The 288,358-nt window shown below is 44.2% G+C and overlaps 2 protein-coding genes and 1 long non-coding RNA gene across 8 annotated transcripts in view; 1 reads left to right on the forward strand and 2 right to left on the reverse strand.

Annotated features, from left to right (window-relative positions):
* Window positions 1–24,461: 24,461 nt before the first annotated feature.
* On the reverse strand, window positions 24,462–29,636 carry LOC139266834 (uncharacterized). Its single transcript, XR_011593784.1, has 3 exons — window positions 29,335–29,636; window positions 26,943–27,036; window positions 24,462–25,591 (listed from the first exon to the last, which is right to left on the reverse strand). It is a non-coding gene; the product is annotated as an uncharacterized lncRNA (long non-coding RNA).
* An 88-nt stretch (window positions 29,637–29,724) lies between these two features.
* On the forward strand, window positions 29,725–124,510 carry med23 (mediator complex subunit 23). Of its 5 annotated transcripts, none has more exons than XM_070885245.1 (30): window positions 29,725–29,857; window positions 31,512–31,543; window positions 36,874–36,961; window positions 37,077–37,201; window positions 38,279–38,390; window positions 47,285–47,383; window positions 47,972–48,073; window positions 52,349–52,418; window positions 58,203–58,315; window positions 62,035–62,130; window positions 62,604–62,621; window positions 63,366–63,566; window positions 65,659–65,802; window positions 65,900–66,045; window positions 66,653–66,898; window positions 68,282–68,424; window positions 69,600–69,774; window positions 73,190–73,353; window positions 74,007–74,131; window positions 80,022–80,227; window positions 82,112–82,292; window positions 83,093–83,263; window positions 93,857–94,073; window positions 95,063–95,299; window positions 96,711–96,876; window positions 97,593–97,665; window positions 101,022–101,236; window positions 115,674–115,794; window positions 118,683–118,814; window positions 122,737–124,510. In XM_070885245.1, the coding sequence occupies exons 1-30, from the start codon at window positions 29,807–29,809 to the stop codon at window positions 122,905–122,907; spliced, it is 4,140 nt and encodes a 1,379-aa protein (XP_070741346.1). In that variant the 5' UTR covers window positions 29,725–29,806; the 3' UTR covers window positions 122,908–124,510. The 5 variants fall into 5 exon arrangements, with proteins under 5 accessions (XP_070741346.1, XP_070741347.1, XP_070741348.1 ...); XM_070885246.1 differs by having other exon boundaries at window positions 29,737–29,857; window positions 82,085–82,292; XM_070885247.1 differs by having other exon boundaries at window positions 29,737–29,857; window positions 74,019–74,131; window positions 82,085–82,292.
* A 149,868-nt stretch (window positions 124,511–274,378) lies between these two features.
* The window catches only part of LOC139267243 (A-kinase anchor protein 7), a 238,466-nt gene continuing 224,486 nt past the window's right edge, over window positions 274,379–288,358 (reverse strand). The window contains exon 8 of one of the 2 annotated variants that reach the window (XM_070885252.1): window positions 274,379–279,388. In XM_070885252.1, coding sequence (XP_070741353.1) covers window positions 279,228–279,388 — 161 coding nt within the window. In that variant the 3' untranslated portion in view covers window positions 274,379–279,227. Of the gene's footprint in view, window positions 280,202–288,358 lie in introns of both variants that reach the window. The other variant, XM_070885250.1, reaches the window with a different exon arrangement.

A 288,358-nucleotide genomic window follows, 5' to 3' on the forward strand; every position in this document is an offset into this window, starting at 1 on the left:
CACCCACTAGGACATTGGTTCCGGCCCTACCCAGGTGCAGACCGCCCGGTTTGTACTGGTCCCAGCTCCCCCAGAACTGGTTCCAATGTCCCAGGAATTTGAATCCCTCCCTTCTGCACCACTGCTCAAGCCATGTATTCAACTGAGCTATCCTGCGATTCCTACTCTGACTAGCACGTGGCACTGGTAGCAATCCTGAGATTACTACTTTTGAGGTCCTATTCTTTAATTTAACTCCTAGGTCCTTAAATTCATCTCGTAGGACCTCATCCCATTTTTTACCTATATCGTTGGTACCTATGTGTACCATGACAACTGTCTGTTCACCCTCCCTCTTCAGAATGTCCTGCACCCGCTCTGAGACATCCTTGACCCTTGCACCAGGGAGGCAACATACCATCCTGGAGTCTCGGTTGCGGCCGCAGAAACGCCTATCTATTCCTCTTACAATCGAATCCCCTATCACTATCGCTCTCCCACTCCTTTTCCTGCCCTCCTGTGCAGCAGAGCCAGCCATGGTGCCATGAACTTGGCTGCTGCTGCCTTCCTCTGATGAGTCATCCCCCTCAGCAGTACCCAAAGCAGTGTATCTTTTTTGCAGGGGGATGACCGCAGGGGACCCCTGCACTACCTTCCTTGCACTGCTCTTCCCTATCTAGCTGTGGACCCTTTACCTGTGGTAAGACCAACTCACTAAATGTGCTATTCACATCATTCTCAGCATCGTGCATGCTCCAGAGTGAATCCACCCACAGCTCCAGTGCCGCAATGCGGTTCGTCAGGAGCTGGAGGCGGATACACTTCCCGCACACGTAGTCGTCAGGGACACCAGAGGCATCCCTGATTTCTCACATGGTACAGGAGGAGCATAACACATGTCCGAGCTCTCCTGCCATGACTTAACCCGGAGATTAACTTAATTTGACAACAACAATGCTAAATGTTACTTACTGATAGAGAAGGACAAAAAGAAGCTACTTACCAATCACCAGCAATCATTTACCCCCTTGGCTGTGACGTCACCTTTTGATTTCTTTCTACTTCTTTTTTGCCTTCTACCCCTGCTGCAGCTGCACCGGTAGGCCTCAGCAACGAACCCCCGACTCTGCCGCTCCGCCTCCGACGACGCTGCTCCCCGGACACCCGGCTGTGCCTTTTGTAGGCCTCAGCAACGAACTCCCGACTCTGCCGCTCCGCCTCCGACGACGCTGCTCCCCGGACACCCTGCTGTGCCTTTTGTAGGCCTCAGTAACGAACTCCCGACTCTGCCGCTCCGCCTCCGACGACGCTGCTCCCCGGACACCCGGCTGTGCCTTTTGTAGGCCTCACCAGCAAACTCCCGACTGCCGCTCCGCCTCCGACGACGCTACATAACAAAAACAAAGCGGTCAATTCAGCTATTTCATGCAGACTTAAAAGACAACATAGAAGACAAAGAGCAAATATGTCACAAACAAAATACAGAAAGATCAGTTGACAACAACAACTTGCATTTATATAGTGACAACAGAACAATTATAAGTTGTTTTCTAGTTCTTGTGATGCCCTCCATGCTGCAGAGGTACAAAGTCCAATAATAGCAGTTGCTAATGGATGGTATCTGCAGATTTTCCAGCATTACCTTCCGCCTGTTCTTTCTCATTTATAGCATGTCCTGTAATATTGTCAAAAAGGAAATAATAACAAGAATACAATTGCCTACTATTTTGCCCCCAAAAATTAAATACAGGATTCACATGATGCCTCAACTTACTGTGCCGTATATGGGAGTAGGTGACCACACCCCTAGATAGTGTCATGTTTGAACACTGGGAAGAATTTTAAATAGAGGACTGTTCTCTAGTTGATATGTATACCTGGCTTTGCATCCTATTTCTCCCATCACAGGTTTCCCCTGTCATTCAGCCATAAACCTCCCATAGCCCAGAAATTGAGACGGACTGCCTGCTTCGCAGGTCACTGCCACTGTAGCTCTTAACGGCTGTTAAGAGGCAGACAAGAGCAGCCGAGAGGAGACAGTGGAGTAGATTTTGACTTTGTGTGATAGTGTAAAATGGTGATAGTGAATCAGCAGCCCGTTTTACATCTCTCTTGATTCACTATCACCCGTTTTGCACTATCAAACAAAGTCAAAATCTACCCCACCTTGCCTGACCTATCCTCAGGCCTCTGGGCGGTGCTTGGTCTTAAACAAGGCAGCCAGGAACTCAATAAAGTGAGGGGGTTGAGCATCCCCCAGTCAATGATTCTGCACAGTAAGGGTAGTCCATTGCACTGTGCTGATTTAGAAAAACCTTTTGAAAATAGAAATAGATAATAATCAAAACATGTGAGAAAAATGGATCACTATGTGTTATGCCAGCATAGTCTATTGAATAGATCACGCACGTGGCGCAAGTAATGGTGGCAACCTCTCTGACGTCTCTCACAACCCTTCGAGATGCTAAACTGGAGCAGGGCCCCAGTGTCCCCACATCACACCTTAGTTCTCCCACCACCTCTCCTGAAGGTGCTGCTCAATTCCGAGCTTATGGCTCACATCCCACCATAGGCAACTAGGCCCATACAGTAGAGCCTGGTCTCCAGTTGTCTTGGGCCCCCTTGCCACTGGACCAAGACCTTGCTCTGCTAAGCCCGTGTGCTAGCTGATGTGCAACGGCCACCCCACGTTAAAAGAACTCGAGCACAGGCATCTTCCACCCTTCAAAATGAAGTTCGGGACCTGGAACATCAGGACCCTCCTGGACAACCTCCTATTGAATATATTGTTATTTAAAGAACTATGCTGACTCCACATTCCTCAAAATGCAGTGAACAGTTCTTGTTTATATGGGTAACAAACAGATTGTATAAATGTTATTCAATCTATATGAACCTTTCATGTTGAGGAGTTTAATACTATTCTTCAAATTTCCCATCATTTGCATGAAAATAACAATATGAGAAATTGATGGTAGATTCTGAAATTTAAGTGATGTGGGCACATCAGTTAAAGAGTGTAAAACTTTGAAGAAATGTTCATAACTGCCTTCATCATTTTCTATTTTTTCTGATTGGTTTTATACATAACTGCCTGGAAATTTCTCGAATGCCTTATATTTATTCCATAGAAATGTTATAGTGGGTACATGACTATGCCACAGCTTAAGTCTAAAAGGACAAAGAGTGTTAAAAAAACAAGCCTGAAGGCTCTGTGTCTCAATACAAGGAGCATTCGGAATAAGGTGGAAGAATTAATTGTGCAGATAGCTGTTAACGGATATTATGTAATTGGAATTACGGAGACATGGCTCCAGGGTGACCAAGGCTGGGAACTCAACATCCAGGGGTATTCAATATTCAGGAAGGATAGACAGAAAGGAAAAGGAGGTGGGGTAGCGTTGCTGGTTAAAAAGGAGATTAATGCAATAGTAAGGAAGGACATTAGCTTGGATGATGAGAAATCTGTATGGGTAGAGCTGCGGAACACCTAAGGGCAGAAAACGCTAGTGGGAGTTGTGTACAGACCATCAAACAGTGGTAGTGAGGTTGGCGATGGCATCAAACAGGAAATTAGGGATGCGTGCAATAAAGCTACAGCAGTTATCACGGGTGACTTTAATGTACATATAAAATGGGGTAACCAAACTGATGGCAACATGGTGGAGGAGGATTTCCTGGAATGTATAAGGGATGGTTTTCGAGACCAATATGTCGATGAACCAACTAGAGAGAAGGCCATCCTAGACTGGGTCTTGTGTAATGAGAGAGGATTAATTAGCAATCTTGTTGTGCGAGGCCCCTTGGTGAAGAGCGACCATAATTTGGTAGAATTCTTCATTAAGCTGGAGAGTGACACAGTTAATTCAGAGTCTAGGGTCCTGAACTTAAAGAAAGATATGAGACATGAATTGGCTAGGATAGACTGGCGAATGATACTTGAAGGGTTGACGGTGGATAGGCAATGGCAGACATTTAAAAGATCACATGGATGAACTTCAACAATTGTACATCCTGTCTGGTGTAAAAATAAAACGGGGCTAGTGGCTCAATCATTGCTAACAATGGAAATGTTATGATAGTGTTAAATCCAAGGAAGAGGCATATAAATTGGCCAGAAAAAGCAGCAAACCTGAGGACTGGGAGAAAGTTATAATTCAGCAGAAGAGGACAAAGGGTTTAATTAGGAGGGGAAAAATAGAGTATGAGAGTAAGCTTGCAGGGACCATAAAAACGGACTGCAAAAGCTTCTATAGATATGTGAAGAGAAAACGATTAGTGAAGACAAATGTAGGTCCCTTGCAGTCAGAATCAGGTGAATTTATAATGGGGAACAAAGAAATGGCAGACCAATTGAACAAATACTTTGGTTCTGTCTTCACGAAGGAAGACACAAATAACCTTCCGGAAATATTAGGAGACCGAGGGTCTAGCGAGAAGGAGGAACTGAAGGAAATCCTTATTAGTCAGGAAATTGTGTTAGGAAAATTGATGGGATTCAAGAAAGATAAATCCCAGGGCCTGATAGTCTGCATCCCAGAGTACTTAAGGAAGTGGCCCTAGAAATAGTGGATGCATTGGTGGTCATTTTCCAACATTCTATAGACTCTGGATCAGTTCCTTTGGATTGGAGGGTAGCTAATGTAACCCCACTTTTTAAAAAAGGAGAGAGAGAGAAAACAGGGAATTATAGACCAGTTAGCCTGACATCGGTAGTGAGGAAAATGTTGGAATCAATTATTAAATACGTAATAGCAGCGCATTTGGAAAGTACTGACAGGATCGGTCCAAGTCAGCATGGATTTATGAAAGAGAAATCATGCTTGACAAATCTTCTAGAATTTGTTGAGGATGTAACTAGTAGAGCGGATAAGAGAGAACCAGTGGATGTGGTGTATTTGGACTTTCAAAAGGCTTTTGACAAGGTCCTACACAAAGAGATTAATGTGCAAAATTAAAGCACATGGTATTGGAGGTAATGTATTGACAGGGATACAGAACTGGTTGGCAGACAGGAAGGAAAGAGTAGGAATAAATGGATCCTTTTCAGAATGGTAGGCAGTGACTAGTGGGGTACCGCAAGGTTCAGTGCTGGGCCCCCAGCTATTTACAATATACATTAATGATTTGGACGAAGGAATTGAATGTAATATCACCAAATTTGCAGATGACACTAAGTTGGGTGGCAGTGTGAGCTGTGAGGAGGATGCTAAGAGGCTGCAGGGTGACTTGGACAGGTTAGGTGAGTGGGCAAATGCATGGCAGATACAGTATAATGTGGATAAATGTGAGGTTATCCACTTTGGTGGAAAAAACAGGGAGGCAGAATATCATCTGAATGGTGACAGATTAGGAAAAGGGGAGGTGCAATGAGATCTGGTGTCATGGTATATCAGTCATTGAAAGTTGTCATGCAGGTACAGCAGGCGATGAAGAAGGCAAATGGCATGTTGGCCTTCATAGCAAGAGGATTTGAGTATAGAAGCAGGGAGGTTTTGCTGCAGTTGTACAGGGCCTTGGTGAGGCTACACCTTGAATATTGTGTACAGTTTTGGTCTCCTAATCGGAGGAAGGTCATTCTTGCTATTGAGGGAGTGCAGCGAAGGTTCACCAGACTGATTCCCGGAACTGACATATTAAGAAAGACTGGATCGACTCGGTTTATATTCACTGGAATTTAGAAGAATGAGAGGGGATCTCATAGAAACATATAAAATTCTGACAGGATTGGACAGGTTAGATGCAGAAAGAATGTTCCCGATGTCGGGGAAGTCCAGAACCAGGGGTCACAGTCTAAGGATAAGGGGTAAGCCATTTAGGACCGAGATGAGGAGAAACTTCTTCACTCAGAGTTGTGAACCTGTGGAATTCCCTACCACAGAAAGTTGTTGAGGCCAATTTGTTAGATATATTCAAAAGGGAGTTAGATGTGGCTCTTACGGCTAAAGGGATCAAGGGGTATGGAGAGAAAGCAGGCATGAAGTACTGAAGTTGCATGATCAGCCATGATCATAATGAATGGTGGTGCAGGCTCAAAGGGATGAATGGCCTACTCCTGCACCTATTTTCTATGTTTCTATATATAACTCATGGTGGAATTTTAAGACAATTATTTTGAATCCAAGAATATTTTTATTAGATACATTTTAATTAATGATTTATTGCAAAATATAAAAACTGTGCTGCATAAATGAGTTCTGGTCATACATTGTAGGTGTTTAAGGAAAACAATTTTCTTTCTGAACCTCTCTCTATCCCTGATTATAAATGAGAGTATTATTACTGCCATCCAATCTGTGTCAAAAGAGCCATACAGTAATTTGAAGTGGGGGAATATACAAATGTTTTAACTGTGCCTAACCTTTTCGCTAAATTGTGATGCAATACAATTATGGTTCAAAAACAAGTGCAGTTATGTACATTCACAAGGAAAGAACAATCAAGATCTTTATTTTGGAATTGCATTGTTGCAATGGCCCAAACATCGCTGTCAAAATAACGGCAAGGCTATTGGGCTCCCCATTATTTATGCACAAATGCCACAGCTATGTCAGGCGAGAGCAGATGCACGATTAAACATGGAATTCCAAACGCTGCTGTCCGAGATGTGCCGCTGTGCTGTTACTTTTGCAGAAAAGGCATCTTGCTGTCTGGCTCATTATTGAAATGCATTGAGCAGTAAGAAGTTGTTATATTTGTCCAGTATATACGAACTAAACTCGCAACGGAAGGTTAGGGCTTGTCCGTTTCAGCTGAAACACCCTTTTAAAAGTGCAATAAGTGTTAATTACTGCCAGTCAATCTCGCTGGCACTGAAAATTAACGATTACAAGTGTGGAGTCTCATTCCTTCAGGTTTTAATTGTTGTTGGGAATTTTTTAAAATTCATTTTTTAAACATTTTCTTTTCTTTTTTTCTCCCTCTTAATTCAATCCTTCCTTCCCTTTCGTTATTTCTCCTTCTGTACCTGATTTGACAGTGAATTCACCCATTCTAACTTACACTTCCTTCTCAGTCCTTGTACTGTACTGTTAATCTCACAATCCTTCAATCTGATTGGTTAAGGAGATTCATAGTTGCTTTTTCTGTTCGCTCAGGTCCCAGATGCCCTGTAGAAGCTGCCACACCATTTCCCTCTTGCACTTTCAGAAACTTCCAGTGCAAAATATCATCGACATTAAACAGGCAAGAGTAAGTCTAACAAACAGCGAGCACTATTCATTGGTCTGCCACAGCAATTTTACATGACTTAGTAAAATAATGATTAACATTAAAGTGGTTCAGGGGCATAGATATAAAAATATTCATGATCCAAAGTTAAAGATAAAAAAAATAGCAAGCACTGATTTCTAGACCTAGAAATTGAAAACTTAGAATGTTAGGTAAATTCACCAATTACATAAATATGGCACAGGTATATGGGATTGAATTGCCTCCTTCTGTGCTGTATGATTCTATGATTCTATGTAACTGAATATTGGACATATTAATATGTCCCTCGCTAACAAAAATAGCAAGTGACATGTATTGAGAGATAAAATTACACTCTATATCCATATATGTCTTTTTCCTATACCCATTAAAAGTTAGCTTGCTGTCATGGTAGCTGCCATCTGACATATTTGTAATTTTGAAAATCATTTTGTTTTAAATTACCCACTGTTCTGGTTTAAACCGTACTATGAAACATATTTGCACTGGAAGTTTTTAGGGAAATGATGTGGCGCCCTCTATAGGGCATCTGGAATCTGAGTGAAAAAGGCAAGCAACTGTATCGTACAACAAAACCACCTACCTCCACCTCTGTAACATCGCCTGTCGCCGACCCTACCTCAGCTCATCTGCTGCTGAAACCCTCATCCATACCTTTATTGGGGAAACATTCCAGTTGGAGGCTTTCTTCGGATGAACGCCTCTGACACAAAATTTTTTTGTGAAAATACCTGGTGGTTACGGAAGCGCCTTCGATTCCGGTCGGAGGCCTTCATTCAATGTGCAACGTACAAGGAGATGACTTCCCTTACTCACGAAAATGCTGGAGTCACGTGGGCCTGGACCACCAATTCCTGTCTACTAATCTCATTGACAATACAGGGTAATGGGAACTCCGTTTTTTCGAGTTTCCATTACTATCAATGAGAAAACCCTCCTAAAGCAAGAAACACAACATAATAAATTAAAAAAAACACCTTGCATATTTAAAATTAATTGAAATTAAAGTTAGAAAAAATATATATTTTTTTGAATTTTTTTTAAATTTGTTTTAATAGGGTTTAAAATAAACTTTCTTTAATGGACAGGGTTTTTAACATAAAAATGTATGATTAAATTTAATTTTCATATGTTTTAAAACTCTTACGCTGGTAAAAGTAAGCTATACCAGGTGTAAAAGTTTGAAGGACATTCGCTGGGCAAGAGATGGGCAAATAGCCCAATCTCTCCCGCGCGGATGTCCTTCACCCGGGGATGCGCATATTGCGCCCCGAAAACCGGCTTTTGTGAGGCCTTGCTTGGTCCGTGCACACTTCGTATGCACCTGGGGAGGCCGGAATTTTTTGCATAATACTTCTAGACTTAACTATTCCAATGCTCACCTAGTCGGCCTCCCATTTTCCACTCTCCATAAACTTGCGATCATCCAAAACTCTGCTGCCCGTATCCTAACTCGCACCAAGTCCTGTTTACCCATCACCCCTGTGCTCGCTGACCTACATTGGCTCCTGGTCCGGCAACGCCTCAATTTTAAATTTTCAATCCCTCCATGGCCTCGCCCTTCCCTATCTCTGTAACTTCCTCCAACTCTACAATCCTTTAAGATCTCTGCTCTCCTCCAACTCTGGCCTCTTGCGCATCCCTGATTTTTATCATTCCACCATTCGTGACCGTGCCTTCAGGTGCCTAAGCCCTAAACTCTGAAATTCCCTCCCTAAACCTCTCTGCCTCTCTACCTCTCTCTCCTTCTTGAAGACGTTGCTTAAAAACTACCTCTTTAACAAAGCTTTTGGATACCTGTCCTAATATCTCCTTACGTGACTCAGTGTCAAATTTTCTTTGATAATGCTCCTGTGACGTACTTGGGTTACTTTACTATGTTGAAGGCACTATATAAATGCAAATTGTTGCTATTGTTGTTTTTGTAGTGAAAATGAGCTTTAACACTTCTCTTCCAACACCACAAAAACCATCAACCATGCCATTATCACCTCAAGACTTGATTTTTCTAATATTCTCCTTCCGCACAACCATCCATGAATTACACCTCAGTCAAAACTTTCTCTCCTATTCAAGGCCCTCCCCTCCCATCCTGTCCAAGCTCCATTGACAAATTAACTTCAAGATTATTCCCCACTTTCAAATTCCTCAATGCCCTTGCCCATGTTACCCTCAACAGTGTCCGCCGGCCCAATATATCAGCATATATCCTTTATTCCTCTAGCACCAAGCTAGTCCACAATTCCCAACCATGAATGACCAGGGTTTCTGGTCCCCGTTTGTGCAGCCATGGTGGCAGGGGTGGGGCAGGGGGAAGAGGGTGAAAATATGCTTATTTTGAAGCATGTTAAATCACTCCGCAAAGCATTAAAAGTCACTCCTCTGCGCATGTGCGAAGCCTCAGCCCATGTGCAGAAGAGGTGTCTTGCAATGTTTAACTGAGGAAGAATCCTCCAGCAGTTTCTAGGTCCCAGGAAAAAGCGCGCACAGGGTTGTTAGGCTACCAGATATACATGTGCAATACACAGTTTTGATTTGGCACAAGAACACCACATGTAGTAGAAATGCTCGGAGCTTTGTTAGCCATGGGTTATCCTTAAACAAAAATAAAATACTACAGATGCTGGAAATCTGAAATAAAAACAGAAAATGCTGGAAACACTCAGCAGATCAAACAGCTTCTGTGGAGAGAGAAACAGAGTTAATGTTTCAATTCAATGATCTTTCGTGATTATCCTTGATTGCCCTCACTGTTAGTTAAGGTCCACGAAGCACAATCTACAGCTCATACTTCTTTTGAAAACAGACTGCTTTCTGTTGCCTGCTCTCGGGGCCTTTGCCTTTGCTCCTAGCGTCGCGCAGGTTCACAGATGCTTGTGACCTCCCTGTCCTCTCCTTGCGCCCCGGGTCGCTGCTGCTCCCGGAGGAGCAGTCCTCTAGCAGTGCACAGGGAACTGCTGACTCACTTGCCTGGGCGTTATTTGGTTTGTGATCCTGGCTGATCCAGGTCCCAATTGGAAGAACCGTTATGGGTGACCCTTCGTTCCCTTGATGTGTAGCCTTGATGTCGATGTGGGTCTGGGGGCTGCACCTTAGCGCAGTTTGCTCTTTCAGGCTCGTGGTGGTTGGTGCCATCGGGTGCCTGAGAGGTGGAGCTGATCAGGAGCAGGGTATCGATATCGATGCCGTTGCCCTCCTGAGATCACTTACTGTGCAGCTTGTATATATTAGCTGCTTGTGGCCACACTCCGTGGTGCATCACTCTGGTCCAAGGGGTGCAGGCTACAGCATTGGGTAGCCCACTGGACCTGTGTGCTTCCAATGGGTGTTTGCCCGCTACATTATCAGAATACAGTTGAAATCCTGCATCGCACAACGTTTCATTGCTTATTGTAGATAAACTGTAGCTCCGATCGCAATCACCCGACTTTTCTTTGCTTATTACATGTATAAAATTCTGATCATCAATTACAAGCTTTACACTTAGCTCACAGTTGTTATTATATTGAGTGAGAATGTGGGACTGTCCCTTTAAGTGTGGTGGGTTGCTGGCCTCCTTTAAGAGAGACTTGCTATCTTTACCCCAATCCTCTTCTTCACTTGGTACCACGTGTTGCTCCATCAGCGCTGCATCTCGTGGTCTGGCCGCCACCATCTTTTCCTTCAGCGCTTCACCTCGTGGTTTGGGCGTCATATTTCTTCCATCCACGATGTTGGCCACTGTGATCCTCTTCTCCCCGGGTTCTGCCACCGAAGCTGGGAAGTCGCCTTTGGATCCGATTTTCTTCCTCCGGAGTCCTGCCACTGGAGCCTGGAAAGTGCGTTCGGGTCATCTCAGCTGGATCATCTCCACGCAGTCGTGCTGAGCGGTCTGTGCCTCGGGTGCTGTGCTGGTCCGCTCTCTGGTGCCGGGTCCAACCTCAGGTGGGGGCTTGCTTTGCCTCTGAGCGTGGGGGACGTCGATTGCTGGAGGGATGAAATCTTCCCAACTCCAGTGGATCTTCTCCATCCACCTTCTTCCGAGTAGCATTGGTCCATCACCTGCAACAATCCACAGTGGTAACTTGTGCACCGTGCCATCATGGAGTACCTTAACATTCGTACTACCAACGACTGGGATAAGCTCATTGGTGTAGGTGAGCAGCTTTGCTTGAACCGGGACCAACTTGGGTCGTTCAGTTTGATTATCCCATTTCAAAGACTTCTTGATTCATTACTGACTGGCTCGCCCTCGTGCCCATTTCCATGAAGACTGGAGCGCCGTTTATCTCGACTTCCATTCTCAACGGGGAACATTCTGTGGTGCAGGTAAACATGCCATACACCGCATTGTGGGGCTGAGCTGCCTCTCTGAACACCTCTTCATAATCCGCGCTGGATTCATGGCCAGCTGCAGACTCTTCATCAACACGGTAAGTCCTATTTCTTTTACACATTCGCTGGAGGTGGCCCTTTGTCCTTAAAACGGTACTAGTGAGCACGGTGATTTCCTCTGCTACGCCAGCATGGTGCTAACCGATTAGCCCCCCTTGGCGGACTCAGAGTTAAGGGACTTGGGGGCTTGTTCTCTCTCCCCTGAGGAGATTCACGTTCTACAGTCCTGCCTCTAAAAGGTGCCAGTCTGTGTACAGTACTTGCCGGGTTTGAGTCCTGAGGATGAGTCATCCGCCTAGAGCCGCAGGTCGAGGTCATGAATGCCTGGCTCATGGAGATGGCCTTCTGCAGTGTGACTGTGGTATCCACAGATAGTAGCCTGTGAAGAAGGCCCTCGTGGCCGATTACGATGATAAAGATATCCTGCAGCGCTTTGGTGAGGTGGTCGCCGAAATCACACGGTGTCGCCAGCCTCCTGAGGTCTGCAGCATATTTTGTGATTTCCTGGCCTTCGGGCCATCGGTGCGTGTAAAACCGGTGTCTGGCTGTGAGGATACTCTCTTTGGGCTTGAGTTGTTCTTGGATCAGTGGTACAAGCTCCTCGAACATCTTGGCCTTTTTTTTTCAAAAATATACTTTATTCATATAAAATTTTCACAATACTTTGGGAAATAGTTCAGTACCTTGCGGTCAGCAATTCCATACAATTCGTTTGGATGCTGTCAGCAGTTCCATACAATGACTAGCATACATTTCATTTCAAGGTACAGTTTAGTACAATCCGTAAATCACATTACATGTAGTACTGTGCAAATGGGGTTATTATATGGAGCAGATGAGAGCAGGTTTACATTAGATTCCAGGATACATTTCAATACCGATCACGAATCACGTTACATGTAGCACTATGCAAATGAATGCAGTACACGGATCGGATGGGGATACATCTTGGTCGTTGTCTTCGCTGGTGCCAGCAAGTCCCTGACGAGGCCATAGACAGTGGGCCCACAACTGGTTAGCAGGATAGCTCTGCGCTTATCAGCCAGTGTGGCCGGATTATCGCCTGCCAGGTCGTTTGCTGTGACGAAATGGTCGAGCCTCTCCACAAAGGAGTCCCAATCATCCCCATCAGCGAACTGCTGCAACGTACCAAGGTTAGCCATTTTCGCGTTAAAGTTTGTAATCTCGTCGCCAATTGTTATGCCTTTAGATGCTCTGATAATGACTCCATGAGGCAAAATATTGTACTTGAACTGTAGTGACCTTAGTCCATTTAATATAACTCCAGAGTGAGGATACCACATGGTGGACTCCCTTTTATACCTGGGTACCTGTGGTGTACAGGTGACCCCTGGGCCTCCACCTGTTGCACCCTCTGGTGGTGCCAGCATAGTGTATACAGTGTGAATCTTGTTGATGGTACTCAGGTAAACAAGTCTCCATCTTATGCAACTATACAGTGACTAGACAGAGAGTATATCTATAGTGTACATATATAACAAGTCCAATCTGAAACTTTCTCGACCATCAACTCTGGTCTCAGAATGGCAGAAACTATGGGGCTGAAATTAATTTGCTAACGCCAGCTGATAACGCCATCGATAGGAGTTAACTGGGCTTTGCAGCCATGTTGACTCCTGGTGCGAAATTCGGTTCTGTTTTTTCAAGGGCATAACGAATTGCTGCCCCGCCGACTAACGCCATGGAAATCATGACGTCTCGCCAAATTCACTTTTGTCACCACACTTACCAGCTGCCGGCCAACACGCCACAAAAAGTTGGTGTTCACAAGGTGGGTTAGGATTCTGGGGCGGCATTTAAACGGAGTTGCAGCTGGGGTACAGAAGTCACGGTCAGTGCAATGTTTGGTCCTTGCACAGTGAGTCGGTGTTGGCGTGCTGTGTCTGCTGACTACGCAGCTTGACTGCTAGGATTTTCCAAACATTGGTGGGCTTCAGGTCGTTGACATTGGCAACTCGTATCTCGCTGTTACCCCTGCAATTCAATGGGGACAGTAATGGCACACCACGTCGTCCTGCAGCCAAGACTTCAAAAATCAAAAATTAATTTACAACAGAAAAACTATAGTGTGCTGTAAAATAATGCCATAATCCTCAGCAAATAATCAAACCCACAAGACCCCTTCAAACATTCCCAGTGACATCCAAGTGCAACAATTTGCATGAGTTTATTTTCCAACAAGGTAGCCATCTCTGGCGACTATCAAACAATTGTTTGCTGGTTCATCCAAGTGAAACTATTTGCACGAGTTCAGACTTCAACAAGGTTTAACAAGGTCAGCATCTGTAGCCACCAACCCCTGTTGTTCAATGTGTTTTGCTGAGTGCTTTTCCACCCTTTCCCTTCTCCCTCCCACGCCTACTGCTCCTCCTCAATAGAGTCTTTGGGCCTACAGCAAGGCCAGTAGTCAGTTGCTCACTTTGAGCTGCTGACACACATGATGGCCTAGCAGGATGTCCCCAACCAGCTCAGGTCCTGGAAGGCCCGGCTGCGGACTGCATCACCTCAACATGGGTGGCAGCACTCTGGTGTGGATGGGTTGCAGAGAGCAGCAGGTGCAAAAGTGGAATGATATCATCCTCAGAGAGGACATCAGGTTCCAACAGGTCCAGCACACTGCTACTCCCCAGGGCAGAGCTTCAGCATCTGGAGCAAACTGGGTGAGCACAGATTGCTGCCCCACTTCAGCAATGTTAGGTCCCCATTGAACTGACGGGGCCCCAGACACGATGGCAGCAGTCTGTGCGTCCATGGCATCAATTTGCCTCTGCATTAACACAGACTGCGACTGCAGCACACCACGGAGCTGATTGATGTCACCACACACTGACGATATTACATTATGCAGGCCTCCAATAGTGTCGGCCTGGCGCTCAATGGCTACTGCAACATTAGCCATAGCCCATGCCACCATGTCTGAGACCCCGTGGCCACATGTTGCATCCAACATCTGTTGGTCTCTACCAAGGATGGGCTCGGTGGGCTGCTGAGAGGCAGGTACAAATCTTGAGGTGGACTCCTTCAACCTCACAGCTAGTGCATCGAGACTTTGTCACATCCTTCCCAGTGTAACCAGCAGATCACGGTGCAACTGCAATGATTGTCTTGTGACAACCCATAGTTCGGCCTCAACATCAGAGTACTGTTGAGCATCACTCGGCGGCGCACTCTCCCTCCAGGGAGCTGACCTCCGGACTTCCCCTCCCCCGTGGCATTCCTGCAGGCCACTGGGTCCCGGAGCATCACCCACCTCCACCTCCCCGACCAGGCCTTCCTCCCGAAAGCTGCTGGCCCCGCTTTCTGAGGCCACTGCCTCCTGTGTGACGTCAATAGAGGTGTCCTCCTCCTCCTGTACAACATCTTCCGCAGTCGAAGGCTGACATGCAGGCTCCGGTCTGTCTGGTTGATCATCTGAAAGCACAAAGCCAGAGAAGAGTGGTTACCTGCAGGGGAGGGGGCCAGGACCGGGAAAGGCATTTGGAAATGCCAGTCTCATGGAAAGAGCTGAAGAATTGTGATGTCAAGGCTAAATGGCCAGCTAAATGCTGCAAAGGAACTCAACATAACGTTACTGTCCCAAGAGGGTTCGGCATCACCCACCGCCATCGCACAAAAATTAAGGGTCCATTAGGGCCGAGATGCGTTCCTCCAATGCAATAGTGGGCTGGAGGTCAGGGTCCTCTCCTCCGGTCCTCATCCGCTTCCTTCAATTGTGGGCAAACTTGGCCTGCAAGATTAATGAGAACATTAGAGTTAGTGTCCTTCTATCGGTCTTTCCCAAGTGCCTTACATAGTTGAGTACAGGTTACTGTGTGAGAGTCTTTGCAGGTCGAGGAAACCCCGGTGAGGGAACAGCACGCACGCAGATGACATCATTGCTGGGCGTGCTCCAGCCTGGGGCACTAATCGCGGGGCACAACACTGGCAATTTCCCAGGAAACGCTATCACTCCCCTCGCCCGGGTGAAAATACCATTGCGCCCTATTAGCACCACCCAGAGGCCCTAACAGGGCTATAAAAAGGGGCTATTTCAGCCCCATAGAATCTTACAGCACTAAATGAAACCATTTGGCCCATACTGGCTCTTTGAAAGAGCTATCCAGTTATCCCCATTAATAATTTTTATCCATCCTGGTTTATAAAGATATAAGTGCCACTCATCCGCAGTGAAACCGCCCAAAGAAGTGGAGCGCCTGAGACAGCATGCCTCCTCCTTTGAGGGGCGCATGTGCCCAATTCCATGTTGGTGCAGGATTTCCAGGCTGGACGATAAAAGTCCCGGCCCGGGAAATTCTCCCCCACTTCCCCCAAATCAGGGCGAGGGGCAATTTTGGCCCCATGACTCCCTTTTTGGGTTCATGGTTAAAGAGTTTGCTGATTCTGAGTCAGTGCTCGGAAAGGCTGGTGATGTTGCAGGCAACAGGCTTAAGGTTCCTCCATAGATGGTGAACTTTTCTAGTGCCTATTCATAAGGCCCATAAAAAGCAGCTGTTTTTTTTTAAAACTGCTATTTCCTACCTGAAGTTTACTGAGTTGGTGTTAACTTGCGGAGCCCGTATTCTAGATCGTTCACTGGTGGGGTCGAGAGGAGCAACCCCTGTTCAAGACTCAGTCGTTTTGCAGGCATGATGGAAGATCCAGGGATCACTCTGCTACCTCCTGGCAGTGCTGTTACTTCTTGTTTAATCTCATTTTTTCCTTGTTTACGTAGGATATGTGCAGCTTCCCAAGCATTCAGCACGATCATGTCAACTTAACTGTTTATTAGCATTCCCATTCACCTCTATCCCTGCTCCTGTCATTTCCTGTCTTGGTCCCTGATATTCGCTGTACCTGTTTCTATCTTTCTCTTTGTCTGTTATCCTGTCATTATTTATATCCCCATCATCGCCTCTCTGGCCTTGATATTAACCGCCGCCCCCCACCTCCGCCCCATGACAAGCAGGAGAGGATTGCAGGGGGGGTGCAGGTATTAAAAGTGAAATGGATGGAGCATGACCCCAACCCATAGCACACTCGCCCACTGCCTTTTATATGGTGGTGGCTTTCGGGGGATCCGAGTGTCCTGCTGTGGAGAGGTGGGACACTAATTAACATATTTAAATCGGGCTCCCATAGTGCAATTGGGAGCCCAATTTTAAATTTACTGCCGCTGCACGGGTTTCCTAGAGGTCAAGAACCCAGCAGTGGAAGGGAGGCAGGAGCTGCTAGCTCTACAAGGTTAAATGGCTGTTTCAGCACCCCTTGTGGGGCTGGAGGAGCAGGAGTGCTTCCCCACCCCCTCAAGGATGCCGTCAGCCCCAATCGTCAGCCTCCCCCCAGCCCTCTCAATTGCTGATCTCCCCTCCACCCCAGTCCAGATCACAGGCCTCCCTGACCCCCCTGATTGTCGACCTTCCCCTCCTCCCGATAACCGGGACAGTTCCCAAGGGTCCCAGGCTGGGGGCCTCCTGCCCCTGTCCATGTGTCAAACTGCCGGGTGGGAGATGGAGCTACAAAATGTTAATGAGGTCTTTCTGTTAAGATCGTCAGGGCCTCCACGGGTTCATCGGATATTTTTGGACTCATCCGCACCCTCCCGGCTAATATCGGAGCCTATCATTCTGATTTAATCTAAATTTTTTGCATTCTCATTCACTCGTTCTCTGCCTATGTGTCTATCTCAGTCTCTGTTATTCTCTGCTTATCTATACCTGCCATTTCCTCTAACTCAGTCTGTGTGATCCTCTGCCACTATCCCTTATTTTACTATTCAAATAATTCTAAATGCACCACTGCAAAAATTATACTCTCTTCGTTTTTTGGCTCCATAACACAACTAATAGATAGCTGGATATAGCTGCAGCTTAAAATCACTTCAAGTTTATATCAAATTGCTCTTGCATTAATAAAAACTTCTTTGCGTTTATTATACATGAGGTCTTTGGGTTTCAATTTTCACAGAAATTAATGAATTGCAGATTGTGATCCCAAACCAGTAATAAAAGTTCTGAATTCAATTTAATAAAAAAGGAATGTAATTCATTCTGTTACTTTTCCGCAGTGGAGTTGGTCATAGGACTTTATTCAAGGCTTTTTCAGCTGTACATCGTTATTTGAATCATCAGCTTTTGAGTTTTGTAGGTTGGCAGATATCGGTTTTGTTCTGGTATGAGAAGCACTGTCAGTATGCAGTTAATTATATTAAAATTAGAACCCAATTATGTTATGACATTATGCTGTGCAATTTCCTGAGTATTTTTGCCCAGATGCATGCGCAACCATGCCGCAAATCAAATAAGTGGTCGAAAAGATGGCAGAATTTTGGGCATAAGTGAGTTACGTGCATTAATATAACATGCCCAAATCGCCTTAATTGCTTACAATGATCTAGTGATCTCTTCACCTGAACGCATCTCTATCCACAACAATGGCTCTGCCCCCAAGTTACAAAGTTTCCTGCAACTGCACTTGGTCAGAACAAATTTTCAGCTGCAGTGGAAAGCAGTAATTTTTCTGGCATTTTATTGGACTTTTTTAAGAGATTATTTCTTTCAATTAATTTATGTGGCATCAGTGTAAGTTACATTAAAAGTGGAAAAGTTTCCCCGATTGTGGGTTCTTAAACATGTTGGGGTCGAAATTGCCCCTTTTTATAGCCCACGGAGGCGCTAACGGGGCGCAATGAAGTTTTCAACCGGGCGAGGGGGAAATTGCACTGGAGGTTTGGGGGGAGGCGATGTGCCAGTAGCGCCACGCCCCAGGCTGGCGCACGCCTGGAAATGACATCATCACCATGCATGCCGACCCCTCACCACCCCGCGCTGACCCCTTTGCGCCCCGCGGCGGAAATTGCCCCGCAGGCTGCGAAGATGGCGGCGGCAGTTGCCACCGCCAGCTTTGCAGGGCGCGAAGTGGGCATACATCACCGCCGGGGTGCCCCTTAAAAGTGAAGCCATTTGCGCTGCAGGCCAAATGTTTTATTGTCAGCCGACTCTTATGGCGACAACTGGGCCGCCATCGTGCAGCCCAGCAGTCCGTTATGGGTGCTGGGTTGCTGACTCGGTCAATTGCCTCCCTAGTGGCCCAGTGGCGACCACCAAAGTTCGCAGTGACCCTCCCCTTTAAATGAAGTCCCGGCCGGAGGTTTAGAGCCCCCGATTGGGGCATGGGACAAATCTGGCCCTGCTGTGCCTGATGTGCATGAATGATGGTGAAATGAGTTGAAACTTGAATTTCCACACTTAAATAGAAACTGTTCCCATTGGTGGAAGGGTCGAGAACAAGAAGCCACAGATTTAAGGTGATTGTCAGAAAAACCAAAGGCAACATGGAGAAAAACATTTTTACACAGCGAGTGGTTAGGATCTGGAATGCATTGCCTACGAGGGTGGTGGAGGCAGATTTAATCGTGGTTTCAAAAGGGAATTGGATAAATACCTGAAGGAAGAAAAAATGTCAGTACTACGGGGAAAGGGCGGGCGAGTGGGACTAGCTGAAGTGCTTTTGCAGAGAACCGGCACAGGCTCAATGGGCCGAATAGCCTCCTTCTGTGCTGTGTGGGTTAAGTGCTTTCTTTGAATTCCGTTTGCTTACACTGACTTACGGCCATTTTACGTTCGGATGTATGCTAATGGTATTTGCAGGACATTTGAGCGTAACGTGACATTGGCAGAATGGGCGCGTTTTGGGCCAAAGTTGTGGGTTGTGCCCAGGGTGGAAAAGAAAGGCATTTATATCGTGCCTTTCACAATCAACGGACGTCTTAAAGCACTTTACAGCTAATGAAGCACTTTTGGAGTGCAGTCACTGCTGTAATGTGGGAAACGCGGCAGCCAATTTGCGCACAAGCAAGCTCTCATAAGAACATAAGAAATAGGAGCAGGAGTAGGCCATAATGCCCCTCGAGCCTGCTCCGCCATTCAATAAGATCGTGGCTGATCTGATCATGGTCTCAGCTCTAATTCCTTGCCTGCTCCCCATAAGCAATTATCCCCTTATCGTTTAAGAAACTGTCTATTTCTGTCTTAAATTTATTTAATGTCCCAGCTTCCACAGCTCTCTGAGGCAGCGAATTCCACAGATTCACAACCCTCTGAGAGAAGAAATTTCTCCTCATCTCAGTTCTAAATGGGCGGCCCCTTATTCTAAGATCATGCCCTCTAGTTCTAGTCTCCCCCACCAGTGGAAACATCCTCTCTGCATCCACCTTGTCAAGCCCCCTCATAGTTTTATACGTTTCTGATGGGAAGAAACGCCCTTCTCCTCTCTTAACAAGCCCGGATTCAACAGACGAACACTTTGGATAAGTTCCAATGACTTTAATTCCAACACGTGAAGGGGGAGCATCTCAATTCTCAGCCGCCTGAGAAAGGATCTCCAACGAGCTGTTCAATTTGCACCTTAATTATACAGGGTTTAGCACATGGGTGTCCTTGTGGACAGACCTTAACAGTGACATGATTGGTTGTACCAACACATGATCAAATACCCATTTGTTCCCTCCTTCCAATTGTCACTCGCCTTATATTATATTGCTCCCTTGAGCCTGAGGTCAACGAGTGGTCATCTTGTGTACGTGCAGTTTTAAGCATACCTTCAACGAGTGGTCATCTTGTGGCTCTATGCGTACGTGCAGTTTTAAGCATACCTTCTGTTTAGCCAGCTCAGGGCCTACATAATAGCCAGATAACATTTTTGCTCTTGCAATCCCCCCTTTTGGCCCTTGGTTATATACCCCAAGATAGACCAATGTGCCGCTGTCCCCTCATTATTTCATCCAAAGGGGAAGTGATAAAGTCAGCTTAATCTGTCCATCTGGGTGGCCAAGCCCTTACTTTCGGATGGCTTCTCATATCTCTTTCTCTTTACACACCATTTACCTGTTTTACAGATTTTTCCTTAGATATTAAAGGTTTAGTTTCTTCTAAGGTTTTATAGGGGCCTGAGCTATGGCTTTCCTCGCCCGTCATTTACATCTCCAACATAATTCAATCAACAATACCATTAAAACCACACATTGCACAATCACCAATACATTATTCTTATCCACAGGTGCATCTGCACGTTTAGTCCCAAGTTCCAAAGCCCTGCAAACCAGGATTGGTTCGCCATAGTTCTTTTGTGTCTTTCTGGAGTTTGTCGATCTTCTTCATCAGGATGATGTACTTCTGCCGTGGTTCATGGATGTCCTGTTCCAACTTAGTTTGTTCTTCAATAAGTCTGGGTATATGTCGTCCTTGTGGTGCCTCGAAACCTTTATACCCTGCTTTGATAGTGTCCATCGCCGTCCCATTGACGGACTCTCCTTTCAATTCCGGATATATGATATATACCTGAATATCAACGACTTCTTTTGGGGCAAAACAGAAGTCGGTGGTCGTGATAGGGCAGTGGGTAACTCCCCCCACCGTCATGTTGACCGCCATGATGCTCACACACCATCTTCCCTTTCCTTGTGAGGCTGCGGTCGTTTCGGAGTCCAGTGTCAGCGGTGTGACACTCAACACACATCTTTCTGTTCGGCCATATCCACAGTCATTGTTATTGAGGTCTGGGTGCTCTCGGCATAAAACTTGATTATTCTTATAACAATCTTTAATATAGACACCTTTAATATTGTTTCCCTTTTTAATTACGTACTGGTGCAATTTGTGATATCGCACACGGGTCTGATTCCTTATTTCTCCTATATTGCTTACTTGGTACAATGTGTTTCCCTTTGTCACGTCGTATTGTGGAATTGATAACACAAACCCTATTACATTCTGATGTCTGGTTACACATCTGTTCTTAGGGACCCAGGCATGGCTGTTCCTCCGGACCTCACAGGCTTGGGTATCATTCTTGCCCAATGTCCATTCAGCAAATACATCATCGGTTATCCAATCCGGCACCTCTCCATTTTGGAGTTGTTCTAGATTATGTTCAACGCATCAAGCATCCAAGCCCCATATCCTGCACAAACTATCTCAGCTGCCATTCTTTTACTGATAGTTTATCCAGCCTGGTTTACCAAATTTATCATTTTAGCATGGTCCTGCAATGTATGGGCAACCTGTAGCAGTTCCCATTCCGCCCCGTCCCCTATCTGGGCATGCATTTTCTTGTTATCATCTCCCCTTTCTAGCAGTCCTTTTAAGGTCTGTGTGAGGGTGATGACCTGCTCTTCTATTGTTTGAAGATCTATTGTATTAATCATCGCAATGCCCGCCGCATATCCTGCGCCCACCATTTCTAATATTCCCCTCTTTCTCCTCCCGCTTTACCCGTTTTTGTTCGGCTTTTTTATGCTGAACTTCATAGTCTTGGATTCGAGCCCTTCAAGGCCTCTTAGGGTTAGGCTTTTATATAGTTTTCTTACCGCAAAACAGTGGGATAGTTTAATAATATACCGTAATTATCCTTTGGTGTACTTTGTGGATTTTGTCTTTAATTCTTTTTATTACTAATCCTCCGCTTGCCCCGTGTCATGTTTGGGCATCCTGGGGGTTTTGAGGTCGTTGTGGTTAGGGCTATTGTGGTGGTTGGGATCTCTAAGTTACACACGAACATTCCCCATAAGGAACCATTACCACATTGTGATTCCCTGATGGGTATGGTGGTAATCCCCTCTGCCTCTCTGGTGAGGTTACATCTTACCCACATGCACTTGTGTGTATTTCCTTGGTCCGAGCGATTCATGCATGTCCATGATTGGTTCTGCCATGAGTGTCCCTTCTCCGGGCTTGACCATTCTACTTCAAGTCACCCACTTTGGCATTTTCCACAAAAGATTGAGTTTGTAGTGGAAATATTTCCTTGATAGCTGTCTGGGGAACTTACTACTGGGCCGTGGTATAAGATGGGGTTACCCAGTATTCCTCCTACTAGGACTAGGGTTCTGTAAAACACAACATGTTTTCCCGGTCGTCACCGGTCAGTTAGGGTCTCATGTTACACATAACATTTTAACTGTGTCCAATGTTTCCACCGTCCAGTTCCGCCTATGGCCACGCACGCACACGTGTCACTTATCATTATTACCTGGTTAGGGTCTGTCCATTTTGGTGAGAATCCTGGATTTTCGCGATTTATTTTTACCATTACCTTGCTCCCAACCTGTGGTATCTGAGCCTTTTGTTCCTTGGTGCCAGTTTCCAAGTTCTTGATCACTTGCTGATCCCTGGCGTGTGCCTTCAGATCGTGTAATTGTTTACATAATTCCATCACAAATCTCCTTACTCAGTCCCGATAGGGTCCGACGTCATCACTTCCTGTCACTAGAACCTCAGGTATTCGCATTGCCCTTCTTGTCATTATGTCGAAAGGTATGAGTCCGGTGGTCCGGTCTGAGGTCACCCTTAACTTCATTAAAATCCGGGGCAGCATATCTACCCATCCCTTTCCTGTAATGTGGTGACCCAACTAGAGTTTTCTACAGTTCAAGCATGACGTCTCTGCTCATGCATTCCATACCTCGACTAATAAAGGCAAGTATTCCATATGCCTTCTTACCTTATCTACCTAGCCTGCTAGCTTCAGGGGTTTGTGGAACGATACTCCAAGGTCCCTTTGTTGCTCTACACTTTTCAGTGTCATACCATTGAATGTTTGTTTTATAATCTGCATCATAATCTGCTGCCTCTGTATTTTTTTAGCAATTTTTGCTGCTATATGCCTACACTTCATGGTTTGGATTTCCACTAAACATCTCCTTTTAGAATTGCTTCCTGCTTTTTTCTTTAAATGGTCACCGTAGAAATTTCGACCCCTCATTTCTTGCATTACAAAGAGCCTCTTTCTCTCTACATTTCCACCACGTTTGTCAGTCTGTTGCAGTTAAAACAGACTTCAGCTGTCCTATCCCCGCCCCCCCACTGTTTCTAATTGATAGGGGCTGCTGGCAATTGTTCTTTTCTATGTGTCCTGATGGATGCTGTGGTCATCACATCTACTGTCAGTTTATTTCATCACTTTCTTAGTCAATAGTCTCGTCCATTTACTTAATTCATAATACACGCGAGTGACTAAAACGAGGGCTTTCTCCTCCTTTTGTTTCTTTTCCAACTCCCACCATTTTCTTTGTTCAGCGGGTGGGTCTCTGGTTTCCAATGTTGCTTAATCATTATTTAAATTTTTTTTTTTTAATTTCAAAATATAATTTATTCATAAAAAAATCTGTACAGTACATTCAATGGCATTTCAGTACATTTCGCTGCGGTCAGCAATCCCATACAATACATCTGGGTGCTGACGGCAGTTCCGTTCGTTACATTTCTTGTTTTTCAGTTCAAGTGCGATTCGGTACATTAAACGGTATACATTGTGGTACATTCACACAAATTACATTTCATGTGTTACAATACAGTGCCCGGAATGGGTGACGGTACATTTACATTTTTCTTTTCAAACATGCATTTCGTAACACACCTTGCATTGTACATGGCACGACATTGGTGTTTACAGATTTGGTGCTCTATGTACACAAAGAGTAAATTACAAATACAGCCCGAGGGAGGTTTGTGCTGATTCCTGCCCCCGGGTTTTCCGTGGCGGAAGGGCTTTAGACTGTGGCCCTTCCCCACCGTGCCTTTGCAGCGACTGCACCAATTTTCAGTGCGTCCCTCAGCACGTATTCCTGGATCTTGGATTGCGCCAGTCTGCAACATGCGGACGTGGTCATCTCCTTGTTCTGGAAGACCAGCAAGTTTCGGCAAGACCAAAGAGCGTCTTTGACCGAGTTGATGGCCCTCCAGCAGCAGGTGATGTCTGTCTCGGTGTGTGTCCCTGGGAACAGCCCGTAGAGCACAGAGTCTTGTGTTACGGAGCTGCTTGGGATGAACCTCGACAGCAACCACTGCATCTCTTTCCAGACCTGCGTTGCAAAGGCGCAATCCTGAAGGAGATGGGTGACAGTCTCGTCCGCCCCGCAGCTGGCCCGGGGGCACCGTGCCGTACTGCTGAGGCGTCAATTAGTTTTAGATTTTTGTCTGCTAGGTACCGTGTCAGGGATCCCTGGTCCCCACTCGAGTTTCTCACTTCCCATGGCTAGAGGTTGTCAGCGGTACATCCCTTACTTACTCGCCCTGAATGAGACTAATATGTGCAACCTATTGGTTGTCAGCGGTACGTCCCTTACTTATTCCTCACGAGTGAGACCGTTACTTGCAACCTTATCAATTATCAATCGCAACGTTACACAGACACACTTCTATATAACTGATCGCAATTGTTTCACCTGGGATCTTCCGCTGACTACTTGAAGTTTCGGCCAGACCTGCAGATTCGGATCTCTCAGGCAGCTGACACCGGACAGATTTCTGCCCTTTGTCCTAATTGTGCGTGGTAATTTAAACGTACTCATGCCTTTGACATGGCTTCCATCTGGCGGTGTCTGCCGCCCGTTTGAGATCCTGTTTGTGACGCCTACTGTAGTGGAGTATTTAAAATTAACACTCAACAATCGGTCTGGGTTCGAAGATTCAATGTTAGAGGTACCACTTTGTGATGCACATCATGGTACAATATCACCTGAGTTGAGATTACCATTAGCCCATTTGTTGTCCCTGGGATGTGTTTATGGTAAACAATTTGCTTTTCCCAAAAATCTGTTTATTCGTTGGAGAAGGAGCCTTTGGATGAGTCTTATTTTTTTAAACTCTACTGCTTGTACAACCGCGCTCCCGTCCTTGATATAATGGACGGTTACAGTGGTGTGATTATCATGTAGCCCTATCTTATACCCTCGTCCATCCCTATTTCTACCATCCACGATATGCCCCTTACTACTTTGTGAGTTTGGCGGGGTTTGCGAGGTATGTCTGTGGACAGGAGGTAGTTCCAAATCTGGGATACGAGAAGATTCTTCCAGCTCCCATGTCCTGTCCACTTCCCTTTGGATCATACTGTACCTGATTAGATGGGAGGACGAATCCCACCTGAGGTTTACTCTCAGATGTAGTCGGTTACAGTGGTGTGCCCTCCTGACCCCTCAGGAATAATCCACTGACCCCTTTAAACAACATCACTTCTTTCCGATGGTCACCTACTTAAAACAAAAGAAACAGAATCTGTGGTGATTCTCTTCAAATTAAGAAGATTTCCAATATTCAAAAGGTATCACCCACTGAGTTAAAACAGTTCACAGCTGCCTGTGAAAGAGTTTCGAAAGCTGACAAACACTGACACCATTAATCAATGTCGACTTCAGCCTGCAGCCTTTTTCAGTTTAAACTCTCCAGTTAAGAATGTTGCTTTTATAAAGTCTACACATTTTTATTCTCAAAATAAACATTCAGAAAAACACCTTTGCACATAATAGTATTTCATCCTTTTCTCCCCAGTTGCACATTGGTCAGAATTTTTTTTTTAAACCATACCAATTATTAATGTGAAATGCCTTATGTCCGAAACTAATGACTCTCCACACAATTTACATCAACCAGAATTTGATCATGGCCATAATAAAAGTCTGTTTTTAATAGATGAATTAGCCTCAATAACTCCAATATTAAGCTTCACAATGCCACTTGAAAAAGGGGTGGAGCCACAGCCAAACAAAGGAACAGTCACACAGGTTTTCCTCAAACTTTACTGAAACATCAAAGGAAAACACGAGAACAGTAAGAAAGAAACATGATCTTCCCTTTTCTCCTTTTGATTGAGTCATAACTATTTGTCCATTATTCCTTAAATCAATTTTCAATTTCTGATCCCTATCATATCTCCTCCTCTAAACCGCCCTTCAATTACTTTAAACTTATGCTCTCTGGTTGTTGACCTCTCCGCCAAAGGAAACAGGACCTTTTTATCACTCTATCTAGTCCCCACCTAATTTTATACACCTCAATAAAATCACCCCTCAGGCCTCCTCTTTTGCAAGGAAAAGAGACCCAGCATCTCGAATCTTTCCGCACAGCCAAAATTCTCCAGTCCAGGCAACATTCTTGTAAATCTCCTCTGCACCCCTTTCCTGTATTATCTGATCCTTTCTTTCCATCTCTTTATGTTGTTCCCGATAGCAGGCTAAGACTACCATATGAGCCCAGTCCCCTTTATTTCTTGGCTGGCACTCCCACCACTTTGCCTGCCTCTCCGGTGGGTCGTCTGGTTGCCATCCCTTTTTCTTCATTCCCTCAATTAGTTCCATATTTTTATCTGCTAGCATTTTCCCTATAGATCCCTCGGGGCCCCAGTCATATTCGCTGGCCATTTCTAAGATTGCTTAGTGGGCTACTCTTGTACCTCCGTTGCGTCTCCTGACCGATACTTGTTCGTTAGTACCGCGCCCCGGTTATTTATTCCTTGGTCTCCGTCCTCTCTTTCTACAAATTTCCTCCTTTCCCGTAAACAGTGTAACAGCTCTAACTTATAGGTGGTATTTAAAACGTACTCACCCCAACAGCTGCCACATTTTCGGGTTAGTGAGTCTGTATCCTGCCGACTACGCCAGTTGATGGGGCGAATCGCCCTTTTCCTCTCTTAACAAGCCTGGATTCAACAGATGAACACCTTGGATAAGTTTCAATGACTTCAATTCCAACACGTGAAGGGGGAGCATCTTACTACTCAGCCGCCTGAGAGGATCTCCAACAAGCTGTTCAAATTACACCTTAATTATTCAGGGTTTAGCACATGGGTGCCCTCGTGGACAGACCTTAACAGTGACATGATTGGTTGTACCAACGCATGATCAAATACCCATTTGTTCCCTCCTTCCAAGTGTCACTCGCCTTATATTATATTGCTCCCTTGAGCCCAAGGTCAACGAGTGGTCATCTTGTGTACGTGCAGTTCTAAGCATACCTTCAACGAGTGGTCATCTTGTTGCTCTATGCATACGTGCAGTTTTAAGCATACCTCCTGTTTAGCCAGCTCAGGGCCTACATAATAGCCAGATAACATCTTTGATAATCAATCTTGTTCTTGAAGTTTCTATAAAATCACCTCTCATTCTCCTGAATTCCAATGAGTAGAGGTCCAACTTACTCAACCTTTCCTCATAAGTCAACCCCCTCATCCCCGGGATCAACCTAGTGAACCTTCTCTGAACTGCCTCCACAGCAAGTATAACCTTTCTTATGGTAAACGAGCCAAAGGTGGGCAGCGGAAGTGTTACAAGGATACCCTCAAAGCCTCCCTGGTAAAGTGCAACATCACCACTGACACCTGGGAGACCCTGGCAGAAGACCGCCCGAGGTGGAGAAAGTGCATCCGGGAGGGCGTTGAGTTCTTCAATGCAAAGAGTGTGAAGAGGTCAGGCGCAGACAGCGGAAGGAGCGCGCGGCAAACCAGCCCCACCCACCCCTTCCCTTGACGAATATCTGTCCCACCTGTGACAGAGTCTGTGGCTCTCGTATTGGACTGTTCAGCCACCATAGAACTCACTTTGTGAGTGGAAGCAAGTCTTCCTTGATTCCAAGGGACTGCCTATGATGATGATGATAATCCTTTCGTAAATATGGAAACTAAAACTGCACGCAGTAGTCCAGGTGTGGCCTCACCAATATCCTGTACAGCTGTAACAAGGCTTCCCTACTTTTATACTCCATCCCTTTTGCAATAAAGGCCAAGATTCCATTTGGCCTTCCTGATCACTTGCTTTACCTGCATACTATCCTTTTGTGTTTCATGCACAAGTAACCCCAGGTCCCGCTGTACTGCAGCACTTTGCAATCTTTCTCCATTTAAATAATAACTTGCTCTTTGATTGTTTTTTCTGCAAAAGTGCATGACCTCACACTTTCCAACATTATACTCCATCTGCCAAATTCTTGCCCACACACTTAGCTTGCCTATGTCCTATAATCTGAGGAAGCATGTTCTTGCTATTGAGGGAGTGTAGCGAAGGTTCACCAGAGTGATTCCTGGGATGGCAGGACTGACATATGAGGAGAGACTGGATTGACTAGGCCTATATTCACTGGAGTTTAGAAGGATGAGAGGGGATCTCATAGAAACATAGAAAATTTTGACGGGACTGGACAGGTTAGATGCAGGAAGAATGTTCCCGATGTTGGGGAAGTCCAGAACCAGGGGACATAGTCTAAAGATAAGGGGTAAGCCATTTAGGACTGAGATGAGGAGAAACTTCTTCACTCAGAGAGTTGTTAACCTGTCCCTACCGCAGAGAGTTATTGCTGCCAGTTCATTGGATATATTCAAGAGGGAGTTAGATATGGCCCTTACAGCTAAAGGGGATCAAGGGGAATGGAGAGAAAGCAGGAAAGGGGTACTGAGGTGAATGATCAGCCATGATCTTATTGAATGGTGGTGCAGGTTCGAAGGGCCGAATGGCCTACTCCTGCACTATTTTCTTTGTTTCTATGTTTCCTGTAGCCTCTTTATATCATCCTCACACATTATCCTTCCTCCCATCTTTGTATCATCAGCAAACTTGGCTATGTTACACTCAGTCCCCTCTTCCAAGTCGTTAATATAGATTGTAAATAGCACTGATTCCTGTGGCACCCCACTAGTTACTGATTGCCAACCAGAGAATGAGTTTGTCAGTGAATCTTCTATCCATGCTAATGTTATCACATACAATAATGTGATAATGACCAGATAATCTGTGTTTGTTCTGTTGATTGAGGGCTAACTATTGGCCAGGCCACCGAGGATAACTCCCTTGCTCTTCGAAATAGTGCCATAGGATCTTTTACGTCCAACTGAAAAGGACAAAACGGGGCTTCAGTTTAACGTCTCATCCAAAAGAGGGCACCTCCAGCAGTGCAGCACTGCCTCAGCACTGCACTAGAGTGTCAGCCTAGATTTATGTGCACATACCTGGAGTGGGATTGTGAACCCACAACCTCCTGACGCACTGAGCCACAGCCCAATATTAGGGGGGTGTGCACACTAATTTCTGGGGTCTGGGGCAGTGCAGCGCTCAGCCTGCCAGGGGCGGCCGCTGGCGGTGGGCGTGTACCCGCAGCGCCTGTGCACACATTGCCGGCCGCCCGCTCCCTACCAACCTGGCACCTCAACCTTAAAGCCGCTACAGAAGCACCAGCACTGAAAATGCAACCGAAGCTTGTCGGACATTTGTTTTTAAATCGGGTTCAAGCTGACAAACGGTAAAAGGAAACTTTCAGCCCAGCGCGCGATTAACAATGCGCTTCTGACCGGCCCGGAACCAAAGTGCTGAGCGGCAGGGGCGCGGCGGGAGATGAGAGGCGACGGCGCGGGTCAGACAGGAAGCGGAAGCTGCCCGCGGCTGCGATGGATTGAGGGGGAGCGAGCGGCTCGAGCCCGGGACATGGCGGTTTCCATGGAGACACAGCTACAGAGCATCTTCGAGGAGGTGGTGGTGAGTGAGAAACACAGAGCCTGAGGGACGGAGTGGGGGGTGGGGGCTGTGGTAGAAGAGTGAGAGAGAGAGAGAGAGGGGGGCTGTGAAAGAAGGGAGAGAGAGGGGGATGGGCTCTGGGAGAAGGGAGAGAGAGGGACTGTGGGAGAAGGGGAGGGGCGATAGGAGAGCGGGTGATGGGCAGGGAGAGTTCATTTGATGTTTCTCTTGCCTAACCTGCAAGGAGCAGGCTTGAGTCAAAATAGGTGCAGTAGCCCAGAAGTTTAGGTACTGGACTGGTAACCCAAAGTTCAAATCCTGCTGTGGCAAGTTGTGAAATTGTATTCAATAAATCTGGTAATTTCTGGTCTTCTACCCAAAAATATGTAAAAACTCTGTTGGTGCACTAATGTTATTCAGGGAAGGGACTTGTCACCCTGGCCTACATGTGATTCCAGTCTCATACTCATTTTGTCTGAGAAGGCTGATCTTGACTGGTGGTCAGCCTAGTTACTTGCTGAGGTGCATAATGACTACAACAACCAAAAGTACAAGTACACAGTGAATGTCAAAAAAATGAAAATGAAGCCGCCGCTGCCTTAGACGGTCCCTCATATTGAAGATGACTTGCTCTCAGACCGAAAAGGGATGAGTTCAGTGGTGTTTCAATGAAGGACCTAATATTCCAGGTCCCGAACTACATGTTGAAGGGTGGAAGATGCCTGTGTGTGGATTTTTTTGGTGTGTGGTGGCCGTTGCACACCAGCCATCACATGGTCTTGACAGAGCTAGGTCTTGGTCCAGTGGCAAGGATTACCCAAAGCGACTAGAGACCAGCTCTGCTGCATGGACCTAGTGCAAGGATTACCCAAAGCGACTAGAGACCAGCTCTGCTGCATGGACCTAGTGCGCGCGTACACATCGCAGTGTGGGCTGGCCCGTGTTGTCCCAGGGCCCTCGTCTTTCCTGGGCCCCAAACTCGCGCCTCTCCTGCGCCCCGACCACGTCACTCCATGATCACTCGCCGCTCCTTAAAAGGGGCCATAATAGGCGAGCGGCCCTTGGACAGCATGGCAGCCCCAACCTGCGAGGAAACACCAGCGGTAGGTCGGGGTGGGGGGGGGTCATAAAAGGCGAGCAGTCCCTGGACATCGTGACGGTGTACCACTTCTTCAGGGAGCACTGTGCGCTGGTGCAAGAGGGCAACTGGATTGGATGTCACCAAGGTCCAGCAGAAGCGGCGAGGTTTGGGTAAAGGAGCGGCGAGTGATCGTGGAAAATTAAGCAGACAGAATGGAGCTCACGAGTTTAATTGGTTTCCTGCAACATGCATACTAGATCCTCCAACTGGATATGTTCAGCTTTTATATTGGTCTTAGAAATTATGTAAGATGTGTAGTTTAATTGTTTGATGTAAGTCAATATTTGACGCTAGTTTTCAATAACTTAACCAACATTGTGAAAATACTTTTGAATTTGAACAACTGAAAATAAATATTTTGAGAACTGAATGCACTTTAATGACATTTATAATTAGTCTGGTAGCTTTTGTTTTAGCTTAATTTCTTATCCTCCCCCACATCACCAATAATCCTTCCCTTCCATTTATTGTTCCCTGAGCATTTCTTACTTTAATACAGAGTTCATGTAACTATTACACTGTTTTCTTTTGCAGAAAACTGAAGTAATCGAAGAAGCCTTTGCTGGGTGAGTATACACTTTCACTTTGTAGCAGTTTTGATCTGCAGCTAATTACAGTAGAACCCACTATGAAGATAAATTCTTCGTCAGAATAGCCAACCCCAGCTCCACCTACTCAAATTGAAATCGCAGTTCTGCAAATGACAAATTAATAGTACAGGTTGAACCTTTTATCTGGCACCCTCGGGACCTGGCCTAGGCCAGATAAGAGGACTTGCCGGACAATGGGAGGTTAAGCTGACCCTCGACTTACCCAGCCCTGATAACAGTGTCGTGCCCCTGACCGCCTCCGCCACGCTCCGGTTCCAAAACTCCTGTTACGCTCCGTCTCCGCGCTGCCAGGACACCACTAGCACAAAGCAGCAGCTCTCAACAGAGCCAGGAAGTGTTTGAAAACACCACGCTGAAATCTTGGGCCTCTCTCGCGATGCTGGTTTGCCACAGCTGACAAAGTTGTGCAGAAGCATACTGCGCAGCATTTCGGGCTCAGCGACCATTGTGGTGGGGGGGGTGGCTTTCATGTTCGACTCATAACCTGAAATCTTTACTGGATTATTATGGGGGCTGGAAGAACTTGCAGTTATTCAGCTCTCCTGTAGGAAACATTAATGACAGTTGAGGTTGAATGCTGTCTATAGGAAGGAACTGAGTGTCTAAAGAAATGGCATTTTCTTGCTCCATATTTTCTCATGCTCTTATTGTTGTCTTGTCTTAAAACTTTTAGAAATACATCAAATTATTATTTAAATTGTTATTAATAAAAATGTTCCATCTCTTACAGTCTGTTTAGAAACATAGAAAATAGGTGCAGGAGTAGGCCATTCGGCCCTTCTAGCCTGCACCGCCATTCAATGAGTTCATGGCTGAACATTCAACTTCAGTACCCCATTCCTGCTTTGATCCCCCTAGTAGTAAGGACCTCATCTAACTCCTTTTTGAATATATTTAGTGAATTGGCCTCAACAACTTTCTGTGGTAGAGAATTCCACAGGTTCACCACTCTCTGGGTGAAGAAGTTCCTCCGCATCTCGGTCCTAAATGGCTTACCCCTTATCCTTAGACTGTGACCTCTGGTTCTGGACTTCCCCAACATTGGGAACATTCTTCCTGCATCTAACCTGTCTAACCCTGTCAGAATTTTAAATGTTTCTATGAGGTCCCCTCTCATTCTTCTGAACTCCAGTGAATACAAGCCCAGTTGATCCAGTCTTTCTTGATAGGTCAGTCCCGCCATCCCGGGAATCAGTCTGGTGAACCTTCGCTGCACTCCCTCAATAGCAAGAATGTCCTTCCTCAGGTTAGGAGACCAAAACTGTACACAATACTCCAGGTGTGGCCTCACCAATGCCCTGTACAACTGTAGCAACACCTCCCTGCCCCTGTACTCAAATCCCCTTGCTATGAAGGCCAACATGCCATTTGCTTTCTTAACCGCCTGCTGCACCTGCATGCCAACCTTCAATGACTGATGTACCACGACACCCAGGTCTCTTTGAACCTCCCCTTTTCCTAATCTGTCACCATTCAAATAATAGTCTGTCTCTCTGTTTTTACCACCAAAGTGGATAACCTCACAAGGTGGGTCTTGATCACGGAGGGAGGTGGTAGCAGTCTAGATGATTTTTGTGGATAATATCAAACTTACCTTTGCTGGTTCAGCCTCAGACAGGAGTTGAGGAGACGGATGGAGTCAGTGGTCAGGGACGTAATTTGTGGCGGGGAGCGAAAACAATGGCTACTGTCTTCCCAATATTCAATTGGAAAAAATTTCTGCTCATCCAGAACTGGATGTCGGACAAGAAGTCTGAAATTTAGAGCTCGTGGAGAAGTGGTGGTGAAGTAGAGCTGGGTGTCATCAGCGTACATATGGAAACTGACGCTGTGTTTCCGGATGATGTCACCAAGGGGCAACGTGTAGATGAAAAATAAAGGGGGCCAAGTTTAGTTCCTTGGGGGATACCAGAGGTAATGATGCAGAGGCGGGAAAAGAAGCCATTGCAGGTGATTCTTTGGTTACGATTAGATAGATAAGAATAGAACCAGGTGAGTGCAGTCCTACTTCCATTGGAGAAGGATAGAGTGGTCAATCGTGTCAAAGGTTGCAGCCAAGTCGAGAAGGATGAGGAAGGATAGTTTGCCTTTGTCACAGTCACAAAGGATGTCATTTGTGACTTTGATGAGAGCCATTTCGGTACTGGTGGCAGGTGCGGAAACCGGATTGGAGGGATTCAAGCTTGGAATTGCGGGAGAGATGGGCACAGATTTGGGAGGCGACAACGCGTTCAAGGACTTTGGAGAGGAAAGGAAGGTTGGAGATCTGGCGGTAGTTTGCAAGGACGGAGGGATCGAGGGTTGGTTTTTTGAGGAGAGGGGTGATGACGGCAGATTTGAGGGAGAGGGGGACAGTACCCGAGGAGAGAGAACCGTTAACAATGTCAGCTAACATGGGAGCCAGAAAAGGAAGTTGGGTGGTCAGCAGTTTGGTGGGAATAGGGTCAAGGGAACAAGAAGTGGGTCCTATGCACAGGATGAGCTCAGAAAGGTCATGAGGGGTGATCGGAGACAAACTAGAGAACGATGTGAGGTCACGGCTAGGGCAGGGGGCTTCCCGAGAGGAAGTTTGGCCCGGTGGGCTAGGGGAAGGAAGGGAAGAGGCAGAGGCAGCTGAACGGATAGTCTCAATCTTGGAGACAAAGGTCCATGAGCTCCTCACACTGTTTTCAGAAGTGAGGGTGGAGACTGGGGAGAGGGGTTTAAAAAGACGGTTAGCAGTGAAGAATAGAAGCCGGGGTTTGTCTTTACAGTCCGGAATTATTCCGGAATAGTGAGCGATTTTGACAAGAGCAGGACCCAATAGTGCTTTATGTGATCCAGCTAGATCTGGCAGTGAATGGCTAACTCATTGCTCACCATATCCATTCAAGTCTACGTCCCTTGGACTTAAAAAGTCACCAGCACCTCCACATTTCCCTCTGGAAAGTCCATTCACTTATGAACACGGTTGTTGTCATGCACAACCTTATTGTCGATGATTATATTGATGTTCTGACATGGACTGAATCTTGGCTCATATTCTGTCCCTTGCCGACATCATCCACAGATCGTGGATGAACTTGGACGTGTACATTGATGCCACGTAGTTCTACCTATCACTACCTCTTTCAACCTCGCAATCAAGTGCAATATTTTTTTCTGTGACCATTTAATTTTGCCGTGTGTAATTAGTATCTCAATGAATTTCCACAGGAACCTGGTCACTAACTGGAAGTTTTCAATGTTACTATACTACGATGCAGGGCATTTTTATTGGGTGCTCAAACCAGTAAGGCAGTTGAAATGAGGTGCACCAACAATTGATTGAAGAATGTAAATGAGTAAATATCAAGTCTAGGACATTTGAAAACAATGCTAAAGGCATGATGGCTACTGCATAAATTTTGGTTTTGCTGATTTTCACTGCCATTTTTTGCGGGGGGCTGGGGTATTGCTGAAGGAGAACAGCAACCCAAATTTCAAAAAGTTTATGTCTTCAGATTGCAATGTGCACTTCTTTCTTTGCAACATTTAACCACTTGGACAAAATTTACCGATCCCCAAAGGGACGGCTACTGTGGGATTTGGGCGGCCAATCGAAAAAATCGATCAGCTGCCGTGGTTGGGTGATTTTCCTTCCCCGAGCCATATTCAGCTTGGGCGGGGGGGTGGGTTTGAGCAGTGCACACTTCCGCCAGTAAAGAAAGATTTTCTGCGGTGAGCTCAGCAATGTGCGGGCCGTTGAAACGCAGTCAGGACAGGGAAATGCACCTTCACGCAGTGCCCCCGCAAAGTATTCGAGTCGGTGCTCGAACGCGACACCGCTGGAGTTTTGCTGCGATCGGGGCCCTTTGGTAGGGAAATAGTTTTATTCATTTTAGTGTTTTTATGTCATATTCCATCATCTGCAGTATTTAGCTTTTCATATCATTTTATTAATTGTTTTGGCTCCATTAAACCTGCTGAGTGCTACGCAGAGGTTTGCACATACACCTGTACTTTTGTACAACTTTTAGTGGAGGCCTGTGGGTTGCAGAGACCTGCTTGGCAGGGTTCACCCCGAGGATGGGAGGAGTGTTGGGAGGGCGACGCCTGGTACACCTGCTCAGAAGCAGGGCAGCACGCAGCAGAAGGCATCGCCATCAGCACCATGCAGAGAGGCAGCGGGCAAGGGAGGCAGCAGCCATGATTTGTTCATTCTGCGCCAGACCAGTGTGCCCGCCGTCTTGACTGGCCCGAATCAGGATTGCGGTTGGCTGCTTGGGGACAAGGGATATCCCCTGCCCACTTGGCTGCTCACTCCACTGCGGAACCCCAGGACAGCACCAGAGCATGCATACAATGACGCTCATTGTGCCACCAGGTGCATCATTGAGCAGTGCATTGGCATCTTTAAGCAGAGATTCCGGTGCCTGGATATGGTGACACCTTGCAATATTCTCCTCAACGGGTCTCCATAATCGTCGTGGTCTGCTGTATGCTGCACAACCTGGCCATCATGAGGGGACAGCTGCTGGAGCTTGAGCCAGCAATACCACCTGGGGAGGCACAGGAGGAGGAGGAGGATCCCCGTCACCCCAGAGCTAGAGGACGTCGTCCCATCGCTACCCTGGAAGGGCTGGGTGCAGACTGGCCAGCACCCTCCTGAGAAGGAGCGTTCTCACATATATGGAGTGCCTGGCACCTACCCTGCAATCTCCCTCCGTGCATTATGTACTGCCTGTCTGCCAGGTCTCCCCACGTCAGGAAACAGTATTCTTCTTCTGTCCTCCACACCGTCCATCAGTGTCTTCAGCTCCATATCAGTGAACCTGTTGGCTCTCCTTGCACATCTTGCATCAGCCACCCTTCCAACCTCCTTCCTTTTTTTAAAAAAAAAAGGCCAGGGAGCAGCTCGCTCGTTAGAAACCCTTACCTGCATGCTGAATTTCTCAGTGGCAATAACGCTCAAATTAAGACCGCCACACTGCTGAAAAACCACTGTGGAAGGGTTCATTAGTGCTGGGACCCATTAGTTCACTTTTGGAGCTGAATATGCGGTGGCCCAGCCACAAAAACATTTTGGCGCTAATGTCCACAAAAAGGTGGGGGGAGCACCAACTTTCCAGCGGCACTGAATTTCGGGCCCTTGGACTGTTAAACGTTTGAAGACTTGCGGTATTATATTTCCTTTATAGGCATAGAATTTTGGATGCCAACACTTGTGTGTACTCTTATTAACTCTTTTTTTACTGAAGCATTATTATGAATGTACTTTAAGAACATCTGAAATCAACTATTTTATTTAAACAAATATTTCGCAGTATGTTTATGGACACAGCTGAAGATGAGAAAACCAAGCTGATCAGTTGCCTTGGCGCTTTCAGACAACTCTGGGCGAATCTTCCTCAGGTTAGAATCCAAATATCAGTGATTATCTAAAGTATATTTCCAGTTCAAGATAACTTATTTCCAAACTTCATAAAGTTCTGCAAATGGTATAATGATGCATATTTTTGAATGTCAGGAATCTCATGAACACTGTGTGCAGTGGATTGTTCGCTTCATTCATGGACAGCATAACCCCAAGAGGATTTCCTTTCTGTATGACTGCTTGGCCATGGCAGTTGAAAGCGGGTTGCTGCCTCCCAGGTATAACTGAAAGAAGAAAGCAAGATTTTTTTTTAACTATTTGCAACATAAGTGATTTAAAGTGTAGCGCAAAGCCAAATACGTAATATAGGATTTGATAAAATTCCATTGCTTTATTGTACTGTAGAGTTGTAATGTATTGACAGAAAACAGTATACATGTTCCCTTCTCCTCTCTCTCCACTCCTTTCAAATCTGACACTGGCTGGCTGTGGCTTTTTGCTGTGTTTTTATCAGACAGATGAGGTTTTGTGCACCAGGAGGCGTCCTTCTCATTCCATAAATCTTCGTAAAGGAATAAGCCAGAGCAACGGCCACTAAGGGCATTTTCCTTGAGTATTTTGAAATGAGCCTCACAGTATCTATTTAATTTATATTAAAATCTTGTTAGTATGTCTGTATTACTATAGTGAGCTTTTGACATTGGTTTGTGCTGTTATGCAATGTATCAGCAATTTGGGAAACACAGCAGCTGTTTACCAATTTCCGACGTGCTGCTCAAATTACAACTCAAGACTGCTGGTACACCATCTATGCTTTCCCATGAAACATATCAACCTCACTGAAGAAATGATGGTAATTGCAAAGGAAGAATGCTTAAAAGTTAAATTCAAATGTAATGGGAATGGCTGCTCAACACCGCACTTTAAACAGCTGAGTAGCACGCAGAGCAGGCAATCACCTTGCATTCGAAAGAATTAACATTCTTTCTAACCCTCCAACCCTTCTAACAAAGGGTTCTTCATTCTTCCCAGCACAAACTGAGAGCAGAACGACAGGGGTGAAATAGAGCATGTTAGATATGTTAGCTAACAGCGTTTGATCCATTTGTTGGACTACTATAAGAAATGATCCTAAAAAACAAATTAAGAGATTCATTTCGTCTAGAAATATTTTGGTTTTGAGTAACATTTTGGTTTTGATATCCTAAACTATAGCTGCAGGTCCTGTAATCTGTATTAGTTCACATTTGTGTAATAACAATAGTTCTGTGGTACATGAAAGTAAAAATAGTACTATTTTGTGACATCATTTTTAATAGAAAATTCCTAAGTGCTTTTCTGTATTTGTTTACCAGACTGGCCTGTGAGTCTCTAATCAACTCTGAAAGTCTGGAATGGGAGCGAATGCAGCTTTGGGCTCTAACGTTTAAACTAATTCGAAAAATAATAGGTGGTGTTGACTATAAGGTACTGTACAAATAACTGATTAAATCACTTTGAAACATAAAAACATAGAAAACTACTGTGCAGAAGGCGGCCATTTCGGCCCATCGTGTCCGTGCGGCCGACAAAGATCTACACAGCCCTCGGTCAGCAGCCCTGAAGGTTACATATAAACCTATGAACAATGGCGGAAAGGTAAAGAGCATCCAGCCCAACCAGTCCACCCCACACAACCGCGACACCCCCTGCACTGCAACATTCTACACTCTGCCCCAACTGGAGCCATGTGGTTTCCTGGGAGAGGCATAAAAGCAGATGAAAAAACCCAGGCCAATTGGGGGGGAAAAAAAATCTGTGAAAATTCCTCTTCGACCCGTCCAGGAGATCAGCCTGGCTGTATTCGATTCCCAACAGTACTTACCATTGAATCTGTGCCAGTCAGCAAGAGGTTATCCAGTCTAATCCCACCTACCAGCTCTAGGTCCGTAACCATGCAGGTTACGGCACTTCAGGTGCCCATCCAAGCACCTTTTTAAATGTGGTGAGGGATTTTGCATCCACCACCCTTCCAGGCAATGAGTTCCAGACCCCCACAACCCTCTGCGTGAAGAAGCCTCCCCTCAAATCCCCTTTGAACCTTCCACCAACCACCTATGGCCCCTCGTAATTGACCCCTCCATCTATGGAAATAGGCCCATGCTATCCACTATATCCAGGCCCCTCAAAATTTTATACATCTCAATGAGGCCTCCTCTCGGCCTCCTCTGTTCCAATGAGAACAAACCCAGCCTATCCAATCTGGCCTCATAGCTAAGATTCTCCATTCTAGGCAGCATCCTAGTAAATCTCCTCTGCACCCTCTCTAGTGCAATCACGTACTTCCTATGATATGGCGACCAGAACTGTACGCAATATTCCAGCTGTGGCCTAACCAGAGTATTATACAATTTAAGCATAACCTCCCAGCTCTTGTATTCTGTGCCTCGGCCAATAAAGGCAAGCATTCTGTATGCCTTCGTAACTACCTTATTCACCTGGCCTGCTACTTTCAGAGATGTGTGGACAAGCACTCCAAGATCCTTTTGTTAATCTACACTATTAAGTGGCCTACCATTTAATGTGTATACCCTTTCTTTATTAGCCCTCCCCAAGTGCATTACCTCATACTTCTGAATTAAATTCCATTTGCCACTGTTCTGCCCACCTGACCAGTAGCTTGATATCCTCCTGCAGGCCATGACTTTCTTCTTCATTATCAACCACACAGCCAATTTTAGTGTCATCTGCAAACTTCTTAATTATACTCCCTATATTCAAATCTAGATCATTGATGTATACCACAAAAAGCAAGGGACCCAGTACTGAGCCCTGAGGAACCCCACTGGAAACATCCTCCAGTCACAAAAGCATCTATCAACCATTACCCTTTGCTTCCTACCTCTAAGCCAATTTTGGGTCCAACTTGCCACTTTGCCCTGGATCCCATGGGCTTTAACCTTCGTGACCAGTCTACCATGTGGGACCTTATCAAAAGCTTTACTAAAGTCCATATACACTACATCGTACATGCTACCCTCATCGACCCTCCTGATTACTTCTTCAAAAAATTCAATCAGGTTAGTCAAACACAGATCTTCCCTTAACAAATCCGTGCTGACTGTCCCTAATTAATCCTTGCTTTTCTAAATGTAGATTTATCCTGTCTTTCAGGATTTTTTCCAATAATTTTACCACCACCGAGGTTAAGCTGACAGACGTGTAATTACTTGGCCTATCCCTTTCTCCCTTCTTAAACAAGGGTACCACATTAGCAGTGCTCCAGCACCACGCCCAAATCCAAAGAGGACTGGAAATTGATGTCAAGGCCTCTGCTATTTCCTCTTTTACTTCACTCAACAGCCTGGGATGCATTTCATCCGGGCATGGGAACTTAAGCTGCTAAACCCCTTTAATGCCTCCTCTCACTATGTTTATTTCATCCAGAATTTCACACTCCTCTTCGATAGCAGTATCTGCATTGCCCCTTTCCTTTGTGAAAACAGATGCAAAGTATTCATTAAGAACCATACCAACATCTTCCACCTCCACACAAAGATTATCCTCATGGTCTCTAATAGGCCCTAGCCTTTCTTTAGTTATCCTCTTACTTTTAATATATTTATAGAACATCTTTGGGTTTTCCTTAATTTTACTTGCCAAGAATTTTTCACGCCCTTCGCATTCCTAATATCCCTTTTTAATTTTACCTCTGCACTTTCTATATTGCTCCAAAGATTCTACAGTACTTAGCCATCAGTATATGATACAAGCTGCTTTTTTTTTTTCTTTCTTCTGCCCCTGTAAGTCCCTAGACATCCAGGGGGCTCTAGAATTGTTATTCCCACCCTTTTTCTTTAAGGGCATATGTTTGGTCTGAGTCTTCCGGATCTCCTTGAATGCCTTCCACTGTTCCAACACTGATTTACCCACAAGTAGCTGTTTCCAATCCACTGTGGCCAAATCACTCTTCAACTTAGTAATGTTAGCTTTCCCGAATTTGGGACTTTTATTCCTGGTCTATCCTTGTCCTTATCCATAACTAACTTGAATCTGACTAAATTATGGTCACTGGCACCCAAGTGGTCTCCCACTAATACCCCTTCAACCTGCCCAGCTTCATTCCCCAAAACAAAATCCAAAACCACCCCCTCTCATGTTGAGCTTGTTCCATACTGACTAAAAAAAGTTCTCTTGAATGCATTTTAAGAATTTCGCAACCTCTATACCCTTCGCACTATATTAGGATAGTTAAAATCCTGTACTATTACTGCCATATGGTTTTTGGACTTACAGAAATTTGCCAACATATTTGCTCTTCTACCTCCCATTGTTTGGGGGTCTATAATACACGCCCAGCAGTGTGATCGCCTTTTTTTCACTTTGACCCATATGGCCTTATTTGATCCCTCTAACATATTATCCCTCCTCACCGTTGTAACAGTTTCTTTAATCAATACCGCGACCACCCCCTCCCCTTTTTACCCCCCTCTTTGTCTTGTTTAAAAATCCTGTAATCAGGAATATTGAGCTGCCAAACCTGCCCCCTCTTTCAGCCTTGTCACTCTCATGGCTATAATGTCATACTCCCAAGTGTCTACCTGTGCTTTTAGCTCATCCGCCTTATTTGCTATACTCCTTGCATTAAAGTATATACCATTTAGCACAGGAGGACCTCCTTGATTACTACTTACTAACCCTTGTTTCCTCTGTCTTACAAGTTCACTTGCTAAATTCTTGCTATCCAATTTCAGCTTTGCTTCCTTCCCTATTGAATTTGTTCTCCGGTTCCCATCCCCCTGCCAAGCTAGATTAAACTCCCCCCAACAGCACTAGAAAAACTCCCTGCGAGGATAGAAACATAGAAAATAGGTGCAGGAGTAGGCCATTCGGCCCTTCGAGCCTGCACCACCATTCAATGAGTTCATGGCTGAACATGCAACCTCAGTACCCCATTCCTGCTTTCTCGCCATACCCCTTGATCCCCCTAGTAGTAAGGACCTCATCTAACTCCTTTTTGAATATATTTAGTGAATTGGCCTCAACAACTTTTTGTGGTAGAGAATTCCACAGGTTCACCACTCTCTGAGTGAAGAAGTTTCTCCTCATCTCAGTCCTAAATCGCTTACCCCTTATCCTTAGACTGTGACCACTGGTTCTGGACTTCCCCAACATTGGGAACATTCATCCTGTCAGAATGTTAAACGTTTCTATGAGATCCCCTCTCATTCTTCTGAACTCCAGTGAATACAAGCCCAGTTGATCCAGTCTTTATTGATGTCAGTCCCGCCATCCCGGGAATCAGTCTGGTGAACCTTCGCTGCACTCCCTCAATAGCAAGAATGTCCTTCCTCAAGTTAGGAGACCAAAACTGTACACAATACTCCAGGTGTGGCCTCACCAAGGCCCTGTACAACTGTAGCAACACCTCCCTGCCCCTGTACTCAAATCCCCTCGCTATGAAGGCCAACATGCCATTTGCTTTCTTAACCGCCTGCTGTACCTGCATGCCAACCTTCAATGACTGATGTACCATGACACCCAGGTCTCGTTGCACCTCCCCTTTTCCTAATCTGTCATCATTCAGATAATAGTCTGTCTCTCTGTTTTTACCACCAAAGTGGATAACCTCACATTTATCCACATTATACTTCATCTGCCATGCATTTGCCCACTCACCTAACCTATCCAAGTCACTCTGCAGCCTCATAGCATCCTCCTCGCAGCTCACACTGCCACCCAACTTAGTGTCATCCGCAAATTTGGAGATATTACATTTAATCCCCTCGTCTAAATCATTAATGTACAATGTAAACAGCTGGGGCCCCCGCACAGAACCTTGCGGGACCCCACTAGTCACTGCCTGCCATTCTGAAAAGTACCCATTTACTCCTACTCTTTGCTTCCTGTCTGACAACCAGTTCTCAATCCATGTCAGCACACTACCCCCAATCCCATGTGCTTTAACTTTGCACATTAATCTCTTGTGTGGGACCTTGTCGAAAGCCTTCTGAAAGTCCAAATATACCACATCAACTGGTTCTCCCTTGTCCACTCTACTGGAAACATCCTCAAAAAAATTCCAGAAGATTTGTCAAGCATGATTTCCCTTTCACAAATCCATGCTGACTTGGACCTTTCCAAATGCGCTGCTATGACATCCTTAGTAATTGATTCCATCATTTTACCCACTACTGATGTCAGGCTGACCGGTCTATAATTCCCTGTTTTCTCTCTCCCTCCTTTTTTAAAAAGTGGGGTTACATTGGCTACCCTCCACTCGATAGGAACTGATCCAGAGTCTATGGAATGTTGGAAAATGACTGTCAATGCATCCGCTATTTCCAAGGCCACCTCCTTAAGTACTCTGGGATGCAGTCCATCAGGCCCTGGGGATTTATCGGTCTTCAATCCCATCAATTTCCCCAACACAATTTCCCGACTAATAAGGATTTCCCTCAGTTCCTCCTTCTTACTTGACCCTCTGACCCCTTTTATATCCGGAAGGTTGTTTGTGTCCTCCTTAGTGAATACCGAACCAAAGTACTTGTTCAATTGGTCTGCCATTTCTTTGTTCCCCATTATGACTTCCCCTGATTCTGACTGCAGGGGACCTATGTTTGTCTTTACTAACCTTTTTCTCTTTACATATCTATAGAAACTTTTGCAGTCCATCTTAATGTTCCCTGCAAGCTTCCTCTCGTACTCTATTTTCCCTGCCCTAATCAAACCCTTTGTCCTCCTCTGCTGAGTTCTAAATTTCTCCCAGTCCCCAGGTTCACTGCTATTTCTGGCCAATTTGTATACCACTTCCTTGGCTTTAATACTATCCCTGATTTCCCTTGATAGCCACGGTTGAGCCATCTTCCCTTTTTTATTTTTACGCCAGACAGGGATGTACAATTGTTGTAGTTCATCCATGCGGTTTCTAAATGTCTGCCATTGCCCATCCACTGTCAACCCCTTAAGTATCATTCGGCAATCTATCCTAGCCAATTCACGCCTCATACCTTCAAAGTTACCCTTCTTTAAGTTCTGGACCATGGTCTCTGAATTAACTGTTTCATTCTCCATCCTAATGTAGAATTCCACCATATTATGGTCACTCTGCCCCAAGGGGCCTCGCACAACGAGATTACTAATTAATCCTCTCTCATTGCACAGCACCCAGTCTAAGATGGCCTCCCCCCTAGTTGGTTCCTCGACATATTGGTCGAGAAAACCATCCCTTATGCACTCCAGGAAATCCTCCTCCACCGTATTGCTTCCAGTTTGGTTAGCCCAATCTATATGCATATTAAAGTCACCCATGATAACTGCTGCACCTTTATTGCATGCACCCCTAATTTCCTGTTTGATGCCCACCCCAACATCACTACTACTGTTTGGAGGTCTGTACACAACTCCCACTAACGTTTTTTGCCCTTTGGTGTTCTGCAGCTCTACCCATTTAGATTCCACATCATCCAAGCTAATGTCTTTCCTTACAATTGCATTAATCTCCTCTTTAACCAGCAATGCTACCCCACCTCCTTTTCCTTTTATTCTATCTTTCCTGAATGTTGAATACCCATGGATGTTGAGTTCCCAGCCCTGATCATCCTGGAGCCACGTCTCCATAATCCCAATCACATCATATTTGTTAACATCTATTTGCACAGTTAATTCATCCACCTTATTACGGATACTCCTTGCATTAAGACACAAAGCCTTCAGGCTTGTTTTTTTAACACCCTTTGTCCTTTTAGAATCATGATGTAGTGTGGCCCTTTTTGTTTCTTGCCTTTGTTTACTCGGCCTTCCACTATTGCTTTTTACCTTTCTACCATCTGTTTCTGACTCCATATTACTTCGCCCTATCTCGCTGCATAGGTTCCCATCCCACTGCCATATTCGTTTAAACACTCCCGAACTGCATTAGTAAATGTTACCCCTAGAACATCAGTTCCAGTCCTGCCCAAGTGCAGACCGTCCCTTTTGTACAGGTCCCACTTCCCCCAGAACTGGTTCCAATGTCCTGGGAATTTGAATCCCTCCCTCTTGCACCATTGCTCAAGCCACGTATTTATTCTAACTATCCTGCTCCCTCTACTCTGATTAGCACGTGGCACTGGTAGCAATCCAGAGATTACTACCTTTTGAGGTCCTACTTTTTAATTTAACTCCTAGCTCCCTAAATTCAGCTTGTAGGACTTCTTCCCGCTTCTTACCTATATTGTTGGTACCTACATGTACCACGACAACTGGCTGTTCACCCTCCCTCTCCAGAATGCTCTGCAGCCGCTCCGAGACATCCTTGACCCTTGCACCAGGGAGGCAACATACCATCCTGGAGTCTTGGTTGCGGCCGCAGAAACTCCTATCTATTCCCCTTACAATAGAGTCCCCTATCACTATAGCTCTCCCACTTTTTTTTTTTTTCCCACCCTTCTGTGCAGCAGAGCCAGCCACAGTGCAATGAACTTGGCTGCTGCTGCCCTCCCCTGATGAGTCATCCTCCTCAACAGTACCCAAAGCGGTGTATCTGTTTTGCAGGGGGATGATCGCAGGGGACCCCTGCACTACCTTCCTTGCACTGCTCTTCCTGCTGGTCGTCCATTCCCTAGCTGGTTGTGGACCCTTCCTGTGGATATTGGTCCCGACGCTGTTGAGGTGCAAACCGTCCGGTTTGTACAAGTCCCATCTCCCCCAGAAGCAGTCCCAATGCCTCAAGAATTTAAAGCCTTTCCTCTTACACCAACTCTCCAGCCACGCATTCATCCTCTCTATCCTTCTATTCTTATATTCATTAGCATGTGGCACTGGTAGTAACCCGGAGACTACTACCTTTGAGGTCCTAACCGTTAATTTTTCTCCTAGCTCCCTAAATTCTGCCTGCAGGACCTCATCCTTCTTTCTACCTATGTCGTTGGTCCTGATATGGACCACGACCCCTAGCTGTTTACGTTCTATCCCCTCCCCCCAGAATGCCCTGTGTCCACTCTGTGACATCCTTGATCCTAGCACCAGGGAGGCACCATACCATCCTGGAGTCATGTCTACGGCTGCAGAAACGCCTCTCTATTACCCTAACTATTGAATCCCCTACCACTGCAGCTCTTATTCTCTGTGCCTCCTCCCTGTGCAGCCACCCGTGGTGCCTTGGACTCTGTTCTGGCTGCACTACCCAGAGGCACCATTGCCCTCACCGGTGCTCAGAAGAGAATATCGGTAAGGAAGTGAGATGGACTCCTAGGGGGACTCCTGCACTAGCTGCTTAGTGTTCTTACTCCATCTGGTGGTCACCCACTTTCCTTGTACCTGCTCGCTTTTAAGCTGTGGGATGACCAGTTCCTGAAAGGTGCTATCCACGTAGCTCTCAGCCTCACGGATGCACCGTATTGACTCCACCCATGGCTCAAGCTCCGAAACGTGGAGCTCAAGTTGTTGAAGCTGGAGACACCTTCTGCATACATGGTTGTCTAGGCTGTGCGAAGTAACATGAGAATTTCTAATTGCCAGTTTTGTGAAGCAATAGTATACAATATGCTGATTAAATGTGCGATTTATTTATTTTCACTAACTGGTGAAATAGTACCTCTAAGTTTATTGGGTAAGAATAAAAATTATAATCTGTTTTTATAGCTGTTGCATTAGAACATAAAACAATGGTCTGGAATTTGAGGTCAGCGGTGAAGCGACCTCTAAGAAAGCTGCTCTCCGAGATCTCGCGATAGCGAGAACTTTAGCTTCCTCAATGTGAAATTAATTGCAGTGCTGTCAAAGGGGGAACTCCAGCGAAGAGCAGCAGTGAGATCATCAAGCTGCCTAAACAGCAAATCACATTGAAGAATTCTCAGTCAGCAAACCAGGGAACGAAAAGCACTGATTATCTGTACTTAAAAAAAATATTCCTGAAATAAAGATTGGGACACGGTAGAAACTGAAATATCATGAGCAAACTTCACAAAAATATTTTTTAATCTGGTAATTTTATCATGTAGAAATTTGACATTCCACAAATAGAAAAAAAAAATAGTTTTTTAAAATCCCAATTACACCTATTCCAACAAGGCTTAACATTTAATGGTGTTTAACTGCGATATTAACATAGAAAAAAGCTTAAGTTTTCATCAGTTCCATTGATGGGTGGGGTGGGGGTGGTGTCCACATCGCAGCCTGTGGTGGAGCAGTGAATGACTAACCATAACTTCAGGATTTGCGCATTTAGCTGCACATGCGCGAAATCCTGAAGTTACGGTCAGTTTCAGAGGCGAATGCTGAGTCTGAGCTAATGCAGATTTGGCAAAACTTATAGGTGCATTGGGTTAGTGCACTTTAAGGAACGTTTAATGTCAATACAGTGTATTCATCTTTAAAGTACAATTTAATCTTTTTTTTAGGGTGTAAGAGACCTGTTGAAAGCAATTCTAGAGAAGATTCAAACTATACCCAACACAGTCAGCTCTGCTGTTGTACAGCAATTACAAACAGCCAAAGATGTAAGTTTCTGGTAAAGCTTTTCCAGTCTTTAAAGCTAATCTTAAAAAAAAAAATGGAGTTTACTAGTACCTGTGCCGGTACTTTGCTTCCTTTTAAGCTGGGAGGAAAAAAAGAGTTGTACAGCTTTTTTTTGGAAATCCTGCCGCTTGACATTTTACACAGTAATCATAAATTTTATGGATGGAAGGATACTTTTATTCGTCCAGAAAACATAATAAAATATAAATTCATCAATGCAGCACTGCTCGCAGGGAGCTGAGCTTAAAGGGAGCATGGGTCTGAAATAGAGTTACAATATGAGCACCGATTCTCCAATCTGCACTTCCTTTTGAGTGTAGCTTCTTGCCTGGTCAATGAGTTTTCCCAAGGTGTAGAATTAAGAATATTTTTTTTTTGTTAACAAAAAAATGAAACCTTTTTTATAAATAAATTACTTATTCTTTTTCAAGCAGTATTCTGATTCATTAGTCTGTCTATTATGCTGAAGAATCAAATATTTGCTTTTTTTGGTTCTAAATCGAATTAGTATAAACAAATGTTTTTGTTTCTATACATGTAGTGATTGTTCCTTGCTTTACTCTTTCCAGGTTGTGGCATATATCTTGGACAGAAATGCTTGTCTGCTACCAGCATATTTTGCAGTTACTGAGATTAGAAAGCTTTATCCTGAAGGGAAGTTGTCTCATTGGGTAAGAGACTGTTGCTATTCTTTTCCTGAGAAGTAAAGACATTTGAGGATAACTTATGTTCTGCAGTGTCAGTGATGCCGATGCAGAATGAGTGAATGAAGGCAGGAAGTCGAGCAAATATTGCTCAGCTTCTCTGTTGCAGATCTTGCTGCATCTGCACCCATTGTGTGCTCTGCATAATCTTTGACTGATCATCTAGGTCAGACTATAGGGTTCTCCCCCAAAATGGGTAAGAACCTCATTTCAATATGAATATTGTCAATTCACTTTGTTTCATAGTGCAGGTGCAATTTCCCCAATTTTCTGTGAAGTATTGAATAATGGCCCTCTGCCCAATCCTCAGCATATTGAAGCGAGATAAGATAACTTTTTATTGTAGAATGGAACCAAGGTCTCTACAGCAGCAATTTGGACATTTATGAGAGATACTCTAACTGGGCTTGTCAGCAAGAAACATAGATGTGTAGAAAATATCCTTTTAAATGCTGGCCCCGTGATGTCCATTGTCTTGTTTCCTGGCGGTGATGAAGGACACAAGCTAGCTCTCCAACTATCAGGTTTTTCTCTTCTTCCACCATTATTGCTCCTGTTCATTCATGCTCTGTATGTGGCACCTGGTTGGCACACCTTAAAATGACTATCTAAATCACTCTTGTGGATATACCTGCACGAGTACTTGCTAAGAAAAGAGGGAATGATGCAGGGTGCTATGAGAAGCTGGGTTTTAAGAGAGCATAAAGAGTGAGACCCCAAGTGTCCACTCTGTATCCCAGCTTCTGTATGTGGGTAAATGGACATGCATCATGCAGGTAGATTGTGAAGCAAGGTTGTTGGCATTACTCTAAATGATGGAACAACAGTTCCAGTTTGTAGGACCAGTTATAAAATGTGTCCTGCAGTTATAAAATGCATGTGAAACTTGTAAAGAGCTATTTTTTGTTCACTTCGTATGCAGCCTCAGTTAAGGCTCATCGGGGTGAGAGAGAACTTATGGCATGCATAATTTTCCCATCTACTTGGTATCATCATGGCAGTCCCTCGGAATCGAGGAAGACTTGCTTTCCCTCTTAAAATGAGTCCTTAGATGGCTGAACAGTCCAATACAAGAACCAAAGTCCCTGTCACAGGTGGGACAGATAGTCGTTGAGGGAAGGGATGTGTGGGACTGGTTTGCCGAACGCTCTTTCCGCTGCCCGTGCTTGATTTCTGCATGCTCTCGCCGATGAGACTCGAGGTGCTCAGCGCCCTCCCAGATGCACTTTCTCCACTTAGGGCGGTCTTTGGCCAGGGACTCCCAGGTGTCAGTGGGGATGTTGCACTTTTTCAGGGAGGCTTTGAGGGTTTCCCTGTAATGTTTCCTCTGCCCACCTTTGGCTCGTTTGCCGTGAAGGAGTTCCGTGTAAAGCGCTTGCTTTGGGAGTCTCGTGTCTGGCATGCGAACGATGTGGCCTGCCCAGCGGAGCTGATCAAGTGTGGTCAGTGCTTCAATGCTGGGGATGTTGGCCTTGTCGAGTACGCTAATGTTGGTGCGTCTGTCCTCCCAGGGGATTTGTTGGATCTTGCGGAGGCATCGTGGTGGTATTTCTCCAATGACTTGAGGTGTCTACTGTACATGGTCCATGTCTCTGAGCCATACAGGAGGGCGGGTAATACTACAGTCCTGTAGACCATGAGCTTGATAGCATTTTTGAGGGCCTGTTTTTCAAACACTCATTTCGTCAGGCAGCCGAAGGCTGCACTGGCGCATTGGAGGCGGTGTTGAATCTCGTCAACACTGTCTGCTGCTCTTGATGAGAGGCTCCCGAGATATGGGAAATGGTCCACGTTGTTCAGGGCTGCGCCGTGGATCTTGATGACTGGGGGGCAGTGCTGAACGGCGTTGACAGGCTGGTGGAGGACCTTTGTCTTACGGATGTTTAGCGTAAGGCCCAAGCTTTCATACGCCTCAGTAAATACGTTGACTATGTCCTGGAGTTCAGCCTCTGTATGTGCACAGACGCAGGCATTGTCCGCATACTGTAGCTCGACGACAGAGGTTAGGGTGGTCTTGGACCTGGTCTAGAGATGGCTAAGGATGAACAGGTTCCCACAGGGAGCTTGTTGACTGTGAGGTGGAGCATGGCAGCGAGGAAGATTGAGAAGAGGGTTGGGGCGATGACGCAGCCCTGTTTGATCCCGATCCGGATGTGGATTGGGTCTAATGGATCCGTTGGTAAGGATCACGGCCTGCATGTCGTCGTGGATCAGGTGGAGGATGCTGACGAACATTTGAGGGCATCCGAAATGGAGGAGGACGCTCCATAGACCCTCGCGGCTGACAATGTCAAAGGACTTTGTAAGGTCGAAGAAGGCCATGTATAAGGGTTAGTGTTGTTCCCTGCATTTTCCTGCAGCTGTCGCGCTGCAAAAATCATGTCCATTGTGCCCCGTAGGGGACGGTGTCCTTGATGAGTGTTTCCCTGTTCTTGGCCAGCAGTGGGGTTGGGCCTTGGGTGTTTGGACCGTAGGTGGCCTTGACTGCAATGAAGAATCCTCACATATCATGGCTGTCAGCCAGCTGCTGTATCTCCTGTGCTTTCTCCATCCACCACCTGTTCTTTTGGTCTCGGGTTTTTTGTTGGACCTCGGCCTTGAGCCGTCTGTAATGCTGCTGCTACTTGGTATAGTGAAATACCGATTCGTCTTACCCTGGCAGACTTTGTCCATCTGCTAAATGTGTTCCCATGTCCTAACAAGCCCCTTTAAATAACAGTGGCAACCTTTAACTTAATGATCTCACAAATCCTGGCAAAGTTGGCCTAATATGACTGATGAGTACTAAACATAAATGCTGGTACCAGAAAATGATCCCTTGGAAAGTAATGGATGATCTTCGTCAGGGCAGTGCTCAGTGCTCTGTGCCAGGAGCGAAGCCTTGCAACATTATTCTGCATATCTTCTGCTAGATACTTTTCCAATGTATTGGTCTAGAACAAAAGGGATTCAGTTAAGTACAATAATTCTGAGGGTAGCAATTGAGCATTAAAATTGGTTGAAGAATGAAATACAAAATGTTTTACAAGATTTTTTAATTTTATGAAAAGGAAAGTCATTAGTTTTAAATCATTGATTTATTAAATAATTGACAAACAAGATTGTAAGCAGCTGTGTGTAAGTACATCTCAAAAGAACTGAGCTACAAAATGAGCAAGAATACCATAGTTCTTGAGTGATCTCTAGATTTTAAAGCTTCTACTTGGGATAAAAATGTTAATTTTTGAAAGGAATATTTGCTAAAAAGGAAACCTTTTGAAGTGCTGTAAGTTTTTTTTTTTAGAAATGCAATTGAATGACCTGAATTCGAGTACTTAATTTCAAATGTTGTTAATGACACACTGAATAGATAACCTTTGTGAACCACCTTCGATAATATTTGCCTAGAAATTGCGGTTGGAGGTGTACCTCCGGAGTATGTCTCTGACCCACGAAACATTTTCGCACCAAACTGCTGCTGTCCACACTGCGGAGAGTTCCAGCCTCAGGCTTCCAGGCATACGTCTGCGTAAAGACCTAAGGATCCCAGGGACGTAGGTGGTTCAGAGGCGTCTCTGTGATCACGTGGGCCTGGTCCTTCAATCACAAAGGCGGATTCCATTGCAGTCATTTATGAAGGGAATCCCCAAATAATTCAACAATTTACACATTTCTAATAAATATAAATGTTCTGAATTTCAATGTTATTCATAAGTCCCTTCATAACACCAAATACAATAAAAATTTAATTTTTTTGGAAAAATAATTTTAAACATCTTAATCCAGGCTAATATTTGCATAAACTAATTTAGTTTTTGTGCATCCTTTTTAAAAAAAAATGTTTAATTTAAGATTAATAATAACCCTTGTGCTGATGAAAGCAGGCCCGAAGAGTTTTGTGGGCAATTGTTGAGCAAATATCCCAACTTTACGCCAGCAATACTGATTCTACTTTTGGTTCCCATGATCTGTCAAGGCATACATTGACAGATCGCAAGTTCCGGGTTTCGCGCAAGCACAAGTGGATACCTGGAAGTTGTGCACCCTTTCAGATGGACACCGCAATTCCAGAGCCAATATTTTTGCCGAAATGTAGATGTCCCATGCAAAAGTCCATATTCGCTGTGCAACCTGGATGATTGTCATTATCTGGTTGCTCTTCCGTTTAACAGACTGACTTTAACTCTTGCAAACGTCAACACACAAAACATATTTATTCATCTATTCTGTTTAAATTGTCTTGTTTTGGAATTTTTCTTGCAGTTACTAGGCAACCTGGCATCTGATTTTGTGGACAGCTTTAGACCTACTGCACGAATAAACTCCATATGTGGTAAGAGTGCAAACTCTCTCTTTGAACGAATAAATGCATTACATCTCAAGTGGCACACTCTGGTAGTTTAAATGTTTGCTTAAAATATTTGTTATATCTGTTCAAGTTTCAGTGAAGACTGAATATGACTCACTGCCTGATTTATTATGATGTGCTTGATTAGTTCGGAGATAATTAAGAGTTTAAAACACTTCGTTACTAATTTGAATTCACCTTGAAACTGTACATCAAAACTGTTTGCGAAGGTCCACTTTGTGGGCCCCAAGTATCCACCCTCTGGAAAAACGGCGGCGAATTTCTGGAATAAAAAGGGCGCCGAAAACTTACCTTGTGATTCTCCGGTCTCTTCAGGGGCGTCTTCGTGCTCGGCGTGGTGCAGCACAAGGAGTAGGGGGCGGAGCCAGGTCCTGGCGCTGAAAACAGTGCGCGCGCATGTGCAGTAGCTCCCCTCCCCCGAGGTTGCGTGGAAGGGGCCCGAAGCAAGCTGGCCCTAGCCCTGGCTGAATGGGCTCCCCGGGAAAAATCGGGACTCGGGCCTCCCTCCCTTTCAGCTCCACCTGCCCCTCCCTCCCTACCTCTTGTTCCCCCCGGTTGTCGTCGGGGACCGCACGCCCGGCATCTCGCTGGGGGCGGGCCCCCCCCCCCACCACCACCACTCCTGATTGATTTATTGATTTATTTATCATTTATTATTGATGATGGCTCTTTATTTGTAAAAGTGAAAAAAGTGAAGTGTTTAATGTTTGTAAACTCCCCCCCATCTCTTGTTCCCTACGCCTGATCTATAAGTGTAGGCAAGGTTTTTCTGAGAGTACAAAAATCTACACTTACTCCATTCTAAGTTAGTTTGAACTAAGTTTTCGTTGCCTAAACTTGCAAAACAGGCGTAAGTGGCTGAACACGCCCCCTTTTGGGGGAAAAAAAATCTGTTCTAAAATGAAACTATTCTAACTCACTAGAACTGGAGCAAACTAAATGCCAAGAATTGCAATTTCTAAGATGCTCCATTCTAAACTAGTTGCTCCAAAAAATTAGGAGCAACTCGGGCTGAAACTTGAGCCCTGTGCATGGTGTTTCTTCATGTTCTGTCGGTAACTTATGTTAAGCATTTAAATGTTTACATAAAATATAGATGTCACAGTAAATGTTTTAGCTCCAGACATAGACACAGACATAAGCTCTTTATAGGACTGGGTAATGTTGGATGCTTATGGTTGTTTGAATACAGGAATGATACATAGGCATAGGCAAACACAATACAAGAAACATAAAACGTCAGCACAAAAGGAGGCCGTTTGGACCTTCATTAGTGCTAGCTCCAATGAGAGCTATCTACTCTTGTACCACTTCCTTGCTTTTCCATATAATCTTCAATAATTTGTCTTTGTTTATCCATTTTCCTCTTTAGCTGTTATATTTCACCAACAACCCTCTCAAAGCTTTCCAAAACTTTACAAATAAAAACAATAAACTGTAAATCTGAAATATAACAGAAAATTCTAGCACTGCACAGCAAATTAATTGGCATCTGTAAAAAGACAAGTAAATGTTATGGTTTTAACCCTTCAACTGAGCTTAAAATTAAAACTAAACATAAAACCATAGGAGCAGGAGTGGCCATATGGCCCTCGAGCTTGCTCCATCATTCAATAAGATAATGGCTGATCCTCAACCTCAACTCCACTTTCCTGCTTGAAATGCTGGAAAGATTCAGCAGGTAAGCATCTGTGGGAAGAGGAAAGTAGGGTTACCTTTTCAGGTTGATGTTTCGTCAGAACTGGGAGCTGTTACAAATAAACAGCTTATAAGAAGAAACCGAGCCAGGGAAAAGGGAGCAAGAAGAAAAGAAAATGATTGTCCAGTGATTAGGTGGAGTCCAGAAGTAGTGATGGTGTAAAGCAAGGGGGCAATAATGAGAGAAATTTGTGAAATAAAAGATGTATCCGAGACCCAGGGAATATGTAAATAGTTGCAGAGGGGGAGGGAAGCATCAAAAATCTGGCAAATCGGAGAAGGCTCCAATGGCTAGGGATGTGGCAGAAGAAAAGAGCAGGCGCATCAGGGATGCAACCCCCCTCTCTTTCTCCATGCCGCCCCCCCCTCCCCCCCAGCCAGAGGAGATGAGGTTATTGATGGCTTGGTGTTCAATGGTAGGGAACATTGACCATGACCCCATCATTTTTTGGGGTGCCGAGTCCCATTCAAAATACCGTACATGCATGGTTTTTCCCATCGTAAAGCCAGCAAGCAGTCTGCGCAATGGAAATGTTTGTCATGGGTTAGGGGGAGGTAGGAGGAGTTGTCAATGATGGCTTTCAGCCTCTGCAAGTTTTTCCATCAGAGCTGTCTTTTCTCTTTACAGATGTTGGATGACCTGTGTATTTCCAGTATTTTTCTTTTCAAAACTTTGATCACATCGGTTAAATTTTCCCTGCTTTGAATTGAGCAGGTAGAGTTGCAAATTGAACAAGAAGTAAGAGAAATCTCTTCGGTTCTGTTCCTCCTCCCCCTAAAAAAATTAAATTTGAGTAAAAATAAAAACTATCTATCTATCTCCATATGCAGGCTACTGACGATTCAAAGTAATTTTTTGTGCTTAATAATTTGAATTAAGCAATGTAAGTAAGAAGTAAAGCTTTAAATTTTTTTTTGCATAATTTGAATTGAGGGAGTTTAAATTAAGAGTGGTGGACTCTAATTTCTAAAGCGTCGTTGAGATCTTCAGCCAAGATCTTTGTCTTCTGTTGAAGTAAGGATGGAGGGTGGGGAATAATGGAACCACAGTTCATAGGAATAATTCAGTTACCATTTTGAAGTCCTATTTTCCCTCCTCTTAGCAGTTTCATAGATTGAACCAGATTGTTCACAACCTTTGTCTCCGATTCAATCCTGAACTGAGATTCTGACCTCTCCATCCCAAAAAACATCTACTGAGGAGGCCTGTTTTCATCCCCTATCTCAGCCCATCTGCACTGTGCCTCCAAATTTGACTGTTCTAATGCACTTTTGGCTAGCCTCCCATTCTCCATTAGCCATTAATTTCCAACTCATCCAAAACTGCTGCTTATATCCTCTCCCACAGCAAGTGCCATTCATCCATCACCCATGCACACTGATCTATAAAAGAAAAAAGCCTTGCATTTTTACAGCACCTTTTCAGGACATCCCAAAGTGCTTTACAGCCAACGATCTCCCAATGCCTCAAAATTAAAATTCTCATTGTTGTGTTTGAATTCCTTAATGGCTTTGCAGCTCCCTATCTCTATAACTAACCTCATGACACCCCCACTCTGAACATTTCATTCCTATGATTCTGCCCACATATACGTTGCCCCACCATTGACGGCAGTACTTTCACCTGCCTGGGCCCTACACTCTGGAATACCTTCCACAAATATCTCCACCTCCCTCTCGTCCCTTAAGAATCCCACACACCTTAAAACCCATCTCTTTGACTAAACTCAAAGGCTGGAATTTTCCCCTAAAATGAAATGGTAGATTTGGAGCGCGGCAAAGTTAATTTGTTAAAAATGTGATTCCCGACCTGATTCCGCTTCCAACCCACCCACTTTCGGTTTTAACGGGGGTTGGGTGACCAACCCGCTCGCAGAGGACGAAACGTCAATTTAAATATTGTAATGAGGCTGGAAGTCTTTTTTTCACCTGCTTTTTGTTTTTAACTGCACGTGGATGGGTTTCACACAATTTGTGAAACCCGGCAGTTAAATCGAGGTGGGGACTGCTGCATCCAGGAGGTAAATGGCTTTATACCTACCTCCTAGATCCAGGGTCCCTGCCTAAGCCATTCCCTGCGATCAGAGATCCGCCCCCCCGTCACAAAGCCTCCGCTTTCCTTCCCAGGCCTTCGATCCCCACTATGAGAGATCCCAGGTTTCCCGCTCAGCTCTGAAGCCCCCTACCCCCAACCCGCCTGCCTGGAGAAACTTCTGGCCATAATCACTCCTTCAGCATGGCATCCATTATTTGTCACACCTCTGCTTTGAAAGGTTTTTCTATGTTACAGATGCTATCTATACAAATGTAAATTGTAGCTGCTAAATACTGTTCCTAACTTGACAAAAATCAATTTTTTTTTACGTGTTCTTGCCAATTAACTACATAGTTACATACATTTGCTTTTTTTAGGTTTACATTGAATTCCATTAGAGTTTTCAACAAAATATTAGAGATGCAGTGTCTTCATTTAAGATTACTGTTTTTTAAAAACGACTGACAGCTAAATTTGAGAATTGAACATGTTCATATGTTCCTTCATTGTGCACAAACTAAAACCATTGATATATTTATGGATAACATAAAAATAGAATCATTACATCACAGAAGGAGGCCATTTGGCCCGTTGAGACCCTGCTGGCTCTCTAAGAACACTTCAGCTCGTCCCACTCTCCTGCCCTTTCCTTGTAGTCCTGCAATTTTTTTTCCTTTTTAGATACTTATCCAATTCCCTTTTGAAAGTCATGATTGAATCTGCCTGCACCACCCTTTCAGGCAGTGTGTTCCAGATCCTAACCACTTGCTACATAAAACATTTTTTTCCTTGTGTTGCCTTTGGTTCTTCTGCCAATCACCTTAAATCGGTGTCCTCTGGTTAGAAAATAGGTGCAGGAGTAGGTCATTCGGCCCTTTGAGCCTGCACCACCATTCAATAAGATCATGGCTAATCATTCATCTTAGTACCCCTTTCCTGCTTTCTCTCCATACCCCTTGATCCCTTTAGCTGTAAGGACCATATCTAACTCCCTCTTGAATATATCTAACGAACTGGTATCAACAACTTTCTGCGGTAGAGAATTCCACAGGTTAACAACTCTCTGAGTGAAGAATTTCTCCTCATCTTGGTCCTAAATGGCTTACCCCTTATCCTTAGACTGTGACCCTTCTGCCAATGGGAGCAGTTTTTCTCTCTCTCTACTCCGTCTAGACCCCTCATGATTTTGAACATCTCTATCAAATCGCCTCTCGACCTTCTCTACTCTAAGGAGAACAACCCCAGCTTCTCCAGTTAATCCACGTTACTGAAGTCCCTCATCCCTAGAACCATTCTAGTAAATCTTTTCTGCACCCTCTATAAGGCCTTCACATCTTCCTAAAACACGGTGCCCAGAATTGGACACAAGACTCCAGTTGAGGCCGAACTAGTGTTTTATGAAGATTTATCATAATTTCCTTGCTTTTGTACTCTCTGCCTCTCTATATGATGCCCAGGATCCCGTATGCTTTTTTAACTGCTTTCTCAACCAGCCCTGCCACCTTCAACGATTTATGCACATGTACCCCCCAGGTCTCTGTTCATTCACCCCCTTTAGAATTATATTGCCTCTCCTCATTCTTCCTTCGCACTTTTCTGTGTTCAATTTCATCTGCCATGTGCCCGCCTATTCCACCAGCTTGTCTATGTCCTCTTGAAGTCCATCACTAGCCTCCTCACTCTTAACTATAGTTCACAGTTTTGTCATCTGCAGATTTTGAAATTGTGTCCTGTACCCCCAAATTTAAATCCTTAATATATATCAAGAAAAGCTATGGTCCTAGTACCGACCCCTGGGAAACACCACTGTATATCTGCCTCCAGTTCGAAAAACAACCATTCACCACTACTCTCTGTTTCCTGTCATTTAGCCAATTTCGTATTCAGGTCCCTTTTTATTCCATGGGCTTCAACTTTGCTGCCAAGCCCATCATGTGGCACTTTAAATGACTAAAATCTTAGCCTTGTGTAATCTTGCTTGCTTTTCTTTCTCTTTCCATGCACTGAATGACTAGGACGTTGCAGTCTTTTGCCAGTGGTGAATAACTCCGGTGCAATCTGTAATTCTTGGAAACTGGATCCAACAACACTTCGTTTTCCTTTGAGAGGACTCTTGCCTTATGATAAGGTAAACCTGTGTGCCTGACTTCATTCAGATTAGCCCATTCATCTCTAAAGCTTAGGCTAGTAATAGCTTCACTCATTTTACAAAACCGTGTAACTTTTTTGAAGATTAATGGAGCCACTGAACAAACTATTTTAGAGTGGCTTGTCCCTTTGTAATTATAACTTGAAAATGTATGTGGGCATTTTCTTTTATTCTTGCTTTAAATAATTTTTTTTTGTTTCAGGCACAATCAGTTCAATGTTAATTAAGTTAAATGACAATTTTTTAAAGAAGGTTCAAAAAAGGTATTTAAAGGGATTTGCTTACAGATGTTCAGCAACATATATTTCTTACTTGTTTCTAGACACGTTTCTGTGGATATCTCCATTCAATATAAACCTGCCTCTTTCATATGTATGTGAACTTGCCTATTTATATACAGGTGGAGTGTTCTGCCATCTGTAAACAAAAGCTGATGTATTCTATTTTTTTTTACTGGCTTTTGATATTAAAACAGCAAGTAGAAGATGTTTATTAATGTACAGCTCCCCCTGCTATTGAATATTGTACTTGTAAAGAGTAACTGTGAGGATCAGTTGAATTAATTGATACTGTATTTCCAACGTTTGTGAACCCAACCCTATTTTACTCTTGTTTTTTTTTAAATCAAGCACTGATGGATAGAGATTGTTTTGTACATGGAGAAGGAGAAACAAAAATATTTTTAAGTATGACTGTATAACTGAAATGGGAAGTGTCAAAATGATTCTAATGACTAAACCAAAAATTGATTTATGTTGTGTGTTGAGAGATAGATATACCTTGAAATGTTAAAGAATATTCACTTAATTTGCATACTGACATTGGATTGCAAATTATGCTTAATAAACTATGCTTAATGTTGGCATTTTGTTTATTACAGCATTATTTATATTTGATGCATTGTGAAGGATCTGATTTGTTTGAAATTATTTTTTAAGATGAGCTTTCACTTGGTTGGTGCAGTAAATATTTTATAAGGTACAAGCTGGTCAGTATTACCGTAAATAACTGAAGGTGGCAATTTTGTGGTTACATTCTTGTGATGTGGAATCTTGTATTTAATTAAAGTCACAAGCAATTACTATTTGCACTTGTGGATGACACAGAGCACATCATGTGGAGCTGTAACACTGGTAAGTCACCAGGATTTTTAACATATTTAGAAAAAGAAGTCCCATTTGTAGCTGTTATAGATGATATTCCATACCCAGTGATCTTTGGATTCAGGTGGTATTACTGCTTGAACTATGCCATTTTATTTCCAAGTCCTTTGAACTTGTATACTATGTTGCAATCTTGTAATTGTTTTCTCGGCAACCATTGTTGTGTATGTAATTGCCATTAAATCCCAACTTCTTTTAGAGGTTTCATATTACACTACCTTTCTCCATTATGACACTGGTAACATTCCTTCATAGTTTCACTGAAGATAAAGAGGAAAACATCTAGCAGCTAAGTGTCAAATGAAAAATACAAACCATGCCAGAGGTGTGCAACCTATGCCAATAAGATATTAATTCAACACAAGTATGGCATAGATCTTTTTCATTGGCCTCTTTTTTTTTTAAAAGTGAGCCGGTTGGGAGTTAATGCTATGTCAGGCTTTGTCATGCCAGCAGCTTAATCTGTTTAGAGCAAGAAGAAATCTTGGATGCTTCAAAATTTCATTTGTTCAAAAATAGATCAATACTTCTAACATCTAGCTCTACCTCCTGCTGTCTGAAAATACAGGATATGTATAGCCCTTTGAAACACTACAAACTGATTTGTTATAGCCTGAGATTTACTGGCTTTTATTTTCTTAATTTAATCTAGAATATAGTATCTGAACTTTCAAGTATTTTCATGATCATTAAAATAATTCAATGCAATGCATATTGTACATAATTAATCAGTAACAAAGATGAAAATACACAATACAAGATCTCATGATACTGGGCCAATCAATAAAATAGTTGGGGTAAAAAAACAGAAAATGCTGGAAATACTCAGCAGGTCAGGCAGCATCTGTGGAGAGAGAAACAGAGTTGACATTTCAAGTTGATGACCTTTCATTGTTGATTTAGTTATATTACTAAATTGTGTCAGTCAATATTAATATTAATCTCAACTTTACAAATGTATACTTTTTGGAATTGTTATCTGACACTTGTCTGAATTACCCTTGATTTGTTTAAAATATATATATATATTTTCTCACCTGATGTGACAGTATTTGTGTGAATATTTAGTAAATCTTGACTCTAGTTTCTTAATATAATAGGAATTTAACATCTATGCATGAGAAAAATCTATATAACATTAAAATTCTTGTGTATACATGCACTTCATCAACTTTTCCCATAATAAATTTCTGTCCTTTACAGTGAAAACTGCCTATGTAAACATATTCTGTAACTTCACCCTCCTGCTTGTAGTGCTGCCATTTGCACTTCAGTTGTGTATCGCCCAGCTCCTCTGTTTATATTGCAGAGAAACTCGTGTGCTCCATCCAACTGCACTTCTCTATCTCCCAAATTACGGTATATGTTGTTTGCGTCAGATTTCTGAAACCCACTTTTGTAGGATTAAAATCCAAATGAATAAATTGAGGATCAGAATACAAGACTTGGTGTAACTGAGGTGTAAGTTGGTTTCACGTCTCATCACAGGCAATCCCTCAAAGCGAGAATGACTTGCTTCCACGCTAAACCGAGATGAGTTCACGGGTGTTTCAATGAAGGACCTAATATCCCAGATCCCGAACTACATCTTGAAGGGTGGAAGATGCCTGTGTGGATTTTTTTAACGTGTGGTGGTCGTTGCATACCAGCCACCAGTTTTACTGTCTAATATGTTGCACTTGGCTGAGCTGTTGAAGCTCTTAAAAATTAGAATTCCCTAGATCATGCAGAGTTTTGTGAGAAGAGAAATATTCGATTTAATTAAATGCTGTTTGCATCTCAACCTATGAAATCATATTCAGTTAATGGGCCCTTTAAGGATTTGAGTGTAAAATCAGTGCAAGCCATTATTGGCAAACTTCAAGTGATCGATCTAGTAAAGGGCATACTTCCAGAGAACCTAGAATTGGCAAACCCGCTATAAGGATCAAGTCGAAAGGCATATATCCTTTAACTTTATAGCAGTATTTGACTTTGACAGTGGTCTGGACCAGTTTAATTCCATTCTGTTCAGTTCAGATGAGAAGCATTTGTGATGGATGTTATGGGGCTCTCATTTGCTGAATGCTGGGGAAAGAGACTAAGATGGAGCCCCAATCCATGCAGTGTGCCTCGTCGTAAGGAAGCATTCGTATTAACGCTCCAGATTTTTTAAACGACTGCCATTATGGATGAATTTGAAATTAATACAGAGCATTCAAATTAAATTAGCATCCTGTGGTTAAAATTGGACACCCATGTATCTCCAATAGGTCAAATTTATCTGGTCAGTAGCACCACCAAAATTGCCACAACAGAAAATTTGTTTTTAGCTGAAAAATTGGCATAAACTACGAAAATGTTTGTATCATTCGATATTTCACTTTACAGTGAAGTGCCCACCTCATCACATTAAATTACTTTTCCCAAACAAGTTCCAAATCACATTTGTAAATGTTTTTTGTTCCCTTTTGGGGTGGGGTATTATGCTTATTGGTGTAGAAATCCTCTCCAAAAGATTGTGAATGTCAAATCCATGTGTTTTATTTCTCTTAGGATCTTTTTGACCCACAGACTGCTCTATTGAGATATGTTTTAGAACAGCCTTACTCCAGGGATATGGTTTGCAACATGCTAGGTCTGAACAAACAGGTACTGTATTTCCCTGTATTTTACTATGGCCTTGACTTCTAAATATAGCCTGCACTGTTCTTTTTCTCTTTTCTGTTGCTGTGGCTAAATAAGCAAGAGTGTTCAGCAAGAATAGCCAGATTGTAAGTTAGCATTAGTTCATCTTATAATGGATTTTACGAGTTACTTGAAATAGGGAAATCTTCTAGTTTGTATTGCCTTGTGAATGGGAATGGTAAAATACTGTAAATGCAGGATCTTGTGGGGAAAAACTACAATTAATGTAAAGAAATACATGATTTGAGTTTTATTTACATTGCTTTAGCTATTAGGCCAGCCTCAAACATTAGAATTTGTACATTGTTTTTTTGTGGGGCTTGGCCTGTCTGGGGCAACCTGAGGCTGGCCTCATAGTCACTGTTATGTCTTTCTTTTTTTCTTCCTTTTATTTTTGTTCTGTCCTGTCTTGTCCTGCCCATCCTACAATGCTCTAGACCTTGAACATTGCTCAGGTATGTTTACAATCTTACTGTTGTATTGTGACTAACGAGATGCTGACTGCTTGGTAGCAACTGATGTCATTTAGAGAATAAAGTAGATCTGCATGCTGGTATACGTAGAGAATGTAGTGGTGTCTGTCGCTGTCTGCTACAGAATGTGTGATCGTTGCAATTCTTGCACCTAAGATTTTTACAGTTGCCATGGAGAAGTTGTTTAGCAAATGTTCTGTTGTTGACCTGTGAAAAGTAGTTACACTGCATATGTAAAGTAGCATCAACAGATGTGTTCCAAGTAGCTGTACTTTTGTTAGGGCTCAAAAGCATGCTTTCAAAGAAAGTACAATTTTTTTTCTTTGTAGCTTTTAATTTTTTTTTAAGTTTCATGATCACAAATGGAAAGCATGCTAATTTTATATGTAGGTAGTAATAGAATATAGGTTCTGAAGAAATCAGGAAAAAATTCTATTTTACAAATTTGATTACCAGAACACTTGTGGTTATGTTTCTTGTTGACCAAAGTTGAGCCTTTTTTAAAAAAAAACTTGTGTTTCTGGATATGTAGATTTGGGGAGGAGGGGAAATCATTGCAGTGCTTGGCATCTTTTTTTTTACGCTACATGCAAATTAGGTGCTTTCTGAAATATCTCATTGCAGTGTGTTTAGGTTAGCATTTCATGCTTTGTCAAGTTTCTTTTACATAAGTAGTCAATCTTGTGTATTCAATGTTCATTACTGTAATAAGTGTCTACTTTACAGCATAAACAGCGTTGTCCAGTTTTGGAAGACCAGCTTGTGGATTTAGTGGTTTATGCTATGGAACGCTCTGAGACCGAAGAAAAGTTTGATGATGGAGGCACCAGTCAGTTACTGTGGCAACACCTCTCCAGTCAGCTCATTTTCTTTGTCTTGTTTCAGTTTGCTAGCTTCCCACATATGGTGTTATCACTTCATCAAAAGGTATGTTTGGGATACAGAAATGCAAGTTATACATGTATGTATCGTTTCAGACCTGCATTGCTGCTCAGATTTTGGTCCATGATGGTTCAATGACCGTATAATTGAATTTGCACAATATATTGTATCTTGCAGTCTGTAAATTTGTAGGCTACAAATCCAAATGGAAAATTGCACCAAAATATATCAATCTAGAAAGATACTGAAGCTGAAATATAAAAGTTGTTAAAGGGAAGCAGTGGGAAACATAAAGGATTATGGACAAAGTATAGTGAAAGTTTTATGACCATATGAGAAGTGAATGAATAATCAAGGAAGGAGTGGGCTATTTAGAGATGGAGACCATCTTGGATTTGACGGTGAGGGAAAGGCAGAGATTCTTAAGTATTTTGTGACAGTTTTTTTTAAAGGAATATGAAAGTATGAGTAGCAAAGCAGAGTGTAGAAGGACCACTACTTGAGATAAATACTCAAAAGGATGTTTTATTAAAAAAATTAGTTGGACTAACATTAGAAAAGCCACTGTGTCCAGTTAATGTGCATCAAAATACTGAATTAGGTTGGAGAGGAGATGGAGGCACTAACCATATTATACAGAAAATCTTTGCCACAATTCCATTTTCAAATGATTGGAGGTTAGCAAAGGTAATGGCCGGAATTTTAATTTGGAGGTTGGGAGGGAGCGGGTGGGGGTGCTGCAATGCGGTCGAGGAAAACTGGTCTCCCGGCCAAATTTAATTGCAGGGCCTGATTAACATTTTGAATCTCTGTTTCCTGCCCGCAGCTAACCAGATGGAGAGGCTGGCTGGCTGTTGGGTGTTATGCCTGCAACACCAGGCCGCAGAAAGGGTTGGGTGGGTGGGGTCGGAAGGCCAAAAGGGGATGGGAAGGCCGTAGAGGAGAGGGGGGGATCGGGGGAGGGGGGGGAAGATAATCGGAGTCCGGAGTGGGGTCAGAAGGCCAGAGGGGAAGGTGTGGGGGTGGGGGTGGGGGTCACAAGACCAGAGGGGGGGTGGAGATCTAAGGCCTCGTGGGGGAGAGGGCGGGTCGATGGCCTCGGGTTGGGGGTCGGGGAGATTAGAAGGATCGGGAGGGTGTCTGATTGTGGGGCTGGGGTGGCAGGAAAGCTGGATCCAGCAGGTCAGTGGAAAGGCACTTCCCACCTGGATCCAGCAGTCCTCGCCTCACTTTAGCTGGCGCATTCTCTGAAGCCTGGGAAACCTGCCCGCCCACAGCCTCATAATAATTAAAGTGCCAACCTGCCTTCTGGGAGCATGTTGGTTGCCTGTCCCCTGTCACGCCTCTGTTAAAACCGGAAGTGGGTGGGTTGGGGGTCAGGAAAAGACATGGATTAATCAAATCTTCAGCTTGGGTTTGTAACGGGCAGGTTGCGCTTGAATAATTTAATTGAATTTTTTGAAGAAATCACACAACATAATGATGAGGGGAGTGCAATTTTGGACAGCATATTAATAAGGAATTACTGAAAAGATGTGTTATGAAAATTAGAGTACATGGTAGAGGGAATATATTCCCTTGCCTTAAAAGGTAAACTGAGTGGGGAGAACAGTGAGATCTAGGAGTGCAGGTGTAGATCTTAAAGTTAGCAGTTAGGCAATTAGGTTGAAAAGGAAATTAATTAGTTTCATCGGGTAGTGAATTTAAAAAAGGAAGTAATGTTTTATTTATTCGATTGCTGTTGAGTATTGTATGCAATTCTGGGCATTGTTGGAAGAATATTCAAACATGGAAGAAATACAGTGAAGACTTACTGCCGTATGTATGATAGGCAAAATGGCAGCCTTGTGACCTGTAACTTCTGTGTGGCTCAGCCGCCTCATATATGACCATTGCTCGTGTTCTGCCACTAAAGTGCAACCCCCTAAATCTTCCTTTCCACAAATCCACTTAAATTGAACTCTGCTCCCCACTCTGTCCATCCCATTTCTGACACATAGTACAAGAAGCTCTGAGGCTTCTCCTGCGATTTGAAAAATAAATAGCTGTTGAAATCCTCCTTTCCAATACACAATCATTTGTTGTCTGGAACTGTTAAGCAAATGTTTTTTATAACTTTGTTGTCCTTATCATGTAGCTGGCAGGCCGAGGTCTAATAAAAGGGCGAGACCACCTGATGTGGGTTTTATTGCAGTTCATCTCTGGCAGTATCCAGAAGAATGCGCTAGCTGACTTCCTCCCAGTGATGAAGCTGTTTGACCTGCTGTACCCAGAGAAAGAAGTAGGATTTAAACATCAAATTCATCAACTTGCAGTTATTTAAGTGCAGAAGAAAGTGTTTTCCAGATTCTGATGTGCTTATTTTTCTTTGTTTGCAGTGCATTCCAGTACCTGACATTAGCAAACCACAGTCTACTCATGCTTTTGCAATGACTTGTATCTGGATACATCTCAACAGGAAGGCACAAAATGATAACTCCAAACTGCAGATACCCATCCCTCACTCTCTCAAACTCCACCATGAGTAAGCTGTTAAATGTAAAGTTTAAGGAGTTGGCATGCCTGCGTATAGATCAGTGTAATGTCCTTGATTTTTAAATCCGTGGAATAAAAATTTCAAGCAATGTGCCTTTTTCCAATTAATGTTGCAGGCAGGTTGAGGTTCTCTGTTTCCAGCGCTGCTTGTGAGGCCAATTAAATAGTTTGCCGAATTATTTCCTGTATTTTGTTTAATACATATTTTAACACAGTAAAAATACAATTAAAATTAATGGGGGTTGGGGGGGGTTTGTACTTATTACATAGTGTGTTGCATGTATGACATTACCATTAGTACATACCATAAAGGATGTGTTTCTGAAAGTTAAAGACAATATGTTAATACACTGAAGAGATAAACCCCTTCTCTCATTGCCTTTCCTGGAGAAAAAAAAATAGTGTTGCATTGTGCGAGAAGACCCAAGTAATGAAAATAAATACCTTTTTTAGGGGAAGTCATGCTCTGAAAAACACACAGGCTGATTCTTTATGAAAAGCATCCCATAATATTAGTAAAAGTCAAAAATGTATGTTTATTTATCATAAATGGAGAAAATAATTATCTTCACTGTGTTTAATTATTTTCAATACAGATTTTTGCAGCAAAGTTTGAGGAATAAAAGTCTACAGATGAACGATTACAAGATTGCCTTGCTGTGTAATGCATATTCCACTAATTCTGAATGTTTTACATTGCCTATGGGAGTATTAGTTGAAACAATTTATGGGAATGGAAGCTTGAGGATATCTCTTCCTGGAACCAACTGCACTGCTTCAGGATCTACTACCCCACTGAAAATGAACTTACTAGATTCGCTAACAGTTCATGCTAAAATGAGGTAGTCACTGGAATTTAAGCTTGCTCAATTCGGAGTGACAGAATAATGTTCTTTGTGAAGGTTTACCATTACTTTCAATGTCATTAGTTATTTGCCAAGTAGATAATATACCCTGTAGTGAAAGGAAGGAACAGTTTTCAAAATAAACTTGTATCATTTGATTTAAATCTATAATCATTACATTTGGTTCAAATAAATATTGGTAATGAAATCATAAATAATTAGCCAAGCATAAATTACAGTAGTAATGGCCTGGAACTTGCGGTCGCCGTCATTCCGCCTTTGAAACTGATCACAACTTCAGGATTTGACACAGGTGCATGCGGAAATCCTGAAGTTGCAGTCTATCATTCACTGCTCCTCCACAGAACCGGCAATCTGTATAATGACTCAAATCGGGGAAACTGACAAACTTCGGCTCTTTCCACAGTAATTACATTGTTGAATTTCCCACTAAAAGTGAGATCCGAAGGGATTAGGTGTAACTGGGGTTTTAAGTGTTACTACTACTAAACAAAGGTTATGAGCCTGAAAAACAAGTTTTACATGTTGTGCAGTGTGAAATTTATCCATTTTAATAATGTAATTTTTTAAGAAACTTTTCAAAAAAAAATTTTTTGAAGATTGTTCATCTTTATTTCAGGTTTGCCTTGTCCCCATGTGAGAGCCCCAATCTTTGTTTTGCTCTTTCTAACATTTTTTAAAAATTAGAATTTTAAGAGCTTAGTCAAAAAGTTAGAATTTTAAGAGCTTACTCACTTCCTTGTTTGTTGTCTGAGAATTCTGCATTTGATTGGCTGCTTAGCCAGCTTGTTAACATCACAGCAGCTTGTATAAGAGGATTCCCACTAAACTCAGTTGACTTGAATTGAACGTCTGAAAACTTGAAGTTCTCGACACAGATCGCGAGATCTTTGTGTGAAGCTTAATTCGGGGCAAGCGGCGAACACCTTTTCTTCACACGGACCACAAATTCCGGGCCAATGTCTTACTTGGACTATTCAGGGCATTGTTTTTCACGTTAAAAATTAATTTAGTCTATGCAGAGATCACCGTTAATTGGCCTGAAGGCTATTAATAAATGTGTTTCTTTGGCTCAAAAGGCATTAGTTTGGGTTTTAGATTGTCTTAAGAATAAGGCTGCTTATACGTTTTGCTTTTGCTTTTATATTTTGGCAATAGTATCACAATAGCTGATAATTTCACAGCATTCCACATAATTAGAATTAGCTTTTTGTACTCTGCTAACTGAGCAAATGTCTTTTTAAATTACCTGTTTGCAACAATATAATTAGAGTCAATAAACTAAGCACATCAATGCTGTTCTGTAACAATACTCTTGTAATACTGGAACCATAACTGATTTGATATTTTGTATTTCAGTCTCATTCACAGTATAGCTACAAGGGTGATCAAACTAGCCCATGCCAAATCAAGCCTAGCATTGGCTCCTGCTCTGGTAGAAACTTACAGTCGTCTTCTAGTTTATATGGAGATTGAATCTCTTGGCATTAAAGGGTTTATCAGTAAGTGTACTATTCTTGGATGCATCTGTGAAATATCGATACACAACTTTGATTTCAATTATTTTTTCCCTGAGTCCAGGGATCATTGATTTATCTTATGAAGTATACATTTCTGAAGATTAACATTGCCTATTTTTGAGTTGGGAAAACAAAAAATTGTATTTTGAGTACAGTAGAGCTAAAGAAATACAGCAGACCGTTGGAGCCTTTGCCAGATTTCTGAGCATTACTGATAAATCTTGCTTATTTGAATTGAGCCTTGGAGTATTTCTTTAATAATAATGAGAATATTACATTCTGGGAATCATCAGTGAGACACAGTAGTTTCATCTCTGGGGCCTCGCACGCCTGTGGAAAGAAATCTTGCTCTATGTAACTATCATAAATCAATTGAGTTTGGACATTCTCAGTCCATTTCCCAGTGAAAATTCATAACATTTTGGGCCAAAGTATGATACTCAGAGAGGCTACAAGGTTGGCTGTTTTGGGGAATAGAAATATCACACCGATGTATTCATGGTTATTCTGAGGTCGGGTTGAAGTATTTTGTTCAGGGAGAATAAAGACAGCTTTATTCCATATATGATCTGATGTCAGAATACTCAGTGCTGACAGAGTAAGGAAAATGGCAAAATATTTAACCCTAATTTTGAATGTAAATAGTCTCCTTTCAATAGTACAGTGAATTTCTAGAATTTGTGTTTAAATCTAGCACAGTTTGGCAGACTTCACTATTTGGGTGAGTTCAAGTTTGATTGTTGTCAGAAATGTAAAAATTTTGACTGGTGGAGTAGGGGTTATTTATCCAAGATCAGGATAACAATGGATATAGATCTGCTGAAAGTGCTTGGCATTGATAATATTCCCAAAAAATAATGTTCCATTTCCCAGAATTGCAACTTGCTGAGCTTATAAAAATGTTTTTACTATAGTTCCCTGCTCTAAGGCAATACAATTGTGGGGAGTGCATTTTTAGATTCATCTTGAACTTATATGCTCTCCTTTTTGTAATTGCGAAGGATGAAATTTCCAAAATAACATCCCTAGCTGTGAAAATTGCTGCCTTGTATGCTATTGGCAATGGATTTAGCTCTTTTAAAATGCAAGCCTGAAAAAAAGGCTGCTTTCATGTTGTATACAAGGCGGGCTAAATTTTTGTTATTTTCTCTTTTTAGGCCAGCTTTTACCAAATGTTTTCAAGTCACATGCATGGGGGATCCTACACACTTTGCTGGAGATGTTCAGTTACCGCATGCATCACATCCAGCCTCACTACAGAGTACAGCTGTTAAGCCATCTTCATTCATTGGCAGCTGTACCACAGACCAATCAGAACCAACTTCACCTGTGGTAAGTTATTTTTAATCTTTCAAATTTAAAACTGGTCTGGTACTTCAATGCATTGCATTTCTAAACATGAACAATAATGTTGCAGAGTTGAGGATCCTGTGAATGTTTAAAATATGACTTCATTGGCCTGGAATTATCATTGAGTAATAGAAAATACAGCACAGAAAAATGTCTTTGGAACATTAAGTCTATAGCAGGGCCAGCTCCTTAGCTAGAGCTATCCGAATCCCACATTCCTACCTTTCCCCCCCCCCCATGTCCTTTCATATTCTCCTTATCAAATACTTATCCAATTGCCTTTTAAATGATATAATCTCTCTCAATCGCCACTTGTGGTAAAGCATTCCATATTCTAATAAACTTTCTGAATCCATGCCTCCTTGTTACTGATTTACCAACTAGTGGAAACAACCTTTCGCTATTCATGCTCTTAAAAACTTTCCCTACCTTTGAAAACCTCTATTAACCCTTACAAACAAACTCCAGATAAGAGGATTACAACTACCCATTGCTCAAAATGTTTATAAATACTTGAGACCACTCCTGAACAACGTGCCAGTTTCTCAGTAAAAAACCCTACTTACTATATTGTCCTTGGATCCCTTATTTACTGGAAACATTTGAAGTATTAAAAGTAGAATATAATTTCAGACTTATAGGGCCCAAGTTTCGGGCCGTGCCGAAAACGGCGCAGCCCGGACCTGGACGCCCGTTTTTCGCGCCACAAAGTGCGCCTAAAAAAAACTTACCTATTCTCCGGCTCCCTGCAGGACCTCTGGAGCTGGGCGCGGCGCAGCACGAGCTGTAGGGGGGCGGAGCCGGGACCTCTGCACATGCGCGCTACAGTGGGCACGCATGTGCAGTAGCTCCAGGCGGCCCAAAACTGTGGGAGGGGCCCGAAGCATGCAGCCCCTAGCCCTGGCCGAATGGCCTCACTGGGGCTGCGTGAATAAGGCTCCTCCCACCCGACTCGACCTCTGCTCTCCCCCGCCCTCCCGCCCCCCCCCCGAGACCAGACGCCACCTACCTGTAAATCTAGCCCGAAGTCTTGGGCCCAGCCGTTCGGACTCCTCTCCCCTCCTTCCCTCCCTCCCTCCCTTCACCTCTCTCACCTCCCTCCCTCCTCCACCCCCACACTGACTGACAGAGACACACTGGGGGGGCCGTCCCAGCACGCTGTTGGAGGACTCCCGGTGCTGCAGTCGGTAAGTAGAAAAGGTATTGTTTTATTGATTTTTTTTTTAATTAATTTTTTATTAATTTTTTTGATTGATTTATTGATGTATTTATCATTTATTATTGATGATGGCTCTCTATTTGTAAAACTGAAGTGTTTAATGTTTGTAAACTTCCCTTTAAACCCCCCCCCCCCATTCTCTACGCCTGATTTGTAACCTACGTCTGATTTTCTAAAGTGTAGACAAGGTTTTTTCGAGCGTACAAAAATCTTCACTTACTCCATTCTAAGTTAGTTTGGAGTAAGTTTTCACTGCCTAAACTTTGAAAACAGGCGTAAGTGGCCAGACACGCCCCCTTTTGAAAAAAAATTCTGTTCCAAAGTGAAACTGTTCTAACTGACTAGAACTGGAGCAAACTAAATGCCGAGAATTCAAATCTTTAAGATACTCCGTTCTACACCAGTTGCTCAAAAAATCAGGAGCAACTCGGGCTGAAACTTGGCCCCTTAGTATTACCTTTTATAATTGGCACACCCAGGTTTTTATTCTGTTCATAGATATAATTATTTTTAATTTTTTTATTGCATAATTGTTTTATTTTGAAGGAATATTCTCTTTTGATGCTGATGAAGGCAATCATTTTGGAAATAATAGAAATGTACATAACCTGTCAATTATGTTCTTTTTTTGTTTTAAAGAAAAATAATACAATTAGTAAATACTTTTAAATGAAAAGTGCCTCTATCCCTATCTACATTTATAATGCATCTCCCAAATGTTTTGAGGGGGGACTCCTTTCTAATGCGAGAATTTATTTATAGCACTATCTCGTATCTTCATGCAGATCAACCATTTCAGACTAGGTAGACAACCTGTTTTGCTCTATATTGAGTTAAGTTATAGCAAGCTCGTGGAGAGACTGGTACATGAGGATGACCTTGAACGCAGTACGTGCTGGTCGAGAGCAGTTAGCCATTCATTAATCCAATATTAGCTCATTTCCACAGTATTATTCTCATAGAAGCTATTCAATTGAAATGAGTGTAATGTTGGCTACAATTATCAACGTAAGACAGAACAAGAAAAGTCATCAAGCTTACCCTAGTTTTTATTTTTGTGTGCAGGACCTGGAAAAAAAATCTTCCTTTGCAGTCATTCCTTCCTCACCCCACTCCAACAGCTTGCATGTTGTTACATAAATTAACATGTAAATGTGCTGTAATTGTTACACATGTACATCTAACTTTCTGTTTTCTTTGATTTATAATCGTATTCTATAGCTACTTTAGTTATTTAGCACAAAAAAGACTTTATCTGCATTTCCTTCTGGTTCTAAATGATTTTTCAAACCGTTGGTTGTCCACCCCTCACCCTCTTCATTAGTTTTATCAATTAGAACAAGACAACTCATTTGTACGCTCTTTCATTTAAGACCCTACATCATCCTTGAAGTCCTTCATTTGTATGTGGCCAAAACTAGGCTTAACGTTCTAAGTGTTCTCTCTAATGATTTATGGAGAGTTAGTGTAATTGCCCTGTAATTTTGGCAGCAACCCAATTTACCGACTCTCATCAGTGGAATTACTGCTGTACAAATCTAGAAACAAGTGGGATACAAATGATTGCCACTTTAAATGAAACCTCAAACTAATAATTTATTGAATTTTTATAACATATCATCTTCAGATATGAACCCTAACCTAAAGAAGATTAGACATTTTAAGCATAAAAGATACTTGACCATTAGGGTTTCTAAGAATTTCTGTACTCGTAATGTTAATCTGTAATAAAAAAAACACCTTCATATAATTTTATATAATTAAACAATGGGAAAAAAGACATTTGCCCCATCATGCCTACAGCTTCAAAAGACCATATACAATCTGCCTTATGGATTCCACTCCATTTATTTAATCTCCTGAGGATGTGTTCCGCTGTTTACGCTCGCATTTTTGTGGATTAGAACTTAATTAAAGTAGCCACTTGCACAGTTATAATTGGCACTGAGTCGGTCTAATAAACTGTAACCCTGGTGGAGTGGTGGCGGCAAATTGGGAGCAGTGATTGTTGTTCATATATCTCAACACAGGCAGATGTAGTATCACTGGTGTAGCTTTTGCACTGGGGTTACTAGTGTATTGGGATTTTGCTATACTTCTATAACCAAATCTTGGAAAAGGCTTGAATATGGAATTATAAACTCTACTATAACTTACTAATTGTCTTTGGCCATTTAGTGTTGAAAGCACAGCTCTCCGGCTGATCACCGCATTGGGCAGTTCAGAAGTCCAGCCCCAGTTTACTCGGTTTCTCAGTGACCCCAAAACAGTTCTTTCTGCAGAGTCTGAGGAACTTAATAGAGCTCTTATTCTCACTCTAGCTAGAGCAACACATGTAACCGGTAAGTATTAATCTGAAAATGTAGCTGTTACGTCTGCATTGTGAATTATTCATCGTTAGAATGTGCTTATTTTGAGTCAAATATCCTGTAATCCATATCAATTAACAACATGTATTGCTTTGTTCCTGGAGTATTTTTATATTCTTGAGATGTGAGCAACATGGTTTGCATTTTCTGCTCATCCATAGTTGCCCTGAGAATATGGTGGGCCTTCTTGAACCAATGTTTTTTAATAAAACACTATTACTACAAGTCAGAGTGGTTTGCTAGGTAATTTCAGAGAGAATTGGGATTCAGCACCTCTTGTGAGAGTGGAGTCACACAGGCCAGATCGGAAAGGGGTGGCAGATTATTGAGGCAGGTCTTCACTGAGGAGGATTAATGAACAAGTTAGATTTTTCTGACAATCATGCAGAAGCTTTCATGTTTTTTCTGGTGCCAGCACACAAATTAAGAGATGTATTGAATTCAGTTCAACTTGCTGCAGTGGAATTTGAACTCACGGCCTCTCATAACCCTAGCGTCGTGGTTATGACCTCTGGGTTGCTAATCCAGTACCATAACCACTGCACTACCACACCCTATAATGCTACACTATGCTACTGCTTGCATTATCTTCCAATGTTTATCCTGTCTTTTAAAAAAATATATAGACTTTTTTACAGGCTCAGAATCTATACAAGGTACCTGGTGTAAAGACATTCTACAAACAATCATGGTATTCACCCCTCACAACTGGGCTTCACACACACTCAGCTGTTTCCCAGCTCCATTACAGGTAAGATAATCTTTAGTTTTAGTTTTTGAGTTAACCTGGTGGTAAATATTAACACACTATGCATAGAAGGCACATGAGGTGGTAGCCCTAACAACAGAAATCTTAATCTTGAATACATTCTTGTTTCTGTAGCCATGTTAGGCCAATATTGATGTATCTTTCCACTTTGTATTGCCCTGTTCTGCAATCCATTATTCATCCAATCTTCTATTGTGCACTAACTACATTTCAATGTGTTTGTGATATTCTTTCAGGGTAGATACAAATTGTTGGCAGATTCTCAATACTCTTCACATGCCCTCTACCAAAGGTAGCTTCTAAAGGCAAGCCCACGCAGATTGTATGAGATATCAACAATAGTACTGCTGCAGGATGAGGAATGAATAATTTTACTGGTGGCATAGGTACCAGAAATAGTACAACCTAGCTACTATTTGCTTTAGATTTCTCCAAACTGTCATAGAACACCATACTGTCAGATCATATATCTCAGATTTAAAAGTAATTACCTGTATTTGCATTAATTCAGAAGTAAAATTATTACAGAAGTAAGAATAAATCAGTAGATTACAACAAATCTTTTTAAATTCCTTCATGGGATGTGGGTGTCGCTGGCAAGACCAGCATTTATTGCCCATTCCTAATTGCCCTTGAGAAGGTGGTGGTGAGCCGCCTTCTTGAACCGCTGCAGTCCGTGTGATGAAGGTACTCCCATAGTGCTGTTAGGAAGGGAGTTGCAGGATTCTGACCCAGCGACAATGAAGGAACGATGATATACATCCAAGTAAGGATGGTCTCTAACTTTGATGGGAACTTGCAGGTGATGGTGTTCCCATGCGCCTGTTGCCCTTGTCCTTCTAGGTGGTAAAGGTCATGAGTTTTGGAGGTGCTGCCGAAGAAACCTTGTAGATGGTATACACTGCAGCCACGGTGCACCAGTGATAGAGGGAGTGAATGTATAAGCTGGTGTATGGGTTGCCAATCAAGCGGGCTGCTTTGCCCTGGATGGTGTCGAGCTTTTTGAGTGTTGCTGGAGCTACACTCATCCAGGCACATGGAGAATATTCCATCACACTCCTGACTTGTGCCATTTTTAGATGGTGGAAAGGCTTTGGGGGAGTCAGGAGGTGAGACACTCGCCGCAGAATACCCAGTCTCTGACCTGCTCTTGTAGCCACAGCATTTATGTGGCTGGTCCAGTTAAGTTTCTGCTCAATAGTAACCACCCCCCCCCCCCCCCCCCCCCCACCAGCAGCGATGGTAATGCCGTTGAATGTCAAGGGGTGGTGGTTAGACTCTCGCTTGTTGGAGATGGTCATTGCTTGACACTTGTGTGGCGCAAATGTTACTTGTCACTTAGCCCAAGCCTGAATGTCATCCAGGTTTTGCTGCATGGGGGCATGGACTGCTTCATTATCTGAGGAGTTGCCAACGGCACTGAACACTGTGCAATCATCAGCGAACATCCCCACTTCGGACCTTATGATGGAGGGAAGATCATTGATGAAGCAGCTGAAGATGGTTGGGCTTAGGACACGGTCCTGAAGAACTTCTGAAGCAATGTCCTGGGGCTGTGATGATTGACCTCCAACAACCACAAACATTGTGTTAGGTATGACGCCAGGCAGTGGAGAGTTTCCCCTCTGATTCCCATTGACTTCAGTTTTACTCTGGCTCCTTGACACCACACTTGGTCAAATGCTGACTTGATGTCGAGGGCAGTCACTCTCATCTCACCTGGAATTCAGCTTTTTCTTTTGCCCATGTTTGCTCCAAGGCTGTAATGAGGTTTGGAGCTTCCTGGCGGAACCCAAACTGAGCATCGGTGGACAGGTTATTGAGGAGTAAGTGCCGCTTGATAGCACTGTCGACGACACCTTCCATCACTTTGCTGTTGATTATGACAGAGTACTTAACTTTATAACATCTATTCCAAAGTGCATGTTTTGAAATATTAGCATTTTTTTAAAAGTTTTTGAACACGAGTTCTCAATGAAAAGCTTTGAGAAATAAACTTCACAAAAGCCTAATATGTTCCCTTGGTGTAGCGAAGTAAGATTGAAGAACAGGAACACCAACTTGGTTAATTGTCTCATTTTTCATGAATGTCCAAGCTTGTCTCATTTTTCTATCCAAGCTCCACCTGCCCCCGGGCGGAAAGGCCTTACCACTCCGTTACCGCCTATTAGAGGTGGTAATGGGACTTAAAGGCGGAGGCAATTTCCCCCCCATAAATTTGACACCGAGCCACAGAAGAAGAAATTACGGCAGGTCAAAGAGGTCGGTTTTAAGGAGCGTCTTGAAGGAGATAGAGGCGGAGAGGTTTAGGCAGGGAATTCCAGAGCTTAGGGTACGGCCACCAATGCTTGAGCATTCTCCGGTGGATGAAACTGCCTGGAGCAGCTAATCACTGCTAAAAATGCACATTAATATCGACCGCTCTGGTCTGTTTCTGTTGCATGAGGACAAAATAGCTACAGAATCCCAAACAGTGACCAGTGATCAAAGAAATGGGTTTTAAGGTGAGCCTTTATGGAGGAGAAAATGGGTGGAGAGTTTTAGTGGGGAAATTGCAGAGAGTAAGGCCTAGGCAGGTGATGGTGGGGCAAAGAGATAGGGGATTCACAAGAGTCCACAGTCAGGAACAGAGTTTGGTAGGTTACAGAGACAGGGAGGGGCAAAGCCTTGAAAGAATTTAGAAAATGAGAATTTGAAATGTGGGGTAATGAGAGTCAACATAGATCAATGAAGACAGGAATGATAAGTGAACAGGTATGATGAATGAACAGATGCTGCCTGACCTGAGTATTCTAGCATTTTCTGTTTTTTTTTTCAATTTCAGATTTCCAGCCTCCGCAGTATTTTGCTTTTGTATTCGTGTTCTCTGACAGTTGTAATGATGAAATTGTACATTTTGTGAACTGGCTACTGTAATCTTGCGCACATCCTCGTGCATTTCTCCTATTTTCAGAAAGGCAGATTTATGCAGTGTTAATGAGAATATGCCAATTGAGAGACATAAAAAGATCACTTTACACACTTGTTGATTTCTCTCAGCAGTGCATGTAGATAGTCGAGACCATGTGCTATCTTCAGATCAAGCAGGGTTAAAATAAAGGGAGATAATCAGGCCAGGACAGGGCTGGGAAAGGGGTGGACAAAAGAGAAAAAGCATATCAGTGGGGCTGGGGTTGAAATGTACCTCACTTATAGTTAATCTGTTTCATAACATAGAAAATAACAAATTCCCCATTAGTTGGCTAAATTCACTTTTCTAACGAGCAATTCTCTGAAACTAATCAGCACTAAACTTAAGAAGGGACTTCTAAGGAAGCCAAAGGCTTAACCTGTCATCTTCCCCCAATCACTCTGTCTGGTTTTTGGTCATTTGAACAGTGAATCAAACTGGCTACCACCCATTGAAGCCACTCCAGTATATTGAGTGAACAAAAGCAAAATACTGTAAATTCTGTAAATCTGTAATAAAAACAGAAATGCTGGCAAACACTCAGCAGGCCTGACCTGCTGAGGTTTTCCAGCATGTTCTGACATTGAATGAACATTTACTGGAATGTCTTAATAAACCTGCATCGTCTTAAGCAGTAGCATGTGGGACGTAGTACTTCTCCAGCTGGTTCATCTGGATCTAATCTGCATTCCCAAAGGTCTGTGTGCTGCAGATTTAGCTCCTTATGTGCTGAGTTGAACTGCATTCGAACATCTTGATGTAATTTACCTAGATTTCCTCCCAGGTCAACATAAGAAATAAGAGTGGGCCATACGGCCCCTCGAGCCTGCTCCACCATTTAATACGATCATAGCTGATCCGATCATGGACTCTGGTCCACTTCCCTGCCCACTCCCCATAAGCCCTTATTCCCTTATCAATTAAGAAATTGTCTATCTCTGTCTTAAATTTATTCAATGACCCAGCTTCCACAGCTCTGAGGCAGACAAGTAGTCAAAAGTCTCTAAACATGACACAGACACAGCGAATGTTGTTTGTGATTTTGGTTCGGGCTATTTTTGTGGTGGAGGTGGAAGGGAAGTCTGATTGGATGGATTCAAACAGAGTTGCAGGAGAGCTAGGCATAAATCTGGAAGCTGACCTGTTCAAGGATCTCTGAGGAAAATAGTTGTCTGCCTTTATTAAATTATGCAGGTGTCACTAAGATATTGAGGTAATATCAGAATAATCAATCTTTTCTACCGAAGGACATCAGTAGTGCAAAGCAAGTAGCTATGAAGCACATACTCTGCAATGCAGTGATCGATTTCAAAATCAGACTTGCTACCTCATGGGTAGCCCTTGAAGAAACTCTACAGTTCAGAAGTTGTTCATAATCCAATATTTTTAATGCTTGGGCATTTTGATTTAGGGCAGGACATCCCCAAGGAGTGCATCTGAGTCGGTTTTCTTCAGTTCATACTTGGCTTAATTTGAAGTTTTTATGAAGAAAACATTTCTGTGACCTAATTTATTTAATCCACATTAAGATAATTCTGTTGTAAATGGGTTATTAAAACAGTGATGCGATTCTTCAACATATTACAAAAAAGATAGAAACATAGAAAATAGGAGCAGTAGTAGGCCATTCAACCCTTCGAGCCTGCACCGTCATTCAATATGATCATGGCTATCTCAACACCATATTCCTGCTTTCTCCCCATACCCCTTGATATCTTTTGTGTCCAGAAATCTATCCATTTCCATCTTAAATATATTCACCGACTTGGCCTCCACAGCCTTCTGTGGTAGAGAATTCCACAGGTTCACCACCTTCTGAGTGGAAAAAATGTCTCCTCTGTCCTAAATTTCCTACCCCGTATCCTGAGACTGTGACCCCTTGTTCTAGACTTCCCAGCCAAGGAAAACCTCCTCCCCGCAACCAGTCTATCCAACCCAGTCAGAATTTTATATGTTTCAATGAGATCCCCTCTCATTCTTCTAAACTCTAGTGAATACAGGCCTAGTCGACCCAATCTCTCATATGACAATCCTGCCATCCCAGGAATCAGTTTGATGAACCTTTGCTGCACTCCCTCTATGGCAAGTGTATCCTTTCTTAGGTAAGCAGACTATAACTGCACACAATACTCCAGGTGTGGTCTCACCAAGCCCCTGTATAACTGTAGTAAGACATCCTTGCTCCTGTTCTCAAATCCTCTTGCAATGAAGGCTTTCCTAACTGCTTGCTGCACCTGCATGTTTGCTTTCAGTGACTGGTGTATAAGGACATCCAGGTCCCTTTGTACATCTACATTTCCCAAGCTATCACCAATTAATTAATACTTTGTCTTTGTTTTTCCTATCAAAATGGATAACTTCACATTTATCCATGTTATACTGCATCTGCCATATGTTTGCCCACTCACTCAACCTATCTAAATCGCCTTGCAGCGTCTTTGCCTCTTCCTCACAACTCACAATCCCACCTAGTTTTGTGTCGTCAGCAAACTTGGAAATATTACATTTGGTTCCCTCATCCAAATCATTTAATCATTGCTGGAAGAAGAGGGACACGGATTAGCAGTGTTGTCCAGAAAAAGAGATGAGCACAACCACAGGACAAGTCATTTTGAGCTACATTTCCATTCCTGCTCAAGATCTGCGGTCTAGTTTCTGGATCTTTTGTTTTTGCAAGGTGGTAGAAGTAAACAAAAACAAAAGAAAAATACATTTCAAACTTTTATTAAAGTCTGAGTCAAAATATTAGATTTTAATTGCCGAGTAAGTTGAAATCTAAAATAATTCATGGTCTGAATTGAATCTTTTGATCAAGTTTCAAAAAAATTGCATAACCGCAATTTTATTTTATCTTTAATATATATATTTAAATTATATTCCTTTATGCACTTTCATTAACTTAAAATATTTTATCTACATCAGGCCTTTTTCAAACAGAACAATGTGCCTCAAGAAAGTCGATTTAATTTAAAGAAGAACGTGGAAGAAGAATACAGGAAGTGGAAGTCCATGACAAATGAGAACGATATTATCACTCACTTCTCTATGCAGGGATCTCCACCACTCTTCCTCTGTCTGCTATGGAAAATGTTGTTGGAGACAGATCACATTAATCAGATTGGCTACAGGTGAGCACCCGAGAATAGAGATTTGTTACTGTGAATTTAGTGAACTATTCAAAATTAACTTTGTTGTCTGCATGTTTGAACTATGTCTTGCAGAGTAGACTTGATGCAGAACCTCCAAATAACTGCACGGGGGTCACTAACTGCCATCTCATTTATTGAATTAACAAAAATCTTCTTTAACTTCCCTTCTCCACCATGCCATGTATCATTCTCTTAATTGAGAGTGCAGACTTGTTCCTAGGCCTTTGCCAGTGTTAGTTACTCTGATCTATCTAGAATTGCTAGAGTTTCCTGGTGTTAACTTGCCTAAACTGGCTATATTTTTTCCGCTTCTTCCCTTTGGGCAAGAATTCTTGCCCCTCCCACAATGAAAAATGGTCATTTACAAATCCATAACCTGCCATTGTGTGGCGTAAAGTGTTTGTGCACCAACATGTCCCCTCCTTCATCGGATGTTACAGTGACATTTGAATATGGTCTTTGCATTCTTTGCACGGAAGACTTGATTCGCATTTTTCAAAGTACAATATTTTGTTAACATATCTAAAAGGATTGGAATTAAAATCTGTACTGGGACAAAACAAACCTAGTTACAACATTTATCATAACACAGTATTGCAGTAGATTGGAGCTCTAGTGGAGTAAGGTATAGGTTCATACCTGCAACTCTCTCTACATAATGGCGCTTCCAATCTGAATCAATGCCTTTTGGAAGCACTGGGGATGCTGTATCAGATTTCTTAATCAATTTATAGAGCTGCACTGGCAGGGAATTAACAACAGGTCTCCAGTTCATCTTTACGATGAAGATTTAAGAAAGGGGTTAGCAAGGACGAGAAAATGTAAAAACTGAATTCAGTGAGTCAAATGCATGAGGAGGGAGGGTAGAAAAAATGTTTTTTCTGCTTTTATATGTTTAGCAGTGTATTATATATAAACTGACCTAAGTTGTAAGTGGCATACTATACTCCCAACATACCACTGTTAAGTGGCTGGTTACAGGTTTGCTCCACTATTGAGGTCAAACTAAAGCCTGGTACTTCCCAAAGCAGAGAGACTATCCAGTTGCCAGTGGTTGATTAAAAGCTGGGCAGGAAGTCACCTGCTCGCTCTCTTGTGTGAAGCTGGGACACCGAAAGTGAGCAGTAGTAAAAAAATAAATTGAGGTAAAAGGGGGAAACAGAGTAAAAATCTCTGCTTATGAGGCACAAGACCGTCTTACATGGGTTATAGCCAGCCTTGCAAGTAAAGATACCTAAAATATATAAGTCTTGTCAAGTTATAATTGCACCTTCCTTTTATCAGAAATGCTGCAGTTAATCCTATGGGAGGGTGCAATTACAAAGTGGCAAGTTTAATTAAGCAGCTTCCATTATTAATATGGATCTAAAAATAAGGATCGAATGTCTGCTGAATTATGTCCCAATTATCCCCCCACCCTCTAATCTCGCTTCACCTGAAGACTACACTTAACTTCAGTGTGCAATGCTACAGGAGATAGACGTACTTATTGTATATATGTATTAATGAGATCCTGTTCATAGCACTTGTCTGTTTTCAACTGATTAAAAATAAATTTCAATTAGTATTTCTGCCATTTATCACGGCTTATGTAAATGAATTAAACTTGTTTTGTAATGTAGTTTTGCCATTAAGATTATACCAGTGGAAATTTGTTTATTTCTATTTGTTGTAATAAAATATGGCAGCAACACATTTAACAATAAGAAAATGCTTTCATGACCTAAAATGTCAATTTCTGTATTATAGTGCACAAATATACATTTTGTTATTGTATGTTTATAACTATTTTGGTCTACTACATTTATTTTTTTGTAAATTATGTCCTTTGAAAAGAGATCTATACTGTTCTCTTGACTGCAGAGTGTTGGAGAGAATAGGAGCTCGAGCTTTGGTAGCTCACGTTCGAACATTTGCTGACTTCCTCGTCTATGAGTTCTCAACCTCTGCTGGAGGACAACAACTGAACAAATGCATAGAGATCCTCAATGATATGGTGTGGAAATATAACATTGTCACCTTGGACAGACTGATATTGTGTCTGGTAAGTGAAGTTCACTGTTACTCCCTTTTTAGTTTGTTTAAAAAGCATTTTAAGAATGGAAATATATCATTCAGCATTGTTGATATATTTCAGACCAAAAAGATGTCTGTTGATCATGAGGCAGTAGAATATTGTAACTTGGATAAATGCACATAGAATCATAGAAAGATTACGACACAGAAGGAGGCCATTTGGCCCATCGTGTCTGTGCCGGTATTTTAGAATTTAATATATAATACCGTTAATATATTCGTAGATTTTTTTGTGACTTTTATGTTCCTCCAATTAAACACTGCAATTTCTATTATTTTTGTTACCCATTGTCACTTTTTAGCCCTCCCAGACGAGGCCCAGCAAGGATTAATTAATTAAATCTGTGCTGAAGTGGATTGGGATTTGTAATCTGTGGTTCTGATTGTCTTCCTGTCCACCAGCACAACTAACTTTTAAGAAATCTCTTTTGGCAGATTTTAAAGTGAATTATGTATAATTCCTGGTAAAACTGGGTTGCTGTGCTGATATTGTAACTGATGGACAGGATTTCTCTGCGTTTGTCCTTGTAGTTCTGTTCTAATTGATTCTCCCCTCCCTGCCAAAATAAAATATAGTGTGGGGAACGGCGAAGAATGAGGAATCAAAGTATCCAACCTCCTGAATTTCTCCAAATTTTACCTGATTCCCACCCTTGCTTTGCCTCACCTCCCACCCTTGCCTCACCAACAAATAACTGATGCCTTGTTGGAGGTGACCTTCAAAAAGCTCAATTGTGATGAAAGTTTGCGTTTTATTTTTAAATGTAGGCCTTGCGAAGTCATGAAGGAAACGAGGCCCAAGTCTGTTACTTCATTATTCAACTACTGCTGTTGAAACCAAATGATTTTAGGAACCGAGTGAGTGACTTTGTGAAGGAAAATTCCCCAGAGCACTGGCTGCAGAATGACTGGCATACAAAACATATGAACTACCACAAGGTGAGTGACTTTGCCACTGAATATATCCATTCTTGGGTATTGATGCAAGGTGTTGTAGTTTAAGCAAATATCAGTGCCAGATGCGTGGTACTCATTCTAAAGACAGTCCTGTTAATTTTTCATTTCTATTTGAGGGTAATTTTTCAGGTATTTTGTTAATTGGTTCACACGGAGCACTTATATGCAAAACCCCATAGCCTTGACAGATAAAATGTAGCATCTTTTAAACTTGCAGTTCATCATTCTTTAAAACTTGGCAATTGAAATACACTTTCAAATGTACTAATTAAAATAAATTGTGTAATAGAACAACTTTAAGCAAACCGATTCTTTCAAAACAAACCTGACAACGATGAAATTCTGGTGGAGCACAAATGAGAAGTGTTTTTGTTTTACATAGAAACATAGAAAATAGGTGCAGGAGTAGGCCATTCGGCCCTTCGAGCCTGCACCACCATTCAATAAGATCATGGCTGATCATTCACCTCAGTACCCCTTTCCTGCTTTCTCTCCATAACCCTTGATCCCTTTAGCCATAAGGGCCATATCTAACTCCCTCTTGAATATATCTAACAAACTGGCATCAACAACTCTCTGTGGTAGGGAATTCCACAGGTTAACAACTCTCTGAGTGAAGAAGTTTCTCCTCATCTCAGTCCTAAATGGCCTACCCCTTATCCTAAGACTGTGTCCCCTGGTTCTGGACTTCCCCAACATCGGGAACACTCTTCGTGCATCCAACCTGTCCAGTCCCATCAGAATTTTATATGTTTCTATGAGATCCCCTCTCATTTTTCTAAACTCCAGTGAATACAGGCCCAGTCGATCCAGTCTCTCCTCATATGTCAGTCCTGCCATCCCGGGAATCAGTTTGGTGAACCTTCGCTGCATTCCCTCAATAGCAAAAATGTCCTTCCTCAGATTAGGAGACCAAAACTGAAACAATATTTCAGGTGAGGCCTCACCAAGGCCCTGTACAATTGCAGTAAGACCTCCCTGCTCCTATACTCAAATCCCCTAGCTATGAAGGCCAACATGCCATTTGCCTCCTTCACCGCCTGCTGTACCTGCATGCCAACTTTCAATGACTGACGTACCATGACACCCAGGTCTCGTTGCACTTCCCCTTTTCCTAATCTACTGCCATTCAGATAATCTGCCTTCATGTTTTTGCCACCAAAGTGGATAACCTCACATTTATGTACATTTATACTGCATCTGCCATGCTTTTGCCCACTCACCGAACCTGTCCAAGTCATCCTGCAGCCTCTTAGCATCCTCCTCACAGCTCACACCGCCACCCAGCTTAGTGTCATCTGCAAACTTGGGAGATATTACACTCAATTCCTTCATCGAAATCATTGATGTATATTGTAAATGGCTGGGGTCCCAGCACTGAGCCCTGCGGCACCCCACTAGTCACTGCCTGCCATTCTGAAAAGGACCCGTTTATCCCGACTCTCTGCTTCCTGTCTGACAACCAGTTCTCTATTCACGTCAATACATTACCCCCAATACCATGTGCTTTAATTTTGCACACTAATTTCTTGTGTGGGACCTTGCCAAAAGCCTTTTGAAAGTCCAAATACACCACATCAACTGGTACTTCCTTGTCCACTCTACGGGCCCAAGCCCTGACCTGGACGCCCGTTTTTTGCGCCACAAAGTGTGCCTAAAACAAACGTAGATTCTCCGGCTCCCTGCTAGTCCTCTGGAGCCGGGCACGGCGCAGCATGAGCTGTAGGGGGCGGAGCTAGGTCCCTGCGCTGAAAACAGTGCCGGGACCTCTGCACATGCGCGCTACAGTGCCCAAAACTGTGTGGGAAGGGCCCGAAGAACGCAGCCCCTCGCCCTGGCCGAATGGCCTCACTGGGGCTGCGTGCATAAGGCTGCCTCCCACGGCCAGCTCCCGCTTCCCCCCGCCCCTGGACACGACCCGACCCCCGGGACTGGACCCGACCCGCGCTCCCTCTCCCCCACCCGACCTGACCTCCCTCCCACCACCCCCCCCGTCCCGACCCGTGCTCCGGACCCTCCACGCCCCGGACCCGACCCGACCTCCCTCTGCGTTCCCCCCCCCACAACCTGTCCCTACCCGAACCATAGAAACATAGACATAGAAAATAGGTGCAGGAGTAGACCATTCGGCCCTTCTAGCCTGCACCGCCATTCAATGAGTTCATGGCTGAACATTCAACTTCAGTACCCCATTCCTGCTTTCTCACCATACCCCTTGATCCCCCTAGTAGTAAGGACCTCATCTAACTCCTTTTTGAATATATTTAGTGAATTGGCCTCAACAACTTTCTGTGGTAGAGAATTCCACAGGTTCACCACTCTCTGGGTGAAGAAGTTCCTCCGCATCTCGGTCCTAAATGGCTTACCCCTTATCCTTAGGCTGTGACCTCTGGTTCTGGACTTCCCCAACATTGGGAACATTCTTCCTGCATCTAACCTGTCTAACCCTGTCAGAATTTTAAATGTTTCTATGAGGTCCCCTCTCATTCTTCTGAACTCCAGTGAATACAAGCCCAGTTGATCCAGTCTTTCTTGATAGGTCAGTCCCGCCATCCCGGGAATCAGTCTGGTGAACCTTCGCTGCACTCCCTCAATAGCAAGAATGTCCTTGCTCAGGTTAGGAGACCAAAACTGTACACAATACTCCAGGTGTGGCCTCACCAATGCCCTGTACAACTGTAGCAACACCTCCCTGCCCCTGTACTTAAATCCCCTTGCTATGAAGACCAACATGCCATTTGCTTTCTTAACCGCCTGCTGCACCTGCATGCCAACCTTCAATGACTGATGTACCATGACACCCAGGTCTCTTTGCACCTGCCCTTTTCCTAATCTGTCACCATTCAGATAATAGTCTGTCTCTCTGTTTTTACCACCAAAGTGGATAACCTCACATTTATCCACATTATACTTCATCTGCCATGCATTTGCCCACTCACCTAACCTATCCAACCCGACCTCCCTCCTCTCCCCCCCCCCCCCCCCCCCGATCCGACCCGTGCTCCCGATCGCGCCCCCCCCACCCCCGACCCGACCCGCGCTCCCGCCGACCGGACCCGCGCTTCTGGCCCCGGCCCCGACACGACCCAACGCCACCTACCTGTAAATCTGGTGTTGGGGACAGGCCCTGCCCGAAGGCCCGTTCAGCCTCCCTCCCCCTTCTCCTCCTCCTCCTCCCTTCCCCCCCCCCTTCTCCTCCTCCCTTACCCCCCCTTCTCCTCCCTTCCCCCCCCCTTCTCCTCCTCCCTTCCCCCCCCTCCCCTTCTCCTCCTCCCCCCCCCCTTTCTCCTCCTCACTTCCCCCCCCCCCCTTCTCCTCCTCCCTTCCCCGCCCCCCCCTTCTCCGCCCCCCCCCCTTCTCCTCCCTTCCCCGCCCCCATCCCTCCTCTCGCTGTCAGAAACACAGACACTGACAGAGAGTGAGAGACACACAGACAGACAGAGAGATAGAGACACACTGGGGGGGGCGGCTCCCGGTGCTGCAGTCAGTAAGTAGAAAATGTTTTATTTATTGATTTTTTAAAAAATTATTTCTTATTTTTTTTGATTGATTTATTGGTTGATTTATTGATGTTTTTATCATTTATTATTGATGATGGCTCTTTATTTGTAAAACTGAAGTGTTTAATGTTTGTAAACTTCTCTTTAAATCTCGCCCCCCCCCCCTGATTTGTAACTTACGCCTGATTTTCTAATGTGTAGACATGGTTTTTTCGAGCGTACAAAAATCTTCACTTACTTCATTCTAAGTTAGTTTGGAGTAAGTTTTCACTGCCAAAACTTTGAAAACAGGCGGAAGTGGCCGGACACGCCCCCTTTTGAAAAAGAAATTCTGTTCCAAAGTGAAACTGTTCTACCTGACTAGAACTGGAGCAAACTAAATGCCAAGAATTTGAATTTCTAAGATACTCCGTTCTACACCAGTTGCTCCAAAAAATCAAGAGCAACTGAGGCCGAAACTTGGACCCTACTAGTTACATCCTCAAAAAAATTCTAGAAGATTTGTCGAGCATGATTTCCCTTTCATAAATCCATGCTGACTTAGACTCACACTGTGCATCTAAAAATACCAAACTTTTTTCAAAATGTTTTCTGTATATACAGAATCACCATAAGTATGAATGGGTATTCCCCTGCTCTGATAGGTTAGGCTGGCCCACGTGATCCCAGTGATGCCCATACGCTCTTGGGATACGTGTGCCTCTACAAAGCCCTTGGCGTAGAGCCCCAGGGCCACAAGTCTCTGAACGTCCGGGACCACCAAGTACTTTTGTAGAAATTTTTGTGGTGGGAGGCATCCACTGCGGGAAGCCTCCGACTGCAAATTCTGGGCCATTGTGCTTATGATTTAGGGCATGTATAGTCTTGCTCCAGTGCGAAGTATTAAATGGAAATCACGGAAATGAATTAGAATTAAACTTCTATTCAGCCATCTTTTTTTATGATTTACTTCTAGTCGAGGCTAGCTGTGTTGGATTGTATTTTGTGGAATTGATTACTAAAAATATTTATCTGTTTAAAACGAAGAGTAAACTGAAAAATAGGAGTAATGTTTAGTCGATAGCACTGAAAGAAAGAGCAGCCAACAAAAGATGAGCTGGGGGGGTGTGGGAGGGAATTTTAATTTCCCCTGTTGCTTGGAACTGGGCATGGGGCAGTTAAAAAGGAGCTGGTTAATTCTCTCTGCTGTTCCAGCCCCATGGGGATTGTAATGTCACTGAGTATTGTGGCAGATTCGGTACCCACCAGATCAGGCAGGAGCCTCATACATCAAATATTACATGAATAGGATGGAGCCTGATAATCTTTTAACTGCAGTCTGAGTGGGCACCCATCATGGTGCTCCACACAGTCAATGCTGCTTTGAAGAGGCCACAGGATGAGCACGAATGCTCTTTGAGACACCATAAGGAAAGCCTCGACTTCTGCTACCCCAAGCTTCCACTCTTCCCACCACAGGACCCTGCCAATACCCTCACCCCACCAGTTGTCTTCCAGCCAGTGAGGGCCATGCAATTTTAACCAGTTGGCCACTGACCAGTTGCCTCTTTTTCTGCCAGTTTGAGACTGACCAGCAGGATTTAATTGAGACCCAAGAGTTAAAATAGTTGGGGTGAGAAATTGATGTTGCCTCATCCCCGGCCTGTCCAAAACCTGCTCCTAGTTAAAATCCCCCTCCGAGATGAATCATTTCTCATTAACGTGATTACAATCTTGATTTATTTTTTCCCCGGTAAGATCCCATTGAGCCCCCTTTTTGGTTTGGCTTTTGGGTATTTATTGATATATAAATATATAGAGATGTATATATTATATAGATATGTGTGCATTCATTCACCGGCTAAGAATCCTAAAATATTTTATATGAAAATAGTTGATATAAACCACTAGACTATCTATACCATGACACAGAACAGAAGTGATGGGGCAAATTATTGAAATAGAGCAAACCAAGGGCAACAAATGCATATTTGACCACGTAATGAAGAAAACTCACTGGCTGCTGAATTTGGCACCTTGGTGACGGCAGTTAAAGCCGGTTTGGAGAAAAATTGGCGGCCGCCTCACTTCCTCCAACTTCCAGCACGGCTGGCGTTGGTCGCCATCTTGGTGAGGGCGATGACGCGGGCGGGAGTGTGAAGATGTCAGTCAGTGTGTAGCACTGATTTGATGCACGGGTTCCATGACCACCTCAGGAGGAGGAGGAGGAAGGGAGTATAATTGAATAATAGAATGGAAGTTGGAACATCAAGGATTGAATTGCAGTGGTTATATGTGCATCTTCAGTGCACACCTTGGCTCCCGTGTATCCTACATTAGAACAGTGACTACACTTCAAAAGTAATTGATCGGCTGTAAAGCACTTTTGTAAGTTGTGAAAGGCAAGTCTTTTTTTTTTCAGATTTTCGGGTTTTAATTTTTCCACAAATTGGGTCAAAACAATTGGCTGCAACCTTATGTGCTTTTCTAGTCAAAAATAAAACGGTCATTGTAATCAGAAAAATTTAAGTTTAATCAATTTGTTCAACAAAGCAATTTGGAAAGGACCAAATTAAATAAGTAAATCATGATGCTTTCAACTATCTTCACAAAGTATAATTCTAAAAATAGTTGATGTGCATTATTAGCTGCATTTTCTGTGACTCTATGCTGATGATGCATTTTGGCACAAAGAGTTGAAATTATTTCAATAGAACACCTCAATGCCCACGCTAATCTATCCAGGTTTTATGAGTTTAACCCCAAAATTGAACTTCACCTTGGGGTGTGTAATTTAGTCCAAGAATTTGAAAACCTAGTTATATTTAATACAGGATTTAAATTTAGGATCTCTGTTTCAGGTCTGATGCTGATGCATTTAACACGTAATCCTGTACTGGTCCAATTGTAATACAATTCAAGCACAAGTAATGTCCCTTTTCTTCCTTCATTCCAATTAAATTAGATACTGAAATAAGATATAGGGCTTCCTGTATCTTTTAACTTTCTCAACCCATTTTAATTTAATGGTTTTTTTAATGTACATTTTATCTCAGCTTTTCCATTTCTCTCTGATGATATTCGAGCAATTTGTTGTTCCTTGAAAGTGATCTCTACATAGCCTGTGGAGTAAACTTCATAGCAGCCATCATGAACTATATTAATATTTTAGCACTTACAAGAAGCATTCGTTGTCTGCATCATACCAACTGCAGATACAGTTGCTCAGGTAATGATGGCTCCAAGTTTGAGAAGTTGTCATAAGTGGAGCACTTCATCATTTGGTCTCGAACCTTATTTCAAGTAAGGAAAATTAATGTAATTTTATGACATTACCAGAATCAGATTTAAAAAGTGGTACAAATAATAAGCATCCACTATGGCTCAGTTCAGTGATTCTAGATATCTGATATGGTATTTAAGTTACATTCTCATTTGCAACCAGTATAAAGTGAGCGCCAGAGGTTTAATGACTGACTGACGCGGCATTTAGTTTTTCCTCTCCCTTTTCCCATCCCACCACCAATAGTAATAATAATAATAAAACTACTTGTTAAGTGCAAGATTTATTTCTCATCAGAGATTCATTAAAAGATAGTAGGGACCCATTGTATCTACTGGAATTTGAGAGCTTTATCCTACAACAAGCTACATTTTGTGGCCAAAGCTTACAAGATGTTCAACAGCGTGGGAAGTGGTATAAGTAGCAAAACACAAAAGCCCCAAGAGAAAACTCTTGGGTTGAACTAATGCACTTCATGTAGTCAGCAGTTTGATCCAATTCATGCTTGGCATCCATCAGCATTTGATCAGTTAATTCAATTGAAGACCCTACTCTTTTTTTTTTTTACTCTACATAGAAAGATATAACTAGTTGTTGGAGAGTAGTGCCATAGCCAGATACGAGGTAGCCATCGATCATGATCGCAAAATATTTTTAAGATTACTGTCTGAGGTTTACACAAAATAATTTTGTCAATATGTATTGCTGCTGATGTTGGTCCTGCCTAGGTGGCAATCAAGGGAACCAGCTGTGTACCCATTGGGCAAATCCAGTCCTTCAGCATATGATACTGAAGAGGCTGGTGTTTTATACTGCAATCAAGGTACAGCTCTTGAGTCAAGTTTGGAGAGGCATGAGAAAAACTTTCAGGGTGCAAGGCTGACATGTCAACAGTCTCCATTAGGTGGAAGAAACTTCATTCTAAGTTTTTGTTCAGGACAGAACCTCAATTCTCCCCAGTTTTTATACATTGGATGTGTACATTGTGTGTCTATATATATATTGCTGCTAATGTCTGGTTTGGTCACATTAGCATTTGTACTTATATTCTCTGCAGAAAAATATGACATTACATGAAATAAGACTTTCACTAATGCTTTGAACCTTGTTATAAGGATCCATTATATCTGAATTTTGGGGTCAACGATTATAGCAGAACTAATCTGAGATGTTACTTGGTCCATCTTTCCCCCCCCCCCCCCTCCCCTCTCCCTGCTTTCTGGGATATTTGGCAGGAAGTATGAAGATGAGGGATATCATTTTAATGCAATATTTGTACTGTGCTTTGCAGTGCTGATTTTATACAGGTTGGCTTGGATTCTGGTTTGTTTTGTAGTTTTTTTTAATCCATTTTCTATAATATAAATCTGATTTTTCTCATGGAAAATGGCCAGGTTCCTCTTGATATATAATAAGGGCGTTATCTCACTCTTCAGTGGGTAGCCAGGCAATTCCCAGGCAGATACCCTTCTTTCTCGAATAGGTTAAAGTTCAAGAAGTTAAGAAGGATCATTGTGGATTGTACAGGTGACATTCCTATATCCTATATAGATGCACTTTTCACAACTTTTTTTGTAATAAATTATGAGCCAACAATGAGTGCCTATATATTAATAGGTTCTTAAACTGTCCTTCAAAACATATTAATGTCTGTAGAAACTGTGAGGTTTTATATAGGTACATGTGTTAATCATAGAATATGTGAGCTACACTTCTAAGTTTAAAAATCCCATTTGTACTTTTTATTTACACAAAGGAAAAGAGTTATAAATTTATACAATTTGAATTTCCATATTTTCAGCTTTTCACAAATAGATTGCTCCTTAGAGTAATTTTACAACACTCTTGGTAGAGATTCAAATACCGAGTGTCCATCAGGAGCTTGGGCAAAAAGGAAATTTTTAATGAATGTTAAACCCTGCACTAGCTAGCCTCTGTCTGAATTCCTGATATGTGCTCCCAACACACAGAGCTCCATGCCAGATGGAAAATTCATAAAATCTATCCAAACTATGCAGTGGAATTGCACAGTTCCAGTGTTGCCAAGCTTCAGCTTTAATGTTGGAGCATGCAGTTTATGTAAAAGATTATAAATATGTTTGTTTCGTCAGTTACAATTTAGTTTCTACTCTGGAAAGTGATCTTCTGTGGATTCTTTAAATGTTTTTAATATATAATAAATACACATGGTAATGCGCACTTTTAATGCATGTATTTAATTATGATAATTATTTGCATTGCAGCGGATGTCTGGTTTAGTTACAATTGGATTTGTACTAATTTATTCTGCAGATAATATGTGCAAAACATTGAGATTGGACTTTTACTAATGCTTTGAACATTGCCATAATCCATTATATTTGAATTTTACTGAATACCTGTCAATCCTACTGTCGTGACGAACATAGTTATAATTGATTACACTCAAGTCACGATTACTAGTAACAATTATCAATCCTGTTCTAAGCTACTGAAGGTTAATTTGTCTGGATTTCCTTGAATGTGATTTAATTAGTGACTTTCATTTCTACATGACCTTATGCTTTGCAAGAGAGTAGTAATGCATTTGAGCAGCAGCTAATGTGTATTGAAATTATTAATATGAAAGACTTGGGGGCGAAATTGGGCAGCCGGCCGCTTCCGGGACGATGCTTAAAGACGAGATGGCCAAGGAAAATACCTTACCTTCGCTTTCTCTTGAAGGCTTTTTCACAGGTTCCTGCCCGCGATCAGCCCGTCACTCTACTTGAGTGCCGGGCTGATCGGGCGAGATCGCAGCTGCTGTCGTGGAGAAAGTAAATTTTTTTTTCTCCTTTGCAGAGCCTACAGCGATGGCACTTCCCTTTTAAGGGAGGTAGGAGCCTTCCAAGGCGGCAGCGCTATATGGCCCAGTGTTTAGCGCTGCACCATTCACCACCCCGCTTGCTGCCGATTGCGTTCCAGGAACGAATTGGAGCACTTGATTTAATGCTCCACCCCCTTCCTGGAGCGCAAATGCCAATTTTTTTTTTTAAGTTTGAAAACATTTGTGCCTGATGCTAATTTTTCAAACTTTTAAAACTTAGCGCCCAAATGGGGCGCTACCCAATTTCTCTCCCTTAATCTTTCGGGGGTTGTTCATGGAAAAAAAATACTGCTTTGTGTGCCTTGACATACTTAATTTAATTTTAACTTGCATTTCTGAAAGTTAGTCTTTCCACCTTGAAAAAGATAAGCAGGTATAGAATCTTTGAAAATCCTTACAATACAATTACATCTCTTACTGTACTGAGTTGAGCTAGAATTAAATGTTTTAAGAAGCCTGTGATAAACAGGTCAGAAGGTGCTGCTACAATTAACATCATGTTTTTATTTTGTTGCTATTTCCGACCCGTTGAGAGATTCAGGATGGCTGTTAGGCATGTACCTGAAATAAGGGTCACTGAGAAGCTGCTTTGTGGTGTAATCTATGACACCAGAATTGTAATTTCCACTGTGTGGTTTGTTGTGACTAGTGCCGATTACTGAGCTTTCTAGAAAGTGACACCCAGCCAACCAACCTTAAAAATGGAATTCTTGTTTTTTTTTATCAACAGATATGAGGTAGTCATTAGATTTGGCACGAGAAGCAAGGTATAGCAGGCTGCAAGCTACATTCTGTGCCGTGGCTTTTCACATAAGCTGTTGCTCTTGAAAATAACATTGTGCTGCAAATTAGTGCTTAAAATGATGGACTTTAAATGTATACAAGATACTTGTGTAGAAATAGAAATTCCATTTTGACATCTGTCACCTGAAGGCTCTCTCATCTTATTTGCTGTTTGTCTCTTTCAGAAATATCCTGAAAAGCTGTATTTTGAGGGCCTGGCTGAACAGGTGAATCCACCCGTGCAGATTCAACCTCAGTATCTCCCCATTTATTTTGGAAATGTCTGCCTACGATTTTTGCCAGTGTTTGATATTGTAATCCATAGATTTTTAGAACTACTCCCAGTTTCAAAATCTTTGGAAACTCTTCTTGACCACCTAGGAGGCCTGTATAAGTTTCATGGTAGGTTTTTATGTATTTCAGAATATTTAGTAGATCAGTCTTTTATTTGTGCATTAACTGTGAAGCGCCTTGGGATGTTTTACTAGGTTAAAGGTGCTATATAAATAAAAGTTATAAACCAAGTAGATAAATTTTAACTTTGTGTAATTAAGCTTTTCTAGCTAATCCATTTCAAGTCTTGTTTCTTTTTCTTTGTGTGACCTGTGAACTAATATTGGTCTATAATTTGGGGTCAGCGGCGAAATAAAGGTGCTCGCACTTGGCCCGAAGTAAGCTTCCCACAGAGCTCTCGCAAAGGCAAGAAGTTTGCCTTTTTCGCCGTTCAATTGATTGCGGCGCTGTGAATAGGGGATTCCTATGGCAATGCTGCAGTGACGTCAACAAGCTGTCTAAGCAGCCAATCCCATTGAAGAATTCTTGCAGACAGGAAACCAGGAAATGAGAAGCTGCTTCTATCCACACTTTTTAAAAATGTTAGAGAGCGAAGTAAAGATTGGGACTTTTTTGAAAGTTGTTGTTGAATCTGCTTCCACCACCCTTTCAGGCTGTGTGTGCATTCCAGATCGTCATAACTGGCTGTGTAAAAATATTTTTCCTCTGTTCTTTTGCCAATTACCTTGAATCTGTGTCCTCTGTTTACCAACTCTTCTGTCACTGGAAACTATTTCTCCCTATTTACTCTATCAAAACCCCTCATGATTTTGAACACCTCTATCAAATCTCCTCTTAACTTTCTCTGCGCTAAGGAGTACAACCCCAGCTTCTCGAGTCTCTGCACGTAACAAGTCTTTTAACATGCTTGATGGATGATCGGCCAAGGAGTTCACTGTTGGTATTTGTGCATCATTTCATTCCTAATCGTGGGGGGAATTTGCATTATTACTTTGAAAAATGTGCCTGTTTTATTTTTACTTAAAGCTAATTAAAATGTAGCATAACAGACAATTTTTCAGTCAACTGAAGAATATGTTTTTTTGCTTTCAATATAGACCGGCCTGTGACCTACCTGTACAACACTCTTCATTACTATGAGAGACATCTACGAGATCGCACAAATCTTAAACGCAAACTTGTTCATGCAGTCATTGGCTCTCTAAAAGATAACAGACCGCAGGGCTGGTGTTTAAGTGAAACCTATCTGAAATCTGCCATGAACGCACGAGAAGACAATCCATGGGTTCCTGACGACACGTACTACTGCAAGTTGATCGGTCGATTAGTGGAGAATATCCTTCCTCTGCTAGCTAGTTTGTCATGTGCAACAAGTGATTACCACAAAAAACCTAATGTAGTTAATGTAATTTTATGCAAGGCTATATGAATCACAAGAAGAATATTGCTTATACAGGAAACATCAGATTGAACATTTGTTTTAAAAATGTAATCTTGAGATTTCTTCGAGATTGAAAGGATTTTTATGATTGCCACATGAAACTTTCATTGTTACTACTGATGTGAAGTATTTCATTGCTACTTCCAGAACTTTTGAAGAGAAGTGTCCAAGTGTAGAGAAAGCATACAAGAAACTTTAAAACTGGCATTGATAGTTCCAACTGATTGCGTATCATTTTATTTGTAATTAGTGATTGTGTAGTATCTAAGGTGTTCCAGTAACCATTCTCCATCTTTTCAGCTCCGAGTGATATAATCATGTTTGCAGATTAAGACATGGCTTCATTAATGGGAATGAAAATATAATTCTTCTTTGGTTTATTTTGCTGAGGTTTGAGGTCCACTGTTGGCAATAATTAAGATTGAGCAGGGACCAAGGAATTGTTTTTAAATTGTTTATGTGATGTGGGTGTCGCTGGCAAGGCCAGCATTTATTGCCTATCCCTAATTGCCTTTGAGAAGGTGGTGGTGGTATTGAACTGCTGCTGTCCATGTGGTAAAAGTACTCCCACAGTGCTATTAGGGAGGGAGTTCCAGGATTGTGACCCAGCAGTGATGAAGGAACAGTGATATATTTCCAGATCAGGATGGTGTTTGACTTGGAGGTGATGGTGTTCTCCATATGCCTGCTGCCCTTGTCCTTCTAGGTGGTAGAGGTCATGGGTTTGGGAAGTGCTGTTGAAGAAGCCTTGACGAGTTCCTGCACTGCATTGTGTAGATGACTGCAGATACAGTGCGCTGGAGGTGGAGGGAGTGAATGTTTAAAGTGGTGGATGGGCTGCTTTGTCCTGGATGGTTTCAAGCTTCGAGTGTTCTTGGAGCTGCACTCATCCAGGCAGAATACCAGCCACTGACCCTGTTGTACTGTTGTAGCCACAGTATTTATGTGGCTGGTCCAGTTAAGTTTCTGATCAATGGTGATTATAATCCTGTTGAATGTCATGGGGAGGTAGTTAGACGCTGTCTTGTTCAATATGGTCATTGTCTGGCACTTGTGTGGCGTGAATGTTACTTGCCATTTATCAGCCCAAGGAATCACTTACTACTTTTTATTTATAAATATTAGTTATATTAGCAGAATTATTTTAAATATTGTGTACTTGTTTTGTATGTCAGAATTATCTGTTTTAATCATGTATTTAGTACAGTAGGACTCTGCTTAATCTACATTTTATTTTGTCTGTGCTTGTGGAAAGCTTTATTCACTTGCATGTTCAGTAATATTTCCCTTAATCAGTACTTCACCAATGGCAGGAAAATCACCAGGTCCATTTCCAAACTGTGACTGGAGATTCAATGAATTTCCCAACCCAGCAGCACATGCCCTTCATGTAACCTGTGTGGAACTTATGGCATTGTCTGTACCAGGAAAGGAAGTAGGAAATGCACTTCTTAATGTTGTACTGAAGAGGTAACTTCATTTGGAAATTAACTTTACTCAGCTTAGCCAAGAATGGATTGGAAGGAACGGTTTAGCTTTAATATGTAAATAATCATATTTTGCATAATGCAAGCGGAAAATATTTTGCTAAAATGTGATTGAGTGAATTCTATGATGTGCGCATACCAATTGAGGCTTCCTGAGCCATCCTCAGTTGACTGTGATGCAGGTAATGAGAATCAAAAGTCAGCTCATCCTTTGAAGTGTACTTTGCAAAGTGTGAAAGTTTGAGATTGTATAATTTTCTTTACTGCTATAGTGTATCCATGAGTGCTATCAGCTGTAAAGATCGCAAACACAGATTCACCCAAGTGTAACCATTACAGCAGATTTAACAATTCATTGTATCCCTGCTTTATTCCCATCCCCACCCTCCGATGCAAAAGAAGTTGCATGTTTTTTTTTGTCTATTTTGATGAAGTTTTGTGGGGGTGGGTGGATGATTTATAAATTCTACATTTTTGTAGTGTAATGTTGAACATGTTTCACAATATAGAAATGGATCTTTGTTTGAAACTTTAATTTTGTGAAATTTGTCGTGGGTTTCTAACACAGTCCCTTGAGAATTCATGGTTCTTTGGGTGGTACTTGTTAATGTTGTGTCAGAAAAATCTTCTACGACTAATTTGTAAAAATAGGGCATTGTGTTTTTATCATTTGCATCTGTAGTATTTTTTTTCTTCCAGTCAACCATTGGTTCCGAGAGAGAATATTACTGCCTGGATGAATGCAATTGGACTTGTAATAACTGCATTACCTGTAAGTCTCGAAGTTTTATATCCATTCTGAGTCCAGACTAATAATTGATGAAGCCAATAAGCCTTTGTATTGCAGAGTTAGAATTCACATTCATTGTGAATTACGGGTTAATTTATAAGCCAAATAAAACTTTGAGGATTCTTCTAACTTTTCAATGGGAAAAGTTATTTTCCATCAAGTCTCCACAGTCTTGTCTGTCTTTTCTTTGAAAACCCATTGGCTTTCCAGTGACATCATGATAGTGCTGCCAATGGCTTATTGTTATCTTCAGCCAGAAGTGCCAAGTGGTTGATTTTTCTCGGCCTCCTCCTGAGGTCCCCACCATCACAGATGACAATCTTCAGCCAATGCGATTCACTCCATGTGATCTCAAGAAACTATTGAGTGCACCAGACACAACAAAGGCTACCATCCCTGACAATACCCAGTTGCAGTGCTAAATTAGCATTGAAAAAGAACTAACTTAAGGAAAAAGTGTTAAGTGGAGAATAGAGGGAATCCTTCTTTCCACCTCAAGGTAACTAGTTTTCCTAAATAGCAAATCACAGAAATTCAAAATTCATTTAAATACTGAGCTACTTTAGTATTTAAAAAAAAATCTAAGAACCATGCTTGGAAAATTCCACTCAGCAGCTGCTCTAGCCTGAGTTACTTTCCAATGTTAATGTACTAAAAAAAAAACCCACAGCAACTGCTGTGAGTGTTTCCTAAGGCCTTCCTGTGACTTACAGTTTTGGCAACTATGTTGTACAGAAGATCCAGAACAGTTATGTATTAGAAAGCTGCATTTTATTATTTTACATTTTATAGGGTCTATGATTTCATTAAGCCAAATACTGACAGGAATTTAAAGCCTAAAATCTGAAATATTTAACGCTTCGATTGCCAGCAAGTCCAGGGAAATAGATTTCCAGAGTTTACCAATTTTTAAAGCTTTCTGCTTACACACACTGCATTAAAATGAACTTTAATATTATAGTGATGCACAGCAATGTCCAGAGTAACTTTATTTAGATAACACTATATTACTACAGTGCGTAGAATTTAAAATCAAATAAATTCTCCTCATCCTGTCTTCTCTCTTTCTTTCTCACCATAATCATTCCTCCTTCAATTTTTTTTTGGGTGGGCCAAGCCCCTACTTATCCCAAGGAAGGACATTGCCATAAGAGGAGGAATGGCTGGGGGGGGGTACTTCTAGGCCAGGAGTTTCCCTGCTCTTGGTCTGGCGTGGGGGCGGGGGAGGAGAGAAAGGGAAGAACAAAAGGCTGCTTGCTGAGTAACAGCAGGAATACTGCCTTTTCGATCGGTGGATATAAGGTTTGCTTGGGCATTATTTGGCCATTATTTTTCAGCCCCCTTATAATGGGGGGGAGGGGGAGACCAATGGGTCACTGCAAACATCTTTTGCCCCTGGGGAAGGGGAGGTCAGCATTTTGCAGCCTATCCCACTAGCAGTCATCCAAGATGCATCTCTAGTAATGCAGATGCCTGCCCTGCATTTTGCTCCCTGACCCCACATGCTTTGGGGTCAGCACCAGAGCTCATCTGTGGATGGATCCTCCCCACTTGTGCCAGAATCAACAGCCCATGGATTTTTGGTCCCATTTCTATTGCTGTTTTTTCCCTCATGCTGGCTGCCATAATTCATTTGGAGGTGAGAAGAGCTTCCAAAATGGAGCCTTTACCTGAAAACTAGCTTTAGAGGTTACTTTTCCCCATTGGAAAAACCCTGTTGTGAAAAATGATGTCACATTCCAAGTTAATCTTGGCAGAAAATACAGCAGTTCTGTGGCTGACGCTAGATGAGTAAACTCCTCAGCAGCACCTGAAGCTAGGTCATATCTGGGTAAATTCAATTGTCTGCAGTATTATATGGTTAATAAAATACAAATTAGGTAGTCACCAACCTGTATGTGTATGAATTCCCTTGATCTAGGTGGGAGAAAACTAATAAAACAATAAAATGCTGTGTGGCATTTCCTTGTAAATAATTCCTACACACAGAAACATCAGCTCCAAGACATCCAGCCTGGGGAGTTAGAGAGTTGGAGAGGAGCACAATTGGGTGGGTGGCTGAGTACAAGGGGTTTGGCAGCAAATAAGGAGGAAGCGTTGCATGTACTAGCATTGTTCTTGGAAAGGTGCTTTTATTACATGCCATAAATGGGGGCTTCATGATCTGGTTGTACTGGTTGCAAAATTGAGAGTGGAATACGTTTCTGTTGCCATAGGTAGTGGCATTGGGTAAGGGCGCATGTAGGGTCATGTGGGTTCACTCTATATCCTACAACTATAACTGCTGGATTGTTTTCAATTCACTTCCTCTTCTAAAACATCTAGAAACCTTGGATGCCTACTTAATACAGGCAAGAACATGAACTAGCACGTGAAGTGCAATTGACAGAAGATGGAGAGTATGATGTCAACGTGTTATTACAGCTTCATTTGCATATGCTCATCCAAAAATGGATGCGTACTTCCCCGGCCACAGGTTATGACTATGAACAATGAGATGGGGCTATAGTGGGAAGATATCTGGCAAAATAGAATGCCAGCCTATTTTCTGTCCTGGTTGCCTATTTTACACTGGTAAAACAGGTAAGCTATTTGAAAAGCTAGGCTGGTATATTGGTGCAGCAGCACACTGGACCACAGCAATTCTGATACTGGAAGACAACTTATTGTCCCTGAATTTGCAGACGGAGGCTTCCCTTGGGGGAATGCCTCCGATCGCAAATAAAATGCTCGCATACCTGATGGTCCAGGAGGTATGGAGATTCGCTGGCCTGGGCCTCTTTGGGTATGCACAGGTAGAGGCATACGTACCTCGGGCGCACGCGGTTCTCAAGTGACCCTGGGATCACGTGGGCTGGCCCAACCAATAAAAGAAGGGAAGTTCTAGGTTTTAGCGCATGCCTGGAACATGACGGCCCTTATGGGTGCGTACGCACCTCGTTCCCTTAGGGGCCGCAAAATATGGCCCATTGTGTAAGGTGAAAGATTGCTTAGGATTTCAGTCTGTAACATCCGTTTCTACTAGATGAGTTCCAATAGCAGTGGTTTCATGGATTTAGGTGACTGCTATCAACAATCAGCTGAAAATCTCATCATCGTATGGCAGTAGGATTTGTTGAGCAAATTCAGTCACAATCCTTCAGTTTAGTGAAATCATTAATGTCCCGCTGTGCTACATCTGATATTTAAATTAGTTATGCAAAATGCAGGCAACTGCTCGCAGTGCAGCAAATAAGTTGAAAGTGTGCTTTTGTTCCCAACTTTGAAATAGAGGATTTGAAAATGCTTTCTAATATTTTATTTCCACAAAATAATTTTTGTTCATTTTGTACTTGAAGGAACCCTATTGGATAGTACTGAATGATCGTATTGTGAGTGTTATCAACAGTGCTACGCTGACCTCGGATACAGAATGGGTTGGATATCCATTCCAGCTCTTTGATTTCACAGCTTGCCACCAATCTTACTGCGAGATGTACTGCAGCTATGTTCTGGCCTTGGCACATGCAGTGTGGCACCATTCAAGTATTGGACAGCTTTCCCTTATTCCCAAGTATGTAATCTGTTTATCTCATTAAATGTTGTGTCTCTCAATGGGATATTTCGTTACTATAATTCTGTAGTGAACTTTTAACATTACTGATGGCTACGTGCTAACCAAGTGATACTACATTCCAAACACACCGGTGTGGTTCAATTGGTAGCACACTCGTCTGAGTCATAAAGTTGTGGGTTCAAGTCCAGAGACTTGAGCATAATATCTAGGTTGGAGTGCTGCACTGTCGGAGTTGGTGTCTTTCAGATGAGATGTTAAATCTCTCGGGTGGAAGCAAAAAGTCCTGTGGGATTATTTCGAAGAGCGAGGGAGCTCTTGCCCGTGTCCTGGCCAATATTTATTCCTCGACCGACGTCACTAAAGTAAATCTGGTCATTTATCTCAAAATATGTTTGTGGGACCTTGCTGTGTACAAATTGGCTGTTGCATATCCTACATTGCATCAGTGTATTTCAAAAGTACTTAATTTGCTGTAAGTCCTGAGGTCGAGAAAGGCACGGTATAAATGTTAGTCTAGTTTGCTTCCAACATTGGTCCAGTAACCATTGATCAATTAGATCATTCCCCATTCCCCCTCTCCCTTAGTCCTCCACCATAGGAATTTTATCTACTCTGCCTGGTCTCTGCTATGCACCCCCACGTTTGGACTGCATTTTGGTTTCTGCTCCATTCCTTCTAATACACACTCCAAATGCTTCAGTTTTTCTTCTTCTCTCCTTCTCTCCCTCATTGAGGCCTATCCCAACTACTTCAGCTGTATTCCCTTCCTCACACAATTTTAGGAGCACTCTGGCTCCACATCTCATGTCCATGATTATCCAGGACCTTGTATTTTTCTACCCGCTGCAATGTTGCCACTCCTTGCCCAAGCCTTTTTTTTTAAGTTAAAATCTAAAAATTGAAGAAGTGACATGAGAGCGAAGCATACGTAGATAATGGGATGCGTACAGAAAAGGGAGGAGATGAGTTACGGAGAAAACCTTATAAATGTGGAGACAGTGACAAAAAGGGTTGAAGACAATCCGATAACAAGGTGAAAAAGTGAGGGGTATATGAAAAGAGAAGACGACAGCAGTGGAAAACTGAAAGAATTAGTGGCATGTGACAAAATGAGAGTTAAAAGAACGCAATTTTTTATTATTGGTTTGTACTTCAGAACTAGGCGTGCCTGTAGCCAAGCTGTTCCAGTACAGCAACACTGGCATCTATCCAACAAAGTGGAAAATTGCCCAGGTATGTCCTCCACAAAAAGCAGGACAAATCCATTCCAGCCAATTATCGCCCCATCAGTCTACTCTCAATCATTAGCAAAGTGATGGAAGGCGTCTTCGACCTTGCTATCAAGCGGCAATCATCAATAACCTTCCCTCCATCATAAGGTCAGAAATCGGGATGTTCGCTGCTGACTGCATAGTGTTCAATTCCACTTGCAACTCTTCAGATAATGAATCGGTCCATGCCTCCATGCAGCAGAATCTGGATGACATTTAGGTTTTGGCTGATGAGTGGCAAGTAACATTTGTGCCACACAAGTGCCAGGCAATGACAATTTCCAACAAGCAAGTCTAACCACTTCCCCTTTACATTCAACGGCATTACCATCGCTGAATCCCCCACCATCAACATCCTAGGGGTCACCATTGACCAGGAACGTAATTGGACCAGCCTCATAAATACTGTGGCTATCAGAGCAGGTCAGTGGCTGGATGACTCGCCACGTGACTCCCCAAAGCCTTTCCACCATCTATAAGGCACAAATCAGGAATGTGATGGAATACTCTCCACTTGCTGGATGAGTGCAGCTCCAACAACATTCAAGAAGCTTGACACCATCCAGGACAAAGCAGCCTGTTTGATTGGCACCCCATCCACTACCTTAAACATTCACTCCCTTCACCACCGGTGCATTGGCTGCAGTGTGTACCATCTACAAGATGCACTACAGCAACTCGTCAAGGCTTCTTCAACAGCACTTCACAAACCCACGACCTCTACCGCTTCGAAGGACAATGGCAGAAGGCACATTGGAATACCACCACCTGCAAGTTCTCTTCCAAGTCTCACACCATCCTGACTTGGAAATATATCGTCGTTCTTTCACCGTCGCTAGGTCAAAATCCTGGAACTCCCTCCCTAACAGCACTGTGGGAGCACCTTCGCTACATGGACTGCAGCGGTTCAAGAAGACGGCTCACCACCATCTTCTCAGGAATTAGAGATGGCCAATAAAGGCTGACCTTGCCAGCGATGCCCGCATCCCATGAATGAATTTTAAAAATGTATGGAACATCAGTTAGTGCCATTAAATGCTATTGGTTGCTAGTTGCTTTTTTCGTTCATCTCATTTATAATTGCAGATAGAATTGTATAAATCTAGGTAAAATCTAGTTACCCAGAATCCATTCATTTATTTTAAGCTGTTTAGATTTTCCAATTTGTGCAACACCAATCTTGGTCAACACTAATTCTGCTTTTTGATCAATTGCTCATTGCCCATTGGGCTGAAAGTTTAGTAAATATACCAGACACTTTGCTTTTTATAAAGCAACACCAAATTAGTCATTTTTAACACTGCAGTGTGCTCTTAAATATTGTATGTGATCACACAGGTTACAAGCATTGTAGCCTTGTATTTAAACATAACTTGCTCATCCTCAAGGGAGAGAGATTATTTGCAGACATTGATCAGCCATTGTGCAGCAAATACTGGTTGAATGTGACACTGATTCTCATTTCTATTGCTGAACAACCAAGAGAAGCTCCAATATTGTTATGCCATGCCCAGTGTCTGCAGTACCTTATCTTCTTCCCATATTCTAAAACATAGTAATAATTTTATGTACCTCAGAAGGATGAAAGGTTGAATGAATGTTACTCAAATTTGGCCCTACTGCCTGACCTACTCCACTTAAAAGTGGAGCATCATCTTCATGAATACATTTTGGAAACCTTTTTCCATTTGTTTAAATGTGCATGCCTCAATAATGCAAAATTGATAATTTGAGCATGACCTCTCTATAATGAAAATGATTCAATGCCTCTTCAAACTAGTTCAAAATAAGCATCAAGGTGTAGTTTTTGAGGGTGGTATAAATTTGATCAGGTTGCTTCAGTAGTTCTGACCAAAACTCAGCAATAAATATATGAAGTATTTTTTTTAAGATAAAGCCCTGAAAGATTATTGAGGAACTGCAACTAGTCTGCAATTTGATGCCAAACTGTAAAATAAAAATTCACATGTTTTTAAATATATGAAGTTGATTTAGTCTTCATGTCGTGCTGGAATTTTGTGAATCATTACCAGTGAAATTACATATAATCACTGAGCTAGATTTTTCTAAAAGACCTATCAGATCTCCCCCACCCCCTACTCATCCCCTCCCCACCACAAGATAAAGTACATATGCGCGCATATAAAATACAGAAGTGTTGCAGAGAAAGCTATTTTAAAAGAGCTCATTTGAACTACGAGCAAGTTCTAACATTTGTGGGTGGCCTGCAAAAAACAGACTGAGCCAATGCCTCCAAGATCATTCATCTAAACTTGGGTAAAGATGCCTTATGTATGTTAATATTTACCATACATAAAGGTTTGATTGAATTTGCTAAATTCTGAATCGGGAAAGGAAGGTTCAGAACTGTTGTTTTTTTATTGAGAAGCCAAAGCCCATAGAGCAAAGTTGAGAAGTGTAAAAAAAAAAAGGAAAAATAAAATATAGTGAGATCAAGTTTAACTTTTAACGGCCTGAAGTAGGAAGAGATAATTGAGGGGAATAAGGAGTGTGACTGGGAGACTGCTTGTATGACCAGTGAGATATAGAGGTTAAATGTCTTTTAGAAATAGTTAGACAGAAACTGTCTTTCCTATTAAACTTCAAAATGAAAACATAAATCCAGCTGTCTAAGTTGCTTGTAGGTTATTTGATTTGTAAATTATGCCTCATTTTAACATTGCAAATCATACTACTTGGACATAGGAAATGCTAACAAGTGAAGATGCATGCAAGTCTGCAGACAAATCATCAAGGGAGCTTTCTTCTAAAAGTCAAGTGTCAGGCAAATGAATACTCAAAAGTCCTGAAACCACTGTTTTTATCTGCTGAAGTATTAGAAATGGTTACTATCTCAATTGCCTGACCACTGATGAATGTGTTTGATCATCAAATAAGCCTGCTTTAATATGAAGGTAAAGACGGGCACAAATAAAGAGCCTATTTGCCTCGTGAGGTAGATAACACACTATACGAGATCAATCTTTTTGTAACATCAAGCAAAGACTCATTTGAAAGCCACTGAAAAGAATTTGAACTCTTCCGACTTGAAAAATGTATAGATTGTCCAGGTCAAGCATTGTACCAATAGTTTCTTACACTGAAGCAGAATGATACAGCATCATTTTGTGAATATGTCTATTAGCTTTAAACTGACTAATTCAACAGTGTAGTATTTACCGCCTTTTCAAGTAGAGCATGGTGTGCATCTCACATGTCTCTAGTGCAATACCCTGTTGCTGAAAGGTCATTGTTGGTCCTGTAGCATGCTGTCATTATCACAATACTCACAAGAATGCAGTTTGAGACTTGACCTGCTTATGGAAACTGCCTCTTTGCCGTGATCGCAAGTTAAAAATGTTCCGAGAAAATTAAAACTATAAAAAAGAGCATTGGTTTGAGACCTGGGAAAAGAATAAATAAGAAAATGCAATTGATTTCATTTGTGTAGAGAAGAGAAATGGTGTAGGATTGTGTATTTTTAGATCTTGGAGAGAACAAAAGAAAATTCAGATAAGCGCTGACCTTTGGAAATATCAATAAAATGGAGAAAGATAAGAGAGGTTGCAATGGAGAGAGAGGCTGGAGATGAGTATTGGATCACCTAACCGATTGCCAGTTTTTCTTACAACTTATCTCGGAATTTAATAAATTAGAAGGGTCTCCTCAGATGTAGCAGCCATCTTGGGTAAACTTGGGCTTTATAGAAAGTGAAGTGTTGAAGGACAAGTGTGTGGCATAAAAGAGAAATGGAGGAAATGTGAGTGTTCCATCTGAAGCCAGGAGAATTGATGAGATTAAGCATGCATGTAGTTACCATTTTAAAAACTATTTTAATGGAGCTAAATTTTCGGTCGGAGGCTTTCTTTGGATGAACGCCTCCAACCCGAATTTTTTTTGCAAAAATACACGGTGATCTCGGAAGTGCCTTCGATTCTGGTCGGAGGCCTAGATTTGCTGTGTAGCATACAGGGAGAAGACTTCCCCGTATATGTGAAAAGCTGGAGTCACATGGGCCTGGACCACCAATCACTCTGCAGTATTCTCATTGATAATAATGGGAACTCTATTTTTGTGAGAATAAACCCCTAAAACAAGAAATACATAAATAAATAAAACACCTCACATATTTAAAATTAATTGAAATTAAAGTTAATTATTTTAGAAAAAAAATGTACATTTTTTGATGTGTTTTAATATGGTTTAAAATAAACTTGCCTTAATAGACAGGGTTTTTAACATAAAAATGTGTTAAATTTAATTTTTATATGTTTTAAAACTCTTACACTTTAAAAAAAAAAAAATAGGCTATGCGTCTGCTCACCAGGCATAAGAGATTGAAGGACATTGGCTGGGCATGAGTTGGGCAAATAGACCAATTCTCCTGCACGAATGTCCTCCTGGGGATGCGGTGGATCTGTCAAGATAAATCTTGTCAGATCGGAAAAGCTGGTTTTCGGCGCATGCACATCACACCCCAGAAAACCGGCTTTTGCGAGGCCACACCGGGTCCGTCCGCACTTCGTACAGACCCGGCGAGGCCAGAATTTTAGCCCCAGTGTAATTCTTAAGATAAGCAAGTAATTCCCATTCTTCAGTCCATCTTGATTTGTGACATTTATTGTCAAAAAAACAGGTGGCTGGTGTGCTGTCAGACTTCTGTGAATACCTCTTATTGACCAGTCACTAGGACATGTCATGTTGCCCAAACAAGTCTAGACTCTGTGCAGCTTAGATCAGGAACTGGGCGAAGTGGAAGATTAAGCCTGCATTGCCGCACCACTCAGGCACTTAGTTTTAGTGCGCTAAAGCTCAGCACCACCCCTCCACATGCTGACATAAAGAAGCAAAAAATGTGTAGATCTTGCATAGAAGAGCTGAAAGCATTGTTGGATTCATCAGTCTATTTAATTATCACTAATTGATGCTGCGACTGAATATGTTTAGTAATTCAGCTTGGAGTAGGCTGTGTTTTACAATGTGCTTCATTGGTTGCAGTTATTTTTTCAAATGCAACTGTAGATAATTCAAAAATGCATCACTTTTTATGCTTGGAATGTGCTTGTGGCACAAATTGTACATATTCATATAATTTTGAGTTTGTCGCAACAAAGATTTCAGTCACTGTGACTGGGATCCAAAATGAAAGACACATCAAAAATTAAGGATAAAAGCTGATGTGAGTTAACATGAAACAGAATGGTTCCCTAAATCATTGCTGAATACTCTTCTCATTACTGGCTTGTGACTTGGCCCTCAGAGCTGGTAGAATATGGAACATGTTTCAAGAGTTCATTAACAATGGCTATTGCTACTGGCTATTGGCTAATGTTGATGTACTTGGGTACATGCAGACATAAATTATGTGGTACTTATGCTGTCGCAATTACTGTGAAACATTTTGAGCAATAAGGTCTCATCTTTATACCTGTATACTATAATGAATATATTGCTTTGACAGTAGAGCTGATTGATTTATTTTTATGATCTGAAATTGATTGCAGTATTGGAAGTGACTTATGACTCCATAATTCATTGATGTGCACTGTTTAGTTCTTCTTGTTTTGTCGTATCACTTGGTTAAATCTTTCCCTTATCAGGTTCCCACATGTATTACCAGAACTTGATCAGAAGCATGATAGCCAGTTGCAATAGTCTAAATAAACTGAATTCCTTGTCGGTATTCAGAGTATCCTCCAGACATAAAAATACATATATTAAGACCTAGTGATTTTATATAAACTAAAATCTGCAACCTGCCAAACCATACTACAATATTTTGCATTTAACCAGTGAGGGAATATGTGCCACCATTTAGGCTGCAGAGAAGACCAATCTCTTGCTTTTGGACCTAGGGTATTGTCCCTTTTGAAGAGTGTTTTTTTTTATTCCTCCCCACAGGAAAACATTCTTAATTGTATGCAGGGTAGTCTAATATTTCCTAGACTTCCATAAAGCCAGTAAGAACATAAAAACATAAGAAATAGGAGCAGACCATTTGGCCACTCGAGCCTGATCCACCATTCAATAAGATCATGGCTGGTCTAATCATAGGCTCAGCTGCACTTCTTTGCCCACTCCCCATAACCCTTCACTCCCTTATCGCTCAAAAATCTATCTCCGCCTTAAATATTTTCAATGACCCAACCTCCACAGTTCTGTGGGGCAGAGAATTACACAGATTTACAACCCTCAGAGAAGAAATTCCCTTCAACTCGATTTTAAATGGGTGACCTCTTATTCTGAAACTGTGCCCCCTAGTTCTAGATTCCCCCATGAATGGAAACATCCTCTCTGTATCTACCTTGTCGAGCCTCCTCATTATCTTGTGTGTTTCAATAAGAACACCTCTCATTCATCTAAACTCCAATGAGTATAGGTCCAACTTACTCAACCTTTCTTCATAAGTCAAACCCTTCACCTCAGGAATCAACCTAGTGAACCTTTTCTGAACTGCCTCCAATGCAAGTATATCCTTCCTTAAATAAGGAGACCAAACTGTACGCAGTGTGACCTCACCAGTACCCTGTATAGTTATCTGCAGGACTTCTCTGCTTTTATATTCCATCCCTCTTGCAATAAAGGCCAACATTCTATTTGCCTTCCTGATTACTTGCTGTACCTGCATACTAACGTTTTGTGTTTCATGCACAAAGACTCCCAGGTCCCTCTGTACTGCAGCATTTTGTAATTTTTCTCCATTTAAGCAATAATTTGCTTTTTTATTTTATCTGCAAAAGTGGACCTCACCCTTTCCCACATTATACTCCATCTGTGAAATGTTTGCCCACTCACTTAGCCTGTCTATATCCCTTTGCAGATTTTTTGTGTCCTCCTCACAACTTGCTTTCACATCCATCTTTGTATCATCAGCAAACTTGGCTATATTACACTCCGTCCCTTCATCCAAATCATTAATATAGATTATAAATAGTTGAGGACCCAGCACCGATCCCCGTGGCACCCCATCAGTTACTGTTTGCCAACTGGAAAATGATCCATTTATCCCGACTCTGTTTTCTGTTCGTTAGCCAATCCTCTATCCATGCTAATATATTACCCCCAACCCTGTGAACTTTCATCTTGTGCAGTAACCTTTTATGTGGCACCTTATCGAATGCCTTCTGGAAATCCAAATATACCGCTGGTTCCCCCTAATCCACCCTGCTCGTTACACCCGCAAAGAACTCTAGCAAATTTGTCAAACATGACTTCCCTTTCATAAAACCATGCTGACTCTGCTTGACTGAATTATGCTTTTCCAAATGTCCTACTACTGTTTCCTTAATAATGGACTCCAGCATTTTCCCAACGACAGATGTTAGGCTAACTGGTCTATAGGGCCCAGTTTCAACTGACCCGTAGAACAGTGCACCTCCGAGAGGTCCGCCGCCTTTCTAGAACGAAAAGCGTGCCTAATATTTACCTCCGTATTCTCCACCATGATCAGGCCTGCTTTGGATTCGGCGCAGCATGGGGGTGCAGAGCTATAGCCCTGCGCCGAAAAGTGTGCCGGCAGTTGCTTGCGTGCGCAGTAGCTCCTGGCCCTCCCAGCGCGTCCTGTCTCTGGGCGACCCTATTCCTGGCCGAAGGGATGACGCGATGTTCGCAGCCCCTATCCCGGGCCGAGTGGCCTGCCACACAGGCCGGCCGCTGCCTTCCCGCGCTCCCTGAACAGTTCCCATGGCAACACGGCAGTATGGAGCATGTACACAGGGAGATTTAAGCCACTTTGTTTGCAGTGCTAAGGAAATAATGTTGGCAGTCTATATAATATACTCCAGTACATAAACTTAATTACTTTGAGCATGCATATGACATATCGACCGAGCACTCTTTTCAGAAGGCAGGACCCTTTGTTCTTGGATTAGCAGCCCTGCCAGAACTTAACCCTTTGATGTCGATGTATCTCAAATAGTATCAGCATTTTACACAATGACTAAGTATGCTGCAGTAGGTGAGGAAGGAACTTTTAATTTATTTATTGATTTATTGATTTTAAAAAAAAATGTATTTATCATTTATTATTGATGGTTCTTTATTTTTAAAAGTGAAGTGTTTAATGCTTTGGAAAATCCCCTAACTTCCCTCTCCCCCCCCCCCCCCCCCCCCACTATCTCTAGCTACCTGCGCCTAATTTCTAAAGTATATGCAAAGTTTTTTTGAGTGTACAAAAGTCGACACTTACTCCGTTCTAAGTTAGCTTGGAGTAACTTTTCGCTGCCTAACCTTACAAAACAGGCATAAGTGGATGGTAACGCCCTCTTTTGGGGAAAAAAACTGAACGAAAACGAAACTAAACTAACTCACTAGAACTGGAGCAAACTAAATGCCAAGAATTGCGATTTCTAAGATACTGCAAACTAAACTAGTTGTTCCAAAAAAATAGGAGCAACTCCAGCCGAAACTTGGGCCCATAGTTTCCTGCTTTCAGTCTGTCTCCTTTTTTAAATAGGGTCGTTACATTTGCGGTTTTCCAATCCGCTGGGACCTCTTCAGAATCCAGGGAATTTTGGTAGATTACAACCAATGCATCCACTATCTCTGCAGCCACTTCTTTTAAGACCCTTGGATCTAAGCCATCAGGTCCAGCGGACTTGTCCACCTTTTAGTCCCATTATTTTACCGAGTACTACTACTTTAGTGATTGTTTTAAGTAGTAGGCCTGCTCTGTTTTCTGCTCGTATGTCAATTCTACGCCTTCCCTCACTCATCACATTTGGTAAATGAGCTGATAGGAAATTATAGAATAAATCTGTCTAAAGCTAATGTATTCATGGTGACTCCTGAGCTGCGCTTAATCCTGTTCTCTGATGGAAGTTATTCAGTCTCCTGCATTCAAGTGTGAAATTAACCAGGCCACTTTAAATGATGAACTCTAACAGTGTGTGACAACTGAAGCCAGATTAAATTGCTGCGTTCCATGCTATTTCCTTCCATTTGTTGATATGACTTGCTTGTAAAAGAGACAGACAGCATTTCAGATGAAACTTTTGATATAGTACCACATAACAGACTTATTTGGCAAATAGAAGCACATGATATTAAAGGGACATTGGTAACTTGGGTACGCAATTGGCTAATGGACGGAGCAGAGAGTAGTAATGAACGGATGTTTTTTCTGACTGGAGAGAATTATGCATTTGGGTCCCCCAGCGGGTCAGTATTAGGACCATTGCTTTTCTTGTATATAAATTACCTGGACTTCATAGAATCATAGGCACAGAAAGAGACCATTTGACCCATTGTGTCTGCCAGCCAAAAAAGAGCTATCCAGCCTAATTCCACTTTCCAGCACTTGGTCCATAGCCTTGTAAGTTACAGCACTTCAGGTGCAGATCCAAATACCTTTTAAATATGATTTATGGTTTCTGCCTCTACCACCTTTTTCAGGCAGTGCATTTCAGACCCCCACCGCTCTCTGTGTGAATAAAGTTCTCCTCAACTCCCCTCTAATCCTTCTACCAATTACTTTAAATCTATGCCCCTTAGTTGCTGACTTCGCCGCTAAGGGAAATAGATCCTTCCTATCCCCTCTATCCAGGCCCTCAGAATTTTATACACTTCAATAAATCTCACCTCAGCCTCCTCGGTACGAAAGAAAACAACCCCAGCCTTTCCAATCTTTCCTCGCAGCTAAAATTCTCCAATCCTGGCAACATTCTTGTAAATCTCCTCTGTACCTTCTCTGGTGCTAATCACATCTTTTCTGTAATGTAGTGACATGTAAACTAGTGTCTTATACAGTTCTGGCATAGCGTCCCTGCTCTTGTATTCTATGCCTTGGCTAATAATGGAAAGTATTCCGTATGCCATCTGAACCACTTTATTTACCTGTCCTGCTACCTTGAGGGATATGTGGACAAGCACTCCAAGGTCCCTCTGTTCCTCTACATTTCTCAGTATCCTACCATTTATTGTATATTCCCTTGCCTTGTTAGCCCTTCCCAAATGCATTACCTACCATTTTTCTGGATTGAATTCCATTTCCACCTGACCAGTCCATTGATATCGTCCTGCATTCTACAGCTTTCTTCCTCACTATCAATCACATGAACAATTTTTGTATAATCTGCAAACTTTTTAATCCTGCATCCTACCTTGAAGTGTAAATCATTGATATATACCACAAAAAGCAAGGGACCTAGTACTGAGCCATGCAAAACCCCACTTGAAACAGCCATCCAGTCACAAAAACACCCATCAACAATTACCCTTTGCTTCCTGCCACTGAGCCAATTTTGGATCCTACTTGCCACTTTCCTTTGGATCCCAGAGGCTTTTATTTTGACCAGTCTGCCTTATGGAACCTTGTCAAAAGCCTTGCTAAAATCCATGTAGACGGCATCAAACGCGCTACTCTCATTAGCTTGACCGAATTTTGAGAGGAGGGTCAGTCAGACATGACCTTGCCTTAACAAATCTATGCTGACTGTCCTTGATTGATATGTGCCTTACTAAATGATTTTCTAAATACTGTGCCTCAGAATTTTTCCAGTATTTTGCCCACCACTGAGGGTTAGGGTGATTGGCCTGCAATTTCTCCCTTTTTAAACAATGGTACAATTTTGGCTGTTTTCCAGTCTTCCAGCACCATGCCTGTAGCCAGAGAGGAATCAGAGCCTCTGCTATATCCTTCCTTGCTTCTCTTAACAGCCTGAGATACGTTTCGTCTGTGCCTGGCAATTTATCTACTTTCAAAGATCTTGAACCCCTTAATACTTCCTCTTTCATCACGTTTATCTCATCTAATATTTCACACACCTCCTCATTAACTACAATGTCTGCATTGACCCTCTCTTTTGGTCTCTAATAGGCCATATTCTTTTCTTGGTTATCCTCTAGCTCTAAGTATTTATAAAACATCATTGTGTTTTCCTTGATTTTATTTGCCAATATTTTTTCATGTCCTCTTTTTGCTTTTTAATTTCCTTTTTAATTTCATCCTTCCAGTTTCTGTTCTCCAGGATTTCTGCAGTTTTGAGTTCTTGGTATCTGACTCAAACTACCATTTTTTTTTCACTTGCCTTACCCTGTATGCTCCTTGTCATCCAGGGGGCTCTATATTTGGGAGTCCCAACCTTTTTCTTTGTGGAAATATATTTGCTCTTAACCCTCACTATTTCTTCCTTGGATGCCTCCCACTGCTCTGATACTGATTTACCTTAAAGTAGCTGTTTCCAGTCCACTTTTATTAAAACACATCTCAGCTTAGTAAAATGGGCCTTTTCCCCAATTGAGAACTTTTACTCCTGGTCTATCTTTGTCCTTTTCTATAACTACACTAAATCTAATGGAATTATGATCACGAGCTCCAAAATGCTCTCCCACTGATGCCCCTTCCACCTGCCCAGCTTCATTTCCTAATACTTCCAGAACTGCCCCCTCTCTTGTTGGGCTTGCTACATACTGGCTTAAAAAAAAGTTTTGAATGCATTTCAAGAATTCTGCACCCTCTATACCTTTTAACTGATTCTATCCCAGTTAATATTAGGGTAGTTGAAATCTCCTAGTATTATGGCCTATTGCCTATTGTTTTGCACTTTTCAGAAAATTGCCTACATATCTACACTTCTATCTCCCTCTGATTGATTGAGAATCTATAGTAAACTCCCACCAGTATGATTGCCCCTTTCTTGTTCTTCAGTTCAGCTTATATGGCCTCATTTGATGATTCTTCTAACATACCATCCTTCCTCACAGCTATAATTGTTTCTTTAACCAATCTTGCGATGCCCCCCGCCCTCATCCGCGCCCCCCCGCCCTCATCCGCGCCCCTCCGCGCCCCCCCCCGCCCTCATCCGCGCCCCCCCCCGCCCTCATCCGCGCCCCCCCCCGCCCTCATCCTCGCCCCCCCCCCCGCCCTCATCCTCGCCCCCCCCCCGCCCTCATCCGCGCCCCCCCCCCCGCCCTCATCCGCGCCCCCCCCCCCGCCCTCATCCGTGCCCCCCCCTCATTCCTGGCCTACTTGTGTATAGGAGTACAATTTTTAAGTTTATGGATGATACAAAACTTTACAGCGTAGTTAGTAGTGAGCAGGACAGTAGCAGACTTCAGGAGGACATAGACACATGGGCAGACGCAAAGCAGATGCAATTTAATGCAGACAAGTGATGCACTTTGGGAGGAGCAACATGGATAGGCAATATGATCTAAGTGGTACTATTTTTGAACGTGGCAGGGCCAGTTGATAAGGTGGTTAAGAATGCATATGGGATACCTAGCTTTGTAAATAGGAGCATTGTATGCAAGAAGAAGGAAGTTGTATTAAACCTTTACAAATCACTGGTTGGGCCCCAGCTGGAGAATTGGGTACAATTCTGGGCACCACACTTTAGGAAGGATGTCAGGGAAATTTACCAGGACGATAGAAGAGATTAGGGAGTTCAGTTATGTGAAGAGATTGGAGAAGCTGGGATTGTTCTCGTTGGAGGAGAGATAGTTATGGGGAGACCGGATAGAGGTATTCAAAATTGAGGGGTTTTGATAGTGCAAGTCGGGAGAAACTGTTTCATCTGGCAAATGGCTTGGTAACCAGAGGTCATAGATTTAAAATAATTGGCAAAAGAGCTAGCAGGGAAATGAGGAATTCTTTCCCCCCCATAGAGCGTTGTTAAGATCTGGAACACACTACACGAAGAGGTGGTGGAATCAGATTTGATAAGAACTTTCAAAATGCATGTACTTGAAGAGGACTAATTTGCAAGGTTATGGGGGAGAAAGCTAAGGTGTAGGACTAAATTGGACAGATCTTTCAAAGAGCAGGCACGGCAGGCCAAATGGCTTCCTTCTGTGCTGTAAGATTTGATGCTTCTGTATGCATAAAGACTATTTCAGTAAAATTATCAACAGATATATAACTCCAACATAAGTTCAGGATTGATCAGTACGCATAGCATTGTGTGAAGAGCATAATGTTGGCATTAAGGTGGAACATCAGTCTTTTTAACAAAACTGATTGAAGGCTGTAAGACGATATTTAGATTTATGTATAGTTTTATGTAAAATTTGAACAAAGAGACGTTCCTTAATGTCTTGGAAATATGGACTTTGTTTTGCACTGTTTTCTTAATCTGTTCACAACATATAGTTTGATTCCGAAGAAGAGTGCGAAGGTAGAAATGAGATCATATTGTGAAAGTTAATATATTGTTTGTCTTCAGATTTCTCACAGAAGTGCTGAAACCATTGGTGAAGACTGAATTCCAGTTGTTGTATGTTTATCATCTCGTTGGCCCTTTCCTGCAACGGTTCCAGCAAGAAAGGACCCGGTGTATGCTTGAGGTCAGTACTTCGTTGTTTACAAAATGTAATTTTAGTATGAATTTCAAATGCTAACTCACAGTTCATGGCAACGAGCCACTAAGAGCATAATTATGGAAAATTAGTTTGTCATTTCTCAGTTTGAACTCTTATGGAATTAAATGCCATCCAGTATTAGCATTGGAAATGGGAGATGCCGCATAATAAACAATTCCCTCTCAGTCTTCACACCAGGGGACATTTGCTTTGTCACACATTTGAATCCATTTTTATCAGAACCTTCAATTCATTAGCTCTTAATTTTTGTTGTGTAAATTGGCAATAATAAAGAGTTTCATGTTGTAGTCATCACATGGGAACAGGATTGAGACAGCCAAGCTCTTTTTGGTTAGTGTCTGCTTATTCCAGATCATAAGAATTAGGAGCAAGAGTAGGCCATACAGCCCCTCATGCCTGCTCTGCCATTTAGTAAGATCATGGTTGATCTTCGACCTCAACTCCACTTTCCCACCCAATCCCCATATCCCTTGATTCCCCCAGAAATCTATCTCAGCAGAAATCAATACTCAACAATCAGGTATCCACAGCCCTTTGGGGCAGAGTTACAAAGATTCTCAATCCTCTGAGTGAAGAAATTCCTCCTCAGTCTTAAAAGGACTATGTACAATTGTAGCAAGATTTCCTTGCTCTTGTACTCAAAACCCGTTGCAATAAAGATCAACATGCTATTTGCCTTCCTAATTGCTTGCTGTACTTGCATGCTAACTCTGTGTTTCGTGTACAAGGACACCTACATCTCTCTGAACACCAACATTTAATAGTTTCTCACCATTTAAAAAATGTTCTGTTTTCCTATTCTTCCAAACCAAAGTGAATAACCTTACATTTCCCTACATTATACTCCATCTGCCACCTTCTTGCCCACTCAGTTAACCTGTCTATATCCCTTTGCAGTCTCTCCGCTTACTTTCACACCTAGCTTTGTATCAGCAAACTTGGATACATTACTCTATTACACTTGGTCCCTTCTTCGAAGTCAATAATATAGATTGAAGATAACTGTCGTGTGGCATCACTCCTTGATTTTTTTGATTCCACTGCTCTGCCTCTGCTGCTCTTTATTTATTTATTTATTTTATTTATTTATTTATTTAATTTAAATTAAATTAAAATTGGGTCGACAGCTTTTGTTTAACGAAAAACAAATGACTTATTGGTTACTCAGCCGATTTAGTCTGACTCCGAGCTCTTCCTTTGTGCTCTGTGTGACGTACTTTTTCAGATTTCCCATTTGTTCGTTTCACTGTCTGTTCTTAAACTAAGTTTTAAAGTAGTTATTAATTATTCTGAATATTTATGTAACGATTTATTTATAGTTACGTTTTTTTTTAAGTTTGTATCGTAGATTAAATACTTAGCTCAATTTCCTCTGGATCTGCTGCAGATTATGACATCATTTTGTGATTTTTCTCTGCGTTTGTTTCATTGCCACGGAGCTCCTTTTTTAAACCGCTCCGCATTCCCGCTCTTACTCTGTTGTGCTGTGCTGCCATGGGCCTCCTTTTTAAACCGCTCCAGTTCGCACTCTTACTCGCTCTGTTATTGACCATACATACCAGTTGACTTCGACCCTGCGAATCGGGTTTTCTCCCTACTCTCGACTCTCCCCTCCTCCCATCCAAGTTTAAATGATTTTTGATTGCTGCCTCAATGTTCTTCACAAGTCTTTTTGATCTTATTTGGTTTAGGTGTAGCCTGTCTCTCCTGTACCAATACTTTGTTCTGAAGATGTTTCCAGTTATTTATGAAGACCATATTATTCTCGCACCATGCTGCCAGCCATTTGTGAATTTGGAGGCAATCCTCGGTGTATCTGACTTTTAAAGCTCCTGTATTATTTTTTCCTATGTCAGTGACCTCTACATAAACTGCACCCCTTCAGTATCCCTTCTACCTTTCTTCATGTATTGCTCCAGCCGCAGGTACAAAACTTACTTTACAGCACACGTGGCTATCCTGAGCAAAGAATTCTCTGCGACTACAATATCTCTCGATGACTTGCAAACTATCTCAGTCCAAGCTATCATTTCTGTTTCTAGCTGTCTTCTCTTCTGGGACCTAGTTTCCTTCTGCATTGGTAGACAATCTGCTTCCTTTTCATTAATGTAATCTCTTGGGTTAAAAAAAAAGGCCTGCGAAGCTACCCTTCTTAGTATTTCCTCCAACCTTTAATTCATCCACTGTCCCCATTTCCTTAGCTTCATGTCAACCCTGTACGAGTATGTTGGATCCCAGCTTCGATCCCTGATGGTTCATTGCAAAATCAGTTGTTTGACTGGACAATTCCCAGAACTGTGATGACTCATTGGTCGAATCTCAATAGTATCTTCACAGGTGCCCTTTATTTCTCCCAATTGTCTCCTTCAGGATTAACAGGGCTGTGTGCTCCCTTTGTGACATTCCTTCATTCTTTTGTTCACTTTGAAATCAGGTGACCCTTTTAAATTCTAATTATCACTGGTGTTCCCTTTTAATTTAACTTTCCTTCACTACTTCCCTTCAGATCTTGATTTGTCTAAGTTTGCTTTTTTCCATGTTTATACTATTTAAACCTGTAAGAGAACAATCTCTTGATGTTCTACCTTCCCAGTTTAATCTTATCTGTGCTAAATTTCTGTTTTAGCTGTAGGATCACTGGAATCCTCCTGAACTACAGCTGTCACATGGCACTGTTTTATGGTTCGTTTCCCATAGTGTTGCACATGAAAAGTCAAGATCTGTGGAGTATTTCCAATGTTTTCTGTTTTTATTTTAGTGAGAGTAGTTTGTTGCATTGAATAATCAAAGTAACTCCTGGATTTGATGGAGCTAAAATTAAATTTAATCAATTTAATATTTATCTTCTGCAGATTGGCATTGCGTTTTACGAGATGTTACAGAATGTAGACCAAAACAGCAAACACTTGAGCTATATGGACCCTATTTGTGATTTTCTATACCATGTAAAGTATATGTTTACAGGAGACAGTGTGAAGGATCAGGTGAGTAGATTATAAAGACCTTAACGGCAACGTTCCCACTAAGCTGTTACCTGCGCAGTGGTCTTATGGTCCCACACGGGCTGCTCAACGGCATTTACATGGAAGGAACTGCACACACAGCCAGTTAATTGCACACACAAATTAGAGGAAACCTTGCTTAATGGGTGAGGATATTCATGTCTAAAATTGGTAACCATTAATTTTTAATGGATAGTCATTCTGTTCCTTTTTCGTAACTAACGTACGTCGTAGAATATGATCTTGAAATGTTGATGGTTAACAACTGTTTCCCGACGAAAGGAGTCTTGTGTCTCATCCTTTTAAGCTCTGGATACTTTGTTGCAGCTGTCAGATTTAGATGTCTGCAAAAATGTGTTTTGGCAAAGTTCCAAAAATTAATATGAGCTGAAAGAAATGTACATTACAGTAGAAAATGTTTTACATTCCAGATAATCCAAATAACATTATTGAGTGGCTGGAATAAAAACAAAGAACAAATATTTAAATGCAACTTAATCATTGAATTTTATAGTACAGAAAGAGGTCATTTAGTTCATCGTGCCTCTGCCTACACTTTGAAAGATCATAGGAACAGGCGTAGACCCCTCGAGCCTGTTCCGCCATTCAATTAGATCATGACTGATCTGTCCCTCAACACACTCTCTCCATATCCAGGATATCCTTATCTAACAAAAATCTAGCAAGCTCAGTATTGAACATTTCGATTATCCCAGCATCCACAGACTTCTGGGGAGAGAGTTCCAGATTTCCACTAGCCTTTGGTGAATAAATTCTTCCTGATTTCACTCCTAACTGGCCTAACTCTGAATTTGCCCCCTTGTTCTGGATTCCCACAGAGAGCTATCCAGTTAGCTCCATTCACCTGTCATTTCTATTGCCCTTTTAAATTATATTTTTCAAATACTTTTAAGTCATTAGCCCTGAATTTGCAGTCGGAGGCTTCCGGCGGGAAAATGCCTCCGATCTGCAAATAAAATGCCTACCGACCTGGTGGTCCAGGAGGTTCGGAGACTCGCGGTCTTGGGCCTCTCCTGGTACGTGCGGGAAGAGGCCCATGAATCTCAGGGTTGGGTCACGTGGGCCAGCCCAACAAATGACAGAAGGCAATCCCCATTCATGCTTATGGGGAACCCGTATATGCAGAAACCCCATAAGTATGAATGGGAATACCCAAAAAAATACCTCTACGTTTCAAATACATTTTTTAAAAACATTACATTTAAAATGGCATTTCATTAAATATTTAAAACAAAATATTTTTGTAAAAGAAATGTTCATGTTCTAATGGGGCTAAAAATAAACGCCTTATTTCACATGTTTTTAAAATGTATAAATTAATTTTATTTTTCTGTTTTTTAAAACTCTTACTCTGGTAAAAGCAGGCCTTGCATCTGCTTTTGCCAGGAGTAAGAATTTCCCAGGCATTCGCTGGGCAGAAGTTGGGCACATAGCCCAACTCTCCGCCCACAAATATCCTTTTGCTAAAGATTCGTATGATCTGTCAAGTTCCGGGTTTTGACGCATGTGCAGCGCATGCCTAAACCCAGAACTTGCATGGCCCCTACAGGCACATGTGCAGCTCATACACGCCCACAGGGGCCTCAAATTAAGGCCAATTATTCTGCTTCCAGCATTTTGTCTGGTAGGGCATTTCCTATCCTAACAACACTGTGGAAAAATATCTCCTAAACATTCTTCTGACTTTCAGGGTAGACACGAGGGTAGAAAACAAAATTAACAATTAAAAAGCTAAAACCTGATTGTTAAGGGTATGAGTGAAAACATTGGAATGGTAAAATGGAAATAGATACTGGAAGGGAACGGTGTGGAAGGAAAGTGAAATAGTTTCAAAGGGATAATTTTGAGATGTAGAAGAATTTATCCCTGAGCCTAGGTCAGTGAGTAAAAGAGCAATACCACTTTGACTTAGTAACAAAGTTGTGAAAAGCATTATGGACAAACAGAAAGCATAGAACATTTTTACATTTTCATGAAAAGAATCAGGTAGGGGGATCCATTAAGATAGACTAAGAATGCCAAGAAACCGATGAGGCCTGCAAAGGGGGATCACAAGGAAAACATTGCTGGAAACATAAAGTAGAACAGTAGAGCATTCTTCAGGTATGTCCAGAGTAACAAAGGGTGCAAAGAAAGATTGGCCCATTTTTTTTAAAAATGGCAATGGGGAAGTGGCGTCCAAAGGTAGAAAAATTGCTTCAGTACTTAACCATTATTTCTCCAGTGATCACAAAAGAAATGGCTGGATAAATGGAATTGGGGAGTGCAGCTTAAAAGTGGATGTAGTCTGGAAAATGTTAAAGTCACGAGAGGATTTATTGGAGAGGTTGTTAAAGCTCAGGGTACATAAGGCTCCTGACCCTGATAACTTTCACTCTAGGGTTCTAAAGGAATTGGCTGAAACAATTATGAATCCTCTTGTGGCTATTTTCAGAGTTCACTGGATTAAAATACCAGAGGATTAGAAAATGGCAAATGTGAACTCCCATCATCAAAAAAGGCACATGGGGTGGACCATCAAATTATAGATCTGTAAGCCTTACACTTTTGGGAAGTGTTGGAAAGTATTATGAAGAATAATATAAGGAAGCAACTTGAGAGGCATGAGCTAATCTGAGGCAGTCAGTCTGGTTTTCGGAGTGGGAGATCATGCTTGACTGATTTATGGACTTTGAGATGAAAGACCATGGGGATGTTTATCGATCTGGATTTCTGGAAGGGATTGACAGTGTCCCTCTTAATAAAGACTTGCATTTATATAGCATCTTTCACAACCTCAGGGCATCCCAATGCGCTTTACAGCCAATGATGTACTTTGAAGTGGAGTCACTATTGTAATGTAGGAAACGCAGCAGCCAATCTCGAACGGCAAACCAGATAATCTGTTTTTAAGTGATGTTGATTGAGGGATAAATATTGGCCAGGGATAACTCTCCTCCTCTTTGAAATAGTGCCATGGGATCTTTTACATCCATTTGATTGGCAGATGGAGCTCTTTTTAACTCTCATCTGAAAAATGCACTCAATCAGCACTGCTCTGGAGTGTCAGCCTAAATGTGCTCAAGTCTCTGGAGTGGGACTTGAACCCACAGCCTTCTGACTCAGAGACAAGAGTACTACCAACTGAACCACAGCTGACACAACATAATAGGCTACTACATAACCAGCCCATGGGATAGATGGGAATGTGTTAAAATGGATTGGCAAATGGGCGGGTATCAGGTTGGTAGCTTGTTACCAGCAAGATGCCACAAGTTTCAGTGTTGGGGCTGCTGTTCATAATTTTTTATAAATGATTTTAGAGGAAGAAATTGTGTCCACATTTTCAGACAATATCAAATTGGGAGCAGTGACAAATGATGAATATTAATGCATACAAATTCAAAAGAATGTTGACCAACTCGATCAGTGGATGGATAACTGGCAGATACAGTTTAATACAGGGAAATGTAAGGTTATGACATTTGGCAGAGATGTTTAATGTGGATTATGTGCTTATTTATTTTCACCTGGCAGTCCTATGTATAGAAGTCAGACAAGTAAAGGATTCAGGGAATCTGAGATACCTCTTCATTCAAGAAAAATGCCAACTCATGACAGCATAGATCTGTTCTACATTGCTGCTGAGTTGCACACATCAGTCGAATAAGCTGAGTACAACAACAATTTGCCTGGAATCTTGCATTATTTACAGGTCATGTGGTATAGGGAAAACTCTGAGAAGCAACATTCAATTGTCAAGAAGTAGTGATGGGCTTTTGGGCAATAAGTTGTCAGTGAAAAAATTGGCCAACTGATTAACTCGTACGTTTTAATTTTGAAACCATAATTGATGTATTGCCTACTAGCACCTTATTCGGAGATCTTTACTCTGTATTTCTAGGTTGAAAAAATCATCTGTACACTGAGGCCAGCGTTAAAACTTCGGCTACGCTTTGTGACTCACATAAGTAAAGTGGAACCAGCAGCTGCAGTCCAACCAGCAAGCAGTGCCTCTCCAGCCAACCCTTCCAGCCAGGTCTCCACTAGTGTTGCCCTACCAGTAACACAATAAGAGTTTGGCTAGCATTTAATGTCAGAAGTTATAATGCTGTGATGTAAAAAAATTGTTTAGTATTTAAGACTAAGTCCTACTTTAAGGCTACTTTTTAACCTTGTATGCATTTTCTATTGAATTATGTAATTAATGCTGATGAAGAATGGCTGTGAACTGCCAATAATGTGCTGCAGTTGCTCTCCTATTCTTTTATGATGGCCAGAATGTCTCTTGACTCTGCGCTACTTCAGTGACAAATGAACTGTTACAGTAATGTTCAATGGCTCATCCACTTAGTCCCACTGATTTGGAACATTGTAGTTCACATAAAAAATAGATCCTAATAATGAATGCATAATTATTATATCATTTTCTTTTGTTGGTGATGCCTTTCATTATTTTTCTCCATGCCATGCAAATAAATATTTTATTTAAGCTGAAGGCAGCTCTTGCAATAAAACTTGCAGAATGAAATAGTATTTTGTTTGTATAATTCTGCTCACAAACTGTAATATCTAGTGTGTTTTAGACCAAAATCATATCCGAGATAAAACATAATTGTCAAAAGAACTCACCGCTAATGTGATGTGTACCTTTTTGAAATGTCGCTGACTAGCTTTGTTTTGTTAGTTGTACCTTTTCAACAACAAAAACATTCTCTTAATGCTACTACAAAAGCAAAATACTGCGGATGCTGGAATCTGGAATAAAAACAGAAAATGTTGGAAATTTCAGCGGGTCAGGCAGCATCTGTGGAGAGAAAGCAGAGTTAATGTTTCGGGTCGACGACAGATGCTGCTGAGATTTCCAACATTTTCTGTTATCACTCTTAATGCTACTGATTGTTTTATTGTGTCAGTTACTTTTCAAATTATTTGTATCTTAAATTATCACCCTTCTCAGAGGACAGTCCTGTTCTCCATTTTCAAACTCTGGATTCTTGAAACTGTGATTGCTGAATTATGACCCTGTGGTCTTCAAATGGCTAGCACACTTAACCCTTTTAAATACATTTTTGAGCAGAATAGCAAGTCTAAGATATAGGCCACTTAGATTTATTTCAGATTTATTTTTGCTTCGTCTCCTGTAATTATGGGATGAACTGAAATATTTGTGTATTGACTTCCAAATGTTTGACACAAGAATGCGATTGTTTACATCTAACATGAGCAAAAGAAAAGTATGCTACATGAACATTGATGAATACTGGCAAGCAATATTTAACTTTTTAAAATCTTTGTTTACATTCAGATGTATTATTCTGTAAACAAAGAAATCTTGTTTCATCCAGTTAATGTTAATAATGATAAAACCACTGCAAAAATGAAATACAATTAAAGTAAGTTGGCAACTTATTACAAACAGTAAACTATTTAAATGTTGATAGTCAATAGATATATTTTATTAAAATTAGATTGTTGAAGTTTTTCAGATTTGTTGCCTTCCCTTGTTAAATCTTAGCCAATTTGCATTAATTGATCAACTTGTAGACATAGTCTGTGAATAACATGGGTAAAATCTGCAGATATTTCAAATCTGAAGCATAATGAAGATGGAAAGGCCCATACCTATGCATGTGCTCTTATCAATAAAAAGAAAGTATTATATTGTAATAACAAAATGCATCAGACTGCTTTATTAAAGAAAGGAAGAAAGAATTTTCATTTTATATAGCACCTTTAATGACCTCGGGATGTCCCAAAGCACTACAACCAATGAAGGACTTTGTGATGTTGGTTGAGAGGTAATTGCTGGCCAGAACACTGGGAGAACTTCCTTGCTCCACAAAATAATGCTGTGGGATATTTTGCGTCCATCTGAGAGAACAGGCAGGGCCTCGGTTTGACATCTCGCCTTAAAGAAACAATAACTTCATGAACAATCCGATTTGTATACGTTTACTTAGTCCAAAGTTTGGATTTTGTGAATACACCGTTCATTCACGAGTGCCTGAAACATACATCTTGTATAGTATTTTCCTGGTCCAGTTGTCACAGATTGATTGCTGTTGGATCATGGCTTAAGAACATAAGAAATAGGAACAGGGGTAGGCCATACAGCCCTTCGAGTCTGCTCTGCCATTCAATAAGATCATGGCTGATCTGATCATGGACTCGGTTCCACTTCCACGCCCGCTCCCCATAACCTCTTATCCCCTTAACATTCAAGAAACTGTCTATTTCTATCTTAAATTTATTCAATGTCCCAGCTTCCACAATTCTCTGAGGCAGCAAATTCCACAGATTTGCAACCCTCAGAGAAGAAATTCCTCCTCCTCTGTTTTAAATGGGCGGCCCCTTATTCTAAGATCATGCCCTCTAGTTCTAGTCTCCCCTATCAGTGGAAACATCCTCTCTGCATCCACCTTGTCAAGCCCCCTCATAATCTTATACATTTCGATAAGATCGCCTCCCATTCTTCTGAATTCCAGTGAGTAGAGGCTCGACCTACTCAACCTTTCCTCATAAGTCAATCCCCTCATCCCCGGAATTAACCTAATGAACCTTCTCTGAACTGCCTCCAAAGCAAGTATATCCTTTAGTAAATATAGAAACCAAAACTGCACTCAGTATTCCAGGTGTGGCCTCACCAATACCTTATATAGCTGTAGCAAGACTTCCCTGCTTTTATACTCCATCCCCTTTGCAATAAAGGCCAAGATACCCATTGACCTTCCTGATCACTTGCTGTACCTGCATACTACCCTTTCGTGTTTCATGCACAAGTACCCCCAGGTCCCGCTTTACTGCGGCACTTTACAATCTTTCTCCATTTAAATAATAACTTGCTCTTTGATTTTTTTTCTGCCAAAGTGCATGAACTCACACTTTCCAACATTATACTCCATCTGCCAAATTTTTGCCCACTCACTTAGCCTGTCTATGTCCTTTTGCTTTTTTGTGTCTTCCTCACGCATTGCTTTTCCTCCATCTTTGTATCGTCAGCAAACTTGGCTACGTTACACTTCTTCCAAGTCATTAATATAGATTGTAAATAGTTTGGTCCCAGCACTGATCCCAGCATCACCCCATTAGTTACTGGTTGCTAACTAGAGAATGAACCATTTATCCCAACTCTCTGTTCTCTGTTAGTTAGCCAATCCTCTATCCATGCTAATATATTACCCCAACCCCATGAACTTTTATCTTGTGCAGTAATCTTTTATGTGGCACCTTGTCAAATGCCTTCTGGAAGTCCAAATACACCACATCCGCTGGTTCCCCTTTATCCACCCTGTTAGTTACATCCTCAAAGAACTCCAGCAAATTTGTCAAACATGACTTCCCCTTCATAAATCCATGCTGACTCTGCCTGACCGAATTTTGCTTATCCAAATGTCCTGCTCCTACTACTTTGATAATGGACTCCAACTTTTCCCAACCACAGATGTTAGGCTAACTGGTCTATAGTTTCCTGCCTTTTGTCTACCTCCTTTTTTAAAAAGGGGCGTTGCATTTGCAGTTTTCCAATCTGCTGCGACCTCCCCAGAATCCAGGGAATTTTGGTAAATTACAACCAATGCATCCACAATCCCTTTAATTTGAAGGTTTGTCTAAAAGTGTGTAATTTTCCAGGGATGTCAGAACTATTTTTTTTTCCTCTAAAGTTGCATGAAAAATATTTCTAATGTGATCATCAATGAACAATTTAGTTATTTTAACTAAAAGACTTGTTATGCAGTACATGCTATTTTGTAAGTTGTAATCTGCAGCCAGTGGGGCTTTGTAATTTGCCGTCAGCAATGAACCTCTATGTCGGAGGCTACACCATGTGGGCATCCTTACTGTCAAAGACGATTTATAAATATTAACCAGATTAATTCCGATGAAAACAAACAATAATAATGCGCAATCTAGTATTTTTAGTCCTGACACTTGTAGAGAATAAGAACATATATGTGCTAGACTTTCCACTTGGATCGCTAGTGCCCAAAACATGGGCGATGTTTCAGCCTTCACGATTGCTGGAACATTGCCCATTTTTGGGATTGTGACTTTCAGGTCGGGGGTGGGTGATAGCCCAGCGATGTGAAATGAGCCTAGCGATGCAAAACAGGCCTCAGCGATATGGAAGGCATAGCTTGCCTAGCAACAACCTTCTGCACATGCATTTTTTTTTGGTAAACGGGTTTTCCCGCGATTCGGGAGGTCAGGGGTCATCCATGCATGCGCAATAGGTAAGGGGAGAGCGTATTGATTGAGAGCTTTATAGATTTGATTTTTTTTTTTGTGATGTCTGGCCACGAGTCCGACAGTGGGCAGGAAGTGGAGGGCAGGAGGAGGGCCAAATGCTTCTCTGATGAGACAAATGGGGCCCTAGTTGGGAAGGTGCATGCACGGTGGGTCCAATTAACTCGGGGTGGACATGGGAAACCTCCACCCCGGACCTACAGGAAAATTTGGAGCGAGATCGCCGACATTTCGTCGGCATCCCACAAGGCGAGGGGGTCCAACCAGTGCCAGAAGCTCTGGAACAGCCTGGTTGCTTTGGCAAGAGTAAGTATAGATTTTGTATTGTAATGATGCAAATTATAATTATAAATCTCCAGGATTGAAATTAGGTTTGTTGTTCTTACATACTCCAGGATTGAAATTAAATTTGTTCTTACATATATTACATATATTCCTTGCTAAGGTCTGGACAGGGCTATGAACCTGCGCCCTTTTTAAGTCTCTCTGGCTGCTGTCACTTACACAGTGACCCAGCATGGACTGGGGTAAGAGCTGCCCTTGCTCACTGTCTGCCCTGGGACACTTTGGGACATTAGCTCCTGTCATTGCCGAGTTCACCAGCTATCCTGATTCCCACCACCCCGGGGGCGCTTCAATGGAGATTGTAGTCGAGTGAGATGTTTGTGTCCAGCATTAGATCCTAAACACGATCTTTGTTTATAACCGGCATCAATTGTGATACAAACCCTATTCGCATATAACGTTGGAGACTGCTGTTTTGTCATGATAGTACCTAGTCAACTAGTTTATGCCATGCTCTTTTCACATTTGCAGAAGAAATTAGCGAAGAATTGGGCTGAGCGGCGGCACACCTGAGGAGACCCTGCCCAGCTCACCACCCTCAGAGTTGGGGAAACGGGCAGCAGCACTGGTCGGAGGCCACAGTCGCTCGGCTACCCGTGGTGAGGCAGAGCCCTCGCTTGCATCATGTGAGTAATGTGTCAAGCAGTGTTAAAGTAATGTAACATCTTTTAATTATAATATACGGATGATGTCATGTTATGCATGCAGCCTCTGTGCTACTCTCAGGTTGACAACATAAGAAATAAGAGCAGGAGCAGGCCATCTTTCCCCTTCTCTGTCCGCTCCCCATAAACTTTCACTTCCTTATCATTCTGTCTTTCTCTGACTGATCCAGCCTCCACAGCTCTCTGGGTCACTGAATTTCAACTTGGATTTACCACCATATATATTACCGTGTGATGCGTTATTGTGTAACGTCTCTTGGTCTCATTTATTGTAGCAGTGCTGCTCCTTCTTTGTATGCCAGTGCAGTGCAGGAATGTGTACCTTTCCGTTCTAATGAGCTCAATTGTGTTTTGCAGGTCCAACAACACCCATGCTCAGCGAGGCGTGACCAGAACCCCTCCCCCTCCAGCTGCAGTTGGTCTTCACCACGGGAGGGGAGGAGGAAGATGTTATGGAAATGGAGGAGGATGCTCCTAGCAACCCCCTGCCTCTGCTCGATGTACCTGCGGTCACAACATCAGTTTTGATAGAAGAGGTAGTGGGACCAAGCGGCTTGCAGCCAGCGACGTCAAGGCTCATGTTAGTGGTCACGCCAACCCCACGGAGGTCAGGTCAGTGAAGTCAGCACATGCCTCCTCTGGCTGACCGGATCGAGAGCTTGACCAGACTGTGCATGGAGTGTGTTGCGAAAAGTCGCGAGCTCCTCCAAGCATACATGGTATACACGAGAGACATGTCCCGGGTGTCTGCTCACCAAGCGGAGGATACGTAGCAGATGCTCTGGGAGATGCGTGTTCAGACCACCTCCGTCGATGCCTTGTGACCTGCGATAGTGGCGGGACACAGCACTGAACCCCAAGGTGCCGTCAGACATTCCACCAGCACCAGCACACAAGCGAGTCCAGGAGGAAGCACTTCCTTCTGACTTGGAAGATGATTGCGTAGCTTCGTCTTCCCCTCCAACACCCCAACAGCTGATCGTGGTACAGGACCTAAAGGGAAACGTGGCCGCAGGAAGGGAAGGGGGGGGTGATTGTTCTTGTTATATTCTTGTTCATGTTATATTGTTCATTGTTGTTTTTTAAATTCACTGTTGGGGGGTGTTACATTTAAATAATTCATACCTTTTGTTAATTCATTAAAAACATTTATTTCACTTTACAATTGTTGTACAATGTCTTCTAATAATGTAAGGTAAGGTAAAACATGAATGCAACTGTTGTAAAACAATGGCCAGACCAGGCAAGGATGAAACATAACTCAACGTAAATGCAACTGATGTCTTTCCATAACGGTAACTCTGACTGTCCCCAATGTAAGTTCATGCAAAACGTTCATTTATGAGCTGCTGGCACAACAGCTTGGCAGCCGCGTAACTCCCATGGGAATTTTCCAGTCTTCGGGGGTGGTGGGGGGGCGTAAGGCCATGGATTCATCACCGGGCTAATTGTCCTTCCAGAGGTCCTCACCAGCCTCCTCCTCCTCATCTGTCTCTTTTGCCTCTACTCCTGAGGTGGACCGGCAGTCCCATCTGGCAATTGTTGTCCTCTCCTTATATCTAGGTTATGCAACATGCAGCACACCACAATAAACTCAATGACCTGGTCAGGGTGGTATTGTAAGCTGCCTCCAGAGTGGTCCAGGCATCTGAAGCGCTGCTTCAGCACTCCAATTGTCTTTTCGACGATATTGCATGTGGATATGTGGCTTTCGTTGTAACGCTTCTCGGCTTCTGTTTGGAGTGTATGCAGCGGGGTCATGAGCCAGCTGGCAAGGCCATATCCTTTATCCCCCAGCAGCCAACCATGACCTTGTGGCTGACTGTTAAACAGGTCAGAGACAGCGCTCTCACACAGGATGCGCGCAGCATGGACGCTGCCTGGAAATGTAACATTTACTGCCATGATTATTTGGTTGCGGTCGACAATGAGCTGCACATTCAGGGAGCGGAATCGCTTTCAGTTATGAAACACCTCCGCATCTCGTAAAGGTGCTTTCAGGGCGATGTGCATGTAGTCTATTGTTCCCTGCACCTTGGAGAAGTTTGCTATTCTCAAGAAACCTAAAGCCCTCCCGGTCTGTGCCTCCCTGGTCATAGGGTGCTTATAAAGTCCATCCTGCGAGCGTAAAGGGCTTCAGTTACCTGTTAAATAGAGCAGTGTGTGGGGCGCCGAGAGATACCACAGATGTTGCCAGCTGAAGTCTGAAAGGAGTCTGATGCGTAGAAGGATCATGCCGCAGTAACCTTTACCTCACTGGGCAGTGCGGTCCTGATGGTGCTGGTAGGCTGCGATCCCCCTTGATGAGCTGGTATATCTCATCGATGATCTCCTTTCGGAAGCGCAGCCTCCGAAGGCATGTGTTATCAGATAAGTTGAGGTAAGATTGCTTTTCCCTGTAAGTTCATCGGCTGTATGTTCTCCTCCACCTCTGCATTAATCTGCCACTTCTTCGATTGGGCCCTTCGCTAAACCCTTCACGAAACCCAACTTCAGACTCCAGCATGTGTGAATTTACAAGTAATGGTAGAGAAGCTACAGACCCCATCACTATCACTATAAATGACCTTTGTACTAAAATAAACATAAATATAAATGTGAGTGGATCAATCAGTACTGTAAGGCCCTTAAATAACTCAGATTATAAGCCCTTTCTTTAAGCAGCCTCTCACTTCCTCCGACATTCAAAATGGCGTCCGTATTGCCGAGTCCTGTGAGGAACGCCAGGTAAAAGCAGCTTTTCTCCAGCAATGTCCATCGATCTTCTCGGCGCGTGATCAGCCCGGCAATGTGTCGGCGATGTGCCAAACGTTGCGCTGGGCAATGTGTGGGCGATCACCTCGGCAATGTGACACGAAAGTTGGGCCGGCAATATTCCGGCCAAACTTTTCACTTTTTAAGCAAAATGGGCGATAGCCTGGCTTTTTGGGCGATATATGGGCACTACCCCAGTGATGTCAAGTCGAAAGTCTAGCCCATAAGAAACAGGAGCAGGAGTAGGCCATACGCTGCCTCGAGCCTGCTCCGCCATTTAATACGATCATGGCTGATCCGATCATGGACTCGGGTCCACTTCCCTGTCCGCTCCCCATAACCCCTTATTCCCTTATCGGTTAAGAAACTGCCTATCTCTGTTTTAAATTTATTCAATGACCCAGCTTCCACAGATTTACAACCCTCAGAGAAGAAATTCCTCTTCAGCTCAGTTTTAAAAGGGGCGGTCCCTTATTCGAGTCTCCCCTATCAGTGGAAACATCCTCTCTGCATCCAACTTGTCAAGCCCCCTCATAGTCTTATACATTTCGATAAGATCACCTCTCATTCTTCTGAATTCCAATGAATAGAGGCCCAACCTACTCAACCTTTCCTCATAAGTCAACCCTGTCATCTCCGGAATCAACCCAGTGAACCTTCTCTGAACTGCCTCCAAAGCGAGCATATTCTTTCTTAAATATGGAAACCAAAACTGTACGCAGTATTCTAGGTGTGGCCTCACCAATACCCTGTATAACTGTAGCAAGACTTCCCTGTTTTTATACTCCATCCCCTTTGCAATAAAGGCCAAGATTCCATTGGCCTTCCTGATCACTTGCTGTGCATGCCAGACACGAGACTCCCAAAGCAAGCGCTCTACTCGGAACTCCTTCGCTGCAAACGAACCAAAGGTGGGCAGAGGAAACGTTACAAGGACACCCTCAAAGCCTCCCTGATAAGGTGCAACATCCTCACTGACACCTGGGAGTCCCTGGCCAAAGACCACCCTAAGTGGAGGAAGTGCATCGGGGAGGGCGCTGAGCACCTCGAGTCTCATTACCGCGAGCATGCAGCGATCAAGCGCAGGCAGTGGAAAAAGCGTGCGGCAAACCAGCCCCACCCAACCTTTCCCTCAACAACTGTCTGTCCTACCTGTGACAGAGACTGTAATTCCTGTATTGGACTGTACAGTCACCTGAGAACTCACATTTAGAGTGGAATCAAGTATTCCTCGATTCCGAGGGACTGCCTATGATGATGATGATGATACTAACCTTTTGTGTTTCATGCACAAGGACCCCCAGATCCCGCTGTACTGCAGCACTTTGCAATTTTTCTCCATTTAAATAATAACTTGTTCTTCGATTTCTTTTTTCTGCCATAGTGCATACCCTCTCAATTTCCAACATTATACTCCATTTGCCAAATTTTTGCCCACTCACTTATGCAGCATAAGTGGAGGGAGACTGTTCCGTCGTGTGGTTGTTGGGCCAGTGAACACCAACTGTAGAGTGCGAACACCATCACGTCGAAGTTCACCTTCCAAGTATCCCTCCCAAATCACATACCATCCTGATCCTTTCATCATCATAGCTTGGTCAGAAATCTGGAGTTCCCTACCTACCACACGGTACCAAATCTGGGGCCATGCAGAATGAGAGCACACCGAAGTAGCCAGGATGGCAAATGTAGGTTATAGAGTGCAGCAAGGCAAATTTTTTAACAGTTGCACATGTACATGACACGTGCATATAATTACCACAGATGTGACATCACACCATTAAAGCGCATTCAGACACCTGACACCCCTCCCACAGTGACTGAGGTCTCACCTGACTCCCCGTGCCCAATGACTAAGATCACACCTGACCTCCGGCCCCTCGTCACGGTAACTGATATCACTCCTGACCTGACAGAGTCACACCTCACTGCCCCCGCCCCCCCGCCCCAGTGACTGAGGTCACACCTAACCCCTCCATCCCCCCCCTGAGAGTGTGGTCCCATCTGACCCATCCCCCTCCCCGTGACTGTGATAACACCTGACCCCGTTACAGTGGCTTAGGTCCAGTTAAGTTTCTGGTCAATGGTGTCCCCAGAATGGTGCTTGTGGGGGATTCGGTGATGGTAATGCCATTGACTATCAAGGGGAGGAGGTTAAACTCTCGCTTGTTGGAGATGGTCATTGCCTGGCACTTGTGTGGCATGAATGTTACTTGCCACTTATCAGCCCAAGCCTGAATGTCGTCCAGATCTTGCTGCATGCAGGCATGGACTGCTCTATTACCTGAGGAGTTGCAAATGAAACCAAACACTCTGCAATCATCAGCAAACATCCCCACTTCTGACCTTATGATGGAGGGAACGTCATTGATGAAGCAGCTGAAGATGGTTGGGCCTCAGACACTGCCCTGAGGAACGTCTGGGATGATTGACCTCCAACAACCACACCATCTTCCTTTGTGCTTGGTATGAGTCCAGCAAGTGGAGAGTTTTCCCCCTGATTCCCATTGACTTCAATTTTATTAGTGCTCCTTAATTCCATACTTGGTCAAATGCTGCCTTGATGGCAAGAGTAGTCACTCTCACCTCCCCTCTGGAATTCAGCTCTTTTGTCCATGTTTGGACCTAGGTTGTAATGAGGTCTGGAGCATCCTGGCGGAACCCAAACTATGCATCGGTGAGCAGTTTATTGGTGAATAAGTGCCGCTTGATAACACTGTCGGTGACACCTTCCATCACTTTGCTGCTGATTGAGCGTAGACTGATGGGGCCGTAATTGACCAGATTGGATTTGTCCTGCTTTTTGTGGACAGGACATACCTGGGCAGTTTTGTCAGGTCTATGCCAGCGTTGTAGCTGTACTGGAACAGCTTGACTAGAGGTGCGGCTAGTTCTGGAGCAGAAGTCTTCAGCACAACAATCAGGATATTGTCAGGTCACATAGGCTTGTCAGATACCCCCACCCCCGTAACTGTGATCACTCCTGACCCCCTGTCACAGTGACTGAGGTCACACCTCGTCCAGAATGATTGAGGTCACAACTGACCCCACCCCTCCCCCCATGACAGATCACATCTGACGCCCCCCCACTCACACACGCACACATACTGTCTAGGATTAGACCATCCCCAACCTCTTTCCCCACCCCCCCCCCCCACTCCGTCATCTGCACCAGTCATATCCCAAGAACAAATTTAAAGAATGCTGCAGAACAGTCCAGTTCATTGTTCAAGAGCATCTGATAATGTTTGAAATAGTTTAATCAAACTGGGATTGTCAATATTTAAAACATTCTCTACGTGTGCAACTCAAATTGAAAACACCTTTTCAATTTTATTATGTCACCTTTTTGATTTTATCTTAATAAAAAAATAAATAGGATTTAATTACTGGACAAAATAGTTAAATTTTCCAGCTATACTGATAATATTAGAAACTATAATTAACATATGGAAATGGAACCATTCTGCTGCATACCCCTTTTAATCATTTACCACAATTCAATTACCCACCAGCTGAACCTGAACCGCCAAATGGCCCCGGCCCCTCTGATTAATCTACATAACTGTGCCATAGCTGATTATACTCTTTTCATCGGGGATAAGACAGTCATTACCTATATAGATGAATGGAAACAAATCTCCATCACAGTCTCTTGGTGTTTACATTAGCAACCTATGCAGATGTTGGCTTTGTATTGTTTTACTTTTTAAATACGTCAATTCTGCTTCACACTATTAATAATTTTAAGGCTTTGAGAATATAAAATAGAGCAGTACTTGATCCTTTCATCTAGATATTCCTTCTGGCAAGATTTTTAAGTTTCCTCGTGCTTAAATAAAATGAAAGATTACTAAAAGAACTGAGAGTCCCTTAACCCCTGGCTCATTAGTCAAAACATCATTTATCTTTTCACCTAAACCGGTTAGATCAAAAAAGATGCTCTACTTACTTTATGAAGTAAAACATGACTTGCTGCACTGTCAGAAATTATATAGTGGGTATATTGCTGCCTACCTTCCGCCATTGTCAGGTTACCCTTGTATCCGGCTCCTCTAATAAAACAAAAACAAAATCATTCATGGTAAAATCTTCAGTCATTAACTTAAACTGACAGCCTTTAGTCTGTCAGTGGTATGAAAGTCTGATTCAATGTGTTTTTGGTCAGCATAATGTCTGGCACACTGCTGCTTCCTCCTGGCTCCACATGCAGGTAAGTATTTAAAAACTTACATTTCTTTAAGGACCATTGATTAGGCCACATGTAGTTTTGGGTATTCCGTAAGCAGCAGGTGCATCACCAGCTGGGTCAGAGCAGCCCAGTTTCGGGATGGGGTCCTGAAATAGATGTTAAATTCCCTATTTGCATATGCAAAGAGCCCAACACGTGTTTCAGGCACAGGCCCTGGACAGCTATACCAATAATGCAAGTGGCGCATTTCTGAATGTGCATGTGCATGCCACCGATGCTTAAGCACCCGTTTTACGCCTGTATAATTGGTGCGGCATCAACAAATCTCTATGTCCCTGTGTCCTGGTCTTTACCAGAGTTCCTGCTAGCCTGTTCCAGCTATTGACTCCTCTGTGAAGAAATAAAACCTGACATCTGTCCAAATCTGCCCTTTAAAACTGCGAACTTGTGCCTCCTTCTGTTGTTGTCCTACTTAACTGAAATGATTGTCCACTTGCAATGCCTCTAGGGGCTAGATGACCCACTTGAAATGTTGGAATGCAGAAAACAGTGCTCCCCTCAGTATTGCAGTTTGTAATATGTCCCTGTAAGCAATGATTGTTTATTGAGTATTAAATATACTTTAGGACAGAGGCTGTGTTTTGAAATGGTGCTAAGTGCTATGTAGTTTATTTTTACTTTAAAATATTAGGCCTGAAATTGCAGCAATGGTGGTTTTGGCAGCAAATACCATTAATTGGACATTTTAGCTCACCTTTAACAATGCACTATACTTGCGTCGCAAATTGCTGGAAGGTCGATTGGATCATGGCGTGGCGAGTTCAAAGACAAATCAGGGACCATGTGGACGGCCTGTTGAACAGCTTATCTCACAAACCTACCACCTGGCATTATAAAAAGCTGAAAACAAACGCCATAACACAGATTGAGGGAAGTGACCTGCAACTTTTGAAAAGAACATAAATCTGCTGTACAAAGTTACTAACATTTGAAAAAGCTTTTTAAGATCTTTGCAAAATGCAGTCAAATGTAATTCAGTGTCTCGCATATTCACATTTCCACAGAAATTTCTCAAGAAGAAAGCGCAGAACTTCAAAGATGAGGATATGTGGGGATATCTTGGACAAAGTGGAGAGGAGGCAAAAGTGGCTGCTAGGGACTGTGAGATGAGGGCTCCCTGTAAAATAAGTCGGGTGACTTGGAGGGAGGTGGGGGCGGCAGTTATCATTGCCCGTACATTGTGGGGAAATCAGATCAGGGAAGTGACCTGGACATTTTAATAAGAGCAAGAATTCTCCCAACCCCTCCCCCTCTCTTTCCCCCAACCCCTCCCCCTCTCTTTCCCCCAACCCCTCCCCCTCTCTTTCCCCCAACCCCTCCCCCTCTCTTTCCCCCAACCCCTCCCCCTCTCTTTCCCCCAACCTCTCCCCCTCTCTTTCCCCCAACCCCTCCCCCTCTCTTTCCCCCAACCCCTCCCCCTCTCTTTCTGCCAACCCCTCCCCCTCTCTTTCTGCCAACCCCTCACCCTCTCTTTCTGCCAACCCCTCCCCCTCTCTTTCTCCCAACCCCTCCCCCTCTCTTTCTCCCAACCCCTCCCCCTCTCTTTCTGCCAACCCCTCCCCCTCTCTTTCTGCCAACCCCTCACCCTCTCTTTCTCCCTCCCCCTCCCCTCTCTTTCTCCCTCCCCCTCTCTTTCTCCCTCCCCCTCTCTTTCTCCCTCCCCCTCTCTTTCTCCCTCCCCCTCTCTTTCTCCCTCCCCCTCCCTTTCTCCCTCCCCCTCCCTTTCTCCCTCCCCCTCCCTTTCTCCCTCCCCCTCCCTTTCCCCCTCTCTTTCTCCCTCCCCCTCTCTTTCTCCCTCCCCCTCTCTTTCTCCCTCCCCCTCTCTTTCTCCCTCCCCCTCTCTTTCTCCCTCCCCCTCTCTTTCTCCCTCCCCCTCTCTTTCTCCCTCCCCCTCTCTTTCTCCCTCCCCCTCTCTTTCTCCCTCCCCCTCTCTTTCTCCCTCCCCCTCTCTTTCTCCCTCCCCCTCTCTTTCTCCCTCCCCCTCTCTTTCTCCTTCCCCCTCTCTTTCTCCCTCTCTTTCTCCCTCCCCCTCTCTCTCTTTCTCCCTCCCCCTCTCTTTCTCCCTCCCCCTCTCTTTCTCCCTCCCCCTCTCTTTCTCCCTCCCCCTCTCTTTCTTCTTCCCCCTCTCTTTCTCCCTCCCCCTCTCTTTCTCCCTCTCTTTCTCCCTCTCTTTCTCCCTCCCCCTCTCTTTCTCCCTCTCTTTCTCCCTCCCCCTTTCTTTTTCCCTCTCTTTCTCCCTCCCCCTCTCTTTCTCCCTCTCCCTCTCTTTCCCCCTCTCTTTCTCCCTCCCCCTCTCTTTCTCCCTCTCTTTCTCCCTCCCCCTCTCTTTCTCCCTCCCCCTCTCTTTCTCCCTCCCCCTCTCTTTCTCCCTCCCCCTCTCTTTCTCCCTCCCCCTCTCTTTCTCCCTCCCCCTCTCTTTCTCCCTCCCTCCCCCTCTTTTTCTCCCTCCCCCTCACCCGCCGCTCCCACTATGCGCTGCTTTTGGCTCTGCAGCAATACCCAGGGAAGTCCCGCCCCTGTGCCAGCACCCATTGGCTCCGAACATCCACTGCCACTTCCTTATTGGAGCAGATCCATCGCTCCCCGCTTTGATTGGTTGCGAGGCCTGATCGCCCATAGGTCAGTGCAACTTTCACTTAGTCCGGACCATGTGCTACCAGTCCCCAACCCAGCCCAGGACAGACAAAATCCAGGTCAGACAAAAACTGGCATTATTATAGATTGTAAATAGCTGAAGCCCCAGCACTGATCCTTGCGGCACCCCACCTTACTGCCCACTCGATAATCGATCTATATCTCTTTGCAAACTCTCTGTTTTCCTCACAGCTTACTGTCCCACCTACTTTGTATTGTCAGCAAACTTGGATACATTACCCTCGGTCCCTTCGTCAAGGTCATTAATATAGATTGTAAATAGCTGAGACCCAAGCACTTAAAGAGGACATTTGAAATGGTCACACACCAATTAAGTCTCCCAACATTTTTCAGTGTTTACTTAATAGAAACAAGTTCATCATGGACACATATTGTAACAAGTAAAGGCTTGTATTAAGATTATACTGAACCTGATTTTAAAATGTGCTCTTCTCAAAAATATCTCTCGGGATTTAATTGAATTTACTTTTCACAATGACAGTTTCTTGAAGTGAGCGCAAGTATGAATAAATATAACCAAGGAAATTGCTCTGATGAAAGTACTCAGCCACTTTTATGAACAAATAACTAATCTTCTGGGCATTCTTAGTCATTTGTATCTATAGCAACCAATAGTCTATTTTTCCCATGACAAGTTCTGAATTTAATGGATATGAAATGATGTTATTCAGATCCCTCACAAAATGTGACTCATACAGATACTGGGCAGGGCTGGAAATCTCTTCCTGACTCGTAACAGCTCAGTCTTAACGTGCAGCCTGGTACTCTACGTTAGGTGCTGGGCTGCTGGCGCAGTCGATCGTCTCCCTGGTGGCCCAGTGGCGGCCACAAAAGGGCCTGCAGAGTGCGCAGCAGCCCTCCCCTTTAATTGAAGGGGAGGGGGGCGTTGTAGTGAGGCAGCACTACAGAAAATATCTGTGTAACACTGGCCTTCTCCATGTGGCGCTGGACTCACCACTACGCTGCTGCCTTTCCAAGGGAACGGAGCGCTGGAGACAACGGTCTGCTTCCTTCGAGGGGCGCACGGCTCAATTCTACATCGAGGGCAGGACTTGCGGGCTGCGTGCAGGGCAATTTCCAGCCCAATGATTCAAATCTAAAATTCCTTTCATTATTACAGGCCATGAAATATATGGACTCCCACACACCTTCCCCAGCAAATTCTGGTACAGAGATTCCCATCATGAAATAAACTTTGCTTCAATGAAATTAAGTCGGCCCTGAAATAAGTTAACTGTAAAGTTAGACCCAACCCTAACTCCTGGTCGAATGCTACCCCTGAAAATCTGTACATCTGCTCTGCTACCCTGCAGTGGAACTTCTTTCTGCTGTCCCCAGGTGCCCCATCCCGTTACATTCCCAGGATGAGGAGCATTTCCATAAAATGGCTGGGCACCTGTGCCAGCAGAGATGCAGCTGAGGCATCTGCTACGTGTGAGGAAGGAAACTCACAAAATAGGCCCGCTGCTGTGATGGAATGGCACCTGGGCTGTACGTAGAAGCTTTGCAACCAGCTGCCTTCAGAAAACCAGCATGTTATCCTGCCGCGGGCCCTGCTTCCATCAGGGTTCGATCCTGGCAAACGATTAACGTGTCAACCTTGGATCAACGGTTGCACCCTCACTTCTGAGTCAGAAGGTAGTGGGTTTAAAGCCATTCCAGAAACTTGAGCTCATAATCTAGCCTGACACTTCAGTGCATTGCTGAGGGAGTGATGCTATGTCAGAGGTGCTGTCTTAATAAGGCGTTAAATTAAGGCCCCGTCTCCCCTCTCATTTGGACATAAAATATCCCATGCCACAATTTGAAGAAGAAAAGGGGAGTTCTTCCTGTGTCCCAGCCAACATTTTCCCCTCAAACAACATCACGAAAAATAGAGGGGCCGAAATTCAGGTGTACCAGAAAGCTGACGCACCTATGAGTTTTTAGCTGGTACTCACTGCTGGAACTCTTGGTGCGGTGAGTCGATCCGTTTTCAGGATTTTGAATTTTTTTCAAAGCTCTACAGGAAATGGATCAAAATGGGGGTGGGCCTTAGCCTCAAAGCCAGACTGACTGGCTGAAAATGGGTCGTTTGGGTCGTTTGTGCCGTCCTCCACTGTCAATCAAAGTGGTGATGTCATAGTGCGTGTACGTCACCACGCTCTCGCCCCTCCGTTAAAGGGGAGAGATTCAATCATTTTTTAACTTTGGCCACTGGGCCACCAGGGAGGGTTTCAGTCAGGCCAGCAGCCTGGCACCCAAGATGGGGTGCCAGTCTGCCCGGCCAAACCCGGGGCTAGTACTTTGCCAGCCGATCGGCAATTCAGCCAGCAAAAATTTTTGCATTGCGACCGTGGCAGAGGGCCCTCCATTTTCAGGGTGGCCATGTAGTTAGCCACGCAGTCTTCAGAGGGTACACTGGTAGAAAAACCTGCTGGGGTCACCGCATGGCAGGGGACCGACGGATCGAGTTGAAAATGGATAGATGCGTAGTTATTTTATTTTAATATGGTGGTGCATCTACTTGGGCGGGATGGGGTCCAGGCTGAAAAATCCCTGACCTGAACTTTGATCAGGTCGGTCTCTTGACCCCAAAGCGGCGGCTATTCCATTTTTAGGAATGGCCGCCGCAAACGCACATTAACCGGTTTCTTTGAGACCCAGAATTTCGGCCCCAGAGTATCTGCTCATTTATCTTATTGGTGTTTGTGGGTACTTGTTGCATGCAAATTGTCTGCCATGTTTCCCTACACTATAATAATGCCCACATTTAGAAGTACTTTACATAAGAACATGAGAAATAGAAACAGGAGTAGGCCATACAGCCCCTCGAGCCTGCTCCGCCATTTAATACAAGCATGGCTGATCCGATCATGGACTTAGGACCACTTCCCTGCCCGCTTCCCATAACCCCTTATTCCCTTATCAGTTAAGAAACTGTCTATTTCTGTCAAATTTATTCAATGTCCCAGCTACCACAGCTCTCTGAGGCAGTGAATGCCACAGATTTACAACCCTTTGGGAGAAGAAATTCCTCCTCATCTCTGTTTTAAATGGGTGGCCCCTTATTCTGAGTCCATGCCCTCTAGTTCTAGTCTCGCCCATCAGTGGAAACATCTTCTCTGTATCGACCTTATCAAGCCCCCTCATAATCTTATATGTTTCAATAAGATCACCTCTCATTCTTCTGAATTCCAATGAGTAGATGCCCAACCTACTTAATCGTTCTTCATAAGTCCACCCCTCATCTCCGGAATCAACCTAGTGAACCTTCTCTGAACTGCCTCCAAAGCAAGTATATACTTTCGTAAATGTGGAAACCAAAACTGCATGCAGTATCCCAGGTGTGGCTTCACCAATACCCTGTATAACTGTAGCAAGACTTCCCTGCTTTTATACTCCATCTCCTTTGCAATAAAGGGCAAGATACCATTGGCCTTCCTGATCACTTGCTGTACCTGCATACTAACCTTTTGTGTTTCATGCACAAGTACCCCCAGGTCCCGCTGTACTGCAGCACTTTGCAATTTTTCTCCATTTAAATAATAAATTGCTCAGAGTTAAAATATATGAACAGTCTTTAGATGGTAGTGTATAAACCAGACACCTCAAGTCGCTGGAGAAATACCACCAACGATGTCTCCGCAAGATCCTACAAATCCCCTGGGAGGACAGACGCCACCAACATTAGCGTCCTTGACCTGGCCAACATCCCCAGCATTGAAGCACTGACCACAGTTGATCAGCTCCGCTGGGCAGGCCACATAGTTCGCATGCCAGGCACGAGACTCCCAAAGCAGGCGCTCTACTCGGAACTCGTCCATGGCAAACGAGCCAAAGGTGGGCAGAGGAAACGTTACAAGGACACGCTCAAAGCCTCCCTGATAAAGTGTGACAACCCCACTGACACCTGGGAGTCCCTGACCAAAGACCACCCTAAGTGGAGGAAGAGCATCCAGCAGGGCTCTGCGCCTCAATGCGAGGAATATTCGTAATAAGGTGGACGAATTAACTGCACAGGCTCCAATTAATGAATATGATATAATTGGCATCACGGAGACATGGCTCCAGGGTAACCAAGGCTGGGAACTCAACATTCAGGAAGGATAGACAGAAACGAAAAAGAGGTGGGGTAGCGTTGCTGGTTAAGAAGAAAATTAACGCAATAGTAAGGAAGAACATTAGCCTGGATGATGTGGAATCATTGGTATGGGTGGAACTGCGGAATACCAAAGGGCAGAAAACACTAGTGGGAATTGTATACAGACCACCAAACAGTAGTAGTGAGGTTGGGGACAGCATCAAACAAGAAATTAGGGATGCGTGCAATAAAGGTACAGCAGTTATCATGGGTGACTTTAATCTACATATAGATTGGCTAACCAAACTGGTAGCAATACAGTGGAGGAGAATTTCCTGGAGTGTATTAGGGATGGTTTTCTAGACCAATATGTCAAGGAACCAACTAGAGGGCTGGCCATCCTAGACTGGGTGATGTGTAATGAGAAAGGACTAATTAGCAATCTTGTTGTGCGAGACCCCTTGGGGAAGAGTGACCATAATATGGTAGAATTCTTTATTAAGATGGAGAGTGACTAATTCAGAGACTAGGGTCCTGAACTTAAGGAAAGGTAACTTCGATGGTATGAGACATGAATTGGCTAGAATAGACTGGCAAATGATACTTCAAGGGTTGACGGTGGATAAGCAATGGCAAACATTTAAAGATCACATGGATGAACTTCAACAATTGTACATTCCTGTCTGGAGTAAAAATAAAACAGGGAAGGTGGCTCAAGAGTGGCTAACAAGGGAAATTAAGGATAGTGCTAAATCCAAGGAAGAGGCATATAAATTGGCCAGAAAAAGCAGCAAACCTGAGGACTGGGAGAAATTTAGAACTCAGCAGAGGAGGACAAAGGGTTTAATTCGGAGGGGGAAAATAGAGTATGAGAGGAAGCTTGCCGGAAATATAAAAACGGATTGCAAAAGCTTCTATAGATTCAGGTGAATTTATAATGGGGAACAAAGAAATGGCAGACCAGTTGAACAAATACTTTGGTTCTGTCTTCACAAAGGAAGACACAAATAACCTTCCGAAACACTAGGGGACTGAGGGTCTAGTGAGAAGGAGGAACTGAAGGAAATCCTCATCAGGTGGGAAATTGTGTTAGGGAAATTGATGGGATTGAAGGCCAATAAATCCCCGGGGCCTGATAGTCTGCATCCCAGAGTACTTAAGGAAGTGGCCCTAGAGATAGTCGATGCATTGGTGATCATTTTCCAACAGTCTATTGACTCTGGATCAGTTCCTATGGACTGGAGGGTATAGCTAATGTAACCCCACTTTTTAAAAAAGGAGGGAGAGAGAAAACAGGTAATTATAGACCGGTCAGCCTGACATCAGTAGTGGGGAAAATGTTGGAATCAATTATTAAAGATGAAATAGCAGCGCATTTGGAAAGTAGTGACAGGATCGGTCCATGTCTGCATGGATTTATGAAAGGGAAATCATGCTTGAGAAATCTTCTGGAATTTTTTGAGGATGTAACTGGTAGAGTGGACAAGGGAGAACCAGTGGATGTGGTGTATTTGGACTTTCAAAAGGTTTTTGACAAGGTCCCACACAAGAGATCGATGTGCAAAATTAAAGCACATGGTATTGGGGGTAACGTACTGACGTGGATAGAGAACTGGTTGGCAGACAGGAAGCAGAGAGTCGGGATAAACACGTCCTTTTCAGAATGGCAGGCAGTGACTAGTGGAGTGCCGCAGGGCTCAGTGCTGGGACCCCAGCTATTTACAATATACATGAATGATTTAGATGAAGGAATTGAGTGTAATGTCTCCAAGCTTGCAGATGACACTAAGCTGGGTGGTGGTGTGAGCTGTGAGGAGGATGCTAAGAAGCTGCAGTGTGACTTGAACAGGTTAGGTTAGTGGGTAAATGCATGGCAGATGCAGTATAATGTGGATATGTGTGAAATTATCCACTGTGGGGGCAAAAACACGAAGGCAGAATATTATCTGAATGGTGGCAGATTAGGCAAAGGGGAGGTGCAACGAGACCTGGGTGTCATGGTTCATCAGTCACTGAAAGTTGGCATGCCGGTACAGCAGGCGGTGAAGAAGGCAAATGGTATGTTGGCCTTCATAGCGAGGGATTTTGAGTATAGGAGCAGGGAGGTCTTACTGCAGTTGTACAGGGCCTTGGTAAGGCCTCACCTGGAATATTGTGTTCAGTTTTGGTCTCCTAATCTGAGGAAGGACGTTTTTGCTATTGAGGGTGTGCAGCGAAGGTTCACCAGACTGATTCCCGGGATGGCAGGACTGACATATGAGGAGAGACTGAATCAACTGGGCCTGTATTCACTGGAGTTTAGAAGGATGAGAGGGGATCTCATAGAAACATATAAAATTCTGACGGGATTGGACAGGCTCGATGCAGGAAGAATGTTCCCGATGTTGGGGAAGTCCAGAACCAGGAGACACAAGTCGAAGGATAAGGGGTAAGGCATTTAGGACTGAGATGAGGAGAAACCTCTTCACTCAGAGAGTTGTTAACCTATGGAATTCCCTACCGCAGAGAGTTGTTGATGCCAGTTCATTGGATATATTCAAGAAGGAGTTAGATATGGCCCTTGCAGCTAAAGGGATCAAGGGGTATGGAGAGAAAGCAGGAAAGGGGTACTGAGGGAATGATCAGCCATGATCTGATTGAATGGTGGTGCAGGCTCGAAGGGCCGAATGGCCTGCTCCTGCACCTATTTTCTATGTTTCTATGTTTCTCTCACCATTCAAGCAAAGCTTTCATTTATGAGCTGCTGACGTAACAGTTTTGCAGTTGCCTAAGTACCACGGGGCTTCTCCTATGGTGGGGCGGGGGAGGGGGTGATGGCATGGGTTAATCGCCAGGCTCCTCATCCTCCTCTTCTTCCTCTGCCTCCTCCCCTTTATCCTGAGATAGCCCTGCAGTCCCCTGTGGCAATTCCTGTCCCCTCATGATGGCTAAGTATTACAAAATGCAACACACCACAATGAACTCAGCGACTTGCTCAGGGTGATATTGCAGACTGCCTCCAGAGTGCTCCAGGCATCGGAAGCACTGATTCAGCACTCCAATTGTCTTTTCAACGAAATTGCATGTGGCTATATGGATGTTATTGTAGTGATGCTCGGCATCTGTCTGAGCCTTACGGAGCGGGTGTCAAGAGCCAGGTGGCAAGGCCATACCCTTTGTCCCTCAGCATTCAGCAGTGACCTTGTGGCTGACTTTAAACATGTCTGAGACACTGCTCTCATGCAAGATGTACGCATCGTGGATGTTCCCTGGAAAATTGGCATTCGCTACCATGATGCGTTGTGTGTGGTCGACAACGAGCTGCACGTTCAGGGAGTGGAATCCCTTTCAGTTCCAGTCCACCTCCGATTCCTCTAAAGGTGCTCGCAGGGCGATGTGCGTACAGTCTCTGACACCCTGGACCTTGCGGAAGTTTGCTATTCTTGCAAAACCCAAAGCTCTCTCACTCTGTGCCTCCCTGGTCATTGGGAAGTTTATAAAGTCCATCCTGCATGAGTAAAGTGCTTCAATTACCTGCCGAATGCAACTATGTGTGGCGTGCTGAGAGATGCAGCATATGTCGCCAGCTGATACCTGAAAAGAGCCGGATGCATAGAAGGAACGTGCCGCAGTCACCTTCACCTCGACAGGCAGTGCGGTCCTGATGGTGCTGATAGGTTGCAGGTCTCCTTTAATTAGCTGCCATATCTCATTGATGACCTCTTTTTGGAAGCGCAGCCTTCTAACGCACTGTGTATCAGACAGGTCCATGTATGACCGCATCCCTTTAAATGGCTTGGGGGTAAGGCCTCCTCCTCCTCAGCAGTCTGCCACCTCCTTGATTGGGCACATAATGTTCTTCAATGAACCTTCTTCCCGCTCTATTCCACAGCATGTAAGTAGTCAGCAATATTGGCGGAGAAATTACAGGCCCCATTATGTTTAAAGTCCAAATCTATCTTCAAAATTCTTCAATTGTCCTCAAATGCACTGAAAATCGACCACAATGTACTCAGATAATCTGCAATATATTCAGCACCCTTAAATACTACTCATGAACAACATTTATGCTCCCACCAACTTGAAACAATCTTTTCTTCAAGTTCCTCCGATTTAGAAAATGGCGCCCATACCGCTTGGTTAAGGTCAGGTGAGTGCTGCCTTTTCTGGGCGGTATTTTAATCCGGCGGTAAAAATGGGCGATTTGCTGAATTTACAGCCGACGGTAATTTGGGGCGTTATTTGGGTGAGAAATTACTTCTGATTTCATTTTTAAAAAATAATCGGGTAGTATCATTTACCGCTGGTGGTAAGTGACTGCTGAATTTACCGCCGGCGATATATGGGCGGTAATTTCCACTTTGAACGTCATTTGAGCGATAAACTTTTTTCTCAGCGGTAAAATGGACAGTAAATGTTGCTGAATTTCTAGCCCGATATCTTTATATAAACCTGGCCACCATAAATAACTGCATACAAAACTCTTGGTCAAGCCCATTCTCAGATGCTGGTCATGAAGATCTCCTAATAATTTGGATCTGAACTTATTTGGAATAACTACTCTTGCAGCCCACATGATACAATCTTTATCCACTGATAATTTATTCCTACGAACGAAGTTTGGATGAATATCTTTCTCTGATGCCTAGTTTGCCCAGCCATTTGCTATGTAAGCATACACCTTTGACATAACTGGGTCACGTTTGCTTGCTCTACCAATCTCTTCCGTGATGACTGACAGCTCATCAATGTATGAAAAATAGAACACTTCTTCCCTATTGGGTGTAACTTGTTAGGGGGATGGCAACCTGGATATAGCATCAGCATTACTATGATAATGTTCTCAGTTTCTAGTCTTTTGCGTTCTTGCTCAACTTTCTCCTTGAGTGTGTATGGTATGGGACGGGGCTTGCAATAAACTAGTCTCGCGTCCTTCTGTACCCTGACACTCACCTTGAAACCTTGGATCAAACTGCCTGTTTCACAACTTACATTCAGATACTGTTTGATGACATCATCCTTCGATGCAAATCTCATTTCAACAGGAAAAATCCAGCTTCAGTGATCCCAACCAATTTCTACCTATTAAGGCAGACTTGTCCCCTGCCACTACTAAGAGAGGCAAGCTCTGAAACTGATATTTGTATTTCACTAGTACGGTGATACGTCCTACCACAGGGATTTGCTCTCCCGAGTAGCCTCACAGCTCAATCTTCGATTTCCACAGTGGAAAAATCACTCAACTTGTTGAGATATAGTGATTCCGGTACTACGCTCATGGATGCACTAGTGTCGATTTCCATGGGTATCCTGGTTCCTGCAATGTCTCCTTGGATGACGATACTTCACGAATCGTTGTTAGGTACCCTTGTGCTCCTGATGACATGCATCTCCAGAACCTCCTCATCTTGTTGCTTCTCTTCAATGCTGTGTTGTCTCTGGCAATTTCTACTTATAGCATTGAACATTGGTTTATTCTTCATTGGTATGCCTTCGCAAGACGCCCCGTTCTCTTGCAGAAGAAACACTCTGCTTTTACATATGGGTAGCTTTAAGCAATGTATTGTTCCAGACACCGATAGCACAACTTCAATTCATTGTTACCTTGGCCAATTGCTGAGGCTTTGGGGCCCAATTGCCTTTTACTTTAAACCTACAGGCGAATGACCTCAGTTGTCTGATGACTGGAAATGGCACAAAATTCTCGGGAGTATTGGTCGGCCATATCCATCAACATAGCTGTCTGACAAGCTAAATTAAAAGTCAAGTTAGGGGTTGTCAACAACTTTCTTCTGATTGCTTCATTTTTCATCCCATAAACAAAGCGGTCACGCAATGCTTGGTCCTGAAAGTTTCCGAAATGACAGTGAATGGATAGCTTTTTTAAAAGCTACAATGTGCTCGCTGATACTCTAGTCAATTAATTGATTTTGTATTCCAAAACGATAACCATCTGTAATTTCCAAGGGTTAAGGACTGTAGTGCTGTTCCTTCATTAGTGGCCTGTCCTTTGGCTTGATGTGAACAATAAATTGTTCAGGGTTTCATACATCTCTGGGTCTGCTTCAGTCAGGAAAATAGCCTGTTTTCTTTCTACCACCACCATGGTCCACATTCGCTCCGAAAGTCTCTTGGTTGCGATGGAACTCATCCAAGCACCCTATTATTCCCATTTGGACTCTAACAATGCCAACAGTGTGCTTGAAATTTACCTTGGATTTTTAGCTGTACTGCAAAACAAAGAACCTCTCAAAGTCTCTCTGTTTGGCCGGAATCATCCACCAACAGAAATTTCAGCTAGAGAATCCAATTATCCTATCCTACACGTTGCCAATGTGATATATTCTTTGCGACATCACTAACACACATTACACAAGATGGCTCGAATACATCATGTGACTTTACCACATAACTCTTTTATTGTTGTGCATCAATAGTTGCATTACCACAGTAGTCCACTAGGTGGAGCAGGAGTCCATTAGGGGAGCGTTATAATACAATATTCATTTCCATTTGTATCTTTTTTCAGTTCTTCTCATTTCAGATTCTCATCTTGGTCATGCCATACAAACAAATTGAAGTGTCTATTATGGTTTTGAGAGTGTGTGTTTTTCATTCACATAATTTTTCCTCTGTACACTGAACTACTAGTTTTTTCTTTAGTGCTTTAATTACACTTGCTTTCCTGTCAGTTGTTGAAGTACTGGTCTTGTAATTGAATTGGTGGCTTTTGCACTTTAAGTGCCTTTCAATAGACTGGAACATAAAGTGCAATATTGTTAGCTCGTATTCATGTTTTATTCAATAGAGTATATCTGTGCTGGTATTAAATGTGCATCACTTGATACAAAGTCTGATGAAAATGATAGAATTTCTAGGCTTAGTAGCGGAGATTGGTTGAGTATTGTGTTTACTAATTATATCATTTTAGTTCAAGTTACTCTAAGTCAAAGTCAAAATGAATGTAGTGGTCCTTGGGTTTCTGTCTGGTTTGGATTGTGGGAGGACATTAATTTGCTATAATTAACAGAATGTTATGTATATCTGGGCAATTTGTTTATATGCAACAGATTTGGTGGGAAACAGAAAGTAAATGTTATTTTTAATAGAAATACATGATTTATCATAATGTTCATGCCCTGCTTCAATTCTTCCTCTTATGTTTTTATTATGATGACTTGATTTTTGTTTGACAATTTATTTGCATGAATGCTGATTTGTTGTCAATTGTTTCTAATTAATAAGCCTTAAAATTCTGAAACAGAAATTGCAGATCGACCACAATGGCTGAGTGGCAAAATGCACTGAGCATGTGGTACTGAACCATAGAGATCTAGAAAGTCTTTGTTTTTATCTGTGCTAAGTTAGCTGACCTCACCTGAGACAGTGGTAGTGATCCTATAATTGGCCTGGGCTGGGAGTGGAAAAATCAGTCACAATTCCTTCTTTCAATTGCAATTCCTTGTAAAGAATTTATGTATTATATGGTGTGGGAAGGCTGCAGGCATCTGAAACTAAACACCATAAACCACCAGCTTCAAGAAAGGAGATGTAAAAAAGGGGAAGAAAATTGTGGATCGGGGTAGTGAGAAAAAAAACACAATTTGGACATTGCTTACTAATTCAGTCTAGAGGATACGATCAACAAAGCTGGATAGCTGCCAGCCGACTAGAAAGTTGGTAGCTTCAGAAAGAATCTGTATTCCAAGCAGTAAAGATCCACAGTGATAATAAAGAGTAAGTGATTTATGATTTTAATAATATCAGTAGAAACATTTTCTATTTTTATAAATCTCTTTTTCATTTGGATGATTCAGCCTCATGGGACAGTGTTTACTGAATTTCGAGACACTGTTCATCTTTCACAAGTGTTAGAACAGGAACAGAATAAATAAACTCTTCTATATATTTGCAGAGGAATTTCAGCAAGCCCTCTTAAGTATTAATAATGAATGATAAGTTATTTGGAAACATTGACTCAAAGAAAATGTAAAAATACTACAACTTTTTAACACTGTTTTTCAATCTGCTTTTTGTTTTATGTCTCATACCTTTCCCCACTTACTGATAGTTTCAAACTCTGATATCAATTTGTAGAAGGTTCTGTTTGACGCTCCAGGCCTGGACCAATCTTGTGGTTTTACAAGGGATTAGCTGATAGGGCAGAGATCAGGAAATGGTATCAATTATTTTCTGGGGGTTCTAAAATCTTTCCAAATGGCTCAGAAGAAATGTAATTCATATCCCAATAACTGATACCAGTTTCTACAGTTAAGAAGCACTATCTTCATAAAACTGTGATGGAAGAGCGAGAACAAGAGCCAATCATAATTTTTTTCATAAAGGCACCACTGAGAAATGTCTGGAAGGGCTACTGAAAAGAGCAGTAAGAGAGCTTGTAGTCGTAGCAGGGATAAGGTAGGCCAGGGTGATTGGGAATCACTTTCTGGCCCTTGTCTCACGAGATATTTTACAGTACTGGTTCTTGATCTTTCTCATGAGCAATTATCAACATGCAGATTTTTTATTCTGTGATATATCTCAGAGTAAATGCAGTAACAGAAAATGGATACATTTTCATGTAATTTCTTACGTCATAATCTCTTCATCATTTTCACATGACAGGAACAGAGTCTAACCAGCCTTCAGCCACAAGTTAGAGATAGCCTCTCGCCAGCAACCATGACTGCAGCAACTCTTTTATAATTGTGGAGGATCCAGAATTCGCATGGACTACATTTTGGTGAATTAGTTTACAAATTGAAAAAAAGACGTGATTTATCATAAGCAGTGGAACACTTGACCTGAAAACTTGCAATCCTGTTCTGCTGCCATAACTATGACAGAGCTAAAGTTCCAACCTGCCAATAATCCAAGTACTTGACCCTGTCACATTTACTGGGAAGAGGCAGTTTGCATGTTCTTGGCAAGTTTGGTAATGTCATCTTGTATTTTATCGCAGTCTTCGTCAGTATTAATTGCACTCTCCAATTTGGTGTCATCCGCAAATTTTGATTTTATACTTTGAAACATAGAAACATAGAAAATAGATGCAGGAGTAGGCCATTCGGCCCTTTGAGCCTGCACCGCCATTCAATGAGTTCATGGCTGAACATGCAACTTCAGTACCCCATTCCTGCTTTCTCGCCATACCCCTTGATCCCCTTAGTAGTAAGGACTACATCTAACTCCTTTTTGAATATATTTAGTGAATTGGCCTCAACAACTTTCTGTGGTAGAGAATTCCACAGGTTCACCACTCTCTGGGTGAAGAAGTTTCTCCTCATCTCGGTCCTAAATAGCTTACCCCTTATCCTTAGACTGTGACCCCTGGTTCTGGACTTCCCCAACATTGGGAACATTCTTCCTGCATCTAACCTGTCTAAACCCATCAGAATTTTAAACGTTTCTATGAGATCCCCTCTCATTCTTCCGAACTCCAGTGAATACAAGCCCAGTTGATCCAGTCTTTCTTGATATGTCAGTCCGGCCATCCCGGGAATCAGCTTCCCGAGTTCAAATCATTTCTGTAAATGGTGAACAACAGTGGTCACAGCAGCAATCCTAGAGGAATACCACTTCCCACCTTCCGCCAGCATGAATAACTATATTTAACTCCTACTTTCTGTTTTCTGTTTTGGAGAAACATAGAAACATAGAAAATAGGTGCAGGAGCAGGCCATTCAGCCCTTCTAGCCTGCTCCGCCATTCAATGAGTTCATGGCTGAACATGAAACTTCAGTACCCCCTTCCTGCGTTCTCGCCATAACCCTTGATCCCCCGAGTAGTAAGGACTTCATCTAACTCCCTTTTGAATATATTTAGTGAATTGGCCTCAACTACTTTCTGTGGTAGAGAATTCCACAGGTTCACCACTCTCTGGGTGAAGAAGTTTCTCCTCATCGCGGTCCTAAATGGCTTACCCCTTATCCTCAGACTGTGACCCCTGGTTCTGGACTTCCCCAACATTGGGAACATTCTTCCTGCATCTAACCTGTCTAAACCCGTCAGAATTTTAAACGTTTCCATGAGATCCCCTCTCATTCTTCTGAACTCCAGTGAATACAAGCCCAGTTGATCCAGTCTTTCTTGATAGGTCAGTCCCACCATCCCGGGAATCAGTCTGGTGAATCTTCGCTGCACTCCCTCAATAGCAAGAATGTCCTTCCTCAAGTTAGGAGACCAAAACTGTACACAATACTCCAGGTGTGGCCTCACCAAGGCCCTGTACAACTGTAGCAACACCTCCCTGCCCCTGTATTCAAATCCCCTCGCTATGAAGGCCAACATGCCATTTGCTTTCTTAACCGCCTGCTGTACCTGCATGCTAACCTTCAATGACTGATGTACCATGACACCCAGGTCTCGTTGCACCTTCCCTTTTCCTAATCTGTCACCATTCAGATAATAGTCTGTCTCTCTGTTTTTACCACCAAAGTGGATAACCTCACATTTATCCACATTATACTTCATCTGCCATGCATTTGCCCACTCACCTAACCTATCCAAGTCACTCTGCAGCCTAATAGCATCCTCCTCGCAGCTCACACTACCACCCAACTTAGTGTCATCCGCAAATTTGGAGATACTGCATTTAATCCCCTCGTCTAAATCATTAATGTACAATGTAAACAGCTGGGGCCCCAGCACAGAACCTTGCGGCACCCCACTTGTCACTGCCTGCCATTCTGAAAAGTACCCGTTTACTCCTACTCTTTGCTTCCTGTCTGACAACCAGTTCTCAATCCACGTCAGCACACTACCCCCAATCCCATGTGCTTTAACTTTGCACATTAATCTCTTGTGTGGGACCTGGTCGAAAGCCTTCTGAAAGTCCAAATATACCACATCAACTGGTTCTCCCTTGTCCACTCTACTGGAAACATCCTCAAAAAATTCCAGAAGATTTGTCAAGCATGATTTCCCTTTCACAAATCCATGCTGACTTGGACCTATCATGTCACCATTTTCCAGATTCACTGCTATGACATCCTTAACAATTGATTCCATCATTTTACCCACTACTGAGGTCAGGCTGAAAGTTTGCTATCCATTCTGCTATTGTTGACTGACTCCACATGCTTGGATCTTAGTCACGTGTCTACTATGACCCCACCTCCCCCACCCCAGGGCAGCACTCCAATACAGGGGGAAAGCACATGCCAGGCAGCATTAAAGAAAAGAATTAAGATGATTGGCAAAAGAACCAAAGGCGACGTAAGAAAAAACTTTTTTATGCAATGAGTGGTTAAGATTTGGAATGCACTGCCTGAAAGGGTGGTGGAGGCAGTCTCAATTTTATCTTTCAAAGGGAGTTAGATAAGGATCTGAAGGAAAAATAATTTGCAGGGCTACAGGGAAAGGGCCTGGGAGTGGTCATCATCAGTGTTATGTATGCAGCACCTTGTAACCAGCATTCTACTGCCACCAGAGGGCGTATCTGTTGGAGTCCCATGGGATCCCAGCATCCCTTGGGAGCAGTGCATATAAGCAGGCCTCCCATGCTGTGCCGGCACTCTGGAGTCAGAATAAAGAGACTAAGGTCACACTTACTCAAGTCTATAGTACTCAGTCACATTGCTTTATTTGAGACATTACAACTGGCGACAAGATAACAAACCATGCAGAGAATGCAGAGAACTGTTGGTATCCTCGAGAAATTCTCAAAGGTGACGATTGGGAGGCTGTCGTGGAGCGATTCGACCAATACTTTGTGGCCAACAAGCTGGAAGGGAGTGCGAACACTGCCAAATGAAGGCCGATCCTCCTCACCGTCTGTGGGGCAACAACCTATGGCTTCATGAAGAATCTTCTTGCTCCGTTGAAACCAACAACCAAATCATATGAAGAACTATATACGCTGGTCCGGGAGCACCTAAATCTGAAAGAGAGCGTTCTGATGGCAAGGTATCGATGTCAGAGGTCTGAAGGCCAGGAAGTAGCGAGCTACGTCGTCGAACTAAGACACCTAGCAGGATATTGCGAATTCGGTGGATTCCTGGAGCAAATGATAAGAGATTTTTTGTGCTTGGCATTGGCCATGACGTTATCCTTCGCAAACTATTGACTGTTGAAACACCGAACCTGAGCAAAGCCATAACGATAGCCCAGGCATTTATATCCACCAGCGATAACACCAAACAAATTTTGCAGCATAAAGATGCATCGGCAAGTACTGTACACAAAGTAACGTCGTTTTCAGGCAGGAATGCATGTGGCAGAACATACACGCCTGCAGCTGCACGACGACAGATGACTCAGAGTCCGCCATCAAGTGTGAATGCGAGGCAATTAACACCTTGTTGGTGCTGCGGAGGTGGTCATCGAGCCCCCATCAATGCCACTTCAAACACTATGCGTGGAAAGGCTGTGGAACAATGGGACACCTCCAATGAATGTGCAGACGAGCTGCAAACCCTGCAAACCACCATGTTGCAGAGGAAGACCGATCCATGGCAGATCAAACTGAACTAGAGACTCGAACCGAGGAGGTAGAAGTGTACGGGGTACACACCTTCACCACGAAATGTCCACCGATCATGTTAAAAGTTGAACTGAACGGAATTCCAGTATCCATGGAATTGGACAAGGGTGCGAGTCAGTCTATCATGAGCAAAAAGTCCTTCGAGAGGCTGTGTTGCAACAAGGCACACAGGCCCAAGCTTAGCCCCATTCATACCAAGCTGAGAACTTACACTAAAGAGCTGATCCCTGTAATTGGCAGTGCAGCAGTAAAAGTAAAAGTGCACAAACTACTACTGTGGATTGTACCAGGAGATGGCCCCACATCGTTCGGCAGAAGCTGGCTGGGAAAAATCCGCTGGAACTGGGACAACTTCCGAGCGCTTTCATCCGTCGATGACGCCTCATGTGCCCAGGTTTGAGCAAGTTCCCATTGTTGTTTGAGCCGGGCATCGGAAATTTTTCTGGGGCGGAGGGGCAGATCCACTTGATTCCCGGTACGCAACCCTTCCACCACAAGGCACGTGCGGTGCCATACATGATACGAGAGAAAGTGGAGATCGAGTGAACAGGCTGCAATGAGAGGGCATCATCGTGCCGGTGGAGTTCAACAAGTGGGCCAGTCCGATTGTTCTGGTTCTTCAAAGGCGATGGCATGGTCAGATTTGTGGGGGCTATAAAGTAACGATGAACTGTTTTTCGCTGTGGGGACCAGTACCCGCTACCCAAGGCAGACAACCTATTTGTGATGCTGGCAGGAGGAAAGATGTTCACTAAGTTGGACCTGACCTCATAAGAACATAAGAACATAAGAACTAGGAACAGGAGTAGGCCATCTAGCCTCTCGAGCCTGCTCCGCCATTCAACAAGATCATGGCTGATCTGGCCGTGGACTCAGCTCCACTTACCCGCCTGCTCCCCATAACCCTTAATTCCCTTATTGGTTAAAAATCTATTTATCTGTGACTTGAATACATTCAATGAGCTAGCCTCAACTGCTTCCTTGGGCAGAGAATTCCACAGATTCACAACCCTCTGGGAGAAGAAATTCCTTCTCAACTCGGTTTTAAATTGGCTCCCCCGTATTTTGAGGCTGTGTCCCCTAGTTCTAGTCTCCCCGCACAGTGGAAACAACCTCTCTGCCTCTATCTTGTCTATCCCTTTCATTATTTTAAATGTTTCTATAAGATCACCCCTCATCCTTCTGAACTCCAACGAGTAAAGACCCAGTCTACTCAATCTATCATTATAAGGTAACCCCCTCATCTCCGGAATCAGCCTAGTGAATCGTCTCTGTATCACCTCCAAAGCTAGTATATCCTTCCTTAAGTAAGGTGACCAAAACTGCACGCAGTACTCCAGATGCGGCCTCACCAATACCCTATACAGTTGCAGCAGGACCTCCCTGCTTTTATACTCCATGCCTCTCACAATGAAGACCAACATTCCATTCGCCTTCCTGATTATCTGCAAACTAACTTTTTGGGATTCATGCACAAGGACCCCCAGGTCCCTCTGCACCGCAGCATGTTGTAATTTCTCCCCATTCAAATAATATTCCCTTTCACTTTTTTTTTCCCAAGGTGGATGACCTCACATTTTCTGACATTGTATTCCATCTGCCAAACCTTAGCCCATTCGCTTAACCTATCTAAAATCTCTTTGCAGTCTCTCTGTGTCCTCTACACAACCCGCTTTCCCACTAATCTTTGTGTCATCTGCAAATTTTGTTACACTACACTCTGTCCCCTCTTCCAGGTCATCTATGTATATTGTAAACAGTTGTGGTCCCAGCACCGATCCCTGTGGCACACCACTAACCACCGATTTCCAATCCGAAAAGGACCCATTTATCCTGACTCTCTGCTTTCTGTTAGTCAGCCAATTCTCTATCCATGCTAATACATTTCCTCTGACTCCGCGTACCTTTATCTTCTGCAGTAACCTTTTGTGTGGCGCCTTATCGAATGCCTTTTGGAAATCTAAATACACCACATCCATCGGTACACCTCTATCCACCATGCTCGTTATATCCTCAAAGAATTCCAATAAATTAGTTAAACATGATTTCCCCTTCATGAATCCATGTTGCATCTGCTTGATTGCACTATTCCTATATAGATGTCCCGCTATTTCTTCCTTAATGATAGTTTCAAGCATTTTCCCCACCACAGATGTTAAACTAACCGGCCTATAGTTACCTGCCTTTTGTCTGCCCCCTTTTTTAAACAGAGGCGTTACATTAGCTGCTTTCCAAACCGCTGGTACCTCCCCAGAGGCCAGAGAATTTTGGTAGATTGTAATGAATGCATCTGCTATAACTTCCGCCATCTCTTTTAATACCCTGGGATGCATTTCATCAGGACCAGGGGACTTGTCTACCTTGAGTCCCATTAGCCTATCCAGCACTACCCCCCTAGTGATAGTGATTGTCTCAAGGACCTCCCTTCCCACATTCCTGTGACCAGCAATTTTTGGCATGGTTTTTGTGTCTTCCACTGTGAAGACTGAAGTAAAATAATTATTTAAGGTCTCAGCCATTTCCACATTTCCCATTATTAAATCCCCCTTCTCATCTTCTAAGGGACCAACATTTACTTTAGTCACTCTTTTCCATTTTATATATCGGTAAAAGCTTTTACTATCTGTTTTTATGTTTTGCGCAAGTTTACCTTTGTAATCTATCTTTCCTTTCTTTATTGCTTTCTTAGTCATTCTTTGCTGTCGTTTAAAATTTTCCCAATCTTCTAGTTTCCCACTAACCTTGGCCACCTTATACGCATTGGTTTTTAATTTGATACTCTCTTTTATTTCCTTGGTTATCCACGGCTGGTTATCCCTTCTCTTACCGCCCTTCTTTTTCACTGGAATATATTATTGTTGAGCACAATGAAAGAGCTCCTTAAAAGTCCTCCACTGTTCCTCAATTGTGCCACCGTTTAGTCTGTGTTTCCAGTCTACTTTAGCCAACTCTGCCCTCATCCCACTGTAGTCCCCTTTGTTTAAGCATAGTACGCTCATTTGAGACACTACTTCCTCACCCTCAATCTGTATTACAAATTCAACCATACTGTGATCACTCATTCCAAGAGGATCTTTTACTAGGAGATCGTTTATTATTCCTGTCTCATTACACAGGACCAGATCTAAGATGCAGGAGCTGGCGAAATCTTCGAAAGACCTCACCTGCATCAACCCGCACAAAGGTCTGTTCATCTCGATTAGATGCCCGTTTGGGATTCGATTGGCCGCGGCTATTTTTCAAAGGAACATGGAGAGTCTGCTAAAGTCGGTTCCTTGCACCATGGTTTTCCAGGACCACATATTGGTCACAGGTCGGGCCTCCATCGAACACTTGCAGAACCTGGAAGAGGTTCTAAGTCAGCTAGATTGTGTCGGACTCGGGTTGAAACACTCAAAGGCGTTTTCCTGGCGCCAGAGGTCGAGTTCTTAGGGAGAAGAATCGCGGTAGATGGCATCAGACCCACCGACGCCTGGACGGAGGCCATCAAGAACGCGCACGGACCACAGAACGTGACGGAGCTGCGGTCGTTCCTGGGACGTCTCAATTATTTTGGTAATTCCCTACCTGAGTTAATCACCTTGCTAGAACCCCTACATGTGCTGCTATGCAAGGGAGATGACTGGGTATGGGGGAAATCACAAGAGACTGCTTTTGAGAAAGCCCGAAATCTGTTATGTTCCAACAAACTGCTTGTTCTCTATGACCCATGTAAACATTTAGTGCTAGCTTGCGATGCGTCATCGTACGGGGTCAGGTGTGTGTTACAACAAGCAAAAGAATGGGGAACATTGCAACCGGTCGCTTATGAGTCCAGGAGTTTGTCCAAGGCCAAAAGGGCCTACAGCATGATTGAAAAAGAAGCTCTGGCATGCATTTACGGGGTGAAAAAAAAGCACCAGTATCTGTTTGAGCTTAAGTTTGAGTTAGAAACTGACCATAAACCGCTCATATCGCTATTCTCAGAGAGAGAAGGTATTAATACCAATGCCTCTGCTCGCATCCAAAGATAGGCGCTCATGCTGTCTGCATATAACTATGTAATTCGGCACAGGCCAGGCACAGAGAACTGTGCTGATGGTCTCAGTCAGCTACTATTGCACATTACCGGGGTAGAAATGGCACAGCCTGCAAACTTGCTCTTGGTGATGGATGCATTTGAAAACAAAAAGTCACCCTTTACGGCCCGCCAGATCAGGACCTGGACCAGCCAGGATCCTTTACTGTCCCTTGTAAAAAAAACTGTCCTCCATGGGAGCTAGTCCAGCGTCCCAGCGGAGATGCATGAAGAGATCAAGCCTTTCCAGCGGTGCAAAGATGAAATGTCCATACAGGCGGACTGTCTTTTGTGGGGTGATTGCGTGGTTTTGCCTAAGAAAGGCAGGGAAACGTTCATACGCGACCTACACAGTACCCACCCAGGCATAGTAATGATGAAAGCTATAGCCAGATCCCATGTGTGGTGGCCCGGCATCGACTCAGATTTGGGGTCAGGCGTGCGCCAATGCAACACTTGCTCTCAACTGAGCAATGCACCCAGGGAGGCACCGCTAAGTTTGTGGTCATGGCCCTCCAAACCGTGGTCTAGGATCCACATTGACTTTGCGGGCCTGCTTCTAGACAAAATGTTTTTGATTGTTGTGGATGCTTATTCAAAATGGATTGCGTGTGTAATAATGTCTGAGCACGTCCAGTACAACCATCGAAAGCCCGTCCGAGCCATGTTTGCCACACACGGCCTGCCCGATATCCTTGCCAGCGACAATGGGCCGTGCTTCACCAGTGCTGAATTCAAGGAATTCATGACCCGCAATGGGATCAAGCACGTCACATCTGTCCTGTTCAAGCCTGCACCCAGAACGGGCAGTCCAAACCATCAAGCAAAGCTTGAAACGCTTGTCGGAAGGGTCCCTGCAGACCCACCTGTCCCGAGTCCTGCTCAGCTACCGCACCAGATCCCACTCGCTTACCGGGGTTCCCCCAGCCGAGCTGCTCATGAAAAGGGCACTCAAAACAAGGCTCTCTCTAGTCGACCCTGATCTCCATGATCATGTCGAGGGCAGGCGGCATCAACAAAGCATGTACCATGATCGTGCAAATTTGACCCTATATTTGTACTCAACTATGGACATGGTCCCAAATGGCTTGCTGGCACTGTCATAGCCAAAGAAGGGAGTAGGGTGTTTGAGGTCAAACTTGCAAATGGACTAACTTGCGGAAAGCATTTGGACCAAACCAAACTGTGATTCACAGACAACCACAAGCAACCTGAAGAGGACACCACCAACTTCGACCCTCCGATACACACACAAGTGGCAACCAACATCACGGTTGACCACGAAGCTGAACTCATCATCACCAGCAGTCCAGCAAGGCTAGCTGTGCAACAGCCCAGCGAAGGCCCAACTAACTCACCTGCACCAGTGTTTGCACTGAAACGATCGACTCGGGAGCGGAACGCCCCAGATCGTCTCACCCTGTAAATAAGTGTAGTATTGACTTTGTGGGGAGTGAGTTATGTATGCAACACCTTGTAACCAGCATTCTACCGCCACCAGAGGGTGCATCTGTTGGAGTCCCATGGGATCCCAGCATCTCTTGGGAGCACTGCATATAAGCAGGCCGCCCATGCTGTGCCTGCACTCTGGAGTCAGAATAAAGAGACCAAGGTCACACTTACTCAAATCTACAGTACTCAGTCACATTGCTTTATTTGAAACATAACAATCATCATCGGAAGTCCCTCAAAATAGAGGAAGATTTGCTTCCACTCTAAAAGTGAGTTCTCTGGTGGCTGTACAGTTCAATATGGGAATTACAATCTCTGTCACAGGTGGGACAGACAGTCGTTGAAGGAAAGGGTGGGTGGGGAGTCTGATTTGCCGCACGCACTTTCCGCTGCCTGCGCTTGTTTTCTGCATGCTCTCAGCGACGAGACTTGAGGTGATCAGCACCCTCCCAGATGCTCTTCCTCCACTTAGGCCAGGGATTCCCAGGTGTCAGTGGGGATGTTGTACTTTATCAAGGAGGCTTTGAGGGTGTCCTTGAAATGTTTCCTCTGCCCACCTGGGGCTCGCTTGCCGTGTAGTAGATCATCATCATAGGCAGTCCCTCGGAATCGAGGAAGACTTGCTTCCACTCCTGAAGTGAGTTCTTTGGTGGCTGAACAGTCCAATATGAGAGCCACAGACTCTGTCACAGGTGGGACAGATAGTCATTGAGGGAAGGGGTGGGTGGGACTGGTTTGCCGCACACTTGATTTCTGCATGCTAGAGGCATTGAGACTCGAGATGCTCAGCGCCATCTCGGATGCACTTCCTCCACTTAGGGCAGTCTTGGGCCAGGGACTCCCAGGTGTCAGTGGGCTGTCGCACTCCATCAGGGAGGCTTTGAGGGTGTCCTTGTAGCGTTTCCGCTGCCCACCTTTGGCTCATTTGCTGTAAAGGAGCTCCGAGTAAAGCACTTGCTTTGGGAGTCTCGTGTCTGGCATGTGGACTATGTGGCCTGCCCAGCGGAGCTGATCAAGTGTGGTCAGTGCTTCAATGTTGGGGATGTTAGCCTGGATGATGACGCTGATGTTGGTGGGCCTGGCCTCCCAGGGGATTTGTAGGATCTTGCGGAGACATCGTTGGTGATATTTCTCCAGCAACTAGAGGTGTCTGCTGTACATAGTCCATGTCTCTGAGCCATACGGAGGGCAGGTATTACTACAGCCCTGTAGACCATGAACATGGTGGCAATTTTGAGGGCCTGGTCTTCAAACACTCTTTTCCTCAGGCGGCCGAAGGCTGCACTGGCGCACTGAAGGCGGTGTTGGATCTCGTTGATGATGCCTGCTCTTGGCAATAGGAGGCTCCCGAGATATGGGACGTGGTCCACGGTGTCCAGGGCCGCGCCATGGATCTTGATGACTGGGAGGCAGTGCTGTGCAGTGAGGACAGGCTGGTGTAACATAAGAACATAAGAAATAGGAGCAGGAGTAGGCTATACGGTCCCTCGAGCCTGCTCCGCCATTTAATACGATCATGGCTGATCCGATCATAGACTCAGGTCCACTTCCCTGTCCGTTCCCCATAACCCCTTATTCCCTTATCATTTAAGAAACACTCTATTTCTGTGTTAAATTTATTCAATGTCCCAGCTTCCACAACTCTCTGAGGCAGCGAATTCCACGGATCCTCTGAGAGAAGAAATTTCTCCTCATCAATTTTAAATGGACGGCCCCTTATTCTAAGATTATGCCCTCTAGTTCTAGTCTCCCCTATCAGTGGAGACATCCTTCCTACATCCACCTTGTCAAGCCCCCTCATAATCTTATACGTTTTGATAGAAACATAGAAAATAGGTGCAGGAGTAGGCCATTCAGCCCTTCGAGCCTGCACTGCCATTCAATGAGTTCATGGCTGAACATGCAACTTCAGTACCCCATTCCTGCTTTCTCGCCATACCCCTTGATCCCCCTAGTAGTAAGGACTACATCTAACTCCTTTTTGAATATATTTAGTGAATTGGCCTCAACAACTTTCTGTGGTAGAGAATTCCACAGGTTCACCACTCTGTGGGTGAAGAAGTTTCTCCTCATCTCGGTCCTAAATGGCTTATCCCTTATCCTTAGACTGTGACCCCTGGTTCTGGACTTCCCCAACATTGGGAACATTCTTCCTGATACAAGTACACGAGCATAACCTCCAGTAGAAAGCAGGTACACATGGACAGTACATTTGTATGCGTTGAAGAGTTATATCAAAAGGTTGCAGGTACACTGAACAGTTATTAAATCCCAGCTCCACTGGGTGAGGCATGGTGGCGGCATAATGCCCCTTTTTGCCCGAGGTAATGGGCTGCTCTGAGACAGGGTATCGCAACTAGTGCGTTGCCTCTGTTCTCAGAAAATAGTTGCCTTTTAGCGGCTTGTCTGCAGCCGCTGAACAATTGCATAAATCACATAAAATCAGAAATCGCATTAATCCATTAGTCATGTTAGTCACAGATCCATTAACCCTTTTAACTGTGCATTGTGATATTAATGCTTTTCACCAGTCATCTCAATCATTTTAATCACAGTAATCATTTTAGCATCAAAATATTAACTCTTGTCATAAATCACATCATCATACAAATCACAGTAATCATTTTGACTCATTCTTGCCCTTACAGAAGTCTCTTTGTGAGGACCGCCAATGGTGTAAGGCCCCTTTAAGATTCCTGGGTACATTTCCCTTTTAAGACGCCATTTTGATTTTTCTATGAGGTCTCTACTGGGCGCCGCCATTTTAGGTGCTCTGCTGGTGCCTGCCTGCCTCTCTCTGCAGAACTCTGCTGCCACGAGGCTCGCCGCCATCTTGAACTCGCTGTGCTGCTGCCTGCTCTCCCTCTCTCTCTCCCCGCAAACAGCTGACGACCAAAACGGCCCAGAAGAGCGCTCCGGCCATGGGCGGAGTGAAGAAGCCTCATCGCTACAGACCCGGCACCGTGGCTCTGAGGGAGATCCGCTGCTACCAGAAATCCACCGAGCTGCTGCCTGCTCTCCCTCTCTCTTCTCCAGCTCGGTCGGCTCTGCTGCTGGTTCCAGCGCCTCTTTCTCACTCTCAGACTTTGCAGGGGAGAGTCGACAGCCGCCGCTGCTCTGCCCAACCCCCACACACGCTTCCTTCACTGCCATCCGATCCAAAGGAGGAGGCCTGCTCTGCCTGTGAACACGGGAGACAGCGGTCTGTGGAGGAATGAAGTCTTCCCAGCTCCCATGGACCTTCCCCATCCATCTCCTGCCGAGTAGTGTCGGCCCATCGCCTGCAATGATCCATAAAGGTAAACCATGCATCTCGCCCCCGTGAGATACCTGCACATCCGCTCTGCCAAGAACAGGTATCAGTTCCTAGGTGTAGGTGTGCAGCTTCGCCGTGACCAGGACCAGCTTGGGTCGTGCAGCTGGGTTGATCTACAGTTTATCAAAAGTTTCCTGACTCATCAGCGACTGACCCGACCCCGTGTCCACTTCCACACTCACTGGGACTCTGTTAATCTTGACTTCCATAATCACTGGGGCCGAATTGTCGGTACAAGTATACAGCTGGGCAGAGCAGCGGTGACCGACGACTCTCCCCTGCAAAGTCTGAGAGTGAGAAAGAGGCGCTGGAACCAGCAGCAGAGCCGACCGAGCTGGAGAAGAGAGAAGGAGAGCAGGCAGCAGCTCGGTGGATTTCTGGTAGCGGCGGATCTCCCTCAGAGCCATGGTGCCGGGTCTGTAGCGATGATGCTTCTTCACTCCGCACGTGGCCGGAGCTCTCTTCCGGGCCGCATTGGTCACCAGCTGTTTGCGGGGAGAGAGAGGGAGAGCAGGCAGCAGCACAGCGAGTTCAAGATGGAGGCGAGCCTCGTGGCAGCAGAGTTCTGCAGTTTTGTCCGTGACGGGCGCTATCCTGTGAATAGCCGGGTTCGAGACTGTGTGGATCATCTGCTTGGTGCTGCAAGTTGAGGTCATAAATGCCCGGCTGATGTTGACGACTTGCTGCAGGCTGACTGTGGGTTCAGTGGATAGCAGCTTGTGAAGGAGACCCTCATGGCCAATCCCCATAACAAAGATGTCTCGCAATGCCTCGTCAAGGTGTGTGCCAAAATTGCACGGTGCCGCAAGTCTCCTGATGCCCGCAGCATATTTTGTGACACCATGGCCCTCAGGTCTGCAGTGGTGGTGGAATTTGTGCCTGGCCGTGAGGATGCTCTCCTTCGGTTTCAGTTGGTTATGAATGAGATCAATCAGCTCCTCGTATGACTTGTCCTTGGCGCTCGTGGATGCCAGCAAATCCCTGACGAGACGGTAAACCTCATCACCACAACTGGACAGCAATATCGCCTTTCGCTTCTCTATCAGTGCATTCGTGTCCCCTATCAGGTCGTTTGCTATAAAATAGTACTCGAGCCTGTCCGTAAAGGCCTCCCAGTCATTACTCTCTGTAAAATCCTTTAGCGTGCCCAGAGTAGCCATGGTTGCGTGAAGAGCTCGTCCGTGTCCTCGCCAATTTGTGATGTATGTAGCACTCAAATCACTGACTCCACACAGTCTGGTGTTGTAGTAACTGCTGTGACCTTGGTCCTTTATTGTGTAACTCCAGAGTGCCCCTCAGGTGTGGTGGGCAGCCTTTTATACTCTGTCTCGCAGGTACTTTCGGGTCTCCCACCACAGTGCCCCTTGTGGCGCACCATTGTAACTATACATTTAATGTACATGGACAATACATAACAGGCATGGGCTCGACAGGCCAAATGTCCTTCTTCCGTGCTATAACCATTCTGTGATTCTATATGTGTGTCCCTTTGAGAGGTGCTGACAGCATCTCTGTCAGTCTGCTGTAAGCTAGGTTTACATGGCGAGCTTCGGACTCAGCGCTGAACTCAGCCCAAAGGTCCAGGTTCATCGTGGAGACATAAGACTGGATTTTGATCAGCCTTTCCGCCGCATTTTTTGGTGGTATTCCTCTTTTCCGTTGAAGAACCACCCGGTGTTCCACCGGCGGTTTCGAAATACCGCTGGGGAGTGGACTGCCGGCATGCTTCCGCCCGAGTTTGGTGATAGTGGTGACCCAAAGTTGAGGGGAAAAAAAATACAGAGGAGAAACCAGCCGCAGCAGCCCTTCGATCGGCGGGAGGTATGAAACCCTGCAAAAAAAGCTCAGTGAAAGGTTTTTTAAATTCTTTTGCAACGATTCACTAGAAAAGGGTCCTGTGAAAGTTTTACAATTTTTTGATTTTTTAATTTTTTGAAAAATATTTTTTGTGATTTCCCCCCTCCCTAGACCCAACTCATAGCCTCAGACTAAATTTGACCAGGATCGCGTTTTCCACCGAGAATCCACATGGAACATCGATTTTTCTTGCCGGGTGGATTTTTTTCAATTTTTTGATTAATTTTTTGCCGATCTTGATTGAATAATCATGGCGGTTTTTCGGGTGGTAATCCAGCCCATTAAGTCGGCGTTGTACAACAAACTGACGTTGCTTCTCCCTCATTTTAATGGCATGGCGCTGGATCTTACCGGCAGCGCTGCTGACTGGGAAAATGGAGGTTGCTGCGGAACCCACCACCCGCTGGCAACAGAGCGGCAGCTGCTCTCTTTTCACTATTTTCTGCTGGTAGCGGGTGGCGTAAAGTCCCCAAATTTTTGGCCCTAGATGTTTCTCTATTACATCTTTGAGGAGATTCAATATCTTTCTTACCACGTTACCAAATTGGCTCCTAGTGCCAAATGCTCGGTTATTGATCGTTCCCTGCATGAAAGTTGGTCTGGAACACTCTGGAACATTTCTATCCAATGAAGAAACTGCACATTTACCTCTTTGCTGCCAACATACAATATGTTGAGGGCAGTGGAAGCAAGACTAGAGGGAATTCTGGAAAATGACACCATCCCATCAGTCCCACCACCATCATTTTGCCAAGCCCTAAGGTGTCACACACTTAAGCTGTCCGCCCCTGCCCTGACAAAAAATCCCAGCTTTATTTTTATTAATTCCTGGGATGTGGGCGTCGCTGGCAAGGCCAACGTTTATTGCCCACCTGTAGGGTGTTTTGTTTGCCCCGTGTCTCTATGACTCTCCCTTGAGTTGACCCGTGCTTTAAATCTCCCGGGTTCGGGTTGTTTCCCTTTGGACGGCAGGAGCTTTTGTCAATAGTTCCTGCCTAGCCCGTCGATTAGCGGGTAATCCCACACAGAGAAAGAGAGACCAATGTCAGGTAGGTCTTCTCCTATGCCCGATGTGCAGCGTCCCCAGCGGGATTACTCTGTAACCCGGCCGTGAGCGGATGCCACCTGGTTGGTCTTCGGAATTATACAGCGAGCCCTACAACCCCCAAGTTCAGACACAAGGAGTTACTATGGATAGATTATAATTGAGTCAGACAAAATGAAATGGTTCTGGTTGATCGATTCCTTTTATTACATTCACAAAATGACAAGCCCTTTTAACCAATAAGGGAATTAAGGGTTACGGGGAGCGGGCGGGTAAGTGGAGCTGAGTCCACGGCCAGATCAGCCATGATCTTGTTGAATGGCGGAGCAGGCTCGAGGGGCTAGATGGCCTACTCCTGTTCCTAATTCTTATGTCCTTATGTTCTACTCTTCTCGCTTACGGCTTAAAGAGTAGGTTACTGTGGACACTAGCTTAAAAACCTTAGATTAAATACCCACGCTGTTGGTTACGCCGAATCAACCCCCTTCCCAGAATCTAAGCCAAGATAATGGAAACCCTTCTAACTAAACCCCTCTCCCGATTTGGTCAGAACCCATACATGGAAGTCTCCTCACACACACACACACACACACACACACACACACACATGTATTAGCCTGCGTCTTGGACATTTGCAGTTCCTCAGCACCTGAACACATTGGCGGTCTTGGGTATTTACAGAGGTGTATGCTGAATATAATTACCAGCCCTTGTCGTTGATTCACCCAGTCCCGGGTCTGTTTGACTCAAGACAAAACCGTGCCTAACAGAGGCATGTGATGAGGCCTAGAGAGTTATGTTCAGGAGGTGCGGCGAGGCACTCCCTTCGGGCGTTCCTGGATAGTTGACGGATACGTAGCCACGTGGGGAACCCTGTTCCAGATGGTAGAGAAAAGTAAGCCCTGAATTCCCAAAGTTCAGCATACTTATACCCCGTATAATACACAAAACTGCCTGGGCGATTCCTGGTTACCATGGTCGCAGAGATGCTAGTTGGTCTTACTGATGATGCCTCTATCCTGGATTGGTCAACTTGATGAAAACAATGGTAGGCTAGTTCTGTAGATGAGTAGTTCTCGAAGTGCTAACTGTTTGTTGAGTTCTTAACTGCTCCTTCATTGAAAGAGTCCAAAGGTGTTAATTTTGGCCTGCAAACCTCATTGTCCATCCAGACATCCCGGCCCCATGGAAAAAAGGTGTTTTTCCACAAATCACACAAATTTTGAAATGAAAAGGCCTTTGCCTTTCATGACATCAGTGTTGAGACTGGTCCCATGGCAACACAAAAGACAGACAGCTCATGCTATCAGTCCCTTTTAAAGTCCAAATATTTAAACTCCATTTTGAAATGCAGCCCATGTGCGTCTCCATTTTAAAAGGGTACAGATCCATTTCAAAAGTCCCAAAAAAGTCTTTCCGGCCCATACACACACTGATGTTGGCACCAGCCAAATCCTACACATCCCTAATTGCCCTTGAGAAGGTGGTGGTGAGCTGCCTTCTTGAACCGCTGCAGTCCATGTGGTGATGTTACTCCCACAGTACTGTTAGCGAGGGAGTTCCAGGACCTTGATCCAGTGATGATGAAGGAACGGCGATATATTTCCAAGTCAGGTTAGTATGTAACTTGGAGAGGAACTTGGAGGTGATGGTGTTCCCATTCACCTGCTGTCCTTGTCCTTCCAGGTGATAGAGGTCGTGGGTTTGGGAGGTGCTGCCAAAGAAACCTTAGTGAGTTGCAGCAGTGCCTCTTGTAGATGGTACACATTGCAACCACGGTGCGCTGGTGGTGGAGGAAGTGAATGTTTAAGGTGGTGGATGGGTTTCCAATCAAGCGGGCTGCTTTGTCCATGGTGGTGTCTAGCTTTTTGAGTGTTGTTGGAGCTGCACTCATCCAGGCAAGTGGAGAGTATTCTATCTGGACTTGAGCTTCACAAATGGTGGAAAGGCTTTGGGGAGTCAGGAGGTGAGTCACTCGCTACAGAATACCTAGCCTCTGACCTGCTCTTGTGGCCATAGTATTTATGTGGCTGGTCCAATTAAGTTTCTGGTCAATGGTAACCCCCAGGATGTTGATGGAGTGGGATTCGGCGATGGTAATGCCGTTGAATGTCAAGGGGCGGTGGTTAGACTCTCGTTTGTTGGCGATAGTCATTGCCTGGCATTTGTGTGGTGCGAATGTTACTTGCCACTTATCAGCCCAAGCCTGAATGTTGTCCAGGTCTTGCTGCATGCGGGCATGGACTGTTCCATTATCTGAGGAGTTGTGAATGGCACTGAACACTGTGCAGTCATCAGTAAACATCCCTATTTCTTACCTTATGATGGAGGAAAGATCATGGATGGAGCAGCTGAAGATGGTTGGGCCTCGGACACTGCCCTGAGGCTGAGATGATTGACCTCCACTACCACAACCATTTTGCCTTGTGCTAGGCATGACGCCAACCAGTGGAGAGTTTTCCTCCTGATTCCCATTGACTTCAATTTTACTCCGGCTCTTTGATCCCACACTGTCAAATGCTACCTTGATGACAAGGGCAGTCTCTCCCACACCTCTGGAATTCAGCTCTTCTGTCCATGTTTGGACCAAGGCTGGAACTAAATATTCCAGGATACTTAACTTTTAGAAGAGATAGGCAAAATGGAAAAGGAGGAGCAGTAGCCTTGATAAAGAATGAGATAAGAACAGTGGAGAGAAAGGTGCTTAGCTCAGAAAATCAAGAAGTAGAATCAGTTTGGAGCTAAGAAACAGCAAGGGGCAGAAAACATTGTTTATATGCCCCCAAACAATAGTGGTAATGTAGGGCATAGTATAAATCAGTAAATTAGAGATGCATGTAACAATAGTAATAAAGTAATCATGGAGGACTTTAATCGACATATAGACTGGGCAAACCAAATATGCAATAATAGTGTAGAGGATAAATTCATGGAAGGTGGTTTCCTAGATCAGTATGTTGAGAAACCAACTAACGCACAGGTTATTCTAGATCTATTATTGTGTAATGAGAAAGGGTTCATTAATAACCTTGTAGTAAAGAGGCCTTGAGGGATGAAAGAATTTTATATTGAGTTTGAAAGTGATTTAGTTAAATCCGAAACTAGGGTCTTAAATCTAAACAAAGCAAACTACGTAGGTATGAGGGGTGAGTTTGCTAAGGTAGATTGGGAAACTATACTAAAAGGTATGATGGTAGACAAGCAATGGCTAGCATTTAAAGAATCAATACATAATTTACAACAAACATACATTCCTTTAAGGCACAAAAACTCCACAGGAAAAGTGGTCCATCCGTGGCTAACAAGAGAAGTTAAAGCTAGTATTAGATCAAAGAAAGAGGCATATAATGTTACCAAAAAGAGCAGTAAGCCTGAGGATTGGAAGGATTTTAGAATTCAGCAAAGGATGACCAAGAAATTGATAAAGAAAGGGGAAAATAGACTACGAGAGTAAACTAGCGAGAGACATAAAAACAGATGATTAAAGCTTCTATGGATATGTAAAAAGGAAAAGATTAGCAAAAGTAAATGTGGATCCCTTACAGGTGGAGAGAGGAGAAATTATAATGGGGAAAAGGAAATGGCAGAGAAATTAAACAAATAATTCACAGAAGAAGGCACAAAACACAACCTGGAAATAGTGGTGAACCAAGAGTCTAAGGAGAATGAGGAACTGAAAGAAATTAGTATTAGTAAAAAAATAGTACTGGAGAAATTAATGGAACTGAAATTTGATAAATCCCTTGCACATGATGACCTACATCCTAGGGGGGACCAGTGTATGTGGTGTATTTGGATTTTCAGAAGGCATTCGATAAGTTGCACACAACAGGTTATTGAACAAAATTATTGCTCATGGGATTGGGGGTAATATACCAGCATGGATTGATTAACGGACTGAAAACAGAGAGTAGGAATAAACGGATCATTTTCGGGTTGGTAGGCTGTAACTAGTGGGGTGCTGCAAGGATCGGTGCTTGGGCCCCAGCTATTCACAACCTATATCAATGACTTGGATGAAGGAACCAAATGTAATCTATCCAAGTTTGCTGATGATACAAAGCTAGGTGGGGATGTAAATTGTGAGGAGGATGCAAAGATACTTCAAGAGGATATAGACAGGCCTAGTGAGTGGGCAAGAACATGGCAAATGGTATATAAAGTGGAGAAATGTGAAGTTATCCACTTTGATAGGAAAAATAGAAAAGCAGAGTATTTTTTAAATGGTGAGAGATTGGGAAATGTTAGTGTTTAGAGGAACCTGAGTGTCCTTGCATACGAATCACTGAAAGTTAACATGCAGGTACAACAAGCAATTAAGACAGCAAATGGTATGTTGCCCTTTATTACAAGAGATTTAAGTATAAGAATAAAGGCATCTTATTGCAAGTATATAGGACCCTGGTGGACACGATGGGCCGAAATGGCCTCCTTCTGTGCTGTAAATTTCTATGTTTCTAGGTAAGTGTTTTCGCTGGGTGACAGTGGGTCGGCTACCTATTTTCTGCCCTGCCTGATTTTCCTACCTTATTGGAAAGGAAAATTAGAGGTTTGTAAAATGGGCTGCCACCCATTTCATGCTTGGCGACAACGACAATGACAACGATGTACCTTTAACGTAATGAAACATCCTAAGGCGCTTCACACGAGTATTATGAGATAACAAATTTGACACCGAGCCACATAAGGAGAAATTAATGCAGGTCAAAAAGGTAGGTTTTAAGGAGCGTCTTGAAGGAGGAAAGAGAGGTAGAGAGGCGGAGAGGTTTAGGCAGGGAATTCCAGAGCTTAGGGCCTAGGCAACAGAAGGCACGGCCACCAATGATTGAGCGATTATAATCAGGGATGCTCAAGAGGGCAGAATTAGAGGAGCGCAGATATGTCGGGGGGTTGTGGGGCTGGAGGAGATTACAGAGATAGGGAGGGGTGAGGCCATGGAGGGATTTGAAAACAAGGATGAGAATTTTGATATTGAGGTGTTGCTTAACCAGAAGCCAATGTAGGTCAGCAAGCAGAGGGGTGATGGGTGAGTGGGACTTGGTGCGAGTTAGGACACGGGCAGTTGGGTTTTGGATCACCTCTAGTTTATTTAGGGTAGAATGTGGGAGGCCAGCCAGTGGTGCATTGAAATAGTTGAGTCCAGTTTAAATCGATCCAACTGGTCTGTACCTTCCCAAACCATGGGCATTAGCATTAGTTTTAGGTGGACACCAGTGCCATTCTTGATGTAACTGAAACGACCTGCCTCACCAGGGATGTTGCTGCAGCGTTAACAGGCCAGCTCTGCTGACCGAAGATCTTAATGTTTTTTTCTTAAAGTTCCACATTTTGACTTTGCTGTTGGGTAACTGGCCGTTGAAGTAACAGCAGGTCTCACTTCCATCAGGGTCAGGTCTTGGCACCCTAGTAGATCTTATTAGGGACAATTGAGGCAGAACTGGCAGGAATTTCAAAGGAGGACATCATCCTGCCATTCCCGCCTGTTTCAGTGATGTCCACATGGAAGGGGGCAGACTCGAGAAACACCCACACCGCCTCCCAGCGGAAATTCCAATGCAGAAAAAGGAAATGGACACCCGGTGTAAGCAAGTCCTTCCCCAAATTCTGTCCAGTTTACAGATGACACAAATTCACAGCCTCTAATAGGGAAGGATTTTGAGGCTCACTTTTCTCATGGGCCATTTATTACCCACAGCACAAAACTGTTTCTAATTTGGCAGCAATTGGTACTCTTATTGAAAAATGTCACAGGAAATGGAGAAATGATATACTGGTGTAGGCCAGCCATACTTTTCTAAGTGAAGGTTGTGGCACATTTTGGGGGTAGAGTAGAAGGATTTTTACTTTGGTTTTACTGCACTACATCTGACTGGGGAGTAATGATACTACCACTGCGTGCCTAAAACAGAAAATGTCTTATTTGTCACCACTAACATCCCTCGGCTTGATGAGCAAAAAAATAATTTTAAAAAGAGGGAACCTTACCCTCAACTAAATGAGAAAACAGTGAATTAAGATAGTCCAAATTTACACGAGTGAATATAAATATAATGCTTTTACTGATGTGTGATTAGTCTGTTCTAAACACTCTCGTATCTCTGACTTTAGAATTGACAACGTGTTAGAACAGTGTCTGTTAAGGTTAACATAAGGAAATTTTTGTTTAAATGTCTACAGACATGAAGGTTAATCATAAAATGTCATTTAGCTGAGTCACGTCCTTCATTGAAACTCAGCTGCTAACACTACAGATGATAACGAGATCAGAGCAATGTCCTGATCTTTACAAGGTCCAGCATACTGGAAGGTCAAACTGTCTCCCAGTAAGACAATCAATCATTAACCCAAATTAGTTATGTTACAATGTACATACTTAATTTACAATATCATTCAAAAGCAGAACATTTTGTGCTAGATAACACTATGATAATGAAAACTTGAAACAGATACATTCTCTGCTTCTAAAAGCAGATGTTTTATATTGAATAGATAACAATCTCAAGTAAAGACAATGTGATAAGGATCATTTCAAATCAAACTCCCTGGAATATTGGTCTATTCCTTTGGATAGGGTCACCATATTTTCTAAACCGAATCTGAGGACACACAGGGTGGGAGCATAGCAAAGTAGCCAGGATGGAAAAAGTAGATTGTGCAGTGCAGCAAGGCAACATTTTTAACAGCCTATATTTTAACAGTTGCACATATGCACTACAAACGCAAAACAAATGTGCATATAATTACTGCAGATGTGACGTCACACTATTGAAATGCATTCAGACAGCTTTTATAAATAATACAGTAACACTGGTCAGGAACATCAGTTTTTAGGACCCACTGTCTATACTGCTGCAGCCTCTTGCTGACACTTGTATTGCTGACCATTTTCTTCAAAAATAAACACATCATATATTAACAGAATCATTGGGCATAACTGTCATGTATTCAACTGTTATTGTAACCCATGTATAAGCTGACCTAAGTTGTACACCTTGAGAACATTGACCACAAGGGGGTGAACTTGTGGGAGACACTCCTAAACTGGAATTTCAGGTATAAAAGGGGAAGCTCCACCCGCCTTCATCACTTGAGGTCTCGGTAATAAAGGTAACTGGTCACAGAGTGACCTTTCCTCAAGTATGGGCCTTGTGTGCACTTATACTGTATAGTAAGGACATATCATTGGCGACGAGAGACTGGGATTTAAACCACGCGAACATGGCCACTAGCAGCACAGAAGAGAGGTACTGTGTTGGTAATGATTGGGATGACTTTATTGAGAGACTACAGCAAAGTTTTGTCACTAAGGAATGGTTGAGACAGGATTCGGCCAACAAACACAGGGCTCATCTCCTGATGGTTTGTGGATCCAAACGTACTCTCTGATGAAGGACCTTCTAATGCCAGAGAAGCCGGTGGACAAGACGTTCGAAGAGCTCAGTAAGTTGATCGGGGAACACCTTAAACCGGCGAGCAGCATGCACATGGTGAGACACCGGTTTTATACGCACCAGCGGCGAGAAGGGCAAAGCGTTCCAGACTTCGTGGCAGATCTCCGGTGACTGGCGAGCCTATGTAAGTTCCCAGATGCATGCAGAGCGGAGATGCTGCGAGACTTTTTTATTGAGGGCATCGGGCACACTGGAGTTTTCAGGAAACTGATTGAGACCAAAGACTTGACCTTGGAAGCGGTGGCTCTGATAGCCCAGACATTTATCTCAGGGGAGGAAGAGACCAGAATGATGTATGACAAAAATCTTGGCTCAAATGCGGCAAACGACCAGGGAGTCAACATTGTTAACGCGGCACACAGTTCTCTAGGCAGACAAGGGCAATCGGACATGTCCCAGCATGTAGTCGAATCCAAAGAGGGAATTCAACAGAGACAATGGCTAGCTGAACGGCGATTCATGCCATCACAATGGACAATGCGGCCAGCAATGGGGCCATCAACACCTGTTAATGGTGCGCTTAAGGACAGTTACAGAAACAAGTCAGAGACGATCGACTGGTAATGGGCCTTTTGTTTCCAACAATGGCTCATGTTGGAGGTGTGGAGGCAAACACACAGCCAGAGCTTGCAGGTATCAACAATACACCTGCAGAAATTGCAACGTCAGCGGTCACTTGGCACATATGTGAAAGAAGCCTGCAGCCAGGTTGATGTACGAGGAGGACAGGGACGATGTAAGCCCGACGGGGCCAAATGGACACTGGGGGAAATCGCTGGAAGCTGAAGTTCAGCGAGTTCATGTGGAGCACATATACAGTTCATACACCAGGACGCCACCGATAATGATGAAAGTGCTCCTCAATGGCATCCCAGTATCAATGGAGCTAGACACAGGGCCAGCCAGTCCCTGATGAGTATCAAACAGTTTGACAAATTGTGGGCGTCCAAGACCAGGAGGCCGAAATTATTACCAATTGATGCACAGCTACAGACATACACAAAGGAGATCATTCCGGTGCTAGGCAGCACCACGGTAGTCGTGACCCACAAAGATTTGGAGAACAGGTTGCCACTCTGGATTGTTCCGGGGGACAGTCCCGCACTGCTGGGGAGGAGTTGGCTGGCTGTCATGAACTGGAAATGGGGCGTTGTCAATGCAATTTCTTCTGTGGAGCGAATGTCATGCTCACAGGTCCTGGACAAATTTGACTCACTATTTCAACCTGGCATTGGCACTTTCATGGGGACCAAGGTAGTGATTCACATAAACCTGGATGCCAGGCCAGTACACCACAAGGTCAGAGCGGTGCCGTACGTGATGCGGGAAAAGATAGAAGGCGAATTGGACCACCTGCTGAGGGAAGGCATCATCTCGCCAGTCGAATTCAGTGACTGGGTGAGCCCGATTGTGTTGGTGCTCAAGGCGGTTGGGTCGGTCAGGATATGTAGTGATTACAAGGCCACCATCAATCGGGTGTCACTCCAAGACCAGTACACGCTACCGAGAGCGGAGGACCTCTTTGCGACGCTATCCGGTGGCAAACTTTTTTCAAAATTGGACCTAACCACAGCTTACATGACCCAGGAGCTGGTGAGTGAGTCGAAGAAGCTGACCACCATCACGACACACAAGGGGTTGTTTGAGTACAACAGATGTCCGTTCGGGATTTGCTCGGCCGCCGCGATCTTTCAACGAAACATGGAAAGCCTCCTCATGTCGATTCCAAGGACAGTGGTTTTTCAAGACGACATCCTCATCACGGGTTACGATACTGAAGAACACCTTCACAACCTGGAGGAGGTGCTACGCAGACTGGACCGGGTAGGTCTGTGACTGAAAAAGGTGAAATGCGTCTTCCTAGCTCCAGAGGTAGAATTCCTGGGGATGAGGGTAGCAGCAGACGGGATCAGACCCACTGCGTCCAAAACAGAAGCGATCCAGAGAGCACCCAGACCCCGCAACACGACGGAGCTGTGTTCGTTCCTGGGGCTCCTGAACTATTTTGGTAACTTTCTTCCCAAATTGAGCACACTGCTAGAGCCGCAACACGTGCTCCTACGCAAAGGTCGCGAATGGGTCTGGGGGGACAGCCAGGAAAGGGCTTTGGATAGAGCACGAAATTTGTTATGTTCCAACACTCTGTTAACGCTATATGACCCATGTAAGAAACTTCTTTTAACGTACGACGCGTCGTCCTATGGGGTCGGGTGTGTGTTGCAGCATGTTAATGCCAAGGGTCAATTACAGCCGGTAGCTTATGCCTCCAGAAATCTGTCCCAGGCAGAACGGGGCTACGGGATGGTAGAAAAGGAAGCGCTTGCGTGTGAATATGCGGTAAAAAAAAATGCACCAGTACCTGTTTGGCAGGAAATTTGAGCTGAAGACAGATCACAAACCCCTAACGTCCCTTTTGGCCGACAACAAGGCCATAAATGCAAATGCATCGGACCGCATACAGAGGTGGGCACTCACATTAGCCGCCTATGACTATACAATTCGGCACAGAACAGGCACTGAAAACTGCGCCGATGCACTCAGTAGGCTCCCACTAGCCACCACCGAGGGGACAACCGAGCATGCTGCTGAGATGCTCATGGCTGTTGAAGCTTTCAAAATTGAAGGCTCACCTGTGACAGCCCGTCAGATTAAAGTCTGGACAAATAAAGACCCGCTACTGTCTTTCGTTAATAAATGTGTCCTGAATGGGGACTGGGCAGCCACATACGGGGCATGCCCTGAGGAATTTAAACCTTTTCATAGGCGCAAGGATGAACTCTCGATTCAGGCTGATTGCCTACTGTGGGGAAACCGAGTAGTCATGCCCCAGATGGGCAGAGGTGTTTATCAGAGAACTTCACAATGAGCACCCGGGCATTGTCACGATGAAGGCAATTGCCAGGTCACACGTTTGGTGGCCAGGGATAGATGCAGACCTGGAACTTTGTATTTGCAGGTGCAAAACGTGTGCTCAGCTGGGCAACACACCCAGGGAAGCCCTCCTTAGCCCCTGGTCCTGGCCCGCCAAGCCATGGTCACGCATCCATGTGGACTACGCAGGTTCTTTCATGGGAAAAATGTTTTTGGTTGTAGTAGACGCCTACTCCAAATGGATTGAGTGGGCCATTTTAAATTCAAGCACATCCTCTGCCACGGTAGAAAGTCTACGGGCAATGTTCGCCGCCCATGGTCTACTGAATGTCTTGGTCAGCGACAATGGCCCATGCTTCACAAGCACTGAATTCCAGGACTTCATGGCAGGCAATGGAATCAACCATGTCAGAATGGCATCATTCAAGCCGGCCTCAAATGGCCAGGCGGAACGAGCAGTGCAGATAATCAAACAGGGAATGCTCAGAATCCAAGGGGGTTCCCTACAAAGCCGCTTATCATGCCTCCTGTTGGCCAATAGATCCCGACCACACTCGTTCACAGGGGTTCCACCCGCAGAGCTGCGAATGAAAAGGACGCTCAAAACCAGGTTATCCCTTATACACCCTATTATGAAATACATTTTTGAGAGCAGGCGCCAGTCACAATGTGACTACCATGACAGGAATGCGAGGGCGCGAAGTATTGATGTCAATGACCCTGTTTTTGTCCTTAATTACGCTGCAGGACCCAAATGATTGTCAAAGAGGGGAATAGGGTTTTGGTAGTTAAACTTACCAACGGACAAATCTGCCGCAAACACGTGGATCAAACTAAAAGGAGGCTCAGCAACCCCATAGAAGAAGCAGAGGAAGAACACGACGTAGAGTTTACTCCACCACAGGTGACCGAACACCGGAACCAAGTGGAGGAGAGCCCAGTCGCTGTGGGCAGTCCGGACAGGCCTGAGGCACCACAAACAGCAGACACTCAGGCCAGCGCCCAACAGCCTGAGCCCCAACTCAGGCGCTCTACAAGGGAGCGTAAACCACCAGAGAGACTTAACCTGTGATCCCAATAAGACTTTGGGGGGGCGGAGGGAAGGTGATGTCATATATTCAACCATCATTGTAACCCATGTATAAGCTGACCTAAGTTGTATACCTTGAGAACATTGACCACAAGTGGGTTAACTTGTGGGAGACACTCCTAACTGAGCGGCAGTTGGTGAGACGCGGGAGCAGCCTCTAAAAGGCCCAGCGGGAGATCGAGAGCCAGCGGCAGTTGGTGAGAGGGGAGCGACCTATAAAAGGCCCAGCGGGAGATCGAGAGCCAGCGGCAGTTGGTGAGACGCGGGAGCAGCCTATAAAAGGCCCAGCGGGAGATCGAGAGCCAGCGGCAGTTGGTGAGACGCGGGAGCAGCCTATAAAAGGCCCAGCGGGAGATCGAGAGCCAGCGGCAGTTGGTGAGAGGGGAGCAGCCTATAAAAGGCCCAGCGGGAGATCGAGAGCCAGCGGCAGTTGGTGAGACGCGGGAGCAGCCTATAAAAAGGCAGCTACAGCGGGAGAGAAAGCAAAATAGAAGTAGAAAGTAATCAAAAAGTGACGTCACAGCCAATGAGGTAAGTGATTGGCTGGTGATTGGTGAGTAGCTTTTCTTTTATTTTTTATATCAGTAAGTGAACTGTAACATTGTTATTACCAATTTAAGTGTATCTAAGGTTAAGGCATGGCAGGAGAGCTCGGCCACGTGATATGCTCCTCCTGTACCATGTGGGAACTCGGGGACACTTCCGGTGTCGCTGGGCGCTACGTGTGTGGGAAGTGTATCCGCCTCGAGCTCTTGACGGTCCGCGTTGCGGAATTGGAGCTGAGGGTGGATTCACTCTGGAGCATCCACGATGCTGAGAATGACGTGAGTATCACGTGTAGTGAGTTGGTCTTACCGCAGGAGAAGGGTCCACAGCCAGATAGGGAATGGAAGACCAGCAGGAAGAGCAGTGCAAGAAAGATAGTGCAGGGGTCCCCTGTGGTCATCCCCCTGCAAAACAGATACACTGCTTTGAGTACTGTTGGGGAGGATGACTCATCAGGGGAGGGCAGCAGCAGCCAAGTTCATGGCACCGTAGGTGGCTCTGCTGCAAAGGAGGGCAGGAAAAAGATTGGGAGTGCGATAGTGATAGGGGATTCGATGGTGAGGGGAATAGATAGGCGTTTCTGCGGACGCAACCGAGACTCCAGGATGGTATGTTGCCTCCCTGGTGCAAGGGTCAAGGATGTCTCGGAGCGGGTGCAGGACATTCTGAAATGGGAGGGAGAACAGCCAGTTGTCGTGGTGCACATTGGTACCAACGACATTGGTAAAAAAAGGGATGAGGTCCTACGAAAAGAATTTAAGGAGCTAGGAGCTAAATTAAAAAGTAGGACCTCAAAAGTAGTAATCTCGGGATTGCTACCAGTGCCACGTGCTAGTCAGAGTAGGAATCGCAGGATAGCGCAGATGAATACATGGCTTGAACAGTGGTGCAGCAGGGAGGGATTCAAATTCTTGGGGCATTGGAACCGGTTCTGGGGGAGGTGGGACCAGTACAAACCGGACGGTCTGCACCTGGGCAGGACCGGAACCAATGTCCTAGGGGGAGTGTTTGCTAGTGCTGTTGGGGAAGAGTTAAACTAATATTGCAGGGGGATGGGAACCTATGCAGGGAGACAGAGGGAGACAAAAATGAGGCAAAAGCAAAAGACAGAAAGGAGATGAGGAAAAGTGGAGGGCAGAGAAACCCAAGGCAAAGAACAAAAAGGGCCACTGTACAGCAAAATTCTAAAAGGACAAAGGGTGTTAAAAAAGCAAGCCTGAAGGCTGTGTGTCTTAATGCAAGGAGTATCCGCAATAAGGTGGATGAATTAACTGTGCAAATAGATGTTAACAAATATGATGTGATTGGGATTACAGAGACGTGGCTCCAGGATGATCAGGGCTGGGAACTCAACATCCAGGGGTATTCAACATTCAGGAAGGATAGAATAAAAGGAAAAGGAGGTGGGGTAGCATTGCTGGTTAAAGAGGAGATTAATGCAATAGTTAGGAAAGACATTAGCTTGGATGATGTGGAATCTATATGGGTAGAGCTGCAGAACACTAAAGGGCAAAAAACGTTAGTGGGAGTTGTGTACAGACCTCCAAACAGTAGTAGTGATGTTGGGGAGGGCATCAAACAAGAAATTAGGAGTGCATGCAATAAAGGTGCAGCAGTTATAATGGGTGACTTTAATATGCACATAGATTGGGCTAGCCAAACTGGAAGCAATACGATGGAGGAGGATTTCCTGGAGTGCATAAGGGATGGTTTTCTAGACCAATATGTCGAGGAACCAAATAGGGAGGAGGCCATCTTAGACTGGGTGTTGTGTAATGAGAGAGGATTAATTAGCAATCTCATTGTGCGAGGCCCCTTGGGGAAGAGTGACCATAATATGGTGGAATTCTGCATTAGGATGGAGAATGAAACAGTTAATTCAGAGACCATGGTCCAGAACTTAAAGAAGGGTAACTTTGAAGGTATGAGGCATGAATTGGCTAAGATAGATTGGCTAATGATACTTAAGGGGTTGACTGTGGATGGGCAATGGCAGACATTTAGAGACCGCATGGATGAATTACAACAATTGTACATTCCTGTCTGGCGTAAAAATAAAAAAGGGAAGGTGGCTCAACCGTGGCTATCAAGGGAAATCAGGGATAGTATTAAAGCCAAGGAAATGGCATACAAATTGGCCAGAAATAGCAGCGAACCTGGGGACTGGGAGAAATTTAGAACTCAGCAGAGGGTTTGATTAGGGCAGGGAAAATGGAGTACGAGAAGAAGCTTGCAGGGAACATTAAAGCGGATTGCAAAAGTTTCTATAGGTATGTAAAGAGAAAAAGGTTAGTAAAGACAAACGTAGGTCCCCTGCAGTCAGAATCAGGGGAAGTCATAACGGGGAACAAAGAAATGGCAGACCAATTGAACAAGTACTTTGGTTCAGTATTCACTAAGGAGGACACAAACAACCTTCCGGATATAAAAGTGGTCAGAGGGTCTAGTAAGGAGGAGGAACTGAGGGAAATCTTTATTAGTCGGGAAATTGTGTTGGGGAAATTGATGGGATTGAAGGCCGATAAATCCCCAGGGCCTGATGGACTGCATCCCAAAATACTTAAGGAGGTGGCCTTGGAAATAGTGGATGCATTGACAGTCATTTTCCAACATTCCATTGACTCTGGATCAGTTCCTATCGAGTGGAGGGTAGCCAATGTAACCCCACTTTTTAAAAAAGGAGGGAGAGAGAAAGCAGGGAATTATAGACCGGTCAGCCTGACCTCAGTAGTGGGTAAAATGATGGAATCAATTATTAAGGATGTCATAGCAGCGCATTTGGAAAATGGTGACATGATAGGTCCAAGTCAGCATGGATTTGTAAAAGGGAGATCATGCTTGACAAATCTTCTGGAATTTTTTGAGGATGTTTCCAATAAAGTGGACAAAGGAGTACCAGTTGATGTGGTATATTTGGACTTTCAGAAGGCTTTCGACAAGGTCCCACACAGGAGATTAATGTGCAAAGTTAAAGCACATGGGATTGGGGGTAGTGTGCTGATGTGGATTGAGAACTGGTTGGCAGACAGGAAGCAAAGAGTAGGAGTAAATGGGTACTTTTCGGAATGGCAGGCAGTGACTAGTGGGGTACCGCAGGGTTCTGTGCTGGGGCCCCAGTTGTTTACATTGTACATTAATGATTTAGACGAGGGGATTAAATGTAGTATCTCCAAATTTGCGGATGACACTAAGTTGGGTGGCAGTGTGAGCTGCGAGGAGGATGCTATGAGGCTGCAGAGTGACTTGGATAGGTTAGGTGAGTGGGCAAATGCATGGCAGATGAAGTATAATGTGGATAAATGTGAGGTTATCCACTTTGGTGGTAAAAACAGAGAGTCAGACTATTATCTGAATGGTGACAGATTAGGAAAAGGGAAGGTGCAACGAGACCTGGGTGTCATGGTACATCAGTCATTGAAGGTTGGCATGCAGGTACAGCAGGCGGTTAAGAAAGCAAATGGCATGTTGGCCTTCATAGCGAGGGGATTTGAGTACAGGTGTTGCTACAGTTGTACAGGGCCTTGGTGAGGCCACACCTGGAATATTGTGTACAGTTTTGGTCTCCTAACTTGAGGAAGGACATTCTTGCTATTGAGGGAGTGCAGCGAAGATTCACCAGACTGATTCCTGGGATGGTGGGACTGACCTATCAAGAAAGACTGGATCAACTGGGCTTGTATTCACTGGAGTTCAGAAGAGTGAGAGGGGACCTCATAGAAACGTTTTAAATTCTGACGGGTTTGGACAGGTTGGATGCAGGAAGAATGTTCCCAATGTTGGGGAAGTCCAGAACCAGAGGTCACAGTCTAAGGATAAGGGGTAAGCCATTTAGGACCGAGATAAGGAGAAACTTCTTCACCCAGAGAGTGGTGAACCTGTGGAATTCTCTACCACAGAAAGTAGTTGAGGCCAATTCACTAAATATATTCAAAAGGGAGTTAGATGAAGTCCTTACAACTCGGGGGATCAAGGGGTATGGCGTGAAAGCAGGAAGGGGGTACTGAAGTTGCATGTTCAGCCATGAACTCATTGAATGGCGGTGCAGGCTAGAAGGGCTGAATGGCCTACTCCTGCACCTATTTTCTATGTTTCTATGTTTCTAACCTGGACTTTCAGGTATAAAAGGGAAAGCTCCACCCACCGTCATCACTTGAGGTCTTGGTAATAAAGGTAACTGGTCACAGAGTGACCTTCTCTCAAGTATGGGCCTCATGTGCACTTATACTGTATAGTAAGGACATATCAATAACAGTCACCAACAGACCAATCAGCCAGTGGGCGAGGGTAGGAGGCTGGGGGGAGCGCACAATGCTTTAGCTCTCATGCGTAGCCGGCTCACTGGCTTTTAAATAGGAAAAACTATGCAAGCGTGGTATTTTGAATGGGCCACGCAGGACCTTAAAGGGGCCGCGCATCCCCGAAAAATTAAAGTACACATTCGGTCGGAGAAGACGAAATCAGAAGCTTTCCATCCAATCATCAGCTCGGGACCGATTGCGATTCAAAATGGTACATTCCGTAGCAAAGGAAGAGGGGGGAAATAAATAGTTTGGATGTCGAGCGAGGCAAGGTCGGGGGTGCAATCGAACTCACTGGCGACGCATGGCTGCCCCTCCACCAATGGACGCTAACCAATAGACTACCCCCTTACATCGCCGACCTTGCCTCAGGGTTGTCCTCCCAACCAGTTGGCGCTCACGGTGGCCGTGATTGATAGGGGACGCCCGGGAAGAAAACTTGTAATCAAGTTAGGGTGAACGGTACAGTGGATGTGTGTTACCCATCATATTCCAACACGATAAATTAAGCGATCGAAATTTGGTATCATCATTTTTGAGGCGTCATCACCACCTGAGTGCTGATTTTGGGCATTAGATGCAGCCTCAAAATGCCAAATTCAGTTTCTGTGCCCAAAGATGAGAAGGCAGTGCTAAAAGTGGCATTGCACACGCATCCTCAGGCACCAATGGGGTGAGAGCTCAGGAGGCTGATTCAATTTTGTGACAGGAGGCTGTCAGCAAGCAAGCTGGAAAAACAGGGAGAAAAAAAACACAAAAACTTCTCCAACCCACACACCCTGCCCCACTGGTACAACTAGTAAATAAAAGCTGAAATAAAGAAAAAAAAAACGTACCTTGTTTTCCACCCGAGCTGTGCTATGTTGACACCACTTTTTCCTGGCTGTACGTACACCTAGACCTCCGTACAAACCAAATATCGCGGGAGCGGCGCCAAGGGGGCATTGTACACCAGATGATGTCACCACATGGGTGGTGTTAGAGGGCGCAGCATTATCTCTTGGTACCTCCATCAATGACAAACTCAATTTGCAGGACGGCATGGACGCCGCTCACCACGGATGGTAGGCATTTGTGGCCAGTTAGCCACCCATTGTCAGCGTTAACGGGCGGCGTTAGCAATGGAATTTCGGCTCCTAAATGTTAGGACATTCAGGGACGAGCTTTGTGAACTATGGACTCAACAGGGGACATTGTTTTCCAGGGGCACAGTACCTCATCCGGAGACTGTCCGTGGAAAGCTGTGGCTCCAAGTCAGCAACCAACTATCAGCCTTGCTGAAGGCCCTGAGACCCCATTGAGGAGGATCAATAGGCATGGGAGAGGGGAGAAGGGAAGGGGTAGTAAAGCACTCTTCAAAACAAAGTAAAGACCTGTGAGAAGGTGGCCACATATGCTCACATTGTGAAGATATGAGCTTTTATAACCAGTTGCACTTCTATGACCCACCAAACATTTGCTTGATCGGCATGTTGCACTTGGATGAATGATGCAACAATTGTTTGGTAGTCACAAGAGATGGCTATCTTGTTACAAAATTAATTGATGTCAATAGTTGCACTTGGATATCTATGAGAATGAGAAGGGGTTTTGTGGGTTTGGTGATGTGTTGGGGATGAAGTTGTTGTCCTGTGGATGTTTTCACCACACATGATTTATGTCTGCAATAAACCAAGTTTTGATTGTTCACATGATTATGCAGTGATTATTAAAGATGGAGGGCTGCGATGTGTTGAGTTGATGCCCAGGTGTATAGGCTGGCTATTGGGCACGTCAAGAGTCATTCAGTGGAATTGATGAGCGATGAGTCTCTGACGAGCAGCCCTTCCAGCCGCAGCAGTGTCAGGCTGCCTCCTCCTTGGCTGATGCTCCTCGTCTTTCTCCTCATCGTCGTCCTCCTCCTGAGGTGGATCATCCATCCCTGGTGGTAATGGCTGGCCCCTCATAATGGTGAACATGGAGACTCTATCAGGTGAGTACTGCAATGCCCCTCCAGAGCGGTCAAGGCAGCAGAAACGCTGCTTCAGAACCCCGATAGTTTGCTTGATAATGGCCTGGGTTGTGGTATGGCTGGTGTTGTAGCGCTGCTCGGCAGGTGTGGTGGTATTGCAGAGGGTTGTCATCAGCCAGGGGGCCACACCATATCCTTTGTCGCCCAGGAGCCAGCCACGGCCTTCATGCGGTGGCTTGAAGCGTCGTGGCACAGTGCTCTCCTGCAGGATGAAGGCATCGTGGCAGCTGCCAGGATATCGGACATTGACAGCAAGGATCATCTTCCTGTGATTACAGACCAGCTGTACGTTGAGGGAGTGGAATCCCTTGCAACACCCTACTCTCTGTGTGAGCATCAAACGCAGCACTGACCGAGACCTCTGAGCCCTGGCTGCAACCCCCATTAAGTAATGCCCCGGATTCGTTTCTCCACCTTGTGCAGTCCAACTTTTTCAGGCATCATCGACGTCAGTCGTTAAGTGAGGTGGCAAAAGTGAAAGTGGCATGAAGGGTGCCAAGAAGGCATTGTACGCGTACTGACGTCATGTTACGTTTTAACGCCCTTAAAAAATTACCACCAAATTTCACGGCAGGCGTCAACAGCACCCAGCCCCAGTCCGAACTGCCTCAAACTAACACTGGCGTAATCAGCCGGCGTTAGCAACCGAATTTCGACCCCTAAGACACTACTCGAGAGTCATGATTTACAGCAGGTGCTGGACATCCATGCTGATTTAATTGGTTTACAGGGTAAAATGACACAATTGACTCCAGTTATTATAGACGCAACCGGAAATGTTTTATGAAACACAAGCAATATACTGTTTACGCTTAGTTGCAAGGGTAAGCAGTAGTATCACCAGATTGTCATGCTGAGTGTGTGACTGTGAGTGAGAGAGTTAAACAGAAAGAGCAAATGAAGGGAAGATGCCCAAACACCCTACTCTGCCTGGTCTTCAGGAACACCATTTCCAATGCTGTGTGCCCTTTACCTGCAATTAATATCAATGGCCACCTCTTCCATTAGTGTCAGTGTTTGAGGAATGGCAGGACCTCCTGTCTATTCTGATATTTTCCCTCCTGTTGTGTGCCAGCTTCTTCTGCATGATAAATGGAAGTGGGTTACTATGTGCCCTGGGTAAGGGCTTTGAACATGAATGAGATAGATTACCATAGTCTGCGCGCTGACAGGAAGAAGTAGCAAGTCTGGTCAAGAGAAACAAGTAGTTGTGAGGGCAGTAGCAGATTTTAAGGGTAGGACTGCAAGCAGAAAGGAGGTGCAGTGAAATGTTCCCTGCTGACTTCAGGAGAGCCATGGTAAGTGGGAAAGGGAAGGATTGAGAATGCTGAGGCTAATGTAGAATCCCACAGGGCTGTGCAGAGTATGAGATGTGAAGGGACTCTTACCTTAGCAGGTATGGTCAAGTCATTACTTCTTTTAGCACTGGACCAGATCCAGATACCAATTCTGCTGGCATTAACATTTCTATCACCTCTTTCCATGCCTGTTGACTAATTTGTCTTGGTATCTGTCACCCATTGGAGGGTAAGAGGGTCTCCTTTCTACTGCTGGGTCGTTTAATCAAAATCACCACTGCTGCACTGCAGAACCTCGGTGCCCTGTTGGAAGTCATTTTGCTGCTGTTGCATAATCTTGCTCGTCGTTAACTCCCATGTCAAAAAGCACCTCCCATTTAAGGTGCTGCTGCAGGCTTTTAAGTCGCAGCTAGAAATCCCACCCACCTAGTGGGAGTGTTTTGCAGTGGCAGCTGAATTAAGTTAACTTAAACCCAACCATGAAAATAACATGAGCCCTGTTCCGATTCCTCTGGGCATGGACCACGCACGCTCCGCTCAGCACCTGGCCGATGTACGTTCCACACAAGAATCGTCTCAATGATTACATTTGGAGCAGGACATTTGTATAACCGAAGTGAATGTGAATCATTGGGATCTTTAGATCACACACATGCTTTTCAGATTTCTCTGTACCACAGACAAAGCGAAGTGAATCATATTAAACATTTACAACTCTCTTCTTTTCTCACAGCTCAAATTCAAATTATCAAAAGGAATACTTCAATGGCAGAAATGCTGTTTTATTTTGGTAATATTTGTGTTGAATACCTGTCAGAGGTTCTGGCACCGATGGAAAAATATACCTGCAACACAATTATGTGTTGTCACTTTAAAATAATTTCCATACGAGAGCTCTGTACTTGTGATTTCTGAAATGATAAATTCCCAGCTGTGATACACAATGAACCAGCATCAACTAAAGCCAGCAGTTAGCTGCAAAGACTCAGAATGTGATTGATGGTTTTTAGCCTACACTGAATAGAAACTGTTGTGAGCACTCTGGCAATCTTAAAGCATGAAAGTTATGAGTTTGGCCTGAATTGCCCTTTTAAAAGGGCAATTTCATTTGCATTTTAACCACTGGTCTGAAAATACCAACTGGAGGGGAATAAAACAGTAATAAAGAAGGTGAATATTGTGTTCCTAACACAGATGAGGCTGCACACAGGGAGGTTAAAGTAACAGTGACCTCGGTCTTTATTAAGACACTCCAGAGTGAGGAACAGGCCTTAGGGGCCGACTTATATACAGTGCTCCCAAGGGATCCTAGCATCCCTTGGGACTTCAGGAGATGAGCTCCCTGGTGGCGGAACATGGGAGTGCATGCTTTATAGATACACAACATCACTCCCCCCCCGCCCCAAAGTCAAAGTGAAAACTATTTACAAGATGAGGCAGTCGGGAGCCTTTCTTTCCCTGGTGGACTGCCTCGGTACAAATGTCTGTTCTGGTGTGTTGGCTGTGCCCTCGCTGGGCTGGCGTGTTGTTGGCCCTGCAGGGCTGCTGGGTGAGCCTGGCCTTGCTGGGCTGTTGGACATGATGGGTTCGATTTCCTGGTCCGGCGTGGTGTCGTTGATCCTTTGGGTGTGTGTTATGGGCTCGAAAAAGGTAGTGTCTGCTGTGGGTTGTTCAGGGCAGTCTGTGAACCGCAGCCTCGTTTGGTCCCGGTGCTTTCTGCAAATTTGTCCATTGTCTAGTTTGATGACAAACACCCTATTCCCTTCTTTAGCTATCACCGTGCCCGCGATCCACTTGGGGCCATGTCCATAGTTTAGCACATACACAGGGTCATTCAGATCAATTTCCCGTGACACATGGCGCGACCATCGTTTACATTTTGTTGTTGCTGCCGCCTGCTCTCCACCTGATCATGCAGGTTGGGGTGAACCAGCGAGATTCTGGTTTTAAGTGTCCTTTTCATGAGTAGCTCAGCCGGGGGTACCCCTGTGAGTGAAAGGGGTCTTGTGCGGTAGCTGAGCAGTACTCGGGACAGGCGGGTTTGGAGTGAGCCTTCTGTGACTCGTTTAAGGCTCTGTTTGATTGTTTGTACTGCCCGCTCTACCTGCCCATTGGAGGCTGGTTTAAATGGGGCCGAGGTGACATGTTTGATCCCATTGCGGGTCATGAATTCTTTAAATTCGGCACTGGTGAAATATGGCCCGTTGTCACTGACCAGTATGTCAGACGGACCATGGGTGGCAAACATGGCCCTCAGGCTTTCAATGGTGGCGGTAGCGGTGCTTCCCGACATTATTTCACTTTCAATCCATTTTGAAAAAGCATCCACCACCACCAGGAACATTTTACCGAGAAACGGGCCCGCATAGTCGACATGGATCCTTGACCATGGTCTGGAGGGCCAGGACCACAAACTTAGTGGTGCCTTTCTTGGCGCGTAGCTCAACTGAGCACATACGCTGTATTGCCGTACACAAGATTCTAAGTCAGAGTCGATACCGGGCCACCACACGTGGGATCTGGCTATCGCTTTCATCATTGCTATACCCGAGTGTGTGCTGTGGAGATCCGAGATGAACGTCTCCCTGTCCTTTTTTGGTAGTACTACGCGGTTACCCCACAACAGGCAGTCTGCCTGAATGGACAGCTCATCCTTTCGCCGCTGGAACGGCTTGATTGGCTCTTGCATTTCAACGGGGATGCTGGCCCAGCTCCCATGTAGTACACAGTTTTTTACTAGGGACAGCAAAGGACCTTGACTGGTCCAAGTCCTAATCTGGCGGGCCGTGACAGATAATTAATCATTTTCAAACGCTTCCATGACCATCAACAAGTCTGCGGGCTGCGCCATTTCCACCCCCGTGGTGGGCAATGGTAACCGACTGAGAGCATCCACACAGTTCCCGGTGCCTGGCCTGTGGTGGATGGTATAATTATATGCTGATAGCGCGAGTGCCCACCTTTGTATGCAGGCTGAGGCATTAGTATTTATCCCCTTGTTTTCAGCGAACAGGGATGTGAGGGGCTTGTCATCGGTTTCCAACTCAAATTTGAGGCCAAACAGGTACTGATGCATTTTCTTTACCCCGAACACACACGCTAATGCCTCTTTCCCAATCATGCTGTAGGTCCTCTCGGCCTTAGACAAGTTCCTGGAAGCATAGGCGACAGTTTGCAACTTCCCCGCAACATTAGCTTGTTGTAATACACACCCGACTCCGTACGACGACGCGTCACATGCAAGCACAAGTCTTTTACACGGGTTATACAATACAAGCAGTTTGTTGGAACATAAAATGTTTCTGGCTTTCTCAAAAGCAATTACTTGTTTTTTTTCCCCATACCCAGTTCTCACCCTTGCGCAATAACACATGTAGGGGCTCTAAAAGGGTGCTTAACCCCGGTAGGAAGTTACCAAAATAGTTGAGGAGTCCCAGGAATGACCGCAACTCCGTGACGTTCTGTGGCCTGGGCACATTCCTGATAGCCTCTGTCTTGCCATCTGTGGGCCGAATGCTGTCTGCCGTGATCTTTCTGCCCAAAAACTCCACTTCTGTTGCCATGAAGACGCATTTTAACCTCTTCAGCCGCAGCCCTATACGATCCAGTCGCTGGAGGACCTCCTCCAGGTTTTGTAGGTGCTCGGCGGTGTCCCGATCCGTGACCAATATGTCATCCTGAAAGACCACCGTGTGTAGTACCGATTTGAGTAGGCTCTCCATGTTTCTCTGGAAGATCGCTGCAGCCGACCGAATTCCAAACGGGCATCTGTTGTAGATGAACAGTTCCTTGTGCATGTTGATGCAGGTGAGAACATTCGAAGACTCCTCCAGCTCCTGCGTCATGTAGGCCGAAGTCAGGTCGAGCTTGGAGAACGTTTTGCCTCCTGCCAGCGTCGCAAATAGGTCATTTGCCTGAGGTAGCGGGTATTGGTCCTGGAGCGAGAAACGATTAATACTTACTTTATATTCGCCGCAAATCCTGACTGTGCCATCACTTTTGAGTACTGGAACAATCGGGCTGGCCCACTCGCTGAATTCCACTGGGGAGATGATGCCCTCGCGTTGCAGCCTGTCCAGCTCGATTTCCACTCTCTCCCTCATCAAGTGAGGTACTGCTCGCGCCTTGTGGTGAATGGGTCATGCCTCTGGGATCAAGTGGATCTGCACCTTCGCCCTGCAAAAGTTTCCAATGCCTGGCTCAAAAACGGAAAGAAATTTGTTAAGAACCTGGGTACATGAGGCCTCATCAACTTGTGATAGCGCTCGGATGTCATCCCAGTTCCAGCGGATTTTGCCCAGCCAGCTCCTTCCAAGCAATGTGGGGCCATCACCTGGGACAATCCAGAGTGGCAGTTCATGCACCGTGCCATCATAGATGACCTTGACCATGGCGCTGCCCAGGACAGTGATAAGCTCTTTGGTGTACGTTCTCAGTTTCGTGTGGATGGGGCTCAGGGCTGGTCTGAATGCCTTGTTGCACCAGTCTCTCAAACATCTTTTTACTCATGATGGATTAGCTAGCGCCAGTGTCCAGTTCCATGGCTACGGGTACGCCATTCAATTTTACGTTTAGTATTATAGGTGGACATTTCGTCGAAAATGTGTGCACCCCATGTACTTCAGCATCTGCCTCCTATCTCTGAGGCTCAAAATTGCTTTGATCCACCATGGACCGATCTTCACCAGCCACGTGGTGGTTAGCAGGTTTTGCAGAGCTTGCAGCTCATTTGCAAGCTTGTTGGAGGTGCCCCATTGTTCCACAGCTCTTGCAAACATACCCTTTGAAGTGGCATGAATAGGCTGAATGGAAGCCTCCACAAAACCAACAAGGTGTGAATTGCCGTGCATTCATCCTTTGTTGCGGACTCTGAGTCATCTGGGTCACCTGAGGCCTGCTGGCAGTTGCAAACTCATGGGTTCTGCCCTGTACTTTTCTGCTCGCAAACACAGTTTCAGTTAATTTATGAACATTGCTAGCACTTGTGTGCTGAGAGATTTGTTTGGTGTTATCACTGGTGGACATAAACGCCTGTGCTATCACAATGGCCTTACTGAGGGTCAGTGTCTCTACAGTCAAAAATTTTCATAGGATGGTCTCGTGACCAATGCCCAGTACAAAAAAGTCTCTGAGCATTTGCTCCAGGTAGCCATCAAACTCACATTGTCCTGCAAGTTGCCTTAGCTCGGCGGAATTGACCAAGTGAACCTTCTCTGAAAAGCCTCCAATGCAAGTATATCCTTCCTTAAATAAGGAGACCAAAACTGCACACAGTACTCCAGGTGTGACCTCACCAATACCCTCTATACTTGTAGCAAGACTTCCCTGCTTTTATACTATATCCCCCTTGCAATAAAAGCCAACATTCCATTTGTCTTCCTGATTACTTGCTGTACCTGCATACTAACGTTTTGTGTTTCATGCACAAGGACCCCCAGGTCCCTCTGTACTGCAGCACTTTCCAATTTCTCTCCATTACATTATTATTTGCTTTTCTATTTTTTCTGCCAAACTGGATAACCTCACATTTTCCCACTTTATACTCCATCTGCCAAATTTTTGCCCACTCACTTAGCCGGTCTATATCCCTTTGCAGATTTTTTGTGTCCTCCTCACAATTTGCTTTCTCACCCATCTTTGTATCATCTGCAAACTTGGCTACATTACACTCAGTCCCTTCATCAAAATCATTAATAGAGATTGTAAATAGTTGAGGACCCAGCACCGATCCCTGCGGCACCCCACTAGTTACTGTTTGCCAACCAGAAAATCTCCCATTTTTCCCAACTCTCTGTTTTCTGTTAGTTAGCCAATCCTCTATCCATGCTAATATATTACCCCCAATCCGGTGAACTTTTATCTTGTGCAGTAACCTTTTATGTGGCACCTTATCAAATGCCTTCTGGAAATCCAAATACACCACATCCACTGGTTCCCCCTTATCCACCTTGCTCGTAACATCTTCAAAGAACTCCAGCAAATTTGTCAAACATGATTTCCCTTTCATAAAACCATGCTGACTCTGCTTGATTGAATTATGCTTTTCCAAATATCCAGCTACTGCTTTGTTAATAATGGACTCTAGCATTTTCTCAATGACAGATGTTAAGCTAACGGATCTATAGTTTCCTGCCTTTTGTCTGCCTCCTTTTTTAAATCCACATTGTGCCTGTCATTCCTCATTTATTCTCTAGCACTAGGCCTTCCCGGGCACTGGGGCTGCCCTCGAACCATGTAGGGAGGAAGTAAAAGGGCAGGTGTTGCATCTCTTGCACTTGCACGGGAAAGTGCTGTGGTAAGATGACGGGGTGCTAGGGGTGACTGCAGAATGGACCCGGATGTTGTGGAGGGAGCGGTCCCCTCGGAATGCTGAGAGGGGAGGGGAAGGGAAGATGTGATTGGTGGTGGGATCAGACTGGAGGTGGCGGTAATGGCGGAGGATGATCCGTTGAACGTGGAGGCTGGTGGGGTGAAAGGTGAGGACAAGGGGAATCCTGTCATGGTTCTGAGAGGGAGGGGAGGGGTGAGAGCAGAGGCGCGGGAAATAGAACGGACACGGTTGAGGGCCATGTTAACCATGGTGGAGGGGAATCCTCGGTTGACGAAAAAGGAAGACATGTCAGACACACTAGTGTGGAATGTGGCATCATCAGAGCAGATGCAACGGAGACGGAGAAACTGGGAGAATGGAATAGAGTCCTTACAGACAGTGGGATGGAAGGAAGTGTAGTCCAGGTAGCTGTGGGAATCAGTGGGCTTATAGTGAATGTTTGTCAATGGTCTATCCCCAGAAATGGAAACAGAGAAGTCGAGGAAGGGAAGGGAAGAGTCAGAGATGGACCATATGAGGGTGAGGGAAGGGTGGAAATTGGATGCAAAGTGAATTCAATTTTCTAGTTCAGGGCGAGAGCAGGAAACGGCACCAATATAGTTATCAATGTAGCAGAAAAAAAGGTGAGGGAGGGGACCCGATTAGGACTAGAACAAAGAATGTTCCACATAATCCCATGAAAAGGCAGGCATAGCTAGGACCCATACGGATTCCCATAGGAATATCTTTAATTTGGAGGAAGTAAGTGGAATGGAGTGGAGTGGAGTGGAGTCATTCAATCCATTATGTCTGAGCTGACTCTTTGCTAGAGTAATCCAAAAAGAATTCCAGTGCACTGCTGTTTGCCCATACCTTTGTATCTTCTTCTGCTTCAAATATTTATGCAATTCGCCCATAAATAAAACAATGGTCTGTGCCTCAACCATTCCCTGTGGCAAAGAATTTCATACTCCAATGACATAATAGGCTAGAACCTCCACTTTTATGCTTATCGCCTAAAAATGGGCGTTATTTCCGGCATGGGTGGTAAAAAAGGGTTTTCAGATCGTCGGCTTCTCACACATTCTCAAAGCACTTAGTCTCCATTTTTGAAAATGGGCATTACCGTGAGCGATATGAAATGGGCGGTAGCGTTAATTTTTCTTGACTTTCTGCCGTAAAGTGTGGCCGTCCTTAGCAACGGCATGGCAATGCTCGATTCCTGTGATTCAGGAGGTCAAGGGTCATCATGACATGGGCCAGAAGAGGAGACAGAGAGAGAGGGAGATCAGAGGCACTGAAAGCATGTGTGGCTGTGGTGTGTGCTTGTCTGGCTGTTGTGGGAGGCACGAGGGAGATTCACCAGTAGCAAAGAGCTGACTAAACACCAATGAGCTTTTGGCCAACACATAAGATATAACATGGAAGGGATGGAGGAGGCGCTGGAGCTGGTAGCCAGGAACACTGGTGGCAGAGGGCTCCCAGTGGTCCCGGAGCCTGGCACTGCACCCGAAGGTGCTGCACCCCCATTACCAACCACACATGAGAGCCAGCAGCAACATCTTGCTTCTGGCTCAGAGCACGTTCCCACCTCGGGACCGTCCTCTCCCGTCCAAACAGCGTTTCGGCCGTCACTTCCTCCCCCCCCCCCCCCACCCCCCACCACCCCCACTCAATGAAGCATTGCCTGAGGAGTTCCTCAGCCAGGCAGCTTTGAGTCAGGAGGGGAAGGGGAAGGGGTAGAGGGGGCCGGAAGAGGCAGGGGGAGAGGGTTGGTTTGTACAGAAATACTGATGATTTGAGACAAATGTTCGGTTTCAATGTTTTTTATTTAACAAAACTTTGTGGCGCATTGGCTCAGATATCTGCACCATTACTTGCAGGTGATTCCTTAACATCAAAGGGTATAATGACATTTAACTTCAATCAACTTAAACTTTAACTGTCCCCAAGATGATGCCCACCATTGATGTATGACCTGCACACCCAGCACTATGTCAGCCTTGTAAATAACACCAATGTTCTTTCAGGCAAAGTGATCATTGATGAGCAGCTGACGTAAGGCTCTTGCAGCTATCATGCCACTATGGGTCCTTTTATGTGGTCTACAGGGGGATGGGGGCATGGCTTCAGCATCAGCCTGATTATATGGGCCGATGTCAGCGTCCGCCTCCTCATCCTCCCCTTCCTCTCTCTGGTGAGGTGGACTGTCAGACTCATCGGGCAATTCTTGTCCCCTCCTGATAGCCAAGTTGTGCAGCATGGAGCACACCACCAATTGAGCTACCTGCTCAGGGTGGTATTGGAGCTCGCCTCCTGAATGGTCCAGGCATCTAAAGCGCAGCTTCAGCTCTCCAGTGGTTTTCTCCACGATATTGCGAGTTGCTCTGTGGCTCTCGTTGTATCGCTTCTCGGCTTCAGTGTGGATGTCACACAGGGAGGTCATCAGCCAGGTGGCAAGGCCATATCCTTTGTCACCAAGCATCCAGCATTGACCTTGTGGCTGATTGTTAAACAAGTCAGATACAGTGCTCTCACGCAGGATGTGAGCATCATGGATGCTGCCTGGAAATTGAGCATTCACTGCCAGTATAATTTGCTGGTGGTTGACAATGAGTTGGACATTCAGGGAGTGGAATCCCTTGCGGTTCCTGAAAACCTCTGCATCCTGAAAAGGTGCCCGCATCGTGATGTGCGTAAAATCTATTGCTCCCTGCACCTTGGGGAAGTTTGCAATTCTGGAGAATCCTAGAGCCCTCTCACTCTGTGCCTTCCTGGTCATAGAGAAGCTGATCAAGTCCCTCCTGTGTGCGTACAGGGCTTCAGTGACCTGTCTAATGCAGCGATGTGTAGCATGCTGAGAAAGTCCGCAAATGTCTCCAGCTGAGGCCTGAAAAGAACCCGAGGTGTAGAACGACAATGTCGCGGTGACTTTGACCTCGACGGACAGTGCAGTTCTGATGGTGCTGGCAGGCTGCAGATCTGCCCTTATCAGCTGGCATACTTTAGTGATAACCTCTTTGTGGAAGCGCAGCCTCTGAAGGCAAGTCGAGGTAAGACTGCTTCTCCTTGTACTTGTGGGGGGCTGTAACGTCTGGTCCTCCTCATCAGTGTGTCACATCTTACATTGGGAACATAATGCAGTGCAGCGTTCCTTCGGCGATGTCGTGTCTGCTGCATGTACCTGGTCACCAAAAGAGGGTGAGAAAGGACAGGCCCCATTGCAGTAGCTCTGTTTTCCACCGATTGGTCACAAACAAGGAATGTCTCGACAATAACACCAATTCAATTCCAATCGGTCACAGTATGTTTAAGATGTTTTAAGAGATGTTCACATCAACTCCAACGACCAGCAGAGTAAATCCAAACTCCGCCGAGATTGAAACACAGCAGCCTTTCAAAGGATGCGACATGTGATCTAGAACATGGCGTCCATAACGCTGTGATTATTTCCGGTTAGTTCCACTTTTTCTGGCTGTTTTTTTTGAGGTGAGTGATATTGTGGGCGATATGTGTGCGAGGTGGTGAAAGTGACTCTGGGCGATCTCATGGCCGCTAGTTTAGGTAAATATGCTCTTTCCGTCAAAAAAAAGTGGATGGGCGTTAATATTGAATTTCAGCGTTAAATAAGTGCGGAAGTAACACTGGCCGATATTATGGCCGTTGATTTCGCCCATTCTGATGATTCCACCCAAAAAAAGTGGGCAGGCGGTAATATTTCTTCCCAGCGTTAAACACATGGGGCAAGTAACGCTCGGAAATATGTTTCCTAAAAATGCCCGTCAATTTCCATTTTGTGCCAAAATGGGCGCTATACGAGCGTTATGCGTCTTTTCAGCAGTAAAATGGACGTTAAGTGGGCGTTAAGCATGCAAAAAAAGTGAAGGTTCTAGACCAATGTCTCATAATATCTCTCCTCACTGTTATTTACAATTTAAAAATGGTGACACCTTGTAACTGACTACAATGAGGAGCTCACCTTTTACTATTCACTCTATCAGAACCCTCCATAATTTTAAAATCTTCCATTAAATCTCCTTCCTCCTAGCCTTCTCTGCTCCGTATCTCAACTCTCTCATCATAACCATAGATCCCCACCACTTGCAGTATCCTGATGAATCTGTGCTGTTTGTCAGGGGACTGGAGAGTGGTAAAGGTGACTTCCCGCTTCAAAAGAAGGAGACGGGCATCAATCAGGAAATCATTGGAAATCAGTTCTCTACTTCAGGCTTGTTACTTTGTATTATGTGCCATCTAGTTGTACAACAACCACAACAACTTACATTTATAACTTCCTTTTAACATAGTAAAACTTCCCAAAGCGCTTAACAAGAGCGCTTTTCAATAAAAGCATATTTGACACTGAGCCACAGAAGGAGATACAGATGACCAAATGCTTAGTCAAAGAGGTAGGTTTTAAGGAGCATCTTAAAGAAGGAAAGAGAGGTAGAGAGGTGGAGAGGTTTAAGGAGGGAATTCCAGAGCTTAGCACCAAGGCAGCTGAAGGCACAGTCGCCAATGGTGGAACAATTAAAATCAGGGATGCGCCAGAGGACAGAATTGGAGCAGCGCAGGGATCACAAAGGCTTGTAGGATTGGAGGAGGCTACAGAGATAGGGAGGGGTGAGGCCATGGAGGAATTTGGAGACAAGGATGAGGATTTTAAAATTGAGAGCTTGTTGGACCAGGAGCCAGTGTAGGTCAGCAAGCACAGGGGTGAAGGGTGAACGAGACTTGGTGCGTGTTAATATATGGGCAGCACAGTTTTGGATAAGCACAAGTTTATGTAAGGTGGAAGATGGGAGGCCAGGCAGCAAAGCATTGGAATAGTCACGGTAACAAAGGCATGGATGAGGGTTTCAGCAGTAGATGAGCTGAGGCAGGGTCGGAGTTGAGCGATGTTACGGAGGTGCAAATACATAAGAACATAAGTGTTGCGTACGCAATAACTCAACAGGCTTAGTACCGTGAACTCAATCAGGTGCGACCTGACACTACTTTATTAGCTCTCAAAGTGAGGATTAAACATGGAGGCTTTCTTTATATACAAGGGCTGCACGTGTGTGTCTGTGGCCCAATGACCTCCGACGGTCGCTCCCCCTGGTGGCAGGTAAACCCAGGCATACATACATTACAATAAGAAATAGGAGCAGGAGTAGGCCGTTTGGCCCCTCGAGTCATTCAATAAGATTATGGCTGATCTGATCTTGGCCTCAACTCCACTACCCTGCCCGCTCCCCATAACCCTTGACTCCCTTATCATTCAAAAATCTGTCTATCTCCACCTTAAATATATTCAATGACCCAGCCTCCACAGCTCTCTCTCTGGATTAGAGAATTCCAAAGATTCACGATCCTGTGAGAGAAGAAATTCCTCCTCATCTCCGTCTTAAATGGGCGACCCCTTATTTTGAAACTATGCCCATTATTTCTAGATTCCCTCACGAGGGGAAGCATCCTCTCTGCTTCTACCCTGTAAAGCTCCCTCATAATTTTATACATTTCAATAAGATCACCTCTCATTCTTCTAAACTCCAATGAGTATAGGCCCAACCTACTCAACCTTTCTTCATAAGACAACCCCTTCATCTCAGAAATCAACCTAGTGAACATTCTCTGAACTGCCTCCAATGCAAGCATATCCCTCCCTAAATAAGGAGACGTTGGGCTAAACTTTCCTTTCATTGTTGGCGGGGTCTCGGCGATTTTCCTGATGGTACAACTGTTTTTCCGCCCGGCGAAAGTTTCCCCCTTAGTTTTTTAATGGTATCGCCCAAATCTGAAAACACCCGCCGGGATCAAACCGCTGACATGCACTGCTGACAAAATCGCCAGGGCATAAGTTTGGCCTCAACGGAAGCCCGTCCAGATTGGAGAGGGGACCGCCCCGTGAAAGCTGTTTAAACAGGGTGGTAGGTGAGTACACTGCAAAGAAAGGTAAGTTAAAGGTTCTTTATTTTTTTTTAATTTAAATTCCGGTTATGTGTAAAAGTGTCTTGGGAATGTTTTTTAACTTTTTATTTTTTGTTTTAGTGAAATTTCTATTTTAAAGCTTTCCCCCCTCACTAGGCCCAACCGCAGCCTCAGACTACATTTTTTAAAAACCACCTGTTTTGCTTAGTTTCCCCTTAACCGCCGAGAAAACCACTGAGAATAACGGTGCAAGGCTCTCTGTTGAGGGGCTCTCGTGAAAGTCGAGGCCCAAAACTGTACGCTGTATTCCAGGTGTGGTCTACCATTGTCACAAGACTTCCCTACTTTTATACTCTATCCTCCTTGCAATATAGGCCAACATTTTATTTGCCTTCCTAATTAGTTGCTGCACCTGCATGCTAACTTTTTTGTTTCATGTACAAGACCCCCCAGGTCCCTCTGTACCGCAACATTTTGTTAACTCTGTCCAATTAAAGTAGGCGGTTTTGGTGATGGAACATATATGTGCTGATATAACAGGTGAGAAGTACTTTTCAAATATTATAACCCAATGCGTCGGAGAGGCAGGAGTGCGAGCAGCAGGGAGTCTGGGGACGTCGGAGGCCTACAAAAGGCCCAACGCGTCGGAGAGGCAGGAGTGCGAGCAGCAGGGAGTCTGGGGACGTCGGAGGCCTACAAAAGGCCCAACGCGTCGGAGAGGCAGGAGTGCGAGCAGCAGGGAGTCTGGGGACGTCGGAGGCCTACAAAAGGCCCAACGCGTCGGAGAGGCGGGAGTGCGAGCAGCAGGGAGTCTGGGGACGTCGGAGGCCTACAAAAAGCCCAACGCGTCGGAGAGGCGGGAGTGCGAGCAGCAGGGAGTCTGGGGACGTCGGAGGCCTACAAAAGGCCCAACGCGTCGGAGAGGCCAACCGGTGCAGCTGCAGCAGGGAGGCAAAAAAGAAAGCGAAAGGTGACGTCACAGCCAAGGAGGTAACTGATTGGCGGTGATTGGTAAGTAGTTTTTCTTTTTCTTTTCTTTATCAGTAAGTAATCTTTTAGCATTGTTGTTGCCAAATTAAGTATATCTAGGGGTTAAATCATGGCAGGAGAGCTCGGACACGTGTTATGCTCTTCCTGTACAATGTGGGAAGTCAGGGACGCTTGCAGTGTCCCTGACGACTATGTGTGCAGGAAGTGTGTCTGACTGAAGCTCCTGATGGACTGCATTGTGGTGCTGGAGGTGCGAGTGGATTCACTCTGGAGCATGCATGATGCTGAGAATGACGTGAATAGCACATTTAGTGAGTTGGTCTTACCGCATGAAAAGGGTACGCAGCCAGATAGGGAATGAATGACCAACAGGAAGAGTAGTGCAAGGAAGGTAATGCAGGGGTCCCCTGCGGTCATCCCCCTGCAAAACAGATACACCACTTTGAGTACTGTTGAGGAGGAGGGCAGCAACAGCCAAGTTCATGGCACCATGGGTGGCTGTGCTGCACAGGAGGGCAGGAAAAAGAGTGGGAGAGCTATAGTGATCGTGGATTCAATTGTAAGGGGAATAGATAGATGTCTCTGTGGTCGCAACCGAGACTCCAGGATGGTATGTTGCCTCCCTGGTGCAAGGGTCAAGGATGTCTTGGAGCGGGTGCAGGGCATTCTGAAAAGGGAGGGTGAACAGCCAGTTGTCATGGTGCATATAGGTACCAATGATATAGGTTAAAAAAAAGGGATGAGGCCATAAAAGGCGAATTTAGGGAGCTAGGAGTTAAATTAAAAAGTAGGATCTCAAAAGTAGTAACCTCAGGATTGCTACCAGTGCCACGTGCTAGTCAGAATAGGAATCGCAGGATAGCTCAGATGAATATGTGGCTTGAGAAGAGGTGCAGCAGGGAGGGATTCAAATTCCTGGGACATTGGAACCGGTTCTGGGGGAGGTGGGATCAGTACAAATTGGATGGTCTGCACCTGGGCAGGACTGGAACCAATGTCCTAGGGGGAGTGTTTGCTAGTGCTGTTGGGAAGGAGTTAAACTAATATGGCAGAGGGATGGGAACCTATGCAGGGAGACAGAGGGAAGTAGAATGGGGGCAGAAGCAAAAGATAGAAAGAAGAAAAGCAAGAGTGGAGGGCAGAGAAACCTAAGGCAAAAAGCAAAAAGGGCCACATTGTAGCAAAATTCTGAAGGGGCAAAGTGTGTTCGAAAGAGAAGCCTGAAGGCTCTATGCCTCAATGCGAGGAGTATTCGGAATAAGGTGGACGAATTAACTGCGCAGATAGCAGTTAACGGGTATGATGTAATTGGCATCACGGAGACATGGCTCCAGGGTGACCAAGGCTGGGAACTCAACATCCAGGGATATTCAACATTTAGCAAGGATAGACAGAAAGGAAAAGGAGGCGGGGTGGCATTGCTGGTTAAGGAGGAAATTAATGCAATAGTAAGAAAGGGCATTAGCTTGGATGATGTGGAATCGGTATGGGTAGATTTGCGAAATACCAAGGGGCAGAAAACGCTAGTGGGAGTTGTGTACAGACCACCAAACGGTTGGGGATAGCATCAAACAAGAAATTAGGGATGCTGCAATAAAGGTACAGCAGTTATCATGGGTGAGTTTAATCTGCATATAGATTGGGCTAACCAAAGTGGTAGCAATGCGGTGGAGGAGGATTTCCTGGAGTGTATTAGGGATGGTTTTCTAGATCAATATGTCGAGAAACCAACCAGGGAGCTGGCCATCCTAGACTGGTTGATGTGTAATGAGAAAGGACTAATTAGCAATCTTGTTGTGCGAGACCCCTTGGGGAAGAGTGACCATAATATGGTAGAATTCTTTATTCGGATGGAAAGTGACACAATTAATTCAGAAACTAGGGTCCTGAACTTCAGGAAAGGTAACTTCGATGGTTTGAGGCATGAATTGGCTAGAATAGACTGGCAAATGATACTTAAAGGATTGACGGTGGATAGGTAATGGCAAACATTTAACGATCACATGGATAAACTCCAGCAATTGTACATCCCTGTCTGGAGTAAAAATAAAACGGGGAAGGTGGCTCAACCATCGCTAACAAGGGAAATTAAGGAAAGTGTTAAATCCAAGGAAAAGGCATATAAATTGGCCAGAAAAAGCAGCAGACCTGAGGACTGGGAGAAATTTAGAATTCAGCAGAGGAGGACAAAGGGTTTAATTAAGAGGGGGAAAATAGAGTACGAGAAGAAGCTTGCCGGGAACATAAAAACTAACTGCAAAAGCTTCCATCGATATGTGAAGAGAAAAAGATTAGTGATGCCAAACATAGGTCCCTTGCAGTCAGATTCAGGTGAATTTATAATGGGGAACAAAGAAATGGCAGACCAATTAAACAAATACTTTGGTTCTGTCTTCACGAAGAAAGACACAAATAACCTTCCGGAAGTACTAGGGGATCGAGGGTCTAGTGAAAAGGAGGAACTGAAGGATATCCTTATTAGGCGGGAAATTGTGTTAGGGAAATTGATGGGATTGAAGGCCGATAAATCCCCGGGGCCTGATCGTCTGCATCCCAGAGTACTTAAGGAAGTGGCCCTAGAAATAGTGGATGCATTGGTGATCATTTTCCAACAGCCTATCGACTCTGGATCAATTCCTATGGACTGGAGGATTGCTAATGTAACACCACTTTTTAAAAAGGGAGGGAGAGAGAAAATGGATAATTATAGACTGGTTAGCCTGACATCAGTAGTGGGGAAAATGTTGGAATCAATTATTAAGGATGAAATAGCAGCACATTTGGAAAGCAGTGACAGGATCGGTCCAAGTCAGCATGGATTTATGAAGGGGAAATCATGCTTGATAAATCTTCTGGAATTTTTTGAGGATGCATCTAATAGAGTGGACAAGGGAGAACCAGTGGATGTGGTGTATTTGGACTTTCAAAATGCTTTTGACAAGGTTCCACACAAGAGATTGGTGTGTAAAATCAAAGTACATGGTATTGGGGGTAATATACTGACGTGGATAGAGAACTGGTTGGCAGACAGGAAGCAGAGAGTCGGGATAAACCGGTCCTTTTCAGAATGGCAGGCAGTGACTAGTGGAGTGCCGCAGGGCTCAGTGCTAGGACCCCAGCTCTTTACAATATACATCAATGATTTGGATGAAGGAATTGAGTGTAATATCTCCAAGTTTGCAGATGACACTAAACTGGGTGGTGGTGTGAACTGTGAGGGGGATGCTAAGAGGCTGCAGGATGACTTAAACAGGTTAGGTGAGTGAGCAAATGCATGGCAGATGCAGTATAATGTGGATAAATGTGAGGTTATCCACTTTGGGGACAAAAACGCAATGACAGAATATTATCTGAATGGTGGCAGATTAGGAAAAGAGGAGGTGCAACGAGACCTGGGTATCATTGTTCATCTGTCATTGAAAGTTGACATACAGGTACAGCAGGCGGTAAAGAAGGCAAATGGTATGTTGGCATTCATAGCGAGGGGATTTGAATATAAGAGCAGGGAGGTCTTACTGCAGTTGTACAGGGCCTTGGTGAGGCCTCACCTAGAATATTGTATTCAGACTTGGTCTAATCTGAGGAAGGGCGTTCTTGCTTTTGAGGGAGTGCAGCGAAGGTTCACCAGACTGATTCCCGGGTTGGCTGGCCTGACATATGAGGAGAGACTGAATCAACTGAGCCTTTATACATTGGAGATTAGAAGAATGAGAGGGCATTTCATAGAAACATACAAGATTCTGACGGGATGGGACAGGTTAGATGCGGGTAGATTGTTCCCGATGTTGGGGAAGTCCAGAACCAGGGGACACAGTCTTAGGATAAGGGTTAGGCCATTTAGGACTGAGATGAGGAGCAATTTCTTCACTCAGAGAGTTGTTAACCTGTGGAATTCTCTGCCGCAGAGAGTTGTTGATGCCAGTTCATTGCATATATTCAAGAGGAAGTTAGAAATGGCCCTTATGGCTAAGGAGATCAAGGGGTATGGAGAGAAAGCAGGAAAGGGGTACTGAGGGAATGATCAGACATGATCTTATCGAATGGTGGTGCAGGCTTGAAGGGCTGAATGGCCTACTCCTGCACCTATTTTTCTATGTTTCTATGTTTCTATAATTGCATGAGCACATGAGCATGGACTTTCAGAAGGCTTTCGACAAAGTCCCACACAAGAGATTAGTGTGCAAAGTTAAAGCACATGGGATTGGGGGTAGTGTGCTGATGTGGATTGAGAACTGGTTGGCAGACAGGAAGCAAAGAGTAGGAGTAAATGGGTACTTTTCAGAATGGCAGGCAGTGACTAGTAGGGTACCACAAGGTTCTGTGCTGGGGCCTCAGCTGTTTACATTGTACATTAATGATTTAAACGAGGGGATTAAATGTAGTATCTCCAAATTTGCTGATGACACTAAATTGGGTGGCAGTGTGAGCTGCGAGGAGGATGCTGTGAGGTTGTAGAGTGACTTGGATAGGTTAGGTGAGTGGGCAAATGCATGGCAGATGAAGTATAATGTGGATAAATGTGAGGTTATCCACTTTGATGGTAAAAACAGAGAGACAGACTATTATCTGAATGGTGACAGATTAGGAAAAGGGGAGGTGCAACGAGATCTGGGTGTCATGGTACATCAGTCATTGAAGGTTGGCATGCAGGTACAGCAGGCGGTTAAGAAAGCAAATGGCATGTTGGCCTTCGTAGCGAGGGGATTTGAGTACAGGGGCAGGGAGGTGTTACTACAGTTGTACAGAGCCTTGGTGAGGCCACACCTGGAGTACTGTGTACAGTTTTGGTCTCCTAACTTGAGGAAGGACGTTCTTGCTATTGAGGGAGTGCAGCGAAGGTTCACCAGACTGATTCCCGGGATGGCGGGACTTACATATCAAGAAAGACTGGATCAACTGGGCTTGTATTCACTGGAGTTCAGAAGAATGAGAGGGGATCTCATAGAAACGTTTAAAATTCTGACGGGTTTCGACAAGTTAAATGCAGGAAGAATGTTCCCAATGTTGGGGAAGTCCAGAACCAGGGGTCAAAGTCTAAGGATAAGGGGTAAGCCATTTAGGACCGAGATGAGGAGAAACTTTTTCACCCAGAGAGTGGTGAACCTGTGGAATTCTCTACCACAGAAAGTTGTTGAGGCCAATTCACTAAATATATTCAAAAAGGAGTTAGATGTAGTCCTTACTACTAGGGAGATCAAGGGGTATGGTGAGAAAGCAGGAATGGGGTACTGAAGTTGCATGTTCAGCCATGAACTCATTGAATGGCGGTGCAGGCTCGAAGGGCCGAATGGCCTACTCATGCACCTATTTTCTATGTTTCTATGTTTCTATGCTTCTATATGCAGAGATGGACATGTATCACATATTCAGCCCTTCCTGCACGTCAGTAAGTGACCTTACATCCTGCAGCTATGTGTGGTACAGTGAATCAATGTGTGAAACCACTGAAGATTTCAATATGTCACAGCTTTCAATTGTAAGTTTTAGCTTGAATATGTACCCTGATGAGATATGGGTGTATATGAGATGCTATGAGATGCTGTAAGTTTGTGTGAAGGCCTGGCATAGTAGGGTTCCAAACCCTCCTGCTTTGGGCGGGAGACTTCCTGAATGCCCGTTCTGTACACAGTATGGAGCCGAGCTGCCAGTGCACTCGTATCTTGTGGGGAGGTTGTCTCGTGCAGCATATGGCCACTTCACCAGCCATTAAAGAAGGGAGTTGGGTACTGTGTCACCCCACCACGTAGCCACAGACTGTTTTGTGCCTCCACATTGGGTATGCCTTCCTTTGCTTTTGACCTGTCAATTCTATTCCCCTGCATACAGCCTTTGGAAAGGCTGATGGACATTTAAAAAGAAAGTTCAAACTCTTAAAACGGGACTAATTCATTTTTACCCCATATATCCCTGTTTAACTTTAAGTGCATAGCATTAAATTTCCTAAACCGCATTTGTTAGACGCTGACTTCCTGGATACCCACCCAGGCTTTAAAGGCACTCCCTGCTCTTGGATCAGTCTGCATTGGGAGTATAATCCAATTATTTAAATGAGCTTCTCGTGCAAAATCATGCAAGGTCAGCTTGCCTGCCTAAAAGTGCAAGCACTATAGTCAGGTCCATGTTGCACATACTCCGACGGTCGCTCCCCCTGGTGGCAGGTAAATCCAGACATACGGACATTACATCATTCCCGCCCCCCCCCAAGATCTTGGTATCCGTCCTATTTATATATTGTGACGGTCTGGGGCTTTCCGTTCCCTATTGATCATCTCACTTCAATTCCAGATCTGGGTGAGCTCTCCGAGTCATTCATGACTTAAGGCTGGGTAGCCGATCTAATGGGAGTAGCAGTGTCCATGTCAGGGATTTAAGGTCCAGATTCATTGATGACAGCAGTGTCTTCTGATGGCTGAATATGAATCGGTTGGTCATTGATGGTGTCTTCTTCAAGCTGTTCCGCTTCGTTTGTATGCCGCAATTTTGTCTGATCAATGTGCCTCCTGCATGTTTGCCCATTAGTAAGCCTGACAATAAACACCCTGTTACCCTTCTTGGCCATAACGGTGCCAGTGACCAGTGGGGCCTTGACCATAATTTAGCACATACACAGGATCATTAATAGAGATGTTGTGTGACACGGCAGTGCGATCATGATACCACTGCTGATGTTGACGTCTGTTTTCGATGTGATTGTTAAGATCAGGGTGGACAAGCGAGAGCCTGGTCTTGAGACCTCTCTTCATCAACAGTTCAGCAGGAGGACCCCGGTAAGCGTGTGGGGTCTCATCCTGTAACTAAGCAGTATGCATGATAAGCGAGTCTGCAAAGAACCGTGAGTTACACGTTTCAGGCTCTGTTTGATGGTTTGGACGGCCCGCTCCATTTGACCATTGGACACAGGTTTGAATGGTGCTGACCTTACATGCTTGATACCAGTGAGTCTCATAAACTCTTGAAACTCCAAACTCGTGAAGCACAATCTGTTGTCGCTCACAACGATGTCAGGCAGACCATGAGTGGCGAACATGGCACGAAGGTTCTCAATGGTGGCTGTGGATGTGCTGGATGACATGATTACACACTCTATCCATTTGGAATAAGCATCCACCACTAGCATAGTCGATGTGGATCCTCGAACATGGTTTGGATGGCCATGACCACAGACATAGCGGAGATTCCACTGGTGGATTGCTTAACTGCATGCAAGTGTTGCACTGATGCACACATGACTCCAAATGCGAGTCAATGCCAGGCCAACAAACATGAGACCTGGCAATGGCCTTCATCATCACAATACCGGGATCGGTACTGTGTAAATCACGTACAAATCTCTCCCTGCCTTTCTTGGGCATAACAACACAATTACCCCACAGCAAACAATCAGATTGAATGTCTGGTTAGTCTTTGCGATGGTTGTAAGGTTTGATCTCATCACACACTTCCCTGGGAATGGCCGACCAATCACCACTAAGAACACAACGTTTTACAACTGATATGATCGGATCCTGGCAGTGACAGGCGACCCTTCACTCTCAAAGGCATCCATGACCAACAGTAGGTCTGCGGGCTGTGGCGTTTCCACCTCCGCATGTGGAACGGTAAACGGCTCAATGCATCGGCACAATTCTCAGTGCCAGGTCTATGGCAAATGACATAATCATCGGCAAATAATGTCAGCGCCCACCTCTGGATGTGGGACGACGCGTCGGTATTGATACCACTATGCTCTGAAAAAAAGAGATAGGCGGCCTGTGATCGGTTTCAAGCTCGAAATGAATCTCAAACAGATACTGGTGCATCTTTTTAACCCCACACACACAGGCTAAAGCTGCTTTCTCTACCATGCAGTAGGCTCTTTCCACTTTAGACATGCTTCTCGACGCATCCACAACGGATTGTAGTTTGCCCGACTGATTGGATTGTTGGAGTACGCAACCAACCTCATCTGATGAAGCGTCACAGGCCAATACTAAATGCTTGCACAGGTCATAATGTCCAGCAATTTGTTGGAACAAAGCAGATTTCTAGCCTTCTCGAAAGCCCTGTCTTGAGATACACCCCAAACCCAGTTGTCGCCTTTTCTGAGCAGCATGTGCAGTGGCTCTAATAATGTGTTCAATTTAGGTAAGAAATTACCAAAGTAGTTAAGAAGACCAAGGAACGAACACAGTTCCATCACATTCTGGGGTCTGGATGCATTTTTGATGGCCTCTGTTTTCGAGTCCGAAGGCCTGATGCCGTCTGCAGCAATCTTCCTTCCCAGGAATTCGACTTCCAGTTTGAACGTTTCAGCCTGAGCCCCACTTTGTCCAGGCGACGTAAAACCTCTTCCAGATTGTGCAGGTGTTCGGCAATGTCACGACCTGTGAACAGAATATTGTCTTGGAACACCACGGTTCTCGGGATGGACTTCAGTAAACTCTCCATGTTTCTCTAAAATATGGCTGCAGCCGAGTGAAATCTAAAAGGACACCTGTTGTAAATGAACAGCCCTTTATGCATAAGTTTCTTCGATGATTCAACAAAGTCCTGTGTCATTTTGGCCGATGTCAGATCGAATTTTGTGAACGACTTTCCCCCGGCTAGCATTGCAAACAGGTCATCAGCCTTTGGTAATGGCTACTAATCCTGTTTTGAAACTCGGATGATCGTAACCTTGTAGCCTCCACAAATCCTGACAGTGCCATCACTCTTCAGCACAGGAAGAATGGGACTACCCCATTCGTTAATTTCGACCGGTGCAATCCCTTCACGTTGGAGTCTGTCTAGTTTGATTTCGACCTTCTCCCTCATCATGTACTGGACCGCCCGGGCTTTGTGATGGACAGGTCTTGCATTTGAGTCCAGGTGGATCTGCACCTTGGCTCCCATGAAGTTGCCGATGCCCGGTTCAAACACCGAGGGAAATTTGCTCAGCACTTCAGTACACGAAGAGTCATCCACCGATGACAAAGTTTTAATATCGTTCCAGTTCCACTTTATTTTTTTGAGCCAACTCCTGTTGAACAGCGTTGGACCATTGCCTGGAACGATCCAAAGTGATAGATCATGAACCGCCCCATCGGACGACATCTTGACTGCTGCACTGCCAATCACTGGTATGAGCTCTTTGGTGTAGGTACGCAATTTTGCATTTACTGGACTCAGCTTGGGTTTCACGGCCTTGGTGTCCCACAGCTTTTCGAAAGTCCTCTGGCTCATAATTGATTGACTTGCACCAGTGTCTAATTCCATAGATACTGGCACACCGTTCAATTTTACTTCAATTATTATCGGTTGGCTCTTTGTCAGGAACGAATATACACTACACACTTCCTCCTCAGGTATCTCGAGTTGCATTGCCAGATCCGCTCCGGATCAGTCATCATCATCCACGTGGTGTGTCGTAGCACGCTTGCTGAGCTGCGGACACATCCACTGAAGGTGCCCCATTTTCGCACAGCCTCTACAAATATACTGTCTGAAATGGCACTGATGAGGCCGATGATTGCCCCCACAATGCCAACAGGGTGAAATCGGATTCATGCCCAATGGCGGACTTCGAGCTGCTACAGGTTTCGCAAACACAGTCGGGTAGGCCCTGCCAGGTGTAGCTCTGCCAACCGACAACACAATCTGGTGTACAGTACTTGCTGTGGAGTTCCGACTCTGCGAGGATATCTGCTTTGTACTATCGACCGTGGTCAGGCAAGCCTGGGCGATCGTGATGGCCCTGCTCAGATCCAGCGTCTCCGCTGCCAGTAGCTTCCGCAGAATCATCTCGTAGTTTATGCCTATTACAAAGACGTCGCGCTGCATGCCTTCCAACATGGTTCCAAACTTACACGGCCCAGCGAGACGTCTCAGGTCGGCAACAAATTCCACCACATCCTGACCCTCAGAACGAACATTCTTGTAAAAGCGATATCTCGAGATAATGATGCCTTCTTTAGGTTTGAGATGGTCCAGAATCAGAGCACACAATTCCTCATAGGTCTTTTCTGTTCGACTTGCAGGTGAGAGCAAATTTTTTATGAGGCCATAGATTTTTGGACCACAAACCGCGAGGAAAACCGCCCTGCGCCTTACTGCATCAGCATCTTCATCCATCTTGTTGACCACGAAGAACTGGTCGAAGCGATTTGTAAAATCCTCCCAGTCTTCTCCCTCCACGAATCGCTCCAGGATTCCAAAGGAGCTCATTTTTTTTGTACGTGGAAGTTCGTATTGTGCTTCATCGCCAAATGTTGCGTATGCAATAACTCAATAGGCTTAGTACCGTGAACTCAATCAGGTGCAACCTGACTCTACTTTATTAGCTCTCAAAGTGAGGATTAAACATGGAGGCTTTCTTTATATACAAGGGCTGCACGTGTGTGTCTGTGACCCAATGACCTCCGACGGTCGCTCCCCCTGGTGGCAGGTAAACCCAGGCATACATACATTACAATAAGAAATAGGAGCAGGAGTAGGCCATTTGGACCTTCGAGCCTTCGTCATTCCGTCATTCAATAAGATTATGGCTGATCTGATCTTGGCCTCAACTCCACTTCCCTGCCAGCTCCCCATAACCCTTGACTCTCAACATTAAAAATCTGTCTATCTCCACCTTAAATATATTCAATGACCCAGCCTCCACAGCTCTCTCTCTGGATTAGAGAATTCCAAAGATTCACGATCCTGTGAGAGAAGAAATTCCTCCTCATCTCCGTCTTAAATGGGCGACCCCTTATTTTGAAACTATGCACACTAGTTCTAGATTCCCTCACTAAGGGAAACATCCTCCCTGCATCTACCCTGTCAAGCTCCCTCATAATTTTATACATTTCAATAAGATCACCTCTCATTCTTCTAAACTCCAATGAGTATAGGCCCAACCTGCTCAACCTTTCTTCATAAGACAACCCCTTCATCTCAGGAATCAACCTAGTGAACATTCTCTGAACTGCCTCCAATGCAAGCATATCCCTCCCTAAATAAGGAGACGTTGGGCTAAACTTTCCTTTCATTGTTGGCGGGGTCTCGGCGATTTTCCTGATGGTACAACTGTTTTTCCGCCCGGCGAAAATTTCCCCCTTAGTTTTTTAAGATATCGCCCAAATCTGAAAACACCCGCCGGGATCAAACCGCTGACATGCACTGCTGACAAAATCGCCAGGGCATAAGTTTGGCCTCAACGGAAGCCTGTCCAGATTGGAGAGGGAACCGCCCCGTGAAAGCTGTTTAAACAGGGCGGTAGGTGAGTACACTGCAAAGAAAGGTAAGTTAAAGGTTCTTTTTTTTAAAATTTTAATTCCGGTTATGTGTAAAAGTGTCTTGGGAATGTTTTTTAACTATTTATTTTTTGTTTTAGTGAAGTTTCTTTTTTAAAGTTTTCTGCCCTCCCTAAGCCCAACCTCAGACTAAATTTTTTTTAAACCGCCCGTTTTACTTAGTTTCCCCTTAACCGCTGAGAAAACTGCTGAGATTAATGGTGCAAGGCTCTCCGTTGAGGGGCTCTCGGGAAAGTCTAGCCCCAAAACTGCATGCAGTACTCCAAGTGTGGTCTACCATTGTCGCAAGACTTACCTACTTTTATACTCTATCCTGCTTGCAATAAAGGCCAACATTTTATTTGCCTTCCTAATTAGTTGCTGTACCTGCATGCTAACTTTTTGTGTTTCATGTACAAGACCCCCCAGGTCCCTCTGCAGCATTTTGTTAACTCTCTCCAATTAAAGAAGGCGGTTTTGGTGACCGAGTGTAATGTAGCCAAGTTTGCTGATGGGTGGGAAAGCAAATTGTGAGGAGGACACAAAAAATTTGCAAAGGGTTATAGACAGGCTAAGTGAGTGGGCAAAAATTTGACAGATGGAGGATAATGTGGGAAAATGTGAGGTTATCCACTTTGGCAGAAAAAATAGAAAAACAAATTATAATTTAAATGGAGAAAAAATGTGAAGTGCTGCAGTACAGAGGGGCCTGGGGGTTCTTGTGCATGAAACACAAAAAGTTGGTATGCAGGTACAGCAAGTAATCAGGAAGGCAAATGGAATGTTGGCCTTTATTGCAAGGGGGATAGAGTATAAAAGCAGAGAAGTACTGCTACAACTGTACAGGGTATTGGTGAGGCCACACCTGGAGTACTGCGTACAGTTTTGGTCTCATAATTCTAAAAGGACAAAGGGTGTTAAAAAAACAAGCCTGAAGGCTTTCTGTCTTAATGCAAGGAGTATTCATAATAAGGTGGATGAATTAACTGTGCAAATAGATGTTAACAGATATGATGTGATTGGGATCACAGAGACATGGCTCCAGGATGATCAGGGCTGGGAACTCAACATCCCAGGGTATTCAACATTCAGGAAGGATAGAATAAAAGGAAAAGGAGGTGGGGTAGCATTGCTGGTTAAAGAGGAGATTAATGCAATAGTTAGGAAAGACATTAGCTTGGATGATGTGGAATCTATATGGGTAGAGCTGCACAACACCAAAGGGCAAAAAACATTAGTGGGAGTTGTGTACAGACCTCCAAACAGTAGTAGTGATGTTGGGGAGGGCATCAAACAGGAAATTAGGGGTGCATGCAATAAAGGTGCAACAGTTATCATGGGTGACTTTAATATGCATATTGATTGGGCTAACCAAACTGGAAGCAATACGGTGGAGGAGGATTTCCTGGAGTGCATAAGAGATGGTTTTCTAGACCAATATGTCGAGGAACCAACTAGGGGGGAGGCCATCTTAGACTGGGTGTTGTGTAACGAGAGAGGATTAATTAGCAATCTTGTTGTGCGAGGCCCCTTGGGGAAGAGTGACCATAATATGGTGGAATTCTACATTAGGATGGAGAATGAAAAAGTTAATTCAGAGACCATGGTCCAGAACTTAAAGAAGGGTAACTTTGAAGGTATGAGGCGTGAATTGGCTAGGATAGATTGGCGAATGATACTTAAGGGGTTAACAATGGATGGGCAATGGCAGACATTTAGAGACCGCATGGATGAACTACAACAATTGTACATCCCTTCTGGCGTAAAAATAAAAAAGGGAAGGTGGCTCAACTGTGGCTATCAAGGGAAATCAGGGATAGTATTAAAGCCAAGGAAGTGGCATACAAATTGGCCAGAAATAGCAGCGAACCCGGGGACTGGGAGAAATTTAGAACTCAGCAGAGGAGGACAAAGGGTTTGATTAGGGCAGGGAAAATAGAGTACGAGAGGAAGCTTGCAAGGAACATTAAGACGGACTGCAAAAGCTTCCATAGATATGTAAAGAGAAAAAGGTTAGTAAAAACAAACGTAGGTCCCCTGCAGTCAGAATCAGGGGAAGTCATAACGGGGAACAAAGAAATGGCAGACCAATTGAACAAATACTTTGGTTCGGTATTCACTAAAGAGGACACAAACAACCTTCCGGAAATAAAAGGGGTCAGAGGGTCTCGTAAGAAGGAGGAACTGAGGTAAATCCTTATTAGTCGGGAAATTGTGTTGGGGAAATTGATGGGATTGAAGGCCGATAAATCCCCAGGGCCTGATCGACTGCATCCCAGAGTACTTAAGGAGGTGGCCTTGGAAATAGTGGATGCATTGACAGTCATTTTCCAACATTCCATAGACTCTGGATCAGTTCCTATGGAGTGGAGGGTAGACAATGTAACCCCACTTTTTAAAAAAGGAGGGAGAGAGAAAACAGGGAAGTATAGACCAGTCAACCTGACATCAATAGTGGGTAAAATGATGGAATCAATTATTAAGGATGTCATAGCAGCGCATTTGGAAAGAGGTGACATGATAGGTCCAAGTCAGCATGGATTTGTGAAAGGGAAATCATGCTTGACAAATCTTCTGGAATTTTTTGAGGATGTTTCCAGTAGAGTGGACAAGGGAGAACCAGTTGATGTGGGGTAGTTGGACTTTCAGAAGGCGTTCGCCAAGGTCCCACACAAGAGATTAATGTGCAAAGTTAAAGCACATGGGATTGGGGGTAGTGTGCTGACGTGGATTGAGAACTGGTTGTCAGACAGGAAGCAAAGAGTAGGAGTAAATGGGTACTTTTCAGAATGGCAGGCAGTGACTAGTGGGGTACCGCAAGGTTCTGTGCTGGGGCCTCAGCTGTTTACATTGTACATTAATGATTTGGACGAGGGGATTAAATGTAGTATCTCCAAATTTGCAGATGACACTAAGTTGTGTGGCAGTGTGAGCTGCGAGGAGGATGCTATGAAGCTGCAGAGTGACTTGGATAGGTTAGGTAATGCATGGCAGATGAAGTATAATGTGGATAAATGTGAGGTTATCCACTTTGATGGTAAAAACAGAGAGACAGACTATTATCTGAATGGTGACAGATTAGGAAAAGGGGAGATGCAACGAGACCTGGGTGTCATGGTACATCAGTCATTGAAGGTTGGCATGCAGGTACAGCAGGCGGTTAAGAAAGCAAATGGCATGTTGGCCTTCATAGCGAGGGGATTTGAGTACAGGGGCAGGGAGGTGTTACTACAGTTGTACAGGGCCTTGGTGAGGCCACACCTGGAGTATTGTGTACAGCTTTGGTCTCCTAACTTGAGGAAGGACATTCTTGCTATTGAGAGAGTGCAGCAAAGGTTCTCCAGACTGATTCCCGGGATGGCGGGACTGACATATCAAGAAAGATTGGATCAACTGGGCTTGTATTCATTGGAGTTCAGAAGGATGAGAGAGGATCTCTTAGAAACGTTTAAAATTCTGACGGGTTTAGACAGGTTAGATGCAGGAAGAATGTTCCCAATGTTGGGGAAGTCCAGAACCAGGGGTCACAGTCTCAGGATAAGGGGTAAGCCATTTAGGACCGAGATGAGGAGAAACTTCTTCACCCAGAGAGTGATGAACCTGTGGAAATCTCTACGACAGAAAGTTGTTGAGGCCAATTCACTAAATATATTCAAAAAGGAGTTAGATGTAGTCCTTACTACTAGATGGATCAAGGGGTATGGCGAGAAAGCAGGAATGGGATACTGAAGTTGCATGTTCAGCCATGAACTCATTGAATGACGGTGCAGGCTCGAAGGGCCGAATGGCCTACTCCTGCACCTATTTTCTATGTTTCTATGTATTTAAGGAAGGATATACTTGCATTGCAGGCTGTTCAGAGAAGGTTCACTAGGTTTATTCCGGAGATGAGGGGGTCGACATGAGAATATGTTGAGTAGGTTGGGCCTATAACATTGGAGTTCAGATGAATGAGAGGTGATCTTATTGAAACTTATAAGATAATGAGGGGGCTCGACAAGGTGGATGCAGAGAGGATATTTCCACTTATAGGGGAAACTAAAACCAGGGGACATAGTCTTAGAATAAGGGGCTGCCCATTTAAAACTGAGATGAGGAGAAATTTCTTCTCTCAGAGGGTTGTAAATCTATGGAATTCTTTGCTCCAGAGAGCTGTGGAGGCTGGGTCATTGAATATATTTAAGACAGAAATAGACAGATTTTTGAGCGATAAGGGAGTAAAGGGTTATGGGGAGCGGGCAGGAAAATGGAGCGGATCCATGATCAGATCAGCCATGATCTTATTGAATAGCGGAGCAGGCTCGAGGGGCCAAATGGCCTACTCCTGCTCCTATTTCTTATGTTGTTATGTGATATGTGTTCTACAGTCAGTCCTATGGTGCACAGACTGCAGTCAGTCCCATGTTCAGCGCGTTACAGTCAGTCCCACAGTGTGTGTTACAATCAATCCCACTGTGTGTTACAATCAATCTCGCTGTGTGTGTTACAGTCAGTCTCACTGTGTGTTACTTTCAGTCTCACAAGTTACAGTCAGTCCCACAGTGTGTGTTAGTCAGTCCCACTGTGTGTGTTACAGTCAGTCCCACTCTGTGTTACATTCAGTCTCACTGTGTGTGTTACAGTCAGTCCCACTCTGTGTTACAGTCAGTATCATTGTGTGTGTTGCAGTCTGTCTCACTGTGTATGTTACAGTCAGTTCTATGCTCTGCATCACAGTCAGTCCTGATGGATTTGCACTAGCTTGGAATATCCACCCCAAGGTGGATTTGGTAAAGCATGGTAGAACGAATTAGAACAGTATTCTTTCAAACTTGGATCCTTTATCTGTATAGCGCTTGCTTTCTCTGATGGCTGGAAGGTTCCTAAGTGAAATCAGTTTGTGTAATCTCAACCCAGTTTCCAGTTACTGTGAGCTGGCAGCACAAATCTATCCACAATGTGTCATTAATTGCTAGTCTCTAACAACAACTGGCAGACAGTTCCATTGAGCTGCCAGTTCTTGATGTGGTTGCAGCGTGAATAATAAACATTGTGAGCTCCAGTCTTTCGATTCATCGTATTTTAATCGTTTTAATTTTTTTATGTCAGTATACAGTAACTTCTGGCCTTAACTAGAACTTCTAGACAGGCTGCAGCAATCACTTAAACCGTAGGATCAAATTACAAAAGCAGTTTTACAGTTTTTGAGAGTCTAAAAGGACTGATACGTCCTTGCTACACAGTATAAATGCACACGAGGCCCATGCTTGAGAGGTCAGTCTGTGACCTGTCCTTTATTCCTTAGCACTCAAGTGATGAAGGTGGGTGGAGCTTCCCCTTTTATACCTGAAGGTCCAGGTTAGGAGTGTCTCCCACCTAGTGGTCAGTGTTCTCACGGTGTACAACTTAGGTCAGTTTATACATGGGTTACAATGCTGGTTGAATACATGACAAGGACGATTCTCCGAGCTTGTGTTACTGGGAGGGGGCCTCGATGGGTGGCAGCACGTATCAAGAAATCGTAGCTGTCCGACTTATAACTTTAATGGATGGAAAATCAAGGGCAGTGTGTCACAATGCCCCCAGTGCACGATACTCTCCACAAACTCAGAAAATGACTCCGTAAATGATGAGAATGTTTGTAATATAATACAGATACACTGACCTAAAGTAGATCCAAATTAGTAAAAGGTTGACCTTATGCGCATGCAAATCATATCAACACTACGCAATGCATGATATTGTGAGATGTCATTTGCCTCAATTGGAGAAATGCTGATAGCTTTTCATTAAAATGTGTTCCTTTTTTTCTACATTTGCACAAAGCTCCAATTAATTACAGTGCCAAGTTCTGACAGACCAGCTAAACATTTCCTTGAGAGCATTATCTGTAACAGAGGGTGATAATTTAAAGATTTGCAGAGTATAATTGTTTGCATCATGATTATGTGTTTGTACATATGACTAAACACTGAAGAACCAGCCTCCCAGGACAATACTGAACAAAGTATTCCATGGAATGTAAAACCTTTAGGCAAGTGTGTTTGTGTCACTGGGTCTGCCATCATGGAATGTGCTGCTGTAGAAATGGCATTATGCTTTCAGAATGAAGGAAACAAGATTAATTTTATTCATGTAGTCACTCAGCCTGATCAAACAATATGGTGTGCCCAGAGTTCCAATTGCTCATTGGTTGCTTCTCCTACCTGGAAATGGTGTTCAGCCAATTAGCATTGTTCACCGACACAAAACCACAAATTTTTGATTGTTTGGTCTTTTATCAATATGATATCTGGGCCAATCATGATTCTTTTCACTCTAACAATACTTTTGAGCTGTAATTAATATTTCTGCTCATTTTTATTTGTGTTGGGCGGGCGACAAACTCCTCTGATCACAACATTTTCGTCCATGGGCAGTGGCAGTGGCAGTGTTACGCGGCATCATTGTCATCAACAACAACAGAAAATTCAGATATTTCATTATTTTTATTGATTATGCAAATATGTTTTGGAGTCTTTGAAGAATTAATGTAGGCTTGAGATTTCATCGCCCCACTTCTGTGCAGCAAGGTACTTGAGAGGAATGATGTTGTGAGAGGATATGGAAGTGGGGGCTTTTCTCAAAGTGTACCCACTTCTCCCCCATTGCCTTCCCCTCAGGCAGAGTCCCACATGCTTCCTCAGATCCCAATGGCCGAGTTTGACCTAGCACAGTTGCAGAAGGAGCAGTCTTTGGCGGGGCCCTCACAGGCTCCGAAACCCAAAGGTCGTCCGCCAAAAGCTGGGAAGTGAGCAGGCTGCCTGTGCCTCTGCTGAATCTACAGGGGTTGCACCTCATAGAAGCATTCACAAAAGAAAAAAGACACAATAGTCGATGCACAAGGGTACGCACATGGGTGTATGAAAAAATGCTAGTGTTAAGTTTCAGTTCTTTCGATGACAGACATAAATGTATTTCTTTGCACCACTTTCTGATTTGTCCATTTTTACCCGGTACGAAAGGTGAGACATTACTTAAACTTGAGCACTGGGGGTTTGGATCAGAGGAATGGCTTGATCATTGTAAGGATGTTTTATGGTGTTATTGGAGGGAAGGAACTTAGCACCACATGTGACAGCTATAAGAACATAACATAAGAAATAGGAACAGGACTAGGCCATACGGCCCCTCGAGCCTGCTCCACCATTCAATAAGATCATGGCTGATCTGATCATGGACTCAGCTCCACTTCCCTGCCCGCTCCCCATAACCCCTTTGTTGCATATGCAATAATTGTTAGACTGAGTACTGTTTAACTCCAAGAGGTATTGACCTTGGCTCTGCTTTATTAAGGCCCAAAGTGATTAATATATAAAATGGCTGGCCTTTTATAGTTGGCCTCCAACAGTGACGCCATCTAGTGGCTAGTGATCCCAAAAGTGCATACATGACACCCTTATTCCCATATCGTTTAAGAAACTGTCTATCTCTGTCTTAAATTTATTCACTGTCCCAGCTTCCACAGCTCTCTGAGGTAGCAAATTTTACAGATTTACATCCCTCTGAGAGAAGAAATTTCTCCTCATCTCAGTTTTAAATGGGTGACCCTTTATTCTAAGATTATTCCCTCTAATTTTAGTCTCCCACATCAGTGGAAACATTCTCTCTGCATCCACCTTGTCAAGCCCCCTCATAATCTTATACGTTTTGATAAGTTCATCTCAAATTCTTCTGAATTCCAATGAGTAAAGGCCCAACCTACTCAACCTTTCCTCATAAGTCAACCCCCTCATCCCCAGAATCAACCTAGTGAACGTTCTCTGAACTGCCTCCAAAGCAAGTATATCCTTTCGCAAATATGGAAAACAAAACTGTAAGCAGTATTCCAGGTGTGGCCTCACCAATACCCTGTACAGCTGTAGCAAGACTTCCTTGCTTTTATACTCCATCCCCTTTGCAATAAAGGACAAGATTCCATTGGTCTTCCTGATCACTTGCTGTACCTGCATACTATCTGTAGTGTATGTCGGCACCTTTACTAATGACTCCACGAGGCAGGGTATGATACTTAAACTGTATAGATCTGTAGTCCTTTATTTGCAGCTCCTCGAGTGAGGACACCAAGCTGTGAGTTCCTTTTTATACTGGGTTACCTGCAGTGTGCAGGTAACCCTTAGGTTTCCAGCAGCAGCACCCTCTGGTGTACAGATAAGGTGTGTACAGTGTAAGGGCACATTCAGTGTTGCATAACAGTGTTACAGACATCACACAATAAACAAGCATGCATATGCAACAACACTCCCCCCTAAGCATTTTTTATGTCCTTATTGTCATGACCAGGGGAGGCACATCAATGGTAGGCTATGGGAGGTTGTGGTGAGGGTTGTGTGGTTGCCAGGTGTGACTCCTGTGTTTGAGGTTGGCCTCATACGTTTCCCCTCCCTCACTGTTACATCTCTTAATTTTCAATGAAATGCGAACTCCGGTGATATTTTAACATAATTTTATTCTGGCAGCTGCAACAAGCTCTGGCCTTATGCCAGGTCCTTTGTCCTTCTGAGAACACATGGCAAAACATGGCTGTACTTATACCTGGCTCAGTTTACAGAAAAGAACGCACCTTCTTTGACCTTATTAGCTCAATTAATATACTGTTAACCTTTAATTGGCTCGCTGCCAAAGGTCCTGAAATGTCAAGTTGATTGATGACTTAATGCAATGTGCTGCATTGCACATAGAAACTCTAACTGGGGTGTCTGTGTATTCTCACAGCCTGTCTGTCTGCAACCTGTTTGAATTCTCTATCAATCCCCCCTTTGATTCTTTCACAAACTGAGTCATAAAACATCAGGTATCACTGGTTAAACATTCTACAAAATAATTTCATACATGTTAATAGAGTTCCCTTCTAAAATGTGTTGATGTGTTTCGCCACATGTCCGGACTAGTAGCTTCCACACAAATTTACACCAACCCGAATTCCATCGTGGCCACAATGGAGTTCTGGTTTTAGTAGGTTAATTAACCTTATTCCCATTTAATCCAAATCAATATCTTAATTCAACCAGTAAACAACCTTCCCTTAAGCATAACATACCCCTGTGCCACGTACAGATGGTCTGCTGGGACCTGCAAGGTGTCTCACCTGCGGGACAGCAGCTACAGCCGCCTGGTTGCAACAACATTTAATCAACTAAACAAACAATATAAAAGTAAAATAATTACAATGAATAGAATTAAACCTTCCACCAATGAAGTTCCTATTGAACCTAACCATTCAGTGGCTCCGCTCCACAAAGTGAATGATGGGGGTTGCTTAAGTTTTTCTACCTCCTTTTGGATATGCTCCGCTAAGTGGGTAATTTCTTTGGAGCTATCTGGGATATATGTGCAATACTCAGTTCCGAGTAGGGTGCAAGTACCTCCCTTTTCAGCCAGGATGTAGTCAAGGGCCAGTCTAATCTGTAGGGCTACTGTGCGGATTGCTACCATTTCTGCATTGATTTTAACTAGGGCCTCTGAGGTATCATTGGCTACCCGTTCCACAACGGATGCCATGTTAATGGATTCCCTTGCCAGTCTGGCGGTCCCATACCTGGGGATCAGAATGGCAAAGAACCTCTCTGTTTCTGTGATAGCTCTCTTAGGAAGGTGTAAATGTTCCGACAGTGACTTTATATGCTACATATATGGCACAATATAGGCTAATAGCAGGATCCCGTCCAATTCTGGGGCAGCCAAGGGTAGGCCTTGTGGCCACACACCCAATAGGTGTCATTATATGCAAGGAATGTTAACTGTTTCTTTGTCAGCAACACTCCGGGGCCTGTCCAGGCTTTTCCATCTGTTTTATTCAGAATCCCCGTTACGTTAAAAACTCCCACATCGGCCCAGTTTGGACGGTTCCGTGGCTTGATTATATTATAATTCCGGGAGCAGTTACTATACCCCATATTTTGGCCTCTTTTGATGTTTCTAATCAGACAGACCGATTCCCCCGGTCTTCCTATTCCCATTGTATTAGTGATAACAAAAAATGGGGGCCGTTTGGAATTATTGTAGCACGGTTGGTATCCCCCTTCAAAGGTAGTCAGATTGTAACCTGCTGACTTCCATTTACGTGTCCAGTTTTCCGTATCCTGAAACACATTGCCTGTTTTGTTTTGATTAATTATCCACTCAGCCATTTCCAAGATATTTAAGGGAACTGGCCTCAAGGGAATCCCTCCCTTTGAATGAATAGGAATATGCGCACATACCCAACAACTAGAAATGTTACCTTGTTTGGCATAAATGTATGACATATATAAAAAGGTATTTACATGTAATTCCCTTGGTACTCTACTATTTCCCTTTGGTGCAGAGGGTCGGCTAGTAAGAAATAGGCATATGCCTAGAATACCTACAGTCAGTAATACAGTAAATTTATACATTTTGGCAAAAAGTAATTGTCCTTATTAGATTTCAGCTTCAGTTACGGGTGCTCGTTTAACGTGTGAGGCATGGATCCAGGCTTTCTTTCCTTGGACTTTAACAGCTGCCTGGATGGTCAATAACACTTGATAAGGTCCCTCCCACTTGGCACCCAAAGGTTCTTTATGCAACTTTTTCACATAGACCCAGACTCCTGGAATTATGTCGTGTCCTCCTTCAGGTGAATTACCCCAAGCTGCCGATACCTGTCGGGAAACAGAACTAATAGCATTGGTTAGGTTCTGACAGTATGATGAGTGTCACTCATTAAGTGAACATCAGCTTTCCGTAAATCAATAGTTCCTGGCAGCGACATGGGTCTTCCTGTTATAATTTCAAATGGGCTTAGACCTGTAGTTCTGTTCGGGGTTGCCCTAATGCTACATAGCAGTATTGGTAGTGCCTGGGGCCATGGTGTTCCTTCTTGGTGATATTTGGCAAGCCGTTGTTTCAGAGTTCGATTCATTCGCTCTACTTGTCCTGATGATTGTGGATGATAAGGACAGTGTAAATCCCACGTAATGTTCAGTAACCTACAGACTTCTTGGCAGACAGCACCTGTGAAGTGTGTTCCCTGATCTGAGTCAATGCTACTCGGGACTCCCTATCGGGGAATGTAATCCTTACACAAGACCTTTGCAGTGTGATTGGCTGTGGCTCTTTTAGTTGGGACAGCTTCTACCCATCGAGAGAATCTGTCGACCATGACAAGAATGTTAGTGTATCCTTGGCATGAAGGAAGAGATATATAATCGACCTGCAGATGCTGGAATGGTCCGACAGGGGCAGGGGGCCTCAGTTGGGGCATTACCATGATGGGAACAGAATTATTTTTCTGGCAGACCACACAGCGGTCTGCTACCAGCTGGGCATATTTTTTAAATCCCCGACCCCACCAGCTTTTCTGGAACCATGCCGTCATCTGTTGTGAGGCCAAGTGTCCCCACGAGTGGATCTGTTGGGCTAAAAAAGGCATAAGCGCTTGTGGCGCAACTGGCTTGTCGGTAACTCTTTGTTTCCAGACACCATCTTCGCATAGCTTAATTCCTGCCTCAATCGATGTCCATTTTTCCTCTCGGGAGCACTCGCCTTGCATTGTTTGAAGGTCTCGTGTCAGAGTCCTGAGTGCTTTCAATCTGCACATCTGTGTTGGTTCTTCTGGGGGAGCCCCCTGTGAAGCGGCATCTTTAGCTGCCTGGTCGGCTAGGGCATTTCCCTGTGCTTCTGTGGTATTTTCCTTGGTATGGGCCTTACACTTCAGGATGGACACTTCCTGAGGTAATTGTCTGGCCTCTAGTAAGTCTCGGACTTCTTTTCCATTTCAGATAGGTGTACCAGCAGCAGTGAGGAATCCCCTTTTCCGCCATAACAGACCAAAGTCGTGAGCGACTCCAAAAGCATAACGCGAATCTGTATAGACATTAGCTGTCTGTCCTTCTGCTGTTCGACATGCTTCTGACAGGGCCCGTAACTCGGACTGTTGTGCTGACGTTCCTGAGGGTAAACATCCTTTTGCCACTACCTCATATAAAGGTTGTAACTGCCCATCCTGCTTTTCTGGTACCATTGTCAACAAAGGAGGAACCATCTGTAAACAGGATGAGGTCTGGGTTGTGCAGAGGCTCCTCTGCTGCTAAGGCTGCTTCTTCTGTTTCTTTTAAAATCTCCACGCAGTCATGCTCTTCACATTCTCCCCCCTCTTGCTCCATCGATTCTGACATCGGGAGCATAGTTGCGGGATTAACCGGGCTGGCCGGACGATATGGAGATTATGAGCTTCCAAAACTGCTGTCCAGCGGGTCCATCTAGCTGCCATCACCTGAGACATTCTATTCATAGACAGCAAAGCGTGTACGGTGTGGGGACACTTGACAATCAGCTTTTGGTCGAGGACTAGACCCGCAGTGATCATTACCGCTCGACATGTAGCTTCCATAGCCTTTAGGCAACTTCCCCATCCGAGGGCTACCGCATCCAGTTTTGCCGAATAATAGCCAATAGGTCTTTGCCGATCCCCATGTTCTTGTGTCAGTATAGCTGTCATGTATCCTTCTTTTTCATGGACAAACAGGGTAAATGGTTTACCACTGTCGGGGATTCCCAGAGCCAGTGCCGAACCCAAAGCCTTTTTCAAACTCAGGAAGGCCTTTTGTTGTTCCTTAGTGAGGGTGATGGCTTCTTTAGAGGCACGTTTCCCCTTTAAGATATCATTCAGTGGCTGAGCAAGCTGTGTGAAGGAGTCAATCCAATTTCTGTTAAAGTTACACAATCCCAAAAAAGACCTTAGTTCCTGAATAGTGGTGGGTTTTTTAGCAGCCCGAATGGTTGCAGTTCTATCCTGGGTAAGTTCTCTCTTTCCTTGTGAAATCTTTTGTCCCAGGTATACAACCTCTTCTTGGGATATTTGTGCTTTGTTGATGCTGGCTTTATGTCCTTTCAGCCAAAGGTGATCCAGCAAAGCTCATAAATCTTGTTCCTGCTGTTCTTCCGTGTTTGAAGCTAGCAGGATATCATCTACATATTGGATGACTGTGGATGACAGGGGAGGTAATTCTCGCAAATGGCTTTGTAAAGCCATGTGGAATACCGTAGGGCTGTTGTGGAAACCCTGCGGTAACCGGGTCCAAGTATACTGTTCTTGGACCGTGAAAGCAAACCACTGTCGAACCTCCGGTGCCAGAGGCACCGACCAAAATCCGTTGGCCATATCTATAACCGAGAAATATTTATGTTCCGGTTTGAGGGCATTAAAAATAGTGGAGGGATCTGCGACCAGAGGAGCTTTTTGATCAATACACTGGTTAGCTTTCCTATAATCGACAGTCAAATGCCAAGTCTCATTAGATTTCTGTATCGGCCACACGGGGCTTTTGGAGGAGCTATGCATTTTAATAAGCACCCCTTGTTTCTCCAATTGCTGAATAACCGGTAAGATTCCCACGATGGCATTGGACTGATGGGATACTGTTTAGTGCATGGAGGCTTGGTCCCGGTAAATGACGCAGGCTCCATCTGGAGTAGGCCACAATTGTTCTTATCTTTAACCCATATCGGGTATTCCTTCAATTCATCTTTCTTCAAAGTTCTAATTGACCATGTCACCCGACCACCCTCAAAATGCAACGATGAATCTACTTGGATTAGAACGTCCATTCCCAAAAGGGGTTGATCGACTGGGCCTATCCAGACCGGCGTGCTTAGTTCCTGTGGACCCAGTCCTATGAGTACCGGTGTTGTCCTTTTAATTTTCATTTTATGGCCCCCAACTCCATAGGCTGTACGTGCCCTACCATCCAACGGCAAAAAGTCTCCATATTGTAGGGGTAAGCATGTTAATTCCGCCCCTGTGTCTAAAAGACAGTCCACATCCTTATCGTCCATCCTCACAGTTATATATAGCCCATCTCCCCTTTGTTGTATTAGTGCGAGGAGGGAGGCCAGGGCGGGCTCTAATCGTTTTTTGCTATCCCAAGTAACTCCTTCTGTTGTTGTATTGTCAGTCGCTTAGTCGCTTAAATGCTTCTATAAGGTCGATATCTTGTGACAAGCCTGGTTTGTTGGCTGAATTGTATCCCTGGCTGCATCCTCTTCCCCGGCCGCGACCTTGCTGTTTTGCCCTGCACGTCTTGGCCCAGTGACCTTCTTTCCCACAATAATGACATTTTCCGGGTATTTTTCCGAATAACTGTTTATTGAAATCCTGGGACTTCCATCCCACAGCCTGCAGGGCTCGGACTTTAGCTCCCATATCCCGATCTAATTGGTTACATCGTTCCACCAATGCTGCAAAGTAGTTCCTCTACCTTCCCAGTCCGATAACACCACCTTAAGCATTTTGGACAGTTCTGGTTTTAGACCTGCCACGAAAGCTGCTTTCAGGGGTCCAAACACTTGTTCATCCTTTTCCTCATCCGTATTATTCATACTCGAATGTTCTAGCCACGTGCATCTAAACCGCTCGTCATACTTCAGGACCTCCTCTGTTCCTTTCTGTTGGCAGGCTGCAATTTTTCCCCAGTCTGTCTTAGCTGGACTAAAGGCTTGCAGCCAGTGTTTAATCACCTCCCACCCTGCATCTAATTCTTGCTCATCCTGCCCCAAAGCTTCTTCTACCTTGTCATGCAATTTTCTTCCCTGTGTTTTTGGCACCATTATGGTCAAACTTTGCACTCCGTCCCAGGGATGAAGTTGATATATATTTCTTAAGTGGTCCAATTGGTCCCACATTTTCACTCCCCCTTTCTTTGGATTGGGCAACTCCTTGGACCATTTATCAATTTTCTCTGGGTCTGAGTTTGCATACACCCTTTTCTTCGTTGTTTTGGTTCCGTCCTCATCCACAGTCTCTTCTGATTTGACTAAAACTCGTCTTTTTTTAAAAGGGGCAAAGCGCACCCTTAATTCTTCATCCTCCAACCTTGTATCAACCTTGTATCATCGGAGGATTCAGAATCCGTATCTATTCCTTGGTCGTGTCTTCGGGTTTGCGCTTTTAATTTATCCCAACATGGGTACCCTGGGAATTGAACGATACATTTTCCTTTTCCTATTACTGTCTCTTGACCTAATGATTTTTTCCATTCTTTAATTTCACTTTTAAGATCTTTAACTTCTACTTCCAACTTTTCATTTTCGAGCTTTTTCTGTCGCAGCTGTGCACAAACCGCTTGCAATTGGTCCTTCGTACTGGTCATGTCCCTATCATGTTGGGAATGCGTTATAATTTCATTCCGCTGTCGGATCTGTCCCATAACAACTAGTGACCATCTGATTCGCTCTTTATTTTTCATGCGGGTCGTTTTTCCCCAGACCCTTTTGATCTCGTCCAAGGACCATTGTCCTTTGGAGGTTCCGTACTTTTGTTCGATCTTAATACAGGTTTTAGATAAGTCGAATTGTTGCTCTATGTATTCTTTCAACTGTTGGAGGATTTCATCTAACGAAACCTCAGGTGGTGCCCGCCCACCTTTAACAGTTGTAGGCAATTCTTTGTTCTTATCTCCTGCTGCCATAATACTGATTTCTTTACTGGGGTCTCGAGTTGTAGGCTTTCCAGCCGATCAGTGGGTCAGTGATGAATTAACTAACACACCACCGAAGTTTAGACGTCCACGGGAGCTCGAGCCGACTACCAACCGGAGGCTTCGCAAACCGGAGGCTTTCGGAATCGCGTAGAAGGAGAGGCGAATTTAGACTTTTGACCGAGGACTTTTATAAAGAGGAGTCCTTACCTCAGTATGTAGGTCCGATGTCCAAAATTCAGTTTCTTCCCTCAGCGATCCTGCTCGTGATGCCAAAATTGTTAGATCTCTTAATTTTCAATGAAATGCGAACTCTGGTGATATTTTAACATAATTTTATTATGCCAGGTCCTTTGTCCTTCTGAGAACCCATGGCAAAACATGGCTGTACTTATACCTGGCTCAGTTTACAGAAAAGAACGCACCTTCTTTGACCTTATTGGTTCAATTAATATACTGTTAATCTTTAATTGGCTCGCTGCCAAAGGTCCTGAAATGTCAAGTTGATTGATCACAATTCAATATGCTGAGTTGCACATAGAAGCTCTAACTGGGGTGTCTGTGTTTTCTCACAGCCAGTCTGTCTGCAGCCTGTTTGAATTCTCTATCACTCACAAACAGACCAAGTGGGTGTCACTGTTGTGGGATCCCTCAGGGAGTGGGGGGGGGGGGTAGCCACAGCAGCAGTGGTTGGTGTGTATGCACTGTGATGTGGGTAGTTGTGGGGTGGTGGGCAGGGCCACAGGACTGGGTGGGCTCCTTGTCCACCAATTGGGATGAGGGTCAGATCATTCCAAGGTTTGCCAGGGCAGCTGGAGGGTATTGGCCTCACGCTCCTGGTGTTAGCCCTGGTGGCCAGGGGTTGTAGGGCTGGTCTGGTGCAGGTTGCCATTGGTGGTGGCTGGGCTGCTCATTGACCACTGTCCCTGTAGTGGGTCTGTTCCCTCTGGTTGTGTGTGTGTCCTGCAAGGGGCATCACATTCGTTCCAAAGGTCCAGGCTACATGGTCAGGTAGCCTGCTGGACCTGGGGGTCTCCCACAGGGGGATTCCATTGGCCTCAGCGTGGTCCCTGTAGGACCCAATGTCCTTTGGCAGTGTCCTACCAGTATACATGACACCTTGGCTCTGATCACACATAGTCGAGCCTGCATTGTATATTCTAACATTTGCATCACTTTTGGGTGTCCTGGTTTCAACATTATTGTTAGGCATAATAAACTTGTTCTTAACCTTACTGACACCTGCATTAATCTCATTAGTCACATTAGTTAAACCAGCATCACAATTCATGGTTACATTGTATACATTTTCATACTCGCACCCTTTAATTGTATCTTTAGCTTTAAAGTCCTTGTACTCAAATAGTTGAAACTGTCCCTTTAAATTTCTTTGATTACCGGTCTCCTTTAAGGGAGCCTTCCCATCAGATTGGCTGCTCGGTGCCACATGACGCTCCTCCAATGCTGCCCCTCGTGGTATGGCCGCAGCCATTTTGATTACAGGTTCTGCTCCTCGTGGTGTGGCAGCCATCTTCTGGCTCTCCTGCAGGTAGGCTGTGGTGCTCTTTTCTTCCACAGGTTCGACCCTGGACGTCAGGAATCCATTTCTTTCATCGATGTTCTTCTTTTGGAGTCCTGCCCCGGCCCGAAAAGTGGAGTTTTGATCCTCGGTCCTGGAGATTTCGCCGAGGTGCTGTGGAGTCGTTGCCGCACCGTCGAGCTGGATAGTGGAACCTCCAGATGCAGCGATGGAATCATGTTCGAGATCGATTGCCGGAGCCTGGAGGCCTGGGAGGAGCATTGCTTGGACTGGGTGCTGTTGTGGTCGATTAGCGGGATTCATCCAAAGTTCTTCAAAGGTCGCTTGGCTCATCGCAGACTGGCTCGTTCCTGTGTCACTCTCCATAGAAACTGGGACCCCGTCGACGTCTACTTTTATCGCCCACGGAGAACTTTAGGTGGAGCAGGTATGAGTTCCATACTCTTCTTCCAGAGGTTGAGCAACTTCACCTTCATCTGTGTCGGAGCCCCGGTGATCAGCTAACTCAGCAGAGACACAGTGAGTACAGCTTTTTTTGCACATCCTTTGAAGGTGCCCTTTCTCTTTGCATGCATAATCTTTGTAGTGGCACTGGTGGGCCCTGTGGTTTCCTCCACAGCGCCAGCACAAGGCCATCCGGTTTGCCCCATGTGGTGGACTCAGGGTTGCGGAACTCGGGGCAGCGTTTCTGCCTTTAAAAATATCCATGCGGTGCACTGCTCTCATCGGTTTAGAATCCCTTAGTGCTTCATTTAGGTGCTCACCAAAGTCGCACGGTGCAGCCAGTCTCCTTAAATGTTCCAATCTTTCTATAAGAGCATCCCAATCTTCCCCATAGGTAAATTGCTGAAAGATGCTGAGATTCGACATGCTGAGCGTGTGGTACATGACCTCGTATTCTCGTCACCAGTTGTAGTGTATGTCGGCACCTTTAGTAATGACTCCACGAGGCAGGGTATGATACTTAAACTGTGAAGACCTGTAGTCCTTTATTTGCAGCTCCTCGAGTGAGGACACCAAGCTGTGAGTTCCTTTTTATACTGGGTTACCTGCAGTGTGCAGGTAACCTTAAGACTCCAGCAGCAGCACCCTCTGGTGTATAGGTAAGGTGTGTACAGTGTAAGGGTACATTCAAAGTTGCATAACAGTGTTACAGACATCACACAGTAAACAGGCATGCATATACAACACTATCCTTTTGTGTTTCATGCACAAGTACCCCCAGGTCCCGTTGCACTGCAGCATTTTGCAATCTTTATCCATTCAAATAATAACTTGCTCTTTCATTTTTTCTGACAAAGTGCATGACCTCACACTTTCCCACACTGTACTACATCTGCCAAATTTTTGCCCACTCACTTAGCCTGTCTATGTCCTTTTGCAGATTTTTTGTGTCCTCCTCACACATTGTTTTTCCTCCCATCTTTGTATCATCAGCAAACTTGGCTACGTTCCACTCAGTCCCTTCTCCCAAGTCATTAATATAGATTGTAAATAGTTGGGGTCTCAGCACTGATCCCTGCGGCACCCCACTAGTTACTGGTTGCCAACCAGAGAATGAACCATTTATCCAGGCTCTCTGTTTTCTGTTAGTTAGCTAATCCTCTATATATTACCCCCAACCCTGTGAGCTTTTATCTTGTGCAGTAACCTTTTATATGGCACCTTGTCAAATGCCTTCTGGAAGTCCAAATACATCACATCCACAGGTTCCCCTTTATCCACTCTGTTCATTACATCCTCAAAGAACTCCAGCAAATTTGTCAAACATGACTTCCTCTTCATAAATCCATGCTGACTCTGTCTGACCGAATTTTGCTTTTCCAAATGTCCTGCTGCTGCTTCTTTAAGAATGGACTCAAACATTTTCCCAACCACAGATGTTAGGCTAACTGGTCTATAGTTTCTTGCTTTTTGTCTGCCTCCTTTTTAAAATAGGGGCATTATATTTGCAATTTTCCAATCTGCTGGGACATCCCCAGAATCCAGGGAATTTTGGAAATTACAACAAATGCATCCACAATCCCTGCCGCTACTTCTCTTAAGACCCGAGGATGCAAGCCATCAGGTGCAGGGGATTTATCTGCCTTTAGTTCCATTATGTTACTGAGTAACAACTCCTTAGTGATTGTGATTGTGTTAAGTTCCTCCCCGCCATAGCCCCTTGACTATCCACTGTTGGAATATTGTTAGTGTCCTCTACCGTAAAGACTGATACAAAATATTTGTTCAGAGTTTCTGCCACCTTCATGCTCCCCATTACTAATTCCCCAGTCTCGTCCTCTAAGGGACCAACATTTACTTTAGCCACTCTTTTCCTTTTTATATACCTATAGAAACTCTTGCTATCTGTTTAAAGATCACATGGATGAACTTCAGAAATTGTACATCCCTGTCTGGAGTAAAACTAAAATGGGGAAGGTGGCTCAACCGTGGCTAACAAGGGAAATTAAGGATAGTGTTAAATCCAAGGAAGAGGCATATAAATTGGCCAGAAAAAGCAGCAAACCTGAGGACTGGGAGAAATTTAGAATTCAGCAGAGGAGGACAAAGGGTTTAATTAAGAGGGGGAAAATGGAGTGTGAGAAGAAGCTTGCCAGGAACATAAAAACTGACTGCAAAAGCTTCTATAGATATGTGAAGAGAAAAAGATTAGTGAAGACAAACGTAGGTCCCTTGCAGTCGGATTCAGGTGCATTTATAATGGGGAACAAAGAAATGGCAGACCAATTGAACAAATACTTTGGTCTGGCTTCACGAAGGAAGACACAAATAACCTTCCGAAAGTACTAGGAGACCGAGGGTCTAGTGAGAAGGAGGAACTGAAGGATATCCTTAATAGGTGGGAAATTGTGTTAGGGAAATTGATGGGATTGAAGGCCGATAAATCCCCGGGGCCTGATAGTCTGCATCCCAGAGTACTTAAGGAAGTGGCCCTAGAAATAGTGGATGCTTTGGTGATCATTTTCCAACAGTCTATTGACTCGGCATCAGTTCCTATGGACTGGAGGGTAGCTAATGTAACACCACTTTTTAAAAAGGAAGGGAGAGAGAATTCAGGTAATTATAGACCGGTTAGCCTGACATCAGTGGTGGGGAAAATGTTGGAATCAATTATTAAAGGATGAAATAGCTGCGCATTTGGAAAGCAGTGACAGGATCGGTCCAAGTCAGCATGGATTTATGAAGGGGATATCATGCTTGACAAATCTTCTGGAATTTCTTGTGGATGTAACTAGTAGAGTGGACAAGGGAGAACCAGTGGATGTGGTGCATTTGGACTTTCAAAAGGCTTTTGACAAGGTTCCACAAAAGGGATTGGTGTGTAAAATCAAAGTGCATGGTATTGGAGGTAATATACTGACATGGATAGAGAACTGGTTGGCAGACAGGAAGCATAGAGTCGGGATAAATGGGTCCTTTTCAGAATGGCAGGCAGTGACTAGTGGAGTGCCGCAGGGCTCAGTGCTGGGACCCCAGCTCTTTACAATATACATCAATAATTTGGATGAAGGAATTGAGTGTAATATCTCCAAGTTTGCAGATGACACTAAACTGGGTGGTGGTGTGAGCTGTGAGGGGGATGCTAAGAGGCTGCAGGATGACTTAAACAGGTTAGGTGAGTGAGCAAATGCATGGCAGATGCAGTATAATGTGGATAAATGTGAGGTTATCCACTTTGGGGACAAAAACGCAATGACAGAATATTATCTAAATGGTGGCAGATTAGGAAAAGGAGAGGTGCAACGAGACCTGGGTGTCATGGTTCATCAGTCATTGAAAGTTGGCATGCAGGTACAGCAGGCGGTAAAGAAGGCAAATGGTATGTTGGCCTTCATAGCGAGGGGATTTGAGTATAGGAGCAGGGAGGTCTTACTGCAGTTGTACAGGGCCTTGGTGAGGCCTCACCTGGAATATTGTGTTCAGTTTTGGTCTCCTAATCTGAGGAAGGACGTTCTTGCGATTGAGGGAGTGCAGCGAAGGTTCACCAGACTGATTCCCGGGATGGCAGGACTGACATATGAGGAGAGACTGGATCAACTGGGCCTTTATACATTGGCGTTTAGAAGGATCAAAGGAGATCTCATAGAAACATACAAGATTCTGACGGGATGGGACAGGTTAGATGCGGGTAGATTGTTCCCGATGTTGGGGAAGTCCAGAACCAGGAGATGCAAGTCTTAGGATAAGGGGTAGGCCATTTAGGACTGAGATGAGGAGAAACTTCTTCACTCAGAGTTGTTAACCTGTGGAATTCCCTACCGCAGAGAGTTGTTGATGCCAGTTCATTGGATATATTCAAGAGGAAGTTAGATATGGCTCTTACGGCTAAAGGGATCAAGGGGTATGGAGAGAAAGCAGGAAAGGGGTTCTGAGGGAATGATCAGCCATGATCTCATCAAATAGTGGTGCAGGCTTGAAAGGCCGAATGGCCTACTCCTGCACCTATTTTCTATGTTTCTATGTTTTTAGATTGTGTGCTAGTTTACTTTCATAGTCTATCTTCCCTTTCTTAATCATTTTTTTAGTCATTCTTTGCTGGCTTTTAAAAGCTTCCCAGTCTTCTGTCCTCCCACTAGTTTTGGCCACTGTGTATGCCCTTGTTTTTAGTTCGATACCGTCCTTTATTTCTTTAATTAAACACGGATGGCTCTCTTTTCTCTTACACCCTTTCCTCCTCACTGGAATATATTTTTCTTGAGAGTTGTGAAATATCTCCTTAAATGTACACCACTGTTCATCAACTGTCCTACACTTTAATCTATTTTCCCAGTCCACTTTAGCCAACTCTGTCATACCTTCATAGTCTCCTTTATTTAAGCTTAGTACGCTGGTTAGAGATCCAACTTCCTCACCCTCCATCTGAATTTGAAATTCAATCATGCTATGATTCCTCATTCCAAAGAGATCCTTTACTAGGAGATTGTTTATTAATCCTGTTGTAGACGAAAACCCCTCATTTTACCCAGAAGGAAAAGAGCTGTGGGATCTGTCTGTGCTGCAGCAGGCCAGTGTTCTGGAAGGAACAGGGAACCCAGAACCAGATGTGGATTGAAACCGAGACGGTGTGGCCTCGGCAAGGCAGTGATTGGATGGGGGAGGACACCGGAGGGCCAATGGTGGGACAGAGTCAGCCCGAAGCAAGGGACTCCAAGCCAATGGGAGTGCCCTTGCTCAAAAACTCGGGACTGACTCATCACTGATACCGGGCTATTGTCTCCCCCACATTTACACTATGGAGGGATATTATGCAGGCCTTAAGAAAACTAGGGAACCCGAAACAAACCGAGGTCCTACACAATGGCTACAGGAGGCCCACACCCTGCCAACCCAATTAACAACTACTCAACCCTTAACATCAGGGATGGCCAGTGGAAAACCCTCCGCGAAATCCGACACTGCTGCATTTTTCAAAAATCACAAGTCCACCAATGGGAAGGATTTATTTCAGCACGATCGTCTGGCTGGATAACTGGATATAAGAAGGGGTTTCTGCCTCGACAAGTTGTCCCGTTCTCGTGTTCCAGCAAGCAGTCAGCCTTTCGACACAGAAGGAAGACCAGTGTCCGAAGACACCGAAGACAGGAGAAGCAAACCACCATCCCGAGACGGCATCAGTTCAGCCTCCTTTCGCTACTGGAGACTGAACCTTTTCTTTTTCCACAAGGATCTTCCCCTGAGAGCTGGACTCAGGTAGATCCACAGCAACAACAAGACGCAACAACAACCAAGTTTCCAAGAAAATCACAACCGAAAAAGTAACTTCAAGATCCTGAAGATAGCAAAAAGAGAATCCCGAAACTGCGCTTTGACCTGGAAAGGCTGTAAAGGCTGTGGTGAGTATAATCTCTGGTCCCCAGAACTCCCAACTCAGTTAGGTCAGGAAGGTGGGAGGTTGGGCATTGTACTGCTGTTAAACTTGTGGAAAAATTTTTGTTGTGTCCGCTTAGTGGAATTTAGGGGGATTGTTTTGTTGGTGTATTGCTGTTTGTTGAGATACACCTTGTCAAATAAATTGGAAGCTTAAAATTCCTCTTGGAATCGCCTCGTCTCAGTTCTGTTGTATTACTTTTCCTGATCATGAGTCTTGTGTCAGAATAGTGTAAGGAAAGCCAGGAGCGCCTCGAAAACGCTCAACTGTGTGCCACAGGCTAGGGAAGAAAGGGCTTAGGAGTGTTTGACACTCACAGGTGCCTCACAGGCTTGTCATAAGCTGTGGGGACGCATGAGTCTCAAAACCCCCTTCATAAGCTATGGACACAGTCTCTCCAGGAGTGCTCTTGCAGCACTCAGGGCACCTCACAGGCCAGGCATAAGCTGTGAGGGCAGAAGCCCAGAGAGAGACACCCAAGGCACAACATTCCCCAGAACCCCTTACACTGTCTCATTACACAGGACCCCATCTAAGATAGCCTGCCCCCTGGTTGGTTCCGTTACATAATGCTCAAGGAACCCATCCCATATGCACTCTATGAATTCCTCCTCAAGGCTACTCAGACCAATTTGATTTGTCCACTCAATATGGAGGTTAAAATCACCCATGATTATTGCTGTTCCCTTTTAACAAGCCCCCACTATTTCCTGGTTTATGCTCTGACCAACATAGTTGCTATTGTTAGAGGGCCTATAGACTACGCCCACCAGTGACTTTTTCCCCTTATTATTCCTTATCTCCACCCAAACTGTTTCAACATCCTGATCATTTGAGCCAATATCGTTTCTCACTATTGCAGTGATTCCATTCTTTATCAATAGAGCTACCCCACCTCCTTTTCCTTTCTGTCTGTCCTTCCGGATTATCAATTACCCCTGAATATTTAGTTCTCAGTCCTGGTCACCTTACAACCATGTCTCTGTAATGGCTATTAGATCATACCCATTTGTCTCAAATTGTGCCGTCAACTCATCTATTTTGTTACAAATGCTACATGCATTTAGACAAAGTGCCTTTAAATTTGTTTTTTTTACCCTTTTTTCCTGCTTGTTTGCTCTGTCCTTCAAACTCACTTTCTTTATTCTTGCTTTCTAATTCCAGCTTTACTCTCCTCCCTACTGAATCTATTTTCAGGTTCCCATCCCCCTGCCAAGCTAGTTTAAACCCTCCCCAACAACAGTAGCAAACCATCCCCCCCGCCCTGCGAAGGTATTGATCCCGGCTCTGTTGAGGTGCAATTTGTCTGCCTTGTACAAGTCCCACCTCCCCCAGAAGTGGTCCCAATGCCTCAGGAAACTAAAGCCCTCCTGCCTGCACCATCTCTCCAGGACCAGTACACGCTACCCAAGGCGGGTGACCTGTTCACAACGTTAGCAGGGGTAAGTCGTCACCAAGTTGGACCTAACCTCCGCCTAAATGACACAGGAGCTGGCTGAATCTTCGAAAAGATTGACGTGCATCAACACACACAAAGGGCTGTTTATATACCATAGGTGCCCTTTTGGGATTCGCTCGGCTGCTGCCATCTTCCAGAGGAACATGGAGAGTCTGCTGTATTTCAAGATGACATCCTGATCACCAGTCGTGACACCACCGAACATCTACAGAACCTGCAAGAAGTTCTAAGTCGACTAGACAGAGAGGGACTCAGGCTGAAACGCTCCAAGTGTGTTTTCCTGGTGCCAAAGGTCGAATTTTTGGGGAGAAAGATTGCGGCTGATGGCATCAGATCCACAGACTCAAAGATAGAGGCCAGCAAGGCACCCAGACCACAGAATGTGACGGAGCTGCGTTTGTTCCTGGGATTCCTCAACTATTTTGGGAACTTTCTACCCGGGTTAAGCACTTTGCTGGAACCGTTGCACATGTTGCTACATAAGGGTGATGACTGGGTTTGGGGTAAATCTCAAGAGACAGCCTTTGAGAAGGCCAGCAACCTACTTTGTTCTAATAAGTTACTTGTACTCTTTGACGTGTAAACGATTAGTGCTAGCTTGTGATGCATCTTCGTACGGGGTTAGCTATGTGTTACAGCAAACCAATGTATCGGGCAAACTTCAACCAGTTGTATACGCATCTAGAAATCTATCTCAGACTGAAAGACCCTACAGTATGGTCGAGAAAGAGGTATTAGCATCTGTATATGAGGTTAAGAAAATGCACCAATACCTATTTGGACTTCAGTTTGAGCTTGAAACCGACCACAAACTGCTCATTTCGCTGTTTTCAGAAAGCAAAGATATAAACACCATCCAAAGATGGGCACTAACATTGTCCTCCTATGACTATGTTATCTGCCACAGACCAGGCACAGAGAACTGTGCTGATGCCCTCAGTCGGCTACCATTGCCCAGTACCGGGGTGGAAATGGCGCAGCCTGCAGACTTGCTACTGGACATGGATGCTTTTGAGAGCGAGGGGTCACCCGTCACTGATCACCAGATCAGGACCTGGACCAGCCAGGATCCGGTGCTAACACTTGTAAAAAAATTGCGTCCTCAATGGGAGCTGGTCGGCCGTTTCCGTGGAAATGCAAGATGAAATTAAGCCGTTTCACCGACGCAAAGGTGAAATGTCCATCCAGTCGGATTGTCTCTTATGGGGTAATCATGTGGTTTTGTCAAAAAAAGCCAGGGAAATGTTTATACGTGACCTACACAATACCCACCCAGGCATAGTCATGATGAAGGCTATAGCCAGGTCGCATGTTTGGTGCCCCGGCATTGACTCGGAATTAGAGTCATGCTTACACCAGTGCAACACGTGCTCACAATTGAGCAATGCACCAAGGGAGCCTCCATTGAGTCTGTGGTCATGGCCCTCCAAACCGTGGTCCAGGCTCCACGTAGATTTTGCTGGCCCCTTTCTTGGAAAGGTGTTTTTAGTTGTAGCAGACGCTTACTGTAAATGGATTGAATGCGCAATCATGTCATCCAGCACATGTACTGCCACCATTGAAAGCCTCCGGGCTATGTTCGCCACCCATGGCTTGCCCGACGTCCTTGTTAGTGACAATGGACCGTGATTCACCAGCTCGGAATTCAACGAGTTTATGACCCGCAATGGCATCAAGCATGTCAGGTCTGCTCCGTTTAAGCCCATATCCAACGGTCAAGTGGAACGGGCAGTCCAAACTATCAAGCAGAGCTTGAAATGTATGACGGCAGGCTCCTTGCAGACCCGCTTATCTCGGGTTCTACTCAGCTACCGGACGTGACCTCACTCGCTCACTGGGGTTCCCCCTGCAGAGCTGTTAATGAAGAGAGCACTGAAAACCAGGCTCTCCCAAGTCCATCCGGATCTAAATGATCATGTGAAAACCCGGCGTCACCGGCAAAACATGTACCACAATCGCACGGTTGTATCGTGTGACATTGAGGTTAACGACCCTGTGTTTGTCCTGAATTACAGCCATGGTCCTAAATGGGGTGCTGGCACTGTCTTGGCCAAGGAGAAGAACAGAGTGTTTATAGTCAAACTATTGAATGGACAAACATGCAGAAAGCCTTTGGATCAGACCAAACTGCGGTTCACCGTCAACCAGGAACAACCTGAAGAAGACATCACCATCATCGATCCACCAACACACACCCAACCGGTTTATTAGCTCCTGTTTATTCTCATCAAACCAGTCCTGGTGTTTCCTGGTTGAGTGACCGAGTGTCTCTTCGCAGGCACTGGATATGATGGCCTGGAGGGCAGACCAAGCGTTGTGGGCATTCTGCGTCTTGGGGTCATCAAAGATCAGCAGGTTGGCAGTGAGGCGCTGGCTGTATAGGGCTCTCTTAGCTGGGTCTTTTAGTGCCCCGGCATTTATTTTTCTGCGGCATTGCTTCTGTTGCCATTGTTGCTTTGGGGCTATATTAATGTTGATGATGGAATGGATTAGGCAGTGGTCCTTCCAGCAGTCGTCGGCTCCTGTCATGGCGCGGGTGATGCGCACATCCTTGCGGTGCCTTGCTTGAACGATGACATAGTCGAGCAGGTGTCAGTGCTTGGAGCGAGGATGGTGCCACAATGCCTTGTACTTGTCCCTCTGGCGGAACAGGGTGTTGGTGATGACATGGTCATGTTCTAGGCATTTTGTCAGAAGCATGGTACCGCTGGAGTTGGTTTTCTCTACCCCCTCTCTACCGATCATGCCTCCCCACAGGTCTGTGTCCTTACCACTCTGGCATTGAAGTCACCAAGGAGGATCAGTTTGTCGTCCATAAGGACGCAGGACAGGGATTTTTCAAGGCTGGAATAGAATACATTTTTGGCCTGTCGAGTGTTGCGCTGTATGCACTGATAACTGTGGCGCACTGGTTCCAGGATAAGGTGAGCCGGAGAATCATGAGACGTTCACAAATCCCGCAGTGGGAGTCTCTGAGGCGGTCGACCAGCTCGTTCTTGATGGCGAAACCAACTCCATGGAGATGGCGTTCTTCTTCTGGTTTGCCTTTCCAGAAGGTGTAAACTCCACCTCCATGATTTGCGAGGATTCTTCACCGCAGTCAAGCCCACCTACGGCACAAACACCCGAGGTCCCACCCCACTGCTGACCAGAATGGGCAGACGCTCATCAAGGACACCGAGGCAGTTAGGGCTCGCTGGAAGGAGCACTTCGAAGATCCCCTTAATCGAGACTCTGCCCTTGACACGAGTGTCCTCGACTCTATCCCGCAGCATGCTACCCGCCACCATCTCAGCAAAACCCCAGCCCTGCACGAGGTAGAAAAGGCCATCCGTCAGCTCAAGGACAACAACGCATCAGGAGCAGATGGAATCCCCACTGAGGCACTGAAGTATGGTGTAGAGGCACGATTGGCACGAATGCACGGCCTCATCTTTCTTATCTGGATGGAGGAGAGCATGCCGGGAGATCTCAAAGATGCTGTAATCATGACCATCTTTAAAAAAGGGGTCAAGTCCGACTGCGGCAACTACAGAGGAATCTCCCTGTTGTTGGCCACTGGGAAAGTCATCGCTAGAGTCCTCCTCAACTGTCTTCTCCCTGAGGCCGCGACAACTGCAAGAGAAATGCAGGGAACAGCACCAACCATTGTACATGGCCTTTTTTGACTTCACAAAGTCCCTTGATACTGTTAACCGTGAGTGACTATGAAGTGTCTTCCTCTGTTTCGGCTGACCCCAAAAGTTTGTCGCCATCCTCCACCTGCTCCATGATGACAGGCAAGCCATGATCCTGACCAACGGATCCACCACAGACCCAATCCACGTCTGGACCGGGGTTAAGCAGGGCTGCATCATCGCGCCAACCCTCTTCTCGATCTTCCTCGCTGAACTGCTCCTTCTCCCCGCTGGAGTGGAACTAATCTATAGAACCAGTGGGAACCTGTTCAATCTTCATCACCTCCAGGCTAGATCCAAGACCATCCTATCCTCTGTCGTCGAACTACAGTATGCGGATGACGTTTGCGTCTGCGCACATTCAGAGGCTGAATTCCAAGCCATCATTAATATCTTCACTGAGGCGAACGAAAGCATGGGCTTTACACTAAACATCCGTAAGATAAAGATCCTCCACCAACCTGACCCCGCCACACAACACTGACCCCCCGGTCATCAAAATCCACGGCGTGGCCTTGGACAACTTGGACCACTTTCCATACCTCGGGAGCCTACTATCAGCAAGGGCAGACATCGACGACGAGGTCCAACACTGCCTCCAGTGCACCAGTGCAGCCTTCAGTCGCCTGAGGAAGAGAGTGTTCGAAGATCAGACCCTCAAATCTGGCACCAAGCTTATGGTCTACAGGGGTGTAGTGATACCCGGCCCCTGTATGGCTCAGAGATGTGGACCATATAAAGTAGACACCTCAAATCTGTAGAGAAATACCACCAACGACGTCTCCGCAAGATCCTGCAAATCCCCTGGGAGGATAGATGCACCAACGTCAGTGTTCCCGATCAGGCCAACATCCCCAGCATTAAAGCACTGACCACACTCGACCAGCTCCGTTGGGCGAGCCACATGCTCCGCATGCCTGACACGGGACTCCCAAAGCAAGCGCTCTACTCGGAACTCTTACACGGTAGGTGAACCCAAGGTGGGCAGGGGGAACGTTTCAGGGACATCTTCAAAGCCTCCTTGATAAAGTGCAACATCCCCACCGGCACCTGGGAATCCCTGGCCAAAAACTGTCCTAAGTGGAGGAAGAGCATCCTATAGGGCGCTGAGCACCTCAAGTCTGGTCACCGAGAGCATGCAGAAAACAAGCACAGGCAGCGGAAGAAGCGTGCGGCAAACCATACGCCCCACCCACCCTTTCCTTTAACGACCATCTGTCCCACCTGTGACAGAGACTGTAATTCTCATATTGGACTGTACACTCACTCACTTTTAGAGTCGAAGCAAATCTTCCTCGATTTCGAGGGACTGCCTATGATGATGATTCCTTATATCCATCCATACTGATTCTACTTCCTGATCTTCTGAGCCGACATCCTTTCTCACTATTGTGCTTATGTCATCCTTTATTATCAGGGCTACCGCACCCCCCGCCACTGCTTTTCCATTCTGCCTGTCTTTTCAAAACGTCCAGTACCCTGGAACATTTCGGGGTCAAAACTCCCTTTATATTGCCGCCTGTTAGCACCGGTGATAGGTGGCTAATGGGCGGCAAAGGCCTACCGTTGAAGTTAAGCGGTGTCCACGGCGTGGGAGAAATAGAAACATAGAAAATAGATGCAGGAGTAGGCCATTCGGTCCTTCGAGCCTGCACCACCATTCAATAAGATCATTGCTGATCATTCCCTCAGTAACCCTTTCCTGCATTCTCTCCATACCCCTTGATCCCTTTAGCCGCAAGGGCCATATCTAACTCCCTCTTGAATATATCCAATGAACTGGCATCAACAATTCTCTGCAATAGGGAATTCCACAGGTTAACAACTCTCTGAGTGAAGACGTTTCTCCTCATCTCAGTCCTAAATGGCCTACCCCTTATCCTAAGACTGTGTCCAATGGTTCTGGACTTCCCCATCATCGGGAACATTCTTCCCGCATCTAACCTGTCCAGTCCCGTCAGAATCCTGTAAGTTTCTATGAAATCACCTCTCATCCTTCTAAACTCCAGTGTATAAAGGCCCAATTGATCCAGTCTCTCCTCATATGTCAGTCCTGCCAGCCCGGGAATCAGTCTGGTGAATCTTCGCTGCACTCCCTCAATAGCAAGAACGTCCTTCCTCAGATTAGGAGACCAAAACTGAAAACAATATTCCAGGTGAGGCCTCACCAAGGCCCTGTACAACTGCAGTAAGACCTCTCTGCTCTTATACTCAAATCCCCTAGCTATGAAGGGCAACATACCATTTGCCTTCTTCACCGCCTGCTGTACCTGCATGCCAACTTTCAATGACTGATGAACAATGATACCCAGGTTTCGTTGCACCTCCCCTTTCCTAATCTGCTGCCATTCAGATAATATTCTGCCTTCGTGTTTTTGCCCCCAAAGTGGATAACCTCACATTTATCCACACTATACTGCATCTGCCATGCATTTGTCCACTCACCTAACCTGTCCAAGTCACCCTGCAGCTTTTTAGTGTCCTCCTCACAGCTAACCCCACCCAGCTTAGTGTCGTCTACAAACTTGGAGATACTACACTAAATTCCTTCATCTAAATCATTAATGTATATTGTAAAGAGCTGGGGTGCCAGCACTGAGCCCTGCGGCACTCCACTAGTCACTGCCTGCCATTCTGAAAAGCACCCGTTTATCCCGACTCTCTGCTTCCTGTCTGCCAACCAGTTCTCTATCCACGTCAGTACATTACTCCCAATACCATGTGCTTTGATTTTGCACACCAATATCTCGTGTGGGACCTTGTTAAAAGCCTTTTGAAAGTCCAAATACACCACATCCACTGGTTCTCCCTTGTCCACTCTACTAGTTATATCCTCAAGAAATTCCAGAAGATTTGTTAAGCATGATTTCCCTTTCATAAATCCATGATGACTTGGACTGTCCTGTCACTGCTTTCCAAATGCGCTGCTATTTCATTTTTAATAATTGATTCCAACATTTTCCCCACTACTGATGTCAGGCGAACCGGTCTATAATTACCCGTTTTCTCTTTCCCTCCTTTTTTAAACAGTGGTGTTACATTAGCTACCCTCCAGTCCATAGGAACTGATCCACAGTCGACAGACTGTTAGAAAATGATCACCAATGCATCCACTATTTCTATGACCACTTCCTTAAGTACTCTGGGATGCAGACTATCAGGCCCCGGGAATTTATTGGCCTTCAATCCCATCAATTTCTCTAACACAATTTCCCGCTTTATAAGGATATCCTTCAGTTCCTCCTTCTCACTAGACCCTCGGTCCCCTAGTATTTCCGGAAGGTTATTTCTGTCTTCCTTCGTGAAAACAGAACCAAAGTATTTGTTTAACTGGTCCGCCATTTCTTTGTTCTCCATTATAAATTCACCTGAATCTGACTGCACTGAATTTATTTTCACTAATCTTTTTCTCTTCACATATCTATCGAAGCTTTTGCAGTCAGTTTTTCTGTTCCCAGCAAGCTTCTTCTCATACTCTATTTTCCCCCTCCTAATTAAACCTTTTGCTGCTTTTTCTGGCCAATTTATATGCCTCTTCCTTGGATTTAACACTATACTTAATTTCCTTTGTTAGCCACGGTTGAGCCATCTTCCCCATTTTATTTTTACTCCAGACATGGATGTATAATTGTTGAAGTTCATCCATGTGATCTATAAATGTTTGCCATTGCCTATCCACCGTCAACCCTTTAAGTATCACTTGCCAGTCTATTCTAGTCAATTCATGTCTCATACCATTGAAATTATCTTTCCTTAAGTTCAGGACCCTAGTCTCTGAATTAACTGCGTCACTCTCCCTCTTAATAAAGAATTCTACCATATTATGGTCACTCTTCCCCAAGGAGCCTCGCACAACAAGATTGTTAATTGGTCCTTTCTCATTACACATCACCCAGTCTAGGATGACCAGCCCTCTAGTTGGTTCCTCGATGATAGAGAATTCAAACAGGCTGCATTTAGACAAGTTGAGAAAACACAGACTCCAATGAGTACGTGCAGTTCAGCATGTTGCATTAAGTCATCAATCAACTTGACATTTTAGGACCTTGGGTAGCGAGCCGATTAGAAGGTTAAAAGACTATTAATTGAGCCAATAAGGTCAAAGAAGGCGAGTTCGTTTCTGTAAATTGATCCAGGTATAAGTACAGCCATTTTGACCATGTGGTACCAGAAGGACAAAGACCTGGCTTAAAGCCAAGAACTTGTTACTGCTGTCTGCCAAAAATAAAGAAGTTAAAACTACAATCGGAGTTCGTATTTCATTGGAAATTAAGAGATCTAACAATTTTGGCGTCACGAACACGATCGCTGAGGAAAGAAATTGAATTTTGGACATCGGACCTACATACTGAGGTAAGGACACCTCTTTTTAAAAGTCCTCGGTCAAAAGTCTAAATTCGCCTCTCCTTCTACGCGATTCCGAAAGCCTCCGGTTTGCGAACCCTCCGGTTGGTAGTCGGCTTGAGGTCCCATAGACGTCTAAACTTCGGCGGTGTGTTAATTAATTCATCACCGACCTATTGATCGGCTAGAAAGCCTACGACTCGAGACCCCAGTAAACAAATCAGTATTATGGCAGCAGGAGACAAGAACAAAGAATTGCCTACAACTGTTAAAGGCGGGCAAGCACCACCTGAAGTTTCGATAGATTTATTTCTCGAACAGTTGAAAGAATACATAGAGCAACAATTCAACTTATCTAAAACCTGTATTAAGATCGAACAAAAGTACGGAACATCCAAAGGGCAATGGTCCTTGGACGAGATTATTCCGTAGCTCCACCCATACAGATTCCACATCATCCAAGCTAATTTCCTTCCTTACTACTGCATTAATTTCCTCTTTAACCAGCAATGCCACCCCACCTCCTTTTCCTTTCTATCTATCCTTCCTAAATTTTGAATACCCCTGGATGTTGAGTTCCCAGCCTTGGTCACCCTGGAGCCATGTCTCCTTGATGCCAATTACATCATATCCGTTAACTGCGACCTGCACAGTTAATTCGTCCACCTTATTACAAATACTCCTCGCATTGAGGCACAGAGCCTTCAGGCTTGTCTTTTTAACACCCTTTGCCCCTTTAGGATTTTGCTGTAATGTGGCCCTTCTTGCTTTTTGCCTTGGGTTTCTCTGCCCTCCACTTTTACTTTTCTTCTTTCTATCTTTTGCTTCTGCCCCTATTCTACTTCCCTTTGTCTCCCTGCATAGGTTCCCATCCCCCTGCCATATTAGTTTAACCCCTCCCCAACAGCACTAGCAAACACTCCCCCTAGGACACTTCCCGCATATGTAGTTATCAGGGACACTGGAAGCGTCCTTGATTCCCATATAGTACAGGAGGAGCATACCACGTGTCTGAGCTCTCCTGCCATGACTTAACCCCTAGATTAACTTAATTTGGCAACAATAATGCTAAAGGTTACTTACTGATAAAGAACAGAAAAAGAAAAAACTACTCACCAATCACCAGCCAATCACTTACCCCCTTGGCTGTGACATCACCTTTCGATTTCTTTCTACTTTTTTCCTTCTCTCCCTGCTGCAGCTGCACCAGCTGGCCTTTATAGGGCGCTCCGACGTCCCCAAACCTCTTGCTGTGACATCACATCTTGTTTTCTTTTCCTCCCAGGTCGGGGAGTCAGCACTGGTGGGGAAAACAAGGCAAAGCAACACCTCCCGCTCCCACTTACCAAATTCTTACTTTTGCACTCTGACCTGCCGCTGCACTCCGAGCAAGACTGCACCAAGCCCCCTCTTTTTGTACTGTTCCTGGCTGACTCACTGACCTATTTAGGGAAGCAGTTTTTACTAGCTGCCCAATTAACTAAGCTAGCTTGCTTGTTTATCTCTGCTTAAATCTATAAGAATTCTCTGTTTAATATTGCAGTTTTACTTAAACTTGTAATCTTATTTTATCTTTAGAAGCTACGAGAGATTGTCACTAGTAATTTACACCAACCTTGAGATGGTTTAAAAGGGATTAACCCTTAAAGTTCTCCCACTTACCAAACTCTTACCTTTGCACTCTGACCTGCCGTTGCACTGCGAGCGAATTAGGTCGGCTCTTTGGTAGAGCCACCAAGAGGTAATCCTGCGCGTCTAACGTCACCCACATGGTGACATCATCCAGCATGCAACGCCCCCTTGGTGCGGTTCCCGTGATATTTGGTTTGTAGGGACGCATAACAGAACGGCGTCCATACTGCCTGGGAAAAGTGCAGGGAACTTCACGGTGCTCGGACGTATTCGCTCAGAAATCAAATTAAGTTTTTTTCTTTATTTATTTCATCTTCTTTTCATTAGTTGTAACAGTGGTGAAGTTTGTGCGTGGGTTGGAGAAGTTTGATGCTTTTTTCTTTCTTCCCTTTTCTTCCCATTTTTCAGCCAGCATGGCGGCAGCCTCCCGATGCGAAATTCAGTAAGCCTCCTGAGCTCCTGCCCGAGGATGAGTGTGCAACAACACTTTTTAGTGCTGCTCTCTCATCTTTGAGCATAAAAACTGAATTTGGCAATTTGAGCCTGCACTAGCGCCTGGTTGTAAAATCAGCACTCAGGCGTTGATAACGCTTCAAAAACGGCGGTATCGAATTTTAACCCTACAGTTCCCAACCTTGGTCACCTTGCAACCAAGTCTCTGTAATGGCTATTAGATCAAACCCATTTATCCCTATTTGTGTCACGAGTTCATCTAACTTGTTATGAATGCTTTGTGCATTCAGATAAAGAGCCATTAATTTAATTTTTTTACCATTATTCCCTGCTTTGACCTTATTCTCTGCTAACTCTCTGTCCCTTCCTGTCACACTCTGCTTATCTTTACCCAAATCGCTACACTGCTCTATTGCCTTGACCTTTCTCTTTATATTTCTAAGTTTCCCCTCAGCTGACCCCCGTCCCATCCTTTTTTAGTTTAAAGCCCTATCTACAGCTCTAGTTTTATGATTCACCAGGACGCTGGTCCCAGCCCGGTTTAAGTGGAGCCTGTCCCAGCAGAACAGCTCCCTCTTTCCCCAGTACTGGTGCCAGTGCCCCATGAATTGAAACCCCTCCCACACCACTCTTTGAGCCACGCATTTAAATCTCTGATCTACTTGACCTTGTGCTAATTTGCACTTGGCTCAGGTAGTAATCTAGAAGATATTACCCTTGAGGTTCTACTTATTAATTTAGACCCTAGCACCTCAAACTCACTCAGCAAAACCTCATTCTTAGTTCTACCTATGTCGTTGGTTCCTACATGGACCATGACAACTGGATCCTCCCCCTCCCACTCCAAGTTCTCCTCCAGCCATGAAGGGATATCCTTAACCCTGGCATCGGGCTGGCAAAACAGCCTTTGGGATTCTCTTTAGCGGCTGCAGAGATCAGTATCTATCTCCCTGACTATAATGTCCCCTACCATTTCCACATTTCTTTCTTCTCCCCCCAATCCTCACTGCTGCGCTCTGTTGTGCAGTGTACAGCAAACAATGCTGATCCTGGATGTTCACAAACACTCCTGGGTGATGTTGGGGTGCCCTGACGGTCACATGTGTGAAGTTGATGACGCCCTGCACCTGTGGGAAGCCAGCCAGAGCCGCAAAGCTGAGCGCCCGCTCAGTAACATTGGCCTCATCAGTGCCAAAGTTGATATAATTGTCTGACTTGTGAAACAAGGCATCGGTCACCAAGGTGGATGGCCGACTGCAAGATCCTGGAAATATCTCCTGCAGATCCCTGGAAGGATATGAGGTGAAGAAGCTGAGGGAGGTGGTGACCCTCAATGCAATGCAATGCAATTCTGGAATACAATACTTGAAAGGGCAGCAGAAGTAGATTAAATAATAACTTCAAAAAGGAATTGGATAAATATTTGAAAAGATTTGCAGGGTTATGGTGAAAGAGCGGGGGAGTGGGACTAAAAACGGAAAATGCTGGAAATACTCAACAAGTCAGGCAGCATCTGTGGAAAGAGAAAAATAGAGTTCACGTTTCAGGCCAATGACCTGTCATCAGTGTGGGACTAATTAGATAGCTCAGGCACGATGGGCCAAATGGCCGCCTTCTGTGCTGTATGATTCTATTTGCTGAGTCGGGAGCAGCGTGAGTCCGTTGGTGAGGCCTATAAAAGGTCGAGAGGTGTGTGGAGAGGTGTCGCTGAGTCGGGAGCAGCGAGAGTCCGTTGGTGAGCCTATAAAAGGTCGGAAGGTCGGGAGGTGCGTCGCTGAGGCGTGGCTTGTGCAGCTACAGGGAGAAGGCAAAAAAGAAGTAGAAAGAAATAGAAAGGTGACGTCACAGCCAAGGGAGTAAGTGATTGGCTGGTGATTCATGAGTAGTTTTTCTTTTTTCTCTTCTATAACAGTGAGTAAACTTTAGCATTATTGTTGCCAAATTGAGTGTATCTAAGGGTTAAGTCATGGCAGCAGAGCTCGGTCACGTGATATGCTCCTCCTGTACCATGTGGAAACTCAGGGACACTTCCGGTGTCTCTGACGACTACGTGTGCGGGAAGTGTATCCGCCTCCAGCTCCTGACGGTCCGCGTTGCGGAATTGGAGCTGAGAGTGGATTCACTCTGGAGCATCCACGATGCTGAGAATGACGTGAATAGCACGTTTAGTGAGTTGGTCTTACCGCAGGTGACGGGTCCACAGCCAGATAGGGAATGGAAGGCCAGCAGGAAGAGCAGTGCAAGGAAGATAGTGCAGGGGTCCCCTGCGGTCATCCCCCTGCAAAACAGATACACCGCTTTGAGTACTGTTGATGGGATGACTCATCAGGGGAGGGCAGCAGCAGCCAAGTTCATGGCACTGTGGGTGGCTCTGCTGCACAAGAGGGCAGGAAAAAGTGTGGGAGAGCGATAGTGATAGAGGATTCAATTGTAAGGGGAATAGATAGGCGTTTCTGCGGCCACAACCGAGACTCCAGGATGGTATGTTGCCTCCCTGGTGCAAGGGTCAAGGATGTCTTGGAGCGGCTGCAGGACATTCTGAAAAGGGAGGGTGAACAGCCAGTTGTCATGGTGCACATTGGTACCAACGATATAGGTAAAAAAAGGGATGAGGTCCTACGAGAAAATTTAAGGAGTTAGGAGCTAAATTAAAAAGTAGGACCTCAAAAGTAGTAATCTCGGGATTGCTAGCAGTGCCATGTGCTAGTCAGAGTAGGAATCGCAGGATAGCTCAGATGAATACGTAGCTTGAGCAGTGGTGCAGCAGGGAGGGATTCAAATTCCTGGGGCATTGGAACCGGTTCTGGGGGAGGTGGGACCAGTACAAACCGGACGGTCTGCACCTGGGCAGGACCGGAATCAATGCCCTAGGGGGAGTGTTTGCTAGTGCTGTTGGGGAGGAGTTAAACTAATATGGCAGGGGGATGGGAACCAGTGCAGGGAGACAGAGGGAAACAAAATGGAGAAAGAAGCAAAAGACAGAAAGGAGATGAGCAAAAGTGGAGGGCAGAGAAACCCAAGGCAAAAAACAAAAAGGGCCACTGTACAGCAAAATTCTAAAGGGTCAAAGTGTAATAAAAAGGCAAGCATGAAAGCTCGGTGCCTGAATGCGAGGAGTGTTCAGAACTCAGGAGAGGGCTCTGAGCTAGTTAGAATGGGTGAGAGCTCAGATGAACCGGACCCCAAGAAAGAATGCAAAAGGCAGGAGACAACAGAGCAGAGTAGCACTGGGGTAAGTGAAAACCACAAGGTGAGAGGAAGGGACAATATGTATGAATATAAAGGGGCTGCAGGAGGGGTCAAAACTAAAAATCATGGTTCAAAAACTTGTATTAAAACACTCTACCTAAACGCACGCAGCATTCGAAATAAAGTAAATGAGTTGACGGCACAAATCATTACAAATGGGTATGATTTGGTGGCCATTACAGAAACGTGGTTGCATGGTGGCCAAGACTGGGAATTAAACATACAGGGGTATCTGACAATTCGGAAAGATAGACAAGAAGGGAAAGGAGGTGGGGTAGCTCTGGTGAATAAAGGATGATATCAGGGCAGTTGTGATAGATGATGTTGGCTCTAATGAACAAAATATTGAATCATTGTGGGTGGAGATTAGAGATAGTAAGGGGAAAAAGTCACTGGTGGGCGTAGTTTATAGGCCCCCAAATAATAACTTCACGGTGAGACGGACAATAATAAAGGGAATAATGGAGGCATGTGAAAAAGGAATGGCAGTAATCATGGGGGATTTTAACCTACATATCGATTGGTCAAATTAAATCGCACGGGGTAGCCTTGAGGAGGAATTCATAGAATGCATAAGGGATTGTTTCTTAGACCAGTATGTTACAGAACCTACAAGGGAGCAAGCTATCTTAGATCTGGTCCTGTGTAATGAGACAGGAATAATAAACGATCTCCGAGTAAAAGATCCTCTCGGAATGAGTGATCACAGTATGGTTGAATTTATAATACAGATTGAGGGTGAGGAAGTAGTGTCTCAAATGAGCGTACTATGCTTAAACAAAGGGGACTACAGTGGGATGAGGGCAGAGTTGGCTAAAGTAGGCTGGAAACAGACTAAACAGTGGCGCAATTGAGGAACAGTGGAGGATTTTTAAGGAACTCTTTCATAGTGCTCAACAAAAATATATTCCAGTGAAAAAGAAGGGCGGTAAGAGAAGGGATAACCAGCCGTGCATAACCAAGGAAATAAAAGAGAGTATCAAATTAAAAACCAATGCGTATAAGGCGGCTAAGGTTAGTGAGAAACTAGAAGATTGGGAAAATTTTAAACGACAGCAAAGAATGACGAAGAAAGCAATAAAGAAAGGAAAGATAGATTACGAAAGTAATTTTGCGCAAAACATAAAAACAGATAGTAAAAGCTTTTACCGATATATAAAACGGAAAAGAGTGACTAAAGTAAATGTTTGTCCCTTAGAAGATGAGAAGGGGGATTTAATAATGGGAAATGTGGAAATGGCTGAGACCTTAAACAATTATTTTGCTTCGGTCTTCACAGTGGAAGACACAAAAACCATGCCAAAAATTGCTGGTCACGGGAATGTGGGAAGGGAGGACCTTGAGATAATCACTATCACTAGGGGCGTAGTGCTGGACAGGCTAATAGGACTCAAGGTAGACAAGTTCCCCGGTCCTGATGAAATGCATACCAGGGTATTAAAAGAGATGGCGGAAGTTATAGCAGATGCATTCGTTATAATCTACCAAAATTCTCTGGACTCTGGGGAGGTACCAGCGGATTGGAAAGCAGCTAATGTAACACCTCTGTTTAGAAAAGGGGGCAGACAAAAGGCAGGTAACTATAGGCCGGTTAGTTTAACATCTGTAGTGGGGAAAATGCTTGAAGCTATCATTAAGGAAGAAATAGCAGGACATCTAGATAGGAATAGTGCAATCAAGCAGACGCAGCATGGATTCATGAAGGGGAAATCATGTTTAACTAATTTACTGGAATTCTTTGAGGATATAACGAGCATGGTGGATGTGGTGTATTTAGATTTCCAAAAGGCATTCGATAAGGTGCCACACAAAAGGTTACTGCAGAAGGTAAAGGTACGCAGAGTCAGAGGAAATGTATTAACATGGATAGAGAATTGGCTGGCTAACAGAAAGCAGAGAGTTGGGATAAATGGGTCCTTTTCGGGTTGGAAATCGGTGGTTAGTGGTGTGCCACAGGGATCGGTGCTGGGACCACAACTGTTTACAATATACATAGGTGACCTGGAAGAGGGGACAGAGTGTAGTGTAACAAAATTTGCAGATGACACAAAGATTAGTGGGAAAGCGGGTTGTGTAGAGGACACAGAGAGGCTGCAAAGAGATTTAGATAGGTTAAGCGAATGGGCTAAGGTTTGGCAGATGGAATACAATGTCGGAAAGTGTGAGGTCATCCACCTTGGAAAAAAAAACAGTAAAAAGGAATATTATTTGAATGGGGAGAAATTACAACATGCTGCGGTGCAGAGGGACCTGGGGGTCCTTGTGCATGAATCCCAAAAACTTAGCTTGCAGGTGCAGCAGGTAATCAGGAAGGCGAATGGAATGTTGGCCTTCATTGCGAGAGGGATGGAGTACAAAAGCAGGGAGGTCCTGCTGCAACTGTACAGGGTATTGGTGAGGCCGCATCTGGAGTACTGCGTGCAGTTTTGGTCACCTTACTTAAGGAAGGATATACTAGCTTTGGAGGGGGTTCAGAGACGATTCACTAGGCTGATTTCGGAGATGAGGGGGTTACTTTATGATGATAGATTGAGTAGACTGGGTCTTTACTCGTTGGAGTTCAGAAGGATGAGGGGTGATCTTATTGAAACATTTAAAATAATGAAAGGGATAGACAAGATAGAGGCAGAGAGGTTGTTTCCACAGGTCGGGGAGACTAGGACTAGGGGGCACAGCCTCAAAATACGGGGGAGCCAATTTAAAACCGAGTTGTGAAGGAATTTCTTCTCCCAGAGGGTTGTGAATCTGTGGAATTCTCTGCCCAAGGAAACAGTTGAGGCTAGCTCATTGAATGTATTCAAATCACAGATAGATAGATTTTTAACCAATAAGGGAATTAAGGGTTATGGGGAGCGGGCGGGTAAGTGGAGCTGAGTCCACGGCCAGATCAGCCATGATCTTGTTGAATGACGGAGCAGGCTCGAGGGGCTAGATGGCCTACTCCTGTTCCGAATTCTTATGTTCTTATGATGATACCTTTTATTAGGCCCAAAGCCAGGTTCGAGTATGGTGAGGGTTCCAGGCACAGGATGCTGGGCAGGGAGAATTGGGGGGCATTTTTAAAATTGCATTGTCAAATTATTACATTTTAATTTTCTTCCTTATGTTTTTATTATTATTGGAGAGTAAATTAATTTTATTTGGCAGACTCTACAATCCATGTTGGGAAACAAAGGAAAGAAACCCTCCCCCCCCCCCCAACAAAAGGGGAGAGAAGGAAGCATTTAATAATGAAAACTTAAAAAAAAATAAGCCCTACTAAATTGTAGCACCACCTCAGTACATTGAATGACAACGGGAACCAACAAAGCCCTGCTCCATGCTATTAGCTACATCCCAAATGAACAAGTTTTGAAATTTAAAAAAATGTAAACATTAATGTTTACGTGCAGAAGCTGTGTGCCCTGACTCGAGCCCAGGAATGTGATCGCTGTGTATATAAAGTTCTGAGAACAATACCTTTCCCAGGTCTCCGATCTAATTTTGTACAACAAACAATTTTCCCACGTGTGCTTCCTTGGAAACTTTTTCTTCGCCCTCATTATTACCAAAAAGAATTGATCGCATTAGATGGGCCGCTCCCAGCGATAGAGCGTGCCATTATTCGACAGGGCCACCAGTACGAGATTTATGAGGCTAAAGCTCTGGCCTGTTGGTTCGGCATCAAACTCATGATTAGAAGTTTTATGGGAGTTGATTTAATCATCCTGCAGGGTTGCTTAGCAATCATCTGACATGGAATTTTATTTATTTGAACAGTTCGGTTTATCCAACTGTTAAGTCACGGATGAAATAAAGAGTGCATCGCTCATGGCTTGGCTTACTGTTTGTCTGAAGCAAATGTTGTTTTGGAACAAGAGTGATATCCTGCTGCTGAATTATGTTTTACTTAACTGGTGTCTTTCAAATGTCAGCAGTGTCATTGTTGTCTTAATTTTAAAAAAAATATAGTAACAAATTAGGGGCTGGATTTTTGGCTTTGGAGATTTCGGGGTGTTAATCACGATGGGACGGTCCTGATAGTGTCTGGATAAAGTTTGCGCCTCCGTCTGTAAAATTCAGCCGAAACTGAGGTTCAATGATCGAGGGCGCTAAATCAGGTGTTACACACCTGTGCTTGGCCGCCCCAGTCGAAAACCATGGCACAAAAAATGCTCTAGAGTTTGCGCATGCGCAGAAGTGCTTGAAGCTTCCCGGCCTAGGCGCAAGTTTTGTTCGCACATGTGTAGATGCACTGATCTACTTCGCTCAGAGCGGGAGACATGGTGTAGCAGGAGGGATGCACGCCGCCTTCCTGCAACGGCCGTTGAGGCCCTAGTTCAGGCCATTGAGAGAAGGTGGCCTGCACTGCATCTCATGGAAAGAAGGAGGCCCATGCCAAGGGTGCTCAGAAGGATTTGGAGCGAGATAGTCCTGAAGCTGTCAGCAGCAGACACGGTGGCTAGAATTGCCACCCAATACTGAGGCAGAGAAGTCCACAGCCGGGCCTTCCAGGCCCAGAGCTGGCCCAGGGCACCCTCTGTCTGTACTGTCTGGCCCACACATACAGCAGCCCTCAAGCAGCCATGCTGTAGGCACTGAGGCCTGATTGAGCAGGAGCAGTAGGTGTGGAAGGGGGCTAAATTAGTGTGCAAAATTAAGGCACATGGTATTGGGGGTAATGTATTGATGTGGATAGAGAACTAGTTGGCAGACAGGAAGCAAAGAGTGGGAATAAATGTGTCCTCTTCAGAATGGCAGGCAGTGACTAGTGGGGTGCCGCAGGGTTCAGTGCTGGGACCCCAGCTATTTACAATATACATTCATGATTTAGATGAAGGAATTAAATGTAATATCTCCAAGTTTGCAGATGACACTAAGCTGGGTGGCAGTGTGAGCTGCAAGGAGGATGCTAGGAGGCTGCAGGTGGACTTGGACACGTTAGGTGGGTGGGCAAATGCATGGCAGATGCAGAATAATGTGGATAAGTGTGAGGTTATCCACTTTGGTGGCAAAAACAGGGAGGCAGAATATTATCTGAATGGTGACAGATTAGTAAAAGGGGAGGTGCAACGAGACCTGGGTGTCATAGTACATCAGTCATTGAAGAAAGGCATGCAGGTACAGCAGGCAGTAAAGAAAGCAAATGGCATGCTGGCCTTCATAGCGAGGGGATTTGAGTATAGGAGCAGGGAGGTCTTACTGCAGTTGTACAGGGCCTTGGTGAGACCACATCTTGAGTATTGTGTGCAGTTTTGGTCTTCTAATCTGAGGAAGGACATTCTTGCTATTGAGGGAGTGCAGCAAAGGTTCACCAGACTGATTCCTGGGATGGCAGGACTGACATATAAAGAAAGACTGGATCAACTAGGCTTATATTCACTGGAATTTAGAAGAATGAGAGGGGATCTCATAGAAACATAAAATTCTGACAGGATTGGACAGGTTAGATGCAGGAAGAATGTTCCCGATGTTGAGGAAGTCCAAAACCAGGGGACATAGTCTAAGGATAAGGGGTAAGTCATTTAAGACCAAGATGAAGAGAAACTTCTTCACTCAGAAAATTGTGAACCTGTGGAATTCTCTACCACAGAAAGTTGTTGAGGCCAGTTCATTAGATATATTCAAAAGGGAGTTAGAGGTGGTCCCTACGGCTAAGGGGATCAAGGGGTATGGAGAGAAAGCAGGAATGGGGTACTGAAGTTGCATGATCAGCCATGATCTTATTGAATGGTGGTGCAGGCTCAAAGGGCCGAATGGCCTACTCCTGCACCTATTTTCTATGTTTGTATGTAAAGGGTTGGGGGAAGTTCAGGCCAAGTCGGAGTGAGGTCTAGGACAATGTGGAGATGCACTGAAAATTGTTAATCCTACCTGTAAATAGTTAAGGTACGTTGTTGTACTTTATTGTTGTTGAGTGCATTGCAACAGGACATTGTATTTTGTCTTTTATTTGGGGGGGGGGGGGCGGTGTTTGTTTCAGTAAAATGTTACTTTGACCATTTGCCATTGGTGTCTTACAAACTTCACCAGAAATGTGCCATTATGGTGGCACATAGCGTGGCCAATATTCATCTCTCAACTTTCTCCATTCAAGAGAACTGACCCATTATGAGCTGCTAACATGTGGCTCTTGGTCCAGCAGCATTCCCATGCTGCCTCTCCTGTGGATGGTGCAGTTGGCCATTCGGGGCCTCGCCAGGTCTCCTCCTCCTGAAGTGGGGCTGCGATCCACACTGGCAATGCCTGGTCCCTCATGATGGTCAAGTTGTGCAACATACAGCACACCACAATGAATTCTGAGACCTGCTGAGGGGAGTATTGTAGGCTGCCTCCAGAGCAGTCCAGGCAACAGAAACATTGCTTGTGCACCCCTATTGTCTGTTCGATGATGTTGCGGGTGGCTGCATGGCTCTCATTGTAGCGTTGCTCCGCCTCTGTGGTGGGCTTGAGGAGGGGGTGTCACGAGCCAGGTGGCTAGGCCGTATCCCTTCTCCCCGAGCAGCCAGCCGCGCCATTCCCTTTGTCATGTATGTATGCTTGGGGTTACTACCACCAGGTGGCATGACTGTCAGAGGCCATTGGGCTGTACGCACGTGTGTGCAGCCCAGGTATAAAAGGCAAGCCATCATGTAATGTGAGCACTTTGGGCTCCAATAAAGCTGAACCAGATTTGTACCTGTGTTAGTTTACAGTATTCAGTCTATCGAGTTATTACGTACATAACATTTGGCGACGAGGTAACTTAAGTTCCTTCGCATGCAAAAATGAGCACAATTGGAATTCTGGAAAGATTTGTGGAGGGAGAGGACTGGGCAGATTTTGTAACTCGCCTGGACCAGTACTTCATGGCAAACAAAATGGAGAAACCCACTGACGCAGTTAGGCGCAGGGCAGTCTTCCTCAAGGTTTGCGGTTCGAAAATCTATGGACTCATAAAGAATCTACTCTCGCCTGCAAGTCCAATGGACAAGGACTATGAGGAATTGGGGCAGGAACTTGGGCTGGGTCAGGAATTTGGGTTGGGGTGGCATGAACTTGGGCTGGGGGGTGTCAGGAACTTGGGTTGGGGGGGCGTCAGGAACATGGGTTGGAATGTGGCAGGACCTTGGACTAGGGTAGGGGAACTCTATCCTGTTTGGAGATGGCAGTCAGAATGGCTCGAATTACACTTTGCAAAGTCATTGAGAACTTGGGCTGAGTGGTTCTCGGTACACATTCCAGGGAAACTGCTGGGTGTATCTTATCTTCCAAGGGGACCAATCAGCAATCAGGTCAGGTGATCATGGAGAGCCAATCAGAGCATTTTGCTAGTGCAAATAAGCACGTCCTATTGAGAGATGCTGCATATGTCCCCTGCTGCAGCCTGAAAGGAACCGGAGGCATAGAAGGCCAGCGCCACAGTCACCTTCACTGCGACGGGCAGCACAGTCCTGTTGGTGCTGTAAGGCTGCAGGTCTGTCTGTAGGAACTGGCATATCTCTGACAGCACTTCCTTTCGGAAGCGCAGCCTTCTCACACACTGCTCCTCAGAGAGCTGGAGGTATGAGCGTTGATACCTGTAAACCCGTGGGGGTTAAGCCATCCTCCCCAGACATCTTTGGCCTCTCCTCATCCGTGGGCCGACATGGCCAAGAGCCATTCTTCTAGCTTGACACCACCTAACAATGGCATGGAGCAGGATACACTAGCGTAATGCTCCCATTAAATTATTGAAGTTGTAAGGACATATAATCGCACATAAACCTACCGCTTTAAAGTCTGAGCTTCATGCAGCGTGCTGTGTGCAAACATTGCAGTCAATGTGACCTCGGATTTAGGATCCTCCGCCTTTAATTTAAAGACGTGGCAAATAGCGCCTACTCGATCGTGGGACCGCCTGGTATTTCAAGGGTCACTTGGGGCTGACGTTAGATGCGGCGTTAGCACCTAATTTTTCAACCGGAGTGCTAGTGGTACGTTGCACGACAAATGATGCCATGATCTGAATGAAACTATAGGGCGGGGCGGTAAGTTTTTGTGCTGCCGGAAACTCTTGAGCCGAATTTGCCAGCCTAGCGGTTAAAGCTGCCCGTCTGGACATAAACATTTATACACCCTTTACCACCTCTCCGGGGCATCAAAAGAGACGCAAGCCAGCCAAAAATCTAGCCTTTAGTTTCTAACCTGGGAGTAAGAGAAATCAAGATGGCTGACAGTTGCTCTTCAGGATTCCAAAAGTATTCCAAATCGGCGTATTTTTCACGGATGCGCAAATCAAAGTTTTTTCCCCCAAAAAAATCCCGATGCACAGAATAGACAGGAGGCTAAGAGGTGAACTGGCGACTTCTGTCAATATCTTATTGAGTAGGTCAGGGCTCGTCTTTAGGTAAATGGATTATTGGATCCAGTAAAAGGACAGAACCAGTTGCACTTAATATTGACCCTAACCCTTTAAATATTCTTGCTTGTTATTAGGTTGCTGTTAATATCTCATCCACATCCTTCAGTTCACTGAGTTTCTGATTCCCTCGGCTATCTGCAGGGAAGCCATCCCGCACCTGCCGCCTCTCACCTGTAATTGGCTGATCCGCTGGACCCTCAGGACCCGCCCCATAGCTATTGGTGAGAGATGATGCCAGGCACAGAATGTTGGGCAGTGATTGGTGGAGCGGGCCGTCAGTCAGGGCGGGTGAGTCCCCGTCCACTCTCCCTGATCGGACACTTTTCTTGGCCACTGTTACTTTGCTGTGTTATTAAAGCCCCCGCTGTTGTGGGCCTGAGCAGAGTGAGCGGACGGTTTCTTTTGCTGAGCGGTACAGTCAAGCTTGCTGCATGCAGCTTAAAGGGAACCTTGGCTGTGATGCCCTAAGTTGGCGAGCTTCTTGAGTGTTGTTGCAGCTGCATTCATCCAGGCAAATGGAGAGTGTTCCATCATATTCCTGACTTGTGCCTTGCAGATGGTGGAAAGGATTAGGAGGAGTCACTTTTGGCATTCACTTTTGAAGTGTTACGCCCTACATATGCCTGATATAATGATTTTCTTTATTCATTCGTGGGATGTGGGCGTCACTGACAAAGCCAGCATTTATTGCCCATCCCTAATTGGCCTTGAGAAGGTGGTAGTGAGCCACCTTCTTGAACCGTTGCATTCCATGTGGTGAAGGTACTTCCACAGTGCTGTTAGGGAGAGAATTCCAGGATTTTGACCCAGCAACGATGAAGGAACAGCGATATATTTCCAAGTCAGGATGGTGTGTAACTTGGAGGGGAACTTGAGGGTGGTGGTCCTCCCAGGTGTCTGCTGCCCTTGTCCTTCTAGGTGGTAGAGGTTGCGGGTCTGGAAGATGCTGCCGAAGAACACTTGGAAAGTTGCAGTGCATCTTGTAGATGGTACACACTGCAGCCACGGTGCATCGGTGATGGAGGGAGTGAATGTTGAAGGTGGTGGATGGGGTGCCAATCAAGCGGGCTGCTTTGTCCTGGAATGTGTCAAGCTTCTTGTTGGAGCTGCATTCATCCAGGAAAGTGGAGTGTATTCCATCACATTCCTGACTGTAACTCGTAGATGGTGGAAAGGCTTTGGGGAGTCAAGGGGTGAGACACGCTCTGCAGAATATCCAGCCTCTGACCCGCTCTCGTGGCCATAGTATATGACAAAATGATTTGTAAATATGTGAGAATGAAAACAAATTGATTTAACTTAAAAAAAAAGGATGCCAGAAGTGACTCCCCAAAGCCTGGCCACAAGGCACAAGTCAGGAATATGATGGAATACTCTCCATTTGCCTGGATGAATGCAGTTCCAGCAACACTCCAGAAGCTCGACAACTTAGGGCATCACAGCCAAGGTTCCCTTTAAGCTGCGCGTATGGAGATAAATTAATGGTTTCTGCATAGTTTCAACTATACAGTTGATTTCTTTATCAGGTTTTACAGTGTGATGGTAAACAATACACAATTTGTATTTAGGTGATTTATTTATCGTGGAACACAAGCAGCTTACTATTATTGCACTGAAAGACAGCATGAGATGCTGTATATGACATTTTTAATGAAATTAGATAAACAGGCTTTAATTTACTTTTAAGTCTCTCACTATATGTTCATGTTTCTCTTCAGATGTCTTTTTATTTGATATTTTTTCTTTCTCGCTTTTGTTCTCTTTCAAGTTCTCATTCTCCTTTCAGCTTTTGATAACTTTTTCTATTACTTTTTTGTTATTGGTCTACACAACCCCAATCTAGTCACTTAACTATTTTAGAAACCTCAATCAAAACACCCCTAAATCTTGAGACCCAACTTGTTAAGCCTAAATTGGGAATTAAGGTTGTGGCTCACCTCTGTATTCTTTCCAAAGCCTCAAAATCCCCCACCATGTGAAGAAACCAAAACTGGACACGTATTCTAATTGAGGTATAACCAAGGTGTTGTACAAGGACAAAATGTTATGCTTTGTTCTACAGTGTGTTGTTCTTTAAATATACCCTAGAAACCTATATGCTTTAGCTATAGCTTCCAGGCATTGGCCATGAACATTTGGAGATACTCAAACACCAGATCTCTCTCTTTTATCACTGGCTTTAATTATTTTCCCTGTTGCGTGCATGTTTAGAAGTTAACTTGCCCACAGGCATAACACTGCACTTTTCCAAAGTTAAACATAATTTGCCGAACACAGGCCTAAACATCCCCCAGCACATCTCAATCTCTCACACATATATTGGTATTGTATGGAAACTTGTCAAGATAGAGCTCAAATTGTATCTTATTTTGCTTTAAGCTTCCTTTGCCATCTTAGAGCCCTGACATTCAATACATCCTCAGCAGTGGCCACAGCATTTGTGTTTCTATCTGCACCATTTAAAGTTGCCTACACGCTAAGCTCCTAAGAGCTATCTGCAAATACTGAATTTTGTTTTTGGCTCCTGGATGGGTGTGTGTGTGTCTTAGGGGCCGAAATTGAGCTCTGCCCCAATCCAGAGAAATTCAGGACTTGGAATTTTTTTTCCGGTCGTGGCAGATGACGTATCGTCAGTGGGGCAGAAGTGAGGGCGGGTCGGAACGGCCATCGCTCCAAGTCATCAGCGCCACGCTGACGTGTCAAAATGTCCCTTCCCTTCAGTTAAAGGGGACAGTCGCTGTGAATTCTGCAAAGTTTTTAGTTAGGTCCACTGGGCCACCAGGGAGGATTTCGGCCGGACCAGCAGCCTGGCACCCAAGAGGGTACCTGTTGGCGGCCAGGCTGAACCCATGGGCATAATTGTCGGCCCGACCTGGCAGTTGGCCGATAATAAAAAATAAAATGGAGTTGCTGGCAGCACGACCTCCCCTTTATGGGCAGACGCGCCGCCCAGCCACAGACAGCTCCCCATTGGAGAAAGCTGTCAGTGGCACCGACCGGTGGCAGCGCCACTCCCGCTGGGCAATTTCCCTTGGGGCAATACCATGCAAGGGGTGGAAAGGGGGTTGCTGCCAGTCGGTAATGGCCCAGTGTGGTGGGAAAACAGGCAGAGCGGAAACCCATTCCCGCCACTTCTGGCCCGGGGGCAATTTCGGACGGGTCAGTCCATCTGTCCGTCCCGGTTAGTAAGGCCTCTCCGCTCCATTCCCATCTCTTAGAGGCGGTAATGGAGCTTATGGAGAGGGAAATTTCGGTCCCTTAGTCTCTCTCTGTTTATTAGCAATTAATAATTAGAATGTTAACATTTTCTAACTATCAACAAAACACAAGTGACACTAATCAGAGTTTTGAGGTTTGTTTGAGAAGGGTTCATTATGTATTCTCCGGGGTTTCAGTTGAAGATACGGCAGATGATCGGAAGAAAATTCCAGGCATATATTTTTTAGTGAAATTAAATAGCATCGTATAGAAAGGCTTACATATACCTCTTTTCACTGACACGGGTGCCTAGATTTTCAGTGAATAGTTACACCATTTCTCTACAACTTTTGACAATCGGGAGACCTCCCCACAGAAATTCTACACTTGGAAATTTACTTTGATTGGAAATGGTTTTAAAATGTGTTTACTGACTAAATCTTCTTGCACTTAGCTTTATTTATCTGGTGTTATGAAAAAGAAAAATGCTACTGAAAGATGCAACTGAGATAATTTAAATGAAACTTTCAATTAATTGTAATTTTATCAAGGAATTGTTCATATTTTATTCATAGTGCATATACATATGTGGAATATAAAATACTGCAGATTTATATAAAAGAGAATCTGAAAAACAGTATCTGAATATATAAAACTCAGCCATTCAATTTTGTACTGTGTATTTTTCTTTACAGATTCAAGATTTCCATAAAGGTCACTTTCCTATAAAATGAAGATCACTAATCATTTCCCCTGTGTTATCTTAACTGCAGATAATTTGATTCTGTCTGTTGTGATGTATAGCAGCATTAATAATTGAGAGAAGCAATAATTTCCTTGGACTTGGAAGGCTAGTTTCAAAAAAGTAATATGAAATTTTCAATGCAAGACAGAATGAAGCTTTAAGAAAATGACAATTATGACACAGAGGCACAATGATGCACACATAGCAACAATTAGAGTCCCACTTACCCAAATCCATGCTGCTGTTCTTATACTGGAAGCAAATCCATACCGTGGCAACATATTATGAAATTATGAGATTCAGTTTTCTCTCCAGTAGTTCAGAATTATGGAGTGTTTTATGGCAGTTTTACAAAACTAGTGGTCACAGGATTTTCTACCAGGCCACAATCATTCTCCATGGGCTGATTTATTTTTTAACTTAAGGATTACCTCAACAAGTATTCAACATTTTCAGTAGCCTAAGGCAATATGATTTCTCTAATAAACAACTCTGAAACTTCTGAATAATTTTTCTGTTTGCTTTAAAACTAAAATGTGACAAACAAAATAAAGATAATACATCACTGAAGACCATTGCTTCAATACATTCATTACACTTCTGGACCTGCTACACAACACTTCAGAAGTATGAAACTATATTTCAGATAGGCTATGATCTGTATTTTAGTGAATTTATATTTGTTAGTGATAATTTTAAACAAGTATTATATTTTGCACATATTCAGGTTTTGATCCAACATCATTTGTTGCTGTAAATTGACAATATTTTCCAAATACTTCTGAACTTTTATTTATTTATAGGTAGTTTTACTGCTTTACTTTGAATGATTTGTTCATATGTGTTTTTAATCACGCTAAATAGTAGATTTTAAACTGAAAGCACCCTGGCAGAGAATTTGATTCAGAAACAGGGGTACATTTTAAGAAACAAAAGGAAAAATGCTGGAAATATACACCAGGTCAATTAGCACCTGTGAAAAGAAAAGACAGGTTAATATTTCAGACATAACTCTTTGTCAGAACAGAAAGTTGAAAGATATACAAGTGTTTTAGTAGGATGGAAAAAAGAACAGGGAGAAACAACAGATAAGCCTTAAGTCTATGAGCAGGATGATTAAAAGAAAGGTTTGAAGGTTTGAGGACACAGCCAACAATGAAGATATAACTGAAGTCTGGTTAGTTATTCATTTTTAGCACTCGAAAGGCTGTCGGGTCTGTTATTATCAGAGAGGGGATCCTGGTGACTGGTAGTTTTGAGAAGAGGGTCCTGAAGTTTGGAAACACTATAAGGGGTTCCTGGAGATTGTGGAGGGTTGTTAGCATTGAGCTGGAGACAGGAGTCTGATCGTTTTGAAAGAAGGGACCAGGGTATAGCAGCATTGACAAAGGTGAAGTGACTTACGTCAATCCCAGCCATCAGGTTTTTAAGCTAATTTTTAAGCACATCCATACTGTAGCAAAACATTATGAAATATAGTTTAAGGTTCAGTTTTCTCTCCAGTAGTTCAGAACTGGCCAGGGACAGGTCAGGGTGACATGGCAAATAAGTCTGGGCTGGGAATGCGCTTGGTGGGGCTTAAGTTTCGATGTGAGTGACATGCCAGATCACACTCTTTCTTGCTCATTGTTTCTCTCTCACACACACACAGTCCAGTCAGAAAATCACAAACTTACCTGAGAAACTATGTTTTACCTCATTAACACTGAGTGCTCATTTGATTGAAAAGAAAAAAGATTCTTAACATGCTAATGTGAAAATTAAGATTGGAGGACATTTCAACTGAGTAAAGTAAATACATTCTTTGCTTGGCTGTAAGCATAAATACCACTAAAGATTTTTGTCTGTCTGGCTTTCTCTGAATTGAAATTTAAGCAGTTGAATTAGCAGTCAAAATAGTCAAAATATAAACATCAACTGAAGAAAAAATTGTAAACTTTGTCCTCCAGCATGTTTTGGAATAATTTGGAAGAAAGAAAGTTAGGAATCCTGTCACAGGACAAACAACAGTGAGAAAATCCTACTGATGCATGATGAGAAATTTGAGTGAATGCCAATGGATAGATTTGTAGGACATCCAATCAGCTGGAAGAAATCTGCTTGAAGTTATCATCCAATCAACTGCTAAAAGTTTGTAGTATAAATTTATACATCAATAAATATAACTATGATTAAATGTAATGCATAAATATTGCTAGAATTGTATGCTGATATGCTATTTGCAACCAAATAGAGTTCTGATCATTTTATTGTCCTGCTACATACTTCAATGTCTAAATTGTGTTTCTTGAATCAGCAAAATAAGAGCCAGTCCATTATATACACTCTGGCTCTAATTTAAATCAGATTTCTTCTGTGACTTGGTAAAGGAATACATTTTTCTTCCAATTTTCATTTTTTCTCCTCTTTAGCTTCATTCTGAAGGAGTAAGGGAGAAAGCAGAAAACCTCTTCACAGTCTTCTGCCACATTGATCACAAAAACAAAAAGTTAGGAGGTCCACAAGACCAGCGACAATCAAATAAATCTAAAGTGAGCAAAAAGGTTGGTGCGAGAAAAGGATCCCATCGCAACCTTGGTGTCAAATTTGACCTGAAATGAGCTTTCGACCACCTTTCCACAGCATAACTAAGACTACCTATTTCCACCTCCGTAACATCGCCCGTCTCTGAACAAAGAAATGGCAGACCAATTGAACAAGTACTTTGGTTCGGTATTCACTGAGGAGGACACAAACAACCTTCCGGATATAAAAGGGGTCAGAGGGTCTAGTAGACTGTGGAAAGGTGGTCGAAAGCTCATTTCAGGTCAAATTTGACACCAAGGTTGCGATGGGATCCTTTAGTCGGGAAATTGTGTTGGGGAAATTGATGGGATTGAAGGCCGATAAATCCCCAGGGCCTGATGGACTGCATTCCAGAGTACTTAAGGAGGTGGCCTTGGAAATAGCGGATGCATTGACAGTCATTTTCCAACATTCCATTGACTCTGGATCAGTTCCTATCGAGTGGAGGGTAGCCAATGTAACCCCACTTTTTACAAAAGGAGAGAGAAAACAGGGAATTATAGACCGGTCAGCCTGACCTCAGTAGTGGGTAAAATGATGGAATCAATTATTAAGGATGTCATAGCAGCGCATTTGGAAAAAGGTGACATGATAGGTCCAAGTCAGCATGGATTTGTGAAAGGGAAATCAGGCTTGACAAATCTTCTGGAATTTTTTGAGGATGTTTCTAGTAAAGTGGACAAGGGAGAACCAGTTGATGCGGTGTATTTGGACTTTCAGAAGGCTTTCGACAAGATCCCACACAAGAGATTAATGTGCAAAGTTAAAGCACATGGGATTGGGGGTAGTGTGCTGACGTGGATTGAGAACTGGTTGTCAGACAGGAAGCAAAGAGTAGGAGTAAATGGGTACTTTTCAGAATGGCAGGCAGTGACTAGTGGGGTACCGCAAGGTTCTGTGCTGGGGCCCCAGCTGTTTACATTGTACATTAATGATTTAGACGAGGGGATTAAATGTAGTATCTCCAAATTTGCGGATGACACTAAGTTGGGTGGAAGTGTGAGCTGCGAGGAGGATGCTATGAGGCTGCAGAGTGACTTGGATAGATTAGGTGAGTGGGCAAATGCATGGCAGATGAAGTATAATGTGGATAAATGTGAGGTTATCCACTTTGGTGGTAAAAACAGAGACAGACTATTATCTGAATGGTGACAGATTAGGAAAAGGGGAGGTGCAACGAGACCTGGGTGTCATGGTACATCAGTCATTGAAGGTTGGCATGCAGGTACAGCAGGCGGTTAAGAAAGCAAATGGCATGTTGGCCTTCATAGCGAGGGGATTTGAGTACAGGGACAAGGAGGTGTTGCTACAGTTGTACAGGGCCTTGGTGAGGCCACACCTGGAGTATTGTGTACAGTTTTGGTCTCCTAACTTGAGGAAGGACATTCTTGCTATTGAGGGAGTGCAGCGAAGATTCACCAGATTGATTCCCGGGATGGTGGGACTGACCTATCAAGAAGGACTGGATCAACTGGGCTTGTATTCACTGGAGTTCAGAAGAATGAGAGGGGACCTCATAGAAACGTTTAAAATTCTGACGGGTTTAGACAGGTTAGATGCAGGAAGAATGTTCCCAATGTTGGAGAAGTCCAGAACCACGGGTCACAGTCTAAGGATAAGGGGTAAGCCATTTAGGACTGAGATGAGGAGAAACTTCTTCACCCAGAGAATGGTGAATGTGTGGAATTCTCTACCACAGAAAGTAGTTGAGGCCAATTCACTAAATATATTCAAAAGGGAGTTAGATGAAGTCCTTGCTACTAGGGGGATCAAGGGGTATGGCGAGAAAGCAGGAAGGGGGTACTGAGGTTGTATGTTCAGCCATGAACTCATTGAATGGCGGTGCAGGCTAGAAGGGCTGAATGGCCTACTCCTGCACCTATTTTCTATGTTTCTATGTTTCTATGTTTTGCCTTAGCTCATCCGCTACTGAAGCCCTCATACATGCCTTCATTACCTCTAGACTTAACTATTCCAATGCACTCCTGGCTGGCCTTCCACATTCTACTCTTTGTAAACTAGAGGTGATCCAAAACTCAGCTGCCCATGTCCTAACTTGCACCATGTCCTGCTCACCCATCACCCCTGTGCTTGCTGATCTACATTGGCTCTTGGTTAAGCAACGCCTCAATGTCAAAATTCTCATACTTGTTTTCAAATCTCTCCAGAGCCTCGCACCTCCCTATCTCTGTAATCTCCTTCAGCCCCACAACCACCCACGATATCTGCGCTCCTTTAATTCTGCCCTTTTGAGCATCCCTGATTATAATTGCTCAATTTTGTGTCTTCTTTTGCCTCGGCCCTAAGCTCTGGAATTCTCTGCCTAAACCTCTGTGCCTCGCTTTCTTCCTTTATGACGCTCCTTAAAACCTACTTCTTTGACCTTGCTTTTGGTCACCTGCCCTAATTTCTCCTTATGTGTCTCGGTGTCAAATTTGTTATCTCATAATACGCTTGTGAAGCGTCTTGGGATGTTTCACTATGTTAAAGCCACTATATAAATACAAGTTGTTGTTGTTATATTTGCACTAATTCTTTTGTTCACTTTAACAATCAGAGGGTAATATACCCAAAGAATGTGATTCATTCTGTTATGCTCCCTGTCTATTATAATTCTCCAAAACAAATTACATACATAGAATATACAGTGCAGAAACAGGCCTTTTGGTCCAACTAGTCCACACCGGCGTTTATGCTCCACTCAAGCTTCCTCCTGTCTTTCCTCATCGAACTCTATCAGCAGAACTCTCTATTCCCTTCGCCCTCATATGCTTATCTAGCTTCCCCTTAAATGCATCTATTCTTTTCACCTCAACCATTCCCTGTGGTAGCGAATTCCACATTCTCACCACTCTCTGGGTAAAGAAATTCCTTCTGAATTCCCTATTTGATTTCTTCGTGACTATGTTATATTGATGGCCTCAGTTTTGCACTTCCCCACAAGTGGAAATGCCCTCTCTGTGTTTACTCTATCAAAATGCATATAATATTCATTTATGTTGGTTTTGGATACAATCTGAAACTGATTGTGGGCTGCACGATGGCTGTTATACCATGTCAAGTAGGCTGTCTAGTTGAGCAGGCGGTCGATAATTAAGAGCAACAGGGACATGATGTCTGAGGTACAAAAGGGCAGAAAAACGTCAATATATGTCCTGACATCACAGTATAAAAAATACACGTCTCCAATTGTACTGATTGGATCCTTTTTTTTAAATAGTATTTTTTATTGTAGAATGCTCTCAATTCCACCTGTTCTGCACTGACTAGCAGTAAAGTCTCAGACAAGGAAGTGAGCTTGCCACATATGCCATTGTACCATAAGTAGATGTGAGAAAAGGGTCAAGGCCACAAGGCTGTTAATTGGTTTTAATGCAACTAGTTGGAGGTGGACTGATTGTACAATTTGTGATTTCTTTCTGCTCAACTCAAATCCAGAACTGGGCAGGATCGCACTTTTGGCTTAGAGTCCCAAAAATCCTTTTGATGCCTTGATCTGTGACAACATGTGATCATACACACTAATAACCTCAAAGATTTCAGTCTAGTGATATGAATACATTCATTGTCAACTTAAAATAACTTTTTTTTAAAATGCAGATCAGTCAGCTTGTTAAAGTTAATGTTTGGAAGGATTACTCCATCAGACTCTAACTTGTTTTCTTACCAACAAGCAATGTATGAATGTTAAAATTAGCCTTTTTACAATTTTACCTTCTAATTTTTTAATTTGGCTGTAAAGAATTTCCCTATCCCCTCCCATCCCCAACTAGACAGCCTTTCCCCGATTGCTCACTTAGGTGTGCCACCTCGCCATCTTGTTTGACCTTGAGTGAAGCTATTCTATCAAGCATTGAGACAGTCTAATTTCCAACTCTCAATATTGTCCACTTCCATCTCCACCTCATCCCACAGGCTATGAACTATAAGAACACAAGAAATAGGAGCAGGAGTAGGCCATTTGGCTCCTCGAACCTGCCCCACCATTCAATAAGATCATGGCTGATCTGATCCTGGCCTCAACTCCACTTCCCTGCCCGATCCCCATAACCCTTGACTCCCTTATCTTTCAAAAATCTGTATATCTTCACCTTAAATGTATTCAATGACCCAGCCTCCACAGCTCTCTGAGGTAGAGAATTCCAAAGATGCATGACCCTCTTGAGAGAAGAAATTTCTCCTTATTTCCATTTTAAATGGGCCATCCCTTATTCTGAAACTATACCCCCTAGTTCTAGATTCCCCCTTGAGGTGAAACATCTTCTCAGCCCCCTCAGAATCTTATACGGGTTTCAATAAGATCACCTCTAAGTCTTCTAAACTCCAATGAGTATAGGCCCAACCTGCTCAACATTTCTTCATATGACAACCCCTTCATCTCAGGAATCAATCTGGTGAACCTTCTCTGAACTGCCTTCAGTGCAAATATATCCTTCCTTAAATAAGGAGACCAAAACTGTACCCAATACTCCAGGTGTGGTCCTACCAACAGTTGCAGCAGGACTTCCCTACTTTTATATTCCATCTCCCTTGTAATAAAGGCCAACATTCCATTTACCTTCCTAATTACTTGCTGTACCTGCAAACTAACTTTGTGTGTTTCAAGTACAAGGACTCCCAGATCCCTCTGTACCACTGCATTTTGTAATCTCTCCCTATTTAAATAATAATTTGCTTTTTTATTTTTCCTACTAAAGTGGATAACCTCACATTTTCCCAAATTATACTTCATCTGCCAAATGTTTGCCCACTCACGTAGCCTATCTTTGGGCTCAATTTTCCCCAGTAGTTGTGTCGTTTTTTTGGGGGTAGGCTGCTTTTTCTGGCCTAACATAAAAATCTCCAATTTCCCCAATCAATTTGCACCAGTGTAACTCAGTTCATTACGTTTTTTTTAGGTGCGTTTTTTTTCTCAAAAGGGGGCGTTACCAGCCACCTACACCAATTCTGGCCATTTAGGCAACTTTGGCCAGCTAATACTACTTAGGCCAGCGTAGGTGACCTCTCGAGAAAACCCTTGCGGGGAGTTAAAGAAATTGGCGCAGATAAGGAAATCGGCGCAGGTAAGTGCAGCAGGTGCCTGGACAGAAGCAGCAGGAAAGGTAAGAGAGAGGGGGAGAGAGAGGTGGGGGAGGAAGAGAGAGGTTGGGGGAGGGAGAAAGGGTGGGGGGCAAGCCTTTCGGGTGTAGTTAGGTGCAGGGACTGGGCTGGAGGAGGCCACTCAGCCTGGGCTAGAGGCGGGGGAGCAGACCAAGAGGCGACTCGGCCTGGGCTAGGGGCGGGGGAGCAGACCAAGAGGCGACTCGGCCTGGGCTAGGGGCGGGAGAGCGGACCAGGATGCCACTCGGCCTGGGCTAGGGGCGGGGGAGCAGACTAGGAGGCCACTCGGCCTGGGCTAGGGGCGGGGGAGCAGACCAGGAGGCCACTCGGCCTGGGCTAGGGGCGGGGGAGCGGACCAGGAGGCCACTCGGCCTGGGCTAGGGGCGGGGGAGCAGACCAGGAGGCCACTCGCCTGGGCTAGGGGCAGGAGAGCGCGCTAGCAAGCCCTTCAGCCCGGGGCTAGGGGCAGGAGCGCGCGCTGGCAAGCCCGTCGGCCAGATACAGAAAGAGAGGGATTGGAGAATCGAACCGATGGGGACCAAGAATGTGACTGGACCAGCAAGCCCTTCCGGCGGGGTTGAAGGTAAGTTGCTATTAGTGTTTTTCCAATTCTTTTCATCATTATAGGCAGTCCCTCGGAATCGAGGAAGACTTGCTTCCACTCTTAACATGAGTTCTTAGGTGGCTGAACAGTCCAATATGAGAACCACAGTCTCTGTCACAGTGGGATAGATCGTCGTTGAGGGAAGGGGCAGGTGGGACTGCGCTTGATTTCTGTATGCGCTCAGCGACGAGACTCGAGGAGCTCAGCGACCTCCTGGAAACACTTCCTCCATTTAGGGCGGTCTTTGGCCAGGGATTCCCAGTTGTCAGTGGGGATGTTGCACTTTATCAAGGAGGTTTTGAGGGTGTCCTTGTAACGCTTCCGTTACCCACCTTTGGTTCGTTTGCCGTGTAGGAGTTCCGAGTAGAGCGCTTGCTTGGGAGTCTCGTGTCTGGCATGCAGACTATGTGGCCTGCCCAGCGGAGCTGATCAAGTGTGGTCAGTGCTTCAATGCTGGGTAGTTGGCTTGGTCGAGGACGCTAACGTTGGTGTGCCTGTCCTCCCAGGGGATTTGTAGGATCTTGCGGAGACATCGTTGGTAGTATTTCTCCAGTGACTTGAGGTGTCTACTGTACATGGTCCATGTTTCTGAGCCATACAGGAGGGCGGGTATTATCATGAGTTTGGTGACAGTTTTAAGGGCCTGGTCTTCAAACACTCTTTTCCTCAGGCGGCCGAAGGCTGCACTGGCGCATTGTAGGCGGTGTTGGATCTTGTCGTCAATGCCTGATCTTGTTGATGGGAGGCTCCCAAGATAAGGGAAGTGGTCCATGTTGTCCAGGGCCTCAACTATTTACAATTTATATTAATGACTTCAATGAAGGGACCGAGTGTAATGTAGCCAAATTTGCTGATGATACAAAGATGGGTGGGAAAGCATGGGTGGGCCGCGCCGTGGATCTTGATGACTGGGGGGCAGTGTTGGGCGGCGAGGACAGGCTGGTGGAGAACCTTTGTCTTTTTCATCGTCCGAGCCAGGGATCGCAAGGATGTGCGCATCACCCGTTCCATGACAGGAGCTGACGACGCTGGACGGACCACCGTCTAATCCAATCCATCATTGGCATCAACATAGCCCCAAAGCGGAGGGGGAAGCAGAAGCAGTGCCGCAAAAAAGTCAATGCCGGGGCACTTAAGGACTCAGCTAAGAAAGCCCTATACAGTCAGCGCCTCACAGCTAACCCGGCGTGCCTTGATGACCCCGAGACCCAGAATGCCCACAGCGCTTGGTCTTCCCTCCAGGCCTCCATAGCCAGTGTCTGCAAAGAGATGCTCGGTCACTCAACCAGGAAACACCGGGACTAGTTTGATGAGAATGATCAGGAGATTCAAGAGTTACAGATCGCAAGCGCGGGGCATTTTTGAGCCTTAAACAACCCAACTCGGGAGCAGCAAAGCAGCATTACAGACGGCTCAATTATTTTAATGTGTTGGGAGCTGGCTGTACGCTTCACTTTGCAGCCTCAGCTCGCATTGTGTCCCTGGTTACCATGGCAGCCCGATCTTTTTGGCGCAGATCAAGGCTCCACCCCCGAAACTAAAGGTCGGGTTACACCAGGCCAAAATGAAGAAATCCAATGGGAAAACTTTAGAAGTTTTTTTTTGGCATACTTGGGCCCACAAAAAATTGGGCATAACTCTTCAAGTACTCAAAAAAAAAAAGCTTTGGGGAAAATTGAGCCCTATATCCTTTATAGATTCTTTGCGTCCTCCTCACAACTTGCTTTCCCACCCATCTTTGTCTCATCAGCAAATTTGACTACATCTCACTCGGTCCCTTCATTGAAGTCATTAATATAAATTGTAAATAGTTGAGGCCCCAGCACTGATCCCTGTGGCACCCGACTAGTTAGTTTGCCAACCTGAAAATGACACATTTATCCCAAATCTCTGATTTCTGTTAGTTAGCCAATCCTCTATCCACGCTAATATATTACCCCCAACCCCGTGAGCTCTTATTTTGTGCAGTAACCTTTTATGTGGCACTATATCTAATACTTTCTGGAAATCCAAATACACGACATCTACTGGTTCCCTTTTATCCACCCTACTTGTTACATTCTCAAAGAACTCCAGCAAATTTGTCAAACATGATTTCCCTTTCATAAAACCATGCTGACTCTGTTTGATTGCATTATGATTCTCTAAATATCCTGCTACTACTTCCTTAATGATGGACTCCAACATTTTCTCAATGACAAATGTTAGGTTAACTGGTCTATAGTTTCCTACTTTCTATCTCCCTCCTTTCTTAAATAGGGACGTTACATATGTGGTTTTCCAGCTGGGAACTCTCCAGTATCCAGGGAATTTTGGTAATTACAACCAATGCATCCACTATCTCTGCAGCCACTTCTTTTAAGACCCTAGGATGCAGGCCATCAGACTCGTCCACCTTTAGTCCCCTTAGTTTGCCTAGTACTTTTTCTCTAGTGATAGTGATTGTTTTAAGAGTCCTCCCACAATAGTCCCTTAATTATCAATTATTGGGATGCTTTTAGTGTATTCTACTGTGAAGTGTATTTAGACTTCCAGAAGGCATTTGACAAGGTGCCACATAAAAGGTTACTGCACAAGATAAAAGTTCACGGGGTTGGGGGTAATATATTAGTATGGATAGAGGATTGGCTAACTAACAGAAAACAGAGAGTCGGGATAAATGGATCATTCGCTGGTTGGCAACCAGTAAATAGTGGGGTGCTGCAGGGATCAGTGCTGGGACCACAACTATTTACGACTTGGAAGAAGGGATTGAGTGTAACGTAGCCAAGTTTGCTGATGATTCAAAGATGGGAGGAAAAGCAATGTGTGAGGAGGACACAAAAAATCTGCAAAAGGACATAGACAGGTTAAGTGAATGGGCAAAAATTTGGCAGATGGGAGTATAATGTTGGAAAGTGTGAGGTCATGCACTTTGGCAGAAAAAATCAAAGAGCAAGTTATTATTTAAATGGAGAAAGATTGCAAAGTGCCGCAATACAGCAGGACCTGGGGGTACTTGTGCATGAAACACAAAAGGATAATATGCAGGTACAGCAAATGATCAGGAAGGCCAATGGTATCTTGGCCTTTATTGCAAAGGGGTTGCAGTATAAAAGCAGGGAGGTCTTGCTACAGCTATACAAGGTATTGGTGAGGCCACACCTGGAATACTGCGTGCAGTTTTGGTTTCCATATTTATGAAAGGAGATATTTGCTTTGGAGGTAGTTCAGTGAAGGTTCACTAGGTTGATTCAGGGGATGAGGGGCTTGACTTATGAGGAAAGGTTGAGTAGGTTGGGCCTCTACTCATTGGAGTTCAGATGAATGAGAGGTGATCTTATCAAAACATATAAAATTATGAGGGGACTTGACAAGGTGGATGCAGAGAGAATGTTTCCACTGATGGGGGAGACTAGAACTAGAGGGCATGATCTTAGAATAAGGGGTCGCCCATTTAAAACAGAGATGAGGAGGAATTTCTTCTCTCAGAGGGTTGTAAATCTGTGGAATTTGCTACCTCGGAGAGCTGTGGAAGCTGGGACATTGAATACATTTAAGACAGAAATGAGCGACAAGGGGTTATGGGGAGTGGGCGGGGAAGTGGAGCTGAATCCATGATCAGATCAGCCATGATCTTATTGAATGGCGAAGCAGGCTCGAGGGGCCGTATGGCCTACCCCTGTTCCTATTTCTTAAGTTCTTATGAAGACCAATGCAAAATATTTGTTCAAAGTCTCCGCCATTTCACTATCCCCATTATTAATTCCCCAGTCTCATCATCTAAGGGACCAACGTTTACTTTAGCTACTCGCTTCCTTTTATATATACCTGTAGAAGCTCCTACTGTTTGTTTTTATATTTCTTGTTAGTTTACTTTCATAAACTACCTTCTCACTCTTCATCATTTTTTTAGTTGTCCTTTGCTGGTTTCTAAAATTTTCGTAATCCTCAGGCTGTCTACTGTTTTTGCAACATTGTATGTCTTTGTTTTCAATTTGATACCATCCTTTACTTCCTTAGTTAGCCACAGATGGTTCATCCTTCTCTTAAACACTCTTTCTTTCTCACTGGAATATACCTTTGCTGAGAGTTATGAAATATCTCCTTAATAATTTGCCACTGCCTTTCTACAGTCTTACCCTTTAATATATTTTCCCAGTCCACTTTAATACCTTTGTAATTACCTTTATTTAAGTTCAGGACACTAGTTTGAGATCCAGCTTTCTCACCCTCAAACGGAATTTAAAATTCTACCATGCTATGATCACTCTTCCCAAGAGGATTCTTCACTACGAGATCATTAATTAATCCAGACTCGTTACACATTACCAGATCTAAAATAGTCTGCTGCCTGGTTGGTTCCACAATGTATTGTTCCAAGAAACCATCCCGAATACACTCTATGAACTCTTCCTCCAGGCTACCTTTGCCAATTTGATGTGTCCAATCAATATGAAGATTAAAATCGCCCATGATTATTGCCGTACCTTTCTTACAAGCCTCTATTATTTCTTGATTTATACTCTGTCCTAGTGTGGCTACTGTTTAGGGGCCTATAGACCACTCCCACCAGTCACTTCCTACCCTTATTATTTCTTATCTCCACCCAAACTGATTCTACATCCTGATCTTCTGAGCCAATATAATTTCTCACGACTGCACTGATCTCATCCCTTATGAACAGACCCCACCTCCTTTTCCTTTCTGTCTATCCTTATGAAATGGCAAATACCCCAGAATATTCAGTTCCCATCCTTCGTCACCTTGCAACCACGTCTCTGGAATGGCAATCAGATCATACCCATTTATTTCTACTTGTGCTGTCAACTCATCTATCTTGTTACGAATGCTGTATGCGTTCAGTTATAGAGCTTTTAACTTTGTCTTCTGTGTATACGCTCTGCCTCATCCATGCTTTTCTGTCTCATCCGTGCCTTAGACATTGCAAGGTAAACTTCTCTAGTGCTCTTCTTCCTGAACTTAACCCTTCATAAACTCTAACTTATCTAAAACTCCATTACTCACATCCTATTCCATACAAAGTATTCTCGCCTATTATCTTTTGCCACACTGACCTCCACTGGCTTCCCACCTCTCAGGAAACTGACATCAAAAGTCTTATCTTTGTTTACGTTCCCAACATGGCTGTGCCATACCCTACTTCTGCAATCTTCTCCTTTACTACACCTCACAATACTATGAATTCACCTCCTCCAGTTGCTCCACCATTGGTGATAGTGTGTTCATCACAGCCTTCATGCTGTAATTCTCTTCGTAAAACCCTCCACCTTGTTCCTTCTTTCGCTATCTTCAAAAGCTCTCACAAAACCTAGCTTTTTGACCACTCCTCCGGCCATTTTTCCTAACTTTTGTTTGATGTCCATTCTCACCTGTGAAGCAACTTGGGATGCTTTACTATGTTAAAACTATTACATAAATTCAAATTGTTTTAAATTCAAGTTATGCAATCAGACACGGTTCTTACTTCATTTATTTGATTGGGTATGCAATTCAAAACTAGTTAAGTTACTGCATTTTCACACGTCCCAATTGTCAGCGAATATAAACTATGAAGTTGTTGTTTATCTGTTTAACTGTTTTAGCAGTAGGCCGATAGAGTCCTACAAACCACTTTCGGTAACTATAAACATAAATCCATTATTTCTTTAAACACACAGCAGATTATTTCTGATTTTGTTTTCTAATTGTGTGAATTTAATTTTGAGCAAAGTTTTACAAGTATGGAACAATTATAATTAGCACAAAGAAAACAATATATGACGACATGAGAATCAACATATTATTTACAATGTAAAGGTACAGAAAAGCAAGACAAATATAATGCACAGCAGAATGAAGCACCAAAAGTATCATCTAAGTATCAAAAGGCTGTGTTTGAAGTTTGGAGGCGACTCAATCCTATAAGCATACTGAAACGTTTTTCATATAATAACCAATCACATATTTAAATATCAGTTCATATTTAAACATATTAAGTTAAACAATTATTATTTAGCATATCCTGTTTAAAAATTATTCAGCCACACATTATGATAAACCAATAAATGATATGCAAACAAAATGATAATACAATATATTTTTATTTTAAAACAATTAAAAATCATTCGCTGACATCAATAATTACATCACAAACCTATAATAACATTTAAAAATTAATTTTATTATACAAATTCGACCACCAATGCTTGCTTTCAATGCTTGCTTGGCTTCAATTTAAATCACTTTGTTTAAAACATATATAACACATACAATTTTTATTTTATTTAGTGATATAATTTGAGAAAAGCATGCTCTGTGCTCAACAAGGACAAAGCCACAAAAAGAATGAAAAATAAAATCCTCACTTGAATACTATTTGAATTATGATGTTGCCAACACAATCTTTCCTCTTCATATCTATGAAAATCAGTCATGTGCATTTGATTCAAGCAGGTGTTTGTTTAGTGCCTCTTCCCACCCTGAAATGCTCAGCTAGCTTACCCAAACCAGTTTCTAGACATTCACAGCAATCTAGAAATCCATAAACCAGTTGATTTATGTATTTACCTCAGGCTCTTTACATCATTATTCCCTTAGTTTAAGCAAATTGACTCTAAAGTGCTAGTAGAAAATAACTTGTAGTGAAAGTAAATGAATAATGAATCACAGTGCTTTGACCATATTGCTAAATTATATTTTTACCATTCTGAATTATTTACTGCTCTCAAAAAATTAAATTTATACGCTCTGATCACACGTAAAACTCTTCTCTAAAACCAGGAAACAGTCAATGCATTGCTGCCTCTTGGAAATTAAATTGAGGTTCAAAGGCCCATTGGAACACAAGTGTGTCATGAATTCAAACAGTAGTTTAATCTAACCCTATGCACCTATTTTCTTTTTAAATATCAGCATAATAAATTGGCTAATGGCAGCTATGGAGTAGACCAATCAACATTTATAGCTGTTTAATGTCAATATTCAAAAACTGCAGCATATAAGAAAGATAAAATGATATTAGCTAAGAATAATTGTGAATTGATATTAATAAAGGATAAAATGAGCTGCAATTAAAATGAACTCTTTTTGGGATAGGAAGTAATATGAATGTTCAAATGTTGCCATTTAATATATGAAAACCTAAGATTCCAGTTTGACTGCTAAGATCTCAGAGGGTGGTTCTGGATATCCTTTTTGGTATTTGCATGGTCCTGTGTCCTGAACTATGAGAATAGCTCTTAAGCTAGTTCGGTGAATATCCACTGACTGTTGAGCAAATACAGATGAGGCAAATAACAAATTTCACGTAGACTCAAGTGCCAAAAAGCATTTGCAACTCATTGCTGGAAATGTAATAGACTGCACACCAGTGTAACTTGCCGAGACAGATAATTTATAATGAGTTAAAGATTTCAAATCTATAGATTTAATCAGGATCCATACTAATATGCTATGCAAATTAGTCTGAAGCAAATGCAAATGAAACGAATACTCTTCAGAACAGCTTTCTTTCCAAATAACTGTTGTGTATGCATGCCTGTTTACTGTGTGATGTCTGTAACACTGTTATACCACACTGAATGTACCCTTATACTGTACACACCTTACCGGTACACCAGAGGGTGCTGCTGGATACCTAGGGGTTGCCTGCACACGGCAGGTGACCCAGTATAAAAGGGAACTCATAGCTTGTTGTCGTCACTCAGGAGCTGCTAATAAAGGACTACAGGTCTACACAGTTTAAGTATCACACCCTGCCTCGTGGAGTCATTACTAAAGGTGCCTACATACGCTACAACTGGCGACGGGAATAAGAGGTCACAAACTACACGCTCAACATGTCTAACCACAGCAACCTTCAGCAATTTACAGAGGGGGAAGATTGGGATGCTTTTGTGGAAAGATTGCAACACTTCTTTATAGCCAATGACCTGGACAGGGACACACTGGCTACACTACCAAACAAACGCAGGGCCATCCTGTTGAGTAGTTGTGGGCCCACCATCTACGGTCGCGTCAGGGACTTACTAGCCCCGGAGAAGACAACCACCAAGAGCTGTGAGCAACTTGTAACAATCATACAGGAACAACTAAAACCGAAAGAAAGCATTCTCACAGCCAGGCACCGGTTCTACACTTACCGGCGACCTGAGGGCCAAGAAATTGCCAAGTATGCTGCACACTTAAGAAGACTAGCTGCACCGTGTGATTTTGACGACCACCTTAATGAAGCACTAAGGGACATATTTGTCATCGGAATCGGCCACGAAGGCCTCCTACACAAATTGCTCTCGGCTGACACCACGGTCACCCTGCAGAAAGCAATTCAAGTGAGCCAGGCCTACATGGTTTCGGCCAGCGACTCCAGGCGAATACTGACCCAGGACTCTAAACCGGCAAGCGCAGTGCATCGCATGGATACTTCTAAAGGCAGAAATGCTGCCCCAAGTTCCGCAACCTTGAGTCCGCCACATGGGGCAAACCGGATGGCCCCGTGCTGGTGCTGTGGAGGAAATCACAGGGCCCACTAGTGCCACTACAAAGACTATGTATGCAAAGGCTGCAAAGAGAAAGGGCACCTTCAGAGAATGTGCAGAGAAGGCTGTACACACCGTGTCTCTGATGAGTTGGCTGATCACCGGGGCTCCGACACAGATGAAGATGAAGCTGCTCAAACCCTGGAAGAAGTGTATGGAATCTTTACCTGCTCCACCGGAAGTTCTCCATGGATGATGGAAGTGGACATCGATGGAGTCCCAGTCTCCATGGAGATCGACATAGGGGCGAGCCAGTCTGTGATGAGCCAAATGACCTTTGAGAAAATTTGGATGAACCACCGGAAGTTCTCCGTGGATGATGGAAGTGGACATCGATGGGGTCCCAGTCTCCATGGAGATCGACATAGGGGCGAGCCAGTCTGTGATGAGCCAAATGACCTTTGAGAAAATTTGGATGAATCCTGTCACTCGACCAAAACTGTCTCCTGTCCAGGCAAAGCTGCTCACCTACACCAAAGGTAAAATCCAAATCGTTGGCAGTGTAGACGTCTAGGTCTCCCAGGGCGGCGTGTTGCACAAACTCCCCCTGTGGATTGTAGCCGGCGACAGTCCCACGCTGCTGGGCAGGAATTGGATGAACCGGGTCCACATCAGGCGAAGTGGCCTTGTGGAAGAAAAGACCACCACAGCCCTCCTGCAGGAAAGTCAGGAAATGGCTGCAGCACCAGCAGCACAAGGAGAAACACATGTAATCAAAATGGCCACCGCCATGCCACCAGTGAGCATGGAGGAGCATCACATGACACCGAGCGGCCAATCGGATGGGAAGGCTCCCCAAAGAAATTTAAAGGAGAAGTTTCAACTATTTGAGTACATGGACTTTAAAGCTAAAGATGCGATTGAAGGGTGCAAGTATGAAAATGTACGCACTGTAACAATGAATTGTGATGCTGGTTTAACTAATGTGATTAATGATATGAATGCAGGTGTCAGTAAGGTTAAGAACAAGTTTATTATGCTTAACAGTAATGATAGAGATTGTGAAATGCCTAATGCAACCATGTCTGTTGAAACCAGGACACCCAAAAGTGATGCAAATGCTAGAATGTATAATGCAGGCTCGACTATGTGTGATCAGAGCCAAGGTGTCATGTATACTGGTAGGACACTGCCAAAGGACATTGGGTCCTACAGGGACCATGCTGATGCCAATGGAATCCCCCTGTGGGAGACCCTCAGGTCCAGCAGGCTACCTGACCATGTAGCCTGGACCTTTGGAACAAATGTGATGCCCGTTGCAGGACACACACACAGGCAGTGGGAGCAGACCCACTACAGGGACAGTGGTCAATGGGCAGCCCAGCCACCACCAATGGCAACCGGCACCAGACCAGCCCTACAGCCCCTGGCCACCAGGGCCAACAACAGGAGCATGAGGCTAATACCCTCCAGCTTCCCTGGCAAACCCTAGGATGACCTGACCCTCATCCCAATTGGTGGACAAGGAGCCCTCCCAGGCTTGTGGCCCTGCCCACCACCCCACAACTACCCACATCACAGTGTATACACACCATCCACTGCTGCCGTGGCTAGCCTTCCCCGAGGGATCCTACAACAGTGACACCCACTTGGTCTGTGTGTGAGGGAGGGGAAACGTACGAGGCCAGCCTCAAGAACAGAGGTCACACCTGGCAACCACACAACCCTCACCACAACCTCCCATAGCCCACCACTGATCACCTCCTCTGGTCATGACAATAAGGATATGAAAAATGCTCAGGGGGGAGTATTGTTGTGTATGCATGCCTGTTTACTGTGTGATGTCTGTAACACTGTTATGCCACATTGAATGTACCCTTATACTGTACACACCTTACCGGTACACCAGAGGGTGCTGCTGCTGGAGACCTAGGGGTTGCCTGCACACAGCAGGTAACCCAGTATAAAAAAGAACTCACAGCTTGTTGTTCTCATTCAGGAGCTGCAAATAAAGGACTACAGGTCTACACAGTTTAAGTATCATACCCTGCCTCGGGGAGTCATTACTAAAGGTGCCTACATACACTACAATAACTATGCTGGCTTAAATTGCTTAGGTCACACAAACAAAATGCTACTTTTCTCAGGTAATCTCTCACTGACAGCAGAAAATTAACGTGTCCGTTTACCAATGGGAATTGAAACTTTCAAGTTAATAATGTTTGCAACAATAAAATCAGTGTATATATTTTATATATCTATATATTATATAAATGTATTGAAAATGGATTAGGAGCTACACTATTACATGTTAACCGAATGTCAATACTGAATTTTAGACTTTCCAACTGAAGTAGCTGACGTACAAAGTAACGACTAGGTAAGAAACTTGTTTAATTGTAAGTGACCTCAATCCTAATTTCCTTTGAGGTTTTACTACTGTATTGTTTCCATTTTACAAGCCATAAGAACCAATGTTGACAGTTACATCCTCCTGCTTATCACTGCTTCAGTGCAGTGTTTTTTACAGCCATTTCCCTCTGAATTTTGATTTCTGTCCCTGGATGCGACAATAGTTCTCTTATCTGATTAAGTTTGCACAGTACTGTAATGGTTTCTTTCTGTAGAGCTTTCCTAATTACGTCTGCATCGTGCTTTTTCCCTGAAGAAAAAAAGATAAAAATGTGTTTCATTTAACAAAAGCTGATTTAATTTGACTATTTATGATTCAAATTAAAAAATGTTAAAGAAATATACACCGTGTCATTAGCACAACCAGCATTATAAATAAATACTTGTAGCATCCATGTGCACAAGCCGATTCAGCTTACATATAACTTAATTTTGTGAAATGAATATATCTGCATAGTCTGTTGCAAGAGCTCAAACAGTTTTACATATGGACTATCTTCAATCATTTTAGATTTATTCTGTTCTATTGTGTTTCACTACCTTTGCTGCTATAATTTTAAAAAATAGCAGTTATACAAATTAAATCATTGAAATTGGTGCCATGAAGAAGAATCAAATCAAGACTTTCAGACACTTGAGACCCGTTTGTCATGTGAGGTCCAAACACAAACATTTAGCAGAAGGCCACTCTTTCCTTCAGTAGTTGCGTTGGAGAACCTTGGAAGAATAAATTGTGAAGGTCTGGATTACTTCCATTCAATTTAAATTTTTCCCGAGCTTTTTCATCCTTGGTACATTGAACGTTCGAGACAAAGATCATATGTACCCATAAAAATACTCTCTGCACACACGTGTTTTAAAATGTAACATTTTCACTTCTTGTTGCCATTGTTTGGATCAGTGTCTTTAAACGTTTTTGAGCTGATTTGCTGCCCATTTGTGTTCTGTTTTGCTTTAGTTTGTGTTTCCTCTAGGTACTGCTGTACAGCTTTAATCACTGCGGTCTCCACTAGACGTTTACTCAGTCTGACCAGTTCTTCCTCATCAGGTTCATTCTTTTCTCCTACACACCACAACAAACAAAACAGGTCAGGTATCACCTTCAGAGCAGAACACACCAAATATTTACTATATTCAGCAACAACAACTTGCATTTATATAGCACCTTTAAAGTGGAAAAACATCCAAAGATGGTTCACAGAAGCACAACATAATTTCTTGTTTGTGACCAAGTTTACACAATCAATTTCTCTGTTGAAGCATTAATAAAATATTTCAAATTTTTTTCCATGTGAACTACATTTATGGACTGGTAGGTGCATTCATTGTTTTGAGAAATGTTCTATCGCTCAAACAAAATTCCATAAAGGACCCAATGCGAATGTCACACTATTTTTTAATGCTCATTAGGGTTATTGATGAGGGATGCTAGTGCTGAGGACTGAAACTCTTTTCACTTCAGGCACCCAGTGTTTGTCATCCCAGGTCAGGAACAGCATGTCTCAGCCCCAACCTCAAAGTAATGCCCAGTACTGTAATACTGAAGGCTATCTGGTTTCGATTACAGTTTTGAGTTGAATGCCCATACCCCAATAAGAACTGAATTGAGACTGTCCAAATTTATTTCATGCCTTATAGTCAACAAATGGAATAGATTTCATCCCATTAGTCTGGGTTGGGTTTAAACCTTGGTCCCAGATGGGAAAGGTCACTGGGCTATTCAGTTTTCCAATATTCTGACCCTTATCAAACAGCATACAGCAGATTTGTCTTCAACTCAGATGACTAGTCTGATGTTGTACGAGTTTTATCCAGCAGCAAACTGGTGATTGAGATCATCAGCATAAGTATATACAGGTGCAACGTCCCAAATCCGGAACTCCAAAAACCGAAATTGTCCAAAAAACGGACATTTTCCACATAGGTGATGGAGTCATCCGGAATCCGGAATTATTGTTCGAAAACCATACATTTTTGAGGCAAAAAACAAAAACCGGCATGGATTCAGTTGAAGATTCCGGATTTCAGACAAGAAAATCAAGTCTAAAATCTGAATCCTTGACCAAATCCATGCCAGATTTTGGGTTTTGCCAGTTTTCGAACATCGCCGCTCAAAACCCGGTACGAATTCAGTTGAAGATTCCGGATTTCAGACTATTGATTTTCTTGTCAGGAATCCGGAAAAACCCAAAAACTAGCATAGATTTGGTCCTGAGAATTTTGGATTTTGGACGTTGTACCTGTACCAAGGCTGTACTCTGCACAAGACAAGAATGCTGTTTCTCTTTTATTTTAGCAAACATGATCACAGGCACTTTTCTTCACATCCTGCAAAGAGCAGACTGGCAGGCATTGATCTCTCGTTTTTCTGTGTTCTTTACAAATTTTGGTTACATTCCCCATGAAGAACAGGCTGGTAGTCAATCTATTCTTCAAAGTTCTTTCCTAAAAATATTTTTAACATCATACAGTCAAAGAGAGCGCTCCATTCATGTGAAAAAAACATAAACCTCAAATCAGGTTTCATTGTTGATACTGTAATCCTTCAAAAAAGTAATTTGGTGCAAATTTACAAATCATCTAAAAGTATTAAAACACAAAAAAACAATCTGCTTTGTTAAAATGTTGTCTTTTTTGGTTACAGATTCAAAATGAGAAACAAAGCATGGAAGTTTAATGGAATTGAGTGCACAATTACTGTACAAGAATTGGATCACACTCATCTAACCTAGATACAGTTTAAAAAGAGGCAGCTCGTGCAGAGCACGGAGTGCAGCAGCAAAGAGTGGCATTTGTGAGTTTGGTAAGTGGGTGAGTTTTAAGAGCTATTCTCTTTAAACCATTTGGAGGCTGGAGTAAATTGTTAGTGGCAATTGCCAGTAGCTTCTAAGTAAGTAGCAGTTTAATTTAAAGGGGAAAAGTTAAATAGTTGGGAATCTTTCAGGTTTAGGCAGAGAAAAACAAGGTAACTCTCCAGTAGGAGGCAATTAGCAGCTAGTTAAAACCAGTTCTGTAAACGACTGACCAGTAGTGAGTCATCTGACCTAGATACAGTTTAAAAAGAGGCAGCTCGTGCAGAGCTCGGAGTGCAACAGCATTGAGTGGCATTTGTGAGTTTCGTAAGTGGGTGGGTTCGGGCAAGCGGGGGTGGCAGGTGCTGTTTTGTCGTGTTTTTCCTACCAGCGCTGATACTAGAGCAGCTGATAAGGAGAGCGAGAGTAGGAGACGGAGGCCGAGAGACCAGCCCAACCAGTTGCAGACAAAGATAGAGGGGTGCAAAATCGAGAGGTGACGTCACAGCCAAGCTGGTAAGTGGTTGGCTGTTCGACTGGTAAGTATAGCTCTCTTTTAGACTGACTTTTAGATTGGTTTAATTGGCAGTGAACTACGAAGTAGCTGTTTGGTGTTTAAGTAAATTTTAGTAAGTAAATTAATTTAAGGGTTAAGTCATGGCAGGAGAGCTCGGACCCGTGTCATGCTCCCCCTGTGCTATGTGGGAAGTCAGGGACACTGTGTGCGGGAAGTGTGTCCAGCTGCAGCTCCTGACAGACCGCATGACGGCACTGGAGTTGCGGATGGACTCACTCTGGAGTATGCGCGATGCTGAGAATGTTGTGGATAGCACATTTAGTGAGTTGGTCACACCGCAGGTAAGGGTTAGGACAGATAGTGAATGGGTGACCAAGAGACAAGGCAAGAGCAGGAAGGTAGTGCAGGGGTCCCCTGCGGTCATCTCCCTCCAAAACAGATATACGGTTTTGGATACTGTTGGGGGAGATGACTTACCAGGGGAAGGCACCAGCAGCCAGGTTCATGGCACCTTGGGTGGCTCTGCTGCACAGAAGGGTGGGAAAAAGAATGGGAGAGCTATAGTGATAGGGGACTCTATTGTAAGGGGAATAGATAGGAGTTTCTGCGGCCGCAACCGAGACTCCAGGATGGTATGTTGCCTCCCTGGTGCAAGGGTCAAGGATGTATCGGAGTGACTGCACAGCATTCTGGAGAAGGAGGGTGAACAGCCAGTTGTCGTGGTACATGTAGGTACCAACAATATAGGTAAGAAGCGGGAAGAGGTCCTACAAGCTGAATTTAGGGAGCTAGGAGTTAAATTAAAAAGTAGGACCTCAAAGGTAGTAATTTCTGGATTGCTACCAGTGCCACGTGCTAATCAGAGTAGAGGGAGCAGGATAGTTAGAATAAATACGTGGCTTGAGCAGTGGTGCAAGAGGGAGGGATTCAAATTCCTGGGACATTGGAACCAGTTCTGGGGGAAGTGGGACCTGTACAAAAGGGATGGTCTGCACTTGGGCAGGACTGGAACTGATGTCCAAGGGGTACCATTTGCTAATGCAGTTCGGGAGTGTTTAAACTAAAATAGCAGGGGGATGGGAACCTATGCAGCGAGATAGGGCGAAGTAATATGGAGTCAGAAACAGATGGTAGAAAGGTAAAAAGCAATAGTGGAAGGCCGAGTAAACAAAGGCAAGAAACAAAAAGGGCCACACTACATCATAATTCTAAAAGGACAAAGGGTGTTAAAAAAAACAAGCCTGAAGGCTTTGTGTCTTAATGCAAGGAGTATCCGTAATAAGGTGGATGAATTAACTGTGCAAATAGATGTTAACAGATATGATGTGATTGGGATTACAGAGACGTGGCTCCAGGATGATCAGGGCTGGGAACTCAACATCCATGGGTATTCAACATTCAGGAAAGATAGAATAAAAGGAAAAGGAGGTGGGGTAGCATTGCTGGTTAAAGAGGAGATTAATGCAATAGTTAGGAAGGACATTAGCTTGGATAATGTGGAATCTATATGGGTAGAGCTGCAGAACACCAAAGGGCAAAAAACATTAGTGGGAGTTGTGTACAGACCTCCAAACAGTAGTGATGTTGGGGAGGGCATCAAACAGGAAATTAGGGGTGCATGCAATAAAGGTGCAGCAGTTATCATGGGTGACTTTAATATGCATATAGATTGGGCTAACCAAACTGGAAGCAATACAGTGGAGGAGGATTTCCTGGAGTGCATAAGGGATGGTTTTCTAGACCAATATGTTGAGGAACCAAATGGGGGGGAGGCCATTTTAAACTGGGTGTTGTATAATGAGAGAGGATTAATTAGCAATCTCGTTCTACGAGGCCCCTTGGGAAAGAGTGACTATAATATGGTGGAATTCTACATTAGGATGGAGAATGAAACAATTAATTCAGAGACCATGGTCCAGAACTTAAACAAGGGTAATTTTGAAGGTATGAGGCGTGAATTGGCTAGGATAGATTGGCGAATGATACTTCAGGGGTTGACTGTGGATGGGCAATGGCAGACATTTAGAGACCGCATGGATGAACTACAACAATTGTACATCCTTGTCTGGCGTAAAAGTAAAAAAGGGAAGGTGGCTCAACCGTGGCTATCAAGGGAAATCAGGGATAGTATTAAAGCCAAGGAAGTGGCATACAAATTGGCCAGAAATAGCAGTAAACCCGGGGACTGGGAGAAATTTAGAACTCAGCAGAGGAGGACAAAGGGTTTGATTAGGAGAGGGAAAATAGAGTACGAGAGGAAGCTTGCAGGGAACATTAAGACGGACTGCAAAAGTTTCTATAGATATGTAAAGAGAAAAAGTTTAGTAAAGACAAACGTTGGTCCCCTGCAGTCAGAATCATGGGAAGTCATAACGGGGAACAAAGAAATGGCAGACCAATTGAACAAGTACTTTGGTTCGGTATTCACTAAGGAGGACACAAACAACCTTCCGGATATAAAAGGGGTCAGAGGGTCTAGTAAGAAGGAGGAATTAGTCAGGAAATTTCCTTATTAGTCAGGAAATTGTGTTGGGGAAATTGATGGGATTAAAGGCCGATAAATCCCCAGGGCCTGATGGACTGCATCTCAGAGTACTTAAGGAGGTGGCCTTGGAAATAGCGGATGCATTGACAGTCATTTTCCAACATTCCATAGACTCTGGATCAGTTCCTATCGAGTGGAGGGTAGCCAATGTAACCCCACTTTTAAAAAAAAAAAGGAGGGAGAGAGAAAACAGGGAATTATAGACCGGTCAGCCTGACATCAGTAGTGGGTAAAATGATGGAATCAATTATTAAGGATGTCATAGCAGCGCATTTGGAAAGAGGTGACATGATAGGTCCAAGTCAGCATGGATTTGTGAAAGGGAAATCAGGCTTGACAAATCTTCTGGAATTTTTTGAGGATGTTTCCAGTAGAGTGGACAAGGGAGAACCAGTTGATGTGGTGTATTTGGACTTTCAGAAGGCTTTCGACAAGATCCCATACAAGAGATTAATGTGCAAAGTTAAAGCACGTGGGATTGGGGGTAGTGTGCTGACGTGAATTGAGAACTGGTTGGCAGACAGGAAGCAAAGAGTAGGAGTAAATGGGTACTTTTCAGAATGGCAGGCAGTGACTAGTGGGGTACCGCAAGGTTCTGTGCTGGGGCCTCAGCTGTTTACATTGTACATTAATGATTTAGACGAGGGGATTAAATGTAGTATCTCCAAATTTGCGGATGACACTAAGTTGGGTGGCAGTGTGAGCTGCGAGGAGGATGCTATGAGGCTGCAGAGTGACTTGGATAGGTTAGGTGAGTGGGCAAATGGATGGCAGATGAAGTATAATGTGGATAAATGTGAGGTCATCCACTTTGGTGGTAAAAACAGAGAGACAGACTATTATCTGAATGGTGACAGATTAGGAAAAGGGGAGGTGCAACGAGACCTGGGTGTCATGGTACATCAGTCATTGAAGGTTGGCATGCAGGTACAGCAGGCGGTTAAGAAAGCAAATGGCATGTTGGCCTTCATAGCGAGGGGATTTGAGTACAGGGCCAGGAAGGTGTTACTACAGTTGTACAGGGCCTTGGTGAGGCCACACCTGGAGTATTGTTTACAGTTTTGGTCTCCTAACTTGAGGAAGGACATTCTTGCTATTGAGGGAGTGCAGCGAAGGTTCACCAGACTGATTCCCGGGATGGCGGGACTGGCATATCAAGAAAGACTGGATCAACTGGGCTTGTATTCACTGGCGTTCAGAATGAGAGGGGATCTCATAGAAACGTTTAAAATTCTGATGGGTTTAGACAGGTTAGATGCAGGAAGAATGTTCCCAATGTTGGGGAAGTCCAGAACCAGGGGTCGCAGTCTAAGGATAAGGGGTAAGGGGATCAAGGGGTATGGCGAGAAAGCAGGAAGGGGGTACTGAAGTTGCATGTTCAGTCATGAACTCATTGAATGGCGGTGCAGGCTAGAAGGGCTGAATGGCCTACTACTGCACCTATTTTCTATGTTTCTATGTTTCTATTTAGGATCGAGCTGAGGAGAAACTTCTTCACCCAGAGAGTGGTGAACCTGTGGAATTCTCTACCACAGAAAGTTGTTGAAGCCAATTCACTAAATATATTCAAAAAGGAGTTAGATGTCGTCCTTACTACTAGGGGGATCAAGGGGTATGGCGAGAAAGCAGGAATGGGGTACTGAAGTTGCATGTTCAGCCATGAACTCATTGAATGGCGGTGCAGGATCGAAGGGCCGAATGGCCTACTCCTGCACCTATTTTCTATGTTTCTAATCCCAGGAGATAAAAACAAGATTGCTACTTCCCAGAATGTGACCAGAATACTGCTTAGCATTCACTTTAATTAAAGTGGTACAGACATTAAAAGGAGATTAACAAGTGGAACAATGTTTTCTAAATTTAATGGTCTCATCCAAAGAAGAACATGGTTCATGAAAATGCAGAGTTGATCTTCACAGCACAATACAAAATGTATTTCCTAAAAAGAATGACACTGACATACATGGAAAAGGTAAACCGTTGAAGAATTGCCTGTTCTTAACTTGTGGACTGGGCGAGAGATGACTACACTATTCAGTCAATATCATGCTTTGAAAGCAGATTAGTTCTTCATGGAAAACAACTTATCACTCTATACTTAACTCATAATTTGACAAGTTAATCTGTAGAAGAGGTAAAATAATTCAATAGTACCACTTCTGAATACAGGAACTTTAATAGCGAACTGCATCACAAATTTGTTGATTGAGAATTATTTTCTTTTCTATAAACCGATCCATATCAGGAACAATACATTAAAAGTATGGTGTGTAGGTATGTCCCAAATATTACATAAGATTAATGGATACTTGGGAGTAATTACAGGTCAGCAATATGATCAAGAAGGCTAGATGAAGTCATAAACTACAAAGTCAAAAATCAGGTATTTTATAATGTTCATCTGAACAGCAAGGTTAGATCATTTTACATAATACATGGTTAATATTAGTCAGCTTTGGTGTTTCTGGCAGTTGATAAAAATGGTTTTACGCACAATGTGGTGTTCCTCTATCAAGCTAATTTTACTTTTAGAAGTGCTTTTTGAGTGAAGACAAGGAAGAAAGGATTTAGGTAGCGCCTTTTGGGACATCCCAAAGTGCTTTTTCACAGCCAATAATAGCTCATGGAATTGAAGGCAAATTACTGACCTGGTTAGGAAAATGGCTGAGCAGCAGGAGACAGAGACTAGGGATAATGGGCAGTTACTCTAATTGGCAGGATGTGACTTGTAGTGTCCCACAGGTGTTGGGGCCTCAATTATTTATTAATGACTTAGATGAGAGGATAAAAAGCCACATATCCAAGTTTGCCAAAGATAGGAAGCATTGTAAGCAGTGTAGATGGAAGAATAAAATTACAAAGAGATATTAATAGATTAAGCGAATGGGCAAAACTGTGGGAAATGGATTTCAATATAGGTAGTGTGAGGTTATAGAAACATAGAAAATAGGTGCAGGAGTAGGCCATTCAGCCCTTCGAGCCTGCACCGCCATTCAATAAGATCATGGCTGATCATCACCTCAGTACCCCTTTCCTGCTTTCTCATCCACTTTGGACCTAAAAGGGATAGATTGGAGAAATTTCTAAATGGTGAATAGCTAAAAACAGTCAAGGTTCAAAGAGAGTTAAGGATCCATGTATGAAGGTCATTAAAATGTCATAAACAGGTACAGAAAATAATCCAAAAGGCTAATGAATGCTGGCCTTTATATCTAGAGGTCTCGAATACAATGGGGTAAAAGTTATGCTACAGCTATACAAAGCCCTCGTTAGACCACACCTGGAGTACTGTGTTCAGTTCTGGGCATCACACCTTAGGAAGGATATATTGGCCTTGGAGGGAGAGCAGCATAGATTTACCAGAAT

This window comes from Pristiophorus japonicus, chromosome 7, assembly GCF_044704955.1.
Source record: "Pristiophorus japonicus isolate sPriJap1 chromosome 7, sPriJap1.hap1, whole genome shotgun sequence".
NCBI classification, from domain to species: domain Eukaryota; kingdom Metazoa; phylum Chordata; class Chondrichthyes; family Pristiophoridae; genus Pristiophorus; species Pristiophorus japonicus.

Excerpts from the sequence above, each read along its gene's own strand:
- med23 (XM_070885246.1), top strand. The coding sequence starts at position 29,807 with ATGGCGGTTTCCATGGAGACACAGCTACAGAGCATCTTCGAGGAGGTG. Across the intron at positions 58,316-62,034 it reads GACTCTTGCCTTATGATAAG|GATCTTTTTGACCCACAGAC; the intron begins GTAAACCTGTGT and ends TATTTCTCTTAG. Across the intron at positions 69,775-73,189 it reads CAGAACCAACTTCACCTGTG|TGTTGAAAGCACAGCTCTCC; the intron begins GTAAGTTATTTT and ends TTGGCCATTTAG.